Genomic DNA, 288,358 nt, shown 5'->3' with positions numbered 1-288,358 from the left:
GTCTTTGGGTTTTTCAGCAATAGGTTTTAGCTTTTGTTGTCTGAAAAATGAACCGTTTCAAAAACTTCCTGAATGCTGAGACATAATCAAGGACACTTCCCTGTTACCTGGCAACCCAGCCAAGACCAGCTCTTCACCAGCAGCAACCCAAGCTGAGCTCCAGCATATTTGGTCAGCCTTGTTTAACCACTGTATGTGCAATGGTTGCTGGAAAAGGCAAGAGCTTTCTTGTTGACTTACCATCCAGAAACATGGTGGCACAGTTGGTAACACTGTTGCCTTGCTGCAAATCCAATTGGCAGAAACACACAAAAAAGGAAGAAAAAAAAACATACAACATTCATGATGCAACCTGGATACAAACAGCTACAGTTTCTATTTAGTCCTATCAGGTTCAAGACGTACTTGTTATTAAAAGACATATAGATTTTTATTTCCACCTTCTGAAGTTAAATTAGACCAAACTTCTCTTATTAGTTAGAATAACTAAAATTTGTTCTATTTACTAAGTGCCAGAAAACTTAGCAAAAACTTTTTCTTTATTTGTTTCCTGGATTTTTTTTGGAACTTTCTACAAATTTAGACGTTTACATACATTTGATCTGTCTTTTAAGTTGTCTGACCTGAATTAAACCTTTTGGTTTTCTCTCCGCAAGCTGAACAACCATTTTAATAAACATCTAAAAGTGATTATAGTCTCATCACAAACACTCGTATGCAAGATTTTTTTAAAAGGAAGAAATACATAATACATAATCCTGCAGTCAGACTGCCTGTTTGGTCTGGCCTCCACTTCGAATACTGCTCAAAGTGGGATTAGCATCACTGCAAAAAATAACTGTGAGGAAACTGCAGGGGAGCCAAACAGCCCCAAGAAAAGATCTTTTGTTGTCCAAGTGTTGTTATTCCTTAGTATTATGTTAGCTTAGTCGCACCATAATGCACACACATAACCACAGAAGTTGGCCCGAGTGCAAACACACGTACAGACATCCAGCATGAGCTCAATCCTGTTTTAGCTGCAGTTTTCATACAAGTATTAAAGATCTGATAATGATTTCCACAGTCACCTCTTGTCTCTTGAGAGTTTATGAAGTGTCGTACAGAGTGATCACCTCCTCTTTTCTGTCCTGGTCAATATTATTGATCCACCAGCTTTTAATCCTCATGTTTATCCGCTTCAGGCACGTACATTATTGTTGAACTCTTCGAGTGTTAAAGATGCAAAGAGGCTTTGTTAGAGTTAGCGGTGCTGGTCAGGATAATAATATTAATCCTCTCATATTGGACCATCTTTTAAATTTAGATCTTTTAGATTTATGGCAGCTTTCCAGTTACCCGTTTAAAATTATTTACTTTTATTTTGTTGTTTGCTGCATTTTGATATGGTGACAGGTCCAACTGAAACACTTAGCTAAGCGGTATTTGCAGGGCATAGAGATATGTCTAATATTGTTGAATGGAAAAATAACATGAGGAAAATTCCTGGTTTAAGCAAACTAGAATTTTTATAACTATTTTTAAAAAAGTCTGTGGTCGAAATTGTACAACTTAACTAGAAGACTAGATGTGATTCCCAAAATGTTAAAGAATGTAATTTTACAAAAGAAAAGAAGAAACAACTCAAGATTTTCATTACTGAAGGTAAATGTATGAGCATAACAAAAGAGAGGCAGAGATTCAAAGTGCTGAGGGGAAACGAAGGGGTAGCTGACGGTCAGATGGAGGGGTTAGAGGAAGGTGGCCTCTTCCTCGTGCCTCAAGTCAAGCAGAAAATCTCAGCAAATTAGTTACTGCGACGACGGCTGGTTGGAGAGCTTTCATCCAACGCAGCGGGAGAGCCGCCATGGGATCGGGATAGGAAACACTGCCCCTAACATCTTCACTCACCCTTTCTCCACACTGCTCCCCCTCCCGTCTCCCGCCCCAATTTAGTCCCTCTCCAGCCATCCATTACTGTTTTCTGGCAGAGGGCTCATCGTTCCCTCTGGCTCACTCTTAGCATTAGCACTCCTGAAAAGGTGTCACATAAACTCCAAGCAGCTGCTAAGAACCACAACAATCTCAAGAGAGTCCACTTGAATCTGTCTGTGTGTGCACTCACTTCTGACTAGTGCACTAAAGTAAAACAAATTCAGTTCCTTCATGAAGGTCAGCCTTTAATTTTTGATTAAACTGTTTTACAGACAAGTTAACTTCAGGATTTATCTGCAGGATCTTTTTCTCTTGACCTATCTGGCATAACGCTTCAGGAATTAGCTGAAGGGTTTCTAAATAAAGAGCAAAATGATAGATATAAAAACTAAACAAATTACATAGATGATGTAGATATGTAACTATGAACCATCTGAAATCGATCTGGCATCTTGCAATAAACCAAATTTCATATTACAAGTCAGTGTGTCACATTAGATGTATTTCTTTAATTTTAGTTACAAAATAATGAAACCAAGCCAAATAAACGTCATGCACTTGCACACACACATGCAAATACAAGTTTACTTTTGTACATTTTTTAAATTATTTTCTTATAAAAAGATAAGAAAATAAAACCACACAGTTGGTATGTTTGAGTGAAAGAACACTAAATAAATAAGTTACTTGAAACAATAAAATAGTAGCTTTTCTTAGCTTGTGAATTAAACCAGTCTTATCAAGAGGTCATTTTCAATTTCCCACATTTTTAGTAGAGCTGCAACATCTTCAGTAGGTCCACTGCAAGTAAACACAAAAACTATTCACCAAAATGACTTTGTCATTATTTTCCTCTGATAATCAGAAGGAGAAGCTGTTCTGGATTGGATGATGACGGACAGATGTGGCTGTAAACTTCTGTTTTTCTGTGACCTTTTAACCCGGCTTGCCTCCCTGATCTGCAGAACCAACCTCGTTACTTGAAGGATGTTGAATGACTGACTTTGCAACATGCACACGCAGTACAACGTAAGTTTTAGTGCTTCAAAATTTGGATGCTCAGGACAGATTTATGCAAACACAAAGATGCAGATGTAAACACTTCTGGTTTCCAGCGTTTCCGGGTGTTTGTGTTGCCAGGGTCAGGACTAAGGGGGAGCGTGTGGGCCTGAGGATTAGTCCACAGACAGTCTGGCCCTGGACCTTCAGGTCTCCTGCTGTGACCTGCTGACCTCCTGTCATAGAAACCCGTTCTCTGACATAACTTCAGCAGAAAAGCAGAGATTTAGGAGTCTGATGTTGAGACTGAATGTTTGTACCAGACCTTCATCTGATGCATACGATACGACACTGCAAAATACAAAATACTAAAGTATTCTTGTACATTTGAAATCAGACAGAAATAACTTAATGCCAGCAAGTATAACAGCTTGCTTTAAGTCAATAATTCCTTAATATAATTTTTTTTTTTAATTGTTCAACTGGCAGATTTTTTTTTTCTTACACCAAAAGTGTTTTGTTACAAGTAAACCAGTGCAACTAGTACTTTCATAAATCAATGTTAAGGAATTATTTACTTAAAACAAGCTCCTATTTTGCTGAACAGTTACTTGTAAGTTATCTTTGTCTTTTTTCAAGTGTACTAAAATATTTGCACAATAAACTAGACCACAATACTTGGTAAGAGTTTGTGTTTCGTATTGATTAGGATATATTGAGAACATTCTGGAAGGTTTGGTTGTTACAGATAAACTTGCTTGGATTAATACTGATAAGCTAAGATTACTGTTATGCACTTTTAACCGATGACCCATAATGTTTAATCTGAGTTTATATAATTAAAAAAAAAATCTAATTTATGTAATTCATTGTGCTTCATTCAAATGTCATTTATTTGCATATTTTATTAATGTTTATCAGCTGCAGTATAAAGCTTTTGCACAAAGCTAAACATGCCCTTCTTTGCTCTGCCTGCAAAGCAGACCTTCAGCAGTCAGTGTTTTCTGCCAGTTTGTAGATAAACTATCTGTGAGATTATAACAGCAGCCATTAGTGGGCCACGATTAGAAAACGCTTTAAATTAGCAAACAAGTGAACATGACACCTCATCTTTTCTTTATCAGCAGCACTCTGGTCCTCAGGCCGACCCCTGCTCTTATTTGAGTCTTTCTGCTGCTGGTAGCTTCTCAGTGTAAGAGCAGAAAGTGAAGAGCATCTTTATGGATTCCTGCACATCTCCAAAATAATAACAAAATGAAAAAAATATGTATTACAAGGATAAAACTTTGAATTTGTAGAGAACACGCACACACCACAAAACGATGGTGGAATATATAATATTTTATTTATATATTTACTACAAATGTAGCAGTGCATGTAGCTTATGAGAAAATACACAACTATTGGTTAAAACAAAGCAAGAGTTTCATACCTTTTAAGTTGAGTCAACGTTGCTTGCATTTCAGCAGCAAGGCAGTTCAAAGTGTGTTACATCATAAAAACATAATACAGTGTCTAAATATGAAACAAGGAATAAAAATTACATTATGTCAGTACACTATGTCAATCATCAAATTCATAAAGAAAATATACATCTAAAATATTGATGAATGTTCCACTTACTGCTAATCAAAGGCAACTCTAGACAGGTGGGTTTTTAGTCTTGATTTAAAGGAACTCAGTGTTTCAGCATCTTTGCAGTTTTCTGGAAGTTTGTTCCAGATTAGAGGAGCATAAAAACTGATTGTTGCTTCGCCATGTTTGGTTCTGCCTCGGTGGATGCAAAACCTAGTAATTCTAGTAATTTATCTGAGTCACTATTATCTTTTCTACATCTTTTAAGCAGCACATCTTTTGAGGCGGTCCTAATACACAGAAAATTAGTAGTAAAATAAATCTTAGGTTACACAGATCACAAACTGTATTAATAAATCTCAGCTAAATGCTTCTGCAAAGATCAAGCTATGTTTTAGACTTTAGATGTACAGATGATCAAATGTCATCTGCATTCCTTTAAAACACTACTTAGGCTTCATGTAAACAAAATATATTATAATGTTAAAATATTCCAAACTCTTGTTACACAGTTAATATTTACATGATATATTACTTCAAAAGGTACCGTGTTCAGTGTTAGGGTTGGATCATCTGCATAACTAAGTTTTCTACATGTTATTTTTTTTGTTGTTTTGAGCAGCAGCAGCAGCAGCAGCTGAGTCTGGATCTGGTGTTCTTGAAGGACTCAGCTCCTCTGCTTGTCTTATCAGAGTGCACTCTGAGTGGTATGTAACGCTAACAGTGATGGCCTGCTGTCCTCTCTCTCTTTCCCAGGGAGGAGGGGCGGACTCAGGGCGTCTCAGTCAGCCTGTGCCTGTGTGTTTGTGGGCATTTATGCCCATTATACTGAAACTGCACAAACATTAACTCAGATTAGAAACATTATTGTCAAACTTTTCTGCATCTGTCTGGGTGTCTGATCTGCTAACTGTCAGTTGCATTGTTTTTTTATGCATGCTGAGATTTCTGAGATGGTGTTAGGGTTAGGGTTAGGGTTATGACTCTGTTCTTTCTGTATTTGTACAAGTTGAATGTGCTAAGATGCATTCATGGATCCCAGGAAAAAGGGAAGATACTTGGTGGGTGGATGTGTGTTTTACAGACTCAGTTATGGTGTTGTATTTCCTTCTACAGTTTGCTTTTATGTCCTCATAGTGATAGCATATAACTCTAATACAGGTGTGATTAACTTTATATTTTCAGCTTTCTTATGACGTCCAGTTGATGCAAGGCCAAACTGCAGATCAGCTTTTCTAGGGTTTAATAATGAAACAAAATAATCAATAAGAAATTTCTCAAAACTGGAACTAATATTGCGAAGTTTGGAATAGTTTGCCAAATACGGCTTCATTATTGATGAAGACAAATTGTTTCATGAATTGTCTGCTGGTTTCATTGGTTTTAGTGAGAGCTGAATAATGAATGATCAGATATGTATGTAATTAATGATCATACATTTACCAATATATGATCTTTTAAATCATACTTGAGTATCAATCTGTCCAGGGACTGTAAGTGGGAATAAGCTTTTTTTTTGCTATAACCTGATACCATGCATAGATAAATAGCATAAACAACATGATGACATGTTGTTTATGTCACCATAAACTGCATATGTGCATAAACTGCACATCTGACAAGCTGCAGATGTGCAGCTTGTCAGATGTGATGTCATGAAATGGCTGGATAAAATTCCAAACAAGAAGGTGTCAAACGTGAAGGAGTTTGACACAGAGTTGGGTGATTTTTTGCTTTTTTTTTCTTAAAACAGCCACATGTCATGTAACAGAATAAAACATAGAGTCCACTTTGTTTTGTATTGACTGATCAGAAGGAACGGGGAAAAAAATCTGTTGGTCTCAAATGGTTTCAAGTTAACTTATTTACCCATCAGACTCTGCTTTAGAAACGCTTTTCTGATAAGACTTAACATCCCTCTCCCTGAGGATAAGTGATGTTGTTGTCATGGCAACCTCAAAGCAGACGCACTTCCTCTTTTGGTCGGGTGATGTCATTTAGGACATACGGGCCACTGCAGGACACCAGCCTGGGAACGCCGAGTTATCTGGATCTTGGGAGACATGGAGGACTTGGCTGATTGTACAGAGAGGTTGGCGATTTTGGGTGGGAGGGTTTGGGGGGCAGATAAGGGATCCAGAGACCATGAGACGGGACCTACAGAGAGATGTCACCCTTTTCACTGACAGTTGACAGGACAGACTGAGAGGATGCATGGTTCTGATTATATCAGAGCCAGATTAACCTTCTAGGGAACTAAGAAATCTTTTGTTGACCAGTTGACTGAAGCTAAGATACATTTATCTAAATTACTTCAGAGAAAACTAGTAAGCAGCACAAAACTTGTCATTGAAATCCTTTTAAAACTAAAAATGACAAAAATGTAACAGTGTCAACATGTTAGCATTGTTAGCATCCTACCATGATGCAGTTTACCATTTTATTTTGTTTTGTTTTGATTGAAAACATTCATTTATGAGTAAAAGACAATTTCATGACAAAATACTTTATCACATTGACAGAAAATTCATAGTGGTGGATTTAATGGCTTCAAAAGTTATAAAAAAAATTCTGGGATTACAAAAACTTCTTAATACTGTATGGATGTCTATTGTGATCTGATTGTATAATTGAGTTTAATTTTGTCTTTATTTCCATTCGTCATTGTTTTTTGGGTTGTTGTTTTTTAAATTATAGGTCTGTTGACAAAGAACACACCTTGCATTTTACTGTGGAAATTAACAGATTGTTAATTGATCAGAAATCTTTTTCCTGCAGTTTGCTGGTTTCCTTAAAATGGCAACCTTTTAGAATCTGGCATTGTATTTCCATTTAATGACATTGTATTATGAAATAATACAATGTCAATAATTATTTGCAAAAACTGTATTTTATCTAACTTGTCACAGATTACACACATCTTTCCTGTAGAATGTGTCGAAGTTAAGTTTTTTAGGAATCAGATTAACTGAACTGGATTATCATTTTGTTTGTGGAGTTGCAAAAAACCTCAACGATACGTTAAAGAAGCTCAACCCAGAAGCTTACCATCAGCTGAATTATGCATTTCCAAGCACAAAACTAATTTATTAATTTTATCAGACAGTTGCATGATTTCTTGCCAGGAAAAAATCTGCAAAAACACGACACAGCTACCAGTTCAACAGAGAAAGTGCCCAAGCTTTGACATTGTTGCTTCTGTTATTAGATGTGGAGTCAGAGGAAGAGATGATGGTGAGAAAGCAACAGTCATGCTGGAAGATATTTTCCTATAAATACATATATTTCATATTTCCCACAAAAAATTGCTTCATGATAATCATGGTAATTCAATTTACAACTAACATCAATATTCTCATTAAAGCTTGCCACAGTTTCTTTTACAAAGAAAATTAATCCCAGAAGTGAAGTTTGCATGGATTTATTTGTAGATACAAGAAAAGATGTAAGCAGATATTTTACTCTGCTGTGGAACTGCAGCTCTTAAAATGCTAATTATTGTAAACACTCAGCTTGGGGTCTGCAGAGTTTAGCTATCAGCTTTCCTGCAGATGATAAACCTGTACAGCGCCTGTGAACAGCAGATCTGCTGTTTATCTCCCTGATAGGCCAGACTCCAGGAAACAAGTGTTGAGAACAGCATCTTATTCTGTCATCTTACACACACACACCAACGCATACAGTAAATTTGGAAGCGACAGAGAGATGCTGCCTGTGTTGAGAAACAAGGAGACTGCTGATTGAAAGCAGAGCGTCGGGATCTGTGGCTGCTCCAGGAAACCAGAAGATGGATAAAGAGGAAATGTACCAAACAACAAAAAGGACAAAAAAATGAAAGAAGATCAGACTGATATTATCTGTTAGAACTAATAAAGAAAGCTTTTTTCTTTTAATTTATTTATCCAAACAAAATCTATATTTACTTGAACAATAATACATGTTTGGGGGTGGGGAGATGTAATTTTAATAATTAAAGTAAAAAAGTAGTCTACATGATAATTAAGTTAGAGCAAAATTTTTAAGTTGGGTGAGGCAAACAACTGGATTATGGGTATATAAGGTTAAAGTATTCTCACATTTTACCTTTTTGTACCAATTTTGAAGGATGTAAAAAGGTTTAAATATATTTTGAGATGTATTTATGCTGTATGTCTCAAAAAGAGTGACATTTTTCTTATACAGCTCTGGAAAAACGTAAGGGCCCACTGCACTGAACCCCATTGAAACAGATACAAGAAACACGAATCAAGACAATCTGATGCATCACAGTGTTTATAGTCACAGATAATTTGCAGCACCCGTCTCTTTAACAGTCGGGTAAAATGAAAAGTTAAGATCAACAGTAAAAACAATAAAACTATGAAAATGAGATATAAAACAGTCCATTTAAAACTACTGAATCAAGTGCAATTCTGGTTCATCTTTAGCCACTTCTTAAGCTTTAAAATTTATATTTTAATGTCATTTACGTTCTTAAAATCAGATGGCAATGAGTTCCAAAGCTTTCAGCTCCTGATAGAGAAAGTCCAAACTCTTTCCTGCAAAATGTTATTTTACAGTCAGGACTTGTCTGTTGCTGCTCTGTCTCTCAGCAGAAAAAGCCGAAACAACGTTAGATGATGATGTAGGAAGCAGAGGAAGTGAAGAGAGTCTGAAGTCACTTTGTGGAAACGGGGTAGATTTTTCCCACACTCTTGACAGAACTGTCTTCGTCATCCTGGAGGAGCATCCCTCTCCTGCACCTCCATTTCTGCCCCACACAGCTCACAGGCTGCCCTCATGAGGAGCCAGCCAATAAAGATAAGTTTGACGGAGGAGCCAGCCAATAAAAGATAAGACTCTGGGGCATGTCGGCAGCTTCCTCACTGATCTTCCTCTGGGAGATACAAGGCACCGCACTGATATGTGTGGCGTCTCACTGGCATCCTCAAAGTACCCAAATATCTAACACAGCAAACAGCTTCGTTTGGAGATTCATGCAACATTAAAGTACTTCCTTCCATTTGCAGCTGTATAGCAATTGCTGCATTTCCATTGACCATATAATTGCACAAATTGTAAGTACAAAAATAAGTTTGCTTAATGGAAACACATCAATTTTTGATCAGAAATTTTGATGGTTGGATGAGGTGGTTTTTCAGCTGTATTTCACAAAACTTCAGTGCAAACACTTTTTCCACATCAGATGAGTCGTGATCAACAATCGAGTTTTAGGAAGTGATTGGAGCAGCACGTCTTTAAATGACTCATTGCGTGAACAAACATATTCACATGTGATTTCAATTATATTTCTTATTTAATAGCAACAACACAATTGGAAAGCTTTTTTCAACATTGACAAAATATAGTCAAAGTTTTGCACACATGTGCAATAGAAATGCAGCTAAACCAAATTATCAGCCGTCAGACGGGACATGAAACCCTTCAACATAAGTTTGTTCTCTGACCCTAACTTAGGATTTTAACAGACTGTGTTTTGTATTTCAATATCAATCAATCAATCAAATTTTATTGGTATAGCACTTTTCAGCAACAAGGCATTTCAAAGTGCTTTACATCATAAAAACACAAAGTCATATAACATACAACCAACAATTGAAACATTACATTTTGTCAAGTGCCATCATTACACATCAGATTGTTAAATAATTTGTCATTGATTATGTTTCAAAAGCAACTCTAAACATGTGGATTTTTAATTTACATTTAAAGGCACTCTGTGTTTCAGCTGTTTTGCAGTTTTCTGGAAGTTTGTTCCAAATTAATGGTGCATAAAAGCCAAATGCTGTTTCTCCACAACATGCAATCTCTTTTCTATATGAGCATGTAATAACAAGGGGTGATTGCATCATGTTGTAACTTTCCAGCTGTTCCTCATACTGAGCATACTTCCATGTGGTGACAATGGAAATAACTGTAACCTGCCGATGTTGATGTTTACAAGGGATGACAAAATCTAAAACCTGCAGCACACAGTGCAAAACAGATTCTAAAAAGTATAAGAAAATCCTGAGAAAATGCTACACTGTCTGTGAAGACATTGTGACGTGGTATTTAAAAAAGAGTAGCAAACAAAACAAAATAAGATATATAAATAAACCTTGGCCCATCATCAGAGATGCTGCCAGAAGCTGGTTATGAATCCCATTTGTAGCAGGTCACAACAGCAGAAAAGTAATCTAAGGACTAAAGATGATAAATGCTATCAGTAGGCATTAAAAGTGGCATTTAAAACAATTAAAAGTAATTTGTCTTATTAATGGAAAGCATGTTAATGTTAACATTTTACACTAAGACACTCTTGGTGTTCAAATTAGATTTCGGCAAAGGGTCCCTCTACATGAACGATGGCAAAGGACAAAGAATGGAGGTCCTGACAAGGTTGATCTTGTCGTTAAGGGGTGCAAATCTCTGACAAATTTGTGAATAATCAGATTACCAGAGTGAAACAGTCAGCTGGTTTCTGGGAGGGAATGGTAAAGAAGCTTTGCCTTTACGGAGGCAAACAGGGTCAAAACTTCCTGACCAAACAGGGTCAACCCTCCTGAAAGATTGGAAGGTAAATTTTAATTTTTATTTTATTTTTTGAAAGATCTGGCTTTCACCTGCCTGTCCTTAATTATTTATTTATTCTCTGTAAAAGGGATCATTTTGCTTGACATGATAAAGTTTGCTTCAGATGTGCTGAGTAGGAACCTGAACTCCTCGTCACTTTAACCTTTTAGAGCGGAGGTGTCCAAAGTGAGGTCTGCAGGCCATTTGTGGTCTTGGAAAAGATTTTGTGTGGCCCACAACATCAACAAACGGTATAAATTTCCCTTCAAGCAGAGTTGAGATGGACACATTTTAAAAAAAGAAAAATAAGTGATATTTTCAATGACAAACTAAAATCTTCTTTAAAATGATGTCAGGTAAACTCAAATTATTCATTTTTTTTATTTTTATGCTATTACTTGGATGTAAACAGGAATGCTGACTCAAAAGCAGGTTTGAGTTCATTCACATTAAATTTGGAAAAAATCAAGGTTGTTTTAAGAAAGTTTGATTAATGTATTGTTTTTGATATAAAAAATGGGCAAAAGATTTAAAGAAAATAGTATGAAATTAACTCCAAGAAAGATCATTCTTTTCATAAGGTAAATATCTTGACCATTTATGTGGCTTGGATCTACAATGACCTGAAATTTCTGTTTGTACAAAAATCTGATTTCTTTGTTCTATTCTTCAAAATTAAGTTTAGATTTTTGCCAAATGGATTAAAAAAAAGATTTTCTCTTAAAAATTATGCTTTTAATTTGAACAACAGTGGTTCAGAAGACCACTAGCTGTCCAATAGCTGTACTTTTATTTGTATTATTTAAATTAGTTTTTCTCTACAACACTGAGCTGAAAACTAAACACCAAGATCTTAACCATGAAACCTTTAAAAAGCAAAAATGTTTTTTCCACTCTGTTTTAAATCTTCAGAAATTACTTTTGTTGGCAGGATTTTCTGAATAGAAACATGGAGATGTGCAATAAATACATTTTTCTAACAACCAATAATGGAAAGAATATATTGAATGTTGGCGCATGAAGACAGAGCAGACGTGTTTGAGGCAACACAGATAAAGTGTCAGACCTGCTTTTTCTCCCTCTTTCTCTCTCTCCTCCATACACACACACACACACGCACACACACACACACACACACACACACACACCCCTCCCTCCATCCCAACAGCACCCTGAGTAAACCCCCCTTGTTCTCCAGCCGCTAATGACGGACAGCTGAAGGCACACTCCCGGGGCGCCAATCAAATTTGCAGGCCTGTAATTGGATTACGATGGGCAGGGGGGAGGGCTTTTATCTCTCCCTCTCCCCTCGTCTTGTTTGTGCTCTCGTCTCCCGGTGAATGATGGACAAAAGAGCGGCCTGTCAACGTCAACTCCAAGCTGATGGACCATGTGTGTGTGCCCACATACTTGCGGGCGTGGGCGTGCGTGTGTGTGTGTGTGTGTGTGTGACCTGATTGTTTAAATGTTTGAAGCTACTGCACTGACTTTGCTTTGTGAGTGTTTCTGGTGTATTTCTCTGTGTGTGTGTGTTGTAAAAGAACCTTGTGTGTGTCGGTTTGAGACAGGCAAAGAGCTAAATATCACTTAGCTCATTGCCTCTTCTCTGTTTCCTTTTCACCGCTGCTCAACACGAGGATGACACAAAGGCCGCTGTCCCTCAGCCAAATGTCCCCGAAGTAAAAGACGTCAAATCACAGAAACACAATGGAGCTAACAGACGCAGGATCCTGCTGAAGATGTTTTCATCTATTTTTCTCTGTTTCCCTACAAAGAAACGCTCCGCTATTAGATATTCTTCACAACAAACTTAGTCTAATAAAAGTCTGAGGCAGCTTTTTATTATTACTCTTGGTGTAAAAGTTTAGCTGGCGAAACAAGTTGTGGGCTGTAAAAACAAATCATTGAAACTTCATTAGACTTCTGGAGGTTTATTTACAGGAATCTTGTACATACTGATGTTTAATATTTTCAATTTATGGAAGGAAAGTGATCTAATCAAAGATAAACACCAAAATTAAACTTTGTGTTAATAATAAATCAAAAGATATCATCAAAAATATGTTTTCTAACTGAGGGAAATGTTAGATCCACCTACAAACCAGTGGTCCCTCGTTTTCAGGTTTGATTTATTTTACAGTCTGCTGGAGGATGTTGGAAACTTCTTTCAGCATGTCCCAGTTGTTGTTTTGCATGTTCTGTATTTGTAGATGTTTTTCTTTTCCTATATGGAGCAATGTCTGATTTCAAATTATTTTAAGACTTCTTTCAATTCCTTCCAAACTCATAAGCCGCTACCGTCCTGTTGCTAAAAACAAGTTTTTCATTCTAATCATGTTTTATTTGAGAAGAGCAGAACAATGGCACATTTTGAAAGGGTATCCTTCTTACAGAAGGAGGGAAGATGTTCTCTTAATGTTCACCTGATGTGTGTGAGTTTTGGTAAGAAAAAGTTTGAGGTGTTCTTGTCTCATTAGTGACCTATCACAAGACAGAAGTTTGAAGCGGTGTCAGATGTGAGTAAAGCTTTATTGTGAACATCATACAGTGGACTATATGATCTTTTTCATACCATCCATGCAAACTGCGTAGCAGAAAAATAGCAAAATGATTCAAAGACCTTCATGTGTTGATGTGACATGTTAATTTCAAAGTGAAGCACTCTTGCTTGGAAAGATGCCACCTGCAGTGGGTCCATAAAAAGTCTGAAGTTTAATCGCTTTCATGCATAGCACATTTTTCTGAGTGGCAACTCAGTTCACTTTGATTCAAAAATGTTTTAATTATCCCAGAGGGAAACTAAATGTTGTAACTTATACAATTTTCTTTAAAAAGTTGTTGGAGATGCTGATGGTTGTTGGCAGAAAGGATCTCCTGCAGCTGTCTGTGTTACAGTGAGTCTGAGGAAGCCTCTGACTGAAGGCACTCTGTTGTTGTATAACAGTCTCATGAAGAGGTTCTTCACGATTGTAATTTTTGATTGAGACTTTGGGAAATAGCTACTTTATTTCATCAGAGATTTATTACAGATAATGTTGCATATTTTATTAATATTTTGTGCTTTGAACCTTCAAAACTGCCCAGAAATATTTTTTTTTGTATTTCAGTATGACTTGTGGTTTGAGTTTTATTTTTAACCAGATAATTTGTTGCAAGGCATCAGTGCTAGAAAATGCGCCGCAGTGTAATCGCATCTTCATATCAGTCCAGAATGTAACATGTTTTACTTTTATTTATTTTAGGAAAACCTAATCCTAACAGAAAGTGTGCATATGTGGCCAAAAAGATAAAAACATACGTATTAAATATGCAGAGATTTTTCATGTTAGTCTTAATTTTGATTGTAGAGCAGAGATACAGAGACAGTGGTGGCACAGCCTGAGGCTGCAGCATGACTGGACTAATGAAATCTAAACAACACAGCGCTAATTTACAAGGCATGCACGTGCAAAACAGCACATCATACACCCAGACGCACCTTTAAGCTCTTTAATGAATGAATTTAAAATGTTTTTTTGTCTTTAGAATTTACATTTCATACTTTCCACTTCACTTTGGTTAAAAATAAGTAAAAGCAAAAAGTGGGATCAAAAATAAATAAAATTCATAAGTGGTTTTGCTTAATACAGAATAATTTCGCCAATTTTTTTTAGAATAGAATAGAAAAGAAATACATTTTATTGTTTATTCCAGGTGTACCAGCAGCAAGTTAAAGGTAAATGAAAACATGAAAGCTAAAATATAAAACAGAAAAATGGGAATATGGACAAAAATACACCCAGTGTTTAGAATAGAAAAGATCCAATATGCAACTGGCTCATAAATCCAAAACGTTTTTTTATTTTGTTTTATTCCTTGTCTGACAGTGAAGCTAATTAGAATTTCTGCCGATGAAAGTTGCCACATAAATTTACATATTTGCATATACTTTTACTTAAATAATTTCATCATGTTGTCAGGAGAAATGCGCAGTGTAGATGCTGAATTGTTGTCATGTGGCTCATGTCAGCGTCGTTGGCTCTGGAGAAGCTCTGCATGGGAACGTTCTGGAAAAGTGGGCTCTTATCTGTGTTTTCACACCGGCTCCTGTCGCCTTCCTCAGCCGACACCTGAGAAGCAGTCAGAGCGGAGAGCGTCATGGTGTGAAACAGACCTGCTAACTCGTGTCTGGCTGATTAAAGAATATGAAGGTCTGATACGTTGGAATTACTGTAAGACCACTAAAGTGATGAGAACACTGATCCTAAAATCACTTGTGTCCTCAGCTGAGATAAGAGTGGGTGAAGCACTGACATAAATAAGCTCTTAAGCCACATTGTTGACTATTTAGGTGACAAAACGTGCAGTTTTCAATCAATGTTGGGGTTGGTTTTATAGGAAGCAACACTTAAATATTACCTATTGTGTTTCTTTGAACAGGTTATGATTGATCTGTGGTCTACGAAACAAGTTCATTAAAGTTTTTGCATTAAAGTTTTGCAAAATCATCCATCCATCCATTTTCTATCACCCTTGTCTCTAATTGGGTTGGGAGGGGTGCTGGTGCCTATCTCCAGCGAACGTTTCGTGCGAGAAGCGGGGTCACCCTGGACAGGTCGCCAGTCTGCCGCAGGGCAAAACAGAGACAGACAGGACAAACAACCATGCACACACACCTAAGGAAAATTTAGAGATACCAATTTACCTAACAGTCATGTTTTTGGACTGTGGGAGGAAGTCAGAGTACCTGGAGAGAACCCACGCATGCACAGGGAGAACATGCAAACTCCGTGCAGAAAGACCCTGGGCTGGGAATTGAACCCAGGACCTTCTTGCTGCAAGGCAACAGTGCTACCTACTGTGCCACTGTGCAGCCACTGCAAAATCATTCTTAGATAAAAAGATGTTGGTCTGATCAGTTCTGCCTGTTTGGAGCTCTTTTCAGAATGAGCTGCTTCAGGGCATATTGTCACTTTAAATCCAAATAAGCTGCTGCTGGCAACGCCCCACAGCTCAGCTTGCACATGAAAATGGCTTCAAACAGGTGCACAATTATACAACTGTACATCTTTGAAAAGCAGAAGTGGAGCCTCCTGCACAACCGACAAGAATGCAGCAAGTGGTTTCTGGATGATAAGTCAACAACAACACTTCTTGGGTTGCTAGGTGATGGACTGAGCTTGGCTGGGGTTGCTAGGTAACAACGAATGTAACTCAGAGTGTTTTGGAAATAGTTCATATTCCAAACACCAAAATCCTTCTTTCCAACAAAAATTTTTTTAAGCTCTTGGACTGTTTTTAGAAGCCGCTGTGACTCACACAGAAGTACAAAACTATAATATAGTACATTCACTGCAAAAACACAGAATCTTGCCAAGTATTTTTGTCTTGTGTCTATTGCAAATATTTTATTACGCTTGAAATGAAGAAAAAACTAAATAATAAGTAATTTTTCAGCAAGATACAGGAGCTTACTGCAATCAATAATTCTGTGATATTGATAAAATAGTTTTAGTTCCACTAGCAGATTATTTCAATAAAGACGAGACAAATTTCCCATTGTGTAGGAAAAACAAATCTGCCAGTGGAACTATACGTTTTAATCAATATTTCAAATGTAATAAGATATTTGCACTGGAAACTAGACAAAAAGACTTTATGTTTTTGTAATGTATGATATAAAACTAAGACCATATTTGTCTATTAATTGTTTACTTTCAGCTAAGACAGTTACTTATAGATTTAAAACTGGCTCAAGTGCATTAGCAGAAAGTGTGCTTCTGCCTATTTTTGTGTGTTTACGGTTTTGTTTCTGTTTGTGTTAATGGCAGACTGCAGACAAGACGTCTGGATGTTGCTGAAAACTTCCAGAACCGCCCGGAGCAGAGTGCCTGTCCCTCAACCGCGCCAGCTCTGAAACACACACAAGACAAGTTTAATCCTCCAGAGCTCAGCTTTATCTGCTGCCGCCCACCAAAAGCCGGAGACTCCTCTACTCCCTCCATTTTCATTTCTGCCTCTCGCTCATACATTCACTTTTCCTCCTTCCCCTGCCTCTTTCTGATCAATTGCGTACTCTCAAGCACTCGTTTGGTCTCCAGATTATTAAAACCTCCATTTCTCAAACTGTCTGCATCCACTTCTCCCAGCAAACATCGTCATATAGTCTAAAAAATTCTAGGATGACTTGATGTGAGTTATAATTGGCTGAACTTTGCAATTTTTCACATTTGCATCTCAGAATCTTCATTGTGAAGCTTGGTGGTGTCAGTATCATGCTATGTGAATACTTGTCTTGAGCAGGAAAATGCTTTTCTGGAGCTAAATAGTAGCAGCAGAACAGCATCCTTAAACAGTCAGTCAGTACAATACGGAGGTTTTGAGGGTTTTCGCAAAAACGCAAAAGCTTTATATGTATTTTTTGTCCAGTTTTTAGCGCAAAATATCTTAGTACATTTGAAATAAGACAAAACTAACTGCTAACTTTTCAGCAAGACATAAAATTATTCCTTATTTTTAGCTTAAGTTCTACTGGCAGATTATTTCACTTATAAAAACACATTTTTCCCTTTTTAACTGAAATAAACTGGTACTTTTTCATCAATACTAAAGAATTATTGACTTTAAACAAGCTCAATATATTGGTGAAAGGTTATTTGTAAGTCAGATTTGTCTTATTTCAAGTGTATTTTTCTCTAGAAACCTGGAGAAAAAAACATTTGGTAAGATTTTATGTTTTTGCAATAAAATCTTATTTTATTGCTGCTTTGCAAAGAAGAGTCAACAAATCTAGTACAGAGATACCTGAAAGTGGTTCCACAAAGTGCAATTTTGAAGGGCTCCATCCAAATGCACACCACACTTTTCAGATATTTATTTTTCCACTTCATAATTGTGCACTACTTTATGATGGTTTATCACATAAAAATTCCAATTACACACAAATGTGATGAACCTTTGCCAATAAAATGACTTCAGACTGCAATGGATTTTTATTTAGGGGTATCCGAGTAGGAGGGGATCAGAACACATGCCTGACAATTTTCAGATTTTTATTAGTAACAGAAACTGAAAACCACGCATCCTTTTTCTTCCTCTACAAAGTGATGGACTACCTTTTGTCTGTCATGTTAACTTTCCCAAAATTAATTCAAGGCCAACATTTCTGGCTGTAAAATAAAAAGTAAACAAACAGCATGGAAACTTCTTAAGATTGCGTGACAAGCTTTAAAATAAATGTGTCTTTTATTGCAGAAATATATTATTAAACTGAAAAGATTAGAGAAATCCTAAAGTATAGTTGGAGTAAGAAGAAAAGTTTGAGTCAGATCAAAATATTTTCACCTTCACATTCTATTAAACAAAACAGTCCTCTCTGACTACATACCATTTAAAAACTTTCTGATCATGCTTGTTTTTTTCTAAAAAATGCAGAAGTGTGCTGTTCTTCCTTTCTGTTTTTTTTTTTTCTCTTTTTTTTGGTGTTAGTGCATGGAAGACAAATGCCTGGATTAATGGCACATCCCCACATCTCTGCTTGTGGTTCATCCACATATGGGTCACATCAACCTGCGATCTGCTGTTCTGCAGAGAAAGCGCTGTCTGTCACCGGAGAACTGCTGGGCTGCGGCGCTCCACCTCAAACGCCCTCATGCCGTCTCAGAGCTGGATGCCTGAGGATTAGCGAGTGTGCTGAGAGGTAGATCTGTTTTGTTTCTCTAATCGTTAAGTACTTTGGAGCAGCCTACTTAGCTTCGTGTGAGGAGAAAAATGTGATCTTTAGAATATCTATAAGTGTTCATAAATGTGTGAGCCTATTTGTCAAAGTGTATGAAAGTGTGTTTTTAAATGGAGGGCTAACCGAATATAAGTACCAGGGAGTAGTGCTGGTAATAAATACAACAAGGCTTACGTGAGTGTAAACACATCTGCAGTACCAGACTCTGAGTGCAGGAAGAACATTGGAGAAAGTTTATCTGTGAGGGAAAATCAGTAATGAAGCTACACATATATATTATAAAATTCATGCTTTGTTTTTCTAATGCCATTTTGTAAAGTGAATTAAAGTGAAATAAGTGCATGATTGCTAGTTTATAAAGCTATCCTTGTTGACCTAAATCACCTTTTCATTGCCATTAGAGGTCATTGTCTTCTGCTAGATATATGGAAAGATATAAATATTCATTTCTCACCATTTATGCCCACCTTGTTAATAATTTGAGATAAACCTAAGCAAACTGTGGTGGTATATGATTGTACTATGTGCTATAGATGTTGTGGTGTGCTATTGCAAAAAAAATTATATATGTATTTATATGCAATTGTTGTTGCTGTCTGCAAATGAAATTGCCCATCGGGATCATAAGTTTATTTAATCTAAAATAATGAAGTCTGTGGAGAAATTCTAGTAATTTGCTGGACATATGGAAGAGAAACTGGAAACAAATTCATCAATCCTAACACACTAGTATCAATCTGAAACCAATATTCGACTTACTAAATATAACTTTCATATTTTTTATGTCTTGCAAATCTCAGTGAAGTTTATGTTTCTAATTTAACTCTGAAGCATCAGAATCATCTGAAGAACATCTCACTTCACTAATCAACTGGTACATCCAATAATTTGCAGATAATGTGCAATAATTCATCGCTTTCCTCTCCATGACTCCAGTGTCGTCTCTGTCTTTTCCCCTCAGGGCCCAGGACTGAAGATCATCGACCCATTCAAAGCATTTACAGAGTCAAGGTGCAAAGTAGGCTGCCATTCTCACCCAAATCCTCCCAAAGCTCCCTCCTCCTGCTGGGTAAGGCCTTTAGAGAGACAGGCCAGTCTCTGCAGGTGCAGCCAGGGACGGATGACAGCCTCTCTTCAGCAGAGCTTAGCTCCTCTTGTGTGGCTCTGAGCTTCTCAGCTCATGGATTCCCTCGGGCTGCAGCCACAGCTACACCCTTAACAACACAGGCAGTGTTGTGTTGTCGACTACATCGTTTTAGATCCATGGAGATGAATACCAAAAAATGGGACATACAGCAATTTGTGCCACGGCTACAACAGATGTGTTTGTGCGCTTTGAAGTGAGGAGATCATCTGATGCCAGCGGCCTTCTGTGATATGTCTCTCCTTTCAGTCTGTTAACACCCTGCCGACGTGCATTTGCTCACAGGAGAGGTGTGAACACTGAGGTATAACCTGGGAGATCAAACGGAGAGTCGCTGTTTAAGTCGTGGCTTGCCTATGACCTCACAGACGTTATTAGATACTTAGCCACGTCCTGTTACAGTGTAAAGCTGCCCCATTGGTGGTCTTTGTCAGAAAGAAATCACCACCTGAAGGTGGTAATCAGCACCCTCTAAAAACACTGAAATGGGTTTAAATCACCTTACATTTCAACGACTTTGATGATTTTAACTGGAGATTAAAGTTTAGCTGATTTAATAAAGAAATTATTTCTGTTTTATCTATTTAATTTAACTTTTCTTTGTCCTGATTTGTTGTGTTGAAGCAGAGCAAATATGCAAAAAAGCTACTTGAGTGTGAAGATTTTAATGATAAAAAACAAAACATAGGAGCAGAAACACAGAAAGGGAAAACGGGAAATGGACCAGCACTACACTGCAAAAACACAAAGTATTTTTGGTCTAGTTTTTAGTGCAAAATATATTGGCATGCTTGAAAAAAGCAAGGCTAACGTACAAGTTGCATTTCAGCAAGATATAAGAGCTTATTTGAAGTCAATAATTCTTTAATATAGTTGTACTAGTTCCACTGGCAAACTATTTCACTTACAACATTGAAAAAATGTCTTGCTGTAAGTGAAAAAATCTGCCAGTGGAACTTGTCCTTTATAATCACAAATAAGGAATTATTTACTGTAAATTAATGAGGTCTTATTTTAAATGTACTAAGATATTTGCACTAGAAACTAGACCAAAAATATAATAAGATTGTGTGCCTTTGCAGAAACTTAATGTGGAACAAGAAAGGAAACATGAAAACAGACAATCTGGTTCTGAAAGTTAAAAATCAAGAGTGACGGATCAAGTGAAACACCTGGATGATGAGGCCTGGAGCATAGAAACATGAAGCAGAGTAATAACATTACAGAAGTGGATGTAAATAAACAGAAATTAACAAAAAACCAAAGGGAGAAATCCAACGCTAACCTCAGGAAAATTAATTAAGAAGAATCAAAGAACCACACGGGATTTACCTGTATGGCAAGACCTTTTGAACAATAATGAATACAGTGGCAAGGCCTGAGCTGAAATAAATGAACAATAAGGAAATAACTGAAATATAAACACATTAGAACATGTCAGAATTTAAAAGAAATAACATAAATAGAACATAATCATAAACCTAAAGAAAATAACTATTATGACAGAAGTTTTAGAACATAAATAACCCATAAAAAGAAATCAAACACAAACAAAAAACAGCCAATGAAGCCGACGTTCTTATTGACTTTCGTATTATAGATTCTTTATACTGGCGATAGATAGATAGATAGATAGATAGATAGATAGATAGATAGATAGATAGATAGATAGATAGATAGATAGATAGATAGATAGATAGATAGATAGATAGATAGATAGATAGATAGATAGATAGATAGATAGATAGATAGATAGATAGATAGATAGATAGATAGATAGATAGATAGATAGATAGATAGATAGATAGATAGATAGATAGATAGATAGATAGATAGATAGATAGATAGATAGATAGATAGATAGATAGATAGATAGATAGATAGATAGATAGATAGATAGATAGATAGATAGATAGATAGATAGATAGATAGATAGATAGATAGATAGATAGATAGATAGATAGATAGATAGATAGATAGATATTAATATTATGGAGATTGCTCACCAAGATCGGTATTATTTATTTTTCAAGTTGAATCTACAGCTAATGAGCTAATTTGGAAAAAAAGTGTAAAACAAAAAACAACATTGTCTCTTCTACTTTTGCAGCTTTCTGAGGTTCTGGTGCCTGAAATGGATGGATGCATGCTCTGGGTGGTCTCACCAAAGGAACAGGAAGTTGACATCTCCTCAGTTGCTTGTAAAATCTGACACAAGCAAAACAACAGCTCATAACAAATGGCGGCCCACTTCCCATGGCTTGAGTGAGTGAAAGTGTGAAATGGCACTAGCATTTTTATCAGACATTTTATTGCCGGAGCTCCTTCTGGTGTTTGACGCCTGTTGTTTAGGTCCGGAAGAGAAAGCTCTGAGAGTCAATACAATACGCTGAGCTTGCTGGCGGTTCCCACCCGCTAACTTTGACAGCTTTTTCATCTAAGCTGAAAAGTTGAAGCTGATTGAAATCCATGAAGTTGCCTCACAAATAAGTATCTTCCGACCACATCCTGCTATAAGGATGAAAGATGGGGCTGCAAACAATGTGCAAAAAGAAAGGAGGGTTTCCCTTCCTTTCTGTTTCATCAGACTGGACAATAAATGTTGCACTGTCATGTTTTGAGACAATATTTGTGCAAAGATTCAATACCAATTTTGGTCCATATTGACAGATTATTGGCTGTTCATACGTGTCAAGCTCAAGACCTGCAAACGTTGATGTTGACATGTCAGTGGTGGAGAATTATGCTCTATTTTGTATGGTAATCAATCAATCGGGGTACAGTTATATGAACTCTGCCATATGTACCATGTTATTCCCAACTTTGGGGCCTTCGCTGCGTGTCTTTTCCCTTCTGTCTAAACTACATAATTTAGTCATACAACCAAAAGTCTTTTGTTCTGTCAGATCCTTCACCTAGCAAATAAAAGCCATCTCTTAAGTTCAGTTTTGTGCCCAACTTTTTATCTATTTATCTTTTGTACACAAGTTTCTGTGGCGGAGTTTGATTTTGTTTTGGAAAGTGCAGATTTTAAGTTTTCTAAACCTGCATGATTCTTGTTATCCTTCTTTACATTTAGGATATCAGTGGTGAGTTATTAATGCACCCTAATTTCTGTTTCTGTATTTAGATTAACAAACATACAAAAATGTGCAAAAAATACGAAAAAATTTAAAAGGTATATTCAAATGATTGTGTCGCTCATAGTTTTATTCAGTATCGTAATGTTTAACTAGACAGTCCTTATTGAAAAGTATTTTTTTTAAATTTAGACAGGAAATATTTTCAATACCTGAGATAAACTTATCTCATAAACATACTTTGTAAGCTTGGTGTAAACACATACAAGGACAGGTTGTGTTTATCTTCAGCATTACTGTCATTTCTTCTTTACTCCTCTTCCATGTCTTGTTACATTGTCCACTATTACTGTCAGCATCCGCCTCTTCCTGTTCGTTAACTTAATACTAGATGTTTTTAATCTCTGATCAATATTCCTCTCTGATAGGCGTTTGTTTTTCTTCTAACCTTTTGAGCTTGATGTTGGAAAACAAAAAGATGAAGTGTGTATTTGTGGTTTCCACAGAACCTCAGCGGTATGTGTCTGTGTGTGGCAGAGGAGGTATCGAGAAACGTCAGGAATGCTAACAGACTGCTGGTCTTTATTTGGTCTGGCTCTGGCTCTTATCTGCTTCTGCCAACTCTGCGCTTGGTTGTGACCGATCACCGCGCACGTTGAAGCATCATTCAAAGGAAAACGAGATCTTTAAATGAGGAAACAAGTGAAGACAATAATAATATGTCAGAAGGAATGTAGTTGGTGATAAGATGAAGAAGTTATGCATACAAACATGCTCTTTTGAGTTTGGCATTAATGCATAGCATCTCATCTGTCCATCTGTCAATCTGTAAACCTTTTGAAATGTTTTTCATTCCAGAGATTGTATTTCTGAATGTAATGCAAAAGAAAAAAAAAAACTGCTAAGCAAACTGTTAATCAAAGCTGTGTTTACAGAGCAGCAAATTCTGTTCAGTTATTACACTTGGAAATTTATACAGCATGGAGAGAGAGAGCCAATAAAGCACACACAGACAAATAATGAAACAGACAGGTGTTTTGAAGGCAGTTCTGTTAATTCATAACTTTTCTGGGTGAACATTTAAAGCTCTGTTTCTTGTCATGCCACGTCTGAAAAGTGCATGTACACTGGGATATGTAATGCACTGCTTTCCTTTCTGTGAGTTACTTATCAACTCAGGTTTGGGGGAAGAAATGTCAGTGCGCTAAGATTGCCCCATGTGGTCAGATGATTATTAGAAAATTATTCAACCAGTAAGTGGTATAGTCAGTTTTAGTTTATTTCAAGCATCCAGCATCCTGTGTTGAGCTCATCTCACTTTAGGATGTCAGTATCAGTGATTCAGATCATAAAATTAGGACCTTAAGGCAAAATTAAAGACTTGTTGGAATCAGCTGGACAGATGCCTTTTATCATTTTCCATTAAATGATTAACTGACTTTGATTGTGCTGTATTACATTTAGGATCCTACTGAACTGTCGGATATGAACGTATCATTGAACTATACTGGAATGAATTAAACTTTTTCATTTCAATTATCTTATATAAACTTATATACAGCTTTGGAAAAAGTTAAGAGCACACTGCACTGAACCCCATTTAAAACCTGGTTATTCCACCGAATATTGATTCCTGAACTCTTCCTCAGGTAAAACATCAGTAAATGAAGATGAACTTGTTTTCTTTCCATTATTTGAGGTCTGAAAGCACTGCATCTTTTTCATTATTTTAACAATTTCAAACTTTTCTGTAGATAAATTTTTGCTTGGAATTTCAGACATGTTGTCAGTAGTTCATAGAATAATAGAACAATGTTCATTTTATTCAAATATAAACCTGTAAAGAGAAAAATCTGAGAAACATTTTAGGTGGTTTCTTAATTTTTCCAGTATTCACGGATTCACTCATTCATGCATTTATTTGTGGAATGTTACTCCAGATTATTCAGGGAAAACATCCTTTTTGCAGATTAAGATTAACGTCATAAATTGAAAAATGTTTCTTTTGCAGACAAACCGTTAATGTTATATTGGAAAACTACTAACACTCATTAAAAGAAAACTCCTCACACATTTACCATTATTTTATTGCTAATTTGTCGACGTAAACACTGTTTTCCTGGAGTGTTTTCACATTCTCTTTCTGAGGTTAGCTTTTTTCTTTTTTTGGTTTAGTGTTACCTTTCGTAGTAGTGAGATTCCTATCCTTAAGGAAACTTTTGTTTTACTCCATCACCAGAAACAGGATTTCATGTCATCATCAGTTAGGGTCCAAACTAATCTGGGTCGGCTGTCGGTGGGCAGCAGCGGCGGCGCTGGTGGTGGCAGCGTGACGTGATGTGTTACATCAGACTTGGAGCCGCAGAGCTGCTTGGCTTCTCTGGATCTGGGTCTGCGGGGCCAAAGCTGTGTTTATGGAGCCGGCCTGGAGATTAGGATGACTGCACACTCTCTCTCCGGGTTTCCACTCTCTGACTCAACGCCTGCTGCTCCCCTCCTCTGGGGTTCCCCTTATCGAAGGCCTGGAGCCTGAAGCAGGGACATTATCTGCAGATGTTGGGAGGACGTGTGTGTGTGTGTGTGTGTGTGCGTTTGTGTGTGTGTGAGAGAGACTGAAGTGCTAGCGGCAGACTTGAAAAGGGTCACAGAGTTAGATATGGCTGTCGCCAGCACCGTCATACCCTGGAAACTCTTCCACAGCGGAGCATGGCATCATGGGAGGAGCTTAGCTCAGGCTAATCAAGACACTGGGCCAATGTTCAGCATGCATGCTTCGGCTGATTACCTCGTCCGTGCAACATATGTTCATCTTCCAGGAAGTTTTAATAAGAATACCTTCATGCTTCAAACCAACCAATATGTAGTGTATTGTGCTTCGACTGTTATAAATCAGGATCAAATTTAAAAAGACTGCACACTTTTGGAATAACAGCAGAGGTTACGTACATATCCAGAACACGAGCAGCACTGTGACTGTGTGTGTTTGATAAGGAGCCCTCTGATGGCGCCATGGAGATCCTCCTCTCAGCAGTGCTGCAACAGTTCCCAGGCTCTTTGCCTAATTTAATGAGTTTTTATTCATTGTAAAGTTTTTATAAGTCAAAAATCTAAACTTTGGTCACTCACCCAGAATACTATAGATAAAAGCTAAACAATGAAGCGTTTAGAAAAGCTCAAGCAACAAAATTAGTTGCTTTTTTGTAATTGATGCTCTAACTTTGACACAGAAGAGAAGATTGAGCAATGAGTCGAGTTTCTTTGTGTAGCACATTTCAGCAACGTGGAAGTTTAAAGTGCTTGATGTGATAAAAACATAACACAATCAACAAACAAAAAAGAAAGATTTTTCCCAGTTATTATTTATCGAAGGAAACTCTAAACAGCTGAGGTTTTAGTCTGGATTTAAAGCAACTCAGTGTTTCAGCTGTTTTGAAGTTTTCAGGAAGTTTATTCCAGATTTGTGTTGCCTAGAAGCTGAATGCTGCTTCTCCTCGTTTGGTTCTGGTTCTGGGGATGCAGAGCAGAACCAGGTCTGAGTCCATCACTACACCCAGATTTCAGCCCTTATCACTGGGTTCTACCTATTATAGCTGAAGCTGTGCAATGACTCTTGATCGTTTCTCTTTAGGTACAAAGTTAATAATTTCAGTTTTGTTTCTGAAAATTAATGCACATTCATGCAAGAGACTGAAAACTGCAGCATGTAACTTTTACAAAACAATATTTTTTTACATATTTGTTAAAATTATCACTGTTGTGACAGTTTGAGATGAGAATAGACTTTAAATTACTGTTGCTAGTTTTAATATGAGATAATCTGTGAATATTTATAGGCTATTACATGAAAAATAACCATAAAAATCAGCAATTTACTGCACGCAGTAATAACTATTCAGGTTTTCATCCCATCTATGTCTTTAAATTCAAGATCCAAACTGATGTAGTTAAAACTTATAAGTTTGTGAAACGAAGCTGGTGTGTAACATTTGCTGTATTTTGCATTTGCTTGCTTTGCTATTTTTTACTGTTGTAGTTTTGGTAATTTCATTAACAACTTTTCCAAGTATGAAATTATATTTTCTACTATGGGATGTTTTGTGCCAGGCATGCATGAGATAAGAAACCAGGGTGACGCTCACCATCACTAACCTGTCTTAACTTTCAGGCTCCAGAAAGAGAAATAAAAGACATGTTAAACATTTCAAACAAAGAGCAAAGAACAATATTCTGAAATAATAAAATAATAATCTCTTTGACAATAGTTTAGTTTTACTCTTGGAGACAAACTGAGCAACTAATTCATTTACCTGCACAGCAATAATTTAGTTGATCTTCTTTAAACGGGCAGTATTGGGTATTTTCCAGACATAAAGCTGTATAAATCAAAAATAACTTGAAATAAATTTGACGTTTAAAATGAACACCTTAAAATTGGGCCTCTGTCTCTTTAAGAAGCTCCTGCTCTTTCTAACAGTCAACCTTCAGGATGTCATCACAGCAACGCTCCTCTATCTAGCCTTTGACAATGTTTGTTTCTGATGAGGGAATAATAATAAAACATGATGAAAAGCTCAAAAAAGTCAATTTTGCATAATAAGAATTTCAGCTAAAGCTTAAAATTACAGCAGCAGATTATAACACTTTCATCCCATCTGTAGGGTTTAGTCTATTTAAGATGCTCAGGTGGGTTCCAGTCTCCTCTCCTCTGTGCATAATGAAATACATTCACCTTCCCACAACTACATTAAAGTTTTTGTTCCCATTACAGAGCAGCTTGGGTTTGCGTCTCAAGGGAGGGGCATTCTGATACTATTGTTAGTGAAATCTAATCTGTATGTGTGGAACCGGTGTGCGTTCGTGTGCTGCTTCAGAGGACATTGTGCTGAGCTCGGGTCTTCAGCAGCCTCTTTCTCCATTAATGCTCCATTAGCCAAATTAGAGGCCTAATTGGGGAGGCGAGGAGAGCTCTGTAAAGGGAGTGTGTGTCGCTGTGTGTGTGGGGGGGGGGCGTGCAGGCGTGTGTGTGTGCACACAAGTTGGTTCATTTACTGTAAACATTTAAATGGACGCTTCATTTCAGACAGAAGGGCTGTTATCAGCAGGGCCTGTGAATGGATAAAGGTGCAACACTGGATGAGAAATGTCGAGCTCCTCGGTCGAATATTAGACGGATCAGAGCTCTGACGACAGTCGCTGATGCTAATGGACCGAGCCGAGCCTCCAAAGGGCCGCCGGCCGCCAATTTGATTTGCAGGTTATTAGCTAATTAGCTAGCTACTTACTGGGCTTGTTGCCCCCAGGCCTTGTGGTGGGGATGTAAACTGAAGGAGACACAAGGTGGGTGTGGAATTAATTATAGTGTGTGTACGTGTGTGTATACTACATATAGAGGACCATTAATATAGCCGTGTGTGTGTATGAATGTCATGCTTTATGAAAATATTTAGGTAAGATTTTAATGTTTGGTCCACTTTTTAAGCACATAAAAGTGTTTTCTTCCAGTGTATTTTTCTGAATTAATAAGCAGTGTTAGATTTGTATATACTGAGATATAATGTCCTCACTTTATGCATTCTGTTCAGCTTTGACAACCGACTTGTTTGTCAACAAATCGGTTCCCCGGGCCCCTGGGTCAAATTGGCCCACGAACATTATTGCTGTACCTCAGAAATTAACATAACAGGAGGGTTAAGTTTGTGGTTTTTACATGACAAAATGTCAAAACGTTGAAGAGATATGAACACTTTTTGTTATTTTTACATTTTCCAGGTGACATTACATTCAGAAATTAATTTCAGCTACAAGTTGAGTTACTCAAGTAAAGTAAAATGGCTAGTGTTCCTCATGAAACACTAAATTTGTGGATGACCATGCAACCTGGTTTTTAATTTGTAAAAGTAAACCATAAATACTATGAAATGCAACAAATGAAGCTAAATCTCCTGACACACAAACATGTTTGGAAAGGAACTGTTGCTAAAGGCTGATTAGTTCTCAGGTCAAATATAATCCTTTGTCTGGATAATTTGGAAATTAAATACATAAATGTAGTTACCATCAAACTGGAGTCCACAGCAGCATTGAGGCCTTAATCTGTGTGAAATTTCCCAGGCCTGACCTCTGTGCTAAAAGTGCTCTAAAGTAGTTGGCAGAAACAGCCGCTCTGTGATAAACTGTAAATGACCGAGAGTTGGCTTAACCTAATCCTCTCTTGGAGCGGGTCGGTAAGTTGCTCCGGAGACCTCGCGAGGCAGTGTGTTCTGAGATCTCCACACTTCTGCACTTATCAAAGCCTCATATATCAGGCTGTCTGTCAAAGCCTCAGCTGAACTGCGCTGGATCAGAAAATGAATGATAAATAGGATTTGGTGTAAAATACATTAATTCATCACACTTTTTGGTTTTCTATACACGTGCTAAACAAGGTATGCTAAAGATGTTAAAAATGACTGCATCCAAGTGTTGGAAAAGGACAGCAATTAAGAAGCAAATAAAACAATCTGTAAAATATTTAAACCACTAGCTGTGCTAACTACTGCTCGTGTGGAAGCTGAACTGAGTGAATATTTGATTTTAGATACATTTCTTTTTTCTTTTCTCACCATTTTGCAAAGATTAGCTTGTGAAAAACATACTTGTTCTTTGCTGCTACTTTTCTAACTTCCTGTAGTGGCTTGCTGTGCTGCAGTTCTTACACCAGCTTGCATGTAAATCGAAACAAGCAGAAATTTTATTTTAGATGTTCTCTTTTCATTTCTATAACATTTCTTTAACTAGTAAATCAGTTTTAGAAGCTTTTTGAGTGAAATGTGACGTTATTTGTTCCTACCTCATGTTCCACATAGACAAGAAAAAGTAGAGAATCAGAGTTATGTCTAAATAGCAGCTACCATGTTAAGAATATTCTCATACATGTGTGTATTTTTGCATATTCGGGCGATAGTCTGTATAGAAAGTAGTTAAAGGTTCAAATAGAGTTTAATGCCACTTCTAAGTTTTGTCCTTATTTTTGTCACGAATGCACAAGTCGAGTTTTCAAAATGTGAAGGAAAAAGTGAGTTGTGCATGAAAATAGTGGCTCCAGCTGCAGAGAGAGTGTGTGGTCCTCTGAGTTGAGCTGATTCTCTTCTGACTGTTGATTAACTGTGTTGTTTATTCGGAAAACACTGCAGCATCCAGGTATTGTGCTGCAGGATCGACACCGACGCTGACGGACGTTTCCAAGTGTGTGGTCGCAAAGTCTTTTGTTGGGAAAAGAAAGAAATATTATTTTAGTGTAATGTATAGTTTCTCCACCTTATGACTAAGAAAAAACTCCCAATCATATGTGAAGGAAACAAAATTGATTTTCAACTTTACTTGTTGATTTTACACAAGTAAAATCAAACATTTAAATTGATTGTTTTTGCTTTAGATTCACCATCTTTAAGCCCATTTACTAATAATCACCTTAGGGATGCAAGTTTTCAATCAGTGAGTTAATCTAAAGTTGATTGACCTTATTGATGAAATAATAATTAATTGAGAGCGGCTGTTTCTTTCCATAACATGAAGGGAAAAATGCTTTATAATATGCTGAATTAAAAAAAGAATCTTAAAATTTTAACATTATTTTTGTTAGTTGTATAAAGTTCTGACTGAATAAACAACTTGTGATTTCTCACATTAATAAACTTAGACATATTTATAAAATACAGCAAAAATAGGAACCTCTTAGGTTGCTAAATTAGAAAGAAAAAAGAAAACAATTCAAATATGTGAAATTATTCATACAGAAGTATTTTCTGTGGCTGCTCTTAAACTTAAAACTTTTTCCCATGAATTTCATCAAGCCCTCACAGAAAACCTTGTTTTCTGGCATCATATTTTTTCCCATCATATTATCACATTCTTGCCTTTGTAACATATCAGTAACTTTTGGTTGAGAATCTGACGCTGCTCCGTCATGCAGCGCCTCAGCTGAATGAATGAACGCTTTAAGGTGAAACTTAAGGAGCTTCTAAGGTGTTTATAATTCAAAACAGAACCGCATAAAGTTAAGTTTTCATTCTCAATCAGGCCATTTCTCTTCCCATTCTAGTATGATCCCCACCATCTTTGTTTCTGTATCAACTGGCTCCACCTGAATATGACCAGTGTCTCCCTCTTCTGGATGGCTGCCAAATTACAACAGTAAAAGAAGTTCAAAGCGGGCATTATTAAATAACCAATTCAAACGTATTTTAATCTAATAAACCAGTAATTGACAATTATCCACAAGTCGATCAATTGTTTCCATCTCTGCTTCTGACCTCTTCAAGTCTAAGTCTAATTAATCTATATTTTTTATTGCTGTTGTTTCAGATTTTCTCATGGGACTCAAGATAATTAATAACCGTTTAATTCTGATATCACAACAAATATATGAGTTACTAATGTCTTTTACAGCATACGTCACATGTATTTAACTTTTCCTCTTGATCTGTAAATATATAGGAACGATCAACGTTCCTGTGGTCTAAACAAACCTAACCCCCGATTGGTAACTGGGTTACCGGGCCTGTATTTGTAAGTAATCTGAGTTATCCTGGAGGAGAACACACAGATATGGTTCAGGAAATGTTTTTTAGCAGAATAGGCAGTGAGGGGGGGATTCGGAGAGGCCCTCCACTTCAATCGTGGTAAAATGGAGACAAACAGGATTAAGGTGGAGGCGGTGGGCTGGGAGAGAGCGTGAGCTTGCCTCGACTTTCAACAGCTCTGAGCCGATGCTGCCAAAGCACAGAGGAAGAATGGTCAGCCTTTCTCATTTCTTTAACTGTTGTACGTCCAACATCACTTTATTTTCATTGGTGGAGAGCAGGGAAGAGGCTACAGCAGCGGCAGGGGGTTTTAGGAACAATTGTGTCTGAGATTTATTTCTATTACCTGGATATACATGTAAATGTGGCCAAAAGATTTCATTTTGTGACATTAAGGAGGGTCTTGAAAAGTAAATTAAAAGCAAATGTGACTCAAGCAAGATGGCTGTTTCCCCTACGGAGTGACATCACATTTTTTAAAGCACTGACTTTACTTAAATACGACCTCACACAACCTTTTCTAACACGGCTGCTGCTTCAAATGCGTGAGTGCAATGTAATCAGTGAGCTGGGGTTGAAATTCATGTTGTGTCTCCAAAAAACTACAGGCATGGATTTATTCAAAGAAGTAAAAACACTTTAAGAAATATATTTTTTAATAATTATTATTTTGCAAAAGTTTATCACAATTATTGACTCCTCTGTACTTAATAGCCCGTAAAATGTTTATCAAAAAAGCCATTCTCTTTACAAAGAAAACTCAAAGGTGTGAATGCCAGAATAAATGTGGAAAAAGAAAATATACCAAATATGTAAACAATTTTACAAAACTGCAGTATTAAAGTGTAAATATCAACACTTTGATATTTACAAAGTGTTGTAAATATCACTTTACAACACTTTTAGGTTAAACCTAAAAGTGTTTAACCTAAACACTTTTAGGTGTTTAGGTTAAACACTTTTTAACCTAAAAAGTGTTTAACCTTTTTAGGTTAAACACTTTAACCTAAAAAGGTTAAAGTGTTTAACTTTAACCTTTAAAAGGTTAAAGTTAAACACTTTAACCTTTTAAAGGTTAAAGTGTTTAACTTTAACCTTAAAGTTAAACACTTTAACCTAAAAGGTTTAACCTAAAAGGTTAAACCTTTTAGGTTTACCCTAAAAGGTTTAACCTTTTAGGGTAAACCTAAAAGGTTTAGAAAATGGCTTTTTAATAGGTGAGTCAAAAATCTCTCCTATAATGTGTAAAATCTAACCAGCTGCAAAAAACAATTTGATGATGCACCAATAGAGCTTATCCACCAATTTCTAACTCATTCATTGATGGGGAATCACTCAAGAGACTGCAAAAAAAAGATTTTAATTCTATACAAATCACTGTGAATTTGTTTGTAAGTTTCCAATTTGTCAAATTTATATCTTTTTTACTTATTTGCCACTGCACTTTAGACACCAACCACTGCAGAAGAAGAAGAAGCTGCAGTTTTAACATCCTCTGACCCATTCATCTAAACATCACAATTTAGATTCTGGGAAACTTGCTCAGAATTATATTTTTTCCCATTTCTCCTACCTGCAACACATACTGTACAATTTGTGGACGTATCACCTGACCATGGTCGTAATGTTCTGTGCTGTAAAACAAAAAAAGGAGGTCTAACTTATGTTAAAATACCGGCAGCTGTGGTTGCCAGAATTTTAACATAAATTAGATTTTACCTCGTTAATATGGTAAAATTCTGTTTGCCAGAATTTCACTGCATTTATGGCCACCGGTATTTTACCATAAATTAGAGAATTATGTTTTTACAGTGTACCTAATCAGTAGGAGAGAGAATGTCATGGAGAACTATTAACTATTCAACACACTCTGACTAGCTGAAACAGTGTAAAAAAAACTAAACATGATATTCTAATTTATTGAGTTGCGCCTGGCTACCAGTTTATTTTTGCATGTTTTGCTGCTGTAAATGTTCAAATAATCTCATCTGGAGCTAAAATTTCAGCATTTGAAGCAAAAAGAAAAGAAAATCTTCCAGTAACTTCACCCTTTGGTTTCTATTTATAAAGATGTTATAAAAATGGCCGCTCTGAAATTTGTGTCCGGCCAGCTTATCGTTATGGCAACATTTTACTGCAGGAGCTTATAAATTGAATAACTCCCTGCCGATAAAAGCAATTGTACAGTTATTATCTTCTTAGGGTCCCATTTGTGTGGAGTGGCACTTAGAGCAGGATGGTCAGAGGGACTAATCTCATAGTTGGAATTCTTAGTCATCAGATTCGCCTCCGACAACCAATGTCACTGCGGCGCTGCAGCCCATTCCAGCCAGCGTGATGATGATGGGGTCGCTGTGACCTCCTGACTGAAGGGTTTCTGTGGGTGTGTGTGGGGGCGTGTGTGTGTGTGTGTGTGTGTTCATCAGTGGAGGTCACCATGGAGTGTGTGTGCAGGGACGCTGCCGTTGTGTGAGGTCATTTGGCACATTCTCAGGGTATGGAGATGTCAGAGGGAGAAGTAAATATGGATGAGATTAAAGTACCGCCTGTTAAAACGTTGTGATTTGATTAGGCTTCAGCAGTCAGCTGATTTCATGTTACGAACATACAAAGAAGCCTTTACTGAAGTTAAAATATAATAATGAAAGTGTAAATCGATCCAGGATTATATCCTGGTATTCAGTTTTGTTTGAATACCAATAAAGTAAATAAAATTTAACAAACGGTTTTGGTGAATTAAGAGTTTAGTGTTGTTTAAACGTTGTTTACATAATTGTAAATCAGAAAATAAGAAGTTTTTAATAACATTCAGTTAAAACTTAAATTGCCAGAAAATACTTGAAATAAACAGTGGGGTTGATTACAGTGAACCAAAGACAAACGTTAAGAGCTTTCGTCTTCTTCTTTGTCATGTTGTTGGTTTTCAGATCGTCTTTCAGATTGTTGTTTCAGGTTCTCACCCAGACACATGGATCTGACCGGAGGATCTAAAAAAAAATGTGTACAACTTTTAGTGTTCTGCTGATGATCCTCAAACTCTTCGTGTGAGTAACCAAGTAGCCACTTATTGTGTACAATTTTCTTTGTAAAGTAACATCAACATTTTAAACATGTTAAACTCAGTAAATGCTGCTCAAACCTAATGAACCTAAAGTAAGGGTCTTCAAATCTGGGCCTCCGGGTTCAATGTCAAGCAACTTTTAGATGTTTCTGAGTTTCAACACACCTGAGTGAAATAGAGGTCATTATCAGGACCCTGGAGAACTTGACTACATATTCAGGATTCATTCAGTTCTCTTGTGTTGGACTTGAACATACTAAAATTGCAGGGCAAGGACCTCGAGTTCTGGATTTGAACATCACTGATCTAAAACATCATGTGTATCCGTTTGGGTCTGATAATGCCTTTCTTTTTTTTTTTTTTTCATTTGTTTTTTTCTCCGAAGAGTTTTTGCTCTAGTGGCTTGTATTTTTTCTACAGTAGGCAGACAGGAAGGAGGGTGAGGAGAGGGGGGAAGACATGCGGCAAAGGTCGTCGGGACCAGGAGTCCACGTCGAGGACTACGGCCTCCAAACGTGGGGCGTGCTAAGCCCCTGCGCCACCACAGCACGCCCCCTGATAATGCCTTTCTGTTTCTGAACTGATGTTAAGGAAGTTCTGCTCGACTGTTAGGTGAATAAACTTCTATGTAGCTTTTCTATCAGTGCATATTTGAAATTTTACGGCTTAATAGGTGCAAAGATGCCTTAATAGTTCAGCTGACACCACATTTTAAACACATCCAAACACAAATAACTACTTTGATACTAAACAGTAAGCTAAGGATGACTCAGCATTATCCAGACATTATGCTGTTTACATTTTTCACATTACTGGATTATCTATAGAGCTCTGAAAGGAAAAGTTATGTCTTTTGCACATGGTTTGTGGATTTCGTCTTTTGAGAGTTTCCACTGTAATTTGTTTTTGTTCACCTTTGGAGCATGACAAGATTCAGCTGTTTGTGTACAAATACTTTGCAAAAGGTATTTATACCAACTTGTGTCTTATTTTATGAGATAAAACCAGCATGAAGTAGTGAATAATAGTAGAAGCAAAACAACACTTGATTTTTAATATAAAAAACTCCTAAATAAAATCTGATACATTTGCTTTCAGAGGTCACCTAACTCATAAATATGAGTAAATTTGTTTTAGGAGGTTTGTATGCAAACAAACACAATTTCAAAGACCAAGGAAGATCATGGACATGTTGTCGATAAAGCTATGGTGCAGTTTTAAGATGGGTTAGGAAGTGAGACAATAAAAACGCTTTGAACATCAAACAGAGTTCAATGCAACATCTAAAAAGAACTGAGTAAAACAAAACTCCAAGCCTGCTAATAGATAATCTGTTCACCCAAACTGACAGGGAAGCAAACAGAGCATTTATCAGAGAAGCAGCTAACAGACTTAGCATACAGTCAGATTTACAGATTAATTAAAAATTACATAATTGTATACAGCTCTGGAAAGAATTAAGAGCTCACTCCACTGAACTCCATTGAAAACCTCCTGGCTACTCCTCCAAAGGTTGATTTCTGAACTCTTCTTAAGTTAAAACTTAGTATTGTTGTTTTTAAATGAATATGAACTTTTTTTCGTTGTATTATTTGAGCTCTGAAAGCACTGAATCTTTTTCAATATTCTCACCATTTCTCGTTTTCTGCAAATAAATACTAAAATTTGGAAACATGTTGTCAGAATAAAAGAACAATGTTCACTTTACTCAAATATATACCTATAAGGAGTAAAATCAGAGAAACTGATCATTTTAAGTGATCTGTTCATTTTTTTCCAGAGCTGCATGAAGATATATCTTCAAAGTATCTTCAATCAATCAATAAAACTATATTTGTATGGAAATTTCTAAAGAAACTTCAACTTGATTTAAACCAAAACTATCCCCACCCTTACCACCCTCTAAAATAAATAAATATTCATCTGTTAAAGTGATGAGGCTGAAATTCTTTCTGCTTGAGCTGTTTTGCACAGAAAAATGGGACAAAAGTAAAAGTTTTGCTCTCTACTTGTGCAAATTTGGTAAAGTCATAACCCAGCGGTCTTGCAGCTGTAATTAGCAGTTAAATCTTGGTATTCACTCAATTCGGCTGAATAAAACAACCCACACCACACTTGACATCTTTCCACGTTTGTGTGTGTTTATCTCACAACATTTTATAAAACTCAATGATGTAAAGTGTGAATAAGCGTCATTTTGAGTCATTTTGCAGGGGAATGTACAATTTGCACTACATTTTGGCAGCTCAACTCTTCTGCTCTTCTTGGGTGTTAAAGATGTCTCGGGGTGTGCTACGTAGACGGTGGGTGTCAGACTAAATAAATGCAGGATGGCCGGGTTTATTTTCTCTTCAGCGTCCACAGTAGAGCCTTCTGTTTTTGATGTAGCTCTGCCAAAGATGAGAAGAACAGCAAACAACTCTGTCAAACTGAGAGATTAATGGTTACAACATGGATTATTTTAAGGAAAACGAAACAAACTTCCATACGGTGTGGGTGTTTTTTTGTTTTTTTGGTAAATGGACACACAAAAACAAACTCTATGAAAAGCGCTCACGTGGGTTCCAGCCAGTATTGATCTTTTAACATAGGATTATACAGTCTGGCTCTATAGGCTTAGCGGCCTTTAATTCCCTCACAGGATAGATAGACTGACTTTGGCTCTATACATATCTGGATCAATGCAAATCTACTTTTGTCCCAGTGGTTCAATTTTAAGCGAATTCCATTAGCCATAAGTAAAATTTTTCTGGGGTGATGTGATTAGGACGGGCGGTGGAGGTCCTCACCGATGGAGTCTCTCTGAAAGCGGTGAAACGTTCCTGTTTTTCCTCTTCCTCCTCTTCTTCCATTTCACTCCCTCTTTGTCTTCTTCGCCGTCGCAGGTCATGGTGGGGGTGGGGGTCTGGCGAGAGCACACAGGGAAGTGACGATAACACAGAGAGACTAACAGGTTGTGATGCAAGGATGCGCGCTCGTTTGCAAGCGGACGCAGAAGGGTTGATTGATCCTTGTGCAGGAGGATTTACATTTTCCTGTCAGTAAAACTGCACTTTTATGCCCACAGGCATCAAAATGAGACGCAAAGACAGGCCAGCTTTTAAGATCTATTTGCTTTTCTGTCTTATTTTCAAAGATTTTATGCTTCTTTGCATTTGTTGTGCAGTTAAATGAGATTTACAAAACAAATAAAGCACTGAGGTCCAAAAAGCAAAGTAAGGATTCATTGGAAAAGCCATTAACATACAGATGGTTTGCAGCTTTAGCTTTAATAATGCATTACTCTGCAAATTCTTTGGCACCATTTGGTAAAAATATATAAAAACTCTTCTTGAAATAAATGAATTTATTATTGTCACAGCATAATCTGGCGCTGAAAAACTTTTAAAATTTGATCTTTTATTTTGTTGTTGCTGTTTAATCTCTATAGACTCATCCACAGGTTTTCAAAATGGTTCGATCCTGGGGACGGAGACGAAAATAGAAGATGGTTGTTTTGGTATCTATGAACCGTTGATTTGGTCACATATTTTTGGCTTAGTATCCTGCTGAAAGACGCAGTGATTACCCTTTTATTTGTTTTATTACAGAGTCCACTGATGATACAACATTCATAACAGTGAGAATTTTACACATTTGTGTTTTGTACCACCTGGAGGATTTGTCAGCAAAATGTTACATTTTAGATTCATGTAACCAAAGCACAAAGAAGCAGTGGCAGAATAATGTATTTTCAAGGCACATAATGTCATTTTTTAGCACAATTAAGTCACCACGTTACCTTCAGTTGTTTTAAAAATGCTGTATATCTAAAAAATTCAATTTATTTTGTAATTTATCACTTTGAAATTGGCTTCTTTCTTTCTATTCTTTCTGAATAGAAAGAATAGAAGCTTCTTAAAGAAAGCTTCTATTTATTTAAGAATAGAAATATTCCTCTATTGTTGCCTTCCCAACAATTTTCTTATTTAAGACTTTAGTTTACGACTTGCCAGCATTGGTCAGAGAAACAGTTTGTATGATGAGCTCAGCAGGTGTGCAGTTCCACCAGGTGTTTGCTAGCTGCTGCCGCTAGTCTGGAGGAGCTGAGTGGGGGAGTCGTAGAGCTATGGGAGCTTTGTGAGGCAGTAGTTTGGCTTGAACCTGCAGCTCAGAGGAGAAGCTGCAGGTTCTTAATGAGTGGAAATTAAGTGCTTAGGCACCTCCCAATGGTTACCACTGGAGATTCGACAATTTCTGAAAAAATCTAAATAAAAGTAACACTCCAGGCCTGTTTTTGGTTAGGAAATTTCATAACATGATATTGACCTCAAAAAAGTCAATTTTATATAACTTCCCCCTTTAGTCAAACATTAATACATTTTGCAAACTTTACATCTTTACATTTATGATGGTAGGACAGAATATGTTGGAGTTTTTGTTGCTTTTTGTGGCATTCCTGCCATACCACCTCTTTGCATGTGTGTATAATGGTTGGTTTCAAGATTTGATTTTTTGCTTTTTCTACCCTTTATACTCTCATCCTCATCGTGTGTGGTGGTAAGACAACTTTGCTAGTTTGACAGGACGGAGTAGCTGCCGCCTATCTGTCACTGTTCTCTTGTCAAGTTTAGTGGCTAACAGCTAAAAGTAATGAACCAATGTGTAACGTCATATTTATACATCCAGGGGGAAATGTATTGGATTCCTAATCAGAAGTTCCCAGAAGCTCTGATCAACTTCAAAAAGTAAAGTTCGACTTAAAAATGTTTTAGTGTTAGGATTAGATTATTAACTCAAAAAGTAATTAATCAAATATAATATAAAAGAATAATAAAGCATGCACAACTATGCTATCAAAAGCTTATGTTAACACTTAAAAGAAAAGGAATTAAAAATACAACAGGATAATTTTTTACCTATTATTATTAGCATAAATAAAGTTCAATACTCTGGGTTAATCTTGTTCCTTTCTATGTTGCACACAAAAGTAGATTGTTTGGTCTTAATGCATCCAGGAGAGGCACAACGCAAAACAACACAGAAACATCATCCCGAGCATCGTCCTGAGCTATAAATACCGACTGAGCTCCCAGCAGGCCCAGCGTCCCACAATGACCCGGCTAATATTAGAACAACAGCCTGAGATTGCTCGTCTCTTTCACTCTCTGCCCTAAAGTGAATTTCTTTTCTTCGCTGTGATTTTCTGCTTTCAGTGCTGTGTTCGGAGCAGCAGCTGTCTGCAAACACGCAGCCGACGTCTTTGTTGTGTTGACAGGCAGGAAGGAGAGGTCGCTGTCTGTCAGTCATTGGCTTTTGTTCTGCTGCTTTGACATGTTGGTGAAAGTGGAGCTCCACGCGCTGCTGATGGCTGAGTTTTGTTCCTGGTTTGAAAATCCTGTCAATTACAGCAGAAAACAGTGTATTTCCTCCATATGGCCTGCATTAACTCGTACAGCCGTTTCATTTGTTTTTTTAGATTTTTTTTTTCCTTCAGGAAAAATCTGCTCTAAACATTTCTTTTTATCATTCCTCCTTTTACATTCTTGTCTCTTTGATTTTCTCTTTCTCACCATTCATCTGAAGAGCCTCAGTAAAAAGAAAAAAGTCTAACAAGCTGCTGACAGAGCACTGAATCAGGGGAAGAAGCTAGGAAAATTGTGGAGATGGATTTAAGTATGCCTCTCGTCATTAGCCTCAACATAATCAAATCATTTTACTCATTCAGAAGTTCTCGGGGCCGGCCGGGATGACGATCTCTGATCAGAAGGCTTTGTTCCCCCTCAGTCTGCTGTGCCAGGAGAGCTGCCTCCTGTCACTGCTGCCAAACTGGGTCACTTAACAGCTTCTAATTGGTCCTGTCTGTCTGCAAAAACTGGGGGAAAAAAACTTGTTTAATCGGTCTGTTAGAGATTGAAAAGTAGATTTATTGTTCAAATTCTAAAAAGTTGAGGAAAAATGTTCAAAAGATTGGGGATCTGTCTCCAAAATCCTTTACCCTTTCAGCTTTTACCAGGAGTAATTTAATTTACTTTTCGTCCATTTTTCATTTGTTTTGCATGTAGATGCTAGGATGGCACAGTTTTCGAGTCCTTCCCATATCGGCTCAACAGGGCCAAAAGGCCGGAGTCCACCCTGACGACTCTGATGGCTCAAATTAGCATCCCTTCTTCAATTGTAAATGTGGTCGTTGACCGTCAGGCCAGAGGGTAGGAATGTGAATAGTCCATGTTGGGGGTGGGTATCTATGATACCTGCAGGAGATCAGGTCTCCTGTAGGTAATGCTCTTCAGTTTAGTTTTGAAGCATACATGAAGTGTTTTTGGAGAGATGTGACCTTTTGCAGCTGATCCATGATGTCGTGCTGCATTATCCAGGTCATTTTGCCAAATGTACATAGAGTTTGCAAAACATAGAATCTGTTTCAAAAAATATGCAAAGGTTTTTCTAAAAGAAATTAGTAATGTTTCTCTTTGAAATAAAGCTAAGAGGGTATAACATGACAGTTTAGAAATAAACTAACCAAATTAATTGTGTTGATCCACCTCAAAAAAATCATGCAAAAAGTGTAAGCAAAAGAAATCTGGGAGACTTTGCACATGCAAATTTGCATGCAGCATTTTGTGCTGTGGAGGATAAATAGGTGACTGCTTCACCTATTTAGTTCAGAAGAACTAATGGCATTTATTTCAGTCATAATCTTGCGGGGGGTGACCAAGGTTCCATCACTATGTGACAGCTGGTCAGCAAACCTGGCAAACATGATTGACATGGCAGCACTGAATGCACATGTGCTTTATCAGGCATGCATTGGGGTGCAGGAGAGACGGGTGGACTTCCTGGTTGAGCTTGCAAAAGAGTTGGGTAACTCTCATGTGAGTGAGAAGAAGGCACACAAGGAGAAACTGCTTCGGCAACAACCTTCCACACCCAGCTCAGGCAAAAGGGCGAAGTGTCAGGTCAACCATCGATGCAGGATGCGTGTCCTGAGGCTGAAACATCATCAGTGACCCCTCACACCCCCACCATGGACTGTTCTCCCTGCTGCCCTCTGGAAAGAGGTTCTGCAGCATCCGGTGCAGGTCCACCAGGTTCCGAAACAGCTTTTTCCTACTTGCCATCAGACTGCTGAACTCTTAACTGGACTGCACTCAAAAACTGGTCTCCACTTTATACCTTGCACATGTACAGAGCTAAATAACTTCTATTTTACTGTCAGTCCTGCACTTTATATTTTATATTTAGATTTATATTCATATTTTATACTGTTGAAAATGACAACAAAGTCAGTCGAAGTCGAAGTCTAAGGAACAATTGTGCAACTGTGAGATGCGTTGAGGCCATTACCAGGGTACTGATAAGGTAATGGCCCTATTTACAGAACAAAAGCACCTGCTAGAGAAAATCCTTCAGGCCAGTTGGACTATCGAAGCCGATATAGGTATACATCAAAGTGGACTAACTCTAGCCATTCTAGTGTAAAGATACTGTTAAGTTCTGTGTAAATGTGCAATAAAGTTTAAGCTATCACTTGCAAGATTACAATTTTTTGGAATAACACCTAAAAAAAAAACTCCTTCTGCAATGTGTGCCGTTGTAGTTGAAGACTGAGAAATCATTTAATCTGTTTTATTGTTGTCACATTTTCCTGAAGTCCAGGCATCGCTCCAAAAACTTTTGCAGCACCTGTATGAAATACAAATAAGTAAAGGGGAAATATCAATATAAGCATCTAAATAAATAAGAAAAATTAAAGGGGATTTATCTTGATAAATAGTAAATAACAAGTAGAAAAAAATATTATGGGATTTTGTTATGTGGGTTAGAAACTTTTTCTAAGGTTAATTTGAGTCATTTCACAGGACAGTCTGGCTAGTAGATTAATTTTTTTTTAAAATATTTCTAAAAAGTTAATTTCTTAAGATAATTTCTGTCTGTCACACTCTGAGGCTGTCTGTTAACATGTGTCTTTTACTCACAAGCAGGTTTAAAATACTTTTTTAATAATATGCATGCAATTTTTGTTCATTTATGTGCAGCATTTTGCAGAAATATCAAAGAAAATGAATAGAAAACCAGTCTGAACCACTTTTAAAATAGGAAAAATTGCTCAGTAGTTTAACTATATTGATGATAAAACATAAAAACACTCTTCTCTCTTGTGATTCCTATATAAACTCATGAACTCAGAGGTATTTTTTCTCTTTCTCCTGAAGGTCAGAGTGCTTTTAACGCTCTCATCTCCCCCTGGAGGTCAAGAGGAGAACAACACAAGGAGAAGTGTGAAACTGAAACTTGAAATTGAGAGCTTTACATAATTGCGTTTATTGTCTTGAGGTTAAAATGTGCAGTTTTACGTTTTTGGACATTTCATGAAACTGATATTCACCAGATGTCAACCACTGTGTTTATTCTTATATGTTGTGTTGAATAGACACTGGAGAGGTTCAAGGAACACAAAAAAAAGCCGTCTTTCATGGCCTTCTCAGTCTTTATCTATCCATCAATCAATCAATCAATCAAGTTTATTTGTATAGCACATTTCAGCAACAAGGCAGTTTACATAATAAAAACACAAAAATACAAAGTAATAGAAAACACAGTCAACAATTGAAGCATTATATTCCGTCAAGTTCTCGATACACTTCAGAATGTTAATTAATGTTTGATTAATTATGTTTCAAATGAAACTCTAATCAGGTGGATTTTTAGTTTAGATTTAAAGGCACTCAGCGTTTTGGCACAGATGACTCTGGAAGATTTACCAAGATTGTGCAAAGAGGAAAGGTCGAACTTCTCTCTCTTTATGCACCAAAGACAGGGAAATCTGTGTGTGTGTGCGGGTGTGTGTGTGTGTGTGTGTGTGTGTCTGAGGTCTCCGGACCCAGCTGTTGGAGTTTGTTTGTGTTTGGTCTGAGGCCCCGGGGCCCGTAGCCAGCACAGTGACAGACATGCGCAGCTCTTTAACACTCCAGCCACCCAGCAATCCGTCCTTCCTTCTTCCCACCCCATCAGCCTCTGAGAGATATACGCTCTGTCGCTGTTTGGTTCTCCTGAATTCAACTGTGTGTCCTGAGCAGCATCAATGTATCAACACTGGCAGCTGGCCGTCTCACATGTGGCGTCGCCTCAGAGCTCAGAGTGAGCTGTGTGCCTGCACAGAGGCATGACTCTGCTGCCCTCTGTTCATTGTGCACATCATAAATCCTCCAAGTCCAGGACGCACGGCAGATTTCACATGAAAGCTTCATTCAGATTGCACATTGAATTTGGGAGGCCTTAAAACTGAAACACAGCATCAAAAGTCTTCAAAACTTGATAAATAGAAACAAAATAAAATGTTTCAGTCCTGAAAAACACAGTATGGCTTGTCAGGTGTGAATGGGCCACCAAGTGTCAAATTTCAATACAAATGATTTTGTTTCACATTTAGTGCATTTTTTTTATCACATATTAAAAAAATTGTCATATATTAGCAGGTTTACGCTACTCCAAATTTTCATCAATCTAAATATTAAATCTACATGTTAAATTTCAATCCTAAATAATAAATCTATATCCTAAATATAAATATAAAATAGTTTAATAAATTCTAGATATTAAATCTATATGCTAACTTTAAATCTAAATCTAAATGTTACATATCATTTCTAAATCTAAATCTGAATGTTTTATTTTAGAGCTAAATGGTTGGAAGATATGCAATTTAGCCACAACCATCAAGCGACTAATTTTGTTTTTTGACCTGAAAACTGCCTGTTTCTGCTTATAATCAATGAAATATTTATTTCAGATTAGAGCTTAAGTCTTTGATGGGATTTCTGTAGCTGCACAGACCAAGTCATGTTATAACTTGCACCATTTTAAGGCAATATTTAGTGATTTATCTTCGGTGAAAAACAAAAACTTTTCCACATTTTAATAAAAACATTAAAAAACATATAAAAATCTCATGCTGTATTTATCCAAAGACGTCTGGACCAAAACCTGACTGATGGTGATCCATTCTTGTTTTCTTGTTGCACTTTAACCCACAGCTGTGCTCCGGCATGCTGAAGAGTTAAAAAGCTGCAGACGCTCAGATTTATTAGGACCACAGCTGCGATGAAACCGTACCCAAGATATAAATCTGTGTTAAAATAAATGTTCAATTATTAGTTGTCCAGCTCTGATATATTCATATTTCTTTGACACAGATGTTTACTGTAAAGCAGTGATTTGTCCAGCAAACAGTGGACAGTATAGCCACATAATGAGACACAAATCATATGGGACAGCAAAGCTCGGCGTCGTTTCCACAGAAAAAGACTGATTATATAAAGAAAAGGAGAAGAAATGACATCAGTTAAGATCTTCGCTGATGATTCTGGTAAATACGCCCATTTTCCAGACAGCCAGTGATAAACTGATAAAGCAACACATCGTTTGTTTCGCTGAGCCACAAGTCAGCAAATTCTTTACCGCCATGCTTTTGTAATCTTCAGGAGTCCTCCCCGCATCATTTGTTCTTGAGCGGCTAAAAGCCAGTGATGGCAGCGTTTGATTTTTGGCCCATTTTCCTGATTAAAATCCAACCCAATGAAGGTTAGCATAGGCTTTGTTTTATTTATACAGATATATCTGTAAATATGTAATTATTTATTCAGATTAAGGCCTGAGACTTTGCCCTGTTGGTTAAATTTGGTTGTTATTTTTCTCTGAATTTATGGTTTTGTCATGTTTAACCTTTTTAGGTCTCATTTGTGTTCACAGTGTACAGCCGCAGATGTCACTAATTTCCCTAAGCTATCCTAATTTATTCATTAAACTGTCCAATTTTGCAACAAGAGTCCAGTGACCGTAAGGAAACTAATTGTGAGGAGTTGGAACCAGTGTTTAATTGAAACCTAATGATGCTTCATTGTCCTTTTTTGCTTTGTTACAGTAAGGTTTTAACAAGAGATGTAGTTTTTGTCCAGAGCAAAAAGATTGCAATTTCATTCAACTGAATGTAGTTACAAACTTTCTAATATAACTTTGAAAAATAATTCATTTTGAAAAGTTGATTTCTTTCAAATAATAATCAGACTGAATACAAAATGGCTTGATTAAACTAATCTTAATTGAATCGGCCAAATCAAAATCCTTTCCAAAACATTAATGATCATTTGGGCCACATTGTCATGTGTGTGTTATGAATGAAAGCTGTTTAATATCCATTTTAATATGTTAATAGATTGTGTGCAGTGATGATTTGTCAAGTTGCTCTTTAGCTAAAACTGGGAGTCAATGAGGTTAATCCAGTGGATCCATCCTTCTCCATTAGCTTCCTGATCCATCCGTCACAGGGACAAAAAGAGATTTTCCGACAGTTTTTCAGCTTCTGCTTCTGCCTTCACTCAAAACAATCATCAGAGAAGATAAATATGCACCGCTGTGAAACAGAAAAAAAAAGAAAGCTGCCACTGTTCCAGGAAAGGCCACACTGATCAGTTGCGCTCCATCAGTCGCCCAGTTGACAGAGGAGCATTCGATGGGTGGAGAGCCGAGCCACACCCGCCGGCTTCATGTCCTGATGTCTTCCTGGACTCTCGGGGGGCCGCAGCTGCTCGTCAGGCCTCCCCGTGCCTCCATTCTGTCAGTATCGGCAGCCAAAACTAAATAAAGATGTTTACTGACAGCCTAATGAACGGATGGGCCCTGGTGATTTAACCTTGATGAATGGTCCGCCCAGGTGTTTTCAATAACGACAATAAGCACTGCAAGCCGCAGGCCCACTGATACTGGTATAATGCATTATTAGGCCATTAGAGGCAGGCCAAGAGAGACCACTTATGCACTGGCCTATCAATAATGTGGTGTCCCAGTCCACATTTGGGCCGAGGGAATTAGTCATACTGATATTCTATTTAATAAAAAAAATCACAAGACGACGCATAAAGAATCTCATTACATTTTAACAGGGTTACAGTAACCCAGGAGGACTGCGAGTTTAATTTTCATAAGAGCATCCATTCCTCAATTATGTCAAGCAGAGAAAATGTAAATGGCAAATGGAATGCTAACAATATCTAACCAGCGGCGTATTGGCAGGAAAGGAGACTAAGCGAGCAGCAGATCTGTCTGTGTGCTTGCAGAGTTTCTGATCATGCACAAAAAAAGAAAAGAAGAGACAACCTCACAATTTGCTGCATTAAACCAGCAACATGCTTAGAAACAGATTCAGGAGGAAAGGGAACATCGTCTGCAGCTCAAAACATGCAAAAGTAAGAAAGTAATTTCAAAATCCCCACATGAAAATTAAGAACTGTGACATAAAACATCACAGAAAAGTGATGCTCTTTTTACCACAAAATATAAGTACGCACTTTCTTTAACTCAAAGGTGTCAGACATGCTTCTGATCAAAAGCTGCTGTTTAACTGATTCTGTTTTTGCTGCAGCAGCCCCAACGTTGTAGAACAGCCTCCGACTGTCCCTCTTTGCATATCTTCAATTAATACAATAAGATCTGCTTAAATTGTTTCTCTGTCTATTTCTTTTTTTTAATGTCACAGCATTTCAGTTAATTTATAGTTCAAATGTTGTCTGAATTTTGTTCTATCTTATTCTGCTTTTGTGATTCGTTGAATTTTCTTTGCTTGTTTTGGTTGCAACCTGCGGCTCCGGAGCCACTTGTGGCTTTTTATAACTTAAGCTAAAAGTGATGAAGAACAAACTAATGTTCTTAAATACAAATATGAGAACATTTCTGGCAGGTTTGTATGGAATAAATGCACTGAATTCCCACAATTAGAGTAAGAGGACAGCAACATCTTTTGGATCTGTTTTTCTCATCATTAGATTGAAAACTATGCATTTATTTTTCACATCATTTTCCACAAATATCAGCATGTAGCTTTTTGCAGCTAAAAACAAGGTTCATTTCTTTAGACTGACACTGAAGTTGTAGACCCCTTGTTTGAGAGGGTCATTGTACAGTAATTCCTCCTTTCCAATATGGTTTATGAATAAAGTTTATTTGAACAATCCCATGTTTGGGGAACATCAGGACAAAACAAGCCATTCCAAAGATCAAGATTTAGGCTCCAGTTGTAAATATTTTTCAATTGTAAAAGTAATGGCAATTTGCTCATTCTACAGTGAGAACTGTAGAATGAGCAATTTCTGATTGGTTGAAAAATGGCATCATACCCTCAAATTGATGAGTTGGTGCTAATGCTTCTCTAAGCTAATTGCTTAAGTGTTTTTCCTTTGTATTATGCTATTTTTGTCCATTTTTTCCAAATTTATTACCCTTTGTTAAGCCTCCACATTAGGTTTAATTCTTGATACTATTTAAAATGTATCATTTCACTTTTATCGATGCAACCAGCACAACAAATTTAAAACTGCACTGCAAAAAAAAGTCTTTAATTTAAGGTAAAATACCAGCAGCTGTAGTAGCCAGAATTATACCCTAAGTACAGTAAAATGTGGTATAAATACGGTTAATACAGTATAAATACACAAATTCTGAAGGCTAGAGGATTTTACTGTATACGATAAAATACATTGTACTGTAAAATTTTGTGGTTGCCTGAATTTTACTGTAAATTAGTGATGTTTCTTTTTTTAGTGTAATCATTAAATCTTTATGCAAATCTATAGATCTGAATGTTGTTTTCTATCAACGTATGCATAAGAAAGGAAGGAAAATACATACAATACATTTTATCCACTGACACGCTAAGAAAGAGAATACTTCAGTGATTTAGGGCACAAGTACTGAAACACAAATGCATCAAAACTCTCAAGCAAATGCAAATATCATTTTTGGTCAAATTATCTCGAGTCTTGTCTATAACTCCAAAGACTATTGTTGAAATGTGTCACTCTGCACTCTGGCACTCCATCTCTCTCACACTCACAAACACACACACAACTCATACACTGTCAGTTATTGTATTGGCATGCAGCTTTCAGCACCCAGGGGGTGGAGACGGGGGGTGGAGGTTTGTGAAGCCGCGGGCCCCTGCAATAATAAACTGCTAATTGAAGGACTGCAGTGAGCAGAGAGGTGTGAGCGGGGCTTCCAGCTGCTGAAAGATCACTGCAGCACTGCGGCCTGCCAAGGTGCTGAAAGAGCCTATTAGAGCTCACCTCTGTACCTGGATCTCATAGTGAGGGGAACACACACACATGAAGGCTGGAGGAAACATAAACATCATTCACCGGACCTCACGTGCTGCATAGGAATACTGTAAACAGGCAGCTGAGTGTTGCAGGAGTCTTAGCTTTCAGCTCTGGACTTTAACTCAAGCTCTCTATTAAAATTTACTTTTTTCACGTTTTTGTGCTTCCATTTGCATCTCAGCAGCTTCTAAAAACAGTGCAGGTGATTAAAAACACACTTATCTGTTTCCAGCAGTTAGTTAATGCTTTTTGGTGTCTGGAAAGTGAGTCGTTTGATTGTTGAGTCACACGGCGCCATTACTTAGCAACCCTGCTGAGCCCAGCCAATCACCTAGCAACCGAAGCAGATCGCCAGCATTTGAGTAAATTATGTGATAAGCCAGTGAAGACGTGCAACTAATGTAGAAGAAAAATAACAATGTTCTCAAAACTGCATTAGACATCACTTAATCAGTAAACAGAATAAAATTTAGTTTCATTATAAGCGAAAAAAAACTATTTTTTTTAAGGTGTCAGAGGTTTGTTGGAGAACATTAGTGAGCATCATTAAGCGTCACTCCTTTGTATAAACTGGAAAAACTTAGGTGCAAAACTAACACTGCAATAAAACGTGAAAACCCCCAGAATAAAACATGGTGACGGCAGCATCATGCTGGGACGAACAGGAAGCTGATCAGAATGGATGGGAGGAAGGAGGAAGGAAAAGCTGCAAAACTCTTGAGATTGGAGTGGATATTCAACTCCCAAAATGGCCATGACTGGAATAGTTTAGGTGAAAATACATTCAAATGGTAAAACGGCCCAGTCAAAGTACACACCTAGAACCAAAGAGAATATGTGGCAAAACATGAAAATGGCTGCTTATGGATTCTCTTAATGCAGTCTGACAGAAATTTCAGCCTCTATCTGCAAATCTGGTAGGGGATTCTCCAGAAGACTTCCAGCAATAAAAAATATTTCTGTAAAGTACTGATTTAGGAAGGCAGAACACAAGCACACCACACTTTTCAGATTTTTAAGATTTTTTTTTAAAAATGGGATAAAATAGCGTGTGTTTATTTCCTTTCACCTCATAATCATTGTGCTCCTTTATGTTGTTCAATCACATATAGTGCCAATAAAATTAATGTTTGTGATTTCACTTTGATTAAAACTGAAAAAGTTTAAGATGTTAAAACATTTTCCAAGGCAATATACAGATACAGTTGTTTCTATGTCTTCAGCACTGTTGCATTTGACTTTTCTACACAAAAATGTCAAATGAAAGAGTGAAAATCTCAAAAACACAAGAAAGAAACACAGTAGCCACTCTGATTTTCCTTTACTTCACAGGAAAATTTGAAAAAATACTTCTGACACCAACATCCCCTGCACATCTGCATCCCCTCTGTGCGCCTCTATTCCAGTCAGCCTTCACCTCATCCCCTTTGAGAATTGACCAAGTTGCCACTGGTGAACAAACCCCTTATGCTGTGTGCAAGAAGCCATGAAGAACACTTGTAACCTTTTAATACTCGCACAAGGCGGAAAAGATTAAACCGTCAAGGTGTTGACAAGCGACAGGGGAAGCTTGGCGCCGTTGCACAGATGCGTACACTCACACAAAGTACTGCATTTCAGGGCATCTTCCACCTGTTTTCAAAATGACCAGTGAATCTTAGTCTTAATTAAAGCAATTGGGTTTCCTGACCGCTTCTCTAAAACTAAATCAAACACCTCTTACAGAGGTGAGAGGCTTAATACAATTTTTTTTTTAAATCTATATAAAGAAAGAAAAAAAGCAGGAATGGGAAATCAGAAACCTGAATTGAACTGAGGTTGAGATTTTGTCTGGTGAAACATTTCTGTGTTGATTGGACTAAGATATTCTGCATCATTCTCACAGTAAGACTCCACCAGATTGTACTTAAATGATCTAAAACCCAGTGGATTTCTTGTAGCATTTAACGTACTCCACAGGTTATGTTCTCTTCATTTTCCTGTCTTGCAGAGTTCCTACAAAACAATACATTTTTAAGATTTTCTATAATGTTCAGATTATGTTATTCTAATTCTAATTCTACAGGAGCCAATAAGTCTATACAGATGCAGGTGGGGTTTTTTTCTTAAAGCTCCTGTATGTTTTTACGACTACAAATGATGCCAAAACATGTTATGTATAAACCATTTCTCTACATTTTCTCTCATTTTATCATTAATTTGTTCCTTTGGTTTTTCTTCTTTTTGTAATAAACATTTAGTATTCTTTCATTTAACAAAGAAGCTACAAAAATACATTTTGCATGTTTAAATAGACTTCATGTGGGACTCTGATATGTTGTGAGTTGTGTGACATATTTAAAACTCAGCACACTATAAATCTTGTTGATTTTTGGTTTGTTTTTTTTCTTGGTGTTTCTGTCTGACTACAGATCGGACATCATTAACTGCTCCATTATCTACAGAGTCTCAGCTGTGTGATTCTTTTTGTGTTATTGAAATAGCTTGAGGGTGCATATATTTGTGTATAGGGGTGTGTGTGTGTGTGTGTGTGAGAGAGAGAGAGAGAGAGAGAGAAAGAGAGAAAGAGTGTGTTAGAGGGTGCTGCAGAGAGAGAGCTGGGCCTCTTCAGCATTGTGTCGGCTCTGAATAACAGGCCACTGATTTAGGCTAATTATATTACATAAACCCAATTCAGAGTTGCTTAGGTTCACTCTTATCTGTATACAGTATTTGTACAAGTTTCAAACCTTGCAAATGAGAATGCATCCTTTTCAAACCCCTACATTTTCAAATGAGATGGATGGAAAAGAAATAAACTAGTTGTTTGTTACCTAACGCTGAGAAATGAAATGCATGAATTCTTGTTACCAATAATACTCAGTTCTACATGCAGCCTCAGTAGCTAAAGCACATCGCTCGTGTGTTTTCCTCGTTGCAGCAGCTAATCCGCTCTGTGTTGGCCTGCCAACTTTGTCATTGCTCTGCTTCGTTTGCCTGTGCAGCCAGCATGTGACTGCACGCCCTGCACATCGCCTAATCATATGGAATAGATGATCACAGGACAGGAAATCGCAGCACAGCACCAAAGGAAACAATCTTTCTGCACCGACTTAAGCCAATCATGTCCTCTCTCTCAACTCACTGCTTGGCCTCTCGCTTGCCTCCATCTTCTCTTTAGTCATTAAGATCACTTAGTTAACTCTATATCTAGATTATTTTAGGTTTTTAGAGCAAAAGTCTGAATGTTCAGCTAACTGCAACTTTTGCCAGATCTGATTGATGATTTGGTGCCATTTAATTACACTGCTGTCCTAGAAAATCTGGAAAAACATTTTACGAAGTAATGCTGCCATGTGTGTGATGTGGAAGGTACTGGAAGAAAAAATGTCTTAATAATCACCCAAGAAAAGGTCAGAAATACATTTCAGAACAAAATTATTCATCCCACTAGGAGTTTTGGAATTAAAGTGACCTTCATTAACCTATGATGTTTATTTTTAATAAAGTAAATGATAAATAATAATCTAAATACAGAAGTAAATTTGTATTTAAAAAAACAACATAGTATTCACATTTTAATAGAAAATCTCATGTAGAAACTTATTTATACCTTTCTCAATAAATAGGTGGAAAAAACTGGAACCAAACTTTTATATTTGCTTTGCAAGTTTCCACTGGTATTTTGCAAACTATATCATAAGGGATGGTGTTAAAGTATCGCATTCAAGTTAAAACTCAACTCCAAAATTTTAATATTATTATCAGTCAGAAAGATTTGCCAGAGGGAGGAATTATTTCAGGCTTAATTATTATCTCATTTTTTAATATAAATTGTGTAAGTTTTCAAACTTTTGGCAAAAAAAAAATTATTCAAGAAAAGATGTTTGTTTTTTTTGATGGATGGATGGATGGATGGATGGATGGATGGATGGATGGATGGATGGATGGATGGATGGATGGATGGATGGACGGACGGACGGACGGACGGACGGATGGATGGATGGATGGATCTACATGAAATGTAATTAAAATATGGAAATACAGATATTTTTTCCATGTTTCATTTTCTTTTTCCAAGATTCCACATTACTGTTTGGAAAAATGTTTTTAGGATAATATTTTCCAGAATATTTTACTGCTTCAGTCATGATGCATCCTGTTTCTATTTCACAGCATGCACAGATTACACATCTTTAAGTCCAAAGGGAAATGGTTTTTCAAACAACTTAGAGGCAGTAAAGTATAAATCTAAAGAACTCAGCTGTAGCATTTGCTCTGTAAAGAATGGTTGGTGTTTCCTATATTTGTCTGTACCTCTCAGTATTTCTAATTATTTATTCAAAAGCATAAAAAGTTGAAAATAGTTCTGATATGAAAATTCAAGAACAATTAAAGTGAAATTAGTGTGGAATTTCAGTCACAGGATTATGTACAGCTTTAAAGCTTCCAGAGAAGAGGTCACATAGCTTTTTTATGTTTATGGTAAACATTTTATAGCTGATTAATTTACACAAAGACAAAATGAAAATAATTCTCAATTCATTTGATATGCAGCCACATCAAGAAATTCACCCCAGGGGAATAAATCTCTTTCCTGCAGGTTTTAGTCATCGCTTGTTAAAAACAGGAGAATCTCTGTCTGATGTTCTGCCTGGTTCCTCGTCCTCCGTTTATCTCTCCATCGCGGAGCGGCAGGTGAGTCTGGCTGTCAGCTTTGTCCCAGGAAGAGGGGGATTCAAACGCATCAGGTCGAGGTGCGCCGGTAATCCAGGCAGCTGTGTTACTGGGATTAAGATCAGTCCAAGGCCATCACTGTGTCCAAGTAAAACAGTGTTTCCATGACAACGACCAAAGGTGAAGGAAAGGTCCTGGAGCACCTGTAGGAGCTCAAGACAAAACATCCAACCAGGAGAGAAAAAGTCAGTCATGCAGAAAAGATAATAAAATGCTACTTACTGCTCATTTAAAGATTTAACATTTGTTACATGAGAAGCTTTATAATCTATAAACTATTAACTATAAATGCAGAAGAATCTTTTTTGGCCATTTTTTAGGTGTTTCTGCACCTACATATGTTGTTCTGTGTTGCCTTCAGGTTAATTAATAGACTTTCACGTCATGATCTGCACCTGAACAGCTTATTCTTGCTGTTATTTCATTTATTTACTTCACCTAGCTTGATATATATCTATACAAATACCTGAAAAATAAAGATGTTTGGGGTTTTTTTTATCAGAATGTCAAAGGAACCTGTAATGTATTAAGTGTTGAGTTTTCCCAGGATACAATTATGACCTAACACTGAGGTTCATTTTGATGGCCGCATTAGGAAACCCCTTTTTTAAAAAGCTGTGTTCTGTTCCACCAGTACGATTTGTAAAGATACTCCAAGATGAACATGTTGAGTCACAAATATTGTATTTAAGTTTAAACTGCTGCATAATTTTAGCCATTTAATTGGTTAGTTTTATGATTAAGTTGATACAGTTTTACTTTGTATTGTCATGAGTAAAAAAATGGTCTTTCAAAATGGTAAAAACAAGAGAACATGCCTTTCAAGTATGATAAATTATGAAATATTTACCAAATCTTGCTCACAAATCTTTTACAATAAACATTTTTATTACCTGTTTAGGAGGCTAAATCATTTGCATCCTACCATAACAAATATGAACATGTGAAGTTTACTTCTGGGACTTTAATAGAAACCTTTTAGGCATTGAGCAACAAACACTCGATGTTGGTTCAGATTAATTAGGATTACAGGACCCATCATGGTGAATAGTGAATATGATGATAGGCCAGGTAAAACTATTGTCAAAGCATATTACAAAAGTGCAACAAAAAGTGGCATGTTGAAGTCAACAAGTCTATGAAAATAACCTTTTATTTTATTTTTATCTGAAGCCAAAAAAATGTTTTTTCTTTCTAATATCATAAAGGGTTAAAAAAATAAAAGAAAGTCACATTTCAACTCTTATAGGATAAAAAAAATGTCAGGTCCAGGTAGAAAAAAAGATGCTTTCTTTCTTTCCATCACATTTTTTTGCATAAATAGATATGTAGTTTTATAATAATAAAGCAAAAAACACCTCAGAGATGTAAATTTAAGGAAAAATTTTAAAATACCATCTATCTGCTACCTTGCTTTATAATGAATAATTGAATAAAACACAAAATATAAGCTTAGAAATCCACTGAAGATATCACAACGTTAAATATAATCATTTGAAGTTTAACCTGTTAGATGACATTAAATGTGTTACTAGAACAGGTTCATATTCTCTCTAACCAGCACACAGGACTCTGAAGAGACGGCCATTCAGTCCTGTGACCTCAGTGAGGTGGAGCTGAAGGCCCCGCGGCCCCGCGGCCCCGCGGCCCCGCGGCCCCGCGGCCCCTGGAGATCTCTAATTGAATTGCTTTCCAGAGAATACTGATGGGCCGTATCGGTTGGATAACTGACACTCAGACAACGAGCGAGCATTGGCAACATATGTTCCTGCTTCGTAATGAACATGTCAAAGCGACAGGAGTGACCAGCTGGCATGTAAATTAATTCACACATCCTGTCTCTGCCACACACATACGGCATTACATCAGCCTTACTACTCAGCTGAGATTTACAAAGACAGCGGGAGACATTATCTTTTCAATAAATTAGAAAACGATCTAAGGTCTGTTGAAGCGCTGATCCCAGCAACAGTCCACAGCTGGTGAATCTTCTCCAAACTTTTGAATGGGCTTTGGTTCTATACTTGAATGCTCTGATTTTGGCTATTGTTTTGTGCAGCTTTTTCTACCACACTTTTTCCTTCCACTAAACTTTCATTTTATATGACTGAACGCAGCACTTTGTGCCATGACCTTTTATGACTTACTCCCCATCGTTCAGTGTGCAGGTGTCTGTCTTCTGGTCTGAAATAAACTCCTATTAATGATGTTCTGATTTATGTGGACGTACCTGTCTGAGTTAGAGGTCAGATCATTTTAAGACAAAAACTCTAGTTTGACCAACATATTTCATGTGCACTGATAATTTTAACAAGGGCACTTGGCAATATGTAATGTCTGTCATTGGTTTTCACAACTGCTGCCATAAAAATACACTTGACTGATAGATTGATTGATAGCTGTGTGTCTTAAAATGTCGTTTTTAAGACACACAGGTTTCTTCTGTTTTTTACTTTTGTCAAAATGTAAGTGTTTGAAATGTCTTAGATTATAAAACAAACATTAATGTAGGAAAAAGACTGAATTGAAATCAGTAGTTTTCTGATGTTGACTTCATTCTTTAAGTGAAAATTGCAATCCAAACCAACCTCCCCTGATTGGACAAAGTAATTTTCACCTTGCTAAACAATGAATTATCTGTAACTAAACTGCATTTTTAAAGTGTAGCTCAATTTAGGAAAATATTATGTGGACTGATTTTGACAAAAGTTGAACTTTTGGTAATGTGTGTGTAATGTTACTTAAAACTATTTCAACATCAAACTGCCTGTCCAACATGGTGGTGAAAATATGGGGGTTTCTCAAGACCTGAATGTTTTTCCATAATTGATGTAGTTGTGACTTTTGCTCTGTGCATTGCAGAACCTTAAACCCAATTACAGTTGGTTTTCGCAGCAGAACATTGATCCAAAGCATAAGGGCCAAAACTGAATGATTAGAAAATATCACATTTTGTAGTGATTTAGATCAAATCTGGACTTAAATCATCCGATAACAGAGTGACTTGGATAGCGTTGTTCACACTTCTGACCGAACTGGAAACCGGTGACAGTACCCACCCTGCCATTCTGTGTTTTCTGTTAAAACAAATCTCCTCAGTGTAATCACAATCTGAGCGAACGGCTAGCAATAGCTCATCCCTCACCAGAGTCCCGTCCAGCGACACCTCCTGTCTCTGACAGTCACGGCGACCACTCAGCCACAGTTATTGTGTTTCTGTTTGAGCTGGCTGTTTTGATTCTGTGGGGAGTTTGAAAAAATAGTGTTGTGGTAGCAAAAAGCGGCTAGGAATCAGCCTCCTGGTGGGATGGAATTAGGGCTGGATGATGAGAGATGTGGCATGCAGGGAAGGATTTTTATCCCATGCGATGTCCACATGTGTTGGTGGTTTTGTAGGGTTGGCTTTGGACAGCGGGAGCGGCGAAAGGCACAGCGCCTGGTGCTCCAACAACAACTGCAGAGGGTGTAACAATAAGCAAAGAGTCAGATGTGTGTGGGCTGAGGGAGCGTCTGTTTGACCACGGCAATGATACTAAAACAGTCTGAGAGACAGCACAGTCTCAGGGAAAGCAGAACAGTGAGACAGATCAAATTAGTCAGGGAATAAAAACAAACATTTGTTTGCGTGTACGTTTTCCCACTTTGTCAAAAAGATTTGTACTTTTAGTTTTTCCGTTAAAAAGTGCAAAAATGTCTTGAGACTAGAGATGCTGACTGAAGCTGATGATTTTCTTTTTCATTGGCCTTGACTTGACTGTCAGAAACCCAAATATTGGGAATTTTTTACCCCGTCAGTGAACCCGCCACATACAAATGCTAAAACAACACTCTGTGGAGAGGACACAGTTAAAGAGTGAAAACTTAAAGTTAGGGTTTTTTTTATGCTAAATTAAATACTTAAAAAGGAATTAAGAGGAAGACTTTATTATATAAGTATATAACTGAATAAGTATTTGCTTTCTCTTACTCCCTTTTGGATAAGAAATGATAAACTTTTATTTTATTCTACATAATCTGAATGATGGAGATTATCTGGCATTTTAATTCTTTTCTGATTTTTGCTCCGTTTTCGTATGTTGACTAACACGTGTTGCATGCTTACAAGTTTGAAATAAAGATTTTATTTATTTACTCATTCATCTAAGAGGGAACTGATTTTTCCACAACCTGTCCGGCTTGTGGTTCATTTAGGCTGCGACAGAGTGAAAGAGAGCGAGACTTGCAGCAGGTAACAGGAAGGATGTAAGAAGCATCTATATTTGCTCCTATCATGTTAGAAGATTTTTGCAAATCTCATAGCCAAGATAAGAAGCTGCATATGCTGATATAAGAAGTTTCTTAAGTAGAGAAACACCATTTTGCTTTGACAGCTCACTCAGTGTGCAGAATGAGAGAGTATCTTTCTAGCAGCATAAAGGCTAGGAAAAACTGTCTAAATGGAACCTGAAATTACTTAAAACTGTCACGAAGACTTATCAAAAAATGATTAAATAAATAAACATTGGATATCCCAAAAAATCCTTAACATACATCTCAAAGAAACAAGCTCAAAAAAATCAACAAGGAAACTTTGTTGAATATTAATCTGAATTTAGTTTTCAGTTTTCATCTTTCTTTTTGATTTCTTGCTATTTATAGAGATTAAAAATCTATTTGTGCCAAATGTTTGAAAAGTAAAACGTTTGTTCAAATTGGTTTGCATTAAATGGTTTGTTGATTGATAAACAAGTACATCTGCACTGTATATATTAACACATGTATACAAGAAAGAAAATGTTGGCATTTATAATAAAGGAATTTGTTGAAAAATCTTAGGTAGGCTACCAACATGAATTTTCTATTCTGTCTTTGTTTGACATCAAATTAAGCTTCATTTGTTGAAAATGGGTTTTTAACAAATGACAGCCTTGTGAAGGAAATCCGATATCCAATCTCAGCACAGAATTTGACCCTATGACCCCTAGTAAAACAATCTATTTTAACACTTTTTCAATCACTTTACCACTCTGGGACATGTGCAGTTTTGACATAATCAAGCCAAAACTCCACGTACTGTTCCTCAAGATAATAAAAAAAAAAGGTCAGATGAACTCATATTTTATTTTCTAAGTCTCTGACAAAATACAACAGTTTCTAAAAATCTCAGCAGTCTCAAGAAAAAATACTTTATTATTTTTGTATTTTTATAAAAAGAATCGAATCATGTCAACTTATCTACCATATAATCATAACTACTGCAAAAGAACAGATTGTTGTTCAGCAGCGACACCTACTGGTCAGATTTGCTTCTGCCTCGTGTTTTATTTTATTTTTTATTATTTCTTTTTTACAAGTGGAAAAGTCTTCTGTTCTTCTTAGATTGTAATAAATGTCTCTCACAAGGAGAGACATTTGCTAGTCAGAAATCTTCATAAGAAAAAGAATCGTGAATATCTGGGGATATAATTTTGTTGATATTTGTATTATTTTTGACAGAAATTGGAATAATATAAAGAATATAATATTGGTACATTAGTATGCATCCGTACTCTGATCTAGAAGGTTTCGGTAATGAACCCAGAAGTTGTTTGCAAACCACCTTATTAACAGAAGAAAAAACAGAAGATTAATGTGCATCACATCTCAGAAATAAGTGAACTGGACAAGAGGTGAAAATAATTTTAAATTCTTGCCGGTATTGTGATGAAAATCTGGGACTCATTGTGCGAAACAAAACAAATAAAATCCTAAATATTTAACTGTACTATAAGCTGCTTTTATGGATGGGGGGGGGGGGGTATTTATATATAAATTTTAAAAATTGTGTAGCTTTATGTTACTAAAGCTAAAGTTTAATCATAAATACAAATTTATGTCAGATCATGATTTCTTGGTTAATGTCAAGTTGTCATAACGAAGACATTTTGAATAATGTCAACTTTGCATTAAAAATGTTATGATTTACCAAAGGACACTTCATGACAACAGTCATAAATATTCATGAAGACTTACTCCTGTTCATGACAGGTGTTATGTCATGTTTATGATGGTGTCATGACAGTCTTAGTCACAACCCGTCAAATAAAGTGTTACCTGAATTTCTTGTGAATAAGGTTCGGTTACATTTGAAATCATATCACTAAAGACAAAACAAAAGAGAACATGAGAAAACATAAGCAGTTGTTTTGGAGGTGTGCTGTGCTGTTTTAACTGAGCAAAATAACATGAAACACAACTAGATCATCACCGTTTGCTTTTAATTGGGACATTTTGTAAAAAGCTGACAGAGAACAGTTTGAAGGCTGCGGCCTACTTTCACCCCTGGACTGAACCCAATAGAAAGTCAAACAGCATATGATGTCTCTAAACTGGTGGCTACCACATGATGGGCATAAAGAGAGATTTTCTTTATACACTTTTAGATGGAACTCCAACAAAAATGGTTTTAGATTGCAAAAATATATTTTGTCTTTGCTTGTTATGTCTGTGAGGATTTTTTAAGTATAAACTATTATGTCTTTATTTTGTCTGCGCTCTTTTGTTAACTGTGTAAAACGTTATTTTTTTACATTATATTTTAACAGTATTTGTAGGTTACTTTTTCTGTGTCTGAAATGCCTTTTATTTCATACCGCTGCTCTCTGATGTGCTATTTTCTTTTTATTTTGTTTGTAGTTTTCTTCGCTTGGTTTCTAAATGTAACCTGTAGACGGACGCATAGCATTTATCCAGGAGCCTGAGCCTTTGCGTTGCCATGGCTACACCTAAAAGCTTACTGTAGTGCGACTAAACCACCAACAGGGGGCGCGGTGTAATAACACTTGTACGAGGAGTCAGTCACAGCATCACTCAGGTAGTAAACCAGATTGGAGGGGCAGATAGGAGCGGCGGTGGAGCTGTTCAGCGCTCACACCCCTCAGCTCTTTCAGCTCGCTCCCCGAAGCTCCGCTCCTCATAGTCATGGTGGCTAAAACCAGGAAACAGACCGGGAAGAGTCCCGGTCAAACCCAAACCCTTCATCATATTTCACCCCACAGCAAAAGTAACATTAGGCGACCAGGCAGGGACAACAAGGCTTTCTCTCATCCAGACGGGCTGTCGATAATCGGACACAAGCTCCGGCTAACTTCGCCGTCGGTCTGGAGCCTGGCTGTCACGGTCCTTCTCGGTAAGTTCGGTGCTTTAGCCTGCTAGCATGCCGATAAAACCCAAGCTAACGGGGGCTAACACTGGTCAACTGGTGCCGTTGCAGCGGGAAATCAGGGAAATTATCTCGGTTCACCATCACAGGGCTAACTGTTAGCTTGCACAAGCGCTAGCTCTCCGGTAGTCTATGTCGTTAAACTCTCATATAAATAACTTCCGCTCTGTTTTAGTTGCGTTATTCACCGGTTAGACCGGGTTAGAACAGGTTTTCCACATTAACTTCACTCCTGGATATCCATTTATAATAACCCTATAGTATACTGATGGTTCAACAATCACATTTGAATCGTGACCTGTGCGGTTTTACTAGTGTTTGTGTATTTGCTGTTTACTGACCCATTTTCACCAGTTTCACAAAGTTTTCGATCTCTCTGTCCACAGCTGGGCTGACTGGATATCTGCACTGGTAAGCTGCAGCAACAACCACACACACACACACACACACACACACACACACACACACACACACACACACACACACACACACACACACACGTTTTGCTTACTTGCTATTTGTTTACACACTTCTCCTCTTCCTGTGACCAGGTATCATCTGTCTCAGCTCTTTGAGAATGACAGACACTTTTCACATCTGTCGAACCTGGAGAAAGAAATGGCTTTCCGAACAGAAATGGTAAGTAGTTACTTTCTTGTTTTATCAGAAATGCTTTAATAGCTGATGGTGACTCTTTCCACAGTTTTGTAGAACATGCTACTGTTTGAATAAGTGAGGAATGTTGTTTTTTTTATCCAGTTTAAAGGTACAGCTAATGGACAATGATTTAATTAATTAATCGACTAAAGGGATGAGGAATATACACTGATCAGGCATAATATTATGACCATCATGGATATCCTGCCAAAGCTTTGCGTATTTTCTCGCCTTTCTAATTTACAGTGTATAGAGAAGTAAACAAATAAAGAGTTAGTTTCTCATGCACACCAGATGATATTGGTACCCAACCAAGCAATATCCTGAATCATATGATTATACACAATGATATGTATCAAACTTCCTGAAAACACAAGTATATATCTAGTAATGTCCAAAAGATCAAGGAAGAAAAGGTTATTTATGTTCTCTGATGTGCACGAGAAAGTAGCTGTTGTGTTGTAACCAATTTCCCATTAGGGTCCATACTCAGAGAACCAGCATTAATATCTTTTAAAAAATGAGCAACAGTAGCTAATCTATTGGATCGGACCGTATAACCGGCCTACACTCTTCACACTCCAATGACCCGGTCACCAGTTCACCACTGCTCCTTCCACCACTAGAGATAAACGCTGACCACTGTGGATCTGGAACATTTGTCCAGCCACACAACTTAGGTTTGCTGACCCAAGTAGTTTCCAGATTCAATTCAGATTGTCATTTCATATTTTATAGTAAATGAGAAGCAGAGAAAGTGTTTATAACCAGAGGTGCATAGGATGTAGTTGTATGTGGGGGGAAAAAAGGCACTTTTAGGAGTCGTTTTACTGCACCACACTTTTTACTTTTGAATACAAGTTCTAGTTACTCTACCAGCCTCTAGTTAACTTTTCTGAATGGTGAACAAATGACAGTAAGGCTATTGGTCGTACAGTCAGTGTTGGCTTACAAGGTTTTATGTCATGGGAATTGCCCAAATTTGGTGTGATGTTATTAATTTCTACTCATTTTTTATTGTATTGTCCTTGAGTACCAGAACCTACATGTAATTTTACATTTTATAAAATACGAAAACTGTCCGAAACCCTGCCTATTAGAGTAGGTCACTCTACTGTAAATTGCTGTGTACCATGTTTGCATGCCGATATTCTTCTGATATTCTTTGGTCAATTTTTCAAAATTTTTGTGTTTGTGTCTATCACTCAGTTGACATTTTATTAGGAAGTGCTATGAGATTTTTATTTGTTGTGTGTAGTCTGGTTGGTATTCGCAACTACCGGTAATCAAACTAAAAATGAACCCTGGGGCTTGTAGCATTTGTTGTGGAAGAAAGTTGATTCATCCTAAAAATTTCCATTTTATCCCTTATTTTGTACTGGATTGCAGAAGCATTTTTGAGTACTTCTCTCTTTTGTTTCGTTATGATGTTGCTGCACTTAGGCTTGAGTCATAGTAAAATCCTTCCTGCATGTAGTTTCCAGATTGTCCTGTACTTGTGAGCTTGTCATGCTATATTTAGTTTTATATATGAATCTAAACATTCAAAGGAATAAAATGTTCAGATAATTCCTGCCATCGTGAGTCCTCAGTTGATCAGGAAACATCTACAATTCTATGCTGCAAATTAATGTGAGCTTCCATACATTTTAACAATATAAATACATAGTAGTCACATTGATTTTAGAAAGTACTGATCAGATTAAGCACACTGGACATGATGGTTCAGATCACAGCAGCCCTGTGCCTGTCAGACGGATGTCATGTTTTGAGGGTGGGAATTAAATGGATGTTGAGCAACAAGATAAAAAGGTCAAAAACCAGTTTTGATGACAAGGCAGCAGAATTTGTCATTTCCCAACATTTTGGGTTTTTTTTTTCATTTGACTACCAAACAAAATCAATCTTGTTGGAGCAAAGGTCAACTTTCACTTTTGTGTACACACACTAGAGATGACCCTGATCTGGTGTGTAAACATAAAAATAAAAGAGTGTTTCCTCAGGGATAAGTTTGTTGGGTTTTACTTTCTCTTGTTGTTCATCCTGCTTTTATCGTATAGATTTTTCTTGATCTTTCTTTTTGATTCCAGGGTCTGTACTATTCCTACTACAAGACCATCATCGAGGCTCCTTCGTTCTTGGATGGACTCCATATGATCATGAACGATCGATTAACCGAGTATCCTCTGGTCATTAACACTCTGAAGAGGTTCAATCTCTACCCAGAGGTAACTTTAATGTTTTATAAACGTATTTTGCGTGTTGTATTGTCTCTATATTATTCTTTCCGTTCACCGGGGATGCAACACTTCTTGGCACCTTAGCTGGTAAGACTTTTTGCAACCATTTTTGTCCATACGACATCTTTTGTCTAACATTTCACTTGACTGGAGAAACAGATTTTTTGTCCTTAATGTATTTACTATTAATTTATTATCTAGAACCCTTTTCTGTATGATTTCTAATTCATTGTTTAAGATTAAAGTAAATTCACATATTGATTTTACAGATGCATAATATATAGTAGTATCATCTGCATAGAGTTTGCATGTGAACACATTCCAGTTGTTTTAAGCTATTGCTCTGACTTCTGATATGGGGATGTTTCTTCATTTCCAGACTTAAGTCGATTATTTCATTCTACTGTTTTGTCCTAATAATTATAAAAACTGGTCTTTCTGTCTATTTGTTTATACCTGAAGGAAACTGAAGGCCATCAGTTGTTAATAAAAATCACTTGGACAGTATAATTACCTCGGTGAAGAGTATCAGAAACCCAGAACCCTGTTAAGAGCATAAAGCCGTCAGACTGTTTTGATTATTCATCTGAGATGAGAGAGAAAAGCCTTTTGAAAACGTGTTGTTCGATCAAGCTTTTCACTGCCTCTCTCCTCTCCTCAGGTGGTCCTGGCCAGCTGGTACCGCATGTACACAGGTGTTATGGGCTACTTTGGGATCCCCACTAAGACGTGTTGGTCCATTAACAGAGGAGAGGGACTCACTCCTGTGGACAGCTGTGAAGGTATTCGGTTGCCATGGAGCCCCATCCTGAGCTACCTTTCTCTCTTACACTCAAACACACACACTCAGAAAATCTGCTGCATTGCACTAAACTATATAATTTTTATTTTGAAGGGTTAGTTTGTTTACAGAAACTTCATAGTTCATTTTATTTGTTTTTGTTCATTTATTTTGGATATTTAAAATGTCTTTTAGTTCCAGTTCTTTAGAAATTAGTTTTGCCATTTTTATGCTGTTAGGGTTAGGGTTATTGGTCTCCAAATGACAATGTTATCATTTGTTGCAATAATTTCTTGGACTAATCACCCAGTAAAATGTCTTATTTGATAACAGCTGTCTGTGGTTTATGATGAGGAGCCTTTTTGTTTATTTCTTTGTCAAATAAAAGATAATCTGTTTAATCATAACAAATGTACAGCAGTAAAGCACCGCTTCCTTTTAGTGTTTTTTTTTAATAAACATCCAGTGATGAAGAAAATCTTAAGAATCCATTTAAATGTGTTGCTGTCAGCAGCTGCAGTCTCTGTTCTGTCTCATTAGTGCAAGCAGCAGGGCCTTTTTAAACAGTCTGTTTTCACAGTGTTTACACAAACCTGATGCACAGCCATCCTGCGTTTTCAGTGAAATCTGTCACCCGGCGTTTTCATTTTTGTGAAATTTGTAGCGACACTGCAGAAAGCAGTGAGTATGAGCTCCATATTTAGACCAGCTGCTGTTTTTTCTGTGATTCACAGCCACACGAGGCCATCGAAGGATCACGTCAACACACATACGACCTGTTAGTTATTGCATCCTTAATAAGATTCACTGTTTTGTTTCTTACTCTGCTAGAAGCCTTAAGAGGAACCGATTTTAACAGTGCTCATTTTTAGTCTCCTGTGAGATTGAGCATATATTTGTATTCAGCACTCACAAGTTAACATCCTGTATAAGCAGAAAAATCTTTACCAGCTTTCCAAACCTCAAAATTCAAAAATTGCACCCACTTGTCTTTGTGAATTAGTCTCAGAATCAGTCAGATTGGATCTCACAGCATCTGTATCAAATGAATGTCTCTTTGTGCAGCCTCTGCAGAACAGGGTTACAAATTAAGGAGGTAAATCATCAGAAGAAGAAGCACTTCTAAAATATTTAGGACACTGGCTCTTGAGTACTGAACGTGGTCCTTTCCATTGCAGCTCTGATTGTTTGTTTCTTGTTGTCTTACTGGAAGTAGAAAATCCACCACAGACTCAAGTCTTCTGCAGCCTCTACATGATTTCTTATATGATTGTATTTTTCTGTATTATTCATTTGTATTGACCAGTATTCAAGTCCATGCATCTCCTACTGACTCCAGCTAGTTTTTCTTAGTACAATGCTGCCACCACCATGTTTCATGATGGGGATGGTGTTCTCAGGATGAACTGCAATCTTTTTCTATACAAATAAAGTCACATAAAATCAACAAATAAAAGAAGGCTTCAGCTGCTCAAGTTCTCACTAAAACCAGGAACACATAGCTAAAATTTCTAAACTCCTTCCACTGGCTCCCTGTATCTCAGAAAATTGTGTATTTGCTTGATGATTTTGATAATGCCATTTGACAAAATGTACTGTTTATTGCTTGTTTCATAATTCATTACTCTGTTATGTTTTATGGTGTAAAGCACTTTCAACGTCCTTGTTGTGGAAATGTGCTACACAAATAAACTTGACAGATTGATTAGTTTTAGTCTCATCTAATCAAGGCACTTCCTTCCAAATGCACAGTTTGGCAGAGACAACTTGTCCAGAAATCTTAATGCAAACCTTCTCAAAATCAGGTTGTTTTTTCTGAAAGAGCTATAAAATGCAATATTAACTTGCAAGCTGAAAGTATAATTGTGCATTTTGTTGGTGAAGAAAATATTTCAAAAACAGATGTACAGTGCCTCAGAGTGATATTTTAACCAAAACATCTACAGCAGTGGATCAGAGTATGCCTTGTCCTCATGGGAAAAGCAGAGCACCTCACATATATTATCTTTTGTGTGAGCTATATGTGCCTGACCTAATTTTACCAACCTGAGGAGCTTCTGATCTTACAGAGCTAAAAATGTCAGTAGTTGAGCTTGAAGTAGTTTTTCCTGCCCACTGGCCAAACATCCTTTAGTTGCAAATGAATCTGTTGACTGTAAAATGTGACTATGTTTTTTTTTTGGTGTACATCAGGCCTGGGCGACCCTGCATATTTCTACGTAGCCTGTGTCTTCCTACTGAATGGCGCAATGATGAGCATTTTCTTTATTTATGGAGCTTACCTCAGGTGAGTTCATGTTTGCCCTGAGCTCTGCCCTGCAGCATCAGAGAAAAGCAAAGATCATGCCAATTTATGTGTCGAGTGATCATTTGTTTTCTGTTCTTGATCATTCTTTGTATTTATAACATCAACTAGAAAACTTCTTTTCCTATCTCTCATCTGCTGTCCCTGAAGTTTTTATGTGTTCTTTCTTTTTCTATCCAGTGGAAGCAGACTGGGGGGAATTGTCTCCACGTTGTGTTTTTTCTTCAATCATGGTGAAGTGAGTACAACTAAAAAATACAACACCAATTACTGCGAGCAGAGCAGAAATTAGAGTTTGAAAATCAGAGATCTGCTTAGCTGCAGTTTCCTTTTTAACATGCATGAAGTGACATGTTTTCTATTGCATATGCCAGATTGTATAGCTTTTTTTAGGGCAGTACATGAAAACTACCTGCCTTCCTGTTTTTTTTTATATAGAAATTCATTGCTTTTTTAAATCATTTCATAAACTGTAATCCACTTCCGTTTGATTGTCCTTTATTTTCTTTCTGTATGAAATCAGAGCACTCGTGTGATGTGGACTCCACCCCTGAGGGAGAGTTTTGCGTACCCATTTCTAGTCCTGCAGATGCTGCTTCTCACCTACATCCTACGGTAAATGCACAAATCAATTGTCATGCTAACACTCACCTGTCAGTGCTGTACTCACATAGCCAGCGCTTCAATGATTGGACCATGATTTTTCTTTCCTTCTGTCAACTGACCTTTTACAACGATCATCTCCAGACATTCTTAAACTGCTGTCTCCTCAAACTAATAAAACTACTTTCTGTCATTATAATATACCAAATCAATCCTATATTCGAAGTATCCCTATATTTAGGACATTAGATTACAGGGTGTCTGTACATCCTTAAAGAGTCTTAAATTCATATATCTAAAATTAAGGCCTTAAAATATCTTAAATTCATTGGGGAAGAAAATAAGTTAACCTCAAGTACGTTAATCACAGATCTTAAATTTGGTTGTTGCAGGACTATTTAATCTTTAATATTTGATGTGATTTTCTGTTTTTCTTTGCGGTACTCTCGCAAAACTTTGGAATACGCGCAAACATCCTCTCTGCTTTCTGTGACTTGAGGCGCTAACTAGCTGCTAATAGCTGCTTAAGGCAAATAGCTTTTTTTAATTTTATCATGGGTAAGTGCAAATTAATCACCAGCTGGCTGGATTATGTTCATCTTAACCATTGGCTCACCTATGTTGGCAACGCATTCAATTTATTTATTTTAGATTTTCTTTTGTGCGTTTATGTTTTGAAACAGGTCATGAATTTCATTCATACTGGTCTTAAAAAGTCTTAAGTTAGAGTTGGTGAAGCCTGCAGAAACCCTGGATTAAAAAGCCCAACATCCCCTTTTTTATTAGTTCAACTATATTTAGAATTTTTTTTCAGTTCATTGTTTCTTCCATGTTAACAGTGAAAGTTTATTGTTTCTCTGGGGTTGGAAAGAGTTCAAATATAAAAGGAACAAGCAAGTATGATTTGTTTCAAGGAGAAAATCTCTTTCTCAGCTGAGATTATGCCAGCACACTGACATAATCCACTACATTCTCCATTCTTCTGGTTCGTAGGATTGAACTTTTCACCCATTTTGTCTTTCTTGAAAATTTAATGACTGTTGTGTGCTTTAGTAAACTTTTGGTCAGATTTAAATAATTTAACCTGGCAAAGACCAGAATACTATTTTACATCTGGATGCATAAAACCTTAAAACAGAAGGAGAATGTCTTCCTTTTAGGGATAATTTCATTAATACCGAGATGTTTCTAATTAAGCCGTCAGTGTATTCTCGAATAAAACCCTTTGTGTAATTTGTGTTGGTAGTCTATAGCTATATAACTGCTTTTGTGCTTTGAGGAAACGAGGTTCTGCTCCGGTTATCAGCTAAATGGCACTCTGACGGAAGCTCTCAGAGGAGCTGCAGCACTTACCGCAGTGAAACATTACCCTGTCATGTCGTATCATCTTGTGAATAACACTTTGTTCTGGGTGAGACCTGTTAGGAAGCCGCTCTGCATCGGCTTTATGGTAAAGGCTCTCTCTTCTGAGTGACATTATACATAATGAGGTTCAGTGTTTTTTTTTAATAGTGCCATTGAATGTGTCTGTTTTCTCAGGCATCTTAATACGGCTTTTCTTATCTCCTCTAGATTCTCAGCTCTGAATTATGTTTTTACCTCCTCCCTCTCTCTTCTTCCGCAGTGTACGAAAACCAGGCAGGACAGCCATGATCGCTCTGGGCATCTCCAATTTATGCTTCATGCTGCCTTGGCAGTTCGCCCAGTTTGTGCTGCTCACTCAGGTAAAGAGAGATGGGGGAATGTGTGCAGGGCTGGTAGATTAAGGATATAAGCTGGGAACAAACATCATACTCTGGCAAGGACACTCCTGACAAACGCTGTTGCTGAGCATGAGAGAAACAAAGCAAGAAGACAGCACAGGAGTCGGGAAGGACAGGAAAACTCTTCAGTGTTACATGCAGGAAGATCACTGGTGGTGCACTGTGTCCTGCTTCTGTTTCACCTGCAAATAACGTGAAAGCCTGACTAAGCTTTTTATTGAACTCTTTTGATACATTCTAAGCTTCATCCTCTTGGACCAAGTAATCTAGATTTATACTAAAGCAGAATTGTCACATTCAGATAAGATATTAACCATCTAAACCATTTCCTACATGGCGCTTTGCTTCTTTGAAGAAGTTAGGAGTGGTCTACGGGCTTTACAAAATATTTTTCATTACATTTTTGGGACAAACTCATTCTTATATAAGGAGATTTTAGTGCTCAGTTCTGCCTGTTTTGAGCTCCTTTCAGATAGAGCGCTTTTAGGGCGTCTTGTCACTTTAAATCCAAGTAAACTGTTGCATCCCATGCCCCCCAACTCAACATTCACACTCGCATGTGAAAATGGCTGCAAACAGATGTGCAATTATGCAAACATACATCTTTGAAAAGCAGAAGTAGAGCCTCCTGCACAACCAACAAGAATGCAGCAGGTGGTGTCTGAATAATAAGTCAACAAAAAAACACTTGTCTGTGCATACAGGAGTAAAACCAGCTGAGCAAACATGCAGGATCTCTGCTAGGGTGGCTAGGTAGCGGCGCAGTGCCTGTCGATTGTGACTTAAAAATTGGGAGGTTTTTGAAACAGAGAATAAAGATCACATTCATTGTTCTGAATCCAGCTCTAAAGCAACATTGCTCATCCTGTGTGGAATGATGGACGATCTCTCCGATACCCTGGAGTAAACTTTCCATGGGAACCTAAGGAATGTGATTGCTGTAGCTGTCAGTTTAACCTAATTGTACCAACACGGCCCCACAGAAGCACAGATCATAACTGAAGACCTACTGAGCAAAATCTGACAGAGCTGCTGCACACTTTTTATACCGCTCTATGTTTAGAAACTACTCCTGCACTTTTCCTCAGCTTACTCTGAAAAAGTATGAAATTGCTCTGTTTGTATGAGTTATAGTTTCCACCAAGCCGTTTTTCTTCTGCAGCCCAACTGTATCTAATTCATCGCCCAATGTGTGGAAATTAGTTTGAAAAAGAAGTAGCCAAACCTCTTCTCGCTACATCTTGTTTCATCCTGACTCCCTGCAGCCACAGCTTAAACCGATTTGCATCCTTTGCAATGCATCCTTGGAAACATGTCCTTGATCGTGTGTGTGGGTGTGCGGGGGTGTGTGTGGAGGGGTGCGTGTGTGTATGTGTTTTTCTCTTGCAGGGTTTTCTTTTTTGTAGTACTTCTAAATTCCAGGCATCTTTTATTGCTGGGTCAGATGCCTCTGAGTTTGTTTTTACATCCTCCTGAGAATTTCATGTCTCAATGGAATAATTTTAAATGTTTACCAAACACCTGACCCCTCTGGTAAACGTGTGATCATTAAAACATATTTATCTTTTATTCATTAGCATAATTTCACAGAAAAAACAATAAGTTAGTTTTATCGTTGAGAGATCTCTGCTGTTAAAACTACATTTATCACTTTGTTTTCCCAACACAACCAACTTAATTTTCTCAACGATTCACAAGAGAAAGAGTTTTAAGAGTCTTTGTCACAGCTTGAGCTGTTTTAAACTTTTAAAGATGTGAGTAATTTTAAGATGAGAAGCTGTTTTATTTCTGGTTTTGAGGCTCAGCCTTACTTGAATGCATATTGTCTCTTGTCTTGGTTGCTAACAGAAATGGGATTCTGTGTCACATGATATTTACACCTCAGGCAAACAAGAAATAATGCCAGAATTATCCAAATTTGTACATATTTCAGCAAATAAAGCGTTTAGGGTTTTTTTGGTGTGAGATTGTCCTTCTAGAATAAAAGATGGTTTTGTTTAAAGGCTTTCTTCTATTTTAAATCCAGAGTCTGCTGTACTAGAAGTTGTTCCTTTACATTGAAATAATGTTTTGTCTGACACGCTGCAGGTTTTCCTCCCTAAGGTTTCTGCTCTTTCTGTGTTCCAGGTGGCTTCACTGTTTGCGTCCTACATCCTGGGCTACCTTGCTGCTGCTAAAATGCAGTCCATCCTGGTCACTCACATGGTACAGCAGACCTACATGTTTTCCTACGTTAATCAGTAAACATGTTAATGATTATGCTTCCTCTTTTGTAACTCAATTCTGCACATTGACAGCTTGGATTTGTCAATACAGGCATGAAAGAAAGCATTTCTGTATTTTGCATAAAACAAACATTTTCCCAGCTGATTACCTCTGAGGTGTGACATGTTGTGTTATCTCTGAAAGTGTTAGCTGAAAGAATATCACATAAGACAAGAGAACAGAACCGGCAGACACAGGGATGGGTTTCTATGACATTAACAGTATCACTGCTCATGCACCGTTCCCTTTTACCACAGTAAACTCCGAAAATAAGGGAATGCGACCGTTTGTTCCTCTGGTCCACATTCCTGTCACCCTAATCCTTTGCTTGCCTGGCTCTCAGCTGCAGTCTGTGGCCGCAGCAGATAAGGAGAAGCTCCTTTACGGGAAGATTGGGACGGGAAGGCATATGGCTGTGCATAATTTAGAGAGCTTGACGATGGCTTTGGCTTTGTCTACTGAAATAGAAGTGACACAGTTTTGACTTGTGTGTCTTCTACCACATGCAGTGTTGCATGTAGCGGATGAAACGGTTAGTGCTTACCCTATTAGGTGTTTGGTTTATATAATTAAGAAGTAAATTGGTAGGAAAAAGCTGCAATTTTTGAATGCTTAGAAGGGAAAAAATATAAATTGATCTAAATCAAGGGTCTCAAACTCCAGTCCTCGAGGGCCGCAGTCCTGCAACTTTTAGATGTGCCTCTGCTGCACCACACCTGAATAGAATAATTAGGTCATTAGCAAGGGTCTGGAGAACTGATCTACACAAGGAGAAGGTCATTAAGCCATTTCATTCCAGTGTTTTGTACCTGTGGCACATCTAAAAACTGTAGGTCTGCGGCCCTCGAGGAGACCCCTGATCTAAATGCTTATCTTTTATGATAATAAATCAGAGAATAATTTAAATATTGTTACTGTCTGGATGTTTCTTTTTAAAATAAAACATGTGTGTATCACTTTTCTTTTAAATGCAACATTACCAGACATTCAAATGTTGACTTTTACAGTAAAATTGCATAAACTCAGAACCCAAACCAGGTGAAAGGACCCATAGAAAACAAACCAGTTACTTTAGTACTGTCATGATCTTGCATCTTTATTTGACTTATCACAATAACAAATTTTGATTTATTATTTGTCCCAGAAATTATTGTGATAAAACATAATATTGCCATTTTGAGATAATTTTCAACTAAGAGAATATCTCTTTAACAACTGTTGTCCAAATGGAAATTATTTTAATTTATCATGCGATTAATTGATTTATTGCTTATTGTGACGGGCTTAATTGGATCATGCCGTTGCTGCACCACGATGATGAGACTCTCCGCCGCCTCTCAAAGGTTTTCCTTTGGGCTCTGGTGACTGTCACTGTTGTCATACATGTCATACAGCCGTGTTGGCTGTGGCACTTTAATAAAGAGGCCCAAAGCGCACACTACATCTGCCTCTCTGTGTACAGCTTACCCCTTTTTGAAAAACTGCTACAGTAATCCTACACTGCTTTATCAAAAACCCACTGGCAACAGCTGAAAACCCCCTCAATCCTAAGCAACCCCAGTTGGTGATCAACGTCTGCACAATGGAGAGGGATTCGGTTTTCCACACCTCACTGGGATTAAGTATTAAGACTTTGTTGAATGGGATTATTTTCTGCTTGTGGCTGTGAATTCCCATTTTAATACATTGGTTAGATCTATTATTGTCACTTAATGCTGATATCCCAGACCACCCTGCTGCTGTACTCAGACACAGATATTATTTAGCTTTGTTCTCTGTGACCAAAGGAAACTACTGAAACTAGTAGAGAGTATAGTAAGGAGACAGCAGTGACGGTGGCAGACAAAATCTCTGGTCTAATGTCACCTGATGTGCCACAAAAATCTTTTAAAGACAGTTGAATAAAATAAAGCATAAAGCAAGCACCAACTTTTATTATTCAGGCTATTATTCAGATAAATTTAAAATATGATGAGCTATAATTGGTTTGTCATTTTAGTCTGATGTTTTCCGTTGCGTTTCTATTTCTGTTGTAACTACTCACATAGAGTGGTTGTGACGTTAGTTTTTCATTTGGCTGCAAGGCAAATTTCCCTAAGGGTGCATTAATAAAGTGATACTGTATGAGATCACTGTCATTGTCAGTCTCTAAGTGTTATTATGTGATCACACAGATCATTTACAAACATAAAGTTACAGGTTTCACACTGAGAGAAAACACTTGTTCTCCGTTTTCCTCAGATCACACTCGGTGTCTGCTTCATCCTGATGTTTGGAAACTCCATGCTCCTCACGTCTTTCTACGCCTCTTCGCTCATTTCCATCTGGGTGAGTTTCTGACGTGCAAACATCAAATTACGATGTGCTTGTAAGAATCTATGTGTTTTATACAGAAACAGATTCAAACAAGTGTTTAATTGTCGTTTTTTCTGTTTAGGTAATCATTGCTTTGAGGAACCAATTCATTCAGATGTTCAAACCTGGCATTATCCTCTGGGTGAGAAGAAATAACGCTGTTCTTTCCACGCATCATTTCAAGCATGTACTGTGGCGATACTTTTGATGTTATTATTTTGCGTTTGCAGAGAAAAGAACAAACAGAAATACCGAAGTTGTAAAATTTTCTTCACAAATGCAAAATTATTTGATAATATCAGGTCTTGGGTAACAGTTATATTCTTACAGTACACATTTATGAACCTCTAGTAACCTCTAGTTTGATGCACTTAAATTCTGAATACTGCATCAGTATTGGAGTTAAGGATTTAAAATTCAGTCGTTCACTTTTTATGTATTCCTTTTTTTAATTTAAGGAGAAAAATGACAAATTAGGAATGAAATTTAAAAGCTCTTAAATTCTCCCAAAGGGATAAGGTTGTATTAGCCAAAAAAGGTTGCTTCCTTCTGATAGGAGATTGGAAAGGATATAAAAACCATATTTTAAAAGCACTGATATAAATATCTCCCTTGTGATTTAGTGCAAATACAAGCACTACATGCAGGAAGTCACAACATTAGAGTCACATCTATAAATACAAAATGTTAAAAATACTATAAAGGCAGCTGAAGGGCTGCATGGTTGTTAGGACTCTTTGCAGCAAGAGGCTCCTGGGTTTGCATGACCTTTCTGTGTGGAGTCTCCATGTTTCTTGCAGCATGTTTATTGAAATGTGTTGGTAATAATTAGACTTGGGTTAGACAAGTGTTTTTCCTGCAACAATTTTTAATTTTAAAACAGTTTTTTAAGTTGATCCCAACTTCAAAATGACTGTTGACTATATAATTTGCTGAGATTTTTTGGGGATTTGTTTATAGGACTTGTTTTATATTCACAGAGTTTTCTGGTGTGTTTTGTTGCTCACAGCCAACGCATTTGTGTGATGAAACGCAAAATCAAAAGAGTGGGAGGTGAAATGATGCAGATAGCATTTAGGAAAGTATTTGTAATTATAGTAAATTATTTATTAGCTTGTTCTTGTTGCTTTTTACAGAGAGGCTTTGATTGCATGAAAAATAATTTATGTTTTCATCGACAGGTGATGCAAGGACTGGCTTGGGTTGGCTCCACAGTTCTGCTCAAATTTCTGCTCTCCTCTGTGTTTGGTGCCTCTGATGATGTAAGATACCAAGTTTTCATGTTTCAATGCTGCCACTTTTCCATGTGATGATGATATTTTGACTCTACATTAAAAGATTAGAATATTTTAAGAGAATGTTCATGTTTAAAGGTTGTAAGAAACAACAAGTAGTAGGAACAAGTGATGTTTGATGTCAAAATTGGTTAAATTAAGACACTGAACATTTTGCAACCTACTGAAAATATTAAACCACATGTTGGGTTCCATGTTAGGGCAGAATTGGCACTTTGTGTATTTAAGCAGAGGTTTCTTATTTTCCAGGCTCACATCAGTGGACTGATCAAGTCCAAATTCACAAGTTACAAAGACTTTCACACTCTGATGTACACCTGCGCTGCCGAATTCGACTTCATGGAGTTTGAGGCAAGTCAAACTAAATAGTTTTCTTTCAGCAGAGCTCATTTTTGTGTTTCTGAATAGCTGATTAGAGTTGCATTCAAGTCTTTACAGCCAAAATGAAAGTCTAAATTGCTTTTAAAATGTCACTTGGTTATCTTTTTAGATGTCAGACATGTTGAAACTCCCGCTGCTTTGTGTCAGAGTTCAGATGGAACCAGATCTGTGCTGACAGGGAACAAAAACCCTCGCAGCAGAACTTGACAGCTGATGATTTAGTCGAGCTTTGTGCTGCACGCTGATCTGACTTAATGATTTAGCTTGAACAGAATATGAATGAAAGCACACTGACTACTCGCTACACATTTAGTCTGCAAGTGTTTGCAATTTATTGTAATTCCTTACTTTGACACTGTTTTTGGTTTGTTGTTATTATTAAAAACCTCTTAATTTCAGAAGCAGGTGTTTTTCATTTACATCTGTATTTGATGTACTTTGTATTATTTCATTGTTATATAGAGGTTAACATTGTTTCCTTTTTCTTTGTTTTCTTATTTCAAATTATTTATTGAACAACTTTTATGAATTTCGCTTTGATTGACTTCTTCTTTGTTGCTCCTCCAATGATTCTACAACAAATACCACAACAATTGAAAAAAAAAACAATTAGCTCCTCAAGCTTGAATTTGTTGCTTATTTTTACTCAAATCCAGACAAGATCAAAACAATACATGAAGACTGAAATTCACAGGGGTCACAACTGTCAAGTTAAAAGTAATCATGGGTACTATTTATTTTTGTATTTTTTTGTTGTGAAAAATGCAAAGGAAAAAAACTAAATACACAATATTTAAATGAAACCTCCTCACCTGGTTTTCATACAGACAGATTCTGTAAATAATTTTTGATGTATTCTAGGTTATAAGAAAATGATATTGGTCCCTTTTTTAATCCTGATATTTAATAAAATGGGGATCACAATTCTACTTTCAAGTAAAAGGTTTGTGGTGCTATTCATCATCAAATTCAAAAGAAAACTAGAAATATGGTTAATAAAAGATGAATATTTTGTGTTGCTGCTTAAGTTTTCAATTTATAGACTTCATTTTTCTGCACTATTTTTTTATCTACAAAAATGTAACTTTAATTTGTTTTGAGCATATCGCCGTCAACAGTCTGGTAAAATAAATCTGTCTAATTAAACTGTGGACACCAGCCGCAGAGAATCATTCCAAGGGCAGCAAATGGCCACAGCACCACATTTTGGACACCCCTGATCCAACATAAGGCTTCAAATATCAGTGGAGATGTATTTTGACACTCTGGCCCAGTTCTTAAATGCTGATGTATTTTGTTGCGCAATCATTCCACATTAGAAAATGAACGATGAAAATAAATTACTAAAAACCCAAATTCATCAATAAACTCAAAAGGATTTTGTAGAGGATTTTGGATAAAGATCAAGTTTTTCATTTAATAAACATTTCTCTCTTTGACTTCCTTATTGTGTCTCTCTCCCTCAGACGCCGGTTCGTTACCTTAAGACGTTGCTGCTGCCCATCAACATGCTGGTGGTTGCTCTCATTGCAAGCAAGGTGAGTTTGTTCACATAAAATAAGTAAACTTAATGTTTAGTCCTCTCAGGAAAAACCTTCACTTTTAATTATTTGTTTCACTCCAAGTCAGGCTCTGTTTCTTCCTGTTTCCCTCAGTTCACTTTAATAATCTGAACTAATAAAGCTCAGAGTGATGAGCTAAAGCTAAAGCTTTCAGTTTTACCTTTGGAGGTTTCTAGAAATCATTATAACAAGAGGCTGATCGAAATATATTACAGCTGAAATGTTTGACATTAAAGATTTATTCAAATTATATTAAAGCTGCTGATATGCATTTATGTTGTAGCAGATATTATATGTAAATATACAGCAGTGACGTGCGGTCAGGGGAGGCAGGTGAGGCAGTGCCTCACCAGCCATCATGGAAAGAAAGAAAATATATAATCATAAAGTAATTTAAATTGTTATATTCATCCGGTGGTTTGTACTAAAAAATATTTATTTTTCATGTAGCTTCACCAATTTCGATTTTTATTTGTTCAAAATCGTTGAATTTTCTTATTTTCCCATTCAAATGCTTGGAAGCGATGCCGGTGAGGCAGCAGCGAGCTCTGCCTCACCTTGGATTGCGCAACCCCTGGCTCTGCGCTGGCTGCTAAGCGGAGAGAGCATGTTGCTGTACGGCGTCAATAAAATGGTTTAAACAAATTTAATATGTGAACTTATTTCCAATAATTTAGCTTATGTATATAATGTACAGTGCTTTTTGTCACCAACTGTGTTTGTGTAACGTGTTTCGTGTAATGAGCGATTATAAACAGCAGAGAACAGGTTCGAGGTGAGGCAGGCAGTTCTCTTGCCTCATGGCAGGGGGCGCTCAAGATCCCAGACGTTCGTCTTGTTCACTCCTCAACTGCCGAGTAAGTGACAGCGAGCTAGGCTAAACGATTCGGGAAGCAAGTCAAGTGCAGCGATAGATTTTGTGAGCTACAGTTTGTATGTGTAAGGATGCAGAAGTGAAACATAACCTGTAAACTGCTGTCAATCTATGCATCTATTTGCAAATCTGATTCTGATGACGTCAGTGCCTCACCAGCTATGAACCTCACCGCACGTCACTGATATACAGTATATTCTTTATTATTTTAATCATAAATCAGGACTGTGACCCAGTATTTTACGACTCTGATCTGCCTTTGATTAGCACTGATTCAAATAAAGAGAGATTCTTTAAAACACAGATTGTCATTTTTGAACTCCTTCTTTTACTTTTACCTCAGAGGAGGTCCAGTTAGGAACCAGCAGGAATAAGGCTGGTAAAAACTTGGCATATGAAGGTGAATTAAAGAAAGCAGAGATGGATTAAAATAATCATTGATCGATCTGAATAATATGACAGATTATATTCATTAAATGCTACTTTGATTTGGATGAAATGTGTTCATTTGACACCAATTACTAAACGAAGTAAAAAAATTTCCAAATTAAACGGTTTCAGTTTTTGTATTCAAGGAAGGAAACTGGGATATTATTTACGTTCATTACACAGAGTAATTTATTTCAAGTGTTTTTTTCTGTCAATGTTTATTCTTATGGCTTAAATGAAAAACTGAACAATAAACTAATAAAAAAAAGCATTTTTAACACAGAGATGAGTAAGGCCCTGTACTGCAACATATACCTTGTTGTGCCTTTTTTTGCACGAATTACTGGATCTGCGTGGCGGGCAGTTTTTCCTTCCACTTAGCTTTCCATTAATATTCTTTGATATGGCACTCTGTGAACAGATGGTTTCTTTAACAAAACTTTTTTTGTGGCATTTTACAAATTACAGTCATAATTTAAATTCTGATTTTTTTACATTTATTTAATTACTAAATAAAGTTATCTCTTTAATGATCTTCTATTTTACTGGGATGCACTGTTTCCTGTTTAGTTTATCCCATTCTAATCCAAGCAAAACAACCGATTATCCGAGGAAGCCAAGAGACAACCCATCTGCTGTATGTTTGCGAGATTATGTCTGTAATATCTCCTTTATTAACTAATTAGTGAACAAACTCTCACCGAAGGAAGCTAAAATCTTCTGTAAAGTCACTGAGATTATTAAGGATTATTAAGCACTTCTGTTCAGGCTTATTGAATTTCCCTGCATGTGGGATCATGAATTAAACATTGAGACAGTCGGAAGGTTTCACTATAAACCCTCTGCTGTTCTGTGCAGCCCTGCATGAAGATGAAATCGCTTTTTAAACCTCAGAGCTCTTTTTATGCAGGAAACACAAAGCTGCTTGCAGACAACCAAACCGAACTGCTGGGATGAAGGAAGCAGGTTGCGTCGCTTCAGTTTGAGAAATCTACATGAAAATGTTTTCTCTCCTGCAGCTTTTACACCTTTTTTTTCCTCTCTAAACTGAGAAGTAAAGAAAATATCTATTATTGCAAGGATTTTTCTTGCTGAAAAATATGAGGGAGAAAAAACATTTGGTGTTTAATCGTATTATGCCGACCCACGCTAAGCTAAGAATACATGAATCATTTTTGGCAGAGCACAGCAGGCAGTACGTGAGCAAGCAGTTGAAGGAGTATTACCACTAAAAACAAAACAAAAAAATCAGTGATGACATTAAAGATCCAACAGTCGTTGCTTTTAATCCTAATCCTAATTTGTCCTCCTCAGACGGTGCAGGATCTGTTTCGGACTCTGACACAAAAAGCAAAAACGTCTCCAAACATGGAGGATGAAGATGAATTCACAGGGTGACTCCTTCCTTCTCTATGCTTTTGTTTTTATTTAGCAATATTCTAAGTAGTTTTTTTTCTCTGATTTTCTAATAAATAATTTTGTCTCTTTTCTTCATCTGTTTTGTTCTGCAGGTCTGATGTAGCTGCAAAAGGAGAGGTAAGGAAATAAAGTTCCTTTATGTTTTTTAATTGTGATTAAATGTATTCATTTCTCAGATGCCATTGGCTGCATTGTTCCTCTGATTTCAGAATATTTCTCCTCTGCGTTGCAGTCGGTTTTGTCTCTCAAAGGGATTTTCATCCCTCTTGTCTCTACCCAGAAATGAAAAGCAGTTTGTCCTTTGCTGTGAAATCCCACTCTTCTTGCTTTTTTCATCCCTCTCCCAGCCGTCTTGTGTAATTTTCTGTAACACTGCTCACCCACCAGATTTTTCACATAACGGCTTTATTTTTTTGTACAGAACTAACAGTGACACATGAATTGGGTTACAAATGCTGATTTCAATAAGCAGGCTTTATAATAGAGAGAAAAAGTGTTTTGTGAATAAGCTCTATGATTTTAAGTTAGTTTTATTATATTTTAAGGGTACTAAGAATGTTTGACAAGACTTAGTGTTTTTGGAATAGATAATCTGCACAATGAAATGAAAGACCAGCTTATGTAACCTTTAACCTTCATGTTATTCTAAAATCTGCTGTAAATGATAAAGTTCAGGTAAATGTCACACCAGAAAGAACTGATTTATTGATTTACATCTTTTAAATGTATTTCTAATAATGTATATAAACATTTCTTAATGAAAAATCTGTGGACCGCACAAGTTTTTTGTTTTTTTTTACCTGATTAATTTTTGCAATAATCGATGGAATAATTGATTTCTAAAATAGTCATTAGTTGCACCTCTATTTTTGATCTCCAGTTTGATTTTGCATTTTGTTAAATTCAACCTTTATAGAAAATATGAACGTCACCCAATACATATTGTTCCTGTTCACAGAGTGTCTTAAACTCAAAACACTCAACCTCTGTCCTTTTTATTGTGCATGCTGTGGAAGCGTGAGAAGTTGTGAATGTCGGCGTAAACTCATGCATTTGCCTGTGTTTTGGTGCAGATGGTGTACCACAGCCTGCAGCTGGTAGCCTTCGCTGTCCTGGCCATCCTCATCATGCGCCTGAAGCTCTTCCTCACTCCCCACATGTGCATCATGGCGTCACTGCTCTGTTCCCGACAGGTGGGCCTCCACTCCCAAAGACACGACAATCTGAACACTGACACTGATTAGAACAATACTAGCCCAACTAAATAAACACAGTAATGTGGGAATTGTGTCACACTCAACTAGCTTCTTGATATTTTCTGCTGGACAGCTTTTCTATCTTGCTCCAACACAGGTTTTAATATGTTTAAATACATAGCAGTGTGTTACCAAAACATCTGCATTATTTATTTATTAAAAGAGATTGCCTTTATAATTTGAGACGATCGGAGATATTTTGAAAAACTCAAAATCAGAACTTAACAAGTGGAAAGTTGTTTCTGTTTATGGAACAATCTGTTTAAATAAACACAAAAAAGAGTAGATCAGTTTTTAATAAAATGTAACATGCTGTAAAGGTAGAGTGTTGCATCATTTCAATGATATGTCTGTTTTATGTTATTTTTGTTTTTGTTTGGTTTTTCTGCACATTTCCTGTTTTGTGGTTAAATATGCATCTATGTGGTTATTGATTGATGATTAGTTTCTTATATTATAGCAAATTGACTTGAGAGACGGAGTTGACTATAATATTTTCATATTTTATGTTTTCTTCATCCAATTTCTCCTTTTCATTTTAAAACTTCTCTTTATATCTTCATTAATTGTTTCTAAATACACAAACGCCCACTGACTTTAATAAATCTCTTAGCTCTGCTCTTGGAAATTGTATGGATGACAGAGAATTTTTTAAATCCAATTTAAAAAATAATTTGATTAATTCAGTTTAAAAAGCTATTTGTTATATATTAAGCATTTATTTCTTATGATTTTGGCCTATAACTTTTGAAAAACCAAAATAAATTCTTTGGTAGTTTTTGTCATAAGATGTGTACAATTGTTAAAAAAAAAAGGAGTCATGGACACACTCACTTTTTCAATGAGCGCTGTATACAAGCATTTTAATGGAAAGTCAAGTGGAAGGAAAACTGTAATTGGAAAAGGTGCTCAAGCAAAACTGACAACCACAACACTGGGAGGACTGTGAACACTTTTTGTAAACTTAGATTGTACAGAACATGACTATGAATGACATTTCTGCTTTAAAATATCTTTTTTTATTGGTCTTATGTAGAGTTGTAACGATATAAGAAACCACATTTTTACTTTATCTGTAATCTATGGTAATCAAAACTAACACTTTCTATGTCTATGTGAGCTAAACTCATTTCACTTTGAGAATTTAGTTAATTTTTTTAAAACCCCACCTCCATGTTGTGCATCAAATATGTCCGCTCTCCATTCCTTTCCCAGTTGTTTGGTTGGATTGGTGAGAGGTTCAAGCACCAGGCTGTAGTTTTCACAGTGCTGGGCATGATGGCCGTACAGGGAGTGGCCAACCTGCAGGCCCAGTGGGCCATCATTGGAGAGTTCAGCAACCTGCCGCAGGAGGAGCTGCTGGACTGGATCCAGGAAAACACCCAGCCCGGTGAGTCAACAGCTTCACAACACAAGAAATACAATTAAATTCACTCTGAAAATCTCATTTTGACACATATGTACAGCAACTCTGTTGCTAACTGGTTCCACTGGGTTCTGTCGTGGTTCTGTGTAGACTCTGTGTTTGCTGGAGCCATGCCCACCATGGCCAGCGTGAAGCTCTCTGCTGGCCGGCCGATCGTCAACCACCCCCACTACGAAGACGCTGGTCTCAGGTCAGTTCAGCTGCCATGAGTTTTTCACGCTTCATGATGACAAAGAACAAATTTTCACATTTCTGGGCTGTTTTTATGGATCCGTAGGCAGCGGTCGGCATTTCATGCAGTTTTTTGGCCGACCTCTGATTACCGATCTTTAAAAATCCTGACCTGCCAATTCTGATTTTGGTCAATTTCAGTTTTTTGTCTGAAATGTCACTAACTATAGCAAAAGAGTTGCTGAGTTGGCGACTGCTGTTAACTGTAGATGTGACCTGGGGGACTGTTTTATCGGTCAAACCTCTCACAGGAACGCAGAAGAGATTTTTAGACCTTTGCTGGGGTAGATGAGAGGGAGGGATAAGATCTGCTTCACATGTAAGCATCGGCCGATCACCGATCTCCCAAAATTAAGGAAATTTGCACCGATAAATTTTTGCTGATAAAATGCTTGAATTTCATTTAGACGTTTTCATGGTTTGTAAAGCGTTTAATTTGTGTATGATGGCTGCAGCCTCAGGCACCCGTCTACCCTGGTCTCATGTTGTTTGTTTGTCTTTTTTGGACGGGCTGTACTGAAACAAATTTATTTGTGCTTCTGCATGATGACAATAAACGCTGATTCTGATTCTGAAAATGCTTTATATTCAAGCTGCACAGCTTATTAATAAAATAATTGAATGTTTGATTAAAAGCCCAATTTTACGTTATTTGCGGTTGAAACCAGATATTTTCATGTAAATTTTTTTGTCTCACTGTCTGAAGTTAAATTTGACTAAACTTTTTTTTTGTTTTATATCAGTTAGAATTTAAGTGTGCTGTTCTGCTGCAAAGGTATCAAATAAATTCAGAATTCAATACAAAAAAAGAAGCATTTTAAGCCAATTCAGTACGATTTATTTTGTATCGGAATCAGCCGATACTAAACCTCAGATATCTGAATCGGTATCGGACATGAAAAAAGTAGATTGTTGCATCCCAGTTAAAAATAGTAATGAATTATACGAATTAATGGTGAATTTAAACTGTCTTCTTTCGTTCATTTGTTTTGTCTTTGTCTCCAAAGTGTGGTGCTGGAAAAGTTAGAAAAATTACATTGAAAAGTGCTTGAATATTGCCATGGGAAAAGTGTATTAACTCTGTTAACGGTAACGTTTAAATCCATGTTTCTTCACAGGGAGAGAACCAAGCTGGTCTATTCCATGTACAGTCGCATGTCTGGTGAAACAGTTCAACGAAACCTAATGAAGCTGGGGGTGGACTTCTTCATCCTGGAGGATTCCTGGTGCACCAGGAGAACCAGGTAAGCCCAGCCCAGACCCCTCCTCTCTGGTTAGGGCTGTGGGCTTGTCTTCATCTCTGTCTCTGTTCTTCAGGCCCGGGTGCAGCATGCCAGAGATCTGGGATGTAGAAGACCCTGACAACGTTGGGAAAACTCCCTTCTGCACTCAAATGTCCAACGACCCGTGGCCGTACTTCACCACTGTCTTTTCCAACGATGTCTACAAAGTTCTCGGAGTCCCCAAAGATCTGAGATAACAGCTCTGAGGAGACGGGACCAAACCAAATTAAGTTCAAGCAAACTTTTTTATCCTGATTTCACACTTCTGTTTCTTCTTCCCACACCTGTGGTGTCAGTATTTAGGACAGGAAAAAATGGCATAAATCCAGCCTGAGTCGCCGCCCACACAGCCTAGTATTTGTGACTTTCAAGTATTTTTTTCTGATCCAGAAGCGTCACTGTGTCCATGTCCGGGTATATGAGAAAGCCAAAAAGTGTCACTGTTTCTCACTTAGCTTGTTGCTTTGGCTCCGGTACGATTATTCCTTGTTTTAAAGGATTCATCCCTATTCTCCTTCCTACATTTTTAACTTTATAACTGTCGCTTCAGTCAGAAACTGTCGGTGATGTCCATATACTGTGAAGCAATACCGTTTGTAAACTTGACAAAAAAAAGCTGATTTCCTCTATCGTTATGCACAGTGAAAAGGTTTTTCTGTAGTACAGTATTTTTATAATTTATTTCTGTGAGCAGTTTCATGCAACTTCAAGATTTTAGGATGTCTCTGTGTTTGGAGGCTTTTTAAATCTAATACATATCATACAGTGTTGAAAGATCTAGACAAGGGCTCTTTTCTCATGAGAAAAGAGCCCTTGTAACTTGTCATTTGGAAGCTTTTTTAGGGGTGAATATGGTAAGAAAATGTAAATACATCTTCAAACTGCCCTGGTACCACTTTTTATATACTTGTTTTGTAAAATACCAATGTTTAGCCTTTAAAATGGTTCATATTGTGTTTCTTGAATTATTGTTTGTTGCCAAAGGAAGTCTTGTTATTAAAGCTACATATTCAGGGTACTTTAACTTACACGTGTCTTTACTAGAATAGGGACGCTCAAAGTACCAGCGTTAGCAGTGTGAAGTAAAACTAGGCTGATGCAGCACAGGATTGTGGGTGATTAACTGAAGCAGATATATATTGATATATATATATAAACACTTCAGTTCTGCATCAGCTCTGATCCATTTGTAGCATTGATGTAGAATGTTTCCTTGTTGGCTACATTACTTCCCTCCACGTTTAGATCATGTCAAATTTTGTTGTGATGTTTTAGGCTACATAGTTTAGTTTTAGAACAATGTTTAAAAAGCTTTTTTTAAAGCCTCAACTTGACAAATTGCAGAATAAAGATGTAAATATGAACAGTCTGACGCCGTTTTGGAACCAAGTCAAATTTTTTGCTTTTTCATTTGGACATATTCTGCATGTTCAGGGCTCAATTTGATTTTACAGTTTTGAAGTTAAAAAGAACAATTCTGTGAAAAATCTCCAAGAAAATAAAGATAATGAAGCACATTTGCCTTCTCACAGCAAAGCCGATTAAGTTCAGGAAAAATCTGTCCCATTTCAAACCCGCAGTGAAATATGCCCTGGTTACTTCAGATGGAAATAACCTCTTGCCAGGGTGGGTACACTTATGAAAAATTTACCCAAACATTATGGAGGCAGAGGCATAACACCACATCCTCCACCCAGTGTTCAGTCAATTTGAAATTACTTAATCCAGCTGCAGAAACACCTACAGGACAAGAGATGAACTTACATAAGGATGGAGGCCTGTGTAGTGAAGCCTCTAGTGCCAAAAAAATTTAATTAAATAATTGATTATATTTGATTAATCAAGTAAGAATTTTTATTGAGTCACACGAAATTTAAATGTTTGATGTTTTACTACAATTATAGGTTCATTTATTTCTACATTGTGTTTTTTTACCCTTTTATCTCAGCTGTGTCATTTTTGTTGGGTTGAAACTATTTAGTTTTCTTTCTGTTTCACTTATTATTTAATACTAATATTGACAATCCGATTTGTCTTGGAAACTAGATACACATTAAATCATTTAAAATAATTAACACCTTAAGCACATTTGAAAGCCTTTTTATTGAGCAGAAGCGTCAGGTTTTTGTGAGCCGTACAAACAGCCATTTGTTGCCACTGCAGGCTTTATTCCATTGTGGAGCCGTAAACCTCAACCTCACAAAGAGTAAGGAACTCGTTCCTGCCGGGGATGACGATGTTTACGTAGCGTCCGTCCATCTTGTTACAATTAAACTCATAAAGATTCTTTCCCGAAGAAACTGTGATCACATCACATCTGTTAACAAAAACAGAAAATAAGTCATATTTATTACATTCTCAAAATTGACACTACATTTAATAAAACCAGCAACTAAAATGAAGGAAGAGTTTTTTTTATTTTAACTTGTGTGCTCTATGTCCTACTAAAAGTGACTACAGCCCTGAATCATGTGCACAGGCTGCATAGTAGTGTCATTCAAACAACTTTCCTTTTACAAAATCAGAAAATGGAATTTATTAGTAAACTACCTGGGATTGTTGTTCCCGTTGTTCTCAAGAGAATCTCCGATGCGGATCTCGGCGCCGTTGAGTCGTTCTTGATGTGAATCCCGGTTGACGACCTTAACTGAAAACACTTTGCGTGTTTTCAGCATATCCAGTCGCCACCAGGGGCTTTCGTCGTTTGACGTGTGCGAGCAGGAAGCCTGATTCCACGCGTTGAGGCGATTCCCGTCAATGGCGTTATATGCAAGACCAAATTCAAACAGTGATGACTGCGTGGCTTTGCCTAGAAGGGCAAGGTTCTGACCTGTTAAGAGAAACAGGATTTTTTTTTTAATCAGCAGGAATTAAAAATAAAAGCATGTTTTCTCAGTCTTTTTCCAGGAGTGTGGGGGATAATTCATCATGATCAATCAATTTTATTTGTATAGCACATTTCAGCAGCAAGGCATTTCAAAGTGCTTTACATCAATTCAAACACAGAAACACAATGCAACATAGAATCAACCATCAAAACACAGAATTTAGTCAAGTTCCATCAATAAATTTGTAATTAATTAAATTTCAAATACAATTCTAAACAGGTGGGTTTTTAGTCGAGATTTAAAAGAAGTCAGTGTTTCAGCTGTTTTACAGTTTTCTGGAAGTTTGTTCCAAATTTGTGGTGCATAGATGCTGAAAGCTGATATGGAAGAAAATTTACACACCATCCCTTGTTTTGATTTGCTTCTTTGCATGTATCTGTATCTGGTTGATTCTGTTGTTAGATGTGAGTAATGCAACTGAACCCTTGATTTTGTCAGGTAAAAAAGTTTCTATTTTGTACCAGTTGTTTAATGAGTTTAGCTAGTTTGGTCAGAAACAGCAGAACCTATCCAATGAGGGGCAGTTGAGTGAGCAAAGGTGATTAAGATGATTGCAAAGAAGTAAGGTCTTAAATGTTAACTTGTGATATGTACAGAGCAGCACAGCATTCGGATGATGAGCTTAGAGTTTGGTGGCAGCAACAAGAAAGCATTTGTCCTTCCTTCAATCAACAATTCAAGCTGGTGTTGGTGATATGTTTAAGGAAATATGTTATTGCTAATCTTTAGCTGTCTAAGAACCTATATATATATGTGTGTGTGTGTGTGTGTGTGTGTGTGTGCCTTAGAAATGTCTGTAAATAAGAACCCCCCCTCCACACTTTTTCCATAGAACATGGTTTTAGAAACCTCTCACCAGTTGGAGCGCAGTAACCATAGACCTCCACTTCACAGAGACTCAGAGTCTTTTCTGATCCCGGTATCACAATAGTAACATAACGTCCCTCCATTCGATGAGAAACATTGATTACTTGAGAGTCTCCAGTTGGAATGGAGGAGATTGTAGCAGCCCTGAAAAAGAAAAACTTTGTCAGTGATATCTAGGATCTACTTGCAGGACTAAAGTTAGAACATGAGTTGTTGGGTTGGGATCCACGATTAGTTCTAAAAACAGATCTTATTTGGGAAACATTTGTTTTAGATGTAAAAACAATATAGTAATTATAGTGTAGGTTGTCTAGATTTTATAAATTTGAATAAAATATTTTCACAGAATGTCGCCATATTGTTCACGCTGCAGTGCATTTTGGGTAAATGACGCGTAATGGTCCAACTGCCTGGCTCCTCCAGCCAAAACAATAATGAGTAACGTTATTAATCCTTTTTAATTTGAACCGCAGCGCATTGAAATCAGAAGTGTTGATGAAGAGGAGGAGACCAAACAGAGGAAGAGGACAGAATTGGATTGTGTGATCCGGTAAGTACTTATACAGCTCTGATGAAAAATATATCAAAAGATATGAAAATTAATATGAGTTTTGGCCAGTTACTTTGTAACGCGTTACTGACCACTTTTTTTTCCAGCAACGAGTAATCTAACGCATTGCTATTTCAAATCCAGTAATCAGATTAAGGTTACTTAACCAAATCACTTTGCATTACTATTTTCTTTTTTAATGTAATTTTACTTCCTCTACGCGTCGAGTGACCGCTGTGACAGAAATGTAAACGACGGAGGGAGAAGAGAGATGGGCATTTTGTTGCTCTGTATTTGTTAATATTATTTGCTGTGAACAACGTCGAGCTTCCAGTTGAGTTCCAAGAAACTGCAAACATTGAGACTAATATGAACAGCATCTATGCACCACAACTTTGGAACAAACTTCCAGAAAACTGTAAAACAGCTGAAACACTGACTTCTTTTAAATCTCGACTAAAAACCCACCTGTTTAGGATTGTATTTGAAATGTAATCAATTACAAATTTATTGATGGAACGAGTCTTAATGTCGTGTTTTGATTGTTGATTCTATCTTGCATTGTGTTTCTGTGTTTGTAATGATGTAAAGCACTTTGAAATGCCTTGCTGCTGAAACGTGCTATACAAATAAAATTTGATTGATTGATTGATTGATATTATCATTATAAAATAACCTGCAATTAAGTATTGGCAGAGCTCAATATTATTTTCACAGGTGGCGGAACATTATTGTCAACAGCTGCTGAAAGTAAAGTAACTTTGCCATCACTGGTTTTGACGTATCGCAAACAGCAATTTTTTAGGTAATAGGAAAATTGCAACATATTTAGGCCAACATGCTCAACTAATCCTGGATTCTTTTAAAGACTTCATAATGTGAAATAGGTATGTGCATAAATAGGAAACATACTGGCTGTCTCCCACAGGCCCTTCTCTCATATTGTAAAACCTAAAACAACCACTCACAGCGGGTTTTCAACACCATTGTTTTGTAGAGAGTTTCCAATGCGAATCTCTGCACCGTTGATCCTCTCATCACAGCAGTCTCCTCTGTTGGTGACGATGACCTGGGTGACGATATACGAGTCCAGCAGGTCCACTCTCCACCAGGGGTTGGATTCAGTGTCAGTGTGGGTGCAAGATCCTTTTTTAAGATTCGAATTTTGGTTTCCATCTATAGCTTTATAGGCATCCACCAACTCATCCCACTCTCCTTTGTAGTGAGAAGACTCGGTGGCTTTGCCACGTAAAGCCACATTTCCTGGAGGGGAGGGAGTTAAGAAGAATAGTTTAATCCTATTTTTATCTCAATGTTAATTATTCTGTTGAGTTCTGATAGAATTTATTTAATAACTGAAAAACTAATTATGTGTCATAAATGTGATCATGTTTATGAAATAGTGATAATTGCACTTATATTTTATCTTGTCTGCAGATCCACCAAATCTCAACCCAATAATTAGTGAACCATTCCATTTTTAATGGAACAATTAATCTTTTCAGACACAAAGTGTGACGCCTTTGATTCTGTTCCAATATGGGAAATCTAGCCAGACCAGAACCAAAGAGCTGTATCTGACCATCACATAAAAAATATATATTTTTCCTGCTCATCTACTGTGTCAAAAAGAGCAAGAAAGGTGACTTATTGTCATTAATTCCTCAGTGATGTTTTTCAGGGTGTAAAAAAAAAAAATCTCCTTCCAGAAGTTTTCTGATGCACTGGAAACAATTTAGGTGCAGCCAGGATCCAAACCACAGATTATTTCATAGATTTGGACCAACAGGTTCTGTGATAAATTGTGATAAAGAGTGAAAGTCAGCTGTCCTATGTTTACAGTCTCAACAGTTTAATAAATATTTTTAGATTATACTTACTATAATTTTGGGCTGAATACATTCCAAACAGGAGCAGCAAATGAAACAGGACAATGTGTTTCATGATTCTGCAAAACCCAGACAAAATAGGACATTATTACCCAACAAAAGTTTCTAAACTTCTGTACAGTTATTAAGCTGCAGTTCTGATAGATTCTGGTTATTTTTACTCTCAGCCGACTTTCAGTATTTACAATTTCAATTGTTAACTTGATGTTACTTGAAATATGATCAAGCTTTAATGAAAGATGTTAGAAACTCAGATCTTACGCTGATTTCTTGGAGGACAGATTTTTTGTCACCGGAGCTGAAGGTCTTTATGGTTTGATTTGGTTCAGACTTGGTTTGTCACAGAACTTTCTTCCTCATATAAAAACCTTTTCGTTGTCCAATCACATCTCATCGTCTAGGTACTCCTCTTTTATTCACGTAAGTTCAACTGTATTTGCAGATTGCCAAAGTAGCCTGTCAATATTTACTGCTCTCTGTTCAAAGAACCACATTTGGGACTGAAGTCCGTTTTTGAAGGAAGTTTGAAATTAAAATTCCAGATATTTCTCATTTAGTTTTGTCTCGTCATTGTTTCCTTTCAGGATAATAGTCAAATCTATTGAACTATTATCTAAAAATATTATCTTGAGTTATGTTGCCATTGTAGAAACTGTTAGTTGTATATATAATGTTGTCAAAAATATATTTTATGAGAACATAGATATGCTTATAACTTTGTGTGTGTGTTTGACAAGTTTAAAACTTTTAGGATTAGTGGTATATTTTTAGGTATATTTAAAAAATATATAAATGCAATTCTATTTATTCATATTCATAATAACTGTAGGCAACATCTCTATGTAATAATACATACAAATAGTTTTTTTAATCATTGATTCAAACCTGAAGCATCTTGTCTTTGATATTTAAGTTTGAATATTTGATGTTTTTGTTTGTTTTTATATAATTTCAACCCTGATGACAGTGCAGCATCATGTCAGTGTAAGCCAGACAAACCTGGTCAGTCAACAAAAGGACCTTTTTAATTTGATTTTTTTTTATTATTGCTTAGTCTTGAGTTGCATTATTCAATGTCATATTTTTTCTCTGTTTTTAGTTTCAAGAGCCTAGAGTATTTTTCTTAATTTTTAAAGAGTTTAAAGGTTTATCCAGAACAATGATAAGCTACAGACAGCTTGGATGTAGAAACTTTGCTGCGTTAAAGCTGTTCTCACGACACAACGCAGCATTTTCAAATTAAATTTGTGAGGAGTTGACGTGTTTTTTTGGGTTTTCTCTGGCTTCTCCAGCTTCCTACCAGGGATTTTAGCCAACAACATGTTAAGCGGTCAGTGTTAGCTGTCAGTAGCTGTTCTTACCTTGTGTGTCTCTGTGTCGTCCTCAGATGAACTGTTGAGGGAGTTCATTGCCATTACTACCCTAACCCTCATCACTATGACCTCGTAATTATAAGAATAAATAATGAGAGATTTTGTCAGGAATCATTCCAGTAAACCAGCAAGGAATCTGTGCCAACAAGATCTACCTGTTTTTAAATACTGCTGACTTATCATGTGTACATAGTATATTTACTTAGTATGGATATGATTGTATTTTTATTATTTTTTTCTGTTTTATGATTTTGCATTGTGTGATGTTTTGATGTTTTCTGAACAGGTTGTTGTTGAAAATGAGAATTTGTTCTCTATTAACTAAAAATACTGTGACAACTGAGGGGCCCCAATTTAGTACCAACATATTGTAGTATTTGTTCTTTCTTTACATATTTAATTTCTAAATTTTTCTTTCTTTCTTTGAAATGTCTTTTTATTTATTATTAGCAGTATATTTAAAAAATATGGTTCAAGATACTGCAATAAACTTTTAGCAGAGTTTAACCCACAAACAGAAGGTAACTGAGGTAAAATAAATAACATTTCCACAAAGCATATGGAAAGAAAATACTACAAATAAATCCTGCCATTGGAGGTAACTCTGACAAATATATTATCCACAAATATGAAAAGAAAATAAATAAATTGACATATATGTATAAGAGGAAAAAAATCCAAAACAACCTACCCATTGGACATGGAAAAGCAAACAGAAAAAAGGAGAAGGAATTAAAAAGTGCAAGATTTGGAACAATGCTACAACATTTTCTTTTCACTGTGTGCCAAACTCTAAACAAGTGGGTTTCTAGTCTAGATTTAAAGGAACTCAGTGTTTCGGCTGTTTTACAATTTTCTGGAAGTTTATTCCAGATTTGAGGTGCATAAAAGCTGAATGCTGCTCCTCCATGAGAACAAAGAGAAAAAGCTGCAGAAGTTGTTTTATGGTATTTTATTGCCTAAACTTGGGTTACAATTCAAGCTCCTCCTCCTGGATGAAGTGATTCTATGTCCTTCCTCTGTCTCTTCTATCTGCTTACACGCACACTGCTGCATGCTTACATAACCATATCACATAAGACTAGCGACAGTCTTATGTGATAAGTCATAAACAAAATAAAACTGATTAACACTTCCCTTTTGGGAGGGTTCAGAATGAGGAGAATAAAAGCTAAACTTTTGCTACAATCTTTGCTACACTTGGTGTCAGCCCTCAGGTGAGCTAAGTGGAGCCCAGCGCTGGACGGTGAATTTCACTCTGTATCTGTTACATTTGTATGGCTTTTAACATTTGATAATTTTTGACATTAAAGCCTGTTTTATACTTATGCAAATCTCATTGTTTCTCAAGGTAATGACACTGAGGGGTTTTGGTCTGGTCCCAAAACTGAAATACATAGTAATGATTTTTTTAAAGAAACGTTTGCATCTGTTTACATTGTTGTTGCAGAGACAATCAAAGGATCTTGCCAGATATGTGGCGGCGTTTCAGTTGTTTCAGCTGTGCTTTCAGCTCAAACCTGGACCGAAGTGGATCTGTGCAGCTTTACAGACCCATATCTTGGAGCAAAGAGGTAATTTAGAAGGTGATGTTTGTGATACGTGGAGTCACATTTTACTATTTGTTCTCCTGAATATGGAAAACACATGAAAATCCAGCAGTAAGACAAATGCAAACTTTGTCAATCCTTTTGAAAGGTGAATCAAAGACAGAACCTTAATCATGACAGAAAGAGTTACCCAACAGAGTGGATTTCATACTTATTTAGGTGGAGACAATTCATCTAATTGATTTAATGAACTTTATTTGTACACATTACTGTTATTTAAAGACTGTTTTAATTTACTTTGCGCCAATTTACATCAAGACACGACCACATTCAGACTTGTAACAATGATTGTCAAGAGTAATTGACTCTTTCAATTACTTTTTTCTTTGCAATTCTGCAGTTTTTTCATCAAAATTCTAACTATTTAAGAACAAAGTCTGAATTTTGAGATTAAAGTTGGAATTTTGCTTTTTTCCCCCCCTAATCAATACTGTGTACCTGAGTATTTGCATACAATAAATACCTTTATGAGAGACAGAGAGATGAATGGTTATTCTATATCAGTATTTACATTTTATTATAAAATATCTGAAAGTAATATATGACATTTCTGTGTTATCACTGCTGGAGGATTTCGGTTATGAATGAACTTGCTAGACGCCCGTGGATCTGATTATTTTTTACAAAATACAAAGGGGAGATTCGGTTGTGCATTTTATTGGTTCTTTGGGTAGCTACTTGATTATACTAATTTTTTACTCACTTATCTTCTTATATAAAGTACATAGTTCTAAAAGTTAGGTCATTATTTCGACACACATTGAGTTTTTTAGTCTTCTATCTCGGCGCCACACACCCCTTATTTCAGGTGTAAATGGTACATTCCGTATGACAGCTAGCCCAGAGCTAGCATAGACAGCCGAGCATCACCCTGTCAGAGAGAAGAACTGCGGTGCTTGTGTGAAAACTGGTTGCAATATTGGTGCCATTTCTATTTTATTTAAAGGTGTAAACAATCACCATGTCCACCGCAAAGAAAGGAGACTTGTCTCCAAGCGAAAAGGAGTTGTTTCAGGTTATTTCTGCAGGTAAGCCTCCTCGGCTAACGCTAATCCTTGCTGGTTAGCTTGTACGATACAAGCTGCACGCCTACCCATTTAGACCATTATAGCCATTATAGCTGTGGTTTGGCAGCACTTTAAATAAAAAGTAGGAAAATTGTTGTTTTTATTTTTACCTTTCCATTGATTCTAACATGAAAGCTAGAAATAAGTTTGAACGTGCCAGTTAAGTTTAGCTGTTAGATGGGTTTGTGAATTTGTTTTGTATATTCTGGTAAAACTTCAATATGAAAGTGATAAAAAGACGAATTCTCCTTCTTTTTAGGAAACGTCCAGGAAGCCTCCAGGTTGCTGGGTTGTAAAGATGTTCGAGTTAACTGTCTGGATGAGGTAGCTTAGCACAGCGAGACTGATGATTTTATCCTGACATGCTCATAATTAACTTTTTTTTTCTCTCGTAACCAGTTTATTAAAAAGATTTGTGTTTTACAGTTACATTTCTTCTTTTTACCTAAGTGAAATTGCAAGAAAAGAATCAAAACAATTTCATGTACTGTTATATTAATACAATATTGAGCATTAACTGTTGCTTTTTTGTATATCAATTTTGATGCCTTTAAGGTCTGTAGTTATTTTCTTTTTTTTGTTTATGAGAAGCTTTTGGATTCCTGTCCACATGAGAAGTTTGAAAGCAGTCTTCCCTCTCAATAACTGAGTTTTAAGTTAATTATTTTGTTTACCTTAAAGCTTTTTGCAGCTCTCCCTCCACTTGTCTGATCATGTATCCCATATATGTCTCTATTTTGAACAAGAAAAAGGTGAATTTATTGCCCTGAATGTATCTGCTTTCAACTTAACACTCCTGTGCCAGTTTGCTCTGTCAGCTGTAATATTTCTACTCCACAGTAGATGTAGTTTTAGTGTGATGGTTAGTCACAGATTTGGTTTCGTCTCACCTGCAGTATGGGATGACGCCGCTCATGCACGCTGCCTACAAAGGAAAAGCAGACATGTGCAAGTTGCTCCTCCAACACGGAGCCGACGTAAACTGCAACCAGCATGAACATGGATACACGGCGCTCATGTTTGCTGGCCTGTCAGGTAAGTAAACCTGACAGGACGTGTGGTTTGGCAGGTCCAAACAGCAACAAACAAATACGTCTGAATATACGATATATTAGAAGTTTTTCCTTTATGTCTGTAGGAAAAACTGACATCACCTGGATGATGCTGGATGCCGGGGCGGAAACAGATGTGACCAACTCTGTTGGACGGACCGCCGCTCAAATGGCAGCTTTTGTTGGTTTGTGACCATATAATTTATTCTCATTGCATTTTTCTAAAATCTACAAAACCTTAAACATAAGAATTTTTTTTTCTGGTTTGAATAGAATAGAAATGTCCTTTGTTATCCCCAAAGTGGGTAAATTCCAATGCAACAGCAGCAAAGTGACAGTCAATCAAAGCAATTCACACAAAGATAAGAACATAAAATATATAAATAAAGAATAAAATACTGTACAGTAAGGGGAAAATTTCAACATAAATATTGTGCAGTTATTAAAAGTAGCTACTCCAGTCCAAATTAATGTACAACCGAGTAGGGTAGATAAAAAAATTTACAAAATGTGTCTAAGAGCATAAAATGAGACTATTTACAATAAGTGACTTCTGTGTGTGCTTGAAATAAGAAAAATTTATTAAGAGAAAATACGTTCTGTACTTGAGGTTTTCTATGTAAATATTGATATTCTAGTTTCTAGCATATATGTACTCATAATACGTAATATTGTCTTAATATCAAGCTTTAATATCTGACTGAGATAATTCAGTACCGGTACTAAAATAACAAAAATATTCTAACATAAAAACCTCTCGGTGAGAAAAAATATCTTGTCAGAAAGAAAACAAGCATAAATCTCCTTAATTTAAGATATTTAATCTTACTTAGATTTCAGTTTTTGCAGAGTAGCAATAAAAGCTGCAACAGCAGAGATGTGCAGATACCAGCAGAAATGTTATTTAAAATTAAGTTCAACCATTTTTTTCTAATTAGGTAAAAACTATCTCTTATATTAACACAATGGACTGAAATATTTGGATAATTGATTCTAGTTAATTCATTTTTATTTGATTAATTTGGTATGTAACTAAAATGTGTGTTTACATCGCAAAATTACAAAATACAAGATTTCAAGTGAATCATCAAAATGATCGACATTCAGAGTTTTAACCACCCTCCACTTTTCATCCTTAGGTCAGCACGACTGCGTCACTGTAATCAACAACTACTTTTCTCGAGCCAGGCTGGATTACTACACAAAGCCGCAGGGTTTGGAGAAGGAACCAAAGCTTCCGCCCAAACTGTCCGGACCCCTCCATAAGATCATCATGAGCACCAACCTGAACACGGTCAAAGTAGGACTTCACTGAATGCAGCATGTGGGCTTCAAAGACCCCGTTCATCTTCCAGCAGCCTGAATGAACCTTAATATGCTTTCTGTTGTTATGTCATGCTTCTGAAACCATTTTATTCAGTTTAATTATTAGTGTCTGTAACAAAAAGTTGTAATTAAATGTGGCATCAAATCGTTAATTATTCCTAACAGGAAGAGAAGTGCAGCTCTACCGGTTTAGCTAATACAAATAAAAATCAAAGTTACCATAAAATATTGCGTTCATCACATTATTTCTTACATCATTTACTGACTTTGTGTGGATATAAAAGCTTTGTGACACTTAGTCTGTGTGAAGTTAGTGTGTCAGCAAGAAACCAACAAAAAACAAGATTTACGCTGCCAACTTTTAAAGAGTCTGTCTCCACCTGCATTGCGTGGTAAACCTTTTTTTAGCTAATGCTAATTATTTGTCGATATAATCTGGATTTTAGCTATGAATGTAAACATTTTTTTCAGGTGAGAGAGACCTTCAGAGAGCAGCTTAAATAATTAAGTTTTATGAGTTTGGGCAGAAAAAAATCTAACATTTGTATTAAGACTTTTACATATTTTCTTGATTCTTTTTTTAAGTATTGAATCACTTTTTAGCATCTCCAGCAAAACCCTGAGACATTTCCTAATTTGAAACACTTGAAATCAAATTCATTTATTGTCATATCAGTGTCTACTACAATAAAAATGTTAACCTGGTAGCTTTCAGGTGAATTTTCCCGTTCATTTTTCCTCATTCCACCTACTTTTCTCACTGCTTAAATTAAAACATCCTCACCAGTAAGGCGATCAGAAACAGCTGGAATGGCTCAGTTTGCGTTTTTGCTCTGCTGTTTCCTAAAACGGCGTCTAGAAAACCAAATAATCTCCTTCGTTGTTTGTTTTGTTTTCCAGTTGGTGATGCTGGTGAAGGAAAACCCGTTGCTCGCCGAGGTGGAGGCTCTGGACAAATGCAGAAGAGTGATGGAGCTGATCTGTGAGAAGTGCATCAAGCAACAGGACATGAACGAGGTTCTGGCGATGAAGATGCACTACATCAGCTGTGTGCTGGGAAAGTGTGCCTCCTTCCTGAAAGACCGCGAGGACAAGCTGGACGGCCTCGTAAAGAGGTGGGATTATATGAGGGAATGGGTTTTATTATGAACAGAACCCTCCACATCCTCCTGGTAAAGATGTGTAAAAAAAACCCTAACATTAATTAATCTGTTATTTTAGAAAATAAAATTAGGAAAATACAACTTTGTTAATTAATTTAGCATGAAAAAAACTAAATAGAGCCAAGAAAACTTAAAATTTTTCAGGTTGGCATGTAGCTAGTAGCATCTAATGGTTTCTATGGAGACCTTTGACCCCAAATCACCACTCTATCATTTCATCTGGTGATTGTTTTACCTTCTTTGCCACCCACTTTGCTCTCTGTTGTAAGATAATTGTGACTGCTCATCCAGCCTTGTTTGCTTCAGTTGTTTCAATTTTGCTTTGACTTTATGTTGCTCTGATTACGATGTTTCAGTCTGAGATAATGTTCCCCTGTCTTACCTTGTTTGAAGACTGGCTGGGAGAAACAAGCCTTGATATTATACTAATAAAAGAGTGGATAACTGAGTAAAAATATCTTTAAAGAGTAAAGTTTAAAAAGCTTCAGCATAGGATGCCAGTTTTACTCCAGTGACTTTTGTGGAAAACAATTATTTATTATTTTAATTCCAAGTTACATAAATGTATTTAAAGTAACAGTTGAATTTATGATGCTGCAACAAAAGATGCATTTCTTTAAAAGGTTTTTTACACATCTATACCAGGGTGAGTGTTGTATTTTATATGAAAACAATTGGTTATGCATTCTCTTGTACCTTAGGTATATCATAAGAGTTTTGGGTTTTTTTGTCCTGTTTAAGTCGATATCACTTCAAGCTCCTTCTGCCTGTTTCTTTGTGCTGAACAACATATTTTGTCCTGTTATTCACTGGATTTTGGGTGTTTTATCTTTTTTGTGCGCTCCAGTTTGCTAAAAGGTCGTGACAGCGACGGTTTCCCAGTCTTTCAGGAGAAGTTCATCAGAGAATGCATCCGCAAGTTCCCGTACTGCGACGCCACGCTGCTGCAGCAGCTGGTGCGGAGCATCGCCCCTGTAGACATCGTAAGTTTGCAAACTAAACGTCAAATTCATTCTAAATACGCCAACTGTTATTTCAGTAATTGATTACTCTATGATCAAAAAATTCTCATTCTGCAGATTTTGCTGTTTAACCACTTAAAGGTTATTTTTATACAATACATTAAAAGATGCAAATAAACAATTGAATTATTTTTTTAATAAGAAAATAAGAATTTATCTCACACATTCCTTTAGTGAGTGCTTGATCATTGTAAAAAAAAAAAAACTTTTAACATCAACATGTGAAAAACTCAAATCTGTCTTTTCGACTGAACATCAAGACTAGTTTTCGGGTTGAATAATGTTTTATTTTTTGCTGAATTTGAACCAGGTGAAGATAAAACTGCCACTAGAGGAGTTTGGGTCGGACATATTTACAGACAAAGAAGGTTTTTATTTATTACTGCTCTAAGTATGATGTTCTATCAGCAAATAGTCTTTTTTGAGTCAGTCTTCACCAATTAGCAATTAATCAGTTACTAAATTAGATTATTTCAATAATCGATTCATCACGATTAATTGTTTCGGCCCAAACATTTCCCTGCCTCCCAGAACCACAGGATTTGAAATAAATTCAGTGGCTCAAAAACTGGATTCAGAAATCCCATCTGTGTTTTCGATAGCAATATCTGATCAGGTTTTTTTGCCCTCCAGGGTAACGACCCTACGGCGCTCTCGGTTCTGACTCAGGCCATCACAGGGCAGGTCGGCTTCATGGACGCAGAGTTCTGCACCACCTGTGGAGAAAAGGGAGCTGAGAAGAGATGCTCCATTTGCAAAATGGTGAGCGTTGAAACCACAGAAATAATTATCGTGTGGAGGATTTCACTGACAGGTTGCTCTTTTTTCAGGTCATCTACTGTGGACAAGCGTGCCAGAAAATGCACTGGTTCACCCACAAGAAGGTTTGTAAGAAGCTGCAGGAGCAGCGAGAGAAGCAGGAGGCAGAAATGGCCAAACTGAGGATGGAGCAGAGCAAAGGTGAATCATCCAGAAACTTCAAAACTGAACATTAGTTCATATTTTAGGACAAAAATTCATTATCAGCTTCTACATCTTCATTGCAAATGTGCAAAAAACTTGTTCAACATTCAGCCAATGTCAATAAAACACAATATTGTCTTGGTGTTTCCATTGTGGTTCACTCAGATGCAACTTTACAGACCTCAGCTACGAAATAAGTCTTCTCCCTTTGAATCAACCCAAACCTGTTGAGGTTTTTAATTGTACGTTTATATCCTGAAGTTTCTATGAGATAAATCCAGCAATTTTACTCAAGCAAGAGTAGAAATACTTCACAATAAAATTACTCAAGTAAAAGTAACAAGTACAGCACAGTAAAAATACTCCTAAAAGTAAATTTTTTACCCCCAAAAAAGTCACTCAAGTAAATGTAATTGAGTAAATATATATAGTTACTCCCCAATTCTGAATGCCAGCATCTACAGCAGCTCTTTGGAGAACAGCACTTTTTAAGTTTTGATTTGTTTTAATGACTGTGTGGAATCTGTTTTGTTCTTTTAGATTTTAGGTCAAATTTATATTTTTTAAGCTAATTTAAATCATGTGGTGACGGCTGGTTGTAACCTGAAGTGACTCTTCTGTTTTCAGAGGAGATTAAATCCGTCCAGGAGGCTGCAGACTCCATGCAGGAGCTCTCTATGGAAACCAAAAGCGAAGAGACGCCTGCAGACGCTGCTGCTGCAGAAACATCAGACTCCACTTCCATCACAGCTGCTGACAACTGAGGAGCATCCTGACATCCACCGCCTTCTCCAGGGCGCATCCACCCAGCACAGGCAGCAAGTAAACAGACACTTTTACTGGGAACCAGATAGACTGCTCCAGGAATATTTATCAACATCTGAGACTGAACCACGCCTTTTTGCCCATTTCCTATTTGTGAATGAAAATGCTACACGTTCTGTAGAAATGTGGGCGAGCACACGGAGGGGTTCGGGTTCACAGCGATGATGAAGATGCAACATTAATCTGCCTTAAGAATCTGTAGCAAACAGAGGATGAAGTGGCTGTGCCGCCTGCCGTTTGTCTGATTTATTTTTGTACCAACGGCCCCATTTCGTGTGTGTAAGGTGAGGCTGCTTAATGCTGACAAAAAATCTGAGGTATTTTTAGATGTGGATGATGTAAATGTGAGTTTGTCTTAGTGAACTATGGAAGAAAATGTTGGAGGCAAAGCAAAAAACTGTCGGTTAATAGAAAAATAAATCAATTTCCATTAAAAAATTTTTACTTCTTTTTCTTTTGTATTTACAAGACTTCCTGATGAGACAACCCAAAAATAAAAAGTCTGTTTAATTCAATTCAGGATATTTATATTGTACTGTTTCTCAACAAACATTTAATTTCTATTCAGCAATAGTCAGTTTAGTCCACATATTTAGAAAAAGAAACCAAAAAAGTTAATTACATACATTTCACTCAAACTGTTGGTGAACGTCAAACACAATTTATTATACCAAGTAATACAGGAGTGAAAAATAAAGCTGTACTTCTATAAACTTTATGATCACAAAGTTTAAATGGTATTAAAAGTGTAAGTAGGTTCTAAAAAGTTTTCAAATTTCCCATTGGGTTAATAATAAAAAATTCCCTCAGACATTTTTTTGTATTTTTACTTAATGAGTGCTATTTCTCAGTAATAAGGCATGTTTTGATGCATTCATGTCAAAATTTAAAAGGGTTTTATTTTTTCCACTATCTCCACTGATCTGAGTGAAATTTCTGTAAACATGTCTCATAATATAAATCTAAAGGAAATTATAAATATAAAATAAAACACAGTTAGCTTTAGATTTTATCCTCTCCATTCAAACATGATTTACGGTTTTATCATTACATCTGTAGTTTTTAAAGATGACCACAGGGTGGCGCTGTTCTGCCAGGATTTAATTCTCCCCAGATTTTGGCTAAATTGTGAATGAACAGATTTTTTTATTATTTTCCTCCCAGACCTGATTACAGCCTCGCCTGTTACACTTACATCAGTTTAGTGTTTGTTTGTTTTTTCCAACAAAACAAAAAACTGGTTATCTTTTAGATTTTTAATTTTTTCAACCAGTTTGGCCATAAAACAAACAGGCATAATTTCAATGGAAGAAAGTAAAAAAACAACAAATTATTGTAAATTAAAGAAAAGGATCTTGAGCGTTTGCCTTTATTTTACATTATTGGTCCAGAAGGTGATTTTAGTCTATCCACGGTCTGAAACTTGCAGTTCTGTGGCCCAAAGTGCCTCTTTGGACCTTCTGAAGTGGCACTAATCAACTAATGTTTCATGGTATTATGTCTATATCATGAAATAATAATAATAAATGCAGATTTTAGCAGTTTTTCAATTGTTTTATTCAATAATTGTGTTGCATTTCCACTACAGAGTAACAAGGCATGGTTGTTTTTTTAGATCCATTATTCCTGCCATTAGATTGGAAATGTGCTTTTTTTTTTACATCATATTTCACAACAATCAACGTCTCATAGACGCAAATGTATCTGTCCTCTTTTTGCTAAAACTATTTTTAGGGCAGGGGTATGATTTTAAAACCTAAAATTAGAGATAAAATATCTGTTGTTTAAAAATAACAGCCAACTTCTTGCAGTAGATATATATATATATAATAAATGATGGGTTGTCTTTTATTTATTTATTTATTTCATTAGCAGCTTTAAACAAGTTTTATTTAGCTAGACTGAGGCAAAAAATAGCGTTTTTGACTGTACAGATTGTAGACCCCCGGTCCATTCACAGGAACAAAACAAACAAAAAAAAACTTGTTATATATATATATATATACAGTACAACAATACAACTATAATAAATGGATGTGCCCAAGTCTGTCTTTGAGTTAAAAGGCAGTTAATATTTTTGGCCCTTCTTACAGTAATACTAAAATAAAAGTATAAAAAAATGACTAAGGAAAGAAAAATACTATTGTATAACGCTGTTGGTTGTTGAGGGTGAACTGTAAGATCACCCTCATAATAAAATAATAATAACACGATCCTCCAATGCACCAGAAAGATTCACAAAGTTCAGAATAACAAAAGCTGCTTATTGATTTGTGACAGTAATAATCACATAAATACCACACAGGAAACAATAGGCTGCGTTCACACTGCAACCCGAAGTTTCAAATGTAAGCCGAATCTGAACGGCCAGATCGCGTTCAGCCGACCTGAGCGTCATTTATACTCGACAAACGTCACTATTCTGCGTCCTGAGACGCGCAAGTAAAAACAACAATGGTTAATGTGCTGCTCCGGTCGGACAACAACTTCGAAATCGTAAGATACCGTTAGCATCACTGAGCACTTCTGCTTGTTTTTTATAACGGTTTTTTATAGTTCGCTCTCTGTGTGTGACGTTATTGCGCCCTCTACTGCGCATGCAGGTCACTTTCAGGTGGTTTACAGTCCTAACTGGACATCACGAAAAGCCTCAGACATTTGGAAATAACGCTAAAAAATAAAAATCCGATTTGATTTAAAAATAAATCGAAATTTTGTCACTTCAGGCTGGAGCTTTAGTCAGGAAATAACAGCAGTGAGTCAGACACAACCTGTCATCTGCTTTTGGGAACATTTCCAGACCGGGTTGCCACTGTGACCTTTCCCTCTCGGCTCTTTTCAAGGTGTTGAACACACCTTTTGTCGTCCCCCCTTTCTGCCTTGTCACGCCTGTGATTACAGCATGAGGGTCTTTCCTGATAATAAACACGCTCCCGCCGTTCTGCTTGTCAATGTCAAGTTAACCCGGCCACCTTCCACTTCCTGTGAGGGTCAGGAGCTAAACGGGAGGCACCTCTCACTTTTCTTTTACTTTTAGTGAGAGGCTCTAAAAGCTGGCGCCGGTCATGTTTACCTTCTGGTATTCTCCTTGTCTATTCCCAGGAGAAACTTTAGGGGGCGTTGAAGAGTAAATATTCCTCTGGGAAGAGGTTTCCGTGCTGCCCTTTATTTTCTCTCGGAAGTGGACAGAATGGGCCTGTGGCGTCTCTGTTTGGGAAAGGAATAAAAGAGACAGGAGATACTGACAGGCTGCGTGTGAAGTTTAACAACAAAGTAAATTCTAATGCAATGAATGTCAGGAGCTAAACTTGTAAAAATGTATGTACAAGTGTTGGTGCATTATTTTCCAGATAATATCAGAAAACATGGTTGGCTCTTGAATATACTTAAACTCGGCATTAGGACCACCTTAGATTGAGATAAGGATGAAAGGACGACATGTATCCATCGTTTGCATCTACTTGTCCATTCAGGACTTGCTGGTCAATTAGAACAAAAACAAAACATTTACAACAAACGGATTTGTTATACTGACTGCCAAAAAACCGATCTGAGGACACTTTTGGAAGGTGGTTTTAAAGTAATTAACCTTACATTGAGAAACTCACCCAGGTTTCCCCAGCCCAGGATATGAATCCCAAGCCCAATTCTTGAGCTTCATACCCCAAATTCTTTTTGCAAAAAGAAAAAAAAGCCTAAAACTTTTAATAAAATGCAGTATTACTGCACTTGTCTTGTCCTTTTTAGGGTTATTTCCCTGACCTGTTCAATCACATCACTTACATCAGGTTGGTGTTTGTTTTTCTCAATAAAAACCACAAAATGGGTTTCTTCTAAATTCTGTCCTTTTTTAACTTGTTTGGCCATAAAATAAACATCCAACATTTCAATGGATCAAAATAGAAGCAAGAAATTATTGCAAGAGAAAATAAGTCTAAAGATTTCATTTGAAATCTCCAGACTCTCTTTCGAACATGACATCGATGATTAACCAGGTATCATTATGTAGTGGTGTTGTAAAACAGAAATCCAGGGGAAACTTCATGATTTAAAAGAATATAATATTAACATGAGTTTAAATAAAGGTTGAGGTTTTGGTTTGTTTGCTTCTTGTTTGTTTTACGTTGTGTTTGGGTTGGAAACTGTCAGTCAGATCTGGCAACCCTGATCCCAGGCCTTCAGGCTGCAAGTGCCACCAACACTGTCGGTCCTTTGCTGTATTGACTGGTAAATATGGCTGAAATCCATCCATACATCCATCAACAAACAGAAAATACCCTGCAGGCAGAATTTCTTCTTTTCATCAGTAAAACAGCTTTTGTTCAAACATTGTTTTCCATTTTTGTTCAGGTCAAGTGAGACCTTTTGATCTTCACTAAGTCGATATTTTGAAGCATAATTGTTGTTGGAACTAAGACTTAGGAAGTGGCAGAGTACAACACAATAGTCTTTATTGTTTTCTATTTTTAAACATTATAATTAGCTGTGTCCTTTCATCTCTTTTGTTAAAACTTTTCTTCCTGTACATTTTAATTCTTCACCCTCACCCATTTCACTGTAAATGTTTTTGTCCTTTAATGTTTTGCTCCTTTCTGTAATTTTGCCCCTTTTCCCTCCTTCCTGCAATCCTATTATTCTTCTTTCTTTTATCCTTTTTTACCCAACGGTCCTCTTTCCCTTCAGCAGGATTTAAGATGATAAGATGTTCATGAAATATCTTATCTTATCTAAGTTAATTTTTCTTAATTCAACCATTGTAAATTTCCTTTTGAATGTCTTCAGCAGCATCTGCTTTTTCTCTACTCACTTTAACGTTTAGTTATTCCAGTCTTAATCACTAAATGGCTCTACATTTGAAAACTTGTTCCTTTAATCTAATCCAATAATATGAAAATCTCATAGGATGTCAAATTAACCAAATATTTGCATATTGTCATGGACTGGAGATTTAGAGTCATGCAGTGATTACTGTTTAGTTTATTCTCTAATTATCAAACAACTATTCCAGTAAAACAACAGTACTTTTAGTCAGAGCATATTTTAATTCATTCTTTTTTGATCAGAGAAGTTGTGGAATTGCCCTTCAGTCTTGGAATAACATTGACATAAAAAGCTATTAAAATAGCATTCATTTTGAGGCCAAAAGAGACATAAAGACCAAAAGTATTTGATTGTTCTTGGATTTTTCATGACATCTTGAAAACAGCAGAAATCACCAGAAACAAAATTGTGTTTGTTTCAGTATCACAGCTGCAGATTTTAACAAAACCACTTCAAATAGAACAAAAACAACAAATTTCCAAGAAATTGATTTATTATACCAGCTGCCAAAAAAAGAGAGACAGTCTTAGGATACTTTTGGAAAGTCGTTTTGATCTAAATCAAAACCTTTGCTGTTATTTTTTAATAAAAAAGGTTTATCTGTTTGCTCTTTTCATCTGGGATAACCCTTTACTTAGAGAGCTGTGCTGTGAGCAAAACATTAATAACTTTTAGCATATCCAGGTTAAAATGACTGCGTTTAGTTCTTCTAAACACAGCATCAAATCACACAAACAGGAGTTTTATCTAATCCAGATCTTTCTTCTTAGTAGAATAACTATATTATGTGTGTTTAATGACACTGAATAAGTTGCATATAAAAGAACAGAAATCATTCAAGAGTCAAGAGTTTTTCTCCTGGACACCAAGGCACTTTGCCCAGAGCGCTACTTCATCAGGGGTTCACAGGAGTGTTTGTGAAATATCTACCATTAGTCACACTACTGTGTTTTCTATTGCTTATTTCTGAATAATATTATTTAGAATATATGAAATATTTGAGAATAAATGCAGCTTGGAAAGTTAAAATGCCAAGACGCAACATTACTTGACACACTATTGGTTGGCTTTTGCAAGCCAGCCAATCCAGAAGTATTTATTTTCCTTGATGCTGATTGGCTGTAACGCCAAAAGCAGAGATATGGAAGTGTTTAGACGGTTTCCACTGTACACATTAATGCATTTTAAAGTATATCTGGTGTTTGAACTACTAAAACAAGCAGTTCAAAGCATTTTTAAAGATAGGTCCCAAGGCTTCAATGTGGAAATAGAGGCAAAGTTTCAATACTCATCGAAACTATTGAACTGAAACAACCTCTGATATCTCTCTGCAGTCACGATAAGCGTAGCTAAGTTACATGCAAGGGTAGGATAAAACATAAGTAGGAAGGTACCAAATAATAAAAAGTTGTGTAAAATTGGAGTGCAAAGAGTGAACGCCGGTCCTCACATCAAGAATCAGATCAACTAAAACTGCGCTCAGTAATGCACCAGAGTAATTTTTCATTTCTGCAAGGAAATAGAACAATAAATACAAATCAACTCAAAAAGAAGCAGCACAAGAAAACATGAAAGATTTTTAATGTATAGGCCTGCTAGACCATAAAGAGAAATTTAAAACCTGTCTTCTTGCAAATGTTTGTTTAACAAATGGATTGCTTTTGCAATGAAAGACTGTTTTGTCCTATTTTTTGAAAAGACATGGGTGGCGATGCATTCTACCGGAGGGTAACAGTTCAAAGGCAGCAAAGGAGGATGCTTTTGATCAGCTAGACTCCTCTGTGCTTTGTTAAGGGATTTCAATGCATAGATGTGCTTTAAACAGGCAGAGAGATTGAATGGCAAGATTGTACCTTCTCCAAATGCTCTTTAAACTGTTGAAGCTAGCCAAATTATGATAAAATGCCGTCTGATTTTGTTCCTTTTTTCTTGATTTTATAGTCTGCAGTTGATATTTTCCAGTGTAGAAGTTACCTGAAGGACCCTAAAAATTCTCACAATTCAAAATAAATTTGGCATTATTTACATGACATTATTTACTTAGGCTTTTGCAATGGTGGATACAATTATGAACAGTTATAAGCAACAGTTAGTTTTGGCCTAAAATGTACATATAAATGTAAGACGTAGAAGAATTTTGTAAAGTTTTGGAAAGGCTTTGCTAAAGTAAGTTGAAACAAATAATTTTTTTTTCTTGTGTCTTATTTTGTTATTTTATAATCATGTTATTTAAATAAATAAATAATTTTCATTTTGGTTGTTAAAATAGAAAAATTTTCACACAACTTTACATTTTGGTTGATCCGATGATGTAATTTTTTAGAGTAGTATTTTTTTTTTTTTTTTTTTACCAAACTGTTTTACTTGAGTAATCTCTTGGATGGCTACTTTTTACTTTTACTTCAGTAAAAGTTGAAGTAGTACTACTATTACTTGAGTACAACTTTCAGCTACTCTACCCATCACTGCCAAGATGTGGGCTACAGATACACTCCTATAAAACAAGCCTGAAAGAATAAACTGAATCAAGGCTTGGTTCAAAAAAGTATGTCAAATTTTAATTTACTAACAGATTTGTTTGTTTTTAAGTTGAACTATTCATGGTTATTTGTGGAAAACAACAACAAATATTCATGGTGGAAGACAGACCCCTCTTCTTCAGCATACAGGGTGGATTTCAGGTTCTTAAGACTAAAATAAAACAAGTGGGCGAGGTTTGAGGCCAGCGGTGATGCATGGCGACCAATCAGATCCTCCAGAAGCAGACATACCTGAGCAGCTGCCAGAGCGCGAGGCGGGCCGGGTCGCATTTAAAACCTCTCTCCTCGCACTCAGCAGCTCATCCAGCATCAGGACACTTGTCTGCTTCTCTCAGCTTGTCTTTTTTTTTTTTTTACAAAGAGAAGCAGCCATGCTCCTCCACGCGTCGTGTCGCTCCCTCCTCCTGCTCTGCGTCCTCCTGAGGAGCTGCCAGGCCGTGGAAAATGACGCCACGGAGCGGGTGTTCTCGCACGTGAGCCCCGCTCCTGCCGTGGAGCTGCACAGCAACGCGTCCCTGAACAGCGCGCGCACCGGAGGGCGAGGACAGGGCGGCGGTGCGGCTGCGCAGGAGCGAGGCGGTGAGTGGACAGGAAGGATGCTCTGCTCTTTTACTGCAACTCCTACATTCTGTAATAATGCCTGATTTATATGCACATTGTTAATTAATCTAAATTCGGCGAATAGCAATTCTGAGCTCTTAGTTACTTATTACTTTTGAGTAAAAATATGTTGAAGTAGTGCTACTCTCACTTAACTACAGTTTTTGAAACACGAAATACTGAATTTAATCAAAGCTTGATACCTCGAAGGATGTACAAACACTTTCAGCCATGTTATGTCACAATATTTGTGCACTTTTTCATCTGAAACAGTAATAAAATGAAATCTTTCTTTCAAAAATGTAAAACATAAAATGGAAGAAAACAATAAAATAATAATCAAACAAAACAAAACGTTCATATGAAGAGGCCAAAGCTTCTTAAATCATATCCCCGATTGTCTAATTTGTTTTAATACAATCGTTTACATATAAAACGACTATTTTGTTGATTTGGATTTTGTTATTAACATGAGTGAATTAGTGCCACCATCACTCCTTTAAATATCGGTTATTCAATGTGACAAATTTTATAATTAGGCATGCTAGAAAAAGTTGCAAAAACAATCAACATAAACAGTCACATTTGCAGTAACTTTAAAAAAAAAAAAACATTGATATTCATATCAGATTACATTAAAAATCAAAATATATGCTGTATTTCTGGCTGATTTATTTAAGTCCTGAGGAAGAAGCAATGTTTTGTTTGACTAAAAGGTCAAAATTAAGCGTAAAAAAATTAGCTTTACAGAGTAATACAGCAGGTATCTGTGTCTGTTGCTGGTGCCAAAAGATGATTTTTTTTCTCACTAAATCAAAATTTATTTTTGCACCTCTTGTGCAAAACCAAAAACAAATGAGCATGTTCCAGTAGACGTTTGAATATCTAAACATATCTCAATCAGAAGACCAGTAAAATTAAGGTAAACATAAAGCAAAATTAGCATAACAAACAAGAACAATAATAAGAATCTTGTTTTGAAAACTACAGATTTTAGTTTTCTAGTTTTACATTGTATAAATGGAATCATAAAAAGACAAACATCAGTGTATTAGTATACTAGAGATGGCTGCAGTCCAGATGGATGAGGTTTTCTCCCTGCGCCGTTGTTGCCCTGCGGCTCTCCTGGTATGAGACCCTGATGGATGGGGATGTTTGGGGGTGGAGGGAGTGTAAGTAAGAGACAGGAAGACAGAGCTCATCCTGGCTCCATTCATCCAACGCTGTCACAGAGGTGTATGGAGATGCATGAATGGAGCAGGAATTGGGTTACAGCCATGGAGGGGAGGGCAGGGGGGACAGTTTTCATAGCCTGCAGGAGTAAAAGCTGCCTGCCTGCAAAGGTGCATTCCTCCTACTAATCCATGATTTTCTCTTTTTGTCACCATGCTGTAATTATAATTTAAGGAAGAAAGGTCAAGATGCTTGCATCCTTGTCTTCATGTTTCTTGCCAGAAGCTTCAAATGGATTCCCAGCCAATGTAATGGGAGAAAACTGGAGTCAGAAATCCTAAAGGGGGAATGCTTGAATTGTTTAAAAATATCTATAGCTGTAAAAATGGTCCTATCTGTTCGCCCACAGATCGGAGTCAGATTGGCTGCAGAGAGTTGAGGTCTACAAAGTACATCTCAGACGGCCACTGCACCAGCGTCAACCCCATCAAGGAGCTGGTGTGCGCAGGCGAGTGTCTCCCAGCTCGGATGCTGGAGAACTGGATCGGCACCTCCCGCGGCAGGAAGTTCTGGGCCCGCCGGAGCAGCAGCCACGACTGGCGCTGCGTCAATGACAAAACCCGCACCCAGCGCATCCAGCTGCAGTGCCAGGACGGCACCACGAGAACGTACAAGATCACCGTGGTGACCTCCTGCAAGTGCAAGAGGTTCTCGAGGCAACACAACGAGTCCGGCGGCAAGTTCGAGGACCAATCCGTGCTGCAGCCGTCAATCCTCCACAGACACAAATCCCAGAGCAAGAAGAGGCTGGGCAAGACCCGGCTGAGGGAGAACTGGCATGAGACTGAATCCTAAAATCTGCAACATCTTCAGATTGACTCTAAAAATAATCCTCGGGAGGTTTCTCCTTTTGACCTTTGGAAGTTGTGGATTATCTTTCTGTGATTTTCATCTGACTTATGCAAAGTCAGGTAGCTAATTTGGAGACTTCAAAGTGGATTCCCAAAGATTTTTGATTTAAAAAATGTGAACAAAAGTGGATTGTACAGTCTGGAGAGTTCCATGTAGTAGAACACATTATCCCATATGGGCTATGCATATCCTATGGAGATCTGCATCAAACTAGTGGGAAAACACCCATACGTCTTTAAAACATTAACTGTAAATAACTGTACATATATGAAATCCATACTCACATTTTGAAATATGGCTGTGTTTATAAGATTTTACTCTGTAAGAAATATGATGTTTGATGTAATATATTTTTTGTCGCAATATATCTGGTGAATTAATTTGTTTAGCATCTGCAAAAACTTCACTCTTGTCTTTACTTTGTGCAAAATAAATCCAACAATTGATCACATGTTGTTTCATATTGTTAAAAGCTTTAAAGCCTTATGTAGACATGAGACCTTACACCCTAACACATTGTACAAACTATTAGATGAAATCAATTTAATCAAGATTTCAACCAACAGTTTGTACAATTATTGTCTGAAAAAAGCAGCCCCTCCTTCAGTGCCAATGCCATTTATTTGGAAAGACATCAGCAATGGGTCTAGTGAAGCAACTGTGGTTGTCCATCAATCTGAAAAAAGTTATAATGTCCAAACAACTTTAAATTCATCTTTCTACAATGATTTTCAGTGCAAAGCATTCAAGACACTTGTCTTGGTGAGGTTCTTTGCTAAGTGGGAGAGCTTAAGTATCTTGGTGTTTTGTTCAAAAATGAGGAAAAAATGGAGCAAGAGATTAATTGGCAAATTGGTGTATTTTGAAATTCACTCTAAAGTTAATAGTTAAGAAAATCAAAAAGCTTAATATATGCCTTTTATGGCCTCAACACATTCATCAACAGTGATGAATATTTAGAGAAAAACTGAACAAAAATGTCAGGAGAAAGAAAGTGACAACAAGGTTGAATCTGAATGAACCACAAAACATCTGGAACAATGGATAAAAACAAAATGCATGAGCATAATGCACAGCAACGTGTTTAGCTAAAATCAAAGTCAGGAAATCAGCACAAACACCAGATATCAGCTGTCAGGCCTGAAACAGATGGGTGATGATATGGGTTTGTCTTCCAGCCGCAAAACATGGACGCCTTGCAGTCATTAAGCCAACCATGTCCTCTTCTGTTTATCAAAGTATTCCAGAGTCACATGTGAAGCTATCTGTCCAACAGCTGAAGCCCACACTGGGTCATCAACAGGACATTGTTTCAACACACAGCAGCATATCTACAACAGATGACTGAAAAATGGAAACAATGTGTTGCAATATTGCTGATTTAACCAGATTGAAATACTGTAGCTGGACCACACAGAAGCTTTAGCAAAAGTTTTAAAAGTTTTAGCAACCCAAGGTGTTCTCTGTTTTTCTATTTTGTGTGATACATCTGTTTACCATTTTATTTTTATATTTTATTTGCATGTACAAACAATAAAATCAATGAGACTGTAAAAAAATAAGTGGCTAAATAATGCTTGTGTGGAATCTGATGTACATTTGAGATTTAAATAGTTTTAATTATGGTTGATCATGTTTAATATGTTCTGACTCAAAATAGAAATTTACTGTCAACATAAACAATAAAACTTAGTGTATTAAGCAAATTCTGATATATTTTTGTTGGATTTTGTCTTGCAAAAACTACTGGAAATTTGCTACTTATAATATCTATTTGGAGATATTGGGTGCACTGGGGAAAACAGCTGCAGATTTGCTGATAAATATCTGTCAAGTTGAATTGATAAACCGGGATAAGACAAAGTAAAGTAAAGTAAAGTAAAGTAAAGTAAAGTAAAGTAAAGTAAAGTAAAGTAACTTCAGGCACTATATAAATTCCCAGAATCAAAGTCTCTAATTGCAATACATTTATCAATTTAATTAGCCATAATAATAATAATAATAATAATAATAATAATAATAATAATAATAATAATAATAATAATCTTTCCCAATAGTTACTTTTCTGAATTAACTATGGGTAGAGAGCTCAAAAATGATTAACTGTCATACATTTTCTAAAATTTTTTTATTTTTTTTACAGTTAGTTTAGTTGAGCTTGTTTGTTTGTTTGTTTATCTGTCTTTGTCTTTTGCTTTTGTCATTTTTTGCTAACGTACATTCAAATACATTCAATTTGCCAATATTATCCACAAATAATTAAAATAAATGTAGGTGTTTCATGTGATCTGTGCTCAAGTCTTCTCCATTATTCAGGCCCTTAATACATACAATTTTCCAACATTATCCATAAATAATTAAAATAAATGTAATCGTTTCATATAATCTATGCTTAAATATTCTCCGTTATTCGGGCCTTCAATCCGAAATGCACTTTGCCTTATTTTGAAAGGATAGAGCGGAAGTACTACCATTGCAGTGTTAGCTTCACGTTGCGGTTATATCCGCCGCTTCTCCATCCATGCCGCCTCAGTGACAGACATCCTGCCCGTCGGTCAGGAATGAACAGATTTTGGAGAAACCTCCTTTGACACCTCTTTTACACCTCCCACCGTAAACAGATGGAGGTCAGTCCCGTTTATATGCAGAGTGATGACAGTGAACAGGATAGGCCCGCTTATCCCCGGCTTTTCCCTACAGGCGAAACCCGGAAGAGCGACCACCTTAAGGCGGGACTCTGCGTGGACTTCCCGGTGTCGGTGGTTCTTCCGGCCGGCGGCACCGGAGAGAGAACCGGACTGCAGACACCAAAACAGTTCTGTCCGTGTCTGGGTAGACCGCTCATAAGCTACACTGTAGAGTCCTTTGAGAGGTAGGAAAATAAACTACGATAAATCCCTTTTAGTTATAAAATACAAAGAAAGCTGTTGGAAATATAGTTACCTCTTTGACAGGGATGGTTTTACTAGATGTAGGTCACAGGGGCTAAAAAAATGTTCCACCCCCAACATCTCAACATCTCATTATTTTCTGCAACCATTCACACATCAATCAGAATCCATCATTTTCTAATTCCATAAGGAATTAGGAAAATTATTCAGACCAAATATACAAATCCTTAGTCTTTCCAAAATCAAAATATCTTCTTTTCTTTTCCCAGCAGTTACTGGTGATACAGGGAGAATATATTAAAATGCCACTGAAAGTATCAGGAAAAAAAGGTCTATTCCATCCATCTTGTCTGGGAATCGCAATAAAATTAATGAGCACAGAGAACTGATGATCAAGATTATGGTGATTGAGATTTATTAAAATTCTGTTTTTCCAATTGGTAGATGCACCATAGATGCAAGTAGGTTCTGCAGACACCAACAGGCTTTAGTGTGTTCTTGGTGACAAGAACAAAGTTAAGAATCATTGTTGTGTTAAACTGAAGTCACCTAAAGATAGAAAATGTATGAAGTTATTTGAAAAGAAACACTTCTGACAATGTTTTGGGAATTACAGCTTATATTTGTTTATTCAAGTACAAAGCAACCTGTCTTCTCAAATGAGCAGTACCAGTATCATATACCTTTATTCAGAAGTTAGAAAATAAAAAATGAGTTTAAAAAAAAAGGCATGTGTTGACCAGCCGATATTTTGAGTTGTCAGGATAAAATTGCTACAGCAACCAGAATATAAAATAGTGCGTGTATTTGGTTGAAACCTTGAGCTGAAAGTTTGGGGTCAATCATTTTTAAAGCCTGCTTAAACATAAAAAAATAACAGAGTTGCAAACTACTAGACAGGTGGCCAATTCTGGTTTAAAACAAGTAAAAATAACAAATAATTTTGATGTTGGATACCAAACGTGCAGAAAGTACTTCAATGTAATAACAATAGCAGCTACAAGATTGCAGTTTTCTACCAGAACCCACTCAGATTTTTATTATTAATGATCTCAACATAAATAGACTGTGTTATGAGAAATTTCCAGTATTTTCTGATCGGACTTTGAAGTTTTTTCCCCCTCACATCCTGGCATGTTTAACCATGGCATTGTTAGGCTTGTCAGGAAGTACTCCAGGGTGTGTGTTTGCATGGAAAGAGTTTGTTTTATTCAAGGATTACCTTTTACAAGAAATGTAAGTGGCTTGTTTTGTGTGTTTCAGGATGCTTTGATCCTGCCTTGGCTGAAGTGTCCTGTTTTGGATGGCTTTTATTAATCACATAACTGCTGTGGGAGAATACCTTGATTAAAGCAGAACATAGTGTTATAAACGAAACAAAAGCAAAGGGTTGTTGTTTGAAGGAAATTTAGCAGTGGTTCCGCCTAAAGTAATTTAAAAACATCAACATTGTAAATCAAACAGCCAATGTAGATTGATTTAAAGTAAGAAAACAACTTTATTTTGGAAATGCTATTTTTTTATTACAGTTTGCTGGTGGAATATTTGAGTTTTTGTCTTTGGCAGACAGGCGGTCATATTTTCCAACAGATTTCAGGCTCCATGATGGGGAAATGAAACAGAGGATGTTTACATTACATCTCAATCCCTGACTGGTGATAAAAACTATTAAAGCAACAACTGCTGTTGATCAGATGAGTCCTATTTACCTGTTGATTGTTGCTTACTTGTCATTAAGCGAGTTAAAGGAAAGAGGCATTATAAAATTGATTCAGTGATCATAGGGAGAGGTTTTCTGAGGAGAAAAGTCAGGATGACGGTGAAATGATTGCGTTAAAAAACCCAATCTGAACCCTAAGTGTCCGCAGAGCTTTATTTGTGACTCAGTTTTCATATGAATGTAGTATAGTTTATAGATGATGGAACAGATCAGATCCAGTATCTGACCAGAGGCCACCAATCCATCCTAGAGTTCATATTTTGGCTGCACAGTTTGTCCAGGCCATTTGCGACCCTTGGACTGATTTTTTTGCGTCCCCTGACTGAGCAATTTAGGAATGATACAATTTGAACCTCCCAGACACAAATGATTGATTTAAATTAAGCCTTTTTATTTTTAATTGGTGCAAAATGGTCATAACTTAAATTTGTCCTACAATTGGAAATACTGGCTACAATGAAAGTAATACATTTGTACATTTTTCAGGCTCATTTTACAGACTTTTTAATATTTATTTTCCAAATTTAGCACTTTAATACTCTATAATTTATTTTCTGGTGAGTAAAACTGTCCTTGAGCCAAACGAAATGTAAGTTTGTTCTGTGCACACTGTAAGAAATAGAAGTAAAACTCAAAGTATTTGTCTTTAAATAACCAGGATATTTATTTTCTCCTGCAAGCTCCACATCTCTCCTGCGACTTTTACTCAACATTTTCATTAATTTATTAGAATTTGCTAAATGTAAGATGTGTTTTCAAAGAAAAAAAATTATTTTTCAGAATTTACCTATTTTTTTAAATTCAGACTTAAAAAATTGAAGACTGGATGCTTTTCCTTTAGTGAGGAAAAAAAAATCTGATTACTTTATTTATTTAATTATATTAATGCGGCTTAGTTTTTTGTTCAGAAGGAAAAAACAAATTTTTCTGGCCCGCAAGTTCTTCTGATTTATTGATTTTTGTCCCACATGACAAAAAGTTTGGACACCCCTGCTGTAGGAAATTGCAGTTACTCAGATCCAGCTGCTGTGTAGCTGGATTTGTTCTGACTGTGCCTACTTCTATCCTTTTTCATTTGCTTCATTCTTGAAGGGTGTCATGGATCCAAACCATTGTGGTTGTTGTTGCGAAGGAAAACATTGGCTTGATGATGGACATCATCCAACGGTTCCAACACAAGAAGGTCCTAGTGGTACCCGGCGGCTCAACTCGTCACAGGTCCATCTGCAATGGAGTCGCGGCTCTGGGGGAGCAGCGGAGGCCGGCGGCCCACAAACCCAAGGTGGTCATCATACACGACGCTGTCCGCCCGTTTGTGGACGAGGACTTCCTGCACAAGATAGCGATGGCTGCCAAGGAGCAAGGAGTGAGTGCAGAAAAAGCTAATTTAATAAATACAGACTTAGGGATGGGTATTTATTGTATTGCTTATGACTTATTGTAAAAAATGTATTACCATGATAAGATTTTGATTTATCATTGTCACAATAAATTCCATTTAATGATGGTTAAAAACCCCTGGAACTGTTCATATTGTCAGGATTATTATAAATGTGCATAAATAATTCATGTAGAAATCTGAAAAAAGGATAAAACTTTAAGTTCATGTCCCCCACCGCTATACAGATTAAATTAGGAGGAAAATAAAAGAATTTAATAAGATTTCATCCACCCATCCATCTGAATGGACCTAATTTGAGATGCCCTGTGTTTATTGGAAGCTTGGATTTATTAGTCAAATGATTGTTCTGTGTTCAAGGCTCAGCAAATGGAAAACCGATGAAGTCAGTAAATTAAATTTTTCCAAGGGACAAACAGTGCAGAGACTCAATGTAATCCCTGTTCAAATGGAGAAACAACCCTGAAAGCCACTCTGTCGTCCTCACGCTTGGAGAGAGCGGTGTAAGCTAAATTAAATCCTGACTAGAGCTCAAACTTCATCTACTATTGAGCCTTGAGCTGAAAACCAGAAAGGGTCAATCGCAGAAACAAGTGGAAACAAATCTGCAGTGATTAGCTGCCCCAGATTCAGATATTAAATGGGAAAGCAGGGTGTAAGCACATCTTTAAAGTCTTAAAATGTCTTAAATCCATTTTAAAAAGTAAGTTGGCCTTAGATACATTAATCACAGGTCTTAAATTTTGGCTGTAGGTTCTATGTATTTTTTTCTCTTTTGTCTTGTTGGACTTTTCGGTCAGACACAAGTTTGAATTGCACACAGACATTTTCATTGCATTCTGCAACTCAAGACATTTGAGGCTACCAGTAACCAGATGCTAATATGTACACTTGCTAGCTAACTAGGAAACTAGCTAGGTTTTTGCGTCTCTGATGGCGAAGTTCTAATTTTGTATTATCAACCTGGAGCATTATGGCAATTTACTGATTTTCTTTTATAAATTCCTATCATGACACATTTCTTAAATTTCTTAAAAAGGTCTTGAAAGTGTTAATTTGAGTTTGTGAAACCTGCAGAAACCCTGGGACTTGAACCTAATCTTTTACCTATTTCTGTAAACATAAACAAACCAATCACAAAACCACTCCATAGCAGACTGAAAGAGCTGAAAGAAAACAAACAGGTTTCATGATTCTAGCTCATTTGAACTAGATTAATGCATCATTTCACGACAAAACATTTAGAAATATGAATGATTTATAGTTAAAGCTCAACATGATGCAGGATCCTGTTGAAAGGAGCTCATACAGGTTATTAAAAGAACATTCACAGATCCCGGCATTTCTGATGTGCCTGAGCTTTGAGGTGAACTTCCACAGCAGGCGGTCTGGTCCTTATTATCTCAGCAGCAAATAACCTCTTGAGCCCTTCTTTGGTAAAAGAAGCAGATTAATTTCTATCTCAAAAGCATGCAGAACCCTTTGAACATAGTTGCCTTCCCTTTACTCTACCATGCATCCACAAAGCTAGACCAGAAATGTTTCATTAGAAGCAGGGCATGCCCATTTGCTATTTTGTTATAAATCATTATATAACTAGTGGCGTAAGTCAACTATGTCATCTAGTAACTATTTTAATATTTTTTCTTGCGTTTTCAATCGAACCACCCTTCTGTGGATTTTAATTTTATGAAACTACATCTCAGTGATCCTCTGAGCTGCATTTAAGACCTTCATAAACTTAATGGAAGTGCAGTTCACTCACATTGGAGCAATCCGGTTTTATTACTAGGATTTGCAGCAATGTGTTGTGAAGAATCACAGCTTGGTTGATGTGTTCTGTCAAAATCCTGTAGCAGAAAGATAATTTTAAACCAAACTAATGAAAACTTAAAATATAGAGTTGCTAAAATCTCCTCATCTGTGTTTTCTTCAGCTTCTCCATAAATGGCAGCACTAGTCGTAGTTGTGATGTAACGTTAAACCAATTACAACTTGAACTCTCACTCCGTCTGAGCCTTATTTTATTTTTCTAAAAGCACAAAATCTTACCAAGTATTTTTGGTTTAGCTTCTGGTGCAAATGTCTTAGTACATTTGAAATAAGACAAAATTAACTTAAAAATAACTTTTGAGCAAGATACAGAGGCTTGTTTTAAGTAAATAATTCCTTAATGTTGATGAAAAAGTACTAGTTCCATTGGCAGATTATTTCACTTATAACAAGACATTATTCCTATGTTATAGGTTAACTTATCTGCCAATGGAGCAAGTATTTTTTGATCAATATTTAGGAGTTGTTTATTTGAAACAAGTGGCTAAATCTTGCTGAAAAGTTACTTTTAACTTAGTTTGTCTAATTTCAAGTGTGCTAAGATATTTGCACTAGGAACTAGACCAAAAATATTTGGTAAGAGTTTTTGTTTTTGCAGAGATAAAGCTTCAGCTTCTACTGCATGTTATAATCAGTGATGTCAGTAACGCAATACAATGCAAGACAATACTGGAACACACAAAAACACACATGAATCACTAACGTTTTTTTTGTACTGTTGTAACCATTAAAAAAAATCCTCTTCAGTTCAACCTTATAAGTGGAGACACATTGTTGATGTTACTATTATAAAATAACTTGCAATTAAGTTTTGGCAATGATCAATGTAATTGGGCGTGCTGTGGTGGCGTAGTGGTTAGCGCGACACATGTTTGGAGGCCTTGAGTCCTCGACTCGGCCGTCGCTGGTTCGATTTCTGGACCAGGCGACATTTGCCGCATGTCTTCCCCCCTCTCCTTCCCCCTTTCCTGTCAGCCTACTTTCATATAAGGGACACTAGAGCCCACAAAAGACCCCCTGGAGGGGTAAAAAAAAAGATCAATGTAATTTTCACAGCGTTGTTGTTAGCAGCTGCTGAAAGTAACTAAAAAAGTTACTCTTAATGTAACTTAGTTACTTTCCAAATCAAGTAGTCAGTAATCTAACTAAGTTACTTTTTCAAGGAGTAATCAGTAATTCGATTAAAGTTACTTTTTCAAAGTAACTATGCCATCACTGGTTATAATCTAGTAAAAGTGTTTACTAACGCCAGTCAATCACCTCAAAACTCACTGCTTACTGTTCCTGTCTGCTGACAATTGGGTTCAGCAACCCAAATTTACATAGTACAGATTTGTTTTTGTGCATTATACATAGCAGGGAACTTGCATGTGTCTAATTTTGCCTCTTACAAATATTTTGGTGAGCATTATTTCTCTCTAAACGCATTCTTGACTTAATGTTTCATAATAAATTCCAGATCCTAATGTCTTTTTCCACACAGGCAGCTGGAGCTATCAGACCACTTGTTTCCACTGTGATCGCCACAACGTCGGAGGGATACCTGGATCATTCGTTAGAGCGAGCCAAGTACAGGGCTAGCGAAATGCCTCAGGGGTTCACATATGATGTCATCTGTGAGGCCTACAAGAAGGTGAGGGCGACTTTCTAAGTTACTGGGGTTTGATTCTTCTTTATTTTTAGTAGCTTTTTCTTGATCTGGAAATGTAGAAATTTTGGGACAAACCTTTCTGTATGATTACTACCATTATGACAGATTGTGAAAATTGTTCCATTACAGTTCAATGTGCCGAAAGCTACAGAGTTTCAGTGTAGAGCCAATTTTACAAGAAAATAAAATCTTCTTACTGTCTTCTGTTGGAGCTCAGTGCAACATTTGACACTGTTGACTGTGATATAGTGCTGAAATGACTGGAGAGCTGAGTCAGACTCTGGTAGCGTACTGAACTGGTTCAAGTCTTACTTAAAAAAACATTGTCGTCTTAATGTCAATAGTAATTTTTCATCGGAGTGAACAGAAGTTACATGCAGTGTATGGTTGTTATAAACAATTATTTTAGTAATCGAGTATTCTAATAACTAATTGAATAAAAAACTTGATAAAGTAAATTATTGGTAAATCCTACCATAGCAGCAGCGACGTTTCCCCCAGAATCCGGTGGTTGGATGCTAGTGCAGTCATTCGTCCAGCGGCCCGTCGTGTTTTCGAGTTAAAAAATGTCTAAAGTTGACAGGAAATTTGAAAATATCACTTAATAATTATGTTACTCAAAGATTGGAAGATTAACACCTGAACACCAACTATAAAGTCTTGAAAAATGCAAACATTTTAAAAAGATTTAAATAAATAAAGCCTGGTGGCCCGCCAGGCTTATAATGCATTGGGGGAAATGCTGAGTAGTGTTAATGTCTTATATCAAAATTGGCCCAATTTTTCATATTGTTCCGATGTCACTGGCCAGTTCTTTCTCTGATGCACCTGGAAAACAAATCACACACTAAACATTTGGGCACCCACAGACTCATCTGCAGGACAAAAATGGAACAGAAATCCCCTTTTGAAAGATAACAAACCCTTAAATTACCCTTAACCTTTAGGTTGGCTCGTCTCAACAGCTAAGTGCAGTTTTATACGTCTACCTGCATAGAAGAGAGAATTTAGATTGATCTGTGCAGGATTCCCTCAGACAGCAAAGGCTTTGTGTCCTTAGACCTCAGCAATCGAACTGAAACTAAAGACGCAGAAGTCGACTGTATTTATTTTTCAGACATTTGGAGTTTGCGATTTCAGCCTTGATTTCTGCTTTGAAAGAGGCAGCAAACTTTTAGCTCACAGCTGGAGTATGTCTTTAGCTGGAGCGCCATTTGTCTGAAGTTATTTTTACTCCTGGCACGCACAGATCTGCAGATCGCTTTGAAAGCTCCATTGGCTTCAACATTTTTAAGAAAATGAGCTCACTCTGGTGCTGCAGTGTCACAGATAGTCAGGTTGCAGAAAGACACACTGTCGGCTCTGACTGCGTGCGCCTCTGCTCCTTCTCCACCTTAAAAAGATTCGAAAGTCTAAGGTGTCTCTCAGGTTAAGACTGTAGGACATACTCATGACAAATCTCAGAGCGCGTCAGATTTGGAGCTTGACATCCATTCAGAGCTGAAGAACTGAGGGGTGAAAAGACAAAAGGAGGGACACTTTATCCAGTATTTTGGGAGGGCTTTTGTATTTAGAGAAAATGCAAAAGGTTAAATTACCTCAACACAGAGACCATGTTTTTCTCCTCTACAGTTACACAGACGCTGAAGGAAAAGGACCATTTATTATCTATTTTATCACTCAAATATTATTGAACATTAGTTTAAACTCAACAAAATACCAACCTACACACTGACTCACAATACATTAAATCAGGGTCCAGGGTGCAGCTTGGTTGATGCAGATGGACACTTTTTCAAAAATCTTTTTAATAAATAAATAACATCTAATTTAAAAAAAAAAAGTATTAGGTACCAAAAACCGATTCCCATTTCTTTATGAGATTTTTGCATTTATCTAAATTTTTAAGTAACTGGAACCACAAACAATTTCCTACCATTTTTCAAAACACAAATCTTAGAATCAACGCACAAAATGTAGAACCTGTGAGTGTTTTTGTATCTGCACATCCATTTTCTACAAACATCTGACCATTTCCTTCATTTGAATAAAATTTTTATTGTTTAGATTATTATTAATCAGCTAAAATAATAATAAAAAAACAACACACCAAACACTTGTTTTAAAATATTATACGTAAAACAACATGCAGTTTTTGCGGCTCCAATACCTTTCGAATTGTTCATTTTAATATAACTGAAATTGTTTAGATTATTATTGAGCAGCTAAAACAAAAAATTAAAAAACTAAATACATTTAAAAAACGCACCAATAGTTTGTTTTAAAAATGTTATTAAAAATATAGTTCAATGACTTTGGCCCTCATGGTAAAAAGTTTTTACACAACTGCATTAAATACTTCCTTCATCGAGTTGTACACACAATGCCTTGCAAAAGTACAAGTACCCGTTACACTTTCTTCATATTTAGTCACGTTAAAACTTCAGGCATTAGTGTATCTTAGTTGGGTTTTCTGCAGTATATCAAAACCAGAGTGCATAATTGTGAATTAGAAGGATTCATTTGTAATCGTCAATACTTAATGTTTCACTGCAATTACAGCTGTGAGTCTTTTGGTATATGTTTCAATTTCCATATCTAGAGGCTGAATTTTTATTTTCAAGGCTTACCACAGATTCTCAGTCGGATTTAGGAATGGATTCTTTTTTTATTTGTTTATTTTTATTTACCCTTTAGTTAACCTGACATTAAGGTTAACTTTTTTTTTGGAAGATCTGACCAGGAAGTAAGCAGGTGGAAGATTTAATCTAAAAGTTTCACAATGTAAAAATGTTAAAGTCATCGTGGTTCAGGTGCAGGAATAGCAGTGTAACTTAAAGAAATCTTAAAAGTTTAAGAAATCTTTAAATGAGCCTAAAATCTCCCACAGAGACCAAACATTAAGTTTGTGTAGCTCCTCTACTCCTCTATTTGGTAGAAAATGCAGTTTGGCCAAATTTATGGAAACTTAACCTTCTGAGAAGCCAAGTTGAAAATTACAGTGAAAGCAAGCAGAGCTGCACAAGTTCAAGAAAACATGGACTTGCAGTTCTTTTGCTGAAACATTTGATTATATCAATTACATCACTTTTTGTGACTCTTTCTTTTTTTTCTCATTTTCCTTCATCACATTTTCACCACCACTTTTATCAGCTTCAGGATCAGAGTTATGCTGATCTTGCATGCAAGAAGCTTGGAACATAATATCCTACCAAATACTCCTGTCTATAGTGATTGCAGTGTTACCTCTGAATGCATCAGTGACATGAAGTAATTACTTACTTTCCTCACTTTTTACTGTATTTTTGCAGCTTATATACGTACTTCAGGTTAAATGTACACACATATCTGTTCTGCTGAATGACAGAGACAAGGAGCCACAGCATCACTTAAGATAATCATCCTATATCGTTTAATGTCTTGTAAAATTATGTGGTTAAAAAGACCTTAATTAAAAACAGTCTTGGACATTTTCAGTGTTAAATCTGAAAGATAAGAGAGTTGTTATAAGGCCAAGAAGAATTCATCGGCCAAAGAAAATGGAGCTTTATGATGTGAAAAATGTGGTGACAGCAGCGTCATGTTCTGAGCATTTTCTTTGCGAGCCCTGCCACTGATCACTTTGGAGACAAATAAATCAAATGGAAAAGATTATTGTGAAGTTTACGATGTAGCATACAGAGCAGAAGAGTTAAAAGTTTACCAACAAAATTCAAAAAATTGGTTAAAAAGTTTGTGAAGATTTTGATGTTAAGTATTATTAAAGCTGAATCAAATTTTTTAGTGGATAAAAAGAGGTTTTATTCACCAAACATTTTCAGGTTGATTTATGCTGCAACTCAAGCATTGTAACAATCCTTAGGACGTTAGGGTGTCTAATTAAGCCAAAGAATTTACAAACACTTACGAAATTTGCCCCCTAGGTTTTGCCGTGAACCGTTTTTATCTTTTCTGCCAAGCTCTTCTCATACTTTAGAACCATTACTCCTGTAAAGAAGTACTTTATAAGAATTAAGACACATATTTTGTTGTTGACAATAATTTCTCTGTCATAAATTACACCGTCCATATGGCCCCTCCGCAGTGCACCGAGTCAGACTTTGAGTTCGGTACCGAGTGTCTCCATCTTGCTCTGCAGTACTGCGGCACCAACGCCAAACTCATCGATGGTCCGCCAACCTTGTGGAAGGTGAGCGTAAAAACGACCTGCTTTGGGATGGTACTGATCCATTAAGTAAGATTTTGCACTGTTTAATGAACAGAAATAAAGGTTTTTGAATTTTTACTTTGGAAAAAGTCGAAACACGGACCATGCTTTGTAAAAAAGTCTTTATATGCTGAAACATGACAGTTTCCAGTTTCCCGGGAACTGACTCAGTTACACCGGTTCTGTCTGGAGCAAATTTCCAGCAAACTGTTATGAGAAAATTATGAAACAAAATCCACAAAATTTGATCCAAAAGGCAATCTTAGCAAATACTAAAAACAATGTTTGTGAATCTATGTGCAATTCTATAAAAAAAAAAAAAGACCTCCCTTCTAATTTTGGCATTTGGTGAATAGAAATAATTCTCAATTTAACAATCTCAATTTAACAAAAACAAATCAGATATCATTTAAAAATATATTTATTTTTTAGCACTTGAACCATACTTGACTTGTACTTAAAGAATCTGAATCTGTGTGTGGGACCATTCATCGGAGTAAAAGGGGATTTTAATGATTTACGATTGTTTGATTTATCGCCTTTATCAGTTCAGGTTTAAGCTTCTGTAGCTTAGAGGCAACATTCCGTCCTTGTGAGAGTTTTAGGACAAATATGTCAAAATCTGAGAAAATAATTTGAAAATATTTCTGCATTGATGTGCGTGAGTAAACTACTTTTGTTTCTACTTTGACTAAGCAACTGTTGTCCATCAGGTGACCTATAAACGGGATTTGGCTGCTGCAGAGTCCATCATCAAAGGTCAGTTTTCCGTCCTCGTAACCTTTCTTTTTACACGGCCTGTTAGGCAGTTCACCCAGAAAGTATTCACCGTGCTTCACTTTTTCCACATTATATGTTACAGTGTCATTCAAGATCTCTTTCCACAAAATTGTGCACCCAAATACCTCATTATAACAATGTGGAAAACCTTTGGGGATTTTTGCAAAAAAAAAGAGGAGACAAAGAAATTTGCCTAATACTTTTAATACAATTACAGCCTCATCTTTTTCAATGTGATACCACCAGATTAGCTTTGCAGTTCTTCTCAAGCTCCATCAGGTTGCATGGAAGATCTCTTCTGAAATGTTCACTTGCATTCAGGTCTGGACTCTGGCTTTGGCACTCTCGGACATTCTGAGAGTGGTTCTGATCCTCTGTTGTCCTGCTGACAAATGAATCGTCGCCTGAGTCTGAGGTCAAGAGCGCCCTGGGGCAGGTTTCTATACAGGTCAGGATGTCTCTGAACATTGCTGCATTCATCTTTCCCTCTGTCCGGACAATTCCTGATGCTCCAAAAAGTCCCCATAACACGATGCCGGCACCACCATGCTTTGCTGACCGCCCCTGGTTCCTCCAAACATGACTCCCGGTACACACACCAGAGATTTCGATCTCTGTCTCATCACACCAGAATCTTATGTCTCGTGGCTTTAGAGTCAGGCACCTTTTATTAAGGATTGGCCGACCAGCTATAGGAAGTGTCCTGGTGGTTTCAAGCTTCTTTCATTTATGAATAATGGAGGCTACTGAGGTCACTGGGTCCGCAGAAATGTTTCTGCATTTGGCTCTCAAGACAATCCTGTCTCAGTGGTCTAAAGACAATTCCTTCAATACCAAGCTTGGTTATTGTAAGCTTGATATTAACTCTGGAACCTTATATAGACAAGTGGGTGTCTTTCCAAATGCCTCTAAAAACCGACCAATGGATTAAAAAAATCCACCCAGACAGTTTTTAACAAATTAATGTTTTTTTGGTGTCTGGAAAACAAACCTTTTCAGAGGCCTCCGTATTTTCAAGGCACATTTGACTGGCTCTGCGCCGTTACCTAGCAACCCTAGCCATGCTGAGCACCGTTACCTAGCAACCCTAGCCATGCTGAGCACCGTTACCTAGCAACCCAAATGGAGCGCCATCACTCTTTGTCAGATGGTTTCCCTGCTGTATGCGTTGTGCAATGGCTACTGGAAAAGACAGGTTTTAGTTGTTGACTTACCATCCAGAAACCACTTGCTGTATTATTGTTGATTTTGCAGGAGGCTCTCATTCTGCTTTTCAAAGATGTACAGTTGCACATCTGTTTGCAGGCGTTTTTATTTGTGAGTGTAAAGGTTCAGTTGGGGGGTGTGGCCAGTAGCAGCTTATTTGGATTTAATGTGACAAAAAACCCTAAAAACAAAAAAAAAGATTGAACAAATGAATTAATTAGCAAAAAATCTCAAGAAAATTTCCACATTGTCATAATAAGGTATTTGTGTTGCAGTTTGTAATAAGGCTGCAACATAAAATATGGAAAAATTGAAGCACTGGTGATACTTTCCGGATGCACTGTGTGTGTCGTTCAGAGATCTTTGTTCCTGTTGTTGAGTTGTACAGTATGCATGCATGCGTACGTGAATGGCTGACAGAATAAATGCCCTGAAGTGAGCAGAGCTGGGGTGCTTTGTTTCTTTTTGTGTGGTCTGTAGTTAGCAGTCAATAGGTGACAATAAACCAAAATGACCCGTCACCATTCTCTAACGGGGGAAATTCTTTTTAAGCATTGTTTGGCCTGAGATGAAGAGGGCGGGTGTAAGCAGACGGTGAATACTGGGGAGAGCAAGTTAGGACAAGGGACACCTTCACAATCAGAGGAGAGGAAATAAACACAGCCCCATATTTCACCCTGCTAGCACCTGGACCAACAAGTACCTGTTTGATGGTGACAAGAGGTGTGCGGCGATAATTCCCAGAGCCTCCCAAGTGAATGAATTCATTGTGTGTTTTTAAGAAGAAAAAAAAACACGTGGAAGGAAGTCCTCATATCTGTCAGTTTGACTAACTGCTTATTGCTTCGGTTGGTGTACGTTCGCATAAACGACTGGTTCTTTTATCAAGCGAGAAATCTGAAAAGGAGGTCTAATTTTTTCTTTTTTTGGAGTCTGCGATGAGCTGATTGCCCTTGATAATTGTTGTGTTTTTTTCTAAAGACATGTAATTGTATTTTTGGTATGTCTGCTAGTTTGGCTGTGTGCCAGCTGGTGAATCATTGTTGTTATATCCGCCAGCCACCTCAGTGTAATTCACATAGTGTGTAAATCAGTCAGCAGCTCAGAGGCACATTGACAACAATACAAGCTGCTAACTAGTTATTAGAAAATGTCTAAATCTGATAATAATTTAAAAATGTGGTTTTTCAAATGAAACTTATCTTCTCAAAAGATTCACAAAATAATAAATGTTTTTCTGAGGCGGATTAATTAAAAAAGTAATTTTAAGTAGATAAAACATATATAGTTGCAGCAATAGAAAGTGATTAATTTATTTTTGAGCATTTCAACCTGTTTTAATTGCATACAGCTAATATGCAGTTTAAGAAAAGCTGTAACTACAATTCTAATTTCATTTCAACTTATAATCACATCTCATCAGTGCTATTTATCACTTGTAAAAGCCAAAATGTCTTATTTTGTTCTTTCTCTCCTTTTTGAATGCATTTTCAATGTAAACTTTTCAAAGCCGAAAGTTGAGCTTCATCTGATTTTAGATGCAGCCACAAACAATAAGCGGTAACGTTAGTGTCTGATTACAGAAACTGATTAAAAAAGGAGAAATGTAGCTAAACTCCTAAACAGTTACTTTAAAAATACATCTCCCTACATAAACAAACTGTCTTCACAGTAAATTTTACTGCTGTAAAATACAGTAGTATCCAGGTGATACAGAAATGTAAAGTTGAATATCTTGATAAGCAGACATTGCACCATAACTACTTTAACCACGCTCGAGCTTTTTCAGATGGGATTTTAATGCAAAGGGAAAATATATCTGAGAATAAAAATAATATCGGTGTATAACTATATAATCTTTTATACGTTGAACTCTTGATTGTTGGAGATTTTGGTAACAAAGCTGAATTAGGATGCAAGACTGTGGTAAAACAGGACATAGCTTGTTGCAAACTTTACGAACTTCTTTCCAATTAAAAAAAGCAGAGGAGAAAGTGGTAGATATCAGAGAGACTGCTAAATGCAATCACAAAGCCTTAATTCTCTTGAAACAACTCATTGATTTCTTTGTTTTCAGAGACTTTGTCACAGTCAGCTTGCCTTATAACCGGGGGATTGGAAGCTGCTGTGGCTCTGGCCAATGTTCTCCAAAAAGTTTTTGGAGCTCTGAATATGGTGAGTACTGCTGCAGAATACCAGCTTTCCATAATTACAGTTACAATGTTTAATGTTCTGTTCTCGAAATTGCTTTGAAATCTTCATTTGATGAAATAAGAAGTTTTGTTCCAGAATATTAAAACTTGCTGCCAGTCCTCCTTGGTACTTTTGTTTTTTAAAGAGCTTTAACTACTGTTGCTGACTGATTTTCAAAAAGAACAGGTGCTTTTTATTCTACACTGTTCCTCTTTGTCTCTTCTCATATTCATTAAACTTTCCCTGTCAAAACTTCATGTGAGCTCCATGTGGGTGGCCTAGTGGTGGGAGTTGGTATTTACAGTCAGTCGTGTATCATAGCCTGTCGAAAATGTCCACACTCCATTGTCCTCCTCATTTCTTCCCAAACTCCTTCTCTCTCTGATTCAGACAGAAAGAGTGAACTCTAGGAGTTTCCCTGGTTAACTGGGTGTTTATTGATGAATTCTTACCTCCTCCTTAATATTATCTCCCTTGTAAAAGACTAGACAAATGGTCAATGTTCATCCCTCTGCCTTTCTTTAACATCTGTTTTGTACTCACAGTCCTTTTTCTTGGGTAATGTAAAACAGCGCCCGAATGCAAAGAAGTAAAGACTGACAGTTTTTCATATTAGATATGGCTGCACAGATCACATAAACCTTTGATATGTGAAACACTTTTCTGCACCTCAAGAACTGCGGGATTTCCGTTGATCAAGTTTGAAAATCAGAAACCTCCAACTCAGGGCTCTCAAGCTTCAATCTCAGAGTCTGGAGCCCAGCTACCTTTAGATGAATATCTTTTCAGCACAGTTACATCAAAGATTTTGATTATTAGGAGGACGTAACTCAGGCATTTGATTCAGCTCTGTTGGACCAGGACTTTTACACTGTAAAAGGATGAAAACCATCCAGGTATAAAAATAGAAACTGCTTCTTGTGAAATATATGAAAGGTAACACGTTCTGCAACCGTAATGAGAACATGAAACTGATCCCTGATGAGCAGCTGCTGACAGATTCAGATGGCTGTGATGCAGAAAATATGTTAAAAACCTCAAGAATTTAAAGGTCAATGTGACTTTATCAATACCTGCAGGTAGATTTGCCCAATATAAAAGAGATATCGCCTTAGGAAGCAAGTTATCAATTACTGAGTTAATCTAAAGTTGATTGATCTTATGGGTAAGCGGACATTTTCTTATAAAAATTAGTTTTCTCTTGTTGTCTAGAGGGTTAACATCTTTCAATAACATTAAGGGCTAATTTTATTTTATAATATGCTAAAATAAAAATAAAAACATTGTTTTACATTAGCTGTATAAAATACTACCTGAATAAACAGAATATTGTTTTTCTCATGTTATTCAACTTGAACACACAAAATATTATAAAAATTAAATCTCTTTGGTTACAAAATAAAAAATGAAAAGAATAAAATACATTTTACAGTTTAATTTGCTATTCAAAATTTGATTAATTGGTTGAGTATGGAGGAATAAGAGCACACATATTCAGTCTCAAAGCAGAACTTCATGTCTTTCCTTCTCAAAACTTTTAATACTTTTGCTTGCATTTTTATTTTGAAAGCAGGACTTCATGTTTTTCTTCTCAAAACTTGGAATGATGGCACTCAAAACTTCTCCTTGCGCTCACACTTAGTCTCTGCTCGGAGCAAATCTTTGCTTGCAAAACTCTCTGCTCACTTGGTGAGATTTTCCTGCCATAATCCAGGAGGAATATTAAGGAATTAAAAGTCAACTAAAAAGCTACTTGTAAGTTGGTTTAGTCTTATTTCAGGTTTGCTAAGATATTTGCACTAGAAACTAAACAAAAATACTTGGTAAGATTTTGTGTTTTTGCAGCGCAGTTATTTGGCATCAAGTTGCTATGTCATCAAAACTGTGCTACTTAAAACAAAATTCAAATATATTTTTTGTTATTTGCACCAACCTCTTTTCTAATGCAAAGATCTAAACTCTGGAAGCACCAAGCTAAATCTGAGCTCCACTTTTCTTCCTTGGTAATTCTTTAGCTTCTTGTAATCTTTGTTGATCTTCCAGTCATTTGAGATGATTAATTATATCTCGTCTGTTTTGGGTACTTTATCTTCAGTCACAGTGTCTGGTTGGTTGTCGCCAGTCTGTCAGGATGTGAAAATTTAGAGTCTAGACCTGAACTCCATTGAGAATCTGTGGAATGCACTGAAGAAGACTTGACACAGCAGTTCATCATCGTCAGCTTCGTCAAAAATCCCAAAACTCTTGAAGCTGTTTGCTTTGTGACGGGATTTGGAAGCTAAAGACAGAACATTTGACCGCTTTTTGTTATGGTTTCCCAAACAACTCTCCTTAGATTTCTAGTGTATTTCACCACATGTTCACAACACACTAAGCCAGTCTTCATATTTGGAGACATGTCTCCTTTATCTTGCACATCTGTATTTATCTTCCCTGGGTGTAACCGCTGACAGTAGAGATTGGTGGCAGAACACTCCACATTTTAATTTTAATGTTCTGCAGTGATCTAAAGAGTTCATCCTCCTTTAAACCCGCTCCAAGTTCTCCATGATCCGGTGCCAGAGCGCGCACCTCTCGCTGTGCGGCGCTGAACAGAGCCTCGGTGATGTATTGGAGCCTCTGTCGGCTCCTTTGGATCGGCTGTCTGGAGAGATTCCCAGCTGTGCTCAGGTGGCCTGTGGGGCCGAGGCTTTCCGGTGTGCCTGTAAGGAACCAGATCCATCCTTTTCACTGGGTTTGGAAAAGGAGGAAGAATAATGGAGGGGATGAAAGACAAGTACAGGAGGCGGAAGATGAAAAATTACTTTTGTCCCAGCGCCATTTCGTGGATCTAACACAGGGATAAGTAGTTTGGGTTTGTGTGCAGGTGGAGAAATTGGCGGCGCATGCTATTAGAGAGAGGAAGACTATGGAATAAAATGATTTGGGATTTCTTTAGATTCAGAGGAGTGTTGTCAGCAACATGTAACGGACTACAACCAGGATTGTTACGGTAAACATGGTGAGGTCTTTAAAACAATCTTTCAACCTTGTTTTTGTCACATAATAAAGAGACATCAATCATATTTTACTCTTAAAAAAGACTGAAACAATAAAAGAAATATTTTACAATTTAGTAATTCTGTATCACATTTCTACAGGCATCCAACCTTCACTCACTGTTTTGACTACTTGGTGCTCCAGTCAATTCTGGCAATACCTTAAATCTTTAAAGCCACAACTCACATCTCTTACTGTCTCTGTTTGTCATTGCAACACCTTCCAGTTCAATTATTTTCACGCTTATTAATTATCTGTATTGGTACGTTGCGCTTTTATTTGTCTAGCTTTAATGAGTTCTTGTTCAACTGATGAACAAATCGTTCATCATTTCAATTTCAAGCTCACGCTAGTTGTTTTTCTCATCTCCTTAGATCAGTACCGTACCCCTGTACTTCCAAAGCAATATTACAGTAGAAATATGTTATGGTTTCAGGTTTCGTTTTAAATTTAAAACTTACTGCAACTTCTAAGTTCCTGCAGTGTTGAGAGCTTAGCGGTTTCTCTCCAAACGTGATCTTAAACAAACACGTCTACTTCAGGATTTCACTGCCATCCTGGTTTAAATCATGCCAGTTTCTCTGTTCAAAGCTTCCAAATCTTTTACATGTTGGACTGAACTGATTTTTCTCCATAGACAGTGAGCTGTTATCTATCTCCACTAGCCCCCAACACATGTTTCCCATAACCATTACAGATTTTCAATTGCTTTCCATTACTTCGTTTGGGTAGAACAAACTGTGTTTCACTGCCAAAGACGGCTTCTGGATGTCTATTATGGTGTTTATTTTATGCAAGCATGACATTTCAGTTTTAGAGCGTAATTAGATGCAAAACAGAAGAGATGATTGGTAAATGAATTCATTGGGTGATCTGGTTGCTTTATGTCACCAAGGCCAGAACTCATTGGAAACATCAGTACCTCCATGTTGGGGCTGTTTTGGCATAAAAGTTTTTATAGTTCTTGGATGTGTCGTGATTTTACTCAATTTTCACCGTAATGTAATTTAACTTGGCTTGCGTGTAGGTTTTGCTTTTTAATTTTGCCCAAGAAGTAATGTTTTCTGACACAGCAGGAGGCGAAAAGAGCAATAATGACTACTAACTACAGTCATAGTGAAATGTTTCTGCAGACACAAATGGTTTTAAAGGCCTTTATTAGCAAATACAGCTAATTTATCAGAAGAGTTGATACTTAATGTGTTTCTTCGTCTTCTGAAGTTGATCTGTTTGTTTGCTTCTGGGTCAAAATTTGAATGTTCAGATTTTTGTTCTGCTTTTATTATTTTTCCTGAGACATTGTTGCTTATCATGTTTCCCTGGAAAGTTAGAAGAAGTTTCTCTTGCAGAATACTTTCATACTTTTCTTCATTTGTTGCGATGTCCCCTGTCCTTGAATTGGGAAGAGACTGTTAGGCCCTGGTAACTTATTTTATTAACCTGAGCAATTTTTCAACCACATTCAGACATTAATAGATGTTTTCAAGAAGTCCGCTTTATACTTTTCAACTGCAAAAAGTTTTTCTTTAGATCTTGTTGACACTTTCTTTTCTAAATAATCATTTCAAATAAAGGAATCCAAAGATGTCAAGCACATCTGCTTCTCTTTTATTGCAATCAGTCCACTAATCCCTCTAATCACAGTCCCCCACTGCTCTTTTTTTTTTTTTACAAAATCACCTGCATGTGACTTATGATTATAGTGTATTTACTGGATCATCAAGAAAAAAACACTGTAAATGTTTTTATTTTTATTAAAATAAATGTCACAAGTTGATCATTTGGGCTGCACAGTGGCGCAGTTGGTAGCACTGTTGCTTTGCAGCAAGAAGGTCCTGGGTTCGATTCCCGGCCCGGGGTCTTTCTGTATGGAGTTTGCATGTTCTCCCTGTGCATGCGTGGGTTCTCTCCGGGTTCTCCGGCTTCCTCCCACAGTTCAAAAACATGACTGTTAGGTTAATTGGTCTATCTAAATTCTCCCTAGGGGTGAGTGTGTGTGTGAATGGTTGTTTGTCCTGTATGTCTTCGTGTTGCCCTGCGACAGACTGGCGACCTGTCCAGGGTGAACCCCGCCTCTCGCCCGGAACGTAGCTGGAGATAGGCACCAGCAACCCTCCCGACCCCATTAGGGACAAAGGGTGAACAGAAAATGGATGGATGAAGTTGATAATTTTCTATGCATTGAATATCCGTTAAAGTACTGGGCACATTTGTGAACTGTTAGCATAAAACGGTAAAGCTGGAGAATTTGCAAAACACATCATTTGCATTGTATAACTACAAAACCTTTTTTTCTATTACGGCAGATGTTCCATAAAGACCAGTATATATTCCACAAGAACAGATACGTCTCCTCTTTCTTGGAGGTCTACAAGAACAAAGTGGCATCAGTCTTTTTCTTGCAGCTTGTTCCGGACACATCAACTGTGTCTTGCAATTATTAAGCACAAATGCTGCAGCAGGAAGAACTTATGAAACTTCCCAAGAGTTCTGCACTTTAATTTTTGTGAAGTATGAAATGTTCTGCCAGGGTGAATGTTTTTTTCTTTCTTTTGCCACCTTGACTAAAAGAATGAGTACAGGCCCTATAGAGCATTCTGGCTTTTAATTTCTGTAAACATGTAATTATAAATGGCAGGAAAGCAGGTGGTTATAACCAAAGGAGTGAAAGGGACGAGAACCAGAAGGTTCCTAAAGCACTGAAGTCAGTTTTTTTGTCTTGACCTCGAATGCACCAGTCGTCATTTGAAGGTTTGAAATATCCCTGCAGGAGCTGAACGTCACGCCAGATCTGATGGGAGGCAACGCCAGGCATCTGCTGGAAGACTGGAACTTCATTAAGGTTTCTGTGAGTTTCCCTTTCAATCTAATAAAGTTAAGACACATCCAAGCAACAACTACCTGTACCCATCTTCTTTAATAATTGCTTTCGTCGATCTCCAGGTCGATCCATTTTGCCCTTCAGAAGTGGAGGCCATAATTGTGGCGTTAGAGGCAGGAAATCGAGCTCTTCTCAACCCAGCAGTGATCATCTGGGTGAGTTAACAGCCAGGACTCTACAGCCATGTCGACGCTTCGATATGTGTTTTAAAACTAATTGTTCTGATCTGTTAAGACATTTCCTTCTTGCCAACCTGAACCTTTATCCTCCAGAACACAAAGACCATAAACCTTCAGTCTGCTGAGACTCAAATGGAAGTGTTATGTACAAAAAGTGAATTTTTAATAATAGGTTCCCTTTAAGTTTAGGAGAAATTGACAAGAAATGACTTGGTAATCCTTTCATGACTGATGTCAGTATGTTTTTCTCTAATTTTTTCTTGATTGAATGTGTTGCTTTTTGAGGTCTTCCTGCCTACTTTCTGTTGATAGGAAGGTTGTATAAAAGTGTTATTTGTATTATTCTGCAGGTCTGGGTGTAAAATCAGGCTACAGAGTGCAATCAGGCTCTGTTGCTGTGGCTACAGAGTGTTGTTAATAATATATGTTATTTATATAGTTTAACAGTGAGCCCAAGTGATTCAGATATTTTAAAATAATGACTTTTTTCACATTTTGTCATCTGAACCACTCATTGATACAGCAAAGGAACAAAACCCACAGCAACGCCTCTGCAGTTTCAGGGGGAGAAAACTTCATCTCTTCATCTAATGAAGGCAGTCTAAACTTTTTAACTTTTCTCCCCAGATGACCAAAATCTTGGAAACTTGTTCCCAGCTTTGGAACATGTGCTCAAAAACACATTACATAAAACCACTCTAATGAAATGAGTGTAAATGTCACAGAGTGTTATTTTTATTGGAGATTTAGTCACTGATGGCTTCATTAGTAGGGCATCCACCGCTGTCTGTCACAGCAAGACCAAATACATTCTGTCCTTAACCTTAAAGGCAAACAGAGCCGCCTGCGTTTTTTTTTATTCATTTCAAGGTTGTTTTCCTTTAGTTTATATGTGAAAAGTTTATTTGCATAAACAGCTCTTGTTTGTCTTGGGTTGAAAGCAGAGACAATAAGACATTCTGAGAATTTGGTCGTTATAAGTGCAGCTGGGCCTTGAGCTGATGTGGCTACAAACAAAGTCAGGACACAAATAAACGAGCTGGACGCTCTGTTCCAATGACAAATATTGGGTTGGGAGGTTGAGATATCAATCATGAGTTTTATTAATAAAAATTCGCTTTTATTGCATGTAGATGAATGCAAGCAGGAATATGAAACTGCTTCTATTGGAGGGAGATCAGATTAAGTCCTATGAAGCTATTTAGCTGCTTCACATTCAGGCCTTCCGAAATAAAATAGAAATCAGTGACAAGTTTGTTTTCACATGGAAATTGATAAAATAACTCAATAAGGGAGAAAGGAAGGTGAGGATAAAGCCAGAAACCTTCCAATTAAAGAACTTAACCAACAGAAAATAGGTTATTCATGGTTTTTACCTGACAGTGAGAAGAGTTGCACTTTCAGTGAGAAATTTCTATGGCCTTGAATGTAATATTAATTCTTTAATTATGCTTTTAAAATATTTACTTTTCAGCATGGTCAACTTGTACATCAAACAACTTTGGCAGAATATCACCTGTGATTTGATGCAATAGTTTGGATTTATTACTGGCTTTATCAACGCAACGCCGACTGAAATTTGCATTTCCACCAGAACAACACCTGGATTATTAAAACCAGGGATTTTTTTTTTTACAAGACATTCTGTTAGCTTCTACTGTAGCCTTCACAAAAATATCAACAAATGAAAAGTGTTGAGTACTGCTAGCTAAAAAGTTAATTGTGCTAACCCTAAAGCACCGGCGCTAAACATTAGTTCTGCTAATGCTAAAGCACAATGCTAACATGATAGTCTATTATCAAACATGATTGAAGTTGAAAAACACATGGTTAATATGAATCATTACATCCAAACTTAAAAGACCCATCAGTCATTTAAATTTGTCGTTTTCACCTGATTTTGGACGCATCTCTGTTCATTTATTCTGGTCTGAAAAATGCTTTCTTTTCAGTCTTCAGTATCTTTTGTTCCCCATATTTTTTTATATTCAGACAGATTTGTGTGGAGTTTTGGCCCTGCGTGACTCAGTGAATAAAATCCTTCTAATTTGCTCAATAATCCGTTTTAAAATGTGAGATTGATATTAAAATAGATTGAAATAATTATTTTTTTTAAAGAGAACAAACTGACAGCTTTGAATTGTTTCTCCTAATTAGCTCTTAAGGATAACATGTGTCTCTGGGATTATTTTGGAAATAAAATAAAGCAAAATAACCTGCCCCTGTTTTTTAAATACTTTTTTTTTTAAATAGATGCATTTGAGTGTCACAGAGGAGCCATCTACCAGCAGGAGAGCGACGGAGTCTGCTGCGCTGATAGACCTAGCCTCAACAGCTAGGCCCCGAAATATTCTTCTCTACGGCATCCGGCTTCATCAGCCTGAGGTAAGGGCTTTGTCTTTTCACACTTCCCTTTTTTTCTTTTGTTTCGTTTCATTAGGAGCGCTCAGACTTCCTGAGGAATGCACATTTAGGGAGAGGCCAAACAAAACAAGATGGGAAACGTCTTTTAAAGTGTTTTGTTCAAATGTCTTGGCTTCAGGCAAGGTTGCTGTCTTTATCGTCTGTATGAGCAAAGTTCTGCTCGCCACCTTTTGTGTGCAAGTGGGAAAAGATGTCGGGCAATCTGTGTGATTCAAAGAACAGGATATCAGCGTTCTTCCTTTCCGACGCTGTACGTCTGAACTGAAAGCCAGAGAGATAAAACGGACAGAAAGGTGCTTTAGGTGTAAAGCGTCATGTTGGCCAAGGCACTTTGTTTGAACCTTGTGTCATGGGAATCCTCTGCGAAGTCAGCCAAACTTGCACTGAGATCATTAAAGTGGATGTGGCTGACTTAAAATCCATGAGTTACGACTCAGTAATTACAGGATTACATAAATTTAGAGATATTCATCTTTCAGTGGGAGAAGAGTCTGGTTTCAGGCTACCAGAGCTATCAAATAAAAAATTAGCTTTTTTAAGACAGATTTGTGCAGGAAACCCAAGACAAATGTTGAATATTCATGACTACTTTGGCCTTACATTTGACATTCATCAAGATTTATGTTCATGGCTGATTGCAGTCTTATGACAAATGAGGCTTTCCTGGCAGCTGCATGACTTTACAAATCAGTGCTTAAAGCGTCAAAGCCTCAGGCGAGGAGATGTTTTAGCAGGCCGGGTTTATTCAAACCTTCTTTACTTAAAAAAACTATTAAAGGTTATGTATGATAACTTTTACAACACTTTCGATTTATTTTAAGGAAGATCATTGGACAAGAAAAAAAAAAAGGGCTACAAATCAGCTACGAAGTTAGCTGAAAGATGCTGCAGAGGGACAATGTTGTGTTTGGAAAGCGAAACATAACCGGCATCAAATCCAAAACAAAAGTAGTGATAACAAACTCCTCCAGTCAAATTTGATTTATCTGATGATTTATTATGTTTATAGTGAGGAGGAAGAAGCCTTTGGGGCTTGTAGCTTTAAGACTCAACAGACTGGCAGAAAATCAGGCAGTGCTCAAATAGGCGTAATTTCTTTTCCCATTCTGGCCAGCTTTGTTGTTTGGATGTGCATTAGCTAATGCTAGACATGTGGCCAATTATGAGACAATAAGTCTGCTGTCGCTGATTTTGGCTCAGACGCAGCTAGTTATTGCTAAATGTTGAAGGAAAGAACATTTGCAAAAAGCAGTTGGTAATCCGCAGATATTAGTAATGTTTTTTTTTTCTGACAGTGCACACTTAAAACGTAAAAACAGAGCTAATATAATGTAGGGCTGAAAAACGTATCACAATATAAACATTTCATATCAGTCTATCGATAATCATCGATTAGTTTTTGGGTTTAATCATTTTGATGAGGTACAGTGGCAAACTCTTATAACTGCTCCTGCGCGAGTTACTCAACAAGTGGTTGCTAGGTAACCAAAGGATGAGTGAGTTGCTAGGCAACCAAAGAGTGCGCTAGTTAGTTGGTTCCACCAACCTTGCCGAGCGGCTAAAGTCTTTCCTCTGCCTACATCCTCCAAAGTCGCGTTGTTCCTTCCTTTATTGCAGGGTTCTTGTTGTGTCAAGAAAGAATGTTTTAAAAATACTTAAAAACTAGAAAAACTTAAAAATTATTCTATCAATTATTTTGACGATTAGACGGCAGATTTTTCATTTAACCACTTAAGCCTTTTTACACAAAATTTGAAATAATTCAATTACTTTTTAGAAAATACAAGTGGTATTGCCTGAATTTCAACAACATAGGATTCCATTAATGAATGCTTGATTATTTGTAGCAAAGAATGTATCTGTAGTAAAATATATATATATTTATATATTGTCTGCTAAAATGTTGATTATTTTTTGGACTGGAAAATGGACAGTAAAAGATGCTTAATATGATTTTTTTTTTACAGCATTTGAATACATTATATCTACAGTTTTGGATTACTGCTCTGAGTATGTTGTTGTTGTTTGAGAAGATTGCGTGTTTTTGAGTCTGTATGCTCCAATTAACTATTAATCAATTACTTATGTAATTGATGATAAATTCGATATGTCAAATTATTCTCGATTAATTTGATTAATTGTTTCAGCCCTAGTAAAAACCTGTGGAAAATCTGATTGTGATTTATGTATACTTAATCCCTGTTGGTACTAATAAAAGTTGGTTTCTACAGAAATCCTTGTGATCTACCAAAGAAATATTAGAACTGTGGGTTTTAAAATTTGGACTTAAATTGTTTTTTCTTTTGCATACATGCATGTTCCGGCTTTCAAAATTTTTGGTTTTCTGAAATATGACAATATATGACCTTTAAATGGTGAGTTGAAAGCTGCCTGGATTTGTTTGTGGTTGGCGAGACGGTGAGGTGTATTGGTTCTAATTAAAAGGAGACGTTTTTCCTCGCTGGTTAGGCGAGCAAAACGCTGCTGTCCCACATATGAGTTTGATTCTGGTGTCAGATGTTGGACATTGTGGTTTTCCTCAGAATTATGGAGACTAATGCTGATAATTTGTCAACCCATTCCCCTTCTCTGACAGGACAGAGAAAATGATAAAACAAGATTGGAAAGAGATGACGTGTGTTTCACCATGATAAAATGCTTCAGCCTGAGATAGTGGAACAGCAAACAGGCTAATATAAATCATTGCTAACCTTTTGTTGTAATGAGGATAACGTCTCCCAGATGCCTTTATTAGATTCGGGTTAATGTTTTTAGAAATCTGTTAAAATCACCCCAGAAATCTGTTATTAGTAGTTAATCAATTCCTCAATGTGTGAGCCTTGAAGGGACTCAGAAAGTCATTCTTCTGTTCGATCTCTTGAGAACTAATACGTTGTGAGTTAGACTTGACAACAAAATCTGGATTACATTTTCTGTTCTTGGCAAAGGCCGATCTGGTTTTTCTACTGGAAGTGTCAACACATATTTTCTTTTGGATTTCAGAGCAAGCTGCAAATACTTAATGATGCTGCGTACCAGACATCTGCTCAGGGGAAGTTAATTTTTTGATACACTGTTGTATCTGTAAATGTGCTTCTTTATAGCTTGTTGTGCTGCTTTTATACCAAACGTGATTTGACAAAGGTTAACTTGGTGTTTGGAGCAACAAGCTTTGCCATTTATGATTGTCTGATATTAAAAAAAAAAGCCAGATGAAATCGATCAGTGGCAAGGGACTTTCTTTTCAGAACATTTGTAGAGCCAGATTGGTCTCCACCTCTGATCGTCATCATTCCTACCTCCTCCACAATAATTTTGTGGACATTCTCTGCCATCAAATGAATAAAGATGTATGCCAGGAAGATAACTTGACAAAGATGATGTGGAGCCTTGGCCTCCGTGTACATACAGAAGAATTTGTTGATGGAACTGAAACGGGGAGCTTAAGTATGCCCGAGTATTAGGTACTTTATTTACACACACACGGCAGAGTTACAGCTGTAGAGATGACGTTTGGAGCGGTCTTACCTGGGTTTCTTGTTTTAACAACAATAGTATTTACTCTCAATATTCGAAGTGCAATTAATAGTAGTCACATTGATGAATAAACAGTTAAACCTCTCCGTCATCTTTCACTCCCAATGCCTGCTTGTCTTAAAAACAGTTTATTTTAGTTTTTTTTTTTTCGAACAGTTGAGCTATTCTGTAAAATCCATTTCACTCAAGAGTTGGGGAAATTGTTTTCTTTTTTTTCTCCGCCATTTTTGTTTGCTTTAGATCGATGGTATTACGGACGCACTGTGTCCAACAGCAAGCTGCCAATGTTAGCCTGTAAGAGGAGAAAGAGATTATTGCATCATGCGGATCTAACAGCAGTCCCTCTTGAACTACCTGTGATCAAAGCCCTTCTCTTGAGCTTTTCTCCATTTGTTGTTGCGTCTCTGAAAATGCCCACAAGCCAAACATCAGATGCGTGAAAGTCTATAGACGTTGGCAGGGAAACACTCAAGACACCGGATCCTCGTACGCTGAGGTGATGTTGTGAAAACGCTGACGGTAAAAACTATCAGTGTCTGCGCCTGTGACAGGAAGTAAGTGTCATAAGATCTGTTCCTCCACAGGGTCTTGGTGACTTGTCTTCTGCTGAAAAGGGAGTTGTCACCGTGATATATGGGTGTTGTAATCCCTGCAGTGAGAGAGCCCTGATGTTTTCCCAACCCCATATTTCCTCCTCCTCAAAGAGCCCGGACCGGGATTTCTGAACCTGAGAAGAGATTACGAAGAAAGGGAGAGGAAGGTAAAGGAGAGGGAGAGAAAGGCCTATTCTCCTCTACCTGTTTGGATCGAGGCCTGAAAGGAGACAAGTGAAACCATACACGACCTGCCGAAGATGCTGCTGTGACACTCCTAGAGTTGTACCCTCACTGAGGAAGACTGTGGTTTTTACACACTCCAACATTTTCTCCAGCTATTCCACTGAATGAGCCGCACATGTCAGTGACTGAATTACTGCATTTCTGGGCATTTACCATATCTTTTACCATTTCTTGTAACGATTTATCATTGTCTCAATAATTGTTAATGAAAAAAATCTGACTAAAATGTTATTTTTACCATTGTTTTTCCAATGAAAGCATCAATAAATATCAGTAAATTTAAAAATATGATTAAATGAAGCCTTTATGTGCAATTTAATTATATAAATCCAAATTCTTTAAGTAACTGGCATCCTAAAGAATCCTATTTGAAATGGGAATGATTTTTCAGAGTAGGGCTGTTGTAAACGATTATTTTAGTAATCAAGCATTATATCGGTTATTCTGACGATTACTCGAGTAATCGAATAACTCATAGGTGGAAGTGAGAACGTTGCGCAACACAAATAATCACCCAGCTGGAACACGGTGCACTAAATAATAAAACATAATTTAACGAAGCTTCAAGGCAGGTAATTTGCCTCGAGGAGTTTTGATAATTGAGGAACTTGAATCATTCGAGGAATCGTTACAGCCCAGAGCAGAATTTGTCTGCTGTGCTTTGCAGTCACAACCGGACAGTTACTTCAAAATTAAGTAATAGATTTTTTATCATTGTTTTTGTTGTAATCATAATATTACCACAAAATATTATGATATAATTCTGAAATCTGTATCACCCAACAACCAGATGTTACTACTGGCAGAAAAGACAAAGAAGACGACAGGAAGTGGAAGGAGGCAGCATAATTTTTAATGACTTATTCATTAACCACAGAATTGCTAAATTGCATTTTTTTCAACACTAGCGGACTATAATGCCAGAATTTTGCTCATATTAGTAATGGAGACGCAGCTCCTGTGGGAACTTGCTTCTCCACGCAGACTGAAACACAGCATCGTTCACCTCCATCCATTTGTAGAACTCTGCAGTCAGAATCATGGAGAAACCTTCACCGCTGTGACGTGCTTGGTATCAACGTTTATCTTCCCCGCTGAGGAGGCTCCAGATGCGGGGTGGTATGTGTGAAACTTGACCGCTGGAGTTGGCTTCGAGGAATTAGACATACCAGAGCGGTGTTTATTCAGCTTTGATTTCTTAGATTAGAAAGACCAGAAGGCGCTCCCTGTTTGGGCTGAGGAGATTTCACTCAGACGACCAGGAGATGTCTCCCCAAGCGGGGATTTGTATGTCAAACAGATGGCGTGAGCTCCGGGAAGATTAATGCTCGCCGCTCCTAACAATCAGTTTGTAAACAGTCAATCACGGAGGCTGTGTGTGAGCATGCATGTAAATCAGTTATGCCACTTGGTCTCTGAATGTTTTTGGCCACCCACAGATCATCGACCTCAAGTTTCATTTAGGTTAGTGAATCCCTTTGCTTTTACCTTTTAGCTCTGCTGCTGCAGTTTTTGTGCAACTCAAAATCATCTTAAAAACTAAGAGAAATGTTTAGATGTTACAAATTAAAGCACAATTTGCCTTAGCAGAGGAGATGCTGTAGAGCAACGGTGTCCTCGAGGGTTGGAATACTGCAGGTTTTTGTAACACGCGTTTTCAAATGTTTTAGAATAAAAAGATTATAGCCTGCATATGTATTCAGACTCCTTTTACACCTGAAGATAATCCTGTTTGCCTAATTACTAAACAACAAAGAGCTAAATTAACATTAACAACTTGTTTTTAGCTCCATCCATCTTCCCTGTCCCTGCTGAAGAAAAACATCCCCACAGCATGATACCTCCACCACCCTGTTTCGCTGCAGGGATTGTTTGTTCAGAATATTTTCTGCATGTAGGCCATGGATTTAGGCCATGAAGGCTAAATGTCTTTTTTTTTTTTATCCGTTCAGTTACAAACTGAACTTGGAAAATTTTCTTAAAACAAACAAAATCAGATTTTTGAAGAAAAAGAACATTTTAGATTCAAAATATAAAAAGGCTCTTGCACAATTCAGTTTTTTATAGGACAGGACTACAATGCCCTATTTTTTTCTTTTCTTTTTTTTCTTGAGGGGTTTATAAGAAGGAAGGAAATCATGATTTAAACCTCTTCATAATTTCATCCGCGACCTGTCTGCTGTGTCATTTGGTCTTCATACTGCTACTTGTTCATTTAATAATTGTATTGCAAAAGATGTTTACAGGAGATTTTTTTGATACAGATTTTGATCCAAGTGAATCTAAAATTACTCCACTGAATTTGACACAAAGAGGAATTTTTAAAAAATCAGATACAAATATGTATGTATTTTTTTGTAGTTTTGTCTTAATTACTTCTCTGATTATGTTCTTTCAGCAAGTGGTCTATTTTTAGTTTGACAATTGAATGAATTACTAAATTATTTCTACATTTTATGTTAAAAATCTGCATTAACCCTTCATTTAACGTTTTAAATGTCTTAGCCCTGGATTTTTGAGATTGCGCACATTGTCTAGGGAAAAAATGCTATCTGTTCCCCCTCTGCTGTTTAGTCTGTGGCATGCTGGTATTTTGACAACAGTACAAAAACACAGTGTTGCACCTCTGTTTGTGTGTTCAGCTCACAGTGATGACAATCTCCTGCTTGCATCAGGGGTGGAACTGAGGACACTAATCCAGAATGTAAATCAGGCTTTAACAAATGTAGTTTTTTGTAAAAATACTCCTGCACCTGCAGCTGACCTCCGATGCCCCGTGAGGTGGAGCGCTCCTGGCTTCCCTGGGTAAGGGATACAGTGTGATAAGTAAACGAGGCATCCGCTGAGACTGTGTGTGGTTGTGTACCCAACCCGTGCCTTCATGCTTTCATACCTCTGGATGTAAGGTCCCATTGTTCGGCTCTCTGTTTTGAGGTTCGTCTTTCAGTGATGTGAATTCAAACAGAGTCGTCGCTCATCAGAGCTTGTTTAAAAAACTTCTCACTGAGGGGATCCAGTGGAAATGCAGACCTGCTCAGTGTCCTGGGTAAACAGAAAGAGAGGACCTGTTAGACGTGACTTTTGTTTGTCCGATCCAGACAGGATATTTTGGAAACCCGCACTGAAAGAGCTAAATCACTGTACCATGAAGGGGCTGTGTGGCAGCATTTGTTCTCCGAGGGATTTAGAAAGCAGGTAAAAAAAATGCAAAAGCTAAACCTGCTGGGCTCTTTGGACCTTTGGAAAATCTGAGGATGCTGCACGACAGTAGTCTGCATTTTCCTACATTACAGTAATTTTCAGATGAAGCGAGGCAGACTCTGAGGCAGCCGATCCAAATACTTTGGCAAAATTCAATAAAACGCATTCCACTGAGACACTTCATGGTTATGTTTCTGTCATCTCATGTCAGCTTCAGCTGTCTGTCTCTCAGTTTGGCTCGGTCCAACTCCTGTGTTTATAGCTCAGTGCTCTGACAGTAGAGGAGTAAATAGTCAAATGCTTTCAACTTCAATTTACAAGTGAAGACAAGAAAAACCTCATAGACAAGATGTGTGACTTCTTTATTTTGTAAAACTATGTTACAGACCTGCTCTATAATCTTCAGACATTATGTGCACTAAGTGTGTAGTATTAATAAGCTATATTAGCTATATTAATGTGCATAAATAAATCAGAATCAGCTTTATTTGCTGCTAAAGCATTTAACTGCCAGAGTGAGGAAATAAATACAGGTACTATATTTTATTAGAACGAGAATATTTCCATTTGCAAAGTTTGTTGACTATCAGGTGTTTTCACAGTCGGGTTCGGTTGGGGACCAAAATTGCAACATTTGTTGCATTTTCAGCTGCTGCGATTCGCTTTCACACTGCACTGTCAAACAATCCAAACTCATTAATAAAAACCTGTTCCCCCTCCTCGCCTGTGGTGGCGCTGCATCAAGAACCACTGAAGGAATCAACATGAAGAAGACACTGAGCGCCACTTCCTTCTTCACGCAATGTAAACATAAATGGCGCAGCATCAGATCTTAGCGGTTGTAGTATTTCTCTTTTGTCTTTGGCAAAAGTCCACAAGCCATTTCTCCTGCTCGCATGTTTTGTTTCGGTTGTATTTATCCAGAATGCCCTGCGCTACAGTCTCCTTTCTGCTTTGAGAGTAGCCTCTGGTAAGCTTGACATACACATATGTATTTGAACTGCACCAGAGTTCACTTCAACCGAATTGAGGTATTCAGGCGAACCAAAGTTCGCTTCTTGGTCGGCATCAGAGTTTGATTGTGCACTCAGACCTCCTCAAACAAAACCAACTTTGTAGACAAATAAACTCATTTTTTTCTCTTTTTTTTAGTCAAAAAGTCTTGATTTGCTTAAAGCATTAGCAAAATCTCACCTTGCTTTTATTCCTCTAATCATGTGAATAGTCTTGTTTGCTAAGTTGAGTGTATTGTCACTCTCTAATTAACAGTAATTACATAAAAACCTTCCTACTCAAACCTTATTTAAAGTTTAGGTGTTCATTCACTACTTTCCAGTCAAGAAATCAGTTTATCAAGGTCTAAATAAATCAAGCCCCTGTTCATTAAATTACATACATAATGGAAATGATCCTTGCTGACTCCAGTACCTCCAAACCAAACATATCAGTGTTTACAAAATGTCATCTGAGCCTCGCCAGCCGTGTAAAAGTCAGGGCTCTCTCTGACCAGTAATTGAACCTGGGGTCTCTGTTCTCAGTTCAGCCCCCTAGCTACTGCCTGTCGTCAGTAAACACAGAGAAGAGGAAGAGAGCCCAACGACCACAAAACCCACTCAGGGATGAGCTGTCACAATCCCTGAAACACTATCTTTGCGCAGACTAATGCAATGGGTGTTTTTACCAGTATTGTATCGCTGGGCTTCAGGAGCTCTCAGGTCATGTGGGGAGAATTTTTCAGAGAAACGACTGCATCTGTGAAAGGACAGATGCAAGAGTAATGTTCAGAAAGGTTCAAGGCAGGTGGTTGCTCTTTCTTTTAATACTCCCTGAGTGGAGAACGCCGTCTGGCTTCAGTCCTGGCAATGAGACTGCCCTCAAGTGGATGAAAAAACTATTAGTTCTTTGACAGTAAAATATTAGGATGATGAAATGAGGCAGTAAAAACTCCTAATGCTCTTGGCTGCGTCACTTATGGTAGCTGGTGTGACTCTAGCAGCCTTTTCCAGCGTGCCTGGATCAGGCGCCATGCCAGGTTTTTCTATTAAAGAGTTGACGTGCAAATTGTCACAATTAAAGGTACTAAATTTAGGACTTTTCAGCTTCAAAGCTGGCCCCTTCTTGTGGGGCAGAAGACCTGCTGCAGGCTCGTCTTAGATGGGAAGCTTGATTGCAATTGCGGCATTTAGAAGTAAAGAGTGAGAGACTTTCTTTGCTTATTGTGTGGTCCCCCCGTTGGGCTCCTCCTGCATTCTCCCTCTGCTTTTTATTTCAAAGGGCTGTGGCGTCACGTCTCGTCAGACTTTTTCCCCTTTCAACAGTTAGCAAAACTACAGGCTAATAATTGAAATTCCTTTCCATACGTTTGTAACCGCAGAGACGGCCTTTGTGTGTTTGCGCATTCCAGCACATGGGAGTCATTTTATTATTATTTTTTTTGCTTTTAGTTGCTGCTTGATCAGATTATATACAGCACTGTTTAGATGTTCTAACAATGCTATCTGTTAATTTATGGGACTGGACTTTTCTGCTGCAAAAGAAAATACATAAACTCCACCAGGCCACCAAGAGATTGGCCAAATCAGCAATGGAAGTAACAGCTGCTCTGCAATAAATTTTGGGAAAAAAGTGTGTCACTTTCTCCCATTTAATGCGATCCTCACTGCTAATGATAGTTCTTCCACTATTACATATAAATTATGATCTGTCTGGCAGGGTAATGCTCAAAGTGTGGATTTGTGGCTGTTAATCATTATGAAGTGGAAAGTAGGGATCCCTTATGTCCAATAATGGTAAAGTGAAACTTGTAAAAACAGGCTCTAAAAATAAAGAGAAAACACTCCTGAAGAGCAGCTTTTTTGGAACATGTGAAAATTAAATCCACATTGTTAGTAACAAAATCCAGCCAATTATGTAAAATAGAGCTATCAATCTGATTAATTTGCTTGTGGGTTTTATCTAAGAGCTTCCTTGAGGTTTTATTTCATGAAACCAGATGTCCCACACCGGGACTCTTTTGTCACAACGCTGCAGCGGACACAGAGATTCGGTCTTGACCTTCTTATCCATGCTTCTGGGACATGAGGATGAAGACATGCAAATCCTCCAGGGTCAGATTACATATGTTTAGCGTTGTTGGTATGTGGGTTCTCGTTTCAAATGTTTGGTGTCTGACACATCCAATCATGGATGTTAACTTAGAGACAGAAACACAGAAAACTAAAATTTTTTTGCTCTAAACAATCAACACTTGAGCTAAAATATGCTCTGCTTCCCTCTCATCTCTCTGCTCACACAAACGTCTTTTCTCTGCTCACAGATTTTTGGAAGTAACTGGTATCTCAAACCAGTTCTAGTTCATAGTGTGGCACTGATTCCTTCAACTACAAAAAGACAAAATTTTTGGTCTAAAAGCCTGACTTCTCATTTAGATGTGCTGCTCTCACTCAAAACACTCCACTCACACATAAAGCAGTTCTGATTTGCTCTCATTTTTCTGCTTTCAGATGCAGTCCTGCTCACACAAACATGCTTTTCTCCTGTTTTAATCCTGCTCATGTTGCTGAAACTTGAAAAATTCATGATCCCAACTCTCTCAAACCTTCTCAGAAACTCCACATATAAGATAGACCTATCCACTTTACTGATTTTGAATCTTGTTTTGCTCTCGCTCTGAAGAAACTGGGTACTCCGTCTTAAAGTAGTTTATAGCCAACAGAGGTACAGTGCTACTATTTGCCGCGAAAATGTTTTGGGATGAATCCCCTGCTTATTCGTGGATGTTTCTGTGGAATGTAGCTCCAAATATTTTGCGGAAAATTTGCCTGTTTGTGGATTAATTTGTCGAAAACATCTAAAATGATAACAAAATGTAGATTGGGAACCTGAAATACGTACCAACAAGACAGCTTAACACACTATTGGTTGGCATTTACAAAGCAGCCAATTCAAGAGCGCCATTCATTTTCCTTGTTGTTGATTGGATGCTAGTGTTAGCAATAGTGGTAAGACAGTTTCTGTTGTGCATATTAATGCAGATTAGAGTATATTTAGTGTTTGAACTACTAAAATAGACAGTTGGAAGCATTTCACAGGAGGTATTTGTAGATTCTAGCCGATGTGGCTAAATACCATTGCTCCACTGTAGGTAATTGCTTTAAAGTTACATAGATTTAAATCAAAGAGCAGATGAACACGCAAACATCTTTGAGTGCTCAAAAGTCTTTTGCTGTAAAGTAACTCTATCCATTTCGGTTTTTTGTTTTATTCAACCACATTTTAAGCCAGAGCGGTACCAGCGACTACTTTAAGCTGTGCCACGAGTCAATGAAAAACTAAAGTCTTATTTTTGTTCCACTGTGCAAGCAACTAGGTGATTGAATATGATGTTCATGAAGAAAGATTCATATTTCAAAAGCCACATTTCTGAAGCTGGGAATGATTCACTGCTGGAGTCCAGACAGGCCTTCAACTTTGATCCTCCGATCAGCCTTTGTGATTTGCTTATTTTTAAGAAATTTGTGCAAAGTTCAGGGCTTTTTTTCGCCCCTTTGTATCTGACCACAGAGCTCTACAATGTAGACATTAGCTGTGGCTTAATTGCTGTAGCTGTGTTCAATATGCGGGACGAGAACAGAACAATCCCTTTTTTTTCCCATGGTCGTCGTCAATGCGCCTGGGTGGCAGCCGTCTCATGATCTGGAGATTTTAAACACGTTCTGTGTGAAGAAGATGTGTCTGCTTTTACAAAACGTCTGAAAAAATGCTTTGATCTGACAAACGATGGAAAGATGCAACCAGATTTACATCGTCCTCCTTGTAGCAGTGATTGAACCACAGACAAAAAAAAAAAACGACATTTTTCCAGTGCATTTCTTCTGCTTCTTCAAAGATATTCTCTGTAAATATAAATAAATTCAGAGAAAGTGAAAGACATACTTATTTTTTTGTCATCTTCTGTGTCTAATGAATGAAGTAGAATTTGGTGATCTGAAGTTGAGCTTTCTTTTTGCTCTGCTGCTGTGAAAGTAAGTAATGAAGTCAATAAAAGACTAAAGAAAATGTTATTTCTAGATCTGGATAGAAATTTCTCTCTGTTATTTTGAGGTTGTGCTTGATGTGCTAAGATAAATTGCTAAATATTATATAGTGCACCATTTTATAGTTTCCTTCCAAGCAGCCAAACTGTGTTAAAGTCTTTAGTAAAAACCCATGTCAGTGTTTCACTCATGAACTTTGCATAATCTTGTTTGAACTTTAACCTGAATGTGTATTGTACCATTAATGCCTCTTTTAAAGATGGTTGAATAAATATATTTTTTATATTTTCATGCATTTATTCAGTGCAGAAAAGTATCACCCAGGGAGATCATTAACTGACATTTCTAGGAGGTTTTCTTTTGTTTCAAACATTTAAGAGCCTATAAAATCTAAATGTTTGCTTTCAGATTATTGCTGCTGACACAAATACTCCTCACCATCCCATTTAAATCCAATTCCTGCACTCAAACTTCTCCTACATGCAAATGAAACTTGCAGACGTTTTTATTTAGACGTTTCACATGCCGGTCAAACTTTTACGATTTCTACGTGTCTATATATTTTCTCATTCTAAATCATTTAGTACTTTGTGTTGGTTTATCAGAATTACACATTTAGGATTGTTATGTTTGACATTTTGTGTTTCTATGTTGTTTTAATGTCTTTTAAATTGTTTTATCTTATTAACGGCCCATTTTGGGTCATGCATTTCAAATTAGCTCAGGTTATTGAAATGACCTGAGCTATTGGTGTTCTGTTTTGGTTTGTACTTAACAATAAAGAAAGAAGGAAGACATAAAAGGTCAGGTGAAGCATTAAAGTTTGTGGCTGGGACATTATTAAACAGTTTAAGGTGTGAAAAAAAAAATCTAATTAAATAGATCAGGAAATATGCTGCTTGAAAATATCAGCTTGATTAAAATGTAATTAATTTTTTTTAATTTCATTGGACTTTTAGCTCAGATTAGATTAAATTGAACTTTTTGGTAACAAATACTCTAAATGGAGTCTAATGTGAAGTAAAGAAAAGTGCCACTGTTGGGTATGGTGGAGGGTCTGTGATGCTGTGGGCCTGTTGCTGTAAAATGTAATGTTGTGTTGTTTGATTTAATAGATAAAATGCGTAAAAATGTTTCCTCTGTAGTGCAAAGCAAAAAAATATCGTCGTTCACCTGTTCTGTGTTTTCCAGTCGGCTTCACAGTTTCTCATCTTTACAAAATTCAGTAAATATTTTTATTATCTTCTGCATCAAAAGCTTAAAAGTCCAGAGGATATTTATGAATAATCCAGTCGGAGCTTGTAGCATGTCTCGGTGCAGAACGGCTAAGACGAAGTCAAACTCTTTTCTGCGGTTTCTTAAAAAAAAAGGAAAACAGACGTCTCCCCTGGGCCTCATCTAAACACTAAATCAAAGCAGAGTCGCTGCAGACGGAGGAATGAAGTCAGGAGAGTGAAAACTATTAAAAGTGCATCATGCAGCCGGTCTACAGTGAAGAGAAAAAACGTTACAGAAGAGAGGAATCACAAAAGCAAAACAACCACAACACTGGAGCCCTTCTAAGAACATCAAATGTGAGGTCTTGTTTGTCTTAATGTGTGGTTTGCAGCAGATCTGTCTAATATCATGCACTATAAATTTCAAAGTGGGTCGTACCGGTTCAGAAGCCCCTGAGGAGTTCAGGGTAAAAAGGAAAGTAAAATTTCTTTTAATTATGTGGCATTTTCTTCCTCTCTCTTTTGCAAAATTACTTCCTTGTGTAAATTAAAGAAGATTACCTCTGCAGGCAGGAGAAACATAAAGATTTCAAAAACTAACTGCTAATTTCAGGACCTCTTACAGGAAATATGGATATGAATATAAAACATGAATATAAAACTACTGGTGGCGTTGCTGAAGACCAATGGGCTTTACACACTGATTTTAGTTCTTTTGTGTCATTTCGCACTGTTTTCTGAATATTTTGTAAATTTTAAACTTTTGGTTGTTGGATCCTAACTTTGCCGAGATGCAGTAGTCAGATCTCCAAAAGTAGGTGGAAAAATTAAAACTAACAAACTGAGATCCTGAACTGAAAACTCTTAAGAAACTGGAAGGCTTCCTGTTGTTCTCGATTCTGCTCAGACTTGATAAAAAAATTAACTGTAACATGTCAAATACAGAAAATTTTAAGACAAAACCCCCCAGAAATGTGTGTTCCTCTGAAGACTTTTGGGCTCTATACACTCTCCTACGTAACAGGTCTGTTGTTTCCTGTTGCTTTAAAGACTCGGGTGGAGGACAGACTTGGTGAAAACTGTCAGTAGGTGCATTTCTTTTACAAAATGTGTGCAAATCTTTGCCACTGATGTTGGAAAAACACAATTTTTCAACTGCAATGTTTTCAAACCTGAATAAACTTGTTTACGCGACTGGTCATTAAAATCACAGCAGTGACGATCATAAACAGTTACATTATATTCATATTTCAACCATGGTGCTAGCGCACATCATCTATTAGCCATCAGAGGAGACGTCGGCTTCTTATACAGGTGTTGGAGCGACAAACCTCTTTAAATCTGAGAGCGGCTACGTTTGCGTCATTTTGGGGAAATTGTAGTAGGTGATTTTACTAAAGAGCGATGGATTCAACACGTTGCAATGACACACAACGTTTTATGAACTGCGCGATGCTGTGAGAGCTCTGATGGAACCAGCTGCACATGGTCCAAAAAAAAACCAACACAAAAACAAACCATCATCCATACTCCTACTACTGCTTTCTGTCGCCTTCTGTGTCGTTTCTGCCAGTAGTAACATCCGGTTGTTGATCAAATGATGTAAAAAAAAGTTTCCATTGCAGTTTTACAAAGTACATCCATTTTGATACACTTGAAAAACCACCACTTGGAAACGCAGCTGCTAAAAAGGAAAGCTTTAATCTTTCAGTCCTGGATTAGAGTAGCAGATTGCTGCCTTTGAGTCTTGACCTTTCTGTCCTGGTCTTTCCTCGTGTCTCTGCAGGACTCAGAGCAGTGGGACAGGTCGGCTTCACGGGTCGCTGACATCGCATCAGCCTTGATTCGGGACAGGAACCCCGCCTTTGTGGGACAACTCCTGCAGGCGTGAAGAGAGGTGACATCAACAAAACAATCGTCGCTCATGAAGACTGAAGATGGATTATTTCTGCTGTCTTTTCAAGTCTCCAATCCTGCAGCAGGCTTAAAGGAAGTTGTATTTCTAATGTGCATTTTGAAATAAATCTTGACTTTTACAGCAAACTGTGATAAACTGAGTCCTACATTTCCCACAATGCTTCTCTGAGCTGTTGTTAAGATGCTTTCTCTGTTGCATAATTCTGAACTGATGCATTGCAGTTTTTACTGAAATGTGATTTCATGCAGTTGGACCTGCTTTTGGGGCTCCAAAGAGAAAATATCATTAAAAAAATATATTATATACAGTAATTCTGAAATATTTCTTTATTTTTCTTAATCAATGGATTTGAAAAATTTATCAGAACTTCATCTTCTACTTCCTTAGAAATCAAAGTTTGAAAGTTGTGCAGTTATGTCTCTCTTCTGCTAAAGCTAAAGGCATATTTGGCTCCAGAGAGATCCTTAATGACCTCACAAAGGAAATTATGACTGTGAGTTTTAAAATCATGTTAGTTACCTTTTCTTCTTTCTGTTTCTTTAGTTGTCGTTGTGTTGGTTCTCAATTTTTTACAAATTTAATAAGATATTCATGAGCTTTTGCTGAATCTGAGGATACGTCTTGTTCTGTGTGAATGTGAACCAATTACCAGGGACTTCAATATTAAAAAATACATAAATGTAAGAACTACTAGACTTGAAACATAGTGCTGCATTTTCAGTTTTTATATAGAGAAATATTATGTTACTGCTCACACATAATCATTGAGAAGATTCTGGTGTAATTAGCTATTTTTAATTCTATTACTGGCAAAAATCAAGCTCTAAAATAATCTGTTAACATAATGTGATGCACCTCAAAGATTTGAAACAGACTTCTGTAAAAATTTTAACCTTTAGCATTGTTTAAAAAACCTGAGCCAGGAGCAAATCAGACACTAACATGATTTTATTTTTATCGTGACTCTTTTTGAGATAAAATAAGACACTAGTTTGCTTCTTCATACAGAGTTTAATATTTCCAGCAGCTGATTTGGGTGTTGGCACCGACTGATGTGCATGGAGTCAGAGTTGAAACCAACTGCAGGGTGTTCATTGTGATGAAGGCGCTTGTTATCACTCGATGCAGCGACGTGGCTCTGATGTGTTTTTAATGCGTTCTGCAGAGAAACAGAACCGTTTGGTACTGACAAATGGCAAATATGTCGAGCTCTGGCAGAGAAGTCATTGTTTTATTCTTCTATTTTCTGGACCTACCTGAAGCCTGATTGTTCATTCACAGGGAAAATAATCATGGATGCAAGTTGGAGGAATTTGATCTAGTTTATGTAAAAAGCTCCATTGGATAAAGCTGGACTGTCACACAGCATAAAATGAGACGTATTAACATAATTCTGCAGGTTTCAGATTTTATTTTCTGTGTTTAGTTTCTGAGACTCGTTCTGCTTCTGGAAGTTTGTTAATTCAGTATCCGACGAACCAGCAAGCAGCACAATTAATTACTGACACAGTTTTTAAATTTTGACTTTAAGTGCTTATTTTATTGTGTCCAAACTTTTTGTGACACGAGTCATGTGAGAAGATAAAAAAAAATTATGAGAATAAAGTCATAATATTACCGGAATAAAATTGCAATATTATGACTTTATTCTGGTATTATCTGGACTTTATTCTTGCACGAGTATATTCTTGAAATATTATAACCTTATTCTCATAATTGTTTTATTTTTATTTTCTTGGAGTGGCTCTAATTCGCCGTCGTACACATGGGTCTAAATGTTTAATAATGTTAAAACTAAAACCAGTAAAACACAAAAGAACTGGACCTCACTGGCTTTCTTCTGCAAAATGGAACAACAAAAAGTTAAAAGCAGCTCTGAAGAACAAAACAAATATTATAAAAAATGTTTTTGTTTTTCATTCGGGAGTCAGTCAGGGAGGTTGACATTATCTACTTTAAAGCTGAGGTTTAAGTCTTTCCTCCTTGATAAAGCTTGAAGTTAGGGGCGGCTGGTGTGAGTCATGCCTTTAGAAAAGCTGCTATAGGCGTAGCTGCTGCAGGGCCGGATGCACTGAGCGCCTTTTCATCACGTCTCCCTTTTATTCTTGGTGTTAATGCATAGGCCTACCATTATTGCTGCTTTGTGTTTCTTCTTTCTCTCGGCAGGTATTTGTTGCCAGCAGCGTCTGTTTTTGCCTCAGTCTCCTTCCTGTCCTCTCCACCCCCAGCCGGTCACGGCAAACCCAAAACTGAGTCTTGTTCTGCTGGAGGTTTCGTTAATGTGTGTAAAAAAATTCATATTTTACATGTTTTTGTATTTCTATTTGGTTCTCTACAGCTTCTAAAAACAGGGAAAAAAGTACACACAAAAAATCACCCAGCTCTATTTTTTTGGCAATAAGTTAATTGGTTGTTTGTTTTTTTTGGCATTTGGAAAATGAACCCTTTCAAAAACCTTCTAAATTTACCAGTTGCCTAGCAACTCCAGCGACATTCCGCTTGTCACCTAGCAACCTAAGCTGTACTCCTGGACATTTGGTCAGCTGTTTTTTCCGGTGAATGAACTTTAGAATGACTGCTGGAAAAGAAACGTGTTTAGTCATTGAGTTACCATCCAGAAACCACCTGCTGCATTCTTGTTGGTTGTGCAGGAGGCCCTACTTTTACTTTTCAAAGATGTACAGCTGTATAATTGCAAATCTTTTCTCACATTTTCATGTGTAAACGTCAAGCTCGGAGGGGAGAGGCCAGCAACAGCTTATTTGGATTTAAAGTGACAAGAGGCCCTATAACTGCTCACTTTCAATGGTTTTGTATGCTAACTTGTTAGCAATATTCACATAGGAGACTTTGGCCCTGTTTACATGACAAAATAAAATGATCTAACGAAAATTTTATTTTTGTTTCATTTCTGTTAACACATTTACATGAAGACGTTCTAATTACAATCTTTGTTTACACAGTAAGGCTACACATCGAAAAGGTGTAACGCTCTCGCCACGCCACTAGTTGGTGCTAGGTTCTTTGAAACTAAGTGCGCATGTGTGTAAAAACAAGTTCTACTTGAAAGCACGTCGATTCGCGTTATCACATCAAGTACCGTTCCCCCAGACACAGGGGGGGAAACACGCACTATGTGCGTCTGATTAGGCGCAGTTTGTAAAAAAAAAAAAGTGGGATAACTTTGCAGTAACACGTTGTTTCACGAGTTTTCACGGTGTCCACTTAACAAGCGAGTGCTTGTTATGAGCGCTGAACAAGCACAGGTGTATTTTGCCACCTGGACGGTGCGAAGCGGTGAAAAGACGCTGATGTACCATATCTGATGGGGAAACACGAATTATAGTAACACCAGCATTGTCAGTAGTTTTTTCTTCTGTGGATTCTAGGAAGCAGCTATGTTTTGCGTCATACTATGCATGAGCTAGAGATTCCCTGACAGAAAGGATTCATTTACTCTGTTTACAAGACAACGGTACGTTTTAGAACCATTGCTCTCTGGACCCCGTTTTCAATCTGTGCCGTTGTCAGAGGAAACATTCGGTGGCTTCATGTAAATGTAGAAACACAACAAAACTCTTCCATTTTCACCAGAAAGTGTTGTTGTGTAAACGGGGTCTTTGGCTTGGCGTCCATGAGGACCCAGAGGTTTTTGTGGATTTTGCTACATTTCAGCTCGTCTCAATTTAGTTTTCTTCTAAATCCCATTGAAACCCAATGAGGGTAAACCAACATCTCGCATGTTTATCCCATGTTTACACTAATCACCCAAAATATTAAAACCAGCTGCCAGTTAGCATGTAGGTCCCCGATCTGCAGCCAAAACACCTGTGAGGCATCGAGCCCTGGACTCCAGCAGACCTCCATCAGACTAGGGTTTTGTCAGCAAATCCTGTAAGTTCTGCGATTGGGGCCTTCATGGCTCTGACCTGTTTTTCCACCACATACCAGAGACGCTTGATCAGACGGGGATCTGGAGACCAAAGGCCAAAGCAACACTTTGAATGCTTCATACTGTTCCTACAACCTTCTTTTTTAGCATAACGGGGCTCATTAATAATACTTTTTATTACTTTTGTGTTACCCTGGTGTGAAATCAGTCAACATTTTGTTGACTGATTTCTTGCCACAGCTCATCTTCAAGCTCAAACTCTCTTCCAGGTTATGACATATTTACACACACAACTTTTTCCTCTGCTGAGCCGTGAACTTCTGGTACTTCACTTTTACAGACCAACAGCTTCCAGCATAGTGTTAGAAATTATTGAAACTGCCGTGATGTATAATTCAGAGATATTTCACTGGTACAAATGGACATAAAATGACTGCATGTGGGAATACAGTCTCAAAGCGTGTTGTAAAAACATGAAAAACAGGCGATCTTCGAATTTAGCAGGCAGTAGGTTCAGTTAAAGGCGCTGACTGGATTCGTCAAGACATTCATACAAGGTTAACTTGTCCGTACATAATTTTATGTTTGTTTTTTACTTTATTTTATCTGAATGCATAATTGAGAACTGTGGATTAAATATTACACATGGTTGTCCAATTCTTTCTTTTTTAAACAAAATAATAATAATTTTGTTGGATCAGTCAATCAAGTTTAATTGGAGAGATGTTCTACAGGCGACAGAAGGCCGACTTTGTAACTGTCTTTATGTCTTTGAAAGTTCAGGTCTGAGTCCAAAACTATACCCAGATTTCGGGCCTGGACAGTGTCTGTGATTTGAAATTTGACTTTCCATTCTGGCATTTTGTGTCCTCAGCTCCACTGAAAGCTGAAACTGAACCGACCTGCTGCGTATGTGAACATATTTAATTTCTTTGTATTTGGTGACACCTGTTGGATAGACTGGATATGACTGGGTAGGTACCGCCTCTACTTGGCTCTTTTGTAGTTCTTTGAGATGTGGCGGACATTTTGGATGTAGTTTCTGCTAAGAGAAGACTTGCTGAAAACCATTTAAAAAATGTATTGCGGCTATGTGAGGAAAATCTGTAATTTATGAGACTAAACATTACAATTTAATTGATCCTTTCGGACTCAGGTTGGTTAACTTCTAACAGTTGTTTTCTTAGATGCAAGATGTAAAAATTAAAATATTGGTCACAAAATAAATAGAAGAAAGTCCTAAAAATGATCTGAAATTGTAAGCTTAGGTTTTTCTAACATAAAGATCTAGAATTTTCTTGAGCCTCTCACTAACATCTGGTGCTGTTATGATGTTTTAATAAGTGTCCTGCTGCTCTATTATTAAATTGAATATAATTTCAGATTGTTGTATAAATTGTAACTCTGGCAACAGATGGTTTAACTCTGCTCTTCATAGTTGCTGTAATGGACTCTGACGTATCCAAGCTGCTAACCCAAGTGAGAAATTATGGCTGCTGCGCTTCTGGCAATGCTGCCGTTCTTAATGCAGACCGAGACCAACACCAGATCTCGCCGTTTCATTCTCTGCAGGTCTTCCTTCGATCCATAACGTTGAGCTCATCCCAAACCGTCTCACTGTTTTTTTCCCCACACAAGACATTTTGAGATGCCTTGAACCTAAATTTAGGTTAATCTTAGCTGAAAGAATCCCAGATGTGAATCTTAGACAAAGTTTCATGCCTGCTTCTGTCAGACTCGGGGCTCAAAAAGAGAAACCACAAGAAAAAAAAAAAGTACTTTTTCCCTAGAGACCAGAAAACAAACAGAGGGGGGAAATCGGAGCAGCTGGCTGAAAAAATGAGGAGTTGTGATGCCAAGATGCCAAGTGCAATAATGTTGGCAATAATACAGGAGGGAAAATGTTCATAAATTTGGCCTTGTTAGGTCACTGCAACCCCAAAATATCTCCTGATGTGCCTGGATTAAAATTAAACATCTGTAAGACACTGTGGCAAGGAGTACATTTATTTAGACTAGTGTTCACTGGGACAGCTGTTGGATTTTATTTCTAAATTTGCAGGACTTCAGGGTTGTTTTTTTGCTGACTGTCCCTGAATAGGAGGTTTGTTGACAACACCGCTCTCTGGTGGAAATTGCCAACCAGTCGAATTGTACAACGGAAGAAAAAGGGAAACATTTACAGAAATCTGAAATGCTTTTACAAAAAACTTAGATGCTCTACAGCATAGTGCTCTCTAGTGAAGAAAAATCTTATGTGATGTTGGATTTTAGGAAACTACATTTGAAAGGCTCTTGTTACTAACTATGCACACCCTTCGACTCAGACTGAGAGGCTCTGCAGCTGTTTTCTCTGCTTTCTGAAATGTTTTTGCCGTTTCAAGATAATACTGCTTCTCTGCAACCAAATCCTGTTGACTCAGCTGCCAGTGCATCACTCAACCCCACCTGGTGCATCTCGATTTAAACCAAAATTGTTAAGAGAAGTTGCCAATATTTCATTATTTGGATCCCAGAATGCTGTAAAAAAAATAAAACCTGAGCAGTTATAAGCTGTTATTTTCTGTTTGCCTTTGATATATTATTTTGCAAATAAAAAAAAAAACAGGTGAGACATAAATTTTGCCAGTAGAGGGCAGCACAAACAAGAGTAAGAGAATACAAAAATTAAATAAATGGATTAGACTAAATGAAATTAAACTAGGGATTTTTGAGAAAAACATTATGCATATAACATTAATTACACAACTCAGGTGGAGACTATACACATATGGAAACAAATTATACAAATTAACAATCAATTTATTTGTAAAAAAAAAAAAGTTTGTAAATCATGCATTATTTTCCTTTCACTGCACTAATATGTGTTGTGAATATTCTAAAGTTTAGTGTTGTATTTTGATGATATCAATGTCTAAAAAATCTTAGCGTATTTCATATTGAGTTGGCTGGGGTGATATACAACCTCCAATATGTGGATGGACAATACCAACTATGGTTACTTAACCCTTTTCTCATTTTATCACAATATATCTACACTCTACATCAGGGGTCTCAAACTCCAGTCCTCGAGGGCCGCTGTCCTGCAGTTTTTAGATATGCCACAGGTACAAAACACTGGAATGAAATGGCTTAATTACCTCCTCCTTGTGTAGATCAGTTCTCCCAGCCTTGCTAACGACCTAATTATTCTATTCAGGTGGTGCAGCAGAGGCACATCTAAAAGTTGCAGGACTGCGGCCCTCCAGGACTGGAGTTTGACACCCCTGTTCTACATTGTATCTCATTTTATGATAAACCAACACAATATAGTGCATAAGGTGATTGCAAAATGCTTTTCAAGTAACCTGAAACATGTGGCATCCTTTTGTATTAAAGAGCGAGTATTATGTAAAACTTGAGTCCCCAGCTGAGTTTCTGCCTCAGAGAATTCCCACTCAGCTCCTCCAGACTAGCGGCAGCAGTAATTAGCAAACACTTTGCGCCTGCATACAAACTACTTCTCAGTCCACTGCTCCTAAGAACTGTTGTAAACAGCATAGTGGAGGAACATTGTAGTGGTGAAGGGAGAGCTTCTTAAAGAGACAGATCCCTAATTTCAAGGCTTCAAATTGCAAATTCAAATTTCTTTTAAGTTATGTTTGATGTATACAGCATTTTAATAACAACTGATGGTAACTTGATTGCATTATAAAAAGTCTCTATGTGCCTGAAAAATGCATATTACCACCACAGAAATAAATATTACCACTATATTTACAGTTGACGTTTTCTTGGATATGTCTCCATTAACCATACACACCTAAATGTTGACATTTTTGTACATTTCCCTCTGTTGAATAACCTAAGCTCAGTCAAATTGGATAGAAAGTATCTGTGAACATCAATTTCAAATTGAAATTGAACATCATTTTCAATTTGATGTTCAATTTCATCAAATTGAAACATTTAAATCCACAATTTAAGTCCAGGATTAAATCATGGATTTAGGTCTGGACTTTGTTGGGTTCTAATTGGTGAACATGTTTTGATCTAAACCAGCCCATTGTGTCTCTGGCTGTATGTTTAGGGAAGATGGACCTCCACCCATTTTCTGCAGCCTCTAAGAGGTTCTCTGACTGCTTCCCTTTAAGTGGGCGGCCATGCTTTGGTAGGTTAGTTTATAGTATCATTTGTAAAATGACACTTTGGTCAACTAAAATTTGGTGCTTAGCACACCAGTCTCATTCTCATCTTTTCACTCACGTTTGCAATTCTGCTTTGCTGACCGCAAACTGCTGTGAACCAAGTAATCCTCTGCAGAAAAGATGCTTTAAGTCAAAATAGCTAATCAGATTAATCTGCATTATGTAATATTAATGGGCTAAACTTTTTAGATTAATCACATACCCAATAGTTGCAACATGACTGTGAAAAGGTGTAAAAGTTGTGAATATGTTTGCAAATGTAACCTGATTGTATTTCTCTTTTGTTATAATTACACAAAATGTCTATTTTTGGGTTATTTGTATTGTTCCTTACCTGACTGAAACACCTCTAAAAACTCTGCCATTATTTTAACCGTGTTACTTTAAGATTGGAAGCCCCTCCTTTTCATTTCTTCTTCTGTGGTTTTGTCTTTAAATTGTTTGCACCCCTTAGACCCTCCCCTTTTGTCATGTTGTCCTGTGGGAGAGGTGTGTACTGTTTATTGTTCATCTAAATACATCCAGTTTATTTATAGATCTATGAAGTTCATTTTTGTTATCACCGTTGTAATAAATGGATCCATTCTGTAATGTAAATATTTAAGTGAACCTATCGCAAAATAGCCGGAACTAACTTTAGTTTTATGTACTTTTGTTTTGTGTAGGACTTGGAGCTGGCAGCCTATAACGTTGTTACCTTCTGTTTGTTGTTCTTGTCAGAATAAATCAATAAACCATCTATAATCCATTTTACAAACAAACCGTGTCACGGCCTGATCATTCAATAAAACCAGCACAACTCAGAAAGGACCCGGTTACACAAGCAGCTTTTAGTTAATTCAGCTTCTGTTGGCTTCAGTCAAATGGAAGAAGTTTTAATTTTCTAAAGATGCATTTATTCAGTTTCTAAACATTATGGATTTAATTTATAAAGCAGCAAATTACACATACACCCCTTAAGGGCTTTCATCATCATCATACGTTCTTCACCACATCACTTGAAGGAAAAACACACTGTGAGTGTTTCTGATGCTGCTCCTGGAAACCCAAAGCTGCAGCATTAAAAACTGATGACAGGAATCGACACAGCGGGGGAACATCTTTCAGCCCGTCTCGCCTGTTGGTGTTGGATTTCCTCATAACAGCAGAAATTGGCACATTGTACTGTATTGTACTTGTTTTTTTTATTGCGTTGTCTTTTCCGGCCTCATTCCCACCCCCGCATATTCCTCCCGTCAGTCCAAGCTGTTGCTGATGCTCCCTGGGTCCAAATGAGGTCCACATTTCTCCCCTTCTGAGACGCCGGTGCTGTGCGGACAGACGAGGCCCGCCTTAAAAAAATGAGGCTCAGCAGGACTGGAGATCCGTCGCTGACAGCCTCGTCTGAAGCAACCTGCTGGAAGTGGAGATTCGTTTGGTCTGAAGTTGGCACTGTCTGAACTGAGGGAGGCCCCGGGGCCCGCAGCGGTGTTGTGCCTCAACAGTGCCTTGTTGAGTAGTAATCTGCCACAGCTCTTTGCAGAAGAATGTAATTCAGGATGGAATTAGGGATTTTCTTGCCAAAGAGGCGATGTTTCTGATCAGTAGGACTCAGGTGTGTTTTGACATCAGCAGGTTTAAAAGTTAGAGTTTAAAGTTGATTTAGAGTTTAAAGGATTTTGGTCTTTTTGCTTTATTTAAAGACCACCAGGCCCATAAACAGCTCCTACCTGCAGTTGTCAGACTACTGAACTCCAGCTGCAATCACCTCACTTTATTACTTTTTTATTTATTTATATTCTCTGTCTGATACTGACCCTTTGCACATGACGTCACTCTTCAGAACTCATCCTGCTCCGCCATGATGGACGTCAAAACAACCAATGCGCTCTGATAGAGCCTGTTAGAAAACAGAAATCTGTAACCTCTGTAAAACTAGGGTGCTGCGCGGTCGTCTGATGAAAAGTACAAGAATGCAAACCAAACTTGTCATTTTATTTTATAACTTTTAGTGAGGAAAGATGCAAAGACCAAGGAATAGCAGCCATCAGTCATGATGACTGGCGGCCCTCGGTGTAATGGTGGATTTGCAACAAACAATTTTTACAAGGTAAGAAAATTATCGCTCATATGCTTTATTAGTAAGCAAGTATAACTAAAAAGATGTCAAACATTGCGTTATGGAGAACGTCTAACGTTAGTAACCATGGAGACAATGACACCATCAAGTAGCCTAGCATGTATGAAAAAAACTGGTTAGCATCTCGTCTTTTGTAGGTTTTTAATGCTGCTCCGGTTAAAGGGGAAACGTTGTCCATGACAAATTGATATCATGCGGTGTGAATTCAGGTAAAGTCGGTAATTTTATAAACACTTCGCGGGGGAGGAAGTATGGGTCGGTTTCTAAGCTAAATATTTCCAACTGTTGTAAATACCGCCGTCTATGAGCCCCAACCAGGTGTGTTGTTCACAGACAAATGAGCTCGACTCGAACAAGTAGAAGTCATGAATAAACTTGTAAACTTGTTGGAAAACAATTTCAGTCGCTCTGTTCAATACTCCTGTCTCTCTCTTCCGAGCTCGAATGATTAAGTTACGACCCTTCTTTGTTCATCTCAGGTCCAATAGCTCGACTTCAGAACAGACCAACTCACGTTCATTGTATTTACTCTCATGAGAGAGAGAAGCAAGTGCTATGCATTAAATAAAATGCAACAAATAACTAGAGTAAAGGCTCCCAATGGACAGTTGACAGCAGCTAACAGTTGTAAAAGAAAACAGCTAAAATGCGCAACATTATGACAACAGTAAAAAAAAGGAGAAATCTATCCAAACCATGACAAAAGTACACATGAAACACTGTAGATAATTACAATTGTCTAAAATATATGTTTAAATATAATACTTGATGCACAGTTACAGACAGGAGCTGTCGGTTACTGGTTGCTATGGTAACCACTAACCATCAAAAGCAGCATAGCAGAACTTACTTAGCAATAAATGTCAGGAAGAAAATAACTTTTTGACTAAACAAAATTCATTTGAAGAATAACAAAACCAATTTTTACAAACTTCACATCTATAATATTGTTAAAATAAAACCCTGTTGCATATAAGATAGGATAAGAGATAAGATAAGATTTATTTGTCATTGTCATCAACAGATTACAACGAGATTGAGATTTGCTCAACTCGAGTCGATATCCATACTTTATATTTATTTTCTTTTTATATTTCGATATTCTATTTAGTTTTCATATTTGCTTGCTAGTCAAAAAAGTCAGAAGGATTTGTCTGTCTTTGCTTTTCATAATCAGTTAATTTCATTAGTTTTACAATTCCTGTAAAACTTCCTGTACTTGAATATTTAACGTGTTTTTAAACTGCTGGGTTGCAGTTTTTGTTATATTTGTTGGATCTTATGTCCTAATTTCTTGCTTCTTTGTTAGTTCACAGTCTATTTGAGAATCTGTATGTTCTTAAGTTTGTATCTTTACTACTGTTTACTTCTGTTAGGGCAGCATTACGCATTGTGGATGGTTTTCTGCATTAGGAACTGAATGACTCGTAAAGTCATCAAACAGTCAAAATAGCAAAGTATTCTCGACAAAAAAAATCCTTGACTGAAATCCAATAAAACATATCTGGAAATACTTAAAATGTTTGTCTAGTGCGCTTCAGAGTATCTGAAGAGACGAATGGGAGGAAATACTCCAACACAGGTGTGCCAAGGTTGTAGAGACATAACAAGAAGACCTCAGACTCTGATTACTGCTATTGTTGCTTCAACAAATTGTTCAGCAAAAAAATTATAACCACTCATCACGGGAACGTATCCTATAATCATTTAGATAATTATTTGGAGTAAAAAGACAATGAAAGTAGACAGTGTTGATGCACTGTCCACTGAAACATTTGCATCAAGGTAAAAACCTTTAATCTGTAATCCGAGGCTCGTGTTTAGATATTCTCTACAGGCGTGGTATGAGCAGGACTCAGATCTAAACATTGTCTACTTTTTAAATGCCGACGGGGCTGATTTTGTGTCAGAGTTTAGTAATTGGTCCAAATTAGGACCAACAATTATCTACAATTACTTTAGTGGGAGGACAAGATCGCACATCAGCGTTGGTTATTTGTGTTTGAAGGTGGCCACTGGGTCAGTGAAGGAAAGGAGCCAATGACTCATCACCCCTGGATGAGACAGAGCGTGGGTTTCTGTGGGTTTTTCTTCCTGATTTGTTTTTATAAACGAGAACTTCCAGAAAGGGGAAGATGGGGAATGTCAAAACTGAGATGACGCGAAAACCACTCACTGCATAAAACAAGGTTTTGTCTGGAAATAAGAGGCAGATATGAGGCGGGCTAAGCTAAGAGATGGAAGGACAAGATGGATGCAAAATGCTGAAATAGCAGTAAAAGTAAACACAGAAGATCTCTGCAAGGAGAAATAAGAAAATTCTAGAAGAAAAGACAAAATCCCGGGAAGTCAAAGGAGAAGAAAAAAACAGAATTTAAGAAAAGTAGAAAATCACAAAGATGGAAAATAATGAGCTCAAAAATGGTAGGGTGAGGGAATAAGCAAGGAAAGAAGTACCAAAGTGAAGCGTTTTAATAAATTAAAGGAAAAATCATATAAGGAGAAAGCACTGAAAACTAAGAGAAAACATTTGAAGGGAAGAAGGACAAAACAGGAGCGTATAAGAATAACAAAGAAATTATAATGTAGGACAGCTAGTTACATTTACTGTATTGTAGTAACTTTTTGGGTGGGGAAAGTACTTTAAAGAGTAATTCTACTGCATTGTACTTTTTCCATTTAATGGAGTAATATTTTCACAAATTATGGCTGCTTTTATTTTGTATAAATTTTTTTGGGCTTCTCTACTCTATGTGAGTAATTTTACTAAAAGATAAACAAATGCAGATGCATTTAATTAAAAAAATGCATCAGCCTTACTTGTTTGTACTCAAGCATCATTATTTAAATCTTATTTTAAACTTGATTAGCCTTTTGTGTTAAAGTACAGTAACATCATAGATTGTAATGGAAACTACAATAAGTAGTGATCTTATTGTTATTTTTTAATTATGTATTTGCATTACCTCCTTTATTTTAAAAAACTAGAATTCACACATAACTATATTTCTGTCTGAGGTTACATGATGCGATAAATTAGTCAATACCTGAGTACCATTTAAAAAACAGCTTTTATTCTCACTTGAGTAATTTCTTGGATCAATACTTTGCCTTAGTTGTGTAAAATATGCTTAAGTAGTGCAATGAGTAAAATATAAGCAGACATGGGAAAACAAAAAAAGAAAAAAACTGAGCTGAAGGAAATGGGTACAGTTGGGGTAAAAACTGAAATAATAATGGAAGGAGGACAGAAGAAAAGAAAGATTGAGATAAAAAAAAAAGAAGCAGAAAAAACAATACTCAGACTGAAAGAGAAACAACAGGCCATACATAAAACATGGGAAAAGAGACAACAAAAGACAAATAAAAGGAAGAACAATGAAACAGAAAGCAACAGATGCTCGATGGATCTGCTACCGAAACACTTGCTGATAGAAGACTTAAATAAGATTTAGCACAAGATGTTCTGCGTTGAATTACAAAACATTTCTTTTTGCTTCAGTGCCAGTAAAAGTTCAGTGAATTGAGTTTGAAGCTGAGTGAGAGGCGAGTTAGTTAGAAGCAGCTGTGAGTTTGACTCGTTACGCCCCCGCGTCTGCAGAGTCTCCATCATGCTGACAGCCATGTTTCTGCTCGCTTTGCCGCTCAGACCCACAGACACCAGCAGGGCTCAGCGTCTCCTCTCGGTCTCCATCACCTGCACGCTCCTTCCTCCCCCCAACTCCTCAGACGCCGTTCAATCAGGCCCACCTCCAGGGAGCGAGACAGGACGTTCATCCAGAGATTACTCCCACAGAAGAGCAGTACACGCTGCTGTAGCGACGTCCGACAAGAGCTTTTATTCAGCGATCATCTTCAAGCTTTCACAACTCATTTCATCTAGATTTGTTTGCTTAATTCTAATTTAAAGGGATTTTTCTCCAAGTTTAAATAAACAGGAAGAAGTTAACAGAAATGCATCAAAACAGACAGATATGCCAAATAAAACAACTAAAATTTAATTGCGTTTTAAGCAAAAAACAAAAAGCTCCACACTAGCTGCATTTCCATTAACCATAAAATTACACAAAATGATGATGATGATGATCAATGTTTTTCTCATTTCACGCATTTCACCAACAAAACATAAGAAAAGTGGAACTTTCCTATTTTGTAGTATTGTATTTTTAAGTGTAAATACAATATCCTATTACCAAATATTCTTACTCAAATGCATGCAAATAAACCAGTAGTTTGATGACTGTGAGTCTGATAAAGGAGTATGATGAAAGTTTATCTTATGTAGTCATACCCATTTTCTGTCCTACATTTTACATCAAATCAAATTTTATTTGTATAGCACATTTCAGCAACAAGGAATTTCAAAGTGTTTTACATCATAAAAACATAGAAATACAAAGTCAGAACACACAGTCAACAATTGAAGCATTACATTTTGTCGTTGTTACACATCTGATTGTTGATTAATGTTTCACAGGCAACTCTAAACAGGTGTGTTTTTAGTCCAGATTTAAAGGAACTTAGTGTTTCGGCTGTTTTGCAGTTTTCTGGAAGTTTGTTCATGAATAATCTTCCAATTTTTCATATCCCTTCTAAATCAAAAAATAGTTCCTGAACCAAATGTAAATAATACATACGCACCCATACATGTACATAAACACATAAACACACACACGCCTAGAGACAAATGCCCAAGCCATCCAAAGTACTTTAATTCCCGGCAATATTTATCACCTCTTTTCATCCCTGGACCTTTTAACAACAAACATTTTGAGACTTTTTAAAAAAAAAAAACCTCATGCTTGGACTTTGCTTAAACTCCTTGCTGAGTTTATTCCAAATCTTCCTACCACTGACTGAGATGCACATTTATTCATGGTTGTTTGAACACTTAAAGTTCTGACGTTGAGGTCATATCCCCCCCACTCTATCGGTAAACAATTTTTAAATATTTTTAGTTAACAGTTTGTTACAAGCATTATACAGGTCTGGGAGTTTGACTATTAATAAATTGTTGGTATGGCAATAAAAATCAACCTTGTGAACTATTCGGATGGCTCTTTACTGCAATGTTCACAATGGCTGAAGTGAAGTTTTATAGGTGTTGCTCCAAACTTCCACACAGATTTCCACAAATTGGAATTATGAAAATAAATTTGCTTAATGGAAACACAATTGAAACACTTCTTTCGCATCATATGAGTTACATGATCAACAGCTGGATGTTACTACTGACAAAAACCACAAAGACAACAACAGGAAGTAGCAGGACGATAATGGTTTATTTTTGTTTTCCTTTGGACAATGTGACTTTGAGAAAAGTCTCAAAATGTGCAGCTGGTTCCACGAGACCTCTAACAAACTTTGTGTGTCATTCAAATGTCTTGAATCCGAAGCGGTTTTGTAAAATCGTCAATGACAATTTTCCCAAAATGCCGCAAATGTAGCCGCTCTCAAATATAAGGGGCTTGTTGCTCTACTTCTCTGATGGCAGAAATTTGCAACTGTTTATATCTGTCGCTGCCACGATTTCTAACAACATATCGCGTAAACACATTTATTCACATGTGATTTTAATGTCATTTTTTATTAAATGGAAACACCGCAATTGCAAAATTATATTTTTTCAACAGTAGCAGAATATAAACAAAGATTTGCGCACATTTGTAATGAAAACTCAACTACTGACAAATATTGAAAGTTATGTAAAAACCCACTTTGCTGACACAGTGTGATGTATGGAGTGGCTGTCACATTATTTCCCCTTAGCATTGACAAAACCATGTTTTTCTTTGTCTTTTTGGAAATACGTGGTGGTGCAGAGATTTACTGGAACTTTAAAGGATAATGTGAAAAAACACAAACCAATTAGTATCCGCTGCATTTCCTAAAACCAAAACAACACATCTTCAGTTTGAGTTTTAGTCGTGACATTTGTCACGATGTTCAGCAGAATTAGTCATGGCATTCCTAGAAGAAACACAGAGTCACATTAGCAGGAAAAGCACTGCTGAGCTCTGACACAATGTTCTTTCTGTCAGGACATGGTGACAGTTTCTGCAAATAAACAAAAAAAAAAATGCAGTTTTATAGACGTTACCTACTGCGGGTCTAGCTTTATCATAGGTTAGTTTCCGAATATAAAATGTAGAAATATGCTTTTTTGTTTCACAGGGGGGAAGTTCAGATCTCACAGCAGTAAGTTAAGGTTTGCAGTAAGGACAAATTTATAACATAAGAAAAATTATACTGTGCAGTTATTACAAAAAATAGCATTCTCTAGTTAAAAATAATGTCAGCTGAAGAGGAAATGTAAAAACTTTGTATAGAGAAAACAACAGACTATTAACTAGAAATGAGAAAGCTAAGCCAACATGGATGTTTTTTTTTGTTTTCAGGTCATGTTGATGCAATGTGCATTTAGGTTTTCATATTTGAACAGCTAAAACTTGAAGTGTGAATGTTTTCTGATAAAAGTGCAGTTCTTAAATTTAGATTTGACTAAAATAATTTTTAAATGATTTTTCTGTTACGTTATTTTTGTTACATAGCAATCATCTTATTCAGTACGAGGAAGGTAAATGTAAGCAGGTTCCACATCTCCATTACCAAAAGATGCATGGCCTGCTCTTTAGGAGGAATAGAAAGTTAAGAATGATTAAATATTTTCCACATAAATACACACACTCTGGGCTTCTGGCGTTATCTTCATACATGTGCCATCTATTTTAGGGTTAAAGGAGTTTGGGTGCGATGGTGAGAATTGAATAATAGTAAGTCTATTCAGTTTTTGAACAAACTGAGCTAGGGTGGTTCTAATTATTTATATACTGCATTAATATAATGAATTTACAGATGCTCAGTAATAAGAAGCTTGCAGATCATTCAAAAGATTACTCCAAATAAAAGCATTAATTTTGTTTCTTCCAGAATGGACACTTTGTATGGATGTTTCTGCTGCACTTCTCCCCTTGTGCCTGTTTTCCACCTCACTCACTGCAGTAGCCATGCAGAAGTATGTGAGTTTATCTATGGAAAACAACAAAAAAGGGGAAAAAAATAAAATCACCAACCTAGTTATTTGATTTCGAGTTTAGTAAAACTCTCAAAACTAAATATTCTCCTAAAGTCAGATGCTCTGCCTGTCTCACACAAACATTCACAAAATATTCCACAGAGACGAATTCCCAATCGATCTTTCCCATGAACACATCCCTTAGACTCCCACTACCTCCACCCTTCAGTCCTGAATTCTGATCTTTTGCTCCCTCTGGACCCAAGTGAAGGATTGCAACTATTTTCTGCAAGAAGAAAAAAAGAATAACCCTCAAACATAACAACAGCAAATTAGTCATCGCAGGCTGCCATAACATCTTGATTTGTGTCATAGCGTGGGAGCTGCGATGCGCTCTCAGCAGCACCCTTTGAGGAATCAACTCCATCAAAAAAAAAAAGAAAAAAACGAAGAAGGGACTGCGGGTTTTTGGAAGCATCCCGCATCGCTCCCCGAGAAATGATTTATGAGGCCAAATCATTCACAGCGCTCACTTCCTGTCAGTGAAATCTCCAGACGTCCTCCCGTGTTTTATACTGTCACGTCCCATCAAGATGGCTGCTTGTGGAATTTAGTGCATGGCTGCGCTCGCCTTGTCCGCACATGTGTTTCTCTGCAGGAAGCACCGTACCATTTGACTGTCCTCATAATCTTTTAGCAACTTTTTTTTAATACACTTCTTTTACGCATAGACTCACTTTGTGTTTTCTTTACACATCTTAATCATCTTTTTGGCAGTGGCTTAAGCATTGGTACTGACAGATATACTGTGTCGTGCAAGACTCTCAGGCTCCTAAATTTCTCAAACGCCTGGCTTTAAAGTCGGCGTCATCTGTTGGCCTCGCGACTTCCTTCTGGACGCTGCTGTGATGTTTAACGGGCCTCTGCTCAGGCACTTGAAGATGCTGAAACACTTGCGTAACAGCAGACACAACGTGGTGTCAGGTATAATTGTTTTGGGGTGTTTTTAATGACCAAATGATCTTCTTTGTCTTATTTTGCGGCACATGAACCGTCCACATCCAAGTAGCGACATGCACGGATGAAATTTATTGATTTGCCACAGGGCATGAGTCCCTAATTGGCTGTTTTGGAACTGACCCGACTCGTGATGGCCCCTTCAGCTGCCAGCTCTCCTCCCAAAATGGCTGCCCTGACCACAAGCCTTCAGTTGGCCCAGCACATTTCAAAGAGCTCAGCTGTAAATCCTTTTTCTTCTCCTTTCTCCCTCGTTGCTCTTCTAACGTCTTCATTACTCAAGCTGTTTTGTCAGCACACCATTGGGTGTAACAGAATACCATACTGACCGACATTTAGGTCATTTCCTCCTCTTAAGACCAGATATTGCTTTGCCGCAAAGGTAGCTGTATAGCCAGATTGGAGCCCTTCGTTGCCAGATTGGGGACCCGGCTAATCTAATTAGAGAGTGAGGGAAAGAGGCCCCAGGGGCCCGCAGGACTGGGACTGTGGTGGAGCCAGGACTGGTTCCCCCAATTTGAAAAACTATGCGCCGCAAAATACAATGTGGTAATGTCTGCGGGCCTAATTCTTCCGGAGGGGAGAGAGCTGGACTCTGGGCTGCAGACAGCCACATCCCTTGCTTCAGAGGGAGAAAGAAAAGAAAAGAGAGGGCAGAGAAGAAAGAGTCCAAGGATGATTTATGTCCTGCTGCGCGGACGCAGAAATAAATCCAGCGACCTAGAGCAGAGAGGGAAGGAGGCCATAAAGCACAGGATCGGTTCAGAACTGGTTCCCTTTTTCAGAAACCCCAAATGAGCTAAATTGTTCCCAAACGTCAAAACCAATCGCTTTGTTTTATGTCTCCAAGGCCTTTTATAAAAGTATTCCCATCCTTAAGAGCGGGTGTTTTAGTCTCCAGGGTTAACTCTGGTTTGATGGAGCTAATAATTAGTCTTCAGTCGTGAACACGGTGATAGCTGCGTGGGAGGCCTCTTTTTAAAAAAATGCACCTCTAATTTGAGCCATAGAAGTTATTGAGGTTGTTGCTCTTTTCCTCGCCTCCAGCTCTCAGTGGTGGATGGAGGGGGGGGCATGGTGTCATGTTTTCTCACGCACAAACACACATGTGTGCACCTCCAGGTGGCCGAGAGCTGCGCGTATATTTCACACCCACTCTGCTACGATCAATTTCACTTCTTTGCATGCGTCTAGTTAAGTGTGCAACTTTTACAAGGTAGAGCGGGATCAGTTTCCCAGCTTCTTTCCGTCACCATTAAATGGTCCTGATCGTGACCAGTAAAATGAACGTTACTCTCATCCGTGACCTCACGAGAATCTGCTGAGGCGGACGAGCTGTGGTAAAACACTCAGAGAGCAGCAGCACCGTGCAAGCTCTTAACATACAAAGCAACAAATAAATTCATAACCATACTGTAGTTAGTAACAGTATCTATAATCTCTACATTCAGAGACAGATTGTAAAAAGATTAACTCTAGAGTAGATTAAAAACAAAAAACAGCTGAACTAAAGGAAAAACCTAAAACCTGGATGCTTTAGAAACACCAATATCTCAAATCTATTTAGACCATGAAAATCATTTGAAGCTTTTTCTCTAAGTTATATTTTTTTATGAATATATTTATCACTCCTATTATGTAAAATGACATTTCTCCTTTCTTTGTAAGTAAACCATTAGCTACTTTAGGTGAGCCTAATTCTAATAAACCAGTCGATGTAACTGGTTATAAAATTCTAATGCTTATCAATCAAATTTGTTGATTAAGATCAATTCTCAAACTTAAATGAAGTTGGTATTTTCAGTCACAAAGAAGAAGAGTAAATTTTCTTTAAATTTTATGTAATTTTTATTAGAAAGACAAACGCCAAGTTGGTGTGCTGCCAGCTCTACTTCTGCTTTTCAAAGATGTATGGTTGTATAATTGCACATCTGTTCATAGCCATTTTCACGTGCAAGGGTTAGCGTTGAGTTAGGATGCGTGGCCAGGAGCAGCTCATTAGGTTTTAAAGTGACGAGAGGAAGCCATACAGCCAATGAGCTAAAGGAAGAATGTAATTGACCAATCATCAAGTACTTCCTCTCTGACATCAGAAAATTTCCCTGTTTCTCAGAGCATTTAATTAGCTTTCGTTGCACATTGAAGGTATTTGAACACATTTCACAGAATAAAAGTTGATTTAAAATGTAACTAACCCCTCTGTAAAAGCATCACACCACTCATGACAAATTTATAAAATTTTCACCAAAGTGGGCGGAGCCAAGAGACAATAAGAGGCGTGGCCAAGTGTGGGGTGAATAGAGGAGTGATGGATGAGGGAAAGCAACTCTAGCCAACTCTGTCACTACATTTAGCAACTTTTCAGACCCCTCTAGCAATGGTTTATTAATAAAGCAACTAGAGAGCAATCTAGCAAAGTATTTTTATTTAATAATCTATTCAGACAATTATTCAGGTAAGTCTCCTTATCAGTAAGTTTACAAAGTATTGACAAAATATAATTTTTTCAAAGTTAAATGGTTAAAATAAATGACATGCATGCTGCTTCTCATTTATTATTGGGAGTTTATTTTGTCTCAGCAAAAAAACCAAAAACAAAATCAGCTGCATAGTTAAATTAAAGAAAAGAGGAGCAATATTTTGAATATTAAATGTTAAGGTGCACATGTTGGTTCACACTGCATTCCCTAAATGTTATTTAATCTGAAGACAAGCTGCTGTTTTTTTTTTTTCTCGTAAGACAATTTACAAAAAAAAAAAGAGCCACCTGGATAAAACCTCCCACAACTACAACCTTTCACCCCAATATTATGGTGCACAGTGAAACAAGGATGTCTGCTCTTGATACAATTTAAATGTCTCTGGAAACATAGTTTTTAAAACTTCCACTAAATTTGAATGGGAGCCATAAATATTGATAGTGTACTATATTAACTGTGTACTTTACCTCTCATAAATCCCATGTGAAGCTATAAAGTGAAACAAACAGCCTTTTCTGTCTTCCTGTGAATTCTGTTTGGTTTTATATGTACAATTAATCTTTTGAGAAAAATTTTCAACTTTGTTTCCACAAAGTGAGGAGCATACAGAGGAAGTTGATGAAGGTTTTAGTTTATTAAAACAGAGCTGACGTACCTCAGAGGATGTAAACTGTGAAAAAGCCATACAATAACAACAGAGATCATCAGTTCTCAGAATAATATCAAACATGTCGCATCTGACTACTTCTGTTCACATGACTGGACAAAAAGATCTGATCTTTCAGCTACAAGACAATTAACATTTTTGTTTAGTGTGTAGGAAACACAGCCACAGATTAGCTGCATGCCTAATTTGAAATATGAAAACATCTTATGTTAGAGAAAGTTGCAACTTAAACTTATGCTTAATTTATATTTACTTTTACCTCAGCAGCTAATTATTTGCAGCACTTGGAAGCTTTTACTTCTGTCATAGAATCCTAAATAAAGAAACAAAAATCTACCGAGGAATATAAACAATTTATTAGATTTATTATTCATCTCAATGTCAGCAGCTATAGGTTTGTTGTAATGTACATTTTAAGCTAGTTTTAGCTGTAGATGTAAGTATTGAGATGTTACAAAATCAGGCTTGTTTTTCATTTGGAATATTAATAAGATTTTCACTTTAAGATAATTCGGCCATTTTTTTCCAGTGGTGAGAACTGGTAACAAAACGGTTACGGTCATCCTAATGCTAACCATAAACATTAGTTCAGTTAGCACACTATACCAACTCTGTGTTAAGTGGAAGCTGATGATAAAGCTTTAAACAAGCATTAATTCAACCATGTTCAATTATGTGTCAATGATTACCAAGTAAATTAGCACCTTTCAGAAAAAAAAGCTGAAATACAAAGATTGGATGATACTTGATTTGCTATTGCAAAGCAGACAATTCAGGAGCTCCATAAATGTTTCTTGCTGTAAAACTTAACTGTAAAACTTGGGAGCGCAGAAGACAGTGGATGTTAATTTATGTGGTAGTGCTAAGATGGTTTCCATTGTGTGAACTAATACATATATGGGGTGTCTGAACTGCTAAAATAGCGAGTGATGAGTGTGTTTAGAGGGTGAATCAAGTATTTACAGATTTAATTAGTGGTTCTATAATACTCAGTGCTACATAAAACCGATGAAAATCATTTTTAATACAGAAAAGCTCTGTTACGGTCTGCACAATCATGGAAGACTGCTCATCTAGCAGTTTTCCAGCAACTAGTCAGTGACATCATCCACAAAGAGATTAAGCACAAAAGGTCAATGTCAAAATAGCTGGTTGTTCATCAGTTATATTAAAGTTTTTCCCCAATAAATGCTATTTATTAGCTACTGTATATATAAAACTAATACTAAACCAGTATTTGTTTCCTGTAATGCTAACTGTAAGTTGGTACTAACTTATTCTCACATTTTGTGAGAATAAGCTCATAAATGTCCTTTTTAAACAGCATAAAATCTTTTATCTATTAAAAAGATCTTTTTAATAGATAAGAGACAAGTGCCTCAACAAAAAAGCTCAAAATATCAAAGTTTTTTTGTTTTTTTTAAGTGGTAGATGGAAATGTCTTGGAAATACATGAATACATTTTACAAACTTTCTGATCCTATTGTTGGTAGCATAAAAAAGTATTTAAATTTACAGAACCCACACACAGCAATTCACACTTCAAAAGGTTCGACACATCGATATTGAACTCACAACTCTCCCATTACATCACAACCACTCTGCCAAAATTTATAACCTTTCAGCAAAATACAAAATGTTTTATGTAATTCTGAAACTGCCTTTACGCAAAAATAAAAGTTGCATTATGAAAGCTCCAAAGAATCTGAATGTCATGAAGCACTTTAAGATTTTTGTCACGCAATTCATGAAGTAGAATTTGATATAGATTCACTGCACAAACAGTAAAGTCTCCTCAGTTCATTCTGACGCTTCTTCAATTTTTAAAATCCTCTGTGGTTAATCCTGTTGCTGGTACTCATTTTCCTACTACTAGTTTCTCTTCTACTTAACTTTCCTTGAATACAGTACCTAACATTTTCAGGATTGTGGTTTTGTTTGAAACACAGAATTTTGGGTTTTTTATTATCTGTAACTACAAGAAAGAAAATATTAGTAAAAAGCTTTTTCATGGCATTCTAATTTTTTTAGCTATACCTTTGATTGCAAAAACTTATTGCATTAGTACATTGTTCCTGTGCAGTTGTTGTTTCCTCTGAAACCAGATTATGCATGGAAAGAGCTGCACACTCCTTTTTAAACAGCAAAAAATCTGAAACAATTTCAACAAACTGTGACTGACGTGATGAATGGACTCGTGACATAATGTGACAAACATGTTTTTTTTCCAGTTTCCACTGTTATAACCCACACAGATCCATCCATTAATGCAGTAATTGAGCCCTGAGTATGCAGTCCTCTGGACAATGATGCATTTTCCATTAACAGAGAAAATTTCCATTATTTCTACAAAGGAAAAACCTTGGAAAAACATATTGTTTTTTGATGCAGTTTCATATTCAACATCCATTCTTCCTCTCTGGCTTTCTCACATGCTGTAAATCCAAAACAAAGCTCTCCATCTCGCCTTTGCTCCTTCGCTCTGACGTTGACTAATTGTGCTTTCTGCAGATTAAAGCCACCAGATGCCCGGGAGAAACTGGCCAAACCCCCGTAAACTCACAGCTCTTTTTCTAGCGCTACCCTTTCTTGTGGAGAGCAACAGGAATGCCAGCCATCTTCCCATCAGCACGGGACGCCGCAACATGTTCTCTTTAAAGAGGGTGTTTACAGTGAACCGTTCCGCTGATGTGGGATAGATTTATTGCTTATTTACTCTCAGGCTTGGCCCGGCTTTTTGTTGCTCCCTTTTCTGATCACTTTCGATGCCTCACGCCAGACCACGAAGTGATGGCGGCATGTAAACACAACCAATGAGAGCTAGAATGCAGGAATGTGTGTTGGTGCTTGTGTTGGTGTGAGAACAGGGCATGCAATCTGTGCAAATATACCCATGCCTGCAAATGTGTTTGTGTATTTATGCAGAGGATCTGTACATACATTTATGCATCAGCACCACTAACTTGTGTATTTTTAAACTTTTTTTTAGCATTCCACACAGTTTGTGTGTGTGTGTATATTTTGCCTCCCACTCAGAATTGTGTAATTAGTCGGTTACAATCAGCGCCTTATAGAGGATCAATCAGGTGGAAGATAAACATCTGCTTGTATGATTCACTTCATTAAGAGGGAAAATGGTGCTGTGTGATCACAGAACATCGTTAAGGTATTTACAAAACTGCGGCACTTTTTAACACGACTAATCCTCATCAAGTGAGACAATTCATCTACCCTCTGGTATACAAATCTTACACGGTATTCTAAATCCTCCCTGTTTTGGGTTTATTCCTGTAGTCGGGACATTTTCTGACATGAGGCACAATAACTATATTTGAAATGCATAAAACATGAGCAAACCGACTGCTAAGCATAAGCAATACTTGGGGTTGAAGCAGGAAGTTGAAGTGTAAACTCTGATGGATGTTTACAACAGACATATTTTAACCATTGTTTCTTTTGTCAAATATGTGGACAACAATGAGGTTTGTCTAATTCACAAACCTAACTTCTTTTGTTTTAGTTTGTTAGATCAAGTGCTTGTCAAATCCCAGAGGAACCAAAAAGCTAAACAACCTGCAACATCGTTGCAAAGTAAATTTGTTTGACATTAAAAAATAAATCTGTTAACTGTCATGAGATGAATCCCTTCCTCCCACTTTTGCTCGTCAACACATTGTTTTATAGGGTTAGAAGTTATGAAGTCAAAGAAAAAATACACTCCCATATTGCCTTTTAAGACATTTAACACTGTTAAATGTTAAAAAATGTTTTTAAAAAATCCCGCCAGCTTTCCTTGCTCTTGTAAATCTCATATTTACGACTCTCTGAAAAATTAGTGTGATTTAAATGTGGCCCAGTGTTCACAACACTTAATCTTATATGATGATATGCAGATGCTTTACTCACCTCATGATGCCATAGACACGAAACTGAAAGTGAAAAGAATCCAATTCATCTAATAATTAAAACTTAATTTTTAGATGATGAACCAAAAAAAAATTAAACAGAAACAAAAAACTAGACAGTGCCGTGATGCACTATTTGTGCTCACTTGGAATTTTACACCATTGATCTCAGTATACATGATCTATTCATCTTCGAAGTTTTTTAAAAGTAATGAAATCTTGTGAAGTCAATATTGTGTTTTTTTTCTTGTCTCTCTACATCCCTAATTAATGTACATGCAGTGAATCCCCAGTTATGTGACCACAACCTCCAATTAAACCAACATCTGAAATCTTTGAATCCTTGATATTCCCTGTAGAAACATGCATGATTTCCTATTTTAACAGTTCAGACACCAAGTATACCATAAAATGCATCTTTACATGCAGTGGAAACTATCTTGTTTTTACCACATGTTTGGACTGACTGCTTTGCAAACACCAGTCAGTAGTAGGTCAGATACTGTGGAATATTTTCTGTGGAATATTTTAGATACGCTGTACAAAAAAAATAATCTGCAAATACACAAATTTCCCATAAAAAATGTGGTGTTGCGTTGCATAAAAAATGCAATTAAGTGAATCCACCACAAATAGTCAGGAGTCCACTGTCTTTGATTTACAACTCATCTGTCCACAAATTACTGTCATTTTGAGGTCACAGCTACACCATACCAAATAATTTTTAAAGGGATAAATTTTTTTCCATAAGAAAAAAAGTCTATACAAAAAGTTTTTAGCAACAACATTGACATTAACAACATCCTAAGTGAGTATTAACATCATCATTCCACTTATTCTCTATAGGACTAAGACAAACTTTGGTTTTCTGTTGTTTTAAAAGTTTCAGTCGTTGCTCTGACCATAAATATGCTCAAGTTTAGGCAAGTAGCTATTTTTTGTAGCCATTTCCTGAATTTTTAGACTCCACCTATATGTCTCACTTGAATTGGGTTTTCTCAGGTTTTTCCCACTTTTAAGACTGACTGAGAGAAATGAACCTTCAAATTGGTCATCCTGAGGTTACCTCACTGCAATAAAAGATTAATTTATTTGAAGGTGTAACAGCCCTATTTAACAAATAAGCAAGAAGGGCACTAAATTCCTAATAAGGTTGTATTCCTAATGAAGCTGCTCATTAAAATGTCTTACATTTAATTATAAATTGATTTATGTACTTTATTGCTTACAGTCAACCTGAAAGTAAATGCTAATTTGTTAAAAGTAGTGTTATATTCCCATTCCACTCACCCAAAAGTTGTTGTACTTTATGTGTTTAATTGTAACTCTACACCCACTTTCTTTATACTACAGATTTCAGCTTTCAGCAGATGGTCAGTAAAAATAAACACACAGCAGAGGGATTTCAGTACACTCAGATGTTGTTTGTACACTTGGCAAATCACTTCAAACCATGCGTCAAAAACGTCAGAAAAAAAAAAAGAAATGTTCAACCCCAAGTTCATTCACCCACAAATCATGTATTAATACAACACATCACGTAATCTCTCTGTAGCTGCAGCACAGGAACTGATGTCTAGATGTGAACCAGTGATTATTTGTGATCCAAGTGCTGGAAATCCTGCAATAATCCATTAATGAGACTGTTGTACTGAGAGACTACATCCTTTTTGTTTCCTACTGGAAGACAAAATGCTATGATGCAGCCGTCCGACTCCAAATGTTTGCCTCTGTTTTCTATTCTTCCTCATATTGTCTTTCCTAAACATGTTGGTCTCTCCTACATATCTTCATTTCCAATCATTTCTCACAAAAGGAAACATTTTATGTCTGGAAAATACAGCAGTATATTATTTGCGAGTTGCAATAGTTGCAAATCTGCACTAGTTACCAATGTAAAACCTTTTCCTCTAATATTTAATGACATAAAAACATAGCCCATTTTAATGCAGTGCATAATTGTAATTCACAAGCCAAGTTTATTCACAACAGCACAAGTAAGAATGCTTTACAGGACAAACAAAGAACCTAGAGCTTAATCGATTTCTCGAAAGACTCGAGTACCTAGATTATTAAAATTCCTAGAGGAAAATTTACCTTCCTCGAACCTTCGTTAATTTAATTTTAGCGCACCGTGTTCCGGCCAGAACATTATTTGCGCTACGTGGCGCTCTGACTTACGCCTCTGAGTTGTTGACAAATGCTAAGTGTTAGCGGCATAACGTCCAATTTTCAAGTTTGGCCCGTGGGGATTTTATTGATTGATGATAATGCCCGAGTTTTCATCGTTTTTGGGGGACCAATAAGCATCCTTAAAATGACTGGCGCGATGCCTGGAGTACGGCAGCCTTTCTTTTCCGGGAGCTGCTGGTTGAAAACGAACGGTGGGAGCGTCAAATAAAAGCATAAAACATGTTCATATAAAAGGAAAATAAAACATGTAGTTTTGTACAATATGTGAAGGTGGTCTTCAGAAGGTCATAAAAAACATAACATTTTTTGCACAAAATAATTTTTAGAAAATTAGATTTGACTGTTCAGTTATGACTATGTTGAGTTATTTTCAGAATGAACCTTTTTGGGGCGTCTTGTCACTTTAAATCCAAATAAGCTGCTGCTGGCCACGCCCCCCACTCAACGTTTACTGTGAAAAAGGCTGCGTTGCTAGGCAATGAGGCTTGGCTCCTTTGGTTGCTAGGTAACAGCGTAGCGCCAGTTTAATGTAAGGAAACAATCAGGAAGTTTTTGAAATGGACCATTTTCAGACATCAAAAACATTAAAGTACTGCCCAAAAACGGCTGGGTGGATTTTTTTTAAGCACTTGTGTTATTTTCAGAAGCAGTTGAGACCCAAATAGAAGTAAAAAAAATATTATGTCCCCTTTTAGCAAATAAATATATAAGTTAAGGCAAGCATTAATGTTTTCAGTCCTGATTAAAAAGATTGAGGAGTTTCTGTTCTCCTAAGGTTACAGATTCAATAGCTGAAGAACAGAAACTAAAACCTGATCATCCTTGTTTAGGTTTTATTTTGGGAGCAAAGAGCGATGAGGTTTCTAATGACCTGAGGGATCCACATGGTTCATACCTGACCAGTAACTCTGAAAGGTGTTAAGCTAAATAAAGCTTTATAGACCATGAATGAGATTTGAAATTATATCCTTGGACAAATAGCAGTGATTAAAGAGCTGGTGTGATATTAATGTTCCTGGTGTTGGTAAGGATTCTGGTAGCTGCCTGATTGATTTCAACACGTTAGTCTAACTTTTTAAAAATAATAAGCTAGTTTTCCTAAATGCTTGTTTTTGGACAGGAAACCCCATTATTCTGTTAAAAGATGTAGAAGTTTGTAGAGAAATAAAGGGGAAACAATCAGCTGAAAGTGCTTTATTTTAACACAGTAAAAACTGTTTTAGTTTGGAAGAATTTATGTGGAAATGTCAATATTTTCAGCTCATACACAGTATTTCTAGTAAATCCAAACACTTTAACTCTAAAGTTAAATATAGTAAGCAATTTCTACAAATTCATCTTGCAGGTTTTTTGTCTTCATCTCTTCTCTACGGAGTCACGTCTCTTTGAGATCAGGACTCAGGGAGTACTTCAATTTATTTACAGCTTTTTCTTTTAGTTAGTTAATGTCAGGTTGTTGCATAATCTACAGTTTATTTCCTTTGGAATAAAAGTAAATCCTTTTTTGTAAATCAATGATCAGTCTAAGTTTTACTAAACTTTAAAAATCACATCAAGAACCATGGAGATGTATAAAAAAAAAAAAAGAAGTGATGCTTTATGCAACTCTGAGGTCTGATTTGTCTGCAGATACTTTAAAAAGTGTTGTAGTAGTTTCCCCAAGTTCATCAGTAGCCTAACATACCGTCTATTGTCAGTTTGATGGATTTTGATTGTCTGCTTGGAAAGAACGGCTTAATTTGATCTTGTGTTGTGAAACACATGTTGTTTCTGCAGCATGTGGACCTCTAACTCCAGCAGGAAGACCTTCCTCCTCTGCCGCCTCCTCCTTTTGTTTTAATGAAACCCCAGGGAGGTTCTGGAAAGCCCTGGAACTCAGCGCAGTCCATCCCATCCAAACCGCCGCCTCCTCTCCGGTCCCAGCGAGCTTTGGACCAAACCCTGCTCTGCCTCCTGTGGGCTGCCCCGTAGCCACGGCAACTGCAAACAGGACGGGACGGGGTCCTGCTGAAAACAGGGCTATGGTTTCAGCAGATGTCACTACACAGGCGGAAAGGCTCGACTCCGGTCCGTTTGTAGCGTGACTCTACATGGAAATAACCCACAGGCAGCTAGTTTTTACAGCTTTATTATCAGACTTCCTTTTTTATATCATACTCAATATGACAAAACACTTGATGACTTCAGAGGTTTTAAAGTGTTACACCATAAAATTCAGGAAATTGCCACTACACAGTAAAACAACTGGCTGCGTTTGCGCGTTACGGAATGCCTTCGTATCCTCCTATTGTCCTGGCCATGCGTCATGTCCACATTGATGAAACGAGCTGCTCCGCTCTCCTGATTGGGCGCCGACGTGGGATTGTTCTGAGCCACAGTCAGGGGAAATGCTTGGGAACTCCACTCCCCAGCGTGAGAGGAGATGGAGAGCAGAACAGCTCCCCGGAGGCCCGAACCGTGACCCCTTCGAGTGCAAAATATGCAGAGGTCACCGGGTTTCTGTTAGGCAAGATCTAAATTTGACTGACACTGAGCAGCAATAACCAATGACTTCATAACTGCTGCTGAGACACGCTATTTATTTACAGACAGATAAATGTCAAGCACACGATTCAGAGTTTTCAAACATGCCTTCAGTGGAAAACAATCTGTGATGTAAAAGAGTGGGAGTGAGGAATTTTAGCTCCATCAGAGAGAGGAACAGAGCCGGCACTGGAAAAGCAGTTTGTTTCTCTTTATGGTCATAAAACAAATGTTCAAAGTGACTAAAACCTTTTATTCCCCCACTGGCACATTCTTAATATTACCTTTTATATGTGAACATAATGAGAAGTCAGACGGCCTGAACATGTAGCAGAATTCAGCTAATTCTAACATTGCATTAAAACACATTACTTGAATCAAAAGAAATGGGACATAAAATGAATGTAATTTTCCCCATTTAACTTAAAATATCAATTGCATACTTTTCCTCCAATGTTCAGAAAAGTGGATTCAACACACAAAGCCAGCTATCAATACTAAAATGTTTCTCAAATATTTGCAGCCCTCTACACGTCCCGCCGTTCCAGGTGGGGATGTTTTTAAACTGATTTTCATTTCAGACCACATCAACATCATCAGTGTCCTTAATGTGCCAGTTGTGGCAAATTAATAAAACATTCTATTAAATTCTTCAAAATAGTACAGCCTTTTCTCCAGTTGTTGAGTAAAATTTAACATCTTTTCACATTATTGTAATGTTGCATGGTACAAATAAAAACTGATTTGATTTTATTGATAAAATTATAATTTAAAACAAATCTTTTTTCCTGAAGTTATGTGGCTCTCTAGAGTCATGAGGGCCATATAAATAGCTATGGTGGGCAAAATTTGGCCAGCGGGCCTTGAGTTTGACACCAGTGGTTTGTAGCCCTAAAATAAATTACATTTTTATTGCTGAAGTGGAATTATAAAAACTTTTCATTTAAGTATAGTTATGCTATTGAGGAAAAATACAACTTGCATATCTCTCTATATTTATATCTATATTTACATCTCAAAAGCACCACTGTCACATTTATTGATGCCAATAAGATACCAAACTCCAAGGTGACTTTATCATTTTTTGAGATATTTTTCTAGTCCTCTTTCATCAAGTATTTTGAATCTTTATCTTGCTAAAAGTACCACTTTCAGTACTCCTACAGAAAACATCAGATTGTATTTAAAACATCCTGATCTTCCAAAGAATCCATCATGCCCTGTGGGCATGAAAATGTTTTTCCTTATGTTCATCATTTCCTTTAAGTCAGACCCACCTTGACTATTTGTCTCTGAAAAAAAGAGCCTCCAACCTGAACACGCAGTGAGATCGATGTGAGTGAACAATAATTAGTGCTGTGTTTAAAACTCATACTCATTCACTCAGTATTTGTTTGGCACAAGCTTAACTCAAAAAAATGCTTGCTGTTCTTTCTGTGTTCGCACTGGAGCACAGACCCATTGTTTTTGTCTAATCAAAGTATTCCTGGCAAATATGGCGCTGCTTGGATGGAAGACAACCAATCACAACCAGAATATTAAAATACTGCACCAGAAATTACAGAACTGAACTGTTTTGTAACAGTTCAGTAAGAAAAAAAGATAATAAAATAAATATAGAATTTTGTTTCCTAATTCCTAACTTAAGCATGCAAATGTACTTGCTTCGGTTGTGTATATATGTAATATTTCTACATTTCTGCAAAAATAATTTTACTCTAGATTTTTGTTGGAAGACTCAGATAAAACTATTCCCTCTCATCTTTTTATCTCACCACTATAGTTGTTTTCATCCAGGCAATTTCTAAGAAATACTTTGATTGGTTGAAATTGTTCGATTTCAATCTTATAGCTGTTTTCTGACTGTTTCCACACATATGTGGATTTAGTGTCATGTTTATTTGTCTTTTCCATTTTTGAAGAGTAGAAATTGAAAAAAAACAAAACATGAAGATACTACTAAATTAAAAAAGGTTTATATTTATCTACCTGTTTTTGATTGTTTTGGGGACATTATTGCTTTTACATTTCTTTCACCACTTGCAAATATTTGCAATTATATTTTACTCCCTCACTTTTTTGATCTCATTCTTTTTTATTCTGTTATCCTTTATTGTGTTTCTGCTTGTGATCTAATATGCTTCATAATTTCATTCTGCATTGCATCTCTGAAATTCACAAATTCAGAACCTGAATCAGTTTCATACCAGGAAAATAAAATTAATCTTAATCAAATTAGAGATTTTACTGATTATAAGGATCAGAAACTTTGAGTTGTTTCTTCTTAGAAACATGTTTCTGTACTTTTATCTGTTTTTGCTTTGTATTTCTTTTGCTTACAAATCTTATATAAAGTCAGCGGTACAAATTATCGCCAAACAGCCTCTCACTCTTCACTGCTCACCAAGCCTTCTGCAGTGTTTATCCCTGTTAGTCTTATGTTTGACATGCAAATGATGACAGAACATTTAGATTTGGTTGGTCAGGTTGGAGAAAAGGTTACAGACTGTGCCACACTGCCACAGATTTAGCTGGACACCAAGTTTAACCACTAACAAACCATTCTTTATTTAGATCTGTTTGATCATACAACATTTTATCATACAATCAAATGTTGAGAGGCTTCAATCTTTACAACTGGATTCATATATAAAAGAAACAGGAAAAACAGAAGCAGGTTTGAGGTTTTGTTCACAGATTTAAGTTTCTTTTCTTTTACCACCTTTGGAATAATTATTAACTATTAGGCTGGTGACGCTCCGGTTTACACTTCTAAGTGACAAACTTTATCACACATTCTTAACTTCATCAGGATAATGATTCATTAGTATAGGAATTGGTTTATTGAATCATTAAAGACGTAACCATGAAAACCGTTAGTATGTTGTATCCAATCTTAAACGTTTAAACTGAACCTTTCCCTAAATGTATAAAATTAAACATAAAATGACTTTTAATTACTTGAATTCTTAGCTTAAAGGTTATTAAAGTACAATGACTGATATTAAAAATCATATTAAATAAAGCAAACGTAAAGCCTTTTAAAATTAGTGGCCCTGACAAACTTAGTTTGTACTACAGCAAGTATTGGTGATGTTTCATATTTAAATGTTCTTCAAAAAAAAAAAGTTTTATACTTTCCAAATATTGGATAAATAAAACTCCTTCAGTACTTAAGTTAGAAAAGTGTATTTTCCATAGACACAAAGTGCTGTACTTTTTTCCAAATTAAATTACACAAAGTAAAAACATTAATGTGGGGAAACTAAAATGTTTGCATGAAGTGTTCATTTAATGATTTTTATAGTCATTAAATTAAGTATACTACTTTACATCAAATAGTTTGGGTTTTATCTTTTTCAATTGATTACATTCTGAATGTTTTTCAAGAAAATAGCAATCTATTATATTTCTAAGCGCATATTTCAACAGGACATTAACAAAAGGCACAGATGTGCAGATCAATGTCAAGGGCGGCCACTGGAGGTCGCTGTTCTTCTGCTGCTCACTGACCTTTGAACCGGGGTGGCTGCAACACATTTAGGTCTTCAGGTCACAGCATTGACACGTTCAGGTTTGAGGGATCTCTGGGGTTTGCACCTGCAACTACTGCAACACCAAAAAATAAAACAAACAATAAAACCAAAACAAAACAACAACATTCACAACTGCTTAAACATGTGAGTACCTGAAGGAAGTGAACACATGCATGAGATAAACCGAAAGATATTATCCTTAATTCAGGCACTGTGCATGTGTTTAGTTATATTTTTCTCCAGTTGGCTAATTAAGTTAAATCAATAATTAATAGACGGTGTAATATAACGCAGTATTTAGATCAAAACAGGAAGAATTACTCAAGATCCATGAGCTAATTTTTTTGTAGTGGATTGTTGAAACATTTAATCTCAAAACGTTCCTCCCCAAAAACCATAGCAACAAATAAATAATCAAAACGGTTACCAGTTGGTAAAATATTGTTTTGAGAATGCAATAAACACAATGGAAGACACCAAGCTATAGTTAAATCTATAAAGATACACGTTGATAGTAACTATGTACAAGTTTTATTAAAGAACAGTCTAATTTAAGTCAATTTGCAATGATTAGTTTGTTTATTTCTAAGAAATTTTACAATAAAAGTTTAATTTCAAGCAGTTCTAATATAATTTGACCACAACATTTTTCACCTCATCTCATTTATTAATATATCAAGAAGGTAATACTCAAAAATTTGAATGTCAGTTTTTTTTACACTTTAAGTCAGTGGTCAAAACATTTATATTTTTCTCTTTCATTATTGTTGCTATGTAGTTGTTTTATCTGTTGTTGGACCAGCAGCACAAAACAACTGATATTTTTAAAAATAGATATAACAACAAATTCTAATTTTAGCTAATAGGCTCTTATTTTTTTCTTATTTTTTAAGAATAATTATACTTGATGTTCACAACAGAATGACAGTAAAAGTACCAGTTGTTTTTATTTACATCTATTTTGTTAGTAGGCTGGAAACAATGTGTAAATATCAAAATCAGCATCTTTTTGAAAAGGTTCTATATTTTCTTTATAAAACTAAGAATAGAAATAAAGTAGTTGCACTTTGAAAATGATAAGGATCTACTATTTATCAGAAATGATACAATATCTTATGACTCTATGTTTGTCTTATTAGCTTGTTTGAGCACAAAATTGCTCTTTGGCTTGTAAAGCTTGCAGCCTCCTAATATAGAGTATAAAGAAAATACAATGTCTATGTAGAATACATCCATAGACACTCTATAAATAAATAGTATACAGTATTGCACATATTTTAAGATAACATTTCTTTCTATTTTGCACCTATCAACATTCAGAGTGAAAGTTTTAACAGCCCATCCACAGCAAGAGGAAACAAGTTGTTCCTGTGAGTCTGTATTCTTCCTAATAGATCGACTATCATGGGATCTGATTATCTTCTACCGCTTTAGTCACTCGCTGTAAGACACTGTGGAGACCAAAATTTAACTATTTGTTACATTTTCAGCTGGTAAGTTTCGCCTTCACACTGCACCGTCAAACACCGGTTCCCCTTCCCGCCTGTGGTGGCGCTGCACCAAGAGCCACCTGAAGGAAATTAAATTAAACCCCCTGAAGAAGACATGAGCACAACTTCCTCCTTCGCAAAAAGTAAACAAAAATGGGGTAGCGTCAGATTTAACGGTTGTTGGATTGCTCTCTTTTTTTAGAAGACCATGACCAATTTCTCCCGCTGGTGCAAAATTCGCATATTTGTTTTGGTTGTATTTAACCAGAATGCACTGCGCTGTAGTTCGCTTCCTGGTCCACTTGGCGTTCACATGCGCGTTCACACCACTCCAGACTTCGTTTCAACCAAGCAGAGACCTGGGTTTGTAGGCGGACAAGAGTTCAATTACTGGACTTTCCAGGAAAATGAGCCAGCGTTCGGTGGAAGCGGTCTAAACCGGGCTGGTGTGAATGTACCCAGAGATGGAGGGAATTTGGAAACTACTGGACCTGATTTTCTGGTGTACAGTGTTGAGGCTCAAGGTGAGGTCATCTAACGAGATGTTTAAAGCTGCTCATTTTTTCCACTTGCTTACCATTTCTGCTCTTTTCCTGAAATTTAACATCATGTCCTTCTTCTTCTTTGTATTTAAGATCAGATCGTTCTGCTTGCACCAGTCTGCCAAATCTCTCTGCAGGCCACTGATATTGATGCGGCTCCGTCATCTGTGAATCTAAACAGTAAGTTGCTCTTGATGTGCCTCAAATTATAATTTTTTTTAACAAATAAAAAAGCCTCCTAATAAGATGTATACCACCACTGACAATTGAGAGGACATACAAATGTTTACAGGCTTAAATTGACCATAATGTCTCCTGAAAGAGTCAGTGCATCTAAGTTTGTTCTATCACTCTGCATATCTGTCTTTATGTGAGAAATGTCCGTAATGTTTCCAATTGCAATGTTTAAAGGGAGACTCCAAGTCAAGGCTCTAATCAATGATTTATATATTTTCTCATCAAATAAATCAAATAAAGTTAGTCTTTTAACACTGCACTGTCTAAATTAACAAATGCACATTTAACCAAATTTTAGGTATTTAAAACTCATCAACAAATAATCTTTCATGTTTTACCGTTCAGTTTAACATGCAAAACAAATAAATATTGTTAGATGAAAAACTAAAACAATTTGATTAAACATTTTTGGTGTCGAGTCGCCTCTGATTTATTTACCTCCATTAAATATTATCAATCTTTTATTGGTCACTGCTTGTGTTGACACCATTGTATCTTAATAAAGCTGAAAAACGGGATCAAAGTAGTTTCATGCGTTAAGTTTAAATGTAATTTCTAGGAGACAAACACAACTGTCGCAGATCAGCCACATAATAATGTCGACTAGCAATGAAACTATTGGCACAGAGTTGGAATTAAGTGTTAATGAGATTCCCCAGTCTCGCCACATTGACTTATCATTAGTCAAAAAACAGGCCGGTCACCCTCATGCTAACTCAGTGGAACAAATTCCTTGGGAATCATCCAAAAAATCCCCAGAAACCAAAAGAGAGAAGGAAGCCGTTAAATCATAAAAGGTTGACTTCACTCTTCTGAGTGATTTGCCTTATTGGAACAACATGCTGAAGCTGGACTTTCACTGGGACGCTGGATTGATGCAATATGGCAGAGAGCTCTTTGACAGAGTTGCTGTATGTGTTGTAGTGTGGAGTAGAAACGCTGGTGAGCAAGGCTGGTTTTCGTTGGTGGGTTGGATCTCACAGAACAAATGGGAATCGCTAATAGCCCAGTTTGTTAAAAAGTCTGGAGCTGGTCCCTGCCTGGCACCTCCGGAGCGCTAAGACGGCGTCCACAGATTTAGACTTTGAGGAAACGGGGCCTATAGCGCTGCGACACACCAAAGTAGATGCCACTTTTGGGGGGTTTTTTTGGTGGCTGAGCCAGGGCCAGATCTAAATGAAGGTTTTAGAGCAGCGACCCAAAGCTGTTTGAGGTGTGGTCTGCCTTGGCGCGGCGGTCCCTGCACAGCATCACACACGTCTACGCAGCCTTTAAAGCTGGAGACGGAGGGGACCAGGCAACTCCATCTCCCCCCATAATAGATGGTGATCTCACACTCGCTGTCTGTGACCATTACAGGCTTAAAAGATGACCACCTAAGAGCAGCAAATGTGTTGGATTACGTCATTAAAACAGCAAAAAATAATCTGAGGACACATTGTTTTATCATAGATTTCTGACAACTTCACCTTATGATACATTTTTAATTTTATTCCTTAGATTAACTTTTTAATTTTCCTGCAAACTGATAAAAAAAAAAAAAGTGAAGTTCAACCGAATGGAGGTGACATTAGTGGAGCTTTTTCCCTGAAGTATTCTCCGTGTCATTCCCTGAAAAAGACGGAAGGCCTCTTCCTGTAACCGAGCCGTAAACATTAACTGACTGCCGTCGCCGTATATCTCTGACACGACGCTCCAATCTGTTCGGTACAGTGGCTGTAAATCTGCGGCTAAAATTTGAAAGGAAATAAGCAACAACAGCAGCTTCCACACCACCAACACATGTTCATCCAGACACCCTACATACTGCTCTGTCAGGGAATTATGTGATTTATCCCTGCAGATGAAGAGAAGTTTAAGTGACAAATATATATATGTGTGTATATATATATATATATATATATATATGTATAGTACAGACCAAAAGTTTGGACACACCTTTCTAATTCAATGGGTTTTCTTTATTTTCATGACTATTTATAAGGCAAGAAATCCCACTTATTAACCTGACAGGGCAACACCTATGAAGTGAAAACCATTTCAGGTGACGACCTCTTGAAGCTCATCAAGAAAATGCAGAGTGTGTGCAAAGCAGTAATCACAGCAAAAGGTTGCTACTTTGAAGAAACTAGAATATAAGGGCTATTTTCTGTTGTTTTACATTTTGTTGTTTAGTGCATATTTCCACATGTGTTATTCATAGTTTTGATGCCTTCAGTGTGAATCTACAATGTCAATAGTCATGAAAATAAAGGAAACTCATTGAATTAAAAGGTGTGTCCAAACTTTTGGTCTGTACTGTATATATACGTGAAGACTCCTTATACAACTAAAAAACATTATTCTAAAAATTAGTGAGGATTTTCAGACTAGCTAAAATAAGCACATCGGGGTTTGCTTTAAAAGAAACTATGCACTTAATGTATTAAATGAGGTTTCCTGAGCACTAAAATCTCTGAATGTTTCCATATTAGCTGTGAGCTAAAATAAGAACAAAAACATTTAATAATGTCTCTGTACACATACACTCTCTCTGTCTTTATAAATGTTAATTTAATACAGTGTGAAGTCAGGAGCAGCATCAAAGCTTTTCTGCCACGAAGCAAATTACACGTCAAACACAAATAAAAGAGCTGTTAAATGTGGTAACATAAAAGGAAGCAGACAGAATTTAATTTGGGGCGAAAAACTTACCAAACATTCTTCCCACCTCTTCTCAGTCTGACACTTTATTTTTATCCACTTGTACGATATTTTAGAAAAACACCGGATAAAATAATCCAGAGATGGACTGGTTAGACTCCCTGCTAAATAAACCACAAAAGAAGTAATAAATGTGCTGCAGGAGTTTCAAATTGATCTGAGAACTGAAGAATATCTTCCCAGTTATTCATCAAAGCATATTCACCTTTTTTCTGAAATATTTTCTGTTTTTTTTAGTAAAGTGCATGAAAGAATCTACTTTTGGTTGATTAATGTATTGACTAAAATTAGTAGAAGATGATTTTCATACATTAGATTAATAAAAAAAAATATTCTGCGTATTTTACCTGCTGGTTCATGATCACAGATGTTAAAGGGGAAAATTTGATTTCATTCCCAGTCTAATTGTTTGGTGTATCTCTACTATAAACAGTCACCAAAATCACAAAATCCTCAAAAAATGTTGCTAACTCTGTTTTTAATATGAATTTAATACATGCTTATATATACAGCTCTGGAAAAAAAATTAAGAGCCCGCTGCAGTGAACTCCATTGGAAACCTCCTGGTTATTTCACCAAATATTGATTTCTGAACTCTTCCTGATTAAAACATTAGTATTGTTGTTTATAAATGAATATAAACTTGTTTTCTTTGCATTATTTGAGTACTGAAAGCACTGCATCTTTTTGTTATTTTGACCATTTCCCATTTTCTGCAAATAAACACAAAACCTTTGCTTTGAATTTCAGAGAAATGTTGTCAATAGTTCATAGAATAAAAGAACAATGTTCATTTTACTCAAACATAAACCTATAAAAAGTAAAATCAGAGAAATGGATCACTTTAAGTGGTCTCTTATTTTTTTTCCCAAAGCTGTTGTAGCATAAAAAGGCACAAATAATAGAATACTGTATGTTTTTGAAAACTTAAATGATGCTTTTCTTTTTTTACTTTTATTGCAAAGTGAAGTTTGCTTATTTTGGGAGCCAGAAAAGCAGTGAGGAGGCGGTGGATGGATGTTTTCTTTCCGTGACAGCGACACTGAGCTGCGTTCGCTGTAATCCTCCCTGCTGTTGTGACTGACAGCCACAGGTTTTAGCAACACACCTTCCTATGGGATTCTGTTGACTGGAAGAAAACTTGCCACCCTAACCGCCGCGGCCCATCACAGCGTTGAGCTCATCACAACCACAAACCCATGGGAAACTCTTTTTATCCCTCGCTTTTCGCCTGCATTTGTGTTTGTAAAGCACAAATATCACTTTTCACAAAAAAAATGTCTAAAATGTACATTTATATCAGCTGGAGAAAATGAATTGATTTAGGTGTTAACAGCTCATAAAATCCACCACTTGACTTCAGAGACAGAAGATGATTAACAGTGCTATAAATATCTCAATATATGCTAAAACAAACAAACAAACAAACAAACAAAGAATTTCAGGTCTGGTCAAAATGATGGGTGTATTTTTAACTTGATTAAGAAAATAGACAGTGGAATATTTTGACCCACGACGAGGCAGACTGAGGGAAAACACCCACGCCACTGGCCGTCAGTGCTTCGACACCAGCTACAAGATTGAAAACATGTGTGCATTAATACCTGCTCAAATATATAGCCTGGACTAACCTGCTAATAGCCTTAATTTGCAAGATAAACAGTAGAAGAGTTTGACACTCACTCACCATAAGGTGCTTTTCCTCTGCTGCTCTGCTTCTGCTGCCTGCTGAAGCCTTGGAGGGACTGGAGGAGGCGGCGGGGGGACGCCGACAGCGGCAAAGTTACTGCCTGCCTCCGCCATGCTATCTGTTAAAGTAATTTTCTCTCAAAGAGGAATTAATTTCCTTTCTCAGGCGGCCCACAGACTCTGTGGCACAGCCTGCGACGTCCAGCTGGATCCCCAGAGTGTGGCCGTATTGTGACTGTTCCCCCTGTAAAATCTGACTGAGCTGCAAGGTTTCTAAGGCAGCAATAAAATTACAATTTCTTTTATCTATTCTGGAACACAAATTTATTTAATTTGGTGCAAAATGCCAAAGACAATGATGATGTAGTTTGATTTTAATTTGAAAGAATATTTCTGTCATGTTAAATATTTTTTGCACATACAGGATGAAAATATGTCTAAATATCTAAGAAGCATAAAATCACGCCACTTTCCCTTTAATGCAAATAAATATTGGTTATGAACTTTTAAGAAATTCAGCTTTTTAAAAGTAAATGAAGATTTGTGAAAACTGGTTCAACATGAACAGCAGCAATAAAACTCCATCAAATCTTATTTAAGAAGCAAATTTCTAAATAAAAATTAATGGGTTTTTTTTCCAGGTTCCAAAAACATAAATCTTAAGTAAAACATAATCTAAAGTAAATAGAACTGATCTGTCCAGAGTGTACTCTGCCTTTTGCTTACTGACTGCTGGAAAACCAATTCAACAGGATAAAATGGATGAAATGCATGAATGGATGTTTAAAATACAACAAAATTAGCTTGAATGAAGCAAAAAAAAGAAAAAAACTACAAAAACAACTCAGATCAATTAAACAGGAGAACAACAATAACACAAAAAAAAAATCGGAGGGCATTTAAGAAGCTGTTTCCCAAAAATTAACTTTTATTTTGAAGGCAGAGCAATCCCTACCAAAACCAGGATTTCATAAAAGCCAAATATTTTTGCATTTGAAAGCTACGTCTTCTAAATAAATTTCAGTGTCATCGGCATAAAGCATATTCCTTAAAAAATATAGACTATAAAGCATATATGTGTTGCACGCTCCATCAGCTGAGCCACCCACTGCCCCAAACTTGTGTTTTGATTAAATTTCAATTTCAGTATCAAAACAATAATCTAAATACCAGGGATGTGGAAATTAACTTTAATCCCTAATGTTGCTAATTTGCATCATACCTACATTAAAGCATCTGAATTATTGGAGACAACAAATGTATTTATTGTTTTTAGTCTGTTATTTTTGTTATTCAACCATCAGTTTGGTGCAAATTGTTGTTTCACCCAATCAGTTTTCATGAGTTCAGGAAAACTTGATCTTTTCATAAAATGTCTTTGATAAAAACTCTTCTTTAGAAATGTGGGCGTCGTCATTGGGGACGTCTGTGCTACATGTTTAGCATTGAGATTCTACTTTAGGCGTGAAAAGCTTCACTAACGGGCCAACTCCTTTTTTACACAACTTACACACAACAATAGTCTTTTAAAAGTCCTATTAGTTCATTTGTTGAAACAAAAATCAACCCTCAATGTGCCAAGAAAAGCAGCTTTGTCGCCCAAATCGCTGTTATTTGGGGATGTCACTTGTGCGTCAGATTTACAGGTGTATCAGAAACAAAATACAAAGGTTCCGGCTCGGGACTTTTGTTTGTAAAAAGAACAAATAAAAAGAAACTAATTGCATTAGTATTTTTTTTGTACCCCTCCAGGGGGTCTTTTGTGGGCTCTAGTGTCTCTTATATGACAGTAGGCTGACAGGAAACAGGGAAGGAGAGGGGGGAAGACATGTGGCAAATATCGTCGGGTCCGGGAGTCGAACCCGCGACGGCCGCGTCGAGGACTGAAGGCCTCCAAATATGGGTCGCGCTAACCCCTACGCCACCCATGGCACGCCCTGCATTAGTATTTTTAACGCAGTAATTTCTATGTAATTAAGTTAAAATGGAAGCAATAAAATCCCAGCCCTAATATGTATACATGTTATATATGTATATAAAATTGTAAATAACTTCAGGCAATAAGTGATTAAGAATTGGGAAAAAAAACTGGGACTGGTATGAAACCTTGAGGTACGCCTCAGATAATTTTAGGTTATTTGAAACATTATTAAGTTTAGAGTAGAGAAATGATGAAAGCCTCAAATAAAGTCAAAGTCAAGTTTATTTGCAAAACTCATTTCAGCAGCAAGGCAGTTCAAAGTACTTTACATCATAAAAACTTTACACAGTAACCAATTATGAAACAAGCAAAAACATTACATTTTGTCACATACTGTCAACAAAATCAATAACCAAATATACAGCTGACTAATGGCCTGAAAAGCTTGATTGATTAATTGATTAATGTTCCAGTTGATAGGAATCAAATCAACTCTGAACAGGTGGGTTTTTATCCTCAGTGTTTCAGCAGTTTCCCAGTTTTCTATCACTTTGTTCCCTATTCGTGGTGAGTAATAAACACATGATCTACAAGATTGCATGCAGATGTGATGTGAAGCAAAATGAGGGCAGCACAGAAACCAAACGCAACAATTAGCAAAACATCATTTCAAAAAGTTAAAGAAACCAGGAAGCATTACGGCGATCTGAGTGTGACGCGAGGATAGTTACGTTCTGGTTTGAGTCCATGCTGACAAACACAGGGTAACATGCTGGGTTAACCTTTGACACCTCTCCCTTCCATCTCCCACTTCCCCTCATGCGACCTCCCTTCCCCTCCGCCCCACCTACGAAGTACCAACGCCGATTTCCTAAAGAGGATATATATTAAAAAAAAGGTGGGCACCAGAGGTCAAATCCGAGTCCAGATTAAGCTGCCTTTCTTTCCTAAAGCTCAGCCTTTTTAATAGTGCAGATTTATTGTGCTGTGCTTTTTGGAGGATGATCATATATATGTGGTCAGTGGAGCCTATGCAGCCTGTGACCCAGCCTCCCTCTCACATTACACCCTATTTATAACATCCCCTTCCTTGACTCCCCTCGTTCTGCAGCTCCTAGGAACCTCCTGTGCTTCCAGCCTAGAGCTCCAGTCCTCTGTTCCTCCTGACATCTGAGAAGCTCTGCTGCAGCTTGTCCTGGGCTCTCTGTTTATCCTGCACAGCCTGCCAACCAGCCGCATGCTCTGGATTACCACAGGACGCCCATTTCTCAACCCCTTTTGCCTTCTGACTATTTCATTTCTCATTTTTTTTCTCTTTTTGTTTCAGCTAAAAGGAAAAGTTTGGGGGAAATAACCTGGATATGTGCTTGTGATTGTTCTTTATTTTTTTGGTTGGTTTTCTTGACTTCACTCATCCCAGCCTCACTGGAGGGCCGTGTGTGTGTGTGTTTGGGCTCCATGGATCACACGCTGTTCGGCTGCCTGCGCAGCCCCCACGCTCCGGCGCAGGCCCTGCATCCCGCCTTCACCCAGTCCCCCCTGACTCTCCACGGACGCTCGGATCACATCTCCTACCCCGACCTGGCCTCTTCCTCGTCCTCCTCTTCCACATCCTCGCCGTCCCCATGCGTCATCTCCAGCTACCCGGGCGATGACGGCCTGTTTCCCGGCCAGCACCACCACCACCGGAGCCACCTGCCCTCCCAGCAGCATCACCACCAGCCTCAGCACCACGGATCCTGGCACATCCCACAGATGCCGTCACCTGGCGGCGGCTCACGCCACGGCCTTTGCCACCCGCATTCCCTGTCGTCCCATGAGAACGGGCCCACGCCGCCGGACCTGGGCCACCCCGGGCCGCCCAGCATGTGCGCCAGCACCCCAACTCTGGGCAGCGGCAGCACCCCAACGGGGGCTTCCTGTGTACCTGCAGACTTCGGCAGGCAGACTCTGTCACCCGCTGAAGCGGAGAAGAGGAACGGCAAGAGGAAAAGCGACAGCTCAGGTAAGATGAATTCTGGGAGAAAAAGGAAGCAAACTGGAGTAATTTCTTCTTATTCCCACACATCTGCTGGGGAAAATAATCCGTTTTGACACATTGAAAAACAAAAAGACTGAAGTTGAAATTCTTTGGAGATCTTTTTGAAAGGGAAACGCTTTTACATAAATATCAGCTTTTTCCAGCCAGAGCTCCAGGATACCACAAACATCTGTACGCGTCACTCGGGATCATTCAACAGCTCAGCTGTTGGGAGCTCTGCAGCTCGGATAGAAAAACAAAAAGCGTGTCTGAGAAGCAGTTTGTAGGTGTTGGCTGATTCAGGCTGCAGGCGCACTGAAGCGTGGGGCAAAAGGCCATATCATAACTGCAGAGGCACTTCTCACTACTGCTGCCGTGTTTTGCTTTTAAAAAAAATCACATCTGGTTTGTTGCGACACTCTTCAGAGGGCAGAAAATGAGGTGCACGGTAAAGAATTGATGTCATGGATTGTAAAAGGGCAGCAGCGGCGCCTCGTGCCGCACTAAACGGCCGGCAGATGCAGACTTTTCCTGCTTTTCCTGTTTAAATCTTGTGGTTAATATAAATCACAGTTTGGGGCGTTTCTTAAAAATATACAATAGTCAAGGAAATTCTAGACGGTAGGTGGGACTATTTAAAAAAAAGATTATTAGCATTTGAAAATAAATCTTAAATAATCCCCTTTTAATGCCATATTTAGTACATGTTTTAAATTAATACTTTTTAAAAGCAGGGAAATTTTAATAAACTAATTTGCTTAATTTGTAATCAGCTGTTTATAAAAGCTTATTAAAACAAACCAACATGTTCAGCTCTTTTTTATTTTGAATAAACTTTAAACAGTTTTATCTAAATTTCACCTGGAGGACCTGCAGAACATTTCCAACCACAATAATCAGTCATTATCATGACAAACGGTGAGGTTTGGGTCACCGAGCCGCTTACTGGGAACGTGATATTAGTCAGAGTTTCAAGGAAACAACTCCTCCCTGCTCCTTCTGTCCTTTTAAACACTGAAATCAGAACTGATCTGCAATCCTCTTTGAAGGCGTGTTTATTGTCAAAACCACTGATTCTTGTCTGATGTTTTTGCTCAGATTGCAGGCGAACTTGGCAGGAGACTAAAATGTTATCAGGACATTTTGTGGCATTTATTGTGACAACAACAAAATGTTGTTGATTTTTGGCAATAAATGTGTCACTTCACTTACATGTTCATCATCAAATAGGCTACACAAAATAATCGCACTCATGAGTTACTATCAATATGCCACAACACAATCTAATTTATAAAGTTTGTTTTTTCTACATTTCTTTGCATTTCCTGACTGGTTTTATTTGAACAGGCCTGAAAACAAAACAACTGGGAACAATTAGATTTCAAATTTATCCAACAATTTACTGTAGCAAAAAAGAAAAAATGGCACAATCATGCAACCCAAGCTCATCATTTTGTTTGTCTTCTGCTGAATGATCTGTTATCCTCATGGAAAGTGGTGCAATCACATATTTAATCCACTAATTCTACAAACTACCTCAAATTTTCCTCCGCTGCTTCGAAAACCGAGCTTCTGCTTCCAGATCCCGCTTTCCCCCGCAGCCTCAGAAGAGCGGCGCGTCCTCGCCGCTGTGCGACCAATCACTCTGATTATGGAGGCTGGCTGTGCCGCCGCCTCAGTCAGCTGTCTAAATATCAAGCTGCTGCCTTTCGCATGAGATGCAGCTCTGATTGGGTTTCAGCATCTGGACCAGGAGCTGCAGGGGAAACTTGAATTTAGATGCAGAAATGAAAATAAAACCCGAGAATTCATTCCCCCCTAACCTCCAATCTGAATGGGTTTTCTGCTGCTGGTACCCAGTTGAAGCTGTTTCCTCGAGCTCGGCTGGGGCCTGAGCTAATGAGATGAGTCAGGGTGTCTGGTTTCAGGGTAACCTGCTCATTTTTTCTCGGGCATGCAAGGCTTCGGGTGTCTCTATCCAGTTTATAAGGCTGTCAAGGGAGTGGTTGTCCTTTAAAAAAATACCAGATTTTCAGAGTGGAACAATAAAATGGCTTTAATTTGTTGAGGCATTGTTGTCTACAAAAGTAGGAATGACGAGTAGGAATCTTCTTAAAGCCACTTTGAGTTCGGTTTGCTTGAATTTGAGAACAAAAAAATTTAAAAAACTAATTTTACAGCAGAGGGTTCTACTTTCGAGAATCTATTCTTCTAGCGTTTCCCCTGAGGATCCCTGCTGAACTTTGCCAAGTTCATTTGGCAGCCTCAAACGGCATGCCCCGTCTGGGTGTGTGTGCTTTGCCCGCATTATTCCTCCTTTTTTGTGGACAGATGAAAGTTACAGCGGGGACCTAATTGGTGTGGTGCAGCGGCGGTGCCATAAAAGCTCCCCCGCTCGTTTTAACTGCAGGCCCGCCTGCTCTAAAGCGTCTGTCTGTCTTCTGCTTTCATTTTATTCTTTTTTTTTTTCCTCTTCTTTTACGCAATGTGTGTGTAAAGGAAAGGCAGCAGGTCAGTTTGTCTGAAGGCCCCGCTTCAGGATCGGCAACTTGCTGCTCGGTTTAAAATTACAGGGAGGGGAAAGCCGGGTCAAAGGGGAGCCAGGCACGAGCTGCGGGGAGAAGCAATACCATGTTTAATTTTACAAAATTTATGTGGGAATTCTTGCAGTTTACGTCTGTGTTTGTTTGTCTTGGCTTCTCAATCGGCCTCTGCATCTTTCCTTCTGGCTGTTTAGGTGGTATGTAGAAGCCGTTCTTCTAATTAGACAGAAAGACAGCACCAACAGGGCTTCCTTCGTCTGGAGGAGAAGAAACCTTAGATGTGTCTGCAGGACTATTTACAGTTTAGCTTGACGCAGACCTGTTGGATTAACGCACGCTGCAGAAACACTGCTGAGTTTCCATAGCGATTGTTGCTTCCTTTAAGACTGGTATGTGCATGTGAAGTGAGTCCAGCAAAGCCGCAGAAAACGCTATAAAACGGGGAAGATTTGAAAGGCAAATTAACAATTTGGAGCTCATTTTGAAGTGCATAAGCAAAGAAAAGCAGCTGTGCAGAACTCAAACGATGTTGGATATGAAAGTTTTTCCTTCATGTCTCATGCAAGTGAACAATTTGTTTTTCTTGTATTAAATTCAGGCCTTACTTCAGAGTTCTTGTGTTCTTAAGGGACTCATTTTTTCGCTGATTGTGAACAACTTTCATAACAAATCTAAAATGAAAGCAAAGAGTCTGGAAGTAACGTTTCCTGTTTAGGTTTTCTGATAAACTACAGAAAAAAGCAAGTCCTTCCATCCACTTTGAAGATTTGTAAACAACAACTGGACAGTTAAGCTTGACAGACAGCCCTTACCTTTTTTCTTGCACCTGTCTTCGTTTTCACTTTCTGCCCTGAGCTTAAGAGAAACCCCTGTGTGGTGTTTGATTTCAGAGTCCCAGGACGGGAACTACAAGCCAGACGTGAGCAGCAAGCCCAGGAAGGAGAGGACAGCGTTCACCAAGGAGCAAATCCGCGAGCTGGAGGCCGAGTTCGCCCACCACAACTACCTGACCCGGCTAAGGCGCTACGAGATCGCTGTGAACCTCGACCTCACCGAAAGACAAGTAGGTCCCTGCTTATTCCCGGGGTCAGGCATTACCGAACCCTCCATTAGCACATTAATGCCATGTTGTGAAAACAGAGGCGCCCTCAGGACTAGAGGAAGGCTTTTCACTCGCTACTGTGTTTTGGTAACTCCGTTGCGGGGGCTCATCGTGCTCCAGATGTGGCTGCGTCATTGGGCGATCATATTCCAGATGTTCCCGTCTATTCTTTCAGGCGGGCTGCAGACGAGGTTGAAGGAAGTGCTGTCTAGCAAGTCGCTTCCCCTCTCCGAGCGTGGGCCGCTCGCTGTAAAACGCAGGCAGGTGAAATAAATAACAGGAGACAAATGGTTGGAGGAAGGAAGCGGCACGCGGCTTGTCATTCTGTGACAACCTTTTGGAAGCCGTAACTCACACCTAGTTGATGCGCCGCCAGTGATTTTGGTGGTTAGACGGACCGCAGATCCAACGTAAAAATCATCAGGTGTTTTTAGCTGATGCCTTGGAGGCATATCTAAAAGGTAAACATGTTTGCTTTGACTTTATGTCATGTAATCCAGTCTAAACTGGTGGAAATGATCTGGATATTTGTTCCTTTGCATCACGTGTGTCAAACTCGAGGTCCGGGGGCCAACTCCGGCCTGCCGTAGATTTTTATGTGGCCAGTTGTGTGCTTACTGAACTGCTGAATGTGAAAGGATGTTGAATTTAATTTTAAAAATTACTCATCAACTGCAAATACAGCTATTTATTAATATTTTAACAATTTTTTATGGGTTTTATTAATACATCCTGGTATTTACAATCTCAATATGGCCCAAAATAAAAATGAGTTTGACACCATTTCCTTTAGGTCATCCTTCATTATATTTTTGGATTATTCCTAATTAGTCCAAAAGTGAATGCTTCAAGCAGTGGCCAACATCTCTGCTGGTGTTTTTCAAACTTTAGATTTAGCACGGCATCAAAACGCATTTATTCAGAAGGAAAACGTCTAAAATATTCAGAATAATCTCAAAAACTGGAGCACAGAGCCTTTGGTTTAGCTACAGTATCTTTGTCTGTTTCTCTATGTAGGTTAGAAGAGAGCAAACTCCACACAGGCACATTTCCTCCTTTCAGTATAAACTGTGTAGATTAAGCTACTGTGTGAAGCACTCCACACCAAACCAATGCAACAGTTAATGGTAATAATGGCACACAGTGCCTTTGCTTTTTTATTGCCAGCAGTATGTAGAGTACTTTTGGATTTCCAATGATTGAACGGATTTAGGAATATGGCACACCCACTTGCCATTTTATAGAGTAGCCATGGCAACGGACCTCATAAATTAGACGACCAGGTCTGGTTATTGGAGTCGTATCTTAAACCAGATTTTATTCATTGTTTCTACGGAGAAATTGTGTAATTTTAACAGGTGTAGCAGTTTCTAGAAAATAATTTTTTATATATATACCAATAAATTTTTAAGACTGTTTTGTCCAAAGTGTCTACTTAATTAGCTTCTATGTAGACTATTTATATTTTTGATAGGCGATCAGAAGTAGAAAATTTCTGAAAAGTTCTTAAACTTGTCCGTGACCAACGGTGCAGAAACCCACATCTTTAATCCTCTTCAGTTTTTCCTTCTAGTTCATGGCTTGTTGAACTTTGCCTGATAGAGGCGTTTAATAATGAACACCATGAAATGTTTTGCTCCCAATAGGCACTAAATAAATGTCACTGTGTAATAAAGAAGTGGTCAAACAGGTGAGCCAGGGGGAAATGATCAAAGCTTAGTTATTTTGTGTATTGAAGCTAGGAGAGGTTTTGTTTCTCCGTTGGACATTTTGTACAAAGTTAACAGGAAATGAGTTGAAACATACAATTTTGTTTGTTTTGAGTTGATAAATCCATTTCTTAGAGACTTGGTTTGTATGGTTCTTCCTCATTAGTAAGGCGGCCTATTTAATGTTTCCTGCAGAGTGTTAGAAAGTTTAAAACTCCACAATCTACATTTTAAATATATATAAAATATCAGCTCCATATATAAACTAAATTTGGTCAGGTCTTGAATTGCTGATTCATTTATTCAGTCCTTCTTTTGCATCTTTTTTTAAACATGTCCGTTCGTACTCTTGAAAAAGGATTAATATATGTTTTGGGAATTCAAAATGAAAAACATTTTTGTTGCGTTCCTTCTCATCCAGGAAGTTTAACAAGCTTATGGGTAGTTAGTTAGCTACCACAAGCAAAGTCCTCAAAACACACTGAGCTGGAATAATATGTAATATTTAAAAAGCTTAATCCAACTTTAGTGTTAAAATTAAACAATAGAAGTCTTAAAAAACACTTAAATTTACTAAAACTGACAGATTCTCTCTAGTTTTCTCTCTGTTTGAGTGACATTTGTCAGAAAGAAGTAATTTGCTTCTTTCTGCTGTAAACTCCACCTACACTGAACGTTAAAACTAAAATATATCCCTTATCTCAGACTTAAGGTGTCAAATTTTAGCTTTAACAGGATGAAGGATGTCTGATCAATAGCCACAGAAACTACAGATGCATCTGATCCTGGATGACTGAAAGTTAGCCAGTGACGGAAAGTGTTTCATATTAAAGAGGAAGTAAAAATAAAGAACCGACAGCTAAAAAAATCAAAAACTTATGTTTGGGCACCAAAAAGGAAGAGAATAAAAGACATCTGTCTTCAAAATGTGAGGCTAAAATATGTATTTTTTATGCTAAAAGTTATATTTTTTGTTGTGTTACCAAATTGGGATTTTACTTCTCTAAAAGCGAAATTAATGCACCAGAATCAAAACTAATATTCAATGTGCAGGAATTAGATTTTTTTTTTTAAAGCAAAACACCTTTCAAATTAAAATTCTTTGTATTTTCACTAAATTTGAACTTTTTAGCTAGAATTAGCAAGATTTCTCAACTAATGACAGGATAAAATCTGCTTTTCACGTAGAAATACTCTTCAAAGGCAAAACAAGACAAATAAAAATAAACATAGTTGTAAGTTTTCAAATTTTATTACATAAAATGTCCAATGGGGCAAAAAAAAATGTAATTAAAGAAGCTCTTCTTATCATTTCCTTTCTTCATTTAGATCCTGAAATGCTAAAAATAGAAGGTCGCTCTGCAGATTCAAGATTTCCATCTTTTCTGGCAGGTTTTAAGGAATTTTCAAAGTAAAGCAAACCCCTGCGACGACACCTGCAAAGTCCAGCTTGGAAAATGTCACATGCTTCATAAAGTTTTGAAGTAACGCTCTCCTGTCGGTTCAAATTACAAAGTCTCGGAAGCTGAGAAGAAAGAAAACTCAGATTCAGCCAATGTGCTAGCTGAGGGCACGGAGTTTGCCGTCCTGCAGCGCTCTCCCACATTGTTGCAATTAGTCTTCCAGTGGCATCAAAATGTGCATGCATATTGCGCCATACGTTGACTGTGTGTGAGCGAACGCAGCAGGGGACTCTGAGGTAAATACTGGCATTAACATTGGTTAGCTTGATTTATGCTGCGTCAGCTGTCTGGAGAAATACGATGGATTTTTAATGTGTTTGGAGGCTGAGGAAGCTGGATTATTTTTAAAGAGGCGTCAGAAAGCAGAAACATCTCACATGGTGGAAGTCTGACCATTTGAGATCCTGGAAGAGGTTAATAGAAAATTCAGCCTAACCCTGGTAATGTTACCACTTTAGTAGTAAAATCTAAAACCTATTACTCCTATTAAAATAAAATTAGAGCAGCTTATTTAATTTCTGCCACTATGCTCATGCTGTGCTGTTTTTACTGGTAGATTTTATGTTGCTGAAATGTGTTTAGTGGCTCACAGATCTGAGTTTTTGATGCAAAATTTGACATTACCATGTATGTGGAGTCGGGTCGTTCAGACTCTTCGTCACAGAATCTGAATTTCCCCAGTTTGCTTTGAAAGCAACGGGTTTGTGTGACATCAGAGCCAGAAACGCGTCGCCGCCTCAGGCTTGTAAAGAATCCGCTCAGATACTCAGTACCCCGCCCGCTCAAGACAAACGTTTGCGTTGTCAACTAACTTCCTGACCATGTGATGGCTTTGCTCCCCAAAAATAAACCCACCTCCCCCTGTGTCAAAGGGGACTCCCCTCCCGCCCCTCCAGGGCCCACGAGGCGGCTCTCTGGAAGCCTCTGCTGCAGCTCGATGTGTAAACCGTTTTAAGCAACAGCTTAATCATCAAATACGGAAGAGATTGTTGAGTCAGGAAAAAACAGGTAGACGCCGAGTGGCAGGTGGAGCCGCATGTCCATATATAAAGGCATCGGATAAAGAAAATACACACCCGTTCAATTCCAACACCATACAGCTTTAAATCAAAGACAAAGACGCAAACAAATCAGAATTAGCGTTATTTAAACAACAAAAACAAAAAGGTTGTGCAAATTATGCGTGTTTGCAAATACAGTTCATTAGTTGATCATCATAAATGATGATAAAATCAGTTTTCTGCCGAGGAACGTACAGATCAGATGCTTTAGAGAAGCAACTCCTGTTGCCCATCAATCTCGGAAGGGTTATAAGGTCATGAGGTCATCTCAGATTAAATTGTTCTGCAGGGAAATTTTTTATTTGAAAGGAAAATATTTCAGATCAATTCATGTGGTCTGCCAATTCAGACAGTGAAATGCTCAGAGAAATTTCAAAAAATCCAAGGTAACAGCTTAGTAATAAAATCAATTGGTCACAACAATTGATTCATGCTGTTAAGTTTTGGAGAAATTTGATGATTGCATCTTGAGGCTATAAAATCGAAACCTTTTAAATAAAAAATCCAAGGCAGATGTGAAAATGAAACATGCTGCGTCCCCATAAATCTGGGAAGGGTTAAAAGGTCAAGAGGTAACCTCACGATTCTCAGAGAAGTGGCAAAAACCCAAGAGTGTCATCTCATTCTCTACAGGCCTCAAAAATTCACATGATCAATGTTAAAGTTCCTGATAGGGCAATTAAAAAAGGACCAAAAGACCTCAGCAGGAATGTGCTTTGGACAGACCAGACCCATTTGGTTGGACCGGCACCATCGTCAGACAGAACAGACTTCACACCAGCTGACATTTATGGAGGCGGAGGAACGACGATCTGGATTTGTTTTGTAGCTGTAGGACCAGAGGATGCTGCAGTTTCCGAGCTGACCCTGAACTCCTCGCCAGGGTCGGGAGTGAGGCCTTCGAACTGCAGGAGAATTATTTCAAATCTTCTCTACAAAGAAAGAAATCAAGGTTTTCTAATCACACAACCAAAGTTCAGTGATTTGACCTGAAACGAGCAAAAATCTGCAAACCTGTGTGATGGTCAAGTGTGTGATCATTTTTTATTTTACGCTCATAATTATTGTCTGCTCATGTCAGCTGAAAATTAATCTATTTGGCAAAGATGGAATATTTACAGAAATGTTTATTAATATGCAAACACATTAAAGAATAGTGTAAGGATGATAAAGTCATACAGAAAACAACAGTTATTACTACTAAAGGCAGTAGCTATTGCTAGGTAATTTATCACTTTGTTTTTCATGGAAAACGTTTACATGTTTTTTGCACAATATCTTATCTTGCACACTTGAAAGTAAATTGTAACCCTTATTTTTTATTATTTTGGTTCATTCTGGTATCATCTGTAAAACCCTGTAACAGAAAGGGAGCTTTATTTTTATTTATTCATCAGTTGGAGATGGAGAAATTACACTGGTCTATTAGGGCTATTCTAGATGAGGAAGAAAAAATGAGGTATAGATTTCCACCAAAAATCTCAGATATTTTAAGATTCATCTTAGAAATCTTCTTGAAAAACAATAACATTTCTCAGATTGAAAAGCCAAAAATTTGTTAGAAAAATTTCAGAAAGTTTGAGATTAATCGCAGGAGTTTTCTGGGAAAACAAGAAAATTTCTGATTTTCTAGAGCTGAAAATCTGCTAGAAAAGACTTTTTTCACTTTATGATTTGACTAGACAAGTTCTGAGAGTAATCTCAAATTTTTAAAAAAAAATTTCTAGCAAATTCTTGACTTTTCAAACTCAGAAATGTCTTTGTTTTCTTTCTAGAAAATTTCTGAGACTGATCTCAACATTTGAGGGTTTTTCTGGAACAGTTTTGACACTCGGAGCTCAGAAATGTCCTTGTTTTTTTCTAGAACATTTTAAAGAATAATCTCAAAACTTCAGAGCTTTTTCTAGCAATTTTTTGACTTTTCAGAATTTTTTTTTTTTTTAGAAATTTTCTAAGATCAATGTAAAAAATTTTAGATTTTTTTTAAAGCAAATTTTCAACTTTTGAAACTTAGAATTTTTTTTTTTTACTAGAAAATTTCTGATTTTTTTTTTTTTTTTTTTGCAGGGAGAGGGCGGGGTGCGAAAATGTACTCGTCCTTTTTCACCTACAATGACCCTAATACGTACAGCGTCACAGTAACTCTTAAGGAGGATTCTCGTTGATTTAAGGCTTTGCTCCCTTCGCAGGTGAAGGTGTGGTTCCAGAACCGGAGGATGAAGTGGAAAAGAGTGAAAGGCGGCCAGCAGGGGGCAGCAGCTCGCGAGAAGGAACTGGTGAATGTGAAAAAAGGAACGCTTCTGCCGTCGGAGTTCTCCGGCATCGCGGCGCTGCATCATTCGACGGACTCCTTAGCCAACGAGGACAGTCATGACAGCGACCAGAGCTCCGAGCATGCGCACTTATGATGGACACCAACCCTTATCCGCCTCGGGAGCTTCCTTAGAGGGAACTGCTGTTGGATGATCCGCCACGTCACACAACGACGCTAAACGAGTGTACAAACGCAGAGGAGTGAAACAAAAATAGCTGCAGGCATCATGTAAATTTGAAGAACTGAGGTCATTCGATGAAAGTTTTATTAATAAATGACAAAAAAAAGAACAAAATACAGTGCTTTGAATAAGTGTTTGAACCTTTGCAGATTTCTTGTTTTTAGTTTTTTGTCACACATAAATCAGATTTTTTTTTCAATATCAAACATAACCTGCAAAGAGAGTAAATAATAAAATATATACATATATATTTTACATTTATGATTGATTTTATTTAGGGAAAAATGCTTTACAAGCCACCATCGAGCATTTGCGCTAACATCCATCATTGCGGAGGAATTTTTTCTCACTTTTTATTAGAGAAACATTTATTGTCTTCACGTCTAACCAGCCATGACAGCGTCCAGACAAGTCCAGAATTTGACTAGGCCACTCCTCAATCTTTGTCTTGTTTTTTATGCATTCAAATGTTAATTTGATTACATATTTCAGATCATCAAAGCCCCAGATAATCATACAACCACCATGTTTGAAAGGGCATTCTAACTCTTTACCAATAGATAAATGTCAGTGATTTTCCCTTTTATTCTTGAATTTCTTTAGACTTTTGGCCAACTTCATGTTCAATTTAAGAAATTTCCTAAATTTTGATCAATCATTTCATTGTTGACGTATTACTGAGGATGACTTGGACTTATTGTTTTCAGGTTAATACATAAATTCATACATTTTCTATTACCTTTGATATAAACACTAGTTGTATAATTTTAAACCTTTAGGTGTGACAAAAAAAGAAGAAATCTCTACAGAGACAAATACTGTTTCACTTCACTGCATCTTGATGATGGAAATTCATTAAAAAACTAAATAATAAACTGTTAACATTCCACGTTTTGTCTCTTTGCAGGAGCAGCCTGAAGCTTTGATTTGCACTGTTGAACCTTAAGTCTGCGCTTCGATCGGTTTCTACTGTTTAAAATGTAAATTACGCTGTAATTAAGTGTTTGACTACACCAGGTGCCAGGAAATCTGATCTGCCTTGCAAATATGAGCGATCTGTAAATAACTGTTAGTCTTGTCTTACCGTTACAATAAGCCTTTACCCAGACTGTTCAGCTCATGCAGTAATACACACTGACAGCTCGTTAGCTGGCGTTTTTCTGCCTGGAGATGACTCTTGTTTTTGTTTTTTGTTTTTTTTGCAAATGATTTGAAACCTGAAGCAGGGGACAGTTGCAAATTGAATAAAACTTTTAAGAGTGGTTAATGAAGTTTCTTGAAAAAAGTTTTTTTTTTTCCTCCCCCTCCACCATTTCTGCAGCTTTTCGTCCTTCATCCCATCTGATGGATGCATATTCCACCAAGAGAGGCTAAAATAAATTAAACACTGCAGAGAGTGCAGAAAGCTGGCGATGTGGGCGCATGTTAAATTCACCTTCGCCCGAGGGCCGGTGCCGGGGACTCCTGCCAAGACTCAACAGAACCCACAAAGGATGGGATCTGGTTACCAAATCCAGTTGAAAATAATTTAGTGTCTTGATCTCATCTTTCACCACGTTGTGATTGTGCATGCTAATTTGTCTTAGAGGCACCTCACATGGTATTTGAGGTTTATAATTTTTTTCCTTCCAGCCCCTGCAGGCATAACCCGCTGATCCTGAATCGGATCCAGCTTTCTTTCTTTCTCTCTTTTCTTTTCTTTTTTGCTTTAGCACTGCAGATTATTCACAAGTGTCGAGGGCTCCCCTGTTTTTCCATTCGGCTTTAAATTTGAACAAACAGTATTTGTAACCGCACACAAATGTGCTCTTGTCAGTTCTGCTGCAGCCCCCAACTGCTGACTGTCAGCTGCTGTCTTCACAACAAAAATGTAAGTATATCTGTCCTGAGAGGAATTAGTGTGCACCTTTAAACGCATTTAAAGGGCAAGCCGTCCTGTTAAAACCTTATGAAGAACAAAAATATTAAAACTGGATAAATTATTACAAATTTTATTGGCTTGTTGGGATTTGAGAATGTGTTTTAAGATTTAATTTTTTTATATATCTTTTGGTTTAAAATAGAATAAAACAGCACAATATAGGTAAGTATAATGAGAATCTTAATTAAAAAGGACAGTAGCATGTAGAAATAATATTAATTTACTCCTTTTACAAGTTACAAGACTTGAACTTTTCCCAAGCGCCTTGTAGTTGACGTCACGTTGCGTCAGCAACCACTCTACTGCGCATGTCTCCTTCAAAACACAGGCGAGAACACATTACTTTAACTACTTAAACTATTTACAATTAGGCTAATAAAATTACTTACAACTCGCAGCCAGCGCAGATCTCTTTGCGGCATCTGCGGTTATCAGAGGTTTTATTTTTAGCACATCGATTATGTAACTTCGCTGCATTTTTTTTTATTATGGTTTAATTTATCACCTATCTTGATGGATGCAGCTGCATCTTCATTTTACCTCTAATTGTGAACAAACTAATAAATAATTTTATTTGTCCTTTAAAAATGAATTTGTTTTTACCGTGAACAAAATTGCTAGCAAGTTAATATCTGATATTTGGGGCCATTTTCTCTCGTCATTTATTGACTCGCCTGCATTTAAAGCTTTCGGGTCCTTAACACGCGTCTCATTCACTAATGCCAATTTAGTAGCATAACTTATTTTTTTTTATCACGCTGAGATAAACAGATGTAGTCCACAGACTGACAAAATGCTAACTAATGTTAAAACAGCAAGATTAATACGAGTAACTATGGCAACCAGTGAACGCAGGCCAGTCCAGCTGTGTGTTTAGGGTTACTGTGCTGGTGGAAAGTGAACCAAGTAAAGATTCATCCACTTTTGCCGGCTTTTCTCCGTCATTGTAGAAAAATGCATACCCACAGCATAAGGCCGCCCCCGCCATGTTTCACATGATGATCCCTGTAGCCCCAATTTATGTTTTAGCTTATCTTTTTTTGCACACAACTAAATAATAAAATGTTGAAGAGATAAATAATAAGGAACAATAACAAAGGCTAATAAACAATACATGAATAATAATTTCTCTTATCTCCTTCACTGGCAGACTTAATAACAGCATTTCTCATTGTTTCCTGCTACAATGTCATTCCACTTTGGCTTGTGACTAAAAGAGATTCAGTCTGTGGAAATTATTGTGAAATTGAGCGGGAAGTACTTGTGACAAAAACTTATTTTACTTTTTGCTCTTTAACTCATTTAAAATCAATAGCTTTGATGATGAATCTGTATTTTATGATATGTGGTCTTGTCAAAGCAGGGGTTTGTTTATGAAGAGTGGAAAGTCATTTCAGGAAAAGGATCCAGTTTTAATCCATTTACTGTATATAAAGTTCAAATCAGCTCAATCAGAATTAAATCCAAATTTAACCTTAAGTTTTTACGAAATTCAAAGTGAAGAACAAATGAAAAATAAAGTGAAGGTTATCATGTTTACATCCAGAGTGATTTACACAAAAGAAAGATAGAACAACAATAACAAAGTATAAAGTTATTGCATAAAAGAAAAAAAGATGCTAAAATTAAAATATTTCAGGTGTAAACAAGTTCTTCAAATGGTTTATTAGTCTCTGATCAGAAACTGCTTCAAACAAAAAACATTTTAATTCCTGCTGTAAATAAACCGTCAGTTTCTACACATATGAAGTTTTCTGGGAGCCTGGAAGCTAAATGCTGTTTCGAACTTAAGGTTTAGTTTTGGTTCTGGGATTACTGAGTGAATAGGTCTCTGAAACCAGGAGGGAGCCACAGACTTCATAAGCAACTCAGGGACGTAGGTAAAATCCATTCAGTGTCAGAAGTTAGAAATTCCAACTTGCCAGTCAGAGAAATCAGCTGGAACAATCCAGGAAGTTGGTTTTCCCACTAAGAACTGGGAGACACTCCAGCTACTCCCCTCATTTCAATATGGCTGCTCCTTGCATCAACAATTGTGAACTATGGTGGAAACATGTTTATTTTACAAACACACTTAAGAGGGCATGTAGCGCCTTCAATTCTAACCTGAATAAACTAAAAAGTGGCGTTTGATTCTTCCGTAACAAAGTCCTGGTACAAACCTTCAGAAACCGTCCCGCTGACTCTGACTGGGCGTTTTTGTTGTTACACAAAGCTGTTACTACACCGAGATCCACACTCTCAATTTTGCAAGCAATTAGCCACAATTTTCAGACTTTTAATTGCAAGAACATTTAAAACTATGTAACATTTTTAGCAAAATTCCCAATTATGTGTTTTTTTTATTGGTCTACCACAAAAGAACTCAATAAAACACGTTGAATGTTTTGATTGTAATGTGACAAAATGTGAAAAAGGGCATGAATACTTTATATATAATCCTGCAACTATTCCAACCCACAGAAGGGTTTTGTAAACCTTCACAAAGAGAAAAGAAAATTATAGATTTGTGCTGCTTTAGTTGATTGGTTGCACTTGTGGTTTGATGCTTGACCTTGTGACATTTAATGGTATTAAAGCTGAATTTGCATAACTTTATCTCCTGCAACTAACAGAACAGATCGGAATCATGGTTCCATCACTTTGTCAGTTAAATCACAACTGTCTCTGCGCTGAGTATTACAAATAAATCCACAGTTATACAAGCTGTTATTAAACATATAAGTCCTGCTTGGATAGCGGTACATAGAGACATTGAAATATGACACTTCGTTTTTTCTTTCAGAATTTCGTCAGTGATTCACGAGTTTCATATTTACAGCATAAAGCGTGGAAACCCCCCCAGCACCGTGACAAACAGCTGCAATGTGACAATGTGGCGGGACATCCTTCCCTGCTGGAGCTCAATCATATCCTGCAACTTCCACAGATAAACTTCAAACAGGAGCCAGTTTGCACCGCGGATTCTCGCGATAAAACTGATAGCGTGATTTAGTGAAGAACCCTGGCGTCCAAAGGTAAAGTGACGTCCTGAGAAATCTGGATTAATACGTGGATAAAGGCAGAGGCAGGATCCAGTGGGCGCTTTAAACCCGTCACAGTGCTTTATTTTGTATTATTTCGGAACTTTATTCAGCAGCTGGTTCCGGAACCGTGTCACAGCTGACCTACTTTCCCTCCTGCGGAAGTTCCCAAAAACAAACAGAAGGAGTTTAAAAGGTGACTCGCTTGAGATTGAGCGCTTTGTGCGCAGCGGTGAGAGTGGCTGGAACACCTGCACAGGTAAATAGAGTCCCGGCCATGGCTGCAGCGGCGGGGTCCGTTTCCAGGGGTCTCCGGGCCATGTTCTTCATGCTCACTCCAAACGAATCCTCCTTTGAGAAAGTGGAGGAAGTGCCTCAGTATGTTCAGCAGGTGGGTGGACCCTTCTCTCCTTAAAAAAAACAAAACCTGTAGAAGTAAATTAAGGCATTTTTTTCAGCTTTAAAGACTTTAGGAAGTTTGTTATCAAATAATTTTGTGTCAAAACAAATAATTTCATCTGGAGGAGCATCAAAATAAAGTTTGTAGGTCGAAAGTTAAGGCAGCTGATTATATATTTCAGAATATAAAATTTATAGTTGGTATATTGTGCTTGCATGTTAAATATTTTTCTAATACATCATTTAAATTGTGAAAAAATAAACATTTGTGTTTGCTTGATACAATTTTCTTTCTCTTTCAACCCCTCCATGCTCTCAATACTGCTGGTGTAAAAACAACTTGAGTTATTTTGTGAACTGATAAGTTGGTTTAACCCATTGGCTGAGTGCAGCTTTAAACGTGTTTTCTTCCAGGATTAACATGCATTTAGCTGCACCCATCAGTTTCTTTGTCTTTGCTGGAGAAAAGCATCCAAAATTTGATACCAAATCACTAAAAGTTTGATGATTTGAACCTCTAGAACCCAACGGACCCACCGGTGGGTCCGAGACTGAAAACTCCAATGAGTGAAAGAGTTAAGGTGTGGTGCAAAGACAAGCTGTTGGTATTAAAGACCAGGCAAACTTTCCAGCAAAACTTCAAAATTCAGAAAATTTTATTTTCTTCTCTTTTTTTCCAGGTTAGATTAGGTTTGGCACAAACTAAATATGAAAAAACAATCTCTACATTCCATTTTCTATTTAAATTACATACTTTATTTTTTGTTTTAATCCTTGAAATCAAAATGTTGTGCATAGAACAACTGAACAACTTTTAAGATTTCCAAAAAAACTGAAATTGTTTTGCATTTTTCTCTACCGGAATAAAGTTATCAAAAATATCTAACTGCTTCACAGAATCGGCATTCAATCTTGCATAATTCAGTGCTGATTTAAAAAGTCTTAAGTGTTGAATATCTTGACTTGGAGCTTATGCCCTTCACATGACATTAAGACTGTGCCATGAAATAAAAAATCAGCCAGAGGGGGGATGATCTGTGCAGAGTTCCTCTGAGGTTAATCAAAAATGCTGAAGGATCCCCATCATGAATGGTGGAGCATGAGAGCTCACAGTCCGCCTTAAAGGAGCAGAAAACTTCTGCAAAGCCGTGGAGATACTTTGGTTGCCGATAATCACGCTGAGAGCATATCTGGGTTCTGGCAAAAACATAAAAACTGGATAGACCAAAGTGGCTTCGTGCTCCTACCTCATCATGTCTGCAGAAATCCAGCTTCTGGACATGGCTGCTGTGCACGTCTCATTCCACCACTGGTGGAAACCAAAACCTTTGCTTATAAAGATCCATATGTGCTGAACCTGTGTGGAATAGCACTCCCAGCTCGGAAAAGCGGCTACACCAGGGGTCTCAAACTCCAGTCCTCGAGGGCCGCAGTCCTGCAACTATTAGATGTGCCTCTGCTGCACCACACCTGAACAGAATAATTAGGTCATTAAGGCTCTGGAAAACTGATCTACACAAGGAGGAGGTCATTAAGTCACTTCATTCCAGTGTTTTGTACCTGTGGCACATCTAAAAACTGCAGGACTGCGGCCCTCGAGGACTGGAGTTTGACACCCCTGGGCTAAACCAAATCGGAGCCTGGATCGTTTGAAGTGGACTGGAGAAATTTTGTGACGTAGGTCAACAATTTCTCACAATCTTAGTAAATACCGAGAAATCACAGTAATGGGAATTATGGGTAGAAAATTTGAGTTGGGAGTCATTATTGAACGCTTTCCTATGTGGAGAAGTGTTGATTTCAAGTAGTCTCATGAATGGAGGCAAATCAAATGTGATTATTTTTTTTCACTCGTTATTCTACCCCAACCGTCTCCAAATCGTAAATGTTCTGGAGTGCCTTTCTCATTTTCAGCTCTTTTCATAGATTTTAAATTTGATACAAGTCAGGTGATTCACTGGGTATTACTTTCTGTCTCTGAAACCAGTTAAGAGTTTTTTTGGCTGTGTGGTTGGGATTATCATCTTGCTTGGAGCTGCACACTTGATTCATCTTCAGATTCTTATCAAGTAGGTTCTGGTTCGTTTCTCCATTCATCTTCCCTCAAACCACCATATTCCTTACCTGTAAACTTCTTTTTTGGCGTTGGGTTTTCAGGGTGAAGCACAGGACTTTTCTTCTTCCAAACATGGATAAAGGCTAAACCAAACATCTAAAGCGTTTAGCTTAAGCCATAAGTGACCAGACTATATCCATTGTTTATATTTAACAGCCATGGCTAGTTTATGGTGAAATGAAGTTTGTTAATGGATTATGGAGATGCACAATATGACATAAAATTTATATCACAATATGTCGTCATAAGTGGTGGTAACGATGTATATCACAAAATGATTTGCATAAAACTTACCATAGACATGAAATTGCATACTAATTGAGTGGAATGTATCTATTTGTATGTGTTAAAATTTGTTTTTGTGCATTTTATTTGTACGTAATATTTTATGTTGCTGCCTATTATTGATAATGATGGGCAGCAACTTAATCTCAATGGTGACCACCTGATTAAATCAAATTTAAATGAAAATATGTCTCTATATAGACGCACAACACTTTAATATAAGGGATGTCTGCGTCAAATCCTGCTTTTTCTTCACAGAGTTGCAACTGGACCGTGCAGTTGGCTGCATTTCTGGTATTCAAACACATTCTTCGATTTAAGGTGGTCAAAAAAATTACTTGTATTTCGTCTCTTCCATGCACTTTGCAGATAAAATGTTTCGGCTCCTGGTCTGACTGTTTAGCCCTCCTACTGTCTTAAGAGTCAGTTCATTTAGACCGACATGATTTTTACTCTTGTGTTTGGTCCGGCTGGGTTGCACTGTGCACTTTTACAAGGTTTTCTTTTTGTGGTTTCGGAAAGACTGTCAGACTGTGACATCTGCTGTGTACCTCCTGAGCATTGCGCTAAGACCACTGGAGGGTTAAGGGAAAGGGTCTCTTGGACCCAGCGAGCTTTATTCTGTGCTCGACCCAGCAAGCATCCTGACCCTATGCTCCTGGCTTCCCTGCTGTCTGATCGTGACATCTGCTGCGCTCCTCCTGCGCGACACGCTGAGACCACGGGATGCTAAACCCGAACCAGGTCCTGATGATTTACGTTTTTTGCACCTGCCTTTCTAACGAGTTTTTCCCTTGCGCTCTCATTCACGCTCCTTCTTGCTTCCTTTGTTTTGATGCCAGGTATTACATCATCAACAAGCATCACCGCGGTTAGCTGTTAGACTGCAGATCTCTATCGTAGGACAAATTTCTATCATTTCAACTGTATATTGTTTATCTTGCGCATTCCTACTGGACCATGGCTGTGACATTCAGAAGCTTAAAAACAAACCTGTAATTATTTGTATCGGCATGTTTTGCAGACTTTTTTTTCTTTTATCCAATAACTCAATATTCTGGAAATGAAAACCTTTTGTAGGCCATCAGTTAATATTATACCCCTTAGGAATGGTTTCTAAACATTGACAGATTTAAGTGAGTTTCTTGGCTTTTCTCCTTAATTTGTAAATATTTTTTTTTTCCATTTCTTACAATTTGTGGATTACTTGGTTTGTTCCTGACACTTGGTGTAAATTCAAAATCAATAGCAGCAGAAATGTACCTTTATTACCTATTACTGATTTTACCTGCAGTATTAACATGCAGTTCACAAATGTATGTTTAAATTGTCTTTTTCTAAATTTCATCAACATGTCTCTTATCTTGGAAAGTAATAACACCTTGGAGCAGCTCAGTTAGTCTGATTGAGGATCTATAGAAGCAGCCACACAGAAAATCTCACTGCCCAGATTAGGGTGATGGTAAGGAGGCCTTCTAACAACAAAGTCTTGGCAGTTGTCACCAAATTAAATTAGTTAAAATCCTGGTGGAAACATGCAGAAAACTTTTCATTTATCATGAGGGTATTTGCTGCAGCAACCACGCACCGAGAACACTACAAAAAACCTGCTCTCTAAACTTTAAAGTCAAGAAATTTTTTGTTTGTTTGTGATAAGTTGCATTATTTTGTGGAAAATGTAAAGCTGTTTACAGTTTACTTTAGTTTTGAGATTATAAGACTTGGTTGAAATCTTTCTAACTCAAGTACAAACTCCAACTTATAAACAGAAAGTGTAAACATAAATGTAATGGAAAGTGGTAAAACTTTAACTTTTCTCAGTGGAATGACCTCAGGCTGCAGTTTATTCCAGCAATGACTGTAAAATATCCTGAAAAAACCTTTTTACTGCTGTCTCTCTTATTAAATAAATTAAAATATGAGCATCAGATATATGTAACAACGGATCATGATTACCAGAAAGAAATGATTTGAATCAGTCTTTTTTTACACAAGAAATTGTTAATCAATAGTTTTTGGACAGGGAGAGAGTTTGCCTGGAAGAACCTCATGAGTATTTTTTTTTATCACACTAAAATTCAAAAGCAATCAGCTAAAAAGACAACAGAATTGTTGGAGAGGATGAGGGGAAAGTGTTGACCCTTTTCAGCTACGTCACTTAATCATTCTAGGCGCCATGATGGACGTCAGAAGTGAGGATTGGGAGTTTTGAACAGAGCGACTGAAATTGTTTTCCAAAGTTGTTTTTGCCAGTTTATTCATGGCTTCTTCTTGTTGTTGGAGTCGAGCTCATTTGTCTGTGAACGTAACACACCTGGTTGGGGCTCGTAGACAGCAGGATTTAAAGAAGTTGGAATGGAAACAACTAGTTTAGAAACCGACCCAAACCTCCTAAAAGTTATAAAATAAGTTTGGTTTGCATCCTTGTCTGCTTGTGAAGTTGACCACGCAGCACCCTATGACCATTTTTAAAGTGAAATCAACTAAATAGGAATGATATCAGGCTACACATGTCTGTTTTTAGACTAGCTTTAAAGGAAGCATTGGTTGTTTTGACGTCCGTCATGGTGGAGTGGGCGGGGTTCTGGAGGGCATGATGTCACATGCAAAGGGTCAATATGCGCACTATTGAAATATTTTAGGAAATGATCGTAAATAAAAAAAACAGGATATGATCTGTGATGTCTTGAATAAAGTTTTAAGATACAAATTTCCACTAAAACCAGAAGTACTTTGGAGGAATCTATTCAGGACTGTGATAAACAACTAAAAGGAAGTGGAAACACCATTGAGGAGCCAATGGGCTGCAATAGCGGAAAAGATGTTTATAATGGAGAAACTGACACATAAGTTGAAACTACAAGAAGCACAAATGGACAGAAAATGGGCAAAAAGACGACTTACATAGAAAGATGGACATAAATGTTGTTAGCAGGCAAGTAGTTTAATGTGTCGTATGTCTTCTGCATTAAAGCAATGCAAAATCAATAAAGAACAAGCTACAAAAAGAAGTAATGAGAGTAAATAAAACAATAATATTAAATATTTGAGAAAGTTTAATACATTAACAGTTTGTTCTGTTCTGGATAGTTGCGGCTCAGAGCTGCCAGTCCTTTTGATCGCCGTCTGTAAAGATTTCTCATGCACAGCATTCCTTTGGCCAGACCAGGTTGTGATGCAGCTCGCCAGCATATTCTCAAAAGACTCGTTCACAAAACAGCTTTGTCAAACAGCTGCCAAAACAAAAGCCTCTCTGAATTTCCTTTGGTCCATAGATCACCAATCAGAGTAGCAATATCCTGCAGACATGAGAAGTTTCAAAAATCAAGGCAACGCCACGGAACCAAAGGCGGTTCGATTGATTCATTGCATTACCTGAAATGTGTAACGTCTTCTGTTTTAAAGAGTAAAACGCATCAGCAACATTTGATGCTTTATTGGTTTTGTTTTTGATCAAAACAGATACTCAACAAATTCCTCAGAGTACAGTTAAGGGTTGTGTCTTGACTCACTGTGATTCAGGAAATGATTCAGCGCTCGGTTTGTTCAGACTGTCCATCATCACGACGTCAAACCTTTGGGACTGAAAGCTGGTTAACCTTTACATTAGTCAGCCTTTTACAGAGCTGCTGCTGCTACTGCTGTGTCACTTGGTGAGGCAATCTGTCTTAACCACTCAGGCTTGGTCCAAACCGGGTCACCTTCAAGACAGTGACAGCTAATCTGGATTAGAAAAAAAGTCCATAATTCAAGATGGCTGCCACGGTTTGGTGAAACGTTTTAAGAGTTAAGTCAGAACCGGACTAGATAAAGTGCCAAAAGTACTCAAGCAAGAGTAACACTACTTCCATGTTTTTATTCAAGTAAAAGTAAAAGGTAGCCGTCCAAGAAGTTACTCAAGTAAGAGTAACAAGGTATTTGGTAAAAAGTCTACTGAGTAACTGATCAAATTATCATTTAATATTTACAAATTATACTATCAGAAGGACCAAAGTTTATTGTTAAAAGGACATTTTGGTATTTTAAGGATGAAAATGACAATCATTCATATAAGTAACAAAAAATAACAAAATCAGGCCAAAGAAAATTTTCCACATCAGTTTCTTTTAATAAGAAACTTATGAAACTTTAACAAAAACTGCAGGTCTGTGTATGGTGAATGTTTGGTTTAAACATGTTTGATTTTCATTCAGTGGGTAGAAAATCCAGAAATTTTACTCAAGCAAGAGTAGAAATACTTCATAATGAAATTACTCAAGTAAAAGTAGAAATCAAAGCGTAATAAAATAACATTTTTCCAAAAAGGTTACTGAAGTATAAATGTAATTGAGTAAACGTAACTAGTTTTTAGACATCTATTTAATAAAAATAAATTTTTAAGTCAAGCTCACAGTAAGTATCAGTTTTATTCAAGTGAAGCTTGAATAAAATGAAGTGAAGCTTCATAATAAAATTACTCAAGTAAAAGTAAAAAGTACAGTGTACTAAAAATTCTAAAGGTAATTTTTTTCAGAAAGTTACAAGTAAATTTAATTGAGTAAATGTAACTAGTTACTACTTAACAGGTCAAAAATAAATGTCTTCAAACCTTAATTGAAGCAAAGAAAAGTGGGCCAAAATGTTTCCGTAATAAGATATTTTATTGCTTAGATATTTCTGCAGGTGTTGTTTGTCCTCTCTCTAACGAAGGGCATTCTGGAACCTTATAAAAGGTTTTTGCACATTCCAGCTTTTAAATAAAGTGTAACTAAACTTGATGTAACATCGTAACCCCGCCTCAAGAAGGTGGTCTGAGAAGCATAGGCAAGTGAGCGAAGGATGCTAACCATGAAAATAATAAACCTTTCCACAAAAATACGAACTGGTGACAAATCTAACAACTTTTTTGTGCTATTAGAGACTTTAATGACAAAACATGAAATTGGTGCATTCCTATTTTAAAGTTATCTGGTATGTTACAGGCTATTGATCTCTTTAAATAAAATATGTTCCTTTCTGTTTGTGGGATGCGGCTGTGTGCGTATAAATGTGGGAATTTTCTTTAGCCATTTGGACTCTGGAGATGCACATTATTATTTTATCTGGACAATCATTGGGTTTCTACAGCTAAGTGACAAAGTCTGACTTGAAATTGAACACTAATATCAAGACAGCAACACTTAGGCCCAATTTATGTAGTGCATATGAAAAAAGTTGATTTGGTTTAGTTGCTCTTTAATAAAACCTTGTTTAAACCCTAAAACTAAATGAGGGTGTTGCTTGTTTTGAATTGCCTTGTTGCTGAAAATGTGCTATATAAATAAAATTACCTTTACCTTTGACCGTATTTTCCCAGCAACACAACGACACCAAGATATTCTTCAGCAGTTCTGATCGCCGTCTAACATGCAGCAGATGATGGTGGTACCGTCTTCCAATTCAGTGACAGTTTCATTTGAGTTTGTGCAATCATGTTTAAATGGGGTTTACAGCAGGTGGCTAAGCACACGTCCCTGAGGAACGCCGCTGATGAGACGGAGTTTTGATGACCCAAACCTGCAGAATGACAGCTTTGGGTTGAGTTGTAGTGTTCTTAATGTGCAGTTTATGTAAAAATACTGAGCTATTATTTTATATGGTTGTCTTGCATTTTATTGTGGGAAATGTCTGCAGCAGGTTTTAAAAAACCCAACTTTGTTAGGTTTTTATGGGCACATTGGGGGAGCAGAACAATTACCCCAACAGCAGGGGCTCTTATAATCCACTACCCGGCATGATTAGGTAAACTTGTTGTTGCTGTAGGGTTTGATGGTGCCTGACTAGTTCCCAACTGTTTACAGTTTAAGACCTGCCATCAATTTTTCTTCGCTGTTGTTCTATGATCCCAGCACGCCAAATTAATTAGAAACAAAACAAAACACAATCTTCTAATTTGGGAGTTGTTTGGAATTATGGGTTCGTTGGACCCTGCCAGGTCTCCCGGCTGCTCGGTGATTTGAAAGCAAACAGTATTTGTCAGATAAAAGTGCACCATCAGCCTACGTGTTTTTTGCCAACATCAGTCATCCATGACCTTACGCTCTCAAAAAAAAGGGTCTCGTTGGGAGAAAAAGCAGACATCTGGTCCACAAATGTCCTATTGCATGTAAGGTTGAATGCAGGAGGAAATAAAACACAATTATTAGATACCACAACAAACAGTTGCACTAAATCTGCTGCCGTATTAAATAGTCTTTACTGTGATTTTTAGTTTATGTGTTGAGAAGACAAAGTAACGCAGGAAAGGACGCTTTGATTGTACTCGAGATCAGAAAGAATCGACCTCAAATGATCCCAATAAAGGGGTAAAAATAACACTTTACATAAAAGAGAGAAAAATATCAGGAGACAGAAGGAACGTTTGACATATGCATGTTTTAAAGAAAAAAAAACAAACTCATCGCTATGCATGAGAATCAGCCCGGGTAAGATCGCTCAAAGCGGTCAGGAACGCTCGACTGTCGTGGTAAAACTTTCTGCAGGACAGAAGTAGAGGAAAAGAAGGAAGGAAGGCTCTCGGCCAGGACGATAATCTCTTTTTTTTCACTGAGTTTGGAGGAGGTCTGCCTGTGTTGCGAGCCCATTTGTTAGCTGCCAGATGTTGGAACATTGCATGTGATCACGGGTCTCTGGTGGTGCTCACGCCTCTGCCTGCACGCACACGCACCTGCATGCACGGTCTCACTTCCTGCAGCTCCACCTGCACATGTGCTCCTCTGCGGTCCCGTCGTCCCCGCCTCGCTCCAGCCGGGTGTCCAACCTTCAAACTGAGCGTCCCTCGGTCAATGAGACCCTTCAGCGTGGAGCTAACCAGTGGGGCGGCAGGCTGCTGAAGTCTCAGCTCTGACCCGTTTTCTGACCCCCTCCCTCACTAATTTGTTCCATGTTTTACAGATCCATTAAGAGGTTAGAGCTCGTTTCCAGAACCCTTGGAAAAAGACATGTCACCAGTTGTTTGTTTAGCGTTCAGAAGCTCGAATGAGAAATCTAATATTTGTCGTATTTAAATTTTCCTTGCTTCTGTTTGATACGTTTTATCGTAATTTTGACATTTCTAATAACTCTGCTGTGGTTTTCTGGTCAAACTACATCAGCTCAGAAGGGACAAAACAAATTGCATTGCTTGAAACTTGCAACCGTTCAAGATGTCATTAGAGTCTAAATGCAGAGAGATTAAGAAAGCAAATTTGATTGACGTAACGAGACTGGAAAAATCCATAGATGTGTCCAGTGATCACAATTTGACCATTGGTGTGTTCTCAGAAATAATGTAGTTTGTCTGTGATAAATTGTTACACAAACATCCAACAGGCAAATAAATATTTTTTTCTCTTTTATAAAATTAGACACATTGTGATTTTTTTAGACACACATGATGGCAGCATAAAATGAACAAGGAATGCAAAAGACACATTTTTTGCACCATAATAATCTTAACTAATGAACTCCTATCCCATAAACTCACCATGGTTTCAGGTGGATCCTCATTATTAAAAGAAAAAAAGGATTAACTTATCTTTTAAAAACCATTTTCAATTTCAAAACAAGAATCAAGTCAATAACAGCTTTATTTGTGCAAATATAAAAACTATTTACTAATATAAAAATATACTAATATACTTTACTAATATAAAAACTGAAAATTTGACTCTAATTAAAATGGATCAGCACCTTTTATCAATTCACCATAAATATTGAATTTGAACATAATTTCCATTCATATTTATTTCTGTTGGGCTGCATAGTGGTGTAGTTGGTAGCACAGTTGCCTTGCAGTAAGAAGGTCCTGGGTTCAATTCTCGTGCATGCGTGGGTTCTCTCCGGGTACTCCGGCTTCCTCCCACAGTCCAAAAACGTGACTGTCAGGTTAATTGGTCTCTCTAAATTCTCCCTAGGTGTGTGCATGGTTGTTTGTCCCGCCTCTCGCCCGGCGATAGGCACCAGCACTTCCCGACTCCACTAGGGACAAGGGTGTTAGAAAATGGATGGATGGATTTTGTCCATGTCCATGGATGTTGTCATTTGAGACAGTTGTATGTCAGCGTCTCACTTAAGGTGAGGTGTACCTCCAGGCTGTGTACTTGGTGGCCTTCTTTTTCATAATTTCATGTTTTGTTAGTTTTTTTTTTTAGTTGTAATGTTTCCCACATTTTCCACTTTTTAATTCTGTTAATTTTACTCTTTTACACTTGAACATCTGGCTGATATTTCTGCTGCTGAACTGAATTTGGAGTGGAGTTCACCGTTCATTTTAAACCAACAAAACTCTTGTATCAAGTCGTTATATGTGCCTGAGCTCAGATGACTAAAAATTCAGCTTCTAATCAGATTCATTTTAAGAATAAACTTGAAAAACAAGTTAAGCACCTTGCCCAGGTTAACTTTGACATGTGGCAGGAAGAATCTGAAATGTAACAGTCAAGAAAAATCTGCTTTCACAGTCGCATTTGATTAAATCACTTAATTAACTAGTTTATACTGGCAGTAACTCTTCCTGGTGAAGTGGTTGTTGATTTTATTTTATTTAATTTTTTATTTGTTAACAGATAGCATGACTCCATCTGATTCAGCCTGGAAAAAAAAGCTAAATTAATATTTACAAAATAAATACTAGAAGCATATTCAGTAAAAACGAATGACTGTGTAGTTTGGGATATTATTATGTTGATTTGATCAAATTACATTTACTTAGTTTTGTAAAAATACTCTCAGCTTAAAATTACTAAGTAGAATTTAATTTTATTGTATCCATAAGGTCAACAATGTTGAATAATAAATAGATTTTACCCAGTGGAAACTCCACGCCACACAAACATAATTAAATCAATAGTTTTTACTTAAAGTTGCAGTTCTATCTATCTATTCAATTATATTGTCACTTTGTTCCCATATTTTCTTTTTTAAGTTGAAAATTGTCACATTTACTGAATGTTGGTGAGGATTTCTGACAGCCTTTTTTTTTTTTACAATATGTGGGTTCAAACAATATAAATCCAACCTTTCTGGTAACTTTATATTTCTAATACGTCTAAAAGCAACACATTCTGGAAATAACTGAATGTTAGACAGATTATTTTGTTTGGCTGCATTTCATCACTGACCATCCTGCATTTATTTCACTTGGCTTCTATCTGACGTTACTACTTTCTACAGTTTGTTAGCACTGATGTGTAATTCATCCACTGAGCTCATTCCTCCCTCCATCGCTGCTTTGTTCGCATAAATGTTTGCGTTTTTAAATCTGCCAAATCACGGTGGCTTCGGACCTGCCGCTCTGGTCTCGTTCAGCGAAACAAACATCGCGGACCACAAGACATGAAAGTCCTGAAAGGTTTCAGCTCATCCGCCAAAACAAATACTTCCTTTCAGTACAGCTAGTAAAAGCAACGGTGGACTTGAAATGGTGTTATTCTTGTCGAGCTGCGTCCTGACGGCGTGTGTGTGTGTGTGTGTGTCGCTGGCTGTGTGTGTGCAGGCCACGCCGTACTTTGTGGGACTGATGCTGCTGGAGCTGGCGGTGGGTGCGCTGATGACTGGAAGCCCTGTAGTTACGCTGAGTGACGGTCTCACCTCCCTTTCTGCTGGGATGATCTCCAGACTCCCGCTGTAAGTCTGCTGGACCCATCGAGACGAAAATATGTGTCACAAAGTGTCACAAAGTAAGACAGAGGATCCAAGTTATACTTGACTAAGAACAACACTACTTCAACGTGTTTTTACTTGAGTAAAAGTAAAAAGTAGCCATCCAAGAAATTACTCAAGTTAGAGTAAAAAAGTATTTGGTAAAAAGTCCACTGAAAATGGAGTGACTTATCAAATTATCAATAATTTAATATTTAAAAATTACATCGTCAGGTGGACCAAAATGTAAAGTTAAGAGGAAATTTTGGTATTTTAAGGACAAAAATGACAATAATTCATATAAGTAACAAAAATAACAAAATCAGTTAAAATATTTTTTTTCCAAATCGGTTTCTTTCAGTAAAAAATTCATGAAACTTTAACAAAACCTGCAGGTGTGTGTCTGTGTCTGGTGAGTTTTTGGTAAAAGCATGTTTGTTTTTGTTCAGTGGGTAGAAAATCTAGAAATTTTACTCAACTAAAAGTAGAAATACTTCATAATAATTTACTCAAGTAAAAGTAAAAAGTATAGCGTAGTAAAAATACTCCTAAAAGTAAATTTAAAAAAAAAAAGTTACTCAAGTAAATGTAACTAGTTGCTGCTAAGTCTGCCATGATGGCACATTTTGCTGGACAGTCAATAGTCCCAGAACTTATTGCGATAAACGATAATATTGTTGTTTTGAGAACATTTATTTTGGTAATAATGGCATAAAAATGCAAGAACATATTCTCAACTCTAATGAACATTTAACACTGGAACTGAAAGACATTTGAAATATCCAAAATAAATAAATAAACACCAGAAACAACAAATAAAATGAATCATGAAGTCTCTGTAAACTAAGTTATTTGTCAAAAAAAAGGATAGTTGAGACCAAAACACCAGACTGAAAACTTTTGTCGTTCAGTTTTTGAGAAGAAAGAGGAAAACGATAAATCAAGGAAATGAAAATTGAGTTTCTTTCAATATGTCATGCGATTAATTGATTTATTGTTTATTGTTACAGGCCTAGTAGAAGTGGGAAGGAAAAACAGCTGATCCTAATTTATCATAATTTCTGTGTTTTGAAAGAAAAACATCAACAATTCTTGTGCATCAGAATATATTGTGTTTTTAAAAGTAAACCAAAGACAAAATACATGAAAAATCTGGCAAAATAAAAAAAAAATCAGGAAGCAACAATTTACTTTGTTTATGCAAATTTGTAATTAAAATGAAACATGGAGAAGTCTGCATAAGTACTTTTTGGTTTTTTTTACTTGGCAGGCAAATGTGACTCTAATCCGATTATTTATTTTTTTCTGTCCGACTTCATTTTTCTATCAGAATGACCCTCTTTTGATCAACAACAAAAAAATCGTATTCATTTAATTTCCATATGTGGTAGTAAGTCAGATACATTTTCAAAACCTTTCCACAGATTCTCTACTGAATTTAGGGCTGGACTTTGACTGAACCATTGTAGCATGCAATGTGCTGGAAGATGAACATCTGTCTCTACAGTCCTTTGTGGCATCAGGTCGTTTTGTCATATTTTATGTATCTCCATCTGCCTGTACACACCAAAAAGCACCACGTACCCCACTGTTTTACCGTTACCCCTCCAGTTTCTCGTTGTGGAAGAACAAAAACTGCCTTTTTGCTGATGCAGAGCTTTGACTGTCTCCATCCTGCAGGCTGGTGATGAGAGGCTGTGAGCTGTCAGCTTACCTGTATGTGTGGGACCACTTCCGCCTGCTGGAGCTGCCCTGGGACTCTGCATGGACCTGGTGGCTCACCTTCCTCGGAGTGGACTTCTGCTACTACTGGGTCCATCGCTTCGCTCACGGTACCTGACACTGATGTCCACAAACAATAGAAATCCAGGCTTATTAAAGGGACTATTATGAAAAATTCCCTTTAGCGCATTTATGTACTTCCATTTCAGTCTCTACTGCTTCCAGAAACAATCAAAGCGCTAACAAAAAAAAACACTCATCCATTCTCTGGCAGTAAGTTAAAGTTTTCTGGTGTCCACAAAAAGAGCCGTTTCAAAAACCTCCCAATATTGACGTCATGGTCACCAGACATTCCCTCGTTACCTAGCAACCCCGGCCGAGCCCTGCCCGTCACCTAGCAGCCAAAGTGGAGCCCAGCCCCTTGTGTATTTGTCTCCCGTGGGGAGAAATTTGTCTAAAAAGAAGGGGAAAAGGAAATGACATAAGTCTTTTTATGGCATTGCATGGCTAAGCATTGGTTTGTATAAAAATATAACAGGTTTTTAGAAGTAAACTTTAAAAAACATACAAATTTTCTGTCCTACTGTCTCTACTGTTTAAAATACTTCTAAGGAGATATTAACGAAACATTCTTGAATTGATAGTTTTCTCAATACAAGAACAAATGATACTTTAAACAAAGTCAATAAATACATAAAACTAGCACAAGTGATTAAATAGACATAAAATTTTGAGCAAAAGAAGCGAAATACACAAATATTCACTTCATATTTACATGCATTTCATTCCTTTCCTTAATGGCTGCTGGAAAAGACGTGTTTTGATGTTGACTTACCATTTGGAAACCATTTGCTGAAGGTCTCAAGGGTCAAAGATGTACAATTGTACAAATTTGCATTTGTTTAAATTTATTTTCACATGTTTAAAGGTGAGAGTATTAACACAGAGTTAGGGGGCGTGGCCAGAAACGGCTTATTTGCATAAAAGTGACAGAGTCCTAAAACATTTCATTCTGAAAGGAGCTCAAAACAGACGGAACTAAGTAGACTGAAATGTTTTTATCTGAGATGATTTTGCACAAAAAATGCAATGAGCATGTTTAATGTATGCTATCCTAACATGTTTAAAAGGAAGCATATTAGGTTCCTTTTAGGCATAAATGGGTTATGACCTTCTTTTTCACCTTTAATCACAAATTATATAAAAATATAGCCTTTAATGCCGAAGCTTCATTGATTTCCGCAGCGCTTCATTGTGTGGCAAAACGACTATCTTTGAGTTTCTCGTTGCTTTCACAAAGTCCAAACTAAGGCTACAAAGTCAGCGGATGATAAATTGCTTAAAAATGTTGATTTAGTTGCCTTCCCTGCAGGGAGGAGCGGTGAACATGGCAGTCACTTGGTGTTTTCCTGGACACTGTAGAGGAAGCAATTATTTTTGAGTTACATCCAGCTGCTTTAGTGCTGTCCAGATGTAAGAGGCCTCAGCCTCCTGAGAGCTGCGGTCTCAACCCCAGGCTGCCACAGCAACAGGCTGCATATAGTAATGTCTCTGAATCTCCACCGTCCTGCAGCATCTTTTTTAGAAAGAACACAAGCAGAAAATATGGTCACGGCTGTAGCTTTTTTTCTCCTTTACAAGGATTTCCTCCGTGTTTGCTTAGTGATGCACATGGCAGATGTTCAGCTGCCACTCAGCCGGCTGGATGAGAGGTAGGTATTTGTGGCCTCTGGCGATGTTTATTTGTGTCAGTGACACATCAGCCTTCATAGTTTTGGAGTAAAGTCCGCCGCCGCTGTGTTGATATTAGACTCTGGCTAAACAGAAGCCTTCAAAATGTTTCCCGCTGTTGGCCGGAGAGTGTTTTTTTGAGGTGAGGGAGAACATACCGTTGGAATTACGGCTGTCATTTTTAATTGCACTTTGATGTCATATGTGCACGAAGCAGGTTAGACCTTAATATCGTCATGGTGACGATACATCTGCATGTATTTATAATCCCAAAACCTAAAGATCGTTGTTGCAGGAAATGTGATCTCATATGATTTTGGCGAGCTCTTCATCGGTTATTTATGACGATGCAAGTTTCCACAAACAAGTTGTTCTACACAGTCAATAATAATACGAGCGAGGGAATGGATGTTAAATCATGAAGTTATATTCTAGTGCTGACTGCTTGTTTGATGATTAATATGCTGATTTTCTCTATTACACACACATGGTTTATCCACCGTTGTTGTCAGACTCTAAATAAGCTATTGTCTCCATAAAACAGATTAACGGATTAAATCAGTGATTTTTTTTTCAGTGATGATGAAAAATGACTGAAGCATTATATCATTATTATATATTTATGCATCATTATTTCCAATTTTTTTCCAATGCTTTGACCTGCTGAGGGACTGTGTTCAGTGTAATGCTTTTAGCCCTCCTGCCTTGAGCAGCCATTATTAATTTGGAGGTGACGTCACACTGTGTGTGTTAAAAAAAAAAATCAGTGATACAAAAGAGTTTTACCCAACTTTTTAGAATAAAAGCAAGATGTATATGCAGGTGACAAATTTAGCATGTTGTATGTGTTTATTCCTTAGACACTCCATGAAAACCTGCATGTTTTTATAACATATTTATACTTATTATTTATATTTATTTTTGAAGATGTCCTGCTCTCTTCAAACTTCTGATATTTAGTTTGTTCTCCTGACTGAAGCCACTGACTGTTAATGTGAGTGTTGATTCCCGGGTGAGACTGAAATGTTGTGGAGTGACTTAAAATCAAATCAATCAATCAAATGTTATTTGTGTAGCACGCCTCAGCAGCACGGCATTTCAAAGTGCTTTGCATCACAAGGTCATAAAACACACAATCAACAATTAAAACATTGCATTTAGTTAAGTGCCATAGTTAAATGTTTCATTGATTGTTTTTCAAAAGCAACTCTCAACAGGTGGGGTTTTAGTCGAGATTTAAAGGAACTCAGTGTTTCGGCTGTTTTGCAGTTTTCTGGAGGTTTTGTTCCAGATTTGTGGTGCATAGATGCTGAATGCTGCTTCTCCATGTTTGGTTCTGGTTCTGTGGATGCAGAGCAGACCAGAACCGGAAGACCTGAGAGATCTGGAAGGTTACTATGACAACAGCAGATCTTTAATGTATTGTGGTGCCGAACCGTTCGGTGAATTATAAACTAACAGCAGTGTTTTAAAGTCTATTCTCTGAGCTACAGGGAGCCAGTGTAGGGACTATAGAACTGGTATGAAGTGCTCTATCTTCCTGGTTTTAGTCAGAACACCAGCAGCAGCATCCTGGATGAGCTGCAGCTGGAGGATTGATTTGTGTATTTTTGTTTAACCACTGTTGCATTAACCAATGTGACTAAAGATTGATAAAGAATCCCTCAAACGTCTCACAGATGAAAGTGTGGAGTGGGTGAGATTTGTTCAGACTGATGTCAGAAATAATAGATGACTGAAAGAACCACTGAAGTTATTTCAACCAATGGGGGTAAGACCAGCTAACTATTAGAGAAGCATTACTTATTGTGTAACAATGCATATGCAATATTTAGTGTTTGAATAAGGCTGACAGTTTTCCACGCATTGTTTGAGATGGTCACAAGTATTCTTGGATTTTAGTCATTCTTGGGTTAAATTAATGTAAATTAATGTAAATTAATTTTTGGACAACATGCTGTGATATTACAGAGGTATTTTAGTGGATATCATTCATGAAAACCCGAATTCTGCTTGCATCGTCACATGCTGGTTTTTATGTATTTATTGTAGTAATTTTATTTTTGAATTGTAAAATCAGTTTTCTTGGATGTCTCAGAAGCGTGAAAGAATCACACTGTTCTTTCTTCGTTTTTCCGGCCAACTGGGGATGTTTTTCTGGAACCCTTTGAGGTCACAAAGTCATAAGTTCCTGAGCAGCTGCAGTTTCTCGGGATACAAACGCTTTTTCCTCTTGTTACCAGAAAGAAGCTGCTTTCTGCGACCGCAGAGGAGCGGGCCGCCGCCGCCGCCGTCCTCGTGCCTCACTCTGGTCAGCTGAGGTTGTCTCAGTCAACATATCTGAGCTCCTTCTCCTTCCAAATGAAGTTTTGATCAGAATACCCCAAAGTCGGAGATGGGTTTTGCCCATTAATGCTCAGAGCTGGCTTCTGACTGCTGGATAAACGTACTTTATGAGCTGTGTCTTGCTTTACTACTTTTACTTCTTGGAAGAACTTTGCTATAGTTCAAAACAGAAGAAAAGTTGCATCTTTAATCCTATTATGTCGAGGCATAAGAGTAATAAATCTTCCATTTGAATAACGAAGGAAAAATTACAATACATATGCTCAAAATGAGGCAAAGTTACACCCTGTGCTCAGAGGGGGGAGGAGTAAAAAATACATTTTCTCAGTGTAAAATATAATTGTGAGTTTGAGCAGTTTTATGGTTGATTTCATAGTTTCCCTCCCATGACCTCAACATAAAAAGGATCGCTCAGAGATAATTAAGTGGAAGGAATTTGGCAGTCATGTGCGCTGATGCCATCTATGTGCAGGAGACATTACTGGTGGGGATTTCTGCTGCCAGACACTGATTCTGGAGATAGCAGCAGATTGAAACAGAAAACTGAAACCACCTAATCAGCGAGCCCTTTTCAGATTTAGAACTTAATGAAATTCAGGTTTCTACATTCATACACACACGCACACACTCACAAAAATAATAATAATAATACTGAAAGCCTGTGACTAGACCTTTTTTATGGGCCTTTCTTTGCATTTGGCTGCAGTCGGCGTAGACAAACAGCAGTTGTGGTTAAAGCTGAGGCAAATTTGGAACTTCAAACATTTGAATGACCTTTGTGCACACAGTGCCTTTCCAGTTTTGCTCCTAATATCAATATTTGCACAAACCCATATCATCAGTGCGCGTCCCAGAAACAAATACTTAGCTACATTACTTGTATATTAAGTAATACATGATTTTTCTCACTTGTTTTTATTTTAACAGCCATAAAATCCAATTTAAGATTTTGATAAATGACCCAGTTTACCTGATGTGTTTTTTCAAAACTTTGTTTTGTTGTCTTTTCTTTTCTGAAGTGCCTTGGACGGGTTTGGGCGCTTGTTTCGGATGCGGCTGTGTTGTTGACAGGCCTGTTGATTCTGTTTATTCTAAACCCGTATCGCTAGCGCCACTAATAGCAGCTCTGCGCTCGGCCTGCATCTTCGTGCAGGCGTGCCGGCCAGGTTGAAGCCATTAATCAGCCAGTCAGCTGTCTGCGTTCTGATTATATGTGAGGTAATGGAGTTACGCTGCAGCCGTCTCGCCGCACTAACGGCCGCCGCTGTTACACTTATAGCACAGAAACATCAGAGTATCACTTATAGACATGAAATGGTATCATTAGCTACTCAAAATGACGTAATTTTAGAGAAAAGAAAAGGGCTTGAATCGGTAAAAGAAAAAAGGGGTTTGTTTTTCTTTTCCTGCTTCTGAAGGGTCTCTTGATGAAAGCCAGTTATTACAGGACAAGCTGGGTAAAATATTTGGTTGTTTTTCAGCGGCGCTGCATGATAAACTATAGCAGAATCATTCTGCGGAAACATGAAATTGGGTTTCAGCTAAATGTGAGACAAAACATGGAAACTTTCTGAATTTAGGATAATTAAAAGACGTTTAGGCATCAGGATCAAAACGATCTAAAGCATAATGAATGTATTTTTTATTCATTCATGTTTCAGATTATCCATTTCAGTCGCAGATGGACATAATCTGAGTTTTAAATAATTACATTTATTAAAGGGGCAGCATTACATAAAATCTACTTTTTTGAGCTTTATGTCATGTTGTGTTATTTCCTCATCAAAAACATACCTGGAGCTTTGCTTTGATTCTTTCATGAATGTTTGAGAAATCCATTCATCTCCATGGCAACCATTCATCTGCACAAATGCCTGGGTGGACCTAGCTCCGCCTTCGGCGACGCAGCTTCAGTTTCCAAGCTTCCACCTCAAAGAGCAGCCGTCCCCTGGGACTTCCCCGCTCAGCTCCTTCAGACTAGCCAGCAGCAATTAGCAAACACCTGGTAGAACTGGGTGTCTGTGAGCTCATTATGGGAGCTACTTAATTGTGCAATGTTGGTTTAAAAAAGTTCTTAAAGGGTTAATAGAGGAACCATGTTGTGATGACTTGCTGAAGGCGGATTTTTTAAAGAAACCGAGGCCCAATTTCAAGGTGCTAAATTACAAAGTCAAATTTCTTTTTAGTTGTATAGCATTTTATGACAACTGAAGGTCACATAACTCAGTGGTTATGGATTCTCCTATTGGTGCCATTTCTGCTTCATCTCTTCTTGTGAACTTTGAGGCGTGTGAGGCTCTTAAATGCTACTAAAGGTTTTACCTTCTGGATGAATCAGGAATCAGAACAGTTTTATGGACAAACAAGGAATTTGACTTTGGCATAAATTTTAGAGGACATAAAAAAAGACTAACGGTTCAGTTTCTGATTCTTTTTCAGAAAACAAAGGTTTGATGTGAGGGTGCAAACATTTTGTTTCACGACATACCCGACTACTCTGGCTGTAAGGTGTTCATTAGAGGTGTTCGTCTCCGAAGCGACTTGTTTTTGTGATTAGAGTTTTTGTGTGTAGCGCCACCCTGATGGTAAAGTCTGAACAGTTTGTGTCCAGGTTGTGTGGGGTCTGCAGATATATCCAGACTGTACAAGTCCTGGATGGAGGGAAGATCCGTCCTGATGATCCCGATTGTTTTTCTGGTCCTGTCCTGTTTTCATAATGAGTCAAATAAAGATGGATGAAAACAGGACAGACTGAATAATGGCTGTATAGAAGATGACCAGCAGAGGCTTTGGTAGGTTTTCCTCTTGGAGTAATTTTTATAAGTTTGTTGTTTTCTTCATTTATGCCTCATGTCTCTTCTATTTATGAGCCTTTGATAACTTTCCAGAAGGGTAGATCTCAAATTGTGTCATCTATTCTTAAATTTCCTGATTAATTAATATAATTTGTTGTTTGAGATCTTTTAGTCGACTATATGTTGTCATACAGGTCCTACACTGCAAAAACACAAAATCTTACCAACTAATTTAGGTCTAGTTTCTAGTGCAAATATCTTAGTTTTGTCTTATTTCAAGTTTTCTACCTTACAAGTAACTTTTTAGTAAGATATAGAAGCTTATTTTAAGTAAGTAATATTGATGAAAATGTGCTAATTCTACTGGTAGATTATTTAACTTATAACAATACATTTTTCCAGTGTTATAAGTTAATTTAGCTGCCAATAGATAATAAAGAATTATTGAGTTAAAACACGCTTCTACTTGCTGAAAACTTACTTTTAAGTTAACTTGACTCATTTTAAGTGTCTAGAAACTAGACAAAAATTACTTGGTAAGATTTTGTGTTTTTGCAGGTTATTTAAATTATTTTGTGATTGTAATCAGCTCTGGATGTGAAATTAAACCCAGTTTTCTAAAAATGTGTTTAAGTCTTGGGTTTAACGGGAAATCAAATGGGGCCAGGTTGATTTGGAAAGCTTCTCATTTCAATAAATGTTTTCATCATTTAAATATATTTGCATTCCCACCATGTGTAATATTAGTGCTTAAATCAGCACATCAGCATTTTCCTTTGGTGGCCCATTACACCTTAACACCTTTTTACCACCCAATCGACTTTAATGTTTTCTCCATTTGTGTATAATGTCCTCTAATTGTGGCTCCCTGGGGTCTGAAATCCTTAATAGCTGCAGAAAAACTTTCCAAATTGATAGTTGTCAGTGAAATTGTTTCTCATCTGTTCTTGATTTATTAGTTTTTTAGATTGAGAGCAGATGTATTAGCTTCTTCTTTTTTTTTTCTTTTTTACAACTTTTGACTACTTCATGTTATCAAAAAGGTTTTGTTAAAGTGATTATTTTTTTATTCAAAAGGGTTTGGCTTGTGAAATTTGACTAAAAGCCTGTTGATAATTTAGGCAATTCATCATAATTACTTTTTCAAAAAAAACCAGCAAAAATTTCAACACCACTCAGGTTTTTATCTTTGTTTAATATTAAAACATGTTTTATGATCTGAAACATTTACATGATATGTAAAATTTAACTAAAGTCTAAAGGAAAAATGTTTTACTAAGCATTACAATATAGCTATTACAAGAAATGTTTTCTTTTTCTTTATTTTTCTATTGAAGCATTGAGTTACGTCTCAGATTCATTAGTGTTTGATGTGAAACGTGTTTCTTGTTTTTCTTCTAAATTTGTTTATTACAATTTGCAGGTGCTTGAAATCCTTGAAAAATGCCTGAATTTTAGCTAGTTTTTATTTTATTACTAAACTGGGCAGCAAGAATGTGAAGCACTTTCAAGAACTTTCCAAACCTTGAAAATGGATGGATTATATTTTTTTCTTTAATTATTGTTTCGTTTTAAGACCAGTCGGGTGCATTGAGTCTGTTGGAGACATTTCAAAACATAAAATGTTTCTATATTTTAGTTTGAATGTAGAAAACTACCTCAAAAATATTGATAGTAATAAATTATATAACAGTGAATTGAGCCTATGTTTTTTTTATAGCTTATTTGTGTTGTTTTTGTTTCTAAAATGTGCTGGAAACGTTTGAAAATGCGTCACAAAGTTCTTGAATTTTCCTGTGGGGAAAATTGTACAAACTCTTTTATTGTGTACATTTTTTGGGATGTTTGCAGATCATTCCTTTGCAAAGAGCTAAATTAGTCCATTACGTTCATCCTGCCTTCTCTCCTGTCGAACCAACAGCCCTCATAAATATTCTGTGATTGCTTTTGTGGCATTTTGTAATCAAAACCACATACTTTGTGATGCTAATTTAGAAATATATGTAAGGGCTTTTTATATTTGTGCTAATGTATGATGTCAAATGTGACTTCTTTTTTTTTTTATTACTTGCCATATCAGTGATGGATTATAACCTGACGTCAAGTAAGGCTGAGTCTATTAAGCCCAATGTTTTTGACCAATTTTGAGAAAACTTTGCAGTAAAATCAGAAAAAATGTGGGGGTCTGTTGATTTTGTGTGAATTTAGAGGATTTGTGAAAAACTGAGGAACTTATTAATGTAATTTAGAGTCCAGAGGGCCGCATTAATAGGTATGACGGGCCAAATTTGTCCCCCAGGCCATGAGTTTGACACATGTGGTTTAGTTTCTTGTGCAAATTTCTTAATACACTTGAATTAAGATAAAACTAACATTAAAGTAACTCATCGGCAAGATATAGGAGCTTGTTTTAATTAATAGTTCCTTAATTTTAATGAAAAAGTAATTGATTATTTCACTTATAAGGTGGGTTAAATGTTTTGCTATAAGTGAAATAATCTGCAAGTGGAACTAGAACTTTTTCATCAATATTTTGAAATTATTGACTTAAAACAAGCTCCTATATCTTGCTGAAAAGTTACTTGTAAGTTGGGTTTGTTTTATTTCAATTGTGTTAAGGTACGGTACCACAAATACTTGGTGTCATTTGTTTCTTTGCAGTGTTTTGTTTAAAAACGGAGCTCCTCCTGTCTGTGGGACGGAGGGCCGGGTCAGCATGGCCCCCCAACAGCCGGGGCTCCATAAATCTTCCCTGTGACGGCCAGTTCCTGGCTCTGCACAGGTTGTACGGTCTGACGGCGAGATTCAGGCCCCTGGCTTGGTTTGCTGCTCCTGTTGGTCTGATTTGGTCAGGATGTGGGACTTTCGCTCGCGGCAGCACAGGAGATGAAGTGAAAAGCCTCCTGGGAGGCAAAGACAACATTAACAGTGATATACAGGTTTCTGTCCAGGCCGGTTCGCCTGTTGAAAGAAGGTGAAAGAATTTCCCTTCATTGAGAATGAAGCCCCAGACATCACAGAGAGATGGCATCCGCCGGGCCTCGAAAGCGAACGGCTTTAACAAAGTGTTGAAAAGGAGGCTTGTTATGATCAGCGAGGAGGCTGCTGAGCTAAGCAAAGGCCCCGGCTCGACTGTCTGCTGCCCTCATGCGCTTCCCGCGCTGCACGGACAGACTTTCCTGTGTCAGCAGTGCTGATGGACGAGCTGATCTAGACTGCAGACATGGCTGAGGGAAAACCTCCGCTTGTCCAACGGATGGGGGGAGGGAGTGTGAAATATAAACACAAACCATTTCTTTATCTTTGTAAGCTGTAATGTTAGCTTTAGCAGGGAAAAAAAGTAAGAAATATGTGGATTTAGAGACTGTTTTGTCTCTGGACTGACCGCAGTCTTTGTGTCCATATTTTACAGGAATGCCTCAAGTGTATTTGATCATATTTAGTACAAAATGTCTCTTGGACTCTATTAATTACTCAGAGATCACAGGGAAGTCTCAAAGCACATTTTTTGGGCTTTTATACAAACATAATATCCACAATAATCTGACTGTAATCTGATTTTCCAAGTTTTCTCTGACAGAAGCATCTCGGTCCTTTTAGAGAGATTTATAATTTTCTCAAATTTTTTCGTTTTCTCAATGGATGAGATGAAAATTAAACCGTAGAGACCAGCAAAGCGCCACAAGATGACAGTTACTCCTAACATTGACCTGGTGTGAGATTACAGTATTTCAATTGTTTCTATGCTTTTCCTTTTTTGTGGCCATAATATTTTATCTCTGCTCTTTGGTTGAAATATTTTTCCTGTATCTTCTGTTGCCTCTATATTTAGGTTTGGTAGTTATACAACAACTCTGACCTTAGAGCTTTCTCACTTATGAAACTCCTTAATCTGCTGTAAAATATCAATTTGAAAATCTTTCAACTGTTTGGGAGAGAAACCGAGATAAAAATATATGATGGTGAAGGTTTTAAATTTGTTTTTACCCATTTTTGTTAAATATTCCTCTTTCTTGTGTCAGTTGTCCAACATGTTGGCTGCATTTCCAAACGTCTTGAACTCCATGTCAGGTAGAGGTTGGTTTTTCAAAATAATGAGACATTATGCTGTCTTGCTGGCTTTGCTGTTGCTCCTGGATGTATCTTGACACCAACAACTGATGTATAAAGAACCAAGGTGTTATGAGAAAAGACCCTAAAATCACACGATTCAATCATAAATCCTGGATTTTAGAGTGCACTGCAAAAACACACAATTTTACCAAGTAGTTTGCTCTAGTTTCAGTGCAAATATCTCAGTACATTTAAATTAAAACAAAACTAACAAAAAAGCAACTTATCAATAAGATGGAGGAGCCTGTTTTAAGTAAATAGTTCCTTAATTTTGATGAAAAAGTAATAGATTATTTCACTTATAACATGGGGAAAATGTCATTATAAGCAAATTTATCAACTAATGGAACAAGTAGTTTTTCATCAATATGAAGAAAGTATTTACTGAAAACAGGGTCCTATACCTTGCAGAAAGGATACTTGTAAGTTAGTTTTGTCTTATTTTAAGTGTAATATTTGCACTAATACTTGGTAAGATTTGGTGTTTTTGCAGAGCGTAAAGAAAAGCAAAAGATTGGATGGTGAGCTATGTAACTGCAATGTGAAACCTGCTGAATGAAGATTTGTTAGAGAGCAAAGTAACGTTTTTTTTCTGGATTTCATTATTCAAAAAGGGAATATTAATGTTGATAAAATACGTTTCTGCCTCACCTGTCTCTGTCGCTCCGCAGTTTTCATGCCATGTTTGTCAGAGCCGTAAGTGGGCCTGACCGGGGTTAGTGTGTTTGGATTAGCGTGTGTGACTGAGCTGTGTGGACAGCATGAAGTATGGCAGCGGCTGAGGAGACTACGGCCCACCATCCAGAGGAGTCCTGCGCTGCCTGTTTGGGTTGGCACCCTGTCCAACGAGCCCTCCAGTCCAAACACTGGAGGCCTGTTCACAGCCCATTACTCCTCTGATTGACAGCGCAGCCCACCATTCAAAAGAATGCACACGAAGGGTGTTGCATATAAGTGCCAGGAGTTTGTCGCTTGGGGTGATGATTTAGAGAGCTGATTGATGTCACTATAAAAGCGTTTTATAAGGATGTCATTTTGAATCTACCTCCAAAATGATTACTTTTTTTTGTCTTGTCCAATTTTTCTTTTATAGCGTCGTTATTTAAGGTACAGATCTGCAGTCGTGTCCACTTAGAGCTGCACTTTACTGGAGCTGGATTTATGGAGCTCAGCAGGACTTTGGTTCCTGCATTTATATGACTCTGGTTATGTAAGCATTGCTGCAACCACAGTTGAGTTGGACGTAAACAGTGTCTGTCAAAGTCTAACTCTGCAACGCTACATGACTGTGGATAATTTGTAGCTCCTTGATTATGTGTCATACTCCCCTTCAATAGTGCAGAGTAAAAACGTAAAACATCATCCTGAAACAAAACTTTCTGTGCCATCAGTCCACAGCTTCTTTTAATGCTGAAATTTCAATGTTGTTAAATTATAAACTTTGCTTTTTAAAATGTATTAATAAGGCAATTGATAGTTGATTAAAGGGGACCTATTTTGTAAAATCCACATTTTGCACTTTTTTCTTCTTCTAATTGGGTTTCAGTTGCTTCTAAAAACAAACACCCAACCATTTTTGGCAATACGTTAATGTTTTGTTGTGTTTGGAAAACGAGCCGTTTCAAAAACCCTCAGATTAAGTCATATGGGACAGATTGTGCCGTTACCTGGCAACCTAAACAGAGCACCAGCATGTTTGGTCAGCTGGTATTTTGGTGCCAAGATGAGGTGATTTTTTTTCTTTTGGCTGCACCGAAATTAGTTTCTTACCCAAAACTGCAATGGAAAAACTTTTTCTGCATCACACAAGTCATATACTCAGCAATCTGATTTTGCCACTGGCACAAACCATGAAGAAGAAGACAACAGTAAGTAGCTGGAGGATGATGGCGCGGCATGTTTTTTATGACTTATCGCATTAACAAACTTATTCAGGTCATTTTTAAAGTTGTGTTTCTTATTTAATGGAAACACCGCAATTGAAAAATTGTGTTTTTTCAGCATTAGGGGAATATTGACAAAGCTTTGTGCACATTTTGTAAAAGAAGCACACAAACATTTCCAAACATTTCCGAATACAAGAAAATTCACATTTTGCACTTTTTTGTTCTTCCAGTTGGTCTCAGTTGCTTCTAAAAACACCCAACCATGTTTGGCAATAAGTTAATGTGTTGTTGTGTTTGGAAAACGAGCCGTTTCAAAAACCTTCAGATTAAGTCATATGGGACAGATTGTGCCGTTACCTAGCAACCCAAGCGGAGCTCCAGCATATTTGGTCAGCTGGTTTTACCATTTTTTGTTGTGAGTAAATCACCAAAACATGACAGAAAAGAATTGATACAAGTCATATTTTACTGCATTAAACAACAATGTTTTCAGGACAAATTAAAAAAACCGAACGTTTCTTGAGTAATCAGGTCTCTGATGAGCAAATGGATGTAGATGTTAGGTAACCATCAACTTTATCAACAAATCAACTTTATTTATCCCAAAGGGAAATGAAAATAAGAGCTAAAGATACAGTAAGTGTGAAATAGGCAATAAAGAAACAATAAATAGCAGGAGGCTCATCAGAGACCAGAAACAGGATTTTAAAATGTGTTTTTATTAACAGGGAGTCTCAGTTAAAGAACTGGTGTGACATGATCCAGTTTTCCATTTTCGTCAGAACTGCTTGAGCTTCAGCTGACCTGTAAATACACCTTTACATAAATCTATTTTACTGACACAAACCAAACTTCTTGCTGTTTATTGTGTGTTTAACAGCCAAATTAACAGCTTCTTTATATTAACAGCTTCTTTATAGTATTTTCTTCGTGTTTCTCTTTACTTCATAGAAAAACATCTGCCTCTAACTCCATTTCTAGCAGCTTCCTCTGTCACACCACCCGTCTGCAGATGAAGGCTTTCTGTAACCTTCCTATTTTCCTCTTCTGTGTCAGCTCCACCTTCAACCTCCGTCCATTATATCTGGTTTCCCTCTTTTGCGTGTCCGAACCATCTCAGCCTTCCTGCTCGACTGTTTTTTAAAATCTTGTCAGGTTTGGTCTGGTACAGTGAAAATCTTAATGTCTTAACAGTAGATGTGTTTACAGTTGTCTTATAATTGTGCAATTTGACATTTTGAAAATAAATTCGCTTAATGGGAAAATTTTTTGCTAAAAAGTTTTTGTGCCAAAATGAGGTGATTTCATTTTATTTTATTTTTTTCTGTACCAAAATTGGTTTATTTCGCAAAATGGAAACGGTCACAAGATTAACCATCAGATTAAACCACGAAGAAGACTTGTAGGATCTTGGTGTTTAATGACTTTCAACTGACCAAATTCAGTCACGTGTGATTTTAATCGTGTTTATTATTTAATGCAATTGCGAAATTAGTGGAACATTTACAAAGTTTTGTGCACATTTGTCATAGAAACGCAAGTAGTGACATTTTCACTACTTTCTTTTTACTCTCTTTTCATGTTTTTCATAAATGTTGGGAGCAGCCTGCATGGCTGTGCTTCAGTGTGAACATGTGGCCATTAAAGTGTTTGAAATACCTGAATTCAATCATTTGGATGGATGAGCAAATATTATGAGCGGTATTGTTCATTTTTACTACAAAGCTGAACCTCTTGGCTGTCTGACAAAGTTTAATAAAAAAAAAAAAAATCAGTACATCATGAAATTTTGCTTGTCAGGGTGTAATGAATTGCTTTTTAAAGTGGCATAATAACGCAGCCTGGTATGGCTAATGCTGTTAGCATAGCTAATTAGGAGACTATCCTCAATAATGTTTAAAGTTGTGTGAATTTTGTCACTTCACTGCAAAAATTCAAAATCTTACCAAGTATCTTTGGTCTAGTTTCTCGTGCAAATATTTTTGTACACTTGAATTAAGACAAAACTAACTTTGAAGTTACTTTACAGCAAGTTATAGGAGCTTGTTTTAAGTTAAAACTTCCTTAATATAGATGAAAAAGTACTTATTCCATTGGCAGATTATTTCACTTTTTACATGGGGAAAATGTCTTGTTATAAGGTAAATAATCTGCCAGTCGAACTAATTTTTTTTCATCAATGTTAAGGAATTTTTTACTTAAAGCAATCTTAATAGCTACTTGTAAAGTAGTTTTGTCTTATTTGGAGTAGAATTGGAATAGAATTTAGACCAAACATACTTGGTAAGACTTTATGTTTTGCAGTGTTATGACATGTGGAAACCACTCTTGTAACTGATTTTATGATTTTTAAACCATGACTAGCCTTGTTTTGTCAGCATGAGTCAGCTAAAATTAAAGGCACCCAGTTTGCTGCTGATATTTTCTTTTAAAGCTGAGTTTTGCTGAAATATTACAAATAATTTCCTACATATTTTCTCTAAGTCTCATGCACGGTGCCATAAATATCCTTCGCCTGATTAGCGTCCACACATCCTTGTTATTCTCAAGAAATCCAGATTTAGAGATCACCGGAGATCTGTCTTCTGTAGCTTTGAATTTGGGCTCTGTGGTACTGGTTCTCATCGTCAGCAGGGCTTCCCTCCTGAATAAGCCCAGCCAAACTATGCAGCGTCCCACCGCGTCCTCAGATGAGGACATGGGCCTGCAGTGAAGCTTAGCAGTTCCAACTTCCTATCAGTGACAACAAGCATCAATCTTAGCCGCCCTTCGTCCTAGACCCTGCCAAGCGTGCCTCTAGTGAAGTGAAAAATTGTGAATGCCGTAGGCTGCTGGAATTAAACAAAGGCTGGATTATCCTCCCAGTATGTCCCGTAGTGGGACTATTCATCGTCGAATCCCCCATAGTTCAGAGCGGAAGAAATATAATAATTTTTGTTCTTGGCTGCCGCTGATCCAGTCAGGTTTCTTCCCTCTTGCTTTACCTCACTCGTGCTTTCTCCGAAGAAATGTAATTTGTACTGAAATGTCCAATGAAGTTTTTTGAAAAATTAGACCTTTCAGTTTTTAATCATCCTAAGAAAAAAGCACACCATTTAGCCACCATATGTTCTACCTAAAATAACAATCTTTGTGACTTTTATCCAGTCACACCTGCTAAAATCTAGTCTTAACACTTAAATAAGAAAGGTGTGAAGTAACATTCGGGAGCAGTAGCTTTCACTTGGGGTATCCCAAACACTTGAGGAATTAAAACTCAGCTTCACTTATTAAAGCCTGAACAGACAGATGGTGGCATGTCTCTGCTTTCAAAACACTTACCTTCAGTTCTCAGCTGTGTGTTTGTTCAGGTGTTGCAGACCCACCACACAGGGGTTCATGACTGCTGGCTGCATTACACTTTAAGTTTATGGATCGCAGGAGTTGAAGATTTTAATTTTAAATGTTTGTGTTAGAGTGATCCATGGTAGGCAAAGCTTCTGCTTTCTGTGAGATGTTGCAACTTTGGCACACTACTTTTCATAGTGTTGACATTATAAATGTGATTTCTGTGATGTAATGGAACTATTTTATGCGCAAGGTTACGTTGGAGTAGAACCGGGAAGTGACGTACACACTAGAGCCGACAACACACTGTTCTTTAAGGTGAAATGTATTAGTGTTGTGTTCAACATTAAAAGACGTTTAAACACAACGTGGCATCACTGACTCTGCGTAACACTACAATTTAAGTAAGATGGTCACTGCAAAAACATTAAAACTTACCAAGTATTTTAGTGTTTCTAGTACAAATATCCAAGTACACTTGAATTAAGACAAAACTAACATAAAACGTAGCAGCAAGATATAGAAGCTTGATAATTTATTCATGAAATGTATTTTTTATTTACACCTAAGGAGAATTTAGAGAGACCAATTAACCTAACAGTCATGATTCTTGTGAAGCCGGAGCACCCGGAGAGAACCTACAAATTAAAAATGTAAAAATTTGTCAATGATTATATTTGATAGTCAAACATATAACACAGTGTACAGAAATAACTGGTTACACAAGCGACAAGTGTGGAAGTATTAACAAAGCGAATGAGCAAAGGAGAGCAAATGCAAAACAGAATAAGGTTAGTATTCACATGGTTAGTAGTAGACATCTATACCATAAATGTTGTTTTGCATTTTGGTTGTGAATGTTTACGCAATTCAACAATTCGGGGTACACTTTCTCTGAGCTCTTCATGTCAGTTAAACCTGCATCAAAGGAGCTGCTTGTTTTGTTTTCTGCTATCCCCTCATCTACAAGCTCACCTTTCAATGCTTCTCCCTCCTCTACAAAACCAACGTTGTTGTTTTGGAGAGGAGGGAACCTCATGTTTGAGAACAACGGACTGGCCAGTGACGTCTTCTCTGCCACAGCAGAAGCAGCGATCAATGACGTGACAGGAAAGGCTGCGTTGTCAGCAACAGATCCTGACCGAGGCAGACACAAGGAAACTTTCTCTTCCTCTGTGCAAATTTTCCCAACCGGGCCAGTTCTTACTTTGCAAACAGTGACAAAATAGTTCCCACGGATTGTGGTGTCATCCCGAGCACCATTTTGCGATGTTCTGGGTTTACGTCAAATGAGCTCAACCCGAACAAGTAGAAGCCACAAATAAACTGGGAAAACAACTTCAGTCGCTCTGTTCAAAACTCCCGTCCCTCATTTCCGACGTCCATCACGACGTTACTGCAAATATTTTGCTAAAAAGATACTTATGAGTTAGTTTTTGTCTTATTTCAACTGTACTAATATATTTGCACTAGAAAGAAGACCATAAATATTTGGTAAGATTTGGTGTTTTTGAAGTGATGCTGTTGAGCAAGAACACTAAGATTTTATAGTATTGGATAATAAAGCAGAAGCTAAGGAGGCGCTGGGCGGAGCCATGTGCGGAGGCCGCGGTTGTCCTGGGTTTGGTTCCTGGTCTCGGACCATTTGCTGCATGTCTTCACCTTCTCTCTCCACCCTGTTTCCAGAAGATCTACTGTTTTTTAAAGGTCAAGAAAGCCACTAAATAAAATAAAATAAAATAAAAACAAATGAAGTAAAAATAGAACATGAAGTTGATTTTTTGAACATATGTGAAAAAGATACTTACAGCACGAAACATAATGTCAAAACTTTGGTTTTTACATATTTAAAAGAGTGGGTGAAAGTATAAACTTATCAATATCCCCATTCCTTGTTCTACAACTGAGTTTTAGGGCCACACTAAGAAAATTGTTTTTTAAAAATTATGAGAATAAAATCATACTATGAGAAGTCATAATATTGCAACTTTATTCTTGTAATTTTACAACCTTATTGTCATTTTATTTTTCTTAGCATTACTCTAATATACTGTTGCATTATCCACCTAATCTTAGATTTATTACAATATTTACATATAACAACTGAGCCTGTATTTAATCGCTTAACAATATAGTATCTGTTTAACTTTTATTACAGTGGATCAACATTTATCACACTAAAACAAAGCTAGCATCAATAACAGAATAATACTATCAATAATCATATGTTTACATTAAAATAATGTAAAATAATTAACAGTTGTTTGTTTGGACATTGTCTAAGTTTGATATTCAAATTGTTCCACAGTTTAACTTCACTTATTGATGCACAAAAGTTTTTATAGTAGTTCCGAATATTTTAAACTGTGATTTCCTCTCTTATAATTTTGCTACAGTCTTAAACTTTTTTTGAATGTTTTCCGATAATTATTTTTTATTTGTAGACAGTTGTCTGTAGTTCTATGTCAGTGAATTTTAATAATTCAGATTTTACAAATAGTGTGTGATTGTGTTTTTCTAAACATCCAACCTTATGGATTATTCTTATTGCTTATAGTATTGTTATTGCCTGTAGTGTAATTTTCTAGTAATAGCCTCAGATCTGAAATAAAAGTAAAAACATAAAAAATGTAAATATTTATACAGAAACAGTTCCACAATAGAAATACTGCTTGTGCTAAATATTTCTACTCTGTTGTTCTGGTCTTTGAAAGTCAAAGACAAGCTAATTTATCAGTAGCTAATTAGCTGCTTTAGCTAGTTAAATCTGAGTTGACAGAGTAAAATGGCTAATTAGCTTGTTAATCAGGGTATCTCGCTATAAAATTAAGGCCATATTCAATGAAATTCAGCACAAAGAGCCACATTTATGTAACTAAAGCTCAAACTTGTACAGTATTTGAAGGCTACAGTTCTCTCTCAGACGGCAGCAGAAGCAGAAGTGGGATGGAAGGTGCCAAAAAGCACAGGCCAGACGGGGTGGTCCGGAAACGGCTTGGGGATCCAGTGAAACTTAACAAGCATGTTCCCGTTGGATGTTAAAATGAAGTGTAACACAGATATTAATGTAGCAAGTATCACAACATAGCAGAGGAATGCAAACTGGAGCACTGGGACATCAAGCTGGAGGCGAACCAACTGCAGCCAAATACCCGTGTAGTCATAATAGCTCAAACTCCACCAGTCCAGTTTCAAGCGTTACGTTTTCAGCACAGCTGGCCAGGAGTGTTTTTAAAATGGCTCCTTCTGTGGGTGGAGGTGTATAGTTACTCGTCTAGTGAGGGAGTAGGGCTTTGTGTTGGGATAAATCCCTGGTAGAGGTCTGGAGTCCATGCTTGAATCTCATATCGTTACTCTGCTGTTTACCGCTCTTTAGCACTTATGTGTGTGAATGCACTTTTTTGTATTAAGGAGAGGCCAGTCAAGGGCACAAAAGGTGTCGAAAGGTGCCCCACTAAAATTGCAGCTTCTGCATTCTTGGATTACAATAAAAAGTGGGCCAAAGCTTGAATAACAAAACAATTTACTTACCCAAACTACGCTAAGCTAAACAGGCTAAATATGTGACTAGAAAATTTAGCCTGTGCCCTCAGCCACTGTAGCAAACTAATCTACTGCGTAGTTTTTGCATACTACGCACATGACATAATTAACCTGTGTAGCTTAGCTGGTTAGCGTCTCGTCTTTTGTATGTTTTTAAGGCTGCTCTGGTGTAAAGGGAAACACTGTTTATGACATAGTGACATAAATCATGTGGTGTGAATTCAGGTAAAGTCGGTAATTTGATCAACATGTCAGGAAGGAGGAGGTATGCGTCGGTTTCTAAGCTAGCTGTTTCAAACTTTACTACACACCGTCGTCTATGAGCCCCAACCAGGTGTGTTTACAGACAAATGAGCTCGACTTGAACAAGCAGAAGCCATGAATAAACTGGCAAAAACAACTTGGAAAAACAATTTCAGTCGCTCTGTTCAATACTCCTGACGTCCATCATGGTGCCTTTAATGATTAAATGACGTTGTTGCAAAGACTCTACTTGTAGCACTGCTATGCTAACTCTATTCAACTTAAGATTACAAAATGCAAACAGCTGTTTACTTGCTCCCCTTTTCTCCTTTATGACGAGTTTTTTGTGCAGTAGTCTGATGCTGCTTTTTCATCTTTCATCATAGATGAGATGGTAATTAGCTGCTTGGCTCTGATCTAATGTGTTTAACAACAAAAAAATTGATACATGGTGGTTGTTTAACAACAAAAGAGGTATTTCATTCCTCTACTGACAAGGAGTGTGAACAAAACACTAAATATATGAGCAAACTGATTAATGGCTTTGGTGGGAGTCAGTAGACTGACCAATCAGATACCAAGGGTAGCCGATGGCCCATTGTGAATTAATTAATCAATCAAATTTTATTTGTATAGCACATTTCAGCATCAAGGCATTTCAAAGTGCTTTACATCATAACAAACACAAAAACACAAAGTCATGAAACATAGAATTGACAAAACATTACATTAAGTCAAGTTCCATCATTAAATTCGTAATTGATTACGTTTCAAATACAACTCTAATCAGGTGGGTTTTTAGTTGAGATTTAAAGGAACTCGGTGTTTCAGCTGTTTTACAGTTTTCTGGAAGTTTGTTTCAGATTTGGGGTGCATAGAAGCTGAAAGCTGCTTCTCCTCGTTTGGTTCTGGGGATGCAGAGCAGAACCAGAACATGAAGACCTGAGGGGTCTGGAAGGTTGATACAGCAGCAGATCTTTAGTGAATAAACTAATAAACTCATTAATGTTCTGTTTGTAATGTTTTAGAGGTGGCCATCCTCTGGGCTGCTCACCAGGTTCACCACAGTTCAGAGTACTACAACCTGACCACGGCGCTCAGACAGTCGCTCACCCAGCAGTTCACCTCTTGGGTAAGTTTCTACTTGTTCTTTTCTAGTACAACTCAACAAATCCAATAATTAACTGGAAATTATTAACAGTTTAATAAGCATCGTCCCTGTAGTCAGAATTTTCTTCTTCCAAATGTTCATTGTTGTTCATTCCTGAAATCACACATCACACATATTTATCTGCTGCTGTAAATAATCACTAAAGCTCTAAATCTGCAAACAATGAAACCTTCAAATGCTCCAACTTGAGTGATGCTTAGAAAGCTGTAGCAACAAATCTGTTCACACTGAAATGTTTTGGTACTGAATGAATATGGTGGTGTTTGAAACCCGATCACTACCAGAACATTTAATGTCTGGGACGCAGCGTTCCGCCCGGTGGCTTTAAAACGCGACACCAAAACAAATCAGAGCAGGAGAACGCCCAGCTACTACTGAAGTCTGATATTTGTGAACATTACGGTTTCCTATTTGGCTGCGGTGACGATGGAGGAAAAAAGGTGGACCAAACCAAAACCTCGTCAGTGTTTATCAACAGTGACGAGCGTAATTAAGTTCGCGCTCTACTTTACACATTACTGACCTGAGATGATGTCATACAGTCTTTAGACCAGCAGATATAAGACCACACACCGGAGTTTAAATCTGTCCACTACATACACTGACTTATATTAAAAAAACTAAAGTGACGTAAACAAGTTTCAATATCATGTTTTGAGAGTCTTATTTAAAAATTCTTGAACAACGACCATTTTTTTATTGTTGTATGACCTTTCTATAGATCAGGAGTCTGCCACCTGTGGCTCTTTGGACCTTCCTCAATGGCTCTACCTTTTGGTGCTTTCACACCAAACGCGTTTCGCGTGTCAAAAACGCGTCTGACGCTTCGAGTTTGAGGCGTGTGCACTTTGAAGTTACTCTAGACGCGTGTTGGGACGAGCCGCTGTTTTCCATTGTCGATCTCTTTGTAATATGGCGGAAGAAATTGAGAAAGTAGTACCAAAATATTATGCAGTGAAAGCTTCTGCAGTCATAACGGAGGTCCGGATGTCTTTACTGAACATTTTGTGTTCGGTTTCTATCGAACAAACACCGGTGACAGCTGATGACGGTTTGAGCCTCTTGCCTTCTTTTCCTCTCCCGGTTACTTTGAACAATAGCGGATTAAATATTGAGAGTAGCTCGGTTTTATTCACTGAAATCAATAGGATATCGCTTTGAATTCACCAGACAATTCAGAGGTTTCGTGAGTTTCTCAAGCTAGCTGGGCGCTGGCGAGGGTTTTTATCAGCGCCGTTTTTGTCTCACCTGAGTCCAGTTTGATGACCTGCTAACCCGCATCAGCGCCTGCAGAATTGGTTGGCGCTCTGTGTCCAGCAGCAAAAGTTCAGATTTTCTAACTCCCGTGTTGGACTCGCTTGGCACAAGTCAAACGCTTGAAACGCGCCGCGACGAGTGTCCACATAGACTCTGGATGCTCAAATCACATCACACCATTTGGCTAAAGAATAAATTTAACCAACTAACGTTTTAAATATAGATATAATAACAAATTCAGAGTTTTAACAAATGTATTTTTCCTGCACTGTTTCCATTGAATTTCTACAAAGTATGACACTAAACGTAACAAGATGCTTTTAGATCTGTTTTTTTGTCATTAAGATGGAAGCTGAGATTCTTTGTTAAATTTTACATCATTTTACATGAAAATGAGGTAAAAAAAAAAAGTCAGAAAAACACTATCCATCCTATTTTTTACAGAATTCTGTTTATATTCATTTTAAATCCTAAAAATAGACATAAAAGGGTGGTTATTTAAAAACTACAACAAATTTTAAAAAGAAAAGACTCTGAACCAAATGAATCTCAGTAAGTAAGGGAGCTTGTTGAGTGACCCTGTCCTACAGTAAGTATTTTCTAAAATTACACTTTCTCAGTCGCAGATGATATAAAATAAAGTTTTTTGCTCATGATTGTGTATTAAATTGTTTGACACAGTGTCTTGCTTGCCTCTTTTGTCCACTTCAGATCTTCTACCTTCCTATGGCTCTCGCTGTTCCTCCCTCTGTCTTTGCTGTTCATATACAGTTAAACCTTCTCTACCAGTTCTGGATCCACACTGAGGTAATTATGAAATGCTTTAAATATAATAAATAAACAAACCTGTGGATTTTCTAAAAAATTGAGCTGCAGCTAAACACCTTGGATTATCCCAAAATGAGCTCAAATCTGCAGAATATTAATATTTATGTATTTAGTTAGGCCTTAAATTAAAAAACACATTTTTATTAGACGATTTTAAACATGGCAGTCAGGAATATTCTGCGGTGGGAAAAAAAGCATTACATTTACTTTCTGTTCAGCGCTTGCGTCGTGTGAGCGTACCCGTCCATTTCCTGTCGCTAGGCAGAGTTAATGTTTAACTGAAAACTCTTTAAAGTTATCTCTCTTCTTATGCCAGTTGCAATTTGTCGGTTAAGTCAGGCTTTCTCGTCTCGGCGGTGCAGTGTGGAACCTGTGTTCAATAAAAAATAATGAGATTTTATGAAAGATTCCAAACAGAAGCACAACCACTCTGTCTGCCTTTAAAGTGACTGGGAATATCACGTTTACAATCCCCAGGACCATTACAGGCAGTGGGAGGATTTGGAATGCCCTCCCTCCATCTTTTAGTGCACTATTAGAGAAAAAAGTTGTAATAATCACAATTTTCTCAGAGGATGTAATTTATACCTCCTTAGACTTTCTTTCTTTTTTTTTGATGTCATGTGAATTTACTGGCACGCTATTGGCCGCAGCTTTAGAGCTGAAGTGAAGCGGCGCTCTTTCATTCGAGATAAAACTCTCACGCTCAGCAGCCATTATGTGGAAATAATGAAACATTCGGTCCAGACCGCACATGCATCTGCACCGATAGATCAGATCAGGTTCAGACCAATGCAGAAATATAAACTGGGCTAAATTTGACTGATTGAAGTTGATATTGTGGAACAAAAAACAATTAAAGCCGTGAAGTTTCAGATCTTCTTTCACAGTGAAACACATTTGCTTACATTGTTTAGTTTGCTTTATTCGTAGCGATAGTGTTGCCAGAATCATTACGTACGTGACTGAAGAACGTAACAATCATGCATATTATTAGAGCCACTCAAACGTATTACAATATACAATTCTTATTATACACATATGCCTACTAATACACTTAATACTTAATTATATTTTTCTTTCACTATAATACTGAAAGAAAAAAGAAATAAAATGCACCAGTTTTTGTTGTTTTTTCAACAAGATAAAAAAAGTTTAATTAAAAATTAAACCAGAAAACAAACCCGACTATTCTTCACTCACACGCGTCTGATCTTGGACATTAACGAAGATTACTTTGTTACTTTGGTAAACCTTTAATTGAAGGGCTGTGATAAGACTGACATAACACTTGTCATAAACATGAAGGAGTTTTCCTAAATGTTTACTGTTGTCATTAAGTGTCATTCTGTAAATAATCACAATTTTAATGCTAAAAGTGTCTATAAGTTGCATTAAAAGTCCATTAAAAGTGTCAACTTTGCATTAAAAATGTCATTATTTACTGAATGACACTTAATGATTCCTTCATGTTTATAAGAGGTGTCATGTCAGTTTTGTGCACACTCCTTAAAATAACATCTTACCAATTGTTTGTTTGGCAATATTTACCCAACATCGTTATGTTCATTCAGAAATGACAGTAAAATTTGATTTGTTGTTCATTTGCTTCTCATTACCGGGTTAAAAGGTAAGTTCCCACAGTTTTAGCAACATTTTTGTTTCCTTGTTGAATCAACTCTTCTAAATAAAAAGATTATTTGATTCTCTGTTGTCATTTTGACGAGCCAAAACAATAAAAACATATCTGGTGAGATCATGTTGTAAATGTTTGAAGTGTGAAAATACTTAATTTATGTCATTTTATGCAAATAAGTGTTCAGAATTGTAACTTGGAAAAAGAAACATTGTTTAAAGAAGAAACTTTCATACGTAATGCTTTGTTTTGTATATTTTTTACTAAGCTAAACCAGCTCTTCGTGTGAGAAGATAGAAGTCGTCCAAGTGCATTAATTACACCCCACCGCATAATAAACGCAGCAGCAATTCTATTTGCAGAAATTAATCTACGAACTGGAAACCATGACAAGCATGCCCGGAGACTGGGAATTACTGGGTGTAAGGGCAGAGCTAAATTCAGTTTAATTTAATTTAAGTTCTTTACAGTTTTTCTGCAGCACAACTTCAAAACGAACATGACAAACGGCTTTAAAATCATATTGAAGACAATCAGATTCTGTTCAAATTGACTCAAATCAATCCAGTTCATTCTATAGCCGAGTTAGCTTGGAGGAAATATGCAGGTGGTTGATAGTCTTTACAGGTTTTACAGAAACCTTCTGGTTTCTTAGTGCGTCTCTAGTTTCTATGTTGGAAACCAAAAACTGTGTGCAAAGTTAACGGCGGCCATATTAATAACATCCATTCATTGTGTTGTACTGGAAGAACATCGGCTGAAAACCTGAGAAAGAATTCAAAATGTTTTATAGCAAATTACCATCTGGAAATTTTCAAGTGGAAACAAAAAGATTTACACTTTCATGGTACAATACCTGTTAAAAGTTTTATTTAAAAGATCATCAATGTGAAAAATATGTGACATTTTCCAGGTAATCAGAGACCTCGGACCTCTAGAGTGGATCTTCAACACGCCCAAACATCACAGAGTTCATCATGGTGAGTCAGTCAGATGTTCATAAAATACACCAATCATGTCTGAAAGTTTTGTAATTATGTTCACATCACAAAATGTGACTTCAACAGGAAGAAACCTTTACTGCATTGACAAGAACTATGGAGGAATTCTCATTATCTGGGACAGATTGTTTGGTAAGAAAAATCATAGTTGTCTTCATTTCACTCCGTCTTACCTCCTAATTTGATATCCTGAATTTATATAACTTACTTGTTTGATTTTTCTTTTGTTATTTTTACTTTTTATTACCTTAAAGTAAAACTATAGATGTAATTTTAAAGTATTGCTACAATTTCCTGGTTGTATACAGCCTTGACGTGTGTACTGGCTTGTCACATGATCCCCAATGGGAAATATAAGTTTATTGATCATCCATTAAAAGTTTAATGATTAATGGAAGCTAAACATAGAACAAAGAATTGGGAAAAGATTTCTGGTGTTTTATACTCTAAGTCAAAGAGCCATTTTGCTCTCAGACCAGATAAAAAAAAACTTTAGAGCCATAAATATTGCACAACTTTTTGCAGAAACAACTAAAAAACATATTTAATGTGTACTTTATTGATGTTTTTATGATGTGAAGCCCTCTGAACTGCCTTGTTGCTGAAATGTGCGGCATAAATAAACTTGATTGATCAAATTTAGATAAAAATCTACTTTAGAAAATATGTTCCAGTTTTGAAAGAACAGCAAGTTCATCTCTAGTTCTAGGATTTAAAGTCAAGATGAACATAAAATTTAGCAAAAAGAGGATGAATAATTTTTTTTGTAAAATAAAAAAGCACAGATTCCAACCCATTGACAAAATTTTTATTAAAAGCATAATACTAGTACTTTTAGTATAGAAATCTAATAAAAATATTGCAGAAAAATGTAAAACACCTATAAAAAACCTGCATTTGTTATTATATGTACAGTATATGTAAAATATTAGCAGGTTCTTTAATTTTTTTAGCTAAAGTTACTAAGAATCATTGTGGAACTGACAAAAAAAACACTTCAATTAATCAGCCAAGTTTATCTGCATTTCAGCAACAAGGTGCTTTACATCATGAAAACACAGCCAACAACTGAAACATTACATTTTGCTAAGTGGCATCATTACACATCAAAATGTTGGTCAGTGTCACATTTATTATGGTTCAAAAGCTAAACAGCTTTTAGTCTAGATTTAAACAAACTCAGTGTTTCAGACGTTTCCTCCAGAGTTGTAGTGCATGGAAGACGAATGCCACAGGTTGCAGACTCCTGACCTAGCCAGAGACTTTTCTGAGAGAATCTTATTTTGATCTGCATTTATTCCTCAGGTACGTTTGCTGCAGAGTCAGATAAAGTCATATACGGCCTGGTGTTTCCCATCAAGACGTTTGAGATCCTCTACGTTCAGGTTGGTCCTCCCATCTGATAATGAGCACCTTCTGTAGGTGAAGCCTGAGCTCATGTTCCCTTTGCTGGCTCTGGGGCCTTTTCCTAACCATAATATTATTACTCTATTCCAAACAAACTGCTCAGTTGAGGTGAAAAAGGCCAATAAAATAAAATACCAGGTGGATGTTATAATTAGTGTCGCTGCCCGCGCCGTTGGCAGAGCACAGCGTGAGCCATGTCCTGCCTAATGACGGCAGAAGCGCTGCAGCTCCAGATTAATTATAGCGGCTCTTTGTTTGGTCGCATTTCAGGTAAATGTTTTGTTGTAAGCTGATGTCTGACGTGTGTTTCTTTTTCTTTCAGTTGCACTACTATGTATATTTATGGAAAAGATCCAAAACTTACAAAACCGTCAGTGACAAGATGTCAACTTTCATCAAAGGGCCGAGCTGGAAACCCGGTAAACGCCGTCTCGGTGACCACGTCGACAATCCCAAGGTTTGCAACATTCTTGACAAACAATGAGAAGAAAGAAGGGAAAAAAAATGTGAAAAGCCCTCAGGCTTCATTACCAATCATTTTGACACACACAAAACACAGGCCCGAATGACTCAGAGCATTCTTTCTTGAAGGATTCATATATTTTACAAGTTTTACAAGAAACTGCCACATGAAATAAAAGCTGCACAGCCTCTGTACAGGCGTCACAATAACTTCAGTTTCAGCGTCTTTAAACAGAGTTTGCAGGACTAAAACCGCATGCAGTAAACTGTGGATGCATGTGTGTGTTGGAGCAGAAAAAAATAAAGGTTCCAGTTGAACGCTTCAGTGGTTTGCTTTGAAATAACGCCTTTGGTGTCACACATTTAGTCCCACAAGCGAACAAGGGAAAAAAAAAACCTCTCAGACTTTGCATCCAACAGATCACTTTAAAGGCATTAAAAAGATTCTGCTTGAAATTTCAGTGAAATATCTTGGATTTATGAAGGCAGCTTTCACTGACGGAGGTAAAATGAAGGGTTGACTGGATGTTTTGGTGCTGAGAATAAGCAGAGCAGAAGACTGGAATACCTACACAGTCAGGGTGGGGTGTGGGGGGAACCCACATGTGACGGGTTGGTTCTTCAAGATTATGGGAAAAACACAGGATTACAGGACAAGACAATTCTTTTATCTGTTTTTTCCTTACCATTTTACTCCAAAAAGGTTGCAGTTTTATCATAAACCTCACTGTTTCGGACACAACGGGAAAACCAAATGTCCAAATTGGTTAGAGAAGTCCTCGCTGTTTGGCAGAAGAAACTGCAGCCAATAAATCCCACATTTCTTTTTAATGGAACATAAGAACATAACTGAGCTGAAACTTTAAGGCCATATGTAAAGTGCTCAGCTCTTTTTGACCCACTTTTACTTAAAAAATCTTTCAGGGATGTCCTAAATGTGTTGCCCTTTTACATTTTCCTTAAAAATAAAATCATTTAGCTGTGATAACCAGATGTGTGCAGATTCTGTATTTTCTCTACATCTTTTTTTTTTTTTTTCGTTTGTGTTGTAATGCACAACTGGCATAAGAGCCAGGGCTCCTTGGTTATTATGTGCAGCTGTTCTCTCACATGAAAGTCCAATATTAGGAGATTGAATACTATTGATATCTTAAGCTACTTCTGGTGCTTTAGAGCACCATTTAAACACTACAGTTTACATAAAACATTTTTACCGTTACCTCAACCTCAGCTACGTTTCTTATTTGAGGATAGAAAGGAGTCTGCAAGTTCTCAAAGGGTTTGGGTCAGGTATGGAATCGGTCTGTCATTATTGCTTCATGTTTGAGGCCTTTTCATGACTGGCTATGCAGCTTATTCTGCATAAAACTCATGAATGTTTCAGACTTTGAAAGATCCAGATGTTTTCCTGAACCACTGATTGAAGAATGAGGTATTTTCTGCTTGCTGGTCAGAGCCTGTAAACGGCTTCCCTTTGGTCACACCACTCCACTGCTAATTGCTTATCAGATTTTTACAGCATTGCTTTGCTGTTCGCTTATAACAGTGATCAGCTCAGACAGCCTTTTGAGTTTTTCCTCGTTTTGTGTCGCTCCATGTAGCTCCTCAGTGTTTTGTCATCAGGCATGCGGCACAAAAAATCTCTGGAATATTTTGTTTCATAGTGTTGATTTAATTGTTTACATCTTCCTTAAAGGGGATATGTTATGCAAAATTCACATTTTGAGCATTTTTGTTTTTTCATTTGGTTCTCTACTACTTCTAAAAACATCCCAAGTGCTTAAAAAACCCACCCAGACATTTTCTGACAATAAGTTAATGTTTTTTGGTGACCCTACAACCCCAGTGAATCCTACTACGTCACCTAGCAACGCAAGCTAAGCTCCAAAATGCTTAGTCAGCTGGTTGTATGGCTGCTGGAAGAGAAAAGTGTTTTGTTGTTGACTTATTGTCCAGAAACCACTTCCTGCATTCTTGCTGGTTGTACAGGAGGCTCTACTAATGCTTTTCAAACATGTACAGTTGTATAGTTGCGTATCTGTTTGCAGCCATGTTCAGGTGCGAGTGTAAACGTTGAGTTGGGGGCGTGGCCAGCAGCAGCTTATTAGGATTTAAAGTGACAAGAGGCAATAAAATGGATAATTCTGAAAGGAGATTAAAGTAGGCAGAACTGACCAGACTAAAATTTTACTGTCTAAGAATAATTTTGTGCCAAAAAAGTTGTTCCATGTGAAACAATTTATTTATAATATTCCCACACAGTCTGTAAAAGCACTGAAAGGTGCAGATTTTGATTTAAATTAAATCTTGACAAGACAAATGTTTAGAATGCCTTAATTAAATCTTTTTTTTTTGTGGATCAGGTAACTGGAAATGAAATACCTCATGGTCCCAAATGGTCGCTGACATTTCAAGTCTATGTGGGCTTACATTTCCTGCTGGTGCTTTGGACTTACCACAAGTTGTTTGAAAGCAAAATGGTACGTATCTCTCTTTCACATATCACTTAAAAACTTCTGTTACACTGAAAACTATACCAAGTATTTTAGGTCTGGTTTCTAGAACAAGTATTTTAGCTCACTTGAAATACAATAATTTTTAAACTATATTAAGGAAGTATTTACTTAAAACAAGCTCATCTTGCTAAAAAATTGCTTATTATTTATTTTTTTCCAAGTATATTAAGATATTCACACTATAAATTAGACCAAACAACACAAAATACTTGGTAAGATTTTGTGTTTTTGCAGTCTAGAAATGTTAGATAGATAGATAGATAGATAGATAGATAGATAGATAGATAGATAGATAGATAGATAGATAGATAGATAGATAGCATTTATTGTCATTGAACAATAAATGCTATTAGCGATGCTATACCGGTGCTGGATGTTGATATTGCTCAAATCAAGCATGAGATGGCCAGTGAAGGTGGCTCCAGCCGCTCAGCTGTGTTTGTTTGCCATCATTATTTGGGCCAATTAAGCGGTTTGTTGTGGCTTCTTCGTGGCGGAGTCGAGTCCTGTACTTATCTGGCAGTAAAAAATCAACTCAGCCTAACATCATGACAGGATGACGGATCGGCATTGCCTTTTAAAACAACCTTTGTCTATTATTTTCCGACACGCCAAGAGACCCCCTTCTTCCAGCCAGAGGAAAAAGAGGAAGCAGGTCTCCCCAGGAGTTATCTTTGGAAGCATTTTTTTGCTTTTTTCCCTACGGGCATAGTTTTGGTCAGCCCAAAAGTGCTGTCACACCCATCCTCTTTGAAACGGCAAAATAAAATGTCCTGTCTTCCTCTTTTCTGATCGCTACACTTCTTCTTAAACTCGCGGTCCGCTTTCAAAACACACACCCCCACACGTCTTCCCTTCTGAGTTGAGGTTTCCCCTCCCTGTTGGCGAATGAGACGCCAGCTGGTGGTCCGGCAGTGAACACAAACGCCTTAATTGTCGAGTCAACCATTTCCCAACCCAAATAGCCTTCAGGATGCAGCAATCAGGACTTGGAGGGGAAAATAACAAAGTGAGCTCCTTGGCCAAACAATAAATCATGTCACGGTTATGTATTTATACCCACATGTTCTCAAGCCGGTTATTTAGTCTGACAATTGATGATACGCTGCTGGACAGTAAACAGGCTCTGCGTTAATTCAAAGTCATAAAAAAATAAAAGCAATGGAGCTTTTGTCATTATTAGATCAACATTTACCAGGCTAAGAGATAATTGAAGGCAGCAGCACTAGTTTTTATCAGGAAATTGGTCTCTTCTGGTAAAAATAGAAAGTATAATAAACTTGTTATAATTAAATTAATGCAGGGTTGATGCACTTGCTGCGTCTTGATCAGAAATCTTTTATCTGTGTTGTGTTTTTTGCATTTCCAGTGTGCAGCTTCCTTAAGAAAAACAACAACAAAAAATCTATTTCAGCACAAACCACTTTAAGAGTCTAATGATACGCTTGAGCTAAAATCCAGCTGAGACGGCGATCTCTTAAAAGATCATACAATATGGAAAAAGTGTTAACATTATGTAATCATCTGAAGAATCTTTTTACATGTTTTCGCTGGTAATTTGTTTGTTTATCTTTGGTGATGCAGAATTGTTAAAAGTTGATTAATTCCACATTCAAAGTCGTGACTCTAGCAGATCAAGTCCAAACCATTATTATGTAAACAACATAAAGCATGTTGGTGAGATTAAAATAGACTTTAAGATTAAATTCACCAGGGGTATGAATAATTTTGGACCTGTCTCTCTGGCCTATTTTAATTTTAATTTTATTTATTTATTTCAAACAGACAAAAAGTAAAAACAAGAAAAGATTAAACTAAAACAAACTATCATGCCCATTGACATACAATTTTACATTATTTGTTCGAAAAGTAGCAGGTAGAAGATATAAGATCTTATGATTTCCTGCCCCTCCAGATTTATTAGCCAAAACAACAGGTGCATTTCTATTTACTAAACAAATAAAAGACGATACTGCTTTCCATCTGAGCACTGTTGCCTAGCGACAAGAAGGTCCAATCCTGATGCATTTAAATCATTTTAAACTTTCAGTTCTTATCAAACAAACTTTTACATCCTTTGCCCTTTCTTTCTGTTGTGCAGTTTTTGAAAAGTTTCATTTTCAGGATCAAGTTGATTTCATTTTATGAATTAGGATTATGTGTTTCGTAAATAAAAGAGTTTAAGCGTAATAATTAGCTTTGGTTGTGTTCAGGGACTGAACAGTTAATGAACTGTGTTCTTGTTTCTTTCTGTCTGTCCCATTTTAAACAGTCAGGACAGAATGAATGACAGGTTTAATTCTCTGCAATAATTTACAACTTAAAGACAACAAAATCTGAGCTGACACTGTTGATACTTAAACTGTCAGCTGAGAGCACGTTTTTAGCGTAACTTACTAAAATAACATTTCAGAACAAAGTACTGGAGTGTTTTTTTTTTTGTTTCATCTAACAGACCAACAGACCAGGCTTTCCAACATTCATAATAATGACAGAAATAATAGCCTGAGTAACGAGTTAATCTGCTTGTTGTCAGGAGACGCAGTAATAACAGTCATTTCTGTGCTTGCAGCTCAGTTCTGCCACCAGATGTGGAGCTAACATTTTGGGTCGCCACAGCTGGAACAGCAGCACAACGCTGGACCACAAAGAGTTTGAAAATGAACCACTTATTCCTGTACAGTTTAAATATTACTAGTCTGACATTATTCTGCTCTGATATAAGGGCTTTTGTTCACTTTGGGAAACAGATTTTTTAAATTTGATATTTAGGCATAATGGCTCTCACTGTGGTTCGCTGGAGTCCCAAAGCTTCAGAAATGACTTTGTAACCTTTTCCAGAGTAATAGATCCGAATTACTTTCTTCCTCATTTGTTTCTGAATTTCTTTGATGTCTACACTGTAAAACATTTGAGCCATATTTAGTTGTGTCTACTGTCTTCTGCTCTTTAAATTAAATACATTCAGCCAGTTTTAGATTTTGAACCTAAATGTGTGAGTTGGTGAAAGATAAACTTACAGTAGTAAGTTGTGTTAACTTTTTATTAATTTTGTCAAACTAGTTTATTTGATTCAACTCTAGTTGAATAAACTAGAGTTTTTAGGTTAGCACTTAAAGAACTGAAAAAAGAAAAGACAGGAGTGGGAACTATTTCCCAGAATGTTTAGCGGGATGTTTTTGTATCCTGAGATGAACGTGCGTTACATCGATCTGACTCTTGTGTTTTATTAAGGCAAATGTTTATTTTAATGTCCTGTTCACACTAAATGTTTTGAACAGAGTTCATTGTGATGTTTAACAAAATTCACTATCAGATCAGAAATGTGGTTCATGCAATTTGAAGCAAGGATTTTAATTATTCTAAAGTAAAATAAGTATTTATTTTAACTTGATATTGTGAGTAAAATAATAGAGAAATGTGGCTCTTTAAATAGGAGAGGGCAGTTTTTTTCTTGCATGTTGTGAAATAATTTGTTTTAAATTGCAGCATTAAGTTAAAACTTGCATTCAAGACTAATGAAGTTAAAAAACAATGTTTAAACGACTTGTCTCTTGTTGTTAAATCAACTTCATGAACTTTAATTTCTGAGTTAAAACCAAAACAATTTTCTTGTCGACTTAAATTGCATTTTAAAGTTAAACCACCTTCAAATGTTTTACAGTGTAGCTTTTGAGGATCATCTGCTGTACTTCACTTTCAGGCAGGTCTTATTTAAATGATGATGATCACTTTTTGACATTAAGGCATGTAGGTTTGGATTTTTTCTATGTTAAAGCAGCAGTGTGTAACATTTTATATTAAAATTAGTTTTTGATATTTGTTAAAGTTATCACTTTGTCAGTTTGATATGACAGATAATCTGTGAAAAAATTGAGCTTCTCTTCCTTCTCTCTATGATACAGCTGTCATCTAAAAACACAGCTTTGTCAGAATCATCCAATCACAGCTAGGAGGAGGGTCTTAGATCTGTCAATCATCCTCGTGTATGTGCTCAAGACCTTCCCCTTTTATCTCTGCTTCACCACAAAACAGCCTGTCACAATGCTAAGTCTAATTAACATGACCACCGATTACAGTTTTTCTGTAGCGTTAAGTTGTTTCCCCGCTGATAGCACATTGATCAGCGCGTACATGAGCATGATTGATCAGGGTTTCCTTCAGAAAATTTGCTAAGCAAGGAGGTAGGGTTGGGAGGACAGTGCACCAGCAGTCTGCCGTATTTTTGTGTTGAAAATTGTTAAAAGTATCAAAAGTTCAGAGTTGCAGAGTGGGGATCATAATTTGGAAATAATAAAGTGTGCAAAGCTTAAACCGTCTTTACTGTTACTATTAATGGTGTTTTTAAAAAAAACTATTCAAAACAAACTACTTTCAGCCTGCTGGGGGAGCAAGTGAAGGAAATCAGGAAGGGGACAAGCACTTTTTCACACCACTGTACATTGAATACGAATGACTTTTTACATTTGATAAAAAATACTTGGACCAAGGTTTTCTGTGTGGCTGTTATAAATTTCATCAGATAAAAGTTGAGAACACCCATCCACTGATTTGTTGACACTATAACTGTATCCTCTCATATGAAGACTTATGAAGTAAAACCCATTTTATGGACTGTGATGCTAGGGTAAGCGTAAAGATACACTGCATGGTTGCTTCCATTGGATGGGTTTATTTCATCCTGACTGTATACGGTGTCTTCTCCTGGGTATGGGAGCAGTGAGATTTGGCTGTTAGTCTTTGTATTGAGTGTCAGAGAAACATAAACCTTAGTTTACAGCATGCAGCATCCTCAAGGGACGCTCGGCTTCCAGCTGCTGCCCGCAGCCAAGGCCTTAGGTTAGAGAACACATTTTAGCTCCAGGACTTTGTGTTTGTGTGAATGTCCCAAATAGCTGGGAAAAGGTCAGTGGGAGTCTGGACGGGATCTTTGCTCCACTGTTGGTTGTTTTGGCTCCTTTTTAGGTAATTTGTTCAGCAGTCTGTTCATCTGTGGTCAAATCCCCTGTCAAGATGACCGGACCATCTCTGCAAACTTTGGATGTTTGAGTCCAATGGCTCCAGTGTTGAATGGGTGCCAGTGCACTCGCGCTGAAGGTCAGACATGTTTAGGTTGGCATTGGCAAGTAAAAGTCGAGCAGCCGTGTGGTTGACAGCCGCTCTCCCATGAAGGTCTCCTGCAGATGTTTCTTTACCAACCATGATATTGATTTTAGTTTTTTTTATGTATTTTTTCCTCATATTTCTCATGGAAATTGTGTTTCTATCCTAGGTGCTGTCTCAGTTAACCATTTTCGGGATGACCAGCTACGTTTTGCTTACCCTCACCTCCCTGGGCTTTATCATCGAGCGAAGGTACAGTTTGTGCAGCTTCTAATCTCAGCATAAAACAGCTGAAAATGTTTATGTAAAATGCTATAATTGTATTTTATGTAACTTTAGCTGTTTCAAATTATGATCTCAAACCAAAATAAATTTATGTGAAAAGTAATTGGCCGTGTTAATTTATGAATTAACATTTATTTGGTCCGATTTCCCTTTCCACATCCGGGCCTTCATCACTTAAAACAGAACCCGTCTGACAACGTGAAGTAGGCTAAAATATCTTAACCCACATGTGTCAAACTCATGGCCCGAGGGCCAGATCTGGTCCGCCGTAGTTTTTAAAGTGGCCCTCCAGACTCCAAATTACATCAATAACTCCAGCAAGAATTGTTTCCACAATCCAACATAATCTGCTGAAAACTTTTGAAATCTCCTTCAGATTCATCTATTTCTTACAAAATTTTCATTTTAATTTCTGTTAGCATCTTCTTAAGGAGTTGAAAAGTATAAAATTTAGTAACAGATAGAAAACCAAGCTCAGTTTGGAGGAAGACATTTCTAGGACTTTGGGATAACAGCAATAGCCATTATTCAAAAATGGAGAAAACCAAAAGACTGGTCAACCGTATCGGGGTAGCCACGACATTGAAAGCACTGCAGGGTTTACTTGCTCCAGGTAAGGTCAGTTCTCATGGCGTAACTATAGGAATGAAACTGGGTAAGCATCTATGGGAGGGGACCAAGATGAAAACCACTGCTTACCAAAAAAAAGGCGCAAGAACTTGCCAATAAAACTTTTTGCGTTCCCTGTTCAGAAAATATTCTCTTGACTGGTGAAACAAAGGCTAGACTTCTTGGAAGGTTTGCAGAATTGAGTGAATTCGTCTCTCTGGTCCAGCTTGCATTTGTGAAATAAAACTTAAGTTGGTCAAAAATCCAAAGCACATCAACAACTCGCAAAATTAAGAGGAAATGAAAAGGTTTTAGAGTGGCCTAGTCAAAGTCTGAACTTTAATGGAGATGATGAGTGTAGATGCAAATGTTTGATGGCAGCTGTTGACATCAAATATTCAGTTTCCAAGGAAATTACTTTTCCACATAGAAACCGGTTGGTTTCGATAGATTTTTCCCTCAATAAATTAAATCAATGTCAATGAAATTGACACTTGTTTGATTATGTGAAACATTTTGTCACAAGTGTGACGAAAAAGTGAAAACAATCTGTAACTGTTCTCTGATTTCATGCGTCTGTATCTTCAGGCCATCATCAGCCTTCTTGGAGACGATTCGCTGCGTTGTCATGGTAACGCTGATGCGGTACAGCTACCTGAGGTCCCCCTTGCCTTTACTCTCTGTCCCCACTGAGGTGAGCTAAGCTACCGGTGCTACAGATTAAGATAAAGCAGGCATAACTAAACATGTTGGCTTTTTTTAGTTCATTTTGTTTTTCTTCGACAAACCTTGGCACCTCGAAATCCTCCCCGTTCAACTCAGCCTTAAATGTTTTGGCCAAACGTTTTGGTATGTTAGGCTGCTGGCAGCAGATGTTTTCTGGATTTGCTGGCTTCAGACAATGGAAAGTTTCAAGCTGCGAAGGTTTGGCAAACTTATTGTGTTTTTCTTTTTCTCCTAACTTATATACTTCATTTATCAAACTTCAGATGTCTTCTTCTTAATTCTTTTTTTCTGATGCATTCAATTATTTCATGGTTTCTGCACCAGGGACGAACGTCAGCAATCTCTTTGCTTCTCTACCTGGAACACTGTGGATATATATTTGTGCTCAAAATACCACTTCAATCTCTGTTTTTGCGCATCTGCCGTTTTTCGGCAGATGCGACATTCACAATATACTGATGACTGTGTACACAAATTGTTAATTGACTGGGTGGTGCTCAAAATAATAATACTGTTGAGTTTATTTAGTGATGTCATTCATTTGTTGACCTTTATTTGCACATCATTTAGGATAACATCCTACTTTGATTTGGAAGTTAATTGCATTGTGGAAAACATATAAAGAGGTTCAGAAATTTACAGGCTTCTGAGCTAGAATGATCTCAAATGCCCTAAAATGGAAAACAAACCCAGAAACACGAAGAAAACAAAAATGACCAAAACAACTCGTGCAACTGGTTAATTGTTTATTACCATGATGTGATGGTAACATTTCAAGCTAATGGGAAAAGGGAACACTGCTGCACAGCCATCTAAAAATACAAATTGATTGAATTTGAAACAGAAAAGAAATAATTATTTCTACAGCTGCCTACATAACATTTTAATTGTTGCACTCATAATGTTAGCTACCATATTTTATTATTTTATTTGGATTATTTTAGATGGAATTAGCATTGGTCAGTACTAGTTTTGAAGCCTTTTTCTATTATTTTCTTTATACAGCGTGTTAGATTTTTAACTAGTGGACACCAGATGACATGTATTGATTTTTACCTTAAAGGAGTAGTAAATAAGAGTGTTACGTTTGGCATATTAACTTAATTATTTGAAAACAACATCTATAATTTGGCAGGTTTAATACTTTTGTTTTTAAAATTTGAAACAGAGCAAAATGTGCGATTCTTGTAATCTATCACTACAAAATGAAATCAAATGGTTCTCTTGGGTGCCCCCTGGTGGTGTGGGCATTACATTGGGCCGGCGCTGTTGATGAGTAACAGAACTGTGGGAGCCTTTAGATCAGGAGAGAATAAGGAGTTGATTGGGGGCATGAAATGCATGATATTGTCTCAGTGCATCTTTAAATCAGCCGATTTTCAATGTTTCCCCGCGATGTGAACAATAAATATTGGTCTCTTTAACTACAGCTGCAAATAGTTTACATAATTTTAGCCATGTGTAGCTATAGTTTTACAGATGATTGGGTTGAGGTAATACTTTAGGCTCCATCTGTCATGAAATGCATCAACAAACTTTGATTCAAATATCTTCACTCCCACCTTACCTCAGCTGTACAGCTGCAGTCGACTCCGATGACAGATCCACCCATGCTAGCAAAGCACATCTACGGTTCATGACGTTGGTTAAATGCCCCCTGAGATTATTTTGTCAAACAGGTGAGTCCTCTGACCCTTCAGAATATAACACCTCTTGTAAATGTCCTGAGAGAAAATAATTATGTTTGACAACTTGTCTGGTTTCAGAGTCCTGTGTGTGTTTAAAGACTCAGATAGTGCAGAAAATATGTTGGACCGCAAAGCCTTTGTCCACTTACGGACAGCAGATGTCAAACTCCTCCTTGGAATTGAATATGTATCTGACAACCTAAAATAGTCAATTTATCACAGCATTTTGAAAATGAGTGGTGTTTCGATTTGTTTCAAGTTTCTTAGCAGCGCTTATTTCACTTTCTCTCCAGTGCACATGTGAGAATATTTGGAAAGTAAATGTATTGCATAAACTGCTGCCACATATGACAGTGGATCTATAAACATGTTTTACATAAAATTCATGTGTAGTATGTGTACATTTTAAAAGTTACCACAGCCTAATGTCAGAGTAACAATGTTTGTTCTTGTCTTGTTAGCATCTCATGTTCAGTCCTTTTTTAGACATAAATTTCAGTCTTGTTTACAGTCTACAAGCTTCCCCAAGCAGTCAAATAATTATTGGCCAAATAAGTGAGAAAACTGGTCAGATCCCCTTGTTGTGTCATCCTTTCTAAGCATTAACCTTCATCAGCGCAGACAAACTGTATGCACAGCATAGCATGTGAAGAAGTAATGTTATCATCCAGTCATGTATGTAAATTTTATTGAGCTATTTTTTTTCTGAAACAGTGTTACTTCTGGCTCTGTGTTTTAACGGTTGTGTAATGTTATTCCGCTGAATTTATAGATTTAGTTTATGTCAAACATACCCTCTGTCCTGGTATTACAACAACTCATTTTGGGACTCAGAAGTGCTACAAATTAGTGGTCTTTGTTTATGTTTAAGACAATGGTCTTCAGCCTACAATGGATAAGAGGAGGAGTTTCGGTATCTTGACATCTTATTTACAAATGAGGGAAAAGAGTGTGGAAGGTGAAAATATGGATTGATGTGGTGATGAGAGAGCTGAACTAAAAGGCAACGCAATCGATTTATTTATCGCTCTATGTTCAATCCCTTATATGGTCATGAGCGCTGGATAGTGCATGAAAGGATAAGACTGTGGATAGAAGCAGTGTTTTTGCGTTTATCATCTTGCAGTCTGCTTTTAGGATGAAATTGCTTGAATGTTAGTTGTTTTGCTTTACTGTTTCCCATATGTGGAATGGGCAAGTTAGAAACTCCTCTAAGGCCTTTTTAATGCCATTACTAGACTGAAAGGTGCTGGACTATTCTTTCTTAGACATCTGATCTCTCCTTCAATCTCATCTTGATGTTCATTATCATTTGAGTAATGAGAATAAAAATCAAACTAAATGTTTAAAACGGACAAACCTCCTTCAAAATGCTGAGTAATAATGTAATCACATGCACCTGATGTTACTCAACAGGTTATTGCTAGTTAACCAAAGAGTGAGTGAGTTGCTAGGTAACCAGAGAGTGAGTGAGTTGATGCCACCAACTTAGCTTAGCTGGCTGAGAGAGGTTGAACGGTTAAAGCCTTTTCTGTGCCTACATCCCCCAGAATGCCGAGCGCTTCTGGATCGGAGTACAGAAATCTATTGAATATTTTATCAAGACATATTATCTACTGATATTGATCAATATGTGCCTATTGATATATTTATTTTTATTGATTTATTCTCTGGTCTTTACTAGGAATTGCATTTTTTAAGTATCTGTTCTTCATTTTTTTATTGTCAATATTATTTTAATTCTTTAAAATGTTCTTAAAATTGATATTCATCTGTCCAAATATACTAGAAAAACATATAACATAAAAAAAACACTACTTTTTGTTTTATTCACCAATTAATGCATGCAAAACAAAAATTACAGACCAACAAAAAGAAGTATGGATCTACAAAATAACCGGATAAGAGAACGAATAGCAGGAACAAAAATAAACAATGAAACAAAACAAGTAATCACATTTTAAAATGGATACAGTACAGACCAAAAGTTTGGACACACTTTCTCATTGAATTCAATGAGAAAGTGTGTCCAAACATTTGGTCTGTACTGTACATTCAGAACAAATAAAAAACAACAAAATTGTTTAATATATGTGGATTAGGGTATATTTTTTTTCCTCCTTTGATCGTGGCTGGATGTTTCAGCATTTAAAACTCGTACTTGAGCATCTTCAAACAACTCCTGCGCGACATTGTGTTCCCCCGGTGCGTCACGGCCCGTTTTCTAACAATTGTGTGAGCTGTGTGGTCTGTTTTGTGTGAGTAAAACGCGTTTGAGCTGGGTGCTAAGTCCTGCCCCGCAGCCCTGTGATCTACGAGGCCAGATGCGTCGCCCAATTGACCATAAAATTGGCGTGCCTTTCTGGCTCTGGCAGCTCGACTGTAGATGGAGGCTGACCTCTCATTATTTGCCCTCCCTCCGCTTCAGCTGCCTCTTTTTCTCCCTGCACAGCCCTGACTGCTTGATGTCCCGGCCGGCGTGAATCAGCGCAACACTTCTGGAAACAATTAGTGTCGTCTGCCACTAACTAGCTCAGACCATTGAGATTTGCCATCGCCTCTCTTACGTCCTTTGACTCCACATCTGGGCCGCGAAGGTGTTCAAATGACAACCCAAGGTTTTCCCACCTTTTCTTTTTTTTTCTCACCGTGAAATCTAATAAAACTGAATTAATTCTTTTTCAGAAAGCGACGCCTGAAATGAAGCGCATAAGCAGCCAGCTGGAGAAAGGCCTTTTGATTTATGCTGTACATGCTGCTCTGCTGTGTCACTGTGCAGATGTTTCTTTAAGCGATTCATTAGGGCTCATTTCAAGTCGCAGTACATCAGGTTTAGCTGGATAACTGTCTTGCCTGCAGGTGGGGGCTCTGAGAAAATCCTCGCAATTTATTCACAATGGTTTCTGACATATTTCCTCCCCTTTGTTCAAAAGTACAGCAAAGAAAAAGAAATTGAACCCACCCCCAAATTTTAGCCTCCTATAAAGATATACGATTTTGAAGCTCTTTGTTGCGCTGAGGGTTTTGAAGTTGCGCCAATCAATTAACAGTCTGTAGAAACAGAGAGGGGGGCAATTCACATTTAATTGTGTTCAGACTCACTGTACGTTTGAAAGGAAGGGGGAAGAAAAAATCTACAAAAACTAGTTCGGTTTGTGGTCCTTCAAAACCAGTGGTGTGATATACTGCACCCTTAAAGCTCACAGCGGTATTTATAGTGGCTCTGGAGATTTCCCTTGTAAAGCTGCAGGCTTGACCTGTAAACCAGGGCTGCCTCTCGCTCCCAGCCGCCCACTCGCCACTCAGAAAAACCCACGTCTGCGCCACTCATATGATAGTGTGTGAAGGAGTTAGTGTGTGTTTAGTCGTAGGCAGAGTGTCCTTGATACCTTATACCAGGGGTGTCGAGCTCATTTTCATTTTGGGCCAAATCATGAATGTCCTCAAAGAGCCGGCTGTGGCAGAATGTAATGACAAAACTGCATTAACAACATTAACAAATGTTTAAAATATGAATAAATGGTTGTCTCTGCTTTTGAGTACTTTTTAAAGTTAAATTGAACATAGTTTCAAATAGTTGTAATTGGCAGTATTGCCAGTAGTGCTCTAATTTGATTAATAAAATTATATTTAAGCACACAATTGTAATTTGGAAGATTTTTCGTGGCTCTCTAGAGTCTATAGGACCACATAAAAATATAAGATATGCTGGATTTGGCCCCCAAGCCTCGAGTTTGACATACGTTCCTTTTAGAAAGCGCTGCAAACTTATTAAAATATAGAAAAAACTTTAGTTAAGGTAAATAGGTACGGTAATTTTATTTCTATAGCACATTTTCAGCAACAAGGCAGTTCAAAGTGTTTTGCATGAATTAGAAGGAAATACAAACAAAAGAAAGACAGAAGGGTAAAGTAGAAAACTAAATATTGGTTCCCCATGTTTAATAAGAATAAGTAGAACATAGTTTATAAACAAATAGGGGTTTCTATGGATCTTAATTTTGTTCTGGATTAGTGAAGTATAAAACTAAATGTTTGTTCCAGTTGTTCTGGGTTGACTTCTAGATTTGTATAAAGCTAAATGTTTTTCTCCATGTTTGGTTCTTGTTCTATGTTGCTAAGTAAACTAACAGGAGTTTCTCTTGCTCTGTATTTAAATTTATAACAGGATAAATTCACATCTTGTTGCAGCAGCACGATCCAACAACCAACTTTTAATTTAAGTAATTGCATTTGTGTTCATACCCCTTACTTTTAACATCCCAAAATAAAATTATTACAGTAAATAGTCAGTCTGTGTGTAATTTATTCTCTCTATAAATGTAGCTTGTTCAGTGAAGATGCATTTTGAAAAACACTAGAAAACCAGCAGCAACAGTAAGTACAAACCTGTCTACACATGACCTGTAGTGGCTCTGAGGGAGCTGCAGAGATCCCTGACTCGGGTAGGACAGGCTGTCTGTGCATCCTTAAAAACTCTGAAATTAATGGATATAAAATCAAGGCCTTTCTTTAAAAAATGTGAGTTGGCCTGGAATGTCATTGTAGAAGTATTTAATCTTGTGTTATGTAGTTGGGTTTTTTTTCTCGCTGGACTTTTCTGTTAGGCATATGTTTTTGTCGCTCACAGACATCTTGAAGCTACCATTAATTATCTGCTAACATGCTAGCTAGGTAGCTTTTTTTGCATCCATCATTGGTAAGTGGAAATTTTTTCTGACAATTAGCTTGACGACAGTCGTCTTTGCCCCTTGATTACTTGTGTTTGCCAACCCGTATGGAGCCTGGTGTATTCTGTGAAAAAAGCAAACAAAAAAAACTTTTAAGTTTGGCACTATGGGGGTTAAAGGTTTACAGAAGCACATAAATAATGCCAAGAGCCACTAACAAACCCCAGAAATTTCACAGTTTTTGTTATGCTTGATTGTAATACAGCAGAATCCCCCAACCTTTCTCTGAATTTATATCAATTCAGACTTAACTTTTAGTCAAGATGGTATTTTAAAAAGTCTTAAATTTGACTCGTGATGCCTGCAGATACCTTATAGGAGAATCCACCAGACTAACTTGTCATTTATGGAAGAGTATCAAGAATAAAGCTGTTGATGAAAGAAGAAGAGGGTCCCATTTGCAGTTTATCTTAATCTTAGTATTAGACTCGTCAAATGATCAGTTGAGGCGAACATTAAACTTTTTGGCCCAAATACAAAACTCTAATGTGGGGAAAACTAACACTGCACCATTCCCATAGTGCACTGTTCCTCAGAGATCATTGCCCTGCATGTCTGAGGGATTCATGTCTCCTGCCAAACACATCCCTTCAATAAGTGGGTGATTAACAGGCTTCTGCAGCACTTGATGCAAGCAGAGGAGGTCATGCAGTTATTTGAATCAGGTGTTCTGGAACAGAGACGCATCTAAAACATGCAGGGCAGTTCTCCCTGAGGACCGCAGTTGAGAAGTGCTGCCATAGTGAAACATTTTGGTGGCAGCATCATGTTGTGGTGAAGCTTTTTGTCAGCAGGGACGGAGCAGCTGGTTGGAGTGAAGATGATGGGAAAATGGCTGGAGATGCATATAGAAAAATCCTAGAAGATAAACTAACTGAGTGGAAACTAATCATGATTTATATGAAAATCTATCCATCTGTTGCAATGGCTCAGTCAAAGTTCAGAAAGAAATTCAATGTAGAATTTGTGGCAGCTGATGTTGAGAGACTCTGTCTATATGACTCTTTTTTTACACATTTTAGTCTCTGTGCATGTAAAGGCATTTCTAGTTGGCATTCAGTATTCACAGTTTAAACCTTACTCCAACTTATGAGGAAAATGTTATTATTTACCATTGGGTTGGTGGTTGTTTTGAAGTAAATACCTAAATTATTCTTTTTAAAAATGCAGCTTGGGGAGCTGAACTACATGGGCTCAATCCGATTGGCTGGGATTTACACATTTACAAAGCAGCCAATCCAGAAGTGCCATTTATTGTCCTGGACGTAATCTATTATTCCATTAACCATAAAACTGTGCAAATTGAAATTATAAAAATAAATTTGCTTAATGGAAATGCGTCAATTAAAAGAAAAAAAAAAACACACGTTTTTTGATAAAAAGTTTCTGCACTTAGATGAAGTGGTTTTTCAGCCATTTTGAAATAGACAAATTAAACAAAACTGCAATGGAAACTCTTTTTTTTCGCATCACAAGTCACACGATCAACAGCCAGATTATACTACTGGCAGAAATGACAAAGAAGACGACAGGAAGTGATAGGAGGAGGGATTGTTTTTGTTTTGTTTTTTTCAGACAATGTGCAGCTGGCTGCACCACAGAATGCGTCATTCAAATGAGTTGAATCTCTTCTGTAAAATCGCAGACTATAGTTTCCCCAAAACGCCACAAACATACCCACTCCCAAGGATAAGGCGCTGATGTCTCCTCTGATTGGCTGATAGACAAGTGCCACGGCTGAAATATGAATACATAACTGTTTACGTCTGTCGCTGCCATTATTATTAATAACTTTTCGCGTGAACAAGCTTATTCGCATGTGATTTTACTTTCATTTCTTATTTAAAGCAAACACTGAAATTTCAAAATTGCTTTTCTTTTTTTTTACATTAGCAGATTAAAGACAAAGATTTCTTCATATTTGTAATGGAAACATAGATACTAATTGGCTGCTACTGTAGGACAGGGATGAGGAAGACTGTAAATGTTTCTTCTGTTTTATTGCCAAGACCGTTTCCACTGTGTATATTAATACATGAGGTATATTTTGTGTTTGAACAATTAAAATAGGAGGTTATAAGCATTTTATGGGGCGTCTCAAGTATTTAGCTATTCATAGTACTGTAGGTCCAATATATAGACATATTCTCAAAAGTCTTGCAGCAAAATATTTTTTTTCTACCTCTTGACCATATATTTTATATTTTGGACTTTTTCCATCAACTTCCTTCCATGTCATCATTAAGTGATGCTTCGAGTCATTAAATCCTCGTAATAAACAATTTTTCAAACTACTAAATTATAAAAGACCGCAGTTTTCATTTGAGGCAACTATGAAGTATCGGCCGATCACTGATCTCTGAAAATTAAAGGAATCGGCCAATAACTGTGAAGCTGGCTCTACAAGCTAAAACATTTTAACTCCGTTTGGCTCCAACCTCTAGTGAACGACAACAAACAATTTCAAAACCTGATTAACAAAACAAAACTTGATCATTTTCATATTTAACTTGATGAGTAAATTCATTGGAGTGAAACTGGGTGTAGCAGGATGGTAATTTGTTTGTAGAGCCGTTATAGTTTATTGGATGGTAATCTCTTGCTTTAATTCGTGCCAGTGGGTGTGTGTGAGGGCGCATTTACTGCGATAGTCTGTAAATGTGGTGGCATGCAGGTTGTAACAATGTAACCCAGGATGGTGTGCTGTGTGGGCTCCTGGTTTTGCCTGAAGGCACGTGAAAACAAGCTCCGCAGCCGAGCGCAGACACCGTGCAATCAGCAGCAACTTCAGAGCCTTTTCTCTTAAATGACCACTAGCTGTTAGTGAAGCCGCAGCAATTTACGAGGGGAGTTCATAAAAAATACACCTGTCTTTGGTTGAGAGAGAGACGGTGTTTCTTTCAAATTAACTTCAAGAGTTATAGCTGCTTTTATTGTCATCCTTGTATTTTCTTTTTTAGTTTTCCCCAAACAGATTTTTTTATAATTAAGAAGGCTTTGGTTTGTTTTTCTTTTGTAATTACTGAATTGTTTCCTTGCAATTAAAGAGTTTATGGTGTGGAATGGTAGCTCATGCAAATTAAACACTTCGCAGGCAAAATTAAAACAATGAAGTCTTTTCTATTTCAGAATATTTATTAAGAAAAACATTTTCCAACCGGGATTTTCCATCTTTTCATCCCTGTGCCTTTTTCCAAACTAGAACCATCTTTGACCGTTTAAAATGGAAAGATAAATGCTTCCCAGCCAAACGTAGAGGTCACAATAATATTATTGAAGTCATACCTAACACAAAGGCTGCACCTCAGCACCAAAGGACTTTATCTTCAACTTTATCCATCTCTAAAAATGCCAAATCCTAAATCCCACCCTCTTTTCCATCATGCCTGCTGATCAGGACTGCAAAGGTTAAAGGGTTTCTGTTGTCTGATCGTATCTTTCCCAATCACTGAAACTCAGGTGTGAGAGGTTAGCCGGAGCTCCCTTTTTTTAGAAAGCAGTGAATAGTAGCAAAAGGCAGTGCTGAGGTTAACAGGCTTCTTTGGAGCTGTGGAAACTCGGTGAGCATGACATCATTTGAGAGCTCACAGGAATGGAAAGGAAAGGAAATCTCCTCCCAGGGAGAAAATAGGAATGGAAGAGGGGGGCTGAAATAGGAACGCTGTGTTGGACTGCTCTGGAGTAAACAGCGGGGTGGTTCTGCGTACACATACAGTGTGAAATATTATCAGTCAACGTGCAGGGGTTCGTGCCCGTCAAAGAGTAACCGCTCGGTTTATGCTGTCACACCGTTTGCCAGGTAGAGCCACGGAAATCCAGCAGCAAGTGGCCTTTTGGGAGTTTTCTAGCCTAATTTAGTTTGGCTTCTGTGGAGTTATAGTCTTAATATGGCCAACTTTGACTTGCTCTTAATTTGTCTTCCTCTTTTTTGTGCTTTAATTCGCACAAAATTCGTCCAGTTTTTCATGCAACTTTGGCGCTACCGCTTCAGGCGGATTGATCCTGACAGAAACTCCTTTGAAATGCACATAAAGCAGAAGCTGCTTATAAATCAGTGCAAATGATTAAAGACGTATTAATATCCAGTTGAGAATTTTGCAAATTTTTATTTGCAGAAAATATATCAAAATGCTGCTGAGAGCAGGCTTGGCCACTTTTCTTTCCACAATGTTTCCAGCTGCAGCATCTTGCCTGAAGCGAGCTGGAAAAAGTTTCTTGCTGCCAGGATCTGCAAGGCTGTGGGGGGCTTCAGACTCCGAAAGACTTCAGATCCTGTGTTGCAACATTTTAAGTGATTAATGTTAGACAAAAACTGGAGAAAAACAACTACATTCTCCCTGTCGGCCTGTAAAAGCTAAAATAATTTGCAATTAAAACCATAAAATAAGCAAGAGTTTAATAGGAAGCATTAATCAATTGAAATAGATCAGACTCAAATCATAAGTGTTGAATAAAATGCGAGCCTACTGAGTGAAAAGAAAGATAACGAATCAGCTTTAAAACTTTGTTTTCCATGAAACATGTCCTGGAAAAAACCTTTACAATAAATCCATCCTTTATTTCAGTTGCAATGTCTAAAACTGAACATTTTAGACAAATGAATCCTTTAATAGGATGTGGGTAACGGGGAGAAAAGCCAACGATATGAAACAATTATCCTTACTACGTTGTTGATGCAACATTCATCAGCAATTGCTAAAAAAATAAATGTAACATGTTTTCATACTTTCTGTTTCTCTTCAGTCAAAGCGCTTACAAAAACACCCAACCATTTTTTGGCAATACCAAATGTTTTTTTGGTGCCTAGAAAATGAGTCTTTTCCAAAATTAAGTCATAACTGCGTCGTCACCTTTGCAACCCCAGCCATACCCAGCCTCTCACCTAGCAGCAACAGCAGAGCTCCAGCACGTTTGGTCAGCTGGTTTTACCGCTGTATTCTCTGTGCAATGGCTGCTGGAAAAGGCAAGTGTTTTGTTGTTGACTTACCACTTGCTGCAGTCTAAGCTTTCAAGCGCTTGGCTGTGCAGGAGGCTCTACTTCTTGTATGGTTCTATAATTTGTTAGCAGCCATTTCTAAATGTTTGCTCATCAAATATCAAAAGATGGAGAGTAATGAGACATTAGAAGTCCTGAGTAGGTCAGGACCCCACCATGCGGTCATGAGGTCCTCTTCAGACGTTAACCTAAAAATGTAAAATTATGATGAGAAAGCATGTAGTTGTCTGACAGGACTTCAAATTAAATGAAAGCAGTATGTTGGGGAATACACCAGGTGTTGAATCTGATCTTATTGTCATTTTATAATTTTTTAATTTTATAAAAATGCTTACGCATATGCTCACCCAAGACTGGGGGGTCATGACCCGCATAGATTTTTATTTTGTATGTTGGGAGCTCTAAAGTTTGGGAACCACTGCCCTAGACTGTTTTATATGAAGGAATGGATGAGAATGGTTACATGTGTGAGTGTGAGGGACGAAACTTTGTGAAAGCCTGAGAAGTTAATACTGAATTGCATTGTAGGACCCCATTACTGGATGTTTATTTAACTTTTTTTCAGACGTTTTTACTTTTCATTTTGGCTTTTGTCATATTTTCTTATTAGAATTATAGTTGTATGTTTGGAACCAGTAGTAATGTATACTGTGGGGTTTTAGTTTTCCAAAGGCCTTGGCAACCTTTTTGGAGTGCATCTGATCTTGAAGTGCTTCAAACAAGAACTTTATAAATGAAAAGACTGAAAAGACTTAAGTTGGACAATGACTGAACAAAAACATTAAAATCAACCTTCATCCATGTTCACTACACTCCCCAAAAGAAAATCTCGTTGAGGATTTCTTCAACTCAGAGGCCTTCACCCCTCTCTCTGCAGATATTGCTGAAAAATCAAGGCGGGATGTTCATCTGCTTTGTGCTTAGTTAATTTTCTGCTTCATGATCGCTCCCTCTGCCCTCCTGAATGTCAGATCTCTTTATTTTCTAATCTTCCAACCTTAAAATAGAAGCTCTGATCCTGTCTCAGACGTCCTACTCATTGTCTTATCCAAATAAACCGCAACTTCGCAATCCATCTTTGTTTACCGGTTTTGTTGCGGTGCCAGTGCCTTGACTCGCGCTGACAGAGACGGATGAGCCGATTGTCGCTGATTGGAGCCTCATTGGACTACCCAGAAAGCCACCCATGTGGCAGGAAAACAAAATGACTTCAAGAACATTTGGCCACCAAACTTTTCAACAACTGAGTCAGCTAGCATTCTTTTGTATCAGCAAACAGATTGTCAAGATGTGTCACTAACAGGTCGTTGGAGTCGCATCACACCTCAGTGATGTCTCCTCTTTGCTCCATTTAAAATGCTCAAAATATTAATTTTTCATTTTAAAACTGGCTATCCCACCCCCAGCGGCAATAACTACTAATTAGTGTTTACAGTAAATGCCGATAAGTATTTTTACATCATTTGTAGGACTTTAGAGACCCTAAGAGTTGGACTAGCTGGTGTGATTTGATCAGTATCTAAGTGGTATGAGTGTTGCCTTGCAGCCAGAAGGTCTTGGGTTCAAATCCAAACTGGAGCCAATTCCAAAACATGATTATTAGGTAAATTAGTCTCTCTAATCTGTCCTACAGAAGAATCACTCTTTGACAATAAGAATTTAGTCTGCCTGTTTTGAGCTCCTTTCAGCATCTTTTCACTTTGAATCCAGATAAGCTGCTGGCCAAGCCCCCAACTCAATATTTATTCTTGCACATGAAAATGGCTGCAAAACAATGTTAAATAATACAACCGTACATCTTTGAAAAGCAGAAGCAGAGCCACACCAACAAAAAAGCAGCAAGTGGTTTCTGAATGTTAAGTCTCTGAATGTTAAGTCAACAACAAAGCACTTTTCTTTTTCAACCTGTCCAGCGCAAACATGCTGGAATTCAGGTTGCTAGGAGACAGGCAGCACTCCGCTGGGGTTCCTAGGTGATGGCGGAGGTTTGCTAGGTAACGGCCTGCGCTTCACTGGGGTTGCTAGGTGAGGGGTAGTGCCTTCCGATTTGTGAACTTACATTCTGAAAGGCGTGGACTGCTTTTAGAAGCAAAAACGTGCAATATTATTTATATTATATTATTTTTTTGTGGTAAATATGAGACACTTGTGTTCTTTTAGTCAACAGTGGTTTTAGCCTTGGAGCTCTCCCATTTATTCTTTTTTCTCTTTATCGTTGAATCCAGAACATAGTCTTTAACCGCAGCATCAGAACTTTAGATATTTTTCCAGGTTCTTTTTGACCTTCTGGATAAGAAATTGATTTGCTCTTGGAGTACTTTTGGTTAGCCAACCACTCTTGTTCTTTCTTTCCCTGTGTGGATAATGACTCTCTCCGTGCTTCCCCGGAGTCCCAAAGCCTTAAAATTAGCTTTATATCCCTTTTCAGACTGATAGCTGTCGATAACTTTGTTTCTTTCCATCAGGTTAAGAGTTATTGTTTCTGAATTAGACTACTTCATGTTGTCAGACTGTAATTTCTTGATTCAGCAGGTCTGACAGTAATTAATTTGTGTCCAAATGAATGAAAAATACAGCTTTGGAAAAAATAAGATACCACCTAAAATGATCAGTTTCTCTGATATTACTTTTTATAGTAATATGTTTGAGTAAAAAGTACATTGTTATTTTATTCTATGAACTACTGACAACATGTCTCTCAAATTCAAAGCAAAAATTTTGCATTTATTTGTAGAAAATGAGAAATGGTCAAAATAACAAAAAAGATGCAGTGCTTTCAAATGTCAAATAATTCAACAAAAACAAAAAAAAACAAGTTCATATTAAATTAGAAGCAACAATACTGATGTTTTAACTCAGGAAGAGTTCAGAAATCAATATTTGATGGAATAACCAGGATATTTTCAATGGGGTTTAGTGCAGTGGGCTCTTGTTTTCTTTTCCAGAGCTGTATCTACTTAAGTAGTTCATTCATTATTTTAAAAGAGGCATAAATAGTTTTCATAGAGGGACCAGTTGACTTGAATACCTTTTCTCGCTTATTACATAAAACTGAGTTTTTTTTTAATTGAATTCAGTTTGTATTTCTGTATTTATTTCAGAAAAAAACAAATAAAAACAAAAACGTACTGTAAATGTTAATAAAACCCTGTACTGTAAATAAAACCCATGCTCAATAACACTCAATCACATCATTTAGTGACTGGCTTACTCTGATTACTTTGTCCGTTATTGAAATGTGTTTGATTATTTGAAACATTTAGTTTGGTTTTTAGCAAAAAGAGACGAAACTTATAAGGAGTTAAATACTTTTTCATAGATCTTCTTTGGTTTCGTAGTTGTTTTTCTGCGTTTTTGCAGCACACTGCGTTCTTTTCTTTACCTCTGTTTCGCCACCCAGGCATCTCCGGTGGATGATGAGATGCAAAGTGAATTCAAGACGCATGAAAATGGACGTCCTCTGGGTTTTTATCTCATGTTTTCAATGTGGCGTGGTAATCTGCATGAGCTGTTGTTGACCCCCACATGCCGTCCTCTAAGAGACACAAAGGCCACCCCTGCAAATACCAGATGTTAGAAGGAAAAACATCTAAACAACTGTAGCATTTTGAACTGGCACACCATCAGACTGCGTTGTGTTTTGCTACACTTTCACATGAAGCCACTGCTGTTTAACATGTGTTTTGTCTGGCCGCCCCATGTCCGTCTTTCTGCGTTGAGCGCGTGGGAGTGTAACTGCGATATTTCTCATGGCAGCGTTTCAGATGGAGCTGCACGGAGCCTCTGGTGGGACATTAACCTGCTCAGCGTATCCTTCCTGAGTCTGCCGGGCGCGCAGGCTGTAGATCTGCTCGTAATGAACGCACAGGAAGCGCTCCGTGTGTGAACAAGGCTGACAGAAACTTTTCCACATTACCCCTCAGCCTTTTTAAAAGGATTTAATTTATGGCGATTATTTCTTTCATCTATGCATTGCTAAAAATGGAAAGTTTATGAGCTTCTTTTAAGTAACTTTGGTGGAATTAACAGATGTCATGTCAGCTTTCTTTGTTAGGAATGAACCGTGTAGCTTTGCAGATTATTTGATTATTTGCTTGTGGTGTGGATGGATATCATGGTCATAAACTTTCTGCTCCTTTCTGTAGCTTTTTTTTTTTTTTTTGCGTTAGGCCATTTCCTTTAATGATTACATTCATTTCTATCCATTTTCAGTAAAGTTTCTTGGTTTTTGACTTGAATCATCCCCATTTCTCCACAGTTTGCTTCTGAGCATTCAGGATTTCCTGTAATCTTTGAAATTGGATTTGATTAACAGTTTTTCAAGTTTTCTGAGGTTCTTTTGATGTATTTTAGGTCTTCTGCTGCCATTCTTTCATTTTGAGTAGAGAAGCGTTGATCAGAGCCTGCTGGTCTGATTTGTGGTCTCCAGTTTTTGTAAAGCACTAACCTTTAAATACAGAGTGTCCAGTTCAGTTTCCTTTTTTATTGTCATGTTCTGCCTTCCTATTACCTCCTGAAAGGTTTGCACTCTCTTCCTGCCTGAATAAATGTGTTTCAATATGTCAAGAAAACACAATTTCTTCAAAAACAAAATTGTTGGTCGTCCTCTAACTTTTCAAAACAACTTGTTGCTGAAAATCCAAGTCATTTTCACTCAGTAACACCATCCACATTAAAGAGTGTTAGTGGAGCATCGCATGTGATCAGAAAAATGAAACTGATCAAGCTGAAAATGACCAAAGTACGACACTACAGTGCTAGCTATAAATAAGTTCTGGTGGAACTAGAGCTGTCTTTTTTTAAATCAATACTAAGGAATTATTGACTTAAAACAAGCTCCTATTTCCTGCTGAAAAGTTACTTGTAAATTATTTTTGTTTTGTTTCAAGTGTTGTAAGATATTTGCACTAAAAACTAAAGTATTTGGTAGGTGTTTTTGCTGTGTTCAAATCTGTGACTTTACACTTTCTGTCACTTAAACTTTGTGCCTAAAAACTCAGAATGCATTTTTCAGGAACTATTAAGAAACATACTTCATATTTCCACAAATTCAGCACACTACACCCACCCCCGCAGTGCATTGTGAATTATCTTGCAGTTCAGTTCAGGCCGGGTCTGGTGGACTGTAGGCAGCCATATGGAGAGGGAGCTCTGGAAACATCCCATTGCAGGTCATATATCACATGTCTGACAGCAGCCATTCTGCCTTGTTTTCATTTCAATCACGAGTGCAGCTGTGCTGGAGAGCAGCGAGGTTCTGCGATGTTAACCCACTGAAGGCTGGAAGTTTATTACTGCTGGTACTGAAGTGGGTGTTTGCAGGATCTCGTTGGTGCTTTTCATCAGCGGCGTCCAGCGTTGCTCAAATTAACTGGATGTTGCCAGATTGAGTTTCTAAATGTTTGATACTGTCAGAGCAAATGGCTCCAGTTTATATTTTGTAGGTTATTTTACTTTAGATGCAGCTACAAAAAGTACATCAAAAACAAACCCATCATTTTCCACATTTTGATAAATTTGAACAGAATATTTTCCACATTAGCCGTGTAACGATTATTGTTCTGGGTTCACAAAAAATAAATGTTAACATTTTGAAGCAAATTGCTGTCACACAGTTTCTTATTTTGTCACATTTAGATCTATTGAAAAACACTCCAGAAACACAAACAGATTCTGTGGAAGATGACGTCCTAGCAGATATTGTGAAATAACTTTTGAAGTTCTCCTAGTTTGAATACTGCGTGTGCATTGGGACCAAAGGTGTCAAATTTGTTCTGCTGTGCTAACAATTAACTGAACTGCGCTCTGTATAAAACCCCAAGTGATTAAAATTAGCCAAAATTTAAAGTTTCCCTTTGTTTCAAGCATCCAGCATGCTGAGGTTAGTGAAGCGTCTGGTGTGAAATAGTGTTGTATGATTGCTACAATATTTATTTTGAAGCAGTGGTAGCATACATGTCAATTTCAGTCAAACCTGCAGCTTATCAAATTGCATTTTACTTACAAAATGAGACTTAAACATTATTTCCCTGACAGATGTAGTTCAACATGTAGAGGGCAAGAATTTATTATTTTTTATTAACAATACAGTAAAGATTTCACAAATCTCTTAGTGCAGCGTAATCCATTCTAGCTTTCTCTTTTTCAAACATTAATTGTACCCAAAACAGTGGAAGAAAAAAAAAGTTTTCTCTCCAGTGTAGTAAATGTTTCATAAATATCTTGTTTTCTTTATAATACAATTTTGGTTTGTCTGGTTTATGGGGGCTTTTTGTGGGGTTTTTTTTTCAAAATTTGAATTTCATTTGATCAAATAATATTCAGGATTATAATCCTGGCTCTTCTGCTTGCAGGGCAACAGCTTTACTGGACGATAAATTGTACCAGAAGTTATTGCAATAAATGATTATTGTTTAGAACAGAACAGTATTATTGTTTTGAGAGCATTTTCAAGTAATATAATGGCAATAATGGCATAATAATCCAAGAACACATTCACAAAGATCAATAAACTTTAAATTCTAATGAATATTTAACACTGTAAGACATTTTAAATATCCAAAATAAACAAACAAATCAACAGAAACAAGTTAAATAAATTATGGAGTCTCTGTAAACAAAGTTATCCTTCAAAAAAAAAGGGCTAAAGCATTTCACTGAAGACTTTGTCATCCAGTTTTTGATAGAAAGAGAGAGAGAGAAAAAAGAAAAATTACTGAGCTCATTATAATATATCAGGTAATTAATAGATTTGTTGCTGATTGTGTCAGGGCTACTAACAACTGCCCCACATTGCAGCATAATATATGATTTGAATATCAAGAAACATGACCAATCCTCCCTTTACCTCTGGAGCTTTTTCTCTGCGGTGCATTACAGCCTCTGACCACATGCTCTCCCTGGATGAGTTAAGGTCAACAGAGTTGTAGAAACCTCTTTCAAAAACCACATACTTTAGGCGTTTTGCATTACAACGCTTCGCTAACTTCCCTTTGCTCAAAACCAAGTGAGTGTGAGTCGATGTGCTGACCTCTCCTCTTTGGAAAAGATCGCGGTGCTTATTTGTGGACGATCAGACCTGCTTCCTTCCACATGTAATCTGTCCCACATGGACTTCCTCAGAGCGTATTAAAATGTAGCTCAGACGGAGGATAAATGAGGAGCGACGAACAGGAGAAAAATAGGTGCCCTCCACATGCGGCTTCGATGGGAGCTCCTTGTCATGTTCTGGTCTCCAGTTTGAGTGAAACATGATTTGCACGTTTTTTTGCCAGGTTTTCGCTCTGCTCTCCATCGTTGTCCATCACCAAAAAAGAAAAAGGGAAAAAAAAGACCCGCCACAGCTTGTCGTTCTGGAAACCTTCCATCTGTTTTGACTTCAGGGAGTTTGGAGTTTTAGCCACTCATGTTTGATTTGAATTTAGGGGATTTCATCTCATTTTTGACAAAAGCGTAGTGATCTTTAAGTCTGACGTTTTTCAGGCCCATTTGTGAACTATCGATTAGTAATTACAGATGAGAGATACTTTTACTGGAGAAACCTCTTTGCTTTTATTTAACCTTTTTCATTGGAGATCTGTTAAACGTGCTTTTCTTTATGTGATGCAAAAATAATTACTTTTTGTTAAAGAAGAAAATGGAAGAAAGAAAAGTTTTAAAAAGTTTGTATTTTTTCTTGTGTAGATGTTTTTGAAATGTTCATCTTTGTTGTATTAAGTCTAAAGATAGTGCAAAATACTAAAATTAATTAGAACCATAATAATTAGTTATAAAAAATTTACAGCACTGAATAGCAGTAGAAAAGGTCATAAGAGTAATAATGCATTTTGTGTCAAACAGGAAATTTCATATATTCAAGTTTTCCTAAATTATTTAATTAACCTATATTATAAAATATTAGTTAAGTTTAACTGATGTGTATAAAAAATAGAACTATTTAAGAAAATACTATAAATATTTATAAAAATGTTTTTGATAAGAAAAAATAAAACCAGAAATGAATGCATTTAGGAGATTCTGCTTATGTGCCAGAACCTTTTGAAAATCATTTTGATTTAATAATCCATTTTTCTTTTAAATAAAAATCCCCTGTGATGATTTCTCTAAGATTTTTTTTCTTCAAGTCCATTTGAGTCCATCTGCCTGAACAGTGCAACATATTTTTATATAAATGCTAAAACTACAGGTCGTCCTGTGAATGTGGCTCAGTGTCACTAAGGGAGAAATCCACCATGTTTTAATCTGACTGAATCCCCTCGGCTTCTGCGGCTCATCGATCATTTCGCTCCTGTTTTCTTACAGCAGGACGGCTGATCTCAGAGCAGGTACTGAGACGTCAATCCCTCACAGAAAAACAGCTGCCGTGCCGAGAAGAAGGAGGAAAATAGCTCTTTTTTTCTTCTTCCTTCTTTCTCCTCTGACGGACAGCGTTCTGCTTTTGGCTTGGGCTGAGATGTAGGATGCAGTTTATGGGCCAGAACTCAGCGAGGGGTGGAGACGCCCCCCTCCCTCACCCTGTTTTCTCCGAATAGCGGAGTCCCCCACGGCTGCGACCCCGGTGACCCGGTCGGGAGAGTGTCAGGAGACGGGACCCACTACTTAACCTCTGAAGTCACATTTTTAACATCATCCTGAGACCGGCAGCATTTCACAGGTCTCACTGTTTTGTCTCAGTTACTGTCACACTGAGCATTTTCTTCCAATTTTTTAACTGAATATATCTACATCAGTGGTGTTCAAACTTGTTGCCAAAATTGTAGACTCAAAATAGTCACAGAAAAAAAAACAACCTAAAATCAAGCAAATAAAGTAGCTGGACATTTATTGTAGATTTTTACGACAGTGTGTTGCATTGGAAGGACTAAATTTCCACCAAAGACTGAGACATTTTGTGATTTCTTTTGACATTTTCTAGAAAAATCTTCAAACAAAGATTTTGACATTTAAAATTCTGAACTATCCAAGTTTTCTAGAAAATTTCTTATATTAATCTAAAAGTTAGATTTTTTTTCTAGAAAATTTCATTGTTTTCTCTAGAAATTTTCTGAAATTATTCTCAAAATTTGAGGCTTTTGGCAGAAATGTTCTACTTTAATTTTGCATGTTTGCTGTATTAAAAGAAAAACGTAGTTTTCAGTTTCTTTTTGGCTCAGTTGAATAAATCTGGATTTGGGTCACTTCCCTTCCAAACATTTGCTATATTTAACCTCGTTTAAAAAAAGAACAGAAACTGATTTGGCTGTTCAGTAAATGTCTCTTGGCATTTATTGGTGATAAATAAAATTTTATTTATCACCAATAAAATTTTTTTATCTGTGATAAAATTTTGCTACCAAAATTATGTTGGTAACAATTTTAAAGTCTCCATCTGAATCTACGGGCCAAATTTTTATCATTTTTTAATCACAGTTGGTGGCCGCACAAAGTCAGTTCAATGGCCACAAATGGCCCGTGGGCCCCACTTTGGACTCCCCTGATCTACATGATCTAGTTGCTTTTATCCAAACAAAAACAGCAGCAAAAATTTGTAATGCTGCCAAAATAAGATGTTGACTGTATGATGTATAATGAAGTTATAGTTAGTTTGTTTACATCACAAGACAGCTTAGGCAGGTCCAAATCGTTTATAGATATAATAGTTCACCAGTGATATTTGTTTCAGTGTTGTAGAGTTTATATTTCTTTATTAAAGCCAACATGTTCAACGCATTGAAGCTTGAATCAGATGAGCTACAGCAGCAGGAGACCACACCGGGCGCTCAAACAGGAAACTAAGGCAACAATTTACACAAACTTAGCAAAGTTCAACCATAGCAATTTGTAAAAACATAGAAATTGAGTCTTAATTTCAAGCAATTGTAGTCAATTTTACAGAAATACTATGGATTCAACACGTTAGAATTACACACAACGTTTTATGAACTATGTGATTCTGTGAGAGCTCTGATGCAGCCAGTTGCACATTGTTTAAAAAAAAAAAAGACAAAATAAAAACAAACCATCATCCTCCTACTTCCTACAATTTCCTGTTGTCTTCTTTGTCGTTTCTGCCAGTAGTAACACCTGGCTGTTAATCATGTGACTCATGTGAAATCCCGCTGTAACAACCAGGTGTGTTACGTTCACAGTCAAATTAGCAAATGAGCTCGACTCGATGAAGTAGAAGCCATGAATAAACTGGCAAAAACAACTTTGGAAAACAATTTCAGTCGTTCAGTTCAATACTCCCGTCCCTCACTTCCGATGTCCATCATGGCGCCTGGATGGTTACGTGACGTAGCTGCAAAGGGTCCATAGCCAATCCTTAAAACTGCTGACCTGTAATTATTTATGCACATTTCATTTACAAGAGGGTCTTAGCATAGTGTCTAATATAACAGTTTTAACCGTTAAATAATAATTTTTATCCTAATAAACTTAAATTATCATAACAAATATGAACTTAATTCATCCTCAAGGTCTGAATAAACTGAGACTGAATTTAGGTTTCTTCAATGGTCAAAAAACACCTCACAATTAATAAAACAATTAATCAAAAAACAAATTGTTGTTTCCATTAAGCAAATTAATTTTGGCAATTTCAAATTGCTTAATTGTATGGTTAATAAAAGCACAGCTACTGTTAAACCGATAATCTCTGACTAAATCATTGTTCTTCAGCTAATCTGAAGACAACATGAAATGTAAACCTCTGTGCAGAAACTCGCTGATATGACCAGGTGTTTCCACTCTGTTGACTGTTAAATATTTAGTAGCAAGAAAATTTTACGACTGAGCTTATTGCACAGGTGGCATCCTTTCACAGAGCAACTCGTTCTTCCACAAGAGTTTGCAGACTAACCCTAAGCTGTCAGGAGAGCTCAGCAATATTTTCTCTCCTCGTTTTGCAATATTTATTTTAAATAACAGACCCTTATAGCTTGGATATAAGAAGAGAGGTACCAATCACTCTTTTACATAGAAAACCATGTTAAAACCATTTAATTAGAGATAAGCATTAGCATGTTTTTGTTTCCGTCCTCCACGACTTTCAGCAGCTGATTTCTGGTCTTCAAGCTGATATTTGTTTTAAAATATAGGAGATTTAATTAGTATTTTAGCATCAAATCTTTATTAGGAGATTATCAACATTATTGATTGTAAGAAACATATATCTGACTTTTTAGAAAAAGTTCAAGCTTTTACAAACAGCTAAAATATGAATAATTGTTACATTTCCATTTAAATGCCATCAGATAGCTTATAATTTTAAGTGACATGAAGCAGTGGTAATTTTACTCAGTATCAGCTCATACCTTAAAGTAAATCTCATTATTTTTGTAAAATACCGAACCAGATTCACATAAAACAAACTGAATGTCAACATACTCAACTGTGCATGTTTATCCACCATCAGTCTCTGCAAAAATTATTTTAAAAAAGATCTGGTCTTTATCAGGTTACAAAATTATTTAATGATACTGTAACACATAGCAGATGTAATTAAATCCTAAACCAAGTTTAAAATAAAATAAACTATTTAAAAAGTATAAAGGTGCCTAAACACTAAAGACGTTTGATGATATTGCTTAATAAACTGTTATGTTCTTAAAGAATAATATAATGTTCCCAGTAGACAAATTGTGTATTTTTGTACCATGGAGTTTCCTCACTTACAAAAATGGTTGGTTTTTCCGTATTTTTTGAGTTTATCAAAATAAGGAAATGGAAACCAAACTTTCTACATTTGTTTCGTTTTCTTGTTGCACCAAACTCACATTACGTAGCCGCTCCAAAGCTGAGGTTTGTACAGAACCAAAGTTTATATGCACAGCTAAGCCCCTAAATCTGTGGTTCATGACTAAAACGAGACAGAAATTAAACTTTCTATGGCTGCCGTTTTACTTCTTTGTTAATCCGTAGCAAACATTGATGATTGAAAGGTCTTTGAATGTAATTTGTGATTTTTGTCAGTAAATAGTAAAGCAAAAATGATCTTGGCTTGAGTAGGTATTGCCTGTAAGATGATAAATATTTGGTACTATTAAAAGTATGCTGTTCTTGCATTTTAAAAACATAGTTACTTTGTATTATGGAATATGCAAATGGGATTTGCATATTGCTTTTGGATATTTATTAAAAATTAAAACCCAAATTACTTTCAATTGAATGTAAGACCTCTATAATATTGTTAGATAAATGCAGTGAATTTTAACGTAAAAGTTAGATAAAGTTTTTATACATTCAGAAATATTTTTTCAGCTTTTGTAAAATCGTGTCGTAGAGAAATAAAAGCTAAAGAACCTAAACAAGATGAGCAAAAAAAGAGACACAAAAACAGAATATTTGTTTTGGTTTTTTTGTTATCTTGTGACATTTCAGCGATTAAAATCTCCACCTTAGCTGTTCCATAGATTGATCCCCTGTTTGTTAGGAGTCCTCCTCTTCCAGTTTGACAGTGTTCTGGTTTCAGCGCCTCGCAGACGTGTGTTGGTGTGAAACGGCGCTACGCCTGCAGCTCTAACCCTGTGTTGGTTTTGTTTAGGCCTTTGTCTCCCTCTCGCTGCTGTACTGGGCCCTGCAGAGCTTCTCCCAGCTGCTTCGCATCAAGAAGAAAGACGACTGAGGCACCGACAGGATCCAGGAAGAACGAAGACGTCTGGATTCAAAGGATTTCATCTTAGCATGTTTTGATCTATCAATCTATTAAGTTGTAGTTTATTAGAAAAAAGAAACGGAATTGGTTCAGCTTCTGCTTGATTTTAACCTTTTAATGCATAGCTGCTTCAAGCTTGGCTATAACTAAAGCTTAATTATGCAAATGAGCCATTAACAAAGAGAAAATAGGCTGATAATTTTGCGGAAACATTATTCATTTTTAGGAGGATTATATTTAAAATGTCACAGCCATCATAGGTGCTGCAGTCCATAGTGAAGGACCAATCGTAACATTTCCAGATGAGGCACAAAACAACATATACCTCTTATCAGATGGGTGCTGTTCATACTGAAGCTGATGATTTCAAAGCTAAAACAGAATTAATGCTCAACAGTGTACAGTCTGTTTTCCATTTCTCATTTAAATAAAAGTGCTTAAATTCTTTGTGTCTTTTCTTAATCCCTTAAATTACATGAAAGGAAAATTATGCAAAGGCTTAAGCAACACTAGATTTTTAATAATATATTTTCTTTCATGCCTGTGGCTTGTCAGCTTTGATTAGATTTTGAAACAGCAGCTGAATTCATCCTCACAGTTTCCAGATCTTGTGTGGGAGTAACAAATGGTCCACAGCAGATGGTGCTGTTATCACCCGTCATTAGTCTCTTTTTCATCCAGCATCCTGTCTTTAAAAGGCTCCAGTGTTCACATTTTATTCAAAACCAGAACAGATTTTTTCAGAGGTAAAAAAAAGAGAAGAAGTCAGTATTGTGAGGAAGTTGAAGCAGTTTGACGTTCGTATTTACAGTTTTGAGATACAATTAATTATGGGGATTTCTGTTGAAACACATGAAAACTGGCTCCTACTTTTATTTTCCAGGTTCATTGTTGTAATCATGTGATTACAAATCAGGCAGCTGATTCAAAACTCTGCCAACACCAGAACGAAATCCCAGTACCTCTAAGACCACTGCAATAGCTCCCTGTTTGAAAAACAAGAGATTAGTAAATCGTGTTATTGATCTGCTGAATATTTTTTGATCTTAACACATCAGCTGCTTGTCACGAACCAGAACCTTTAGGGCTTTTTTCCACCGTCCATATAATTTTGTAGCCCTGTCCGTGTCAGATAGCATCTCGCTACTTGCGAAGGTTCT

General features: G+C 37.2%; 7 protein-coding genes across 7 annotated transcripts; 6 read left to right on the top strand and 1 right to left on the bottom strand.

The window, feature by feature from the left end:
• Nucleotides 1-60,393: 60,393 nt before the first annotated feature.
• dpy19l1 (dpy-19 like C-mannosyltransferase 1) lies at nucleotides 60,394-85,128 on the top strand. Its single transcript, XM_005799470.3, has 22 exons — nucleotides 60,394-60,601; nucleotides 61,021-61,045; nucleotides 61,186-61,273; nucleotides 63,382-63,519; nucleotides 64,193-64,313; nucleotides 66,506-66,599; nucleotides 66,798-66,855; nucleotides 67,141-67,232; nucleotides 68,845-68,944; nucleotides 71,111-71,188; nucleotides 73,490-73,576; nucleotides 73,686-73,745; nucleotides 74,785-74,865; nucleotides 75,148-75,249; nucleotides 76,746-76,817; nucleotides 79,459-79,538; nucleotides 79,656-79,680; nucleotides 80,637-80,756; nucleotides 82,035-82,209; nucleotides 82,336-82,435; nucleotides 83,595-83,720; nucleotides 83,794-85,128. The coding sequence occupies exons 1-22, from the start codon at nucleotides 60,394-60,396 to the stop codon at nucleotides 83,954-83,956; spliced, it is 2,193 nt and encodes a 730-aa protein (XP_005799527.1). The 3' UTR covers nucleotides 83,957-85,128.
• Nucleotides 85,129-85,843: 715 nt separating this feature from the next.
• Nucleotides 85,844-90,326, bottom strand: LOC102236643 (fucolectin-3-like). Its single transcript, XM_014468908.2, has 6 exons — nucleotides 90,215-90,326; nucleotides 89,945-90,012; nucleotides 89,033-89,327; nucleotides 87,504-87,658; nucleotides 86,310-86,589; nucleotides 85,844-86,076 (listed from the first exon to the last, which is right to left on the bottom strand). Exons 2-6 carry the CDS (start codon nucleotides 90,006-90,008, stop codon nucleotides 85,926-85,928), a joined length of 945 nt encoding a protein of 314 aa, XP_014324394.1. The 5' UTR covers nucleotides 90,009-90,012; nucleotides 90,215-90,326; the 3' UTR covers nucleotides 85,844-85,925.
• Nucleotides 90,327-93,776: 3,450 nt separating this feature from the next.
• On the top strand, nucleotides 93,777-100,972 carry ankmy2 (ankyrin repeat and MYND domain containing 2). Its single transcript, XM_005799436.3, has 10 exons — nucleotides 93,777-93,964; nucleotides 94,263-94,327; nucleotides 94,900-95,038; nucleotides 95,142-95,240; nucleotides 96,195-96,355; nucleotides 97,282-97,496; nucleotides 98,392-98,527; nucleotides 99,200-99,328; nucleotides 99,397-99,526; nucleotides 100,157-100,972. The coding sequence occupies exons 1-10, from the start codon at nucleotides 93,898-93,900 to the stop codon at nucleotides 100,291-100,293; spliced, it is 1,278 nt and encodes a 425-aa protein (XP_005799493.1). The 5' UTR covers nucleotides 93,777-93,897; the 3' UTR covers nucleotides 100,294-100,972.
• Nucleotides 100,973-108,005: 7,033 nt separating this feature from the next.
• Nucleotides 108,006-110,850, top strand: sostdc1 (sclerostin domain containing 1). Its single transcript, XM_005799469.2, has 2 exons — nucleotides 108,006-108,294; nucleotides 109,898-110,850. The coding sequence occupies exons 1-2, from the start codon at nucleotides 108,087-108,089 to the stop codon at nucleotides 110,341-110,343; spliced, it is 654 nt and encodes a 217-aa protein (XP_005799526.2). The 5' UTR covers nucleotides 108,006-108,086; the 3' UTR covers nucleotides 110,344-110,850.
• Nucleotides 110,851-112,868: 2,018 nt separating this feature from the next.
• ispd (isoprenoid synthase domain containing) lies at nucleotides 112,869-154,125 on the top strand. The gene is made up of 10 exons (XM_014468918.2): nucleotides 112,869-113,272; nucleotides 116,104-116,377; nucleotides 119,727-119,876; nucleotides 123,979-124,083; nucleotides 124,815-124,860; nucleotides 128,165-128,262; nucleotides 134,090-134,167; nucleotides 134,263-134,355; nucleotides 136,633-136,764; nucleotides 152,420-154,125. The coding sequence occupies exons 1-10, from the start codon at nucleotides 113,022-113,024 to the stop codon at nucleotides 152,522-152,524; spliced, it is 1,332 nt and encodes a 443-aa protein (XP_014324404.1). The 5' UTR covers nucleotides 112,869-113,021; the 3' UTR covers nucleotides 152,525-154,125.
• Nucleotides 154,126-195,701: 41,576 nt separating this feature from the next.
• meox2 (mesenchyme homeobox 2) lies at nucleotides 195,702-208,331 on the top strand. The gene is made up of 3 exons (XM_005799435.2): nucleotides 195,702-196,672; nucleotides 200,121-200,293; nucleotides 206,755-208,331. Exons 1-3 carry the CDS (start codon nucleotides 196,126-196,128, stop codon nucleotides 206,971-206,973), a joined length of 939 nt encoding a protein of 312 aa, XP_005799492.1. The 5' UTR covers nucleotides 195,702-196,125; the 3' UTR covers nucleotides 206,974-208,331.
• A 3,527-nt stretch (nucleotides 208,332-211,858) lies between these two features.
• agmo (alkylglycerol monooxygenase) lies at nucleotides 211,859-287,645 on the top strand. The gene is made up of 13 exons (XM_005799466.3): nucleotides 211,859-212,395; nucleotides 224,298-224,428; nucleotides 226,124-226,275; nucleotides 247,178-247,281; nucleotides 249,289-249,384; nucleotides 251,955-252,021; nucleotides 252,109-252,174; nucleotides 253,348-253,427; nucleotides 253,772-253,906; nucleotides 256,275-256,391; nucleotides 261,700-261,782; nucleotides 263,013-263,118; nucleotides 287,088-287,645. Exons 1-13 carry the CDS (start codon nucleotides 212,282-212,284, stop codon nucleotides 287,166-287,168), a joined length of 1,332 nt encoding a protein of 443 aa, XP_005799523.2. The 5' UTR covers nucleotides 211,859-212,281; the 3' UTR covers nucleotides 287,169-287,645.
• The last annotated feature ends 713 nt before the right edge of the window (nucleotides 287,646-288,358 follow it).

The sequence above is a fragment of the Xiphophorus maculatus genome, chromosome 3, assembly GCF_002775205.1.
Source record: "Xiphophorus maculatus strain JP 163 A chromosome 3, X_maculatus-5.0-male, whole genome shotgun sequence".
NCBI lineage: Eukaryota > Metazoa > Chordata > Actinopteri > Cyprinodontiformes > Poeciliidae > Xiphophorus > Xiphophorus maculatus.
This window is presented reverse-complemented; position numbering and strand designations above follow the sequence as displayed.

Bases quoted from the DNA above. Each gene is read 5' to 3' on its own strand.
- ispd (XM_014468918.2), top strand. From the start codon at position 113,022: ATGGAGGTCAGTCCCGTTTATATGCAGAGTGATGACAGTGAACAGGAT. The intron at 116,378-119,726 runs GTGAGTGCAGAA...TTTTCCACACAG, and splicing joins TGGCTGCCAAGGAGCAAGGA to GCAGCTGGAGCTATCAGACC. The intron at 134,168-134,262 runs GTGAGTTTCCCT...GTCGATCTCCAG, and splicing joins GGAACTTCATTAAGGTTTCT to GTCGATCCATTTTGCCCTTC.
- dpy19l1 (XM_005799470.3), top strand. From the start codon at position 60,394: ATGGTGGCTAAAACCAGGAAACAGACCGGGAAGAGTCCCGGTCAAACC. The intron at 63,520-64,192 runs GTAACTTTAATG...TCCTCTCCTCAG, and splicing joins GGTTCAATCTCTACCCAGAG to GTGGTCCTGGCCAGCTGGTA. The intron at 66,856-67,140 runs GTGAGTACAACT...GTATGAAATCAG, and splicing joins TTTTCTTCAATCATGGTGAA to AGCACTCGTGTGATGTGGAC.
- LOC102236643 (XM_014468908.2), bottom strand. From the start codon at position 90,008: ATGAAACACATTGTCCTGTTTCATTTGCTGCTCCTGTTTGGAATGTAT. The intron at 89,328-89,944 runs GTAAGTATAATC...CCTCCCCTCCAG, and splicing joins GTATTCAGCCCAAAATTATA to GAAATGTGGCTTTACGTGGC. The intron at 86,077-86,309 runs GTAGTTTACTAA...TTTTGTTAACAG, and splicing joins AACGGGAACAACAATCCCAG to ATGTGATGTGATCACAGTTT.
- agmo (XM_005799466.3), top strand. From the start codon at position 212,282: ATGGCTGCAGCGGCGGGGTCCGTTTCCAGGGGTCTCCGGGCCATGTTC. The intron at 224,429-226,123 runs GTAAGTCTGCTG...TCCATCCTGCAG, and splicing joins ATGATCTCCAGACTCCCGCT to GCTGGTGATGAGAGGCTGTG. The intron at 253,428-253,771 runs GTTGGTCCTCCC...TTTTTCTTTCAG, and splicing joins TTGAGATCCTCTACGTTCAG to TTGCACTACTATGTATATTT.
- sostdc1 (XM_005799469.2), top strand. From the start codon at position 108,087: ATGCTCCTCCACGCGTCGTGTCGCTCCCTCCTCCTGCTCTGCGTCCTC. The intron at 108,295-109,897 runs GTGAGTGGACAG...GTTCGCCCACAG, and splicing joins GGCTGCGCAGGAGCGAGGCG to ATCGGAGTCAGATTGGCTGC.
- ankmy2 (XM_005799436.3), top strand. From the start codon at position 93,898: ATGTCCACCGCAAAGAAAGGAGACTTGTCTCCAAGCGAAAAGGAGTTG. The intron at 99,329-99,396 runs GTGAGCGTTGAA...CTCTTTTTTCAG, and splicing joins GATGCTCCATTTGCAAAATG to GTCATCTACTGTGGACAAGC. The intron at 99,527-100,156 runs GTGAATCATCCA...TTCTGTTTTCAG, and splicing joins GAGGATGGAGCAGAGCAAAG to AGGAGATTAAATCCGTCCAG.
- meox2 (XM_005799435.2), top strand. From the start codon at position 196,126: ATGGATCACACGCTGTTCGGCTGCCTGCGCAGCCCCCACGCTCCGGCG. The intron at 196,673-200,120 runs GTAAGATGAATT...GTTTGATTTCAG, and splicing joins GAGGAAAAGCGACAGCTCAG to AGTCCCAGGACGGGAACTAC. The intron at 200,294-206,754 runs GTAGGTCCCTGC...CTCCCTTCGCAG, and splicing joins TCGACCTCACCGAAAGACAA to GTGAAGGTGTGGTTCCAGAA.